The 267,176-nt window shown below is 36.8% G+C and overlaps 23 protein-coding genes, 5 long non-coding RNA genes and 3 other non-coding genes across 49 annotated transcripts; 12 read left to right on the top strand and 19 right to left on the bottom strand.

Annotated features, from left to right (window-relative positions):
• Positions 1–9,878: 9,878 nt before the first annotated feature.
• Positions 9,879–12,570, bottom strand: LOC130988071 (uncharacterized). Its single transcript, XM_057911830.1, has 3 exons — positions 12,381–12,570; positions 11,105–11,169; positions 9,879–10,136 (listed from the first exon to the last, which is right to left on the bottom strand). Exons 1-3 carry the CDS (start codon positions 12,523–12,525, stop codon positions 10,083–10,085), a joined length of 264 nt encoding a protein of 87 aa, XP_057767813.1. The 5' UTR covers positions 12,526–12,570; the 3' UTR covers positions 9,879–10,082.
• A 519-nt stretch (positions 12,571–13,089) lies between these two features.
• Positions 13,090–15,849, top strand: LOC130990068 (uncharacterized). The gene is made up of 4 exons (XM_057914268.1): positions 13,090–13,344; positions 14,004–14,634; positions 14,712–14,821; positions 15,178–15,849. The coding sequence occupies exons 1-4, from the start codon at positions 13,327–13,329 to the stop codon at positions 15,847–15,849; spliced, it is 1,431 nt and encodes a 476-aa protein (XP_057770251.1). The 5' UTR covers positions 13,090–13,326.
• A 222-nt stretch (positions 15,850–16,071) lies between these two features.
• Positions 16,072–20,288, bottom strand: LOC130988069 (uncharacterized). Its single transcript, XR_009089964.1, has 3 exons — positions 18,873–20,288; positions 16,952–17,018; positions 16,072–16,348 (listed from the first exon to the last, which is right to left on the bottom strand). It is a non-coding gene; the product is annotated as an uncharacterized LOC130988069 (long non-coding RNA).
• A 5,552-nt stretch (positions 20,289–25,840) lies between these two features.
• Positions 25,841–26,788, bottom strand: LOC130988068 (uncharacterized). Its single transcript, XR_009089963.1, has 2 exons — positions 26,721–26,788; positions 25,841–26,117 (listed from the first exon to the last, which is right to left on the bottom strand). It is a non-coding gene; the product is annotated as an uncharacterized LOC130988068 (long non-coding RNA).
• Positions 26,789–30,901: 4,113 nt separating this feature from the next.
• On the bottom strand, positions 30,902–34,005 carry LOC130988067 (uncharacterized). Its single transcript, XR_009089962.1, has 3 exons — positions 33,703–34,005; positions 31,782–31,848; positions 30,902–31,178 (listed from the first exon to the last, which is right to left on the bottom strand). It is a non-coding gene; the product is annotated as an uncharacterized LOC130988067 (long non-coding RNA).
• A 7,494-nt stretch (positions 34,006–41,499) lies between these two features.
• LOC130988066 (UPF0057 membrane protein At2g24040-like) lies at positions 41,500–42,075 on the top strand. The gene is made up of 2 exons (XM_057911829.1): positions 41,500–41,741; positions 41,826–42,075. The coding sequence occupies exons 1-2, from the start codon at positions 41,655–41,657 to the stop codon at positions 41,949–41,951; spliced, it is 213 nt and encodes a 70-aa protein (XP_057767812.1). The 5' UTR covers positions 41,500–41,654; the 3' UTR covers positions 41,952–42,075.
• Positions 42,076–44,564: 2,489 nt separating this feature from the next.
• Positions 44,565–47,889, top strand: LOC130988065 (F-box protein SKIP1). 2 transcript variants are annotated; one of them, XM_057911827.1, is made up of 3 exons: positions 44,577–44,942; positions 46,155–46,739; positions 47,063–47,889. In XM_057911827.1, the coding sequence occupies exons 1-2, from the start codon at positions 44,605–44,607 to the stop codon at positions 46,726–46,728; spliced, it is 912 nt and encodes a 303-aa protein (XP_057767810.1). In that variant the 5' UTR covers positions 44,577–44,604; the 3' UTR covers positions 46,729–46,739; positions 47,063–47,889. The 2 variants fall into 2 exon arrangements, with proteins under 2 accessions (XP_057767811.1, XP_057767810.1); XM_057911828.1 differs by lacking the exon at positions 47,063–47,889 and having other exon boundaries at positions 44,565–44,942; positions 46,155–46,868.
• Positions 47,890–50,179: 2,290 nt separating this feature from the next.
• Positions 50,180–55,432, bottom strand: LOC130988064 (protein MULTIPOLAR SPINDLE 1). Of its 3 annotated transcripts, XM_057911824.1 has the most exons (11): positions 55,129–55,425; positions 54,964–55,021; positions 54,589–54,729; positions 54,443–54,505; positions 53,719–53,804; positions 53,575–53,629; positions 52,979–53,092; positions 52,676–52,862; positions 51,788–51,858; positions 51,453–51,655; positions 50,180–50,607 (listed from the first exon to the last, which is right to left on the bottom strand). In XM_057911824.1, the coding sequence occupies exons 1-10, from the start codon at positions 55,312–55,314 to the stop codon at positions 51,471–51,473; spliced, it is 1,146 nt and encodes a 381-aa protein (XP_057767807.1). In that variant the 5' UTR covers positions 55,315–55,425; the 3' UTR covers positions 50,180–50,607; positions 51,453–51,470. The 3 variants fall into 3 exon arrangements, with proteins under 3 accessions (XP_057767807.1, XP_057767806.1, XP_057767808.1); XM_057911823.1 differs by having other exon boundaries at positions 50,180–51,655; positions 55,129–55,428; XM_057911825.1 differs by lacking the exon at positions 50,180–50,607 and having other exon boundaries at positions 51,516–51,655; positions 51,788–51,829; positions 55,129–55,432.
• Positions 55,433–55,811: 379 nt separating this feature from the next.
• LOC130988063 (eukaryotic translation initiation factor-like) lies at positions 55,812–63,461 on the bottom strand. Its single transcript, XM_057911822.1, has 9 exons — positions 62,950–63,461; positions 61,420–61,491; positions 59,793–59,888; positions 59,296–59,520; positions 59,082–59,173; positions 58,258–58,345; positions 57,765–58,115; positions 57,384–57,626; positions 55,812–57,299 (listed from the first exon to the last, which is right to left on the bottom strand). The coding sequence occupies exons 1-9, from the start codon at positions 63,109–63,111 to the stop codon at positions 56,271–56,273; spliced, it is 2,358 nt and encodes a 785-aa protein (XP_057767805.1). The 5' UTR covers positions 63,112–63,461; the 3' UTR covers positions 55,812–56,270.
• Positions 61,947–62,053, bottom strand: LOC130991075 (small nucleolar RNA snoR103). Its single transcript, XR_009091039.1, has one exon. It is a non-coding gene; the product is annotated as a small nucleolar RNA snoR103 (small nucleolar RNA).
• Positions 62,100–62,205, bottom strand: LOC130991076 (small nucleolar RNA snoR103). The gene has a single exon (XR_009091040.1). It is a non-coding gene; the product is annotated as a small nucleolar RNA snoR103 (small nucleolar RNA).
• On the bottom strand, positions 62,253–62,357 carry LOC130991074 (small nucleolar RNA snoR103). Its single transcript, XR_009091038.1, has one exon. It is a non-coding gene; the product is annotated as a small nucleolar RNA snoR103 (small nucleolar RNA).
• Positions 63,462–67,113: 3,652 nt separating the features above from the next.
• Positions 67,114–84,011, top strand: LOC130988060 (uncharacterized). Of its 2 annotated transcripts, none has more exons than XR_009089960.1 (3): positions 67,114–67,257; positions 78,599–78,755; positions 83,831–84,011. It is a non-coding gene; the product is annotated as an uncharacterized LOC130988060 (long non-coding RNA). The 2 variants fall into 2 exon arrangements; XR_009089961.1 differs by lacking the exon at positions 83,831–84,011 and adding an exon at positions 80,863–82,269.
• Positions 84,012–85,457: 1,446 nt separating this feature from the next.
• Positions 85,458–86,486, bottom strand: LOC130990067 (zinc finger BED domain-containing protein RICESLEEPER 2-like). The gene has a single exon (XM_057914266.1). It carries the CDS (start codon positions 86,484–86,486, stop codon positions 85,458–85,460), a length of 1,029 nt encoding a protein of 342 aa, XP_057770249.1.
• Positions 86,487–86,541: 55 nt separating this feature from the next.
• Positions 86,542–86,961, bottom strand: LOC130990066 (ribosomal RNA-processing protein 15-like). Its single transcript, XM_057914265.1, has one exon. The coding sequence runs from the start codon at positions 86,959–86,961 to the stop codon at positions 86,542–86,544; it is 420 nt and encodes a 139-aa protein (XP_057770248.1).
• A 3,560-nt stretch (positions 86,962–90,521) lies between these two features.
• Positions 90,522–95,680, top strand: LOC130988059 (cellulose synthase A catalytic subunit 7 [UDP-forming]). The gene is made up of 10 exons (XM_057911821.1): positions 90,522–90,706; positions 90,972–91,167; positions 91,242–91,438; positions 91,535–91,628; positions 92,345–92,465; positions 92,544–93,156; positions 93,437–93,700; positions 93,776–93,988; positions 94,079–94,465; positions 94,543–95,680. Exons 1-10 carry the CDS (start codon positions 90,632–90,634, stop codon positions 95,476–95,478), a joined length of 3,096 nt encoding a protein of 1,031 aa, XP_057767804.1. The 5' UTR covers positions 90,522–90,631; the 3' UTR covers positions 95,479–95,680.
• Positions 95,681–96,018: 338 nt separating this feature from the next.
• On the bottom strand, positions 96,019–101,197 carry LOC130988058 (AUGMIN subunit 8). Of its 5 annotated transcripts, none has more exons than XM_057911820.1 (7): positions 100,866–101,197; positions 97,902–99,325; positions 97,626–97,745; positions 96,992–97,108; positions 96,827–96,916; positions 96,568–96,675; positions 96,019–96,408 (listed from the first exon to the last, which is right to left on the bottom strand). In XM_057911820.1, the coding sequence occupies exons 2-7, from the start codon at positions 99,171–99,173 to the stop codon at positions 96,325–96,327; spliced, it is 1,791 nt and encodes a 596-aa protein (XP_057767803.1). In that variant the 5' UTR covers positions 99,174–99,325; positions 100,866–101,197; the 3' UTR covers positions 96,019–96,324. The 5 variants fall into 5 exon arrangements, with proteins under 5 accessions (XP_057767803.1, XP_057767801.1, XP_057767799.1 ...); XM_057911818.1 differs by having other exon boundaries at positions 100,449–101,165; XM_057911816.1 differs by having other exon boundaries at positions 99,428–101,163.
• Positions 101,198–115,378: 14,181 nt separating this feature from the next.
• Positions 115,379–116,143, top strand: LOC130990065 (uncharacterized). Its single transcript, XM_057914264.1, has 2 exons — positions 115,379–115,630; positions 115,745–116,143. Exons 1-2 carry the CDS (start codon positions 115,379–115,381, stop codon positions 116,141–116,143), a joined length of 651 nt encoding a protein of 216 aa, XP_057770247.1.
• A 13,823-nt stretch (positions 116,144–129,966) lies between these two features.
• LOC130988057 (uncharacterized) lies at positions 129,967–139,645 on the bottom strand. Its single transcript, XM_057911815.1, has 13 exons — positions 139,203–139,645; positions 138,829–138,891; positions 133,215–133,658; positions 132,826–132,897; positions 132,551–132,676; positions 132,224–132,436; positions 131,751–131,798; positions 131,490–131,651; positions 131,031–131,192; positions 130,824–130,917; positions 130,631–130,749; positions 130,510–130,554; positions 129,967–130,395 (listed from the first exon to the last, which is right to left on the bottom strand). Exons 1-13 carry the CDS (start codon positions 139,545–139,547, stop codon positions 130,162–130,164), a joined length of 2,127 nt encoding a protein of 708 aa, XP_057767798.1. The 5' UTR covers positions 139,548–139,645; the 3' UTR covers positions 129,967–130,161.
• Positions 139,646–147,531: 7,886 nt separating this feature from the next.
• On the bottom strand, positions 147,532–151,505 carry LOC130990064 (uncharacterized). The gene is made up of 5 exons (XM_057914263.1): positions 151,274–151,505; positions 149,408–149,640; positions 148,786–149,328; positions 147,673–148,444; positions 147,532–147,599 (listed from the first exon to the last, which is right to left on the bottom strand). The coding sequence occupies exons 1-5, from the start codon at positions 151,503–151,505 to the stop codon at positions 147,532–147,534; spliced, it is 1,848 nt and encodes a 615-aa protein (XP_057770246.1).
• Positions 151,506–153,477: 1,972 nt separating this feature from the next.
• LOC130988056 (uncharacterized) lies at positions 153,478–156,149 on the top strand. Its single transcript, XR_009089959.1, has 4 exons — positions 153,478–154,095; positions 154,629–155,081; positions 155,157–155,354; positions 155,841–156,149. It is a non-coding gene; the product is annotated as an uncharacterized LOC130988056 (long non-coding RNA).
• Positions 156,150–157,487: 1,338 nt separating this feature from the next.
• Positions 157,488–158,854, bottom strand: LOC130988055 (spermidine hydroxycinnamoyl transferase-like). The gene has a single exon (XM_057911813.1). The coding sequence runs from the start codon at positions 158,826–158,828 to the stop codon at positions 157,488–157,490; it is 1,341 nt and encodes a 446-aa protein (XP_057767796.1). The 5' UTR covers positions 158,829–158,854.
• A 2,085-nt stretch (positions 158,855–160,939) lies between these two features.
• LOC130988054 (spermidine hydroxycinnamoyl transferase-like) lies at positions 160,940–162,544 on the bottom strand. Its single transcript, XM_057911812.1, has one exon. The coding sequence runs from the start codon at positions 162,398–162,400 to the stop codon at positions 161,069–161,071; it is 1,332 nt and encodes a 443-aa protein (XP_057767795.1). The 5' UTR covers positions 162,401–162,544; the 3' UTR covers positions 160,940–161,068.
• Positions 162,545–175,966: 13,422 nt separating this feature from the next.
• On the top strand, positions 175,967–183,490 carry LOC130988053 (uncharacterized). 5 transcript variants are annotated; one of them, XM_057911810.1, is made up of 5 exons: positions 175,967–176,296; positions 177,518–177,627; positions 180,219–180,308; positions 180,615–182,230; positions 183,077–183,490. In XM_057911810.1, exons 4-5 carry the CDS (start codon positions 180,650–180,652, stop codon positions 183,098–183,100), a joined length of 1,605 nt encoding a protein of 534 aa, XP_057767793.1. In that variant the 5' UTR covers positions 175,967–176,296; positions 177,518–177,627; positions 180,219–180,308; positions 180,615–180,649; the 3' UTR covers positions 183,101–183,490. The 5 variants fall into 5 exon arrangements, with proteins under 5 accessions (XP_057767793.1, XP_057767794.1, XP_057767792.1 ...); XM_057911811.1 differs by lacking the exon at positions 180,219–180,308; XM_057911807.1 differs by having other exon boundaries at positions 175,996–177,627.
• A 17,814-nt stretch (positions 183,491–201,304) lies between these two features.
• LOC130988052 (putative leucine-rich repeat receptor-like serine/threonine-protein kinase At2g24130) lies at positions 201,305–205,167 on the bottom strand. The gene is made up of 2 exons (XM_057911806.1): positions 202,524–205,167; positions 201,305–201,863 (listed from the first exon to the last, which is right to left on the bottom strand). Exons 1-2 carry the CDS (start codon positions 205,039–205,041, stop codon positions 201,475–201,477), a joined length of 2,907 nt encoding a protein of 968 aa, XP_057767789.1. The 5' UTR covers positions 205,042–205,167; the 3' UTR covers positions 201,305–201,474.
• Positions 205,168–218,135: 12,968 nt separating this feature from the next.
• On the top strand, positions 218,136–227,079 carry LOC130988051 (DNA-directed RNA polymerase 3, chloroplastic). Its single transcript, XM_057911804.1, has 19 exons — positions 218,136–219,084; positions 219,205–219,408; positions 219,519–219,652; positions 219,895–219,964; positions 220,605–220,663; positions 221,114–221,231; positions 221,609–221,722; positions 221,847–221,975; positions 222,490–222,906; positions 223,440–223,490; positions 223,725–223,795; positions 224,809–224,893; positions 225,001–225,153; positions 225,420–225,494; positions 225,587–225,676; positions 226,017–226,064; positions 226,148–226,262; positions 226,345–226,448; positions 226,549–227,079. Exons 1-19 carry the CDS (start codon positions 218,374–218,376, stop codon positions 226,657–226,659), a joined length of 2,859 nt encoding a protein of 952 aa, XP_057767787.1. The 5' UTR covers positions 218,136–218,373; the 3' UTR covers positions 226,660–227,079.
• Positions 227,080–228,099: 1,020 nt separating this feature from the next.
• Positions 228,100–228,657, top strand: LOC130990063 (glycine-rich protein 5-like). The gene has a single exon (XM_057914261.1). The coding sequence runs from the start codon at positions 228,100–228,102 to the stop codon at positions 228,655–228,657; it is 558 nt and encodes a 185-aa protein (XP_057770244.1).
• A 1,769-nt stretch (positions 228,658–230,426) lies between these two features.
• Positions 230,427–233,229, top strand: LOC130990062 (glycine-rich cell wall structural protein 1.8-like). Its single transcript, XM_057914260.1, has 2 exons — positions 230,427–232,194; positions 232,288–233,229. Exons 1-2 carry the CDS (start codon positions 230,427–230,429, stop codon positions 233,061–233,063), a joined length of 2,544 nt encoding a protein of 847 aa, XP_057770243.1. The 3' UTR covers positions 233,064–233,229.
• Positions 233,230–233,282: 53 nt separating this feature from the next.
• On the bottom strand, positions 233,283–236,743 carry LOC130988050 (pentatricopeptide repeat-containing protein At4g30825, chloroplastic). Its single transcript, XM_057911803.1, has 2 exons — positions 233,573–236,743; positions 233,283–233,497 (listed from the first exon to the last, which is right to left on the bottom strand). Exon 1 carries the CDS (start codon positions 236,398–236,400, stop codon positions 233,584–233,586), a length of 2,817 nt encoding a protein of 938 aa, XP_057767786.1. The 5' UTR covers positions 236,401–236,743; the 3' UTR covers positions 233,283–233,497; positions 233,573–233,583.
• A 15,375-nt stretch (positions 236,744–252,118) lies between these two features.
• On the top strand, positions 252,119–258,523 carry LOC130988048 (autophagy-related protein 11). 4 transcript variants are annotated; one of them, XM_057911798.1, is made up of 7 exons: positions 252,119–252,421; positions 252,863–254,101; positions 254,541–255,952; positions 256,034–256,215; positions 257,027–257,244; positions 257,469–257,682; positions 257,902–258,523. In XM_057911798.1, the coding sequence occupies exons 2-7, from the start codon at positions 253,158–253,160 to the stop codon at positions 258,316–258,318; spliced, it is 3,387 nt and encodes a 1,128-aa protein (XP_057767781.1). In that variant the 5' UTR covers positions 252,119–252,421; positions 252,863–253,157; the 3' UTR covers positions 258,319–258,523. The 4 variants fall into 4 exon arrangements, with proteins under 4 accessions (XP_057767781.1, XP_057767777.1, XP_057767778.1 ...); XM_057911794.1 differs by having other exon boundaries at positions 254,541–256,215; XM_057911795.1 differs by having other exon boundaries at positions 252,119–252,479; positions 254,541–256,215.
• A 239-nt stretch (positions 258,524–258,762) lies between these two features.
• On the bottom strand, positions 258,763–262,540 carry LOC130988049 (uncharacterized). 4 transcript variants are annotated; one of them, XM_057911799.1, is made up of 6 exons: positions 262,167–262,540; positions 261,357–261,641; positions 260,895–261,068; positions 260,694–260,800; positions 259,858–260,186; positions 258,763–259,605 (listed from the first exon to the last, which is right to left on the bottom strand). In XM_057911799.1, the coding sequence occupies exons 1-6, from the start codon at positions 262,275–262,277 to the stop codon at positions 258,998–259,000; spliced, it is 1,614 nt and encodes a 537-aa protein (XP_057767782.1). In that variant the 5' UTR covers positions 262,278–262,540; the 3' UTR covers positions 258,763–258,997. The 4 variants fall into 4 exon arrangements, with proteins under 4 accessions (XP_057767782.1, XP_057767783.1, XP_057767784.1 ...); XM_057911800.1 differs by having other exon boundaries at positions 258,763–259,602; positions 262,167–262,507; XM_057911801.1 differs by having other exon boundaries at positions 261,357–261,638; positions 262,167–262,507.
• Positions 262,541–267,176: the final 4,636 nt, after the last annotated feature.

Genomic DNA, 267,176 nt, shown 5'->3' with positions numbered 1-267,176 from the left:
GGCCAGCAGCTCGCTGGAGGAGCGCCGCCGTCAGCCGCTGCCGTTGGCAGCAAGAATCCGGCAGCCGCCTCTCCTGGAGTCGCCGTCGCCGTGAGTCGCTGTGAGGAGCCGAGCATCGTCTCACAAAGGTAAGCCCCGGATCTCCCTATTCTCATTTCATTTTAAATTAAAAACTGAAACTCCTCTTTCCCTTTCTTGGCAGATCGGAGACAACCGCGGCTCCATCGCCGTCCGTCAACCGCCGGCGACGACGAGCCACCGAGGCTGCCCTCCCCCTGACCTCGACTCACACACGCAAACAGCCAACACAAAGGGTTTTTGTGCGAGAATCATATACTGTAATTGCTCAAATAAAAGTTTTAACTCTTTCCTTGTAACTTCAGTTCACAAGTACATATTTAGTAACTGTAAATCTATGAATTTGCTACTCATTTTCTTCATTTATCAAAGCATATGTAAATCTGAGTTAATGAGCATGTGTTGGTATTCTGGAATTGATGTATACAATTGAAGGATAATATATAAATTAGAAATATAAACCTTGAATGATGAAAGATGTGGTGTCGTTTCTTGGCTGCGAGAGAGATGGTAGATGAATGTGAGAGGTGGGAATTGGCTGAAAAATGGTGTAGGTTATAAAAGAAAAAAAATGGGTTGGCTTGGATGGAAATTCTTCAACTCACAGGTATGAATACCTTCAGCCTGCATGTATGACTGAAGAATTTCTTCAGCATGCGTAGCAAGAATTTCTTCAGCATGCTTTAGGATTCAGCATGCTTGCCATTATTCTAATAAAAAAATCTAAGAGATTATTATATTAATTATAAGGTTCCAAACTCATTTAAATACATTAAGACATATAAGCCTAATTCTTATTGAAGCATAAAATCCATTTGAGCTTGCTTCTAACATAAAATAATTTACTCATGGGCTTAAGTAAACAATCGATAAAAGATTCATATTTAACACTTCAGTGTTAAATTCTCCACAATAAATTAATGGACTCAAAATATATTTTGAGTGCATCATCTATTGAAAATAAAAAAATATAAATCATCACATATATAAATTATCAAATTCATATAAGTTCGTATTTTATTAATGGATGCTGAACTCTAATACATCCTTAAATCAGTAATTAAAAGTATATAATCCTTAATAAAAAGTCGGGTCATTACATCAGCGCTTCCGGTGTAACATCAGCAGAAAATGACTTGGCAGCTTCATGTCGTTCATCGAACCATTTCTCTATGATGTGCCGGATGGCCTCAACCATTGAGCATATCGGCAACCTTCTTGCCCACAATAAACGAGAATTGAATGATTCAGCAACATTTGATGTCAAAAAACTATATCGTCGAATAGGGCACTTTCACCTTGCCCATTTCTCCGGCCCTACCTGCATCAATTTGCTATAAGCTCCACCTTCTTCCTTAAGAGCTTTTAAACTTGCCATCGCAGCATCAAACTTAGTGTCTCTATATGCAAAAGCGGCTTTCTGATATAGAGCAACTGCTGCCTTGCCAAACCGAGTGAGTTTGTTCAGTAGATGGTAGTAGCACAAACCATGTGCTGCACCAGGAAATACCGCATTTACAGCATTTTGTATGCTAATATGTGCATCAGAAACAATCAACGTCTCAGCATTCTGACCATAAGCCGTCTTTACCCGAGACAAAAACCAAGACCATGATTCATCATTCTCTATAGGACCCACGCCGAATGCCAATGGGAAGATTTGTTCGTTGTCATCCTTCGTGACTGCAACAAATAAGATACCTTTGTTATGACCCTTCAAATGTGTGCCATCCACCACAATGATTGGCCTTAAGCACTATAGCGACCCGCTCTTTTATCAGTATTTTAATTCCAGTAATGCATGATTATTAATCTCTTTTAGTGAATGAAACACTTTTATTCTATATGAATTCAGTTATGACTCTGAATTTTATTGAAGGCAAGGTTTATCTGAGCTTATGCATTATTTTTTTAGGTATTTATTTATCTTCGCGTGTTTAAGACCGCGACGTGAATCTTCGAGTCGATGAATATTTATTATTCGAAGTTATAACCAACTTAGCAAAGTTGTGTTATTTATTAATCAAGATGAAGTTTTTTTCATATTGTTACTTAAGTCGTGAATTATTTCCGACTTTGAAGCTAATTAAATCTACGGATTTAATTTAGGTATTAGAATGACGAACGAATTAAATCTATGGATTTAATTTAGCAATCTCGATAATAATACAAATTAGATTATTAGAACGACCATTTTCGACTACGAAGGAACGATATTGCAAGACACAAAGCCAGTATTTTAAATACAGAACGACCCACACTGAAGGATTTATTTAAATTACAGCACACTTCAAACCCCTTACAATCAACTCACAATCACCACCTACCACCTACCACCTGCCACCTACACAATAGAAGAGGAAAAAGGGGAAGGAAAAAAAAGGATAAAGAAGGAAAGGATACAAAGGAAATGGTGGAGGGACGTGTGCTGTAGTAGCAGCAGCCCCCCTACTCCCCCTACTCCCCCTTTCCATGCAGCAGCAGCAGGCAGCTCCTTCCCAACTGCTACACCCCCAACTCCCACGCCATTGCAGCCCAGCCATGCCCTAGTAAAATAGGATGTCATTCCAGCCACCCTACACCATACTCCCCCTTTAGCACACTCAAGTGAACACCACCGAGCTCCTAGTATAAATCCACCCTTCAACCCTTGAGCACCTCTTCCTCCTTTCAACCCTTAAAATTTGCAGCAGCAACAGCAAGGAGTTCATCTCTCTCGATGCCATAAACGAAGAGGAGTAGAGCGAGATTCTTGCTGCCAACTTGAACAAGGTAAGACTCGGTTTTATTCCCACCCTTCGCCATGTTCTTTCCACTTGTTTTTGCTTAAGAACAGCAGCCATTTCCTTCTCCAGTTTGCACCTCGACGCTCGCGGAAGCGAGAGAGAAACCATCGTCCTCACCCGACCAAAGCACGCTGCACCAAGGTAACCTTCGACCTTGACTGCTACTCTTATCGACGTATTGCACTCATAGAAATCATGTTACTATGCTGAAAACGAGAGAACAAATGCATGTTAGTCACGTCCTTATAAGAACCAACAGCGTTTAACGTTCCTAAACTACGAGGACCTTCAACTCATAACACATAGACGAACGTGAATAACCACATCATGCTTACATAGGTAGAGTAGTAAGGTCTGTGTTTTACACGAAGAAATCCGTAAGTTTTGCACCGCATCGCTGAGTGAGAATCGAGCTGAAATGCCGAGCAGAGCTGAAATGCCGAGCAGAGCTGAAATGCCGAGCAGAGCTGAAAAGCCGAGCAGAGCTGAAATGCCGAGAAGAGCTGAAAAGCCGAGCAGAGCTGAAATGCCGAGCAGAGCTGAAATGCCGAGCAGAGCTGAATGCCAGAGCAAAGCTGGAAGCCAGAGCTGGAAGACAGAGCTGAAAGGTAGAGCTGAATGCCAGAGCTGAACGCCAGAAGTGAAATGCCAGAGCTGACTTTCCAGAGCTAAACCGCCAGAGCTGACTTTCGGAGCCAGAACTGACTTTCCAGAGCTAAACGCCAGAGCTGACTTTCGGAGCCAGAGCTGACTTTCCAGAGATAAAACGCCAGAGCTGACTTGGAGGCCAGAGCTGACTTAGAGGCCAGAACTGACTTCCAGAGCAGAGAGCGAAGAAACAGAGCAGTTCGAGAGAGAGAGAGAGAAGAGAACATAGGGTGTTTGAATCATTATTATTCTTTTCCCTTGCTTACACGAAGGGAGATTATTACTTTTAAATTGGCAGTTTAGAACACCCTAATGAGAACGAATCAATATAGTTAATTACTTGACTTCATGGGACGGAACCTAGTTGGGTTAATTATTTTATAATAAGGACTAGTGATAAGTTTCCCTAATTATTATCTTAGTATAATAAAAAGGAATATGAGCCATGCATAATTATATTACGCATCCTCATTTATTTGAGAATTCCCTCGGACTAAGACCTTACGTTATTCTTTTCCGAATCAAGGTTGAACGCAAGAGTTAAAAATTAGCCACGAGCCTGTACTACCAGGTGGGCTTTCTTACGTATAAACTAAAACCATATATATTAGAATTGTTGGGACTTTATGCTTATGAATTTAAATGATATTGTCAATGCCTAAATGCTTTATGTTTTATTATTATTTGCCTATCTGATGTTAATCGAATTCGGATTCTGGATGGGACCGCAAATCCGTTCGGAATTAGTGTACACCCTTGTGATCGTGAGTCATCTAGCGGGTTGGCCGATCATAGTGTCCGTAGAGGGAGGACTCCCTCTCGGCACGAGTTACTGATATGGTAATTAATGATATAAAATGCCTGCGCGGATTATTGATGAAAGAAATGATATTATTTTTGGTAAATACGAGTCTTTAAAGGAAAACCCTCGTATCTTACTACTGTTAAAGGCTTGACAATAAAATATTATGTATGTATGTAAATTTCGGCAAGTGCCCACTAAGTACTTCCGTACTTAGCCCTGTATGTATTTATAAATGTGCAGGTTGAGCTGTGATCGGGGATGTAGTGTGCAAGCGGAGCTTTTGTCAATCTATGATGAGAACCTCAGAGTAGAGTATATGTCTTCATACATATACTCAGATTTTTGTCCTTCCGCTGCAAAACACTGATTGCGCTTAGATATTATGTTATTTTGTCAAACCGTGATATATTATTAACAATACTCAACCTTGTTGAGCACCCCCTTTTGGGATATTATTGCACGGCCCATCGTGGTCTTCTTTGACAATTAGTTAAGCTAAATTATCTTCCTTTATATAAAGTCGAGTTATCAAGTAGTTAAGCACGCCCATTTCTAATCCCGCTCCTAAATCCCCTCCCCTAGTCATGATTTCCCGGATTTGCTATCCTTAGCAAGTGCGGTCGTGACAAGCACATAGTGTATGCAACTCTACATGAACCGAGTGCCACAAAAAGGTGCTTGAACCGACCATTTGAATCAATTTCCAAGTCCGTCAACGAGAGTGGATTGCACGTCCGCAACATGTGCAAATACCCGGGGAGTAATGGATAAGATTCCTTATGCCCCCCATAAATCATCTCCACAGCACCATTACGGGCACGTAGTGCCACACTATAACTGGTCTTCACACCATATTCCCTCTGTAGGTCGGCTATAATAGACTTCGGCTTCACAATTTCACCATCCTCGCGCATTTTCTTTGCAATGTGCGCTGCAATGACTCGAGCATTTACCTTTCGCACGCCGGTATTTACCAAGTCCCCAATGCAAGTGTGCGCCGGGCCAAACTTGCGAATAAACCAAAAAGATCCCTGTTGAGTTGCTCTAATCTGAAAAGGACAACTAGTTTGATATTTACATTTGAAACTAATCATATCCAAGTCAGATCGAGGGATGACAAATTCTGTTCGACGTTGCAAATGCCACAACCCCACAGCTATTTTGAGCAATTCTTTACTTTCAAAAATAGAACCTTCGCTTAGCTCATCAGGATCTGGTATTTCATCAAGCATACCGGCAAACAAGTTCTCTGAAAAATCTTTTGGAATAACAGGAACTAACCAATTGCTCATCTCCTGCGCAGTTTCTTCCCCTAAATCTGCAGCTAGACCTCTTGGGTTTGTTTGCATTATCATAGCCATAAGCTCGCCAATTCCCCCCTCTCGGCGTATCCACGCAATATGCTCTGCAAAAGTGCCATAATCAACTCGAACAGACTCCCGCTCATCGGCTTCTTCTTCTTCCTCCTCGTCATCCCCATCGGATTCTGTTGATGGGACGTATTCATCATCCTCAATGTCATCTTCAGCAAACGCTCGTGGAGCATCATAATTCAGGCCCGAATTATGTCTTGAATCTGCTAACCAATCAAATTCGCTCATCTGGTGTGCGATGGACTCATCAAAAGAACCAGGTGCTGGAGTCTGCTCAAAGGTGGACGAAGTAGGTATATCCATTGAAGGTCGGTAAACTCCTGCTTGCGGTGCACAATTCCTTCCGTTCTCAATCACAAAAACTTGTAGCTCAACCTCATTAATGCATAATCGGCGAAGTTGATCATCGGTACTTAACAAAGAGCGAATCATGCGACCACTTCGGGTTCTTGACAAATAATACAGACCGTAGTTTGGATTGAAGGAGTTCGCAACCAAATAATAATTGATACTTTGTCTTAACTCCAAAAGATTTATATTATCAGCTCGAACATAGCAATAGGTCGCACTCCCACCATTATAAAGAATATCATCCCAATATCCTCCATAATTCACAATAATATTCTTCCACTCCGTCATCTACGAAAATAACATGACAATTACCATCAAAATTGATTATGCGAATAATTAAAATGTACTACAACATTTATGCGCATTAAAAGGTACAAAATTAAATATAGCAAAGTTTTATCTAAAATCTACTACAATCAAATAGGGCACAAATTTAACAAACATAAACTACAATGATTGCGCAAATTGGTTGAGATATTTAGATTCAAATGCTCAAATTGCCTGAGATTGGTTCTAAAAGCATTGTATTTTCTACTTGCGCATAGTTTTATACAAATGACTGCGCAAATTCGTAGACTGATTTCAAATCGATTAAATTGTGTCCAAATTATTTACAAAAATTCTAATAACACTTTTACTTGGCAAGGAACATTTATCCACATGCAAAACATGTATCCACACTATGTGAAAAATAAAAACATGTATCCTCATCGCACATAAAAAAAACGAGCATGGTAAAATCAAATAAAAATAAATGAAACGAGCGTCATTTAAAAAACAACATTTGCTTGCTTAATAACCACTAAATTAAATTACAGTCACCTCTTCACCAAATCTCTTCACTTCGTCAAAGGTAGAAACTTCAAATTTGTTGTGTTTCGAACGTTTCGGACAAAAGTTCAGATCATTTATTATGTTTCAAAAGAACGAGGTTGTCTCCCATACCCACCACCAAACCAATATATGAAAGCATGAAATACCTCACCCGTGAGATAAGTGTACTTGTTGATGTGGACAATTCATTCACAAGATAAATAGTGTAAGCTATAGTACATCTTCACGAGTAAAGAAAATCAAAAGCAAGGTACATAGAATGCGCATTTAATAGGAAATAAGGAAATAAAATAAAGTGCGCATTTAATAGAACCTTGGATAGCTGTGGGATTCTATAAGGTTTAATAAAGTGGGGTTTAATAGAACCTTATAAAATGCGCATCCATGTAAAAAATTGTGGGGTTCTATAAGGTTTAATAAAGTGGGGTTCTATAAGGTTTAATAAAATGCGCTTAAATAAAGTGGGCATTCTATTTCCTATTTCACAAATAGAACCTTCGCTTAAGCTATTAATAGAAGGAGCCAATTCTATAAAATGAGCATTTAATTCATAGGAAATATGAAATAGAATGCGCATTTAATTCGCATTTAATATACAATATTACTCTTAATCTTATAAAATGCGCATTTAATTCATAGGAAATAGAATGCGCAAAGTAGGAAATTAAATAAAATGCGCACATAAGGACATACAATGCGCAAATTATGGAATTAAGAACATATACAATGCGCAAATTCGGGGATCCAATAAAATGCGCACATTAGGAGATAAATGCGGTAATTAACATATACAATGCGCACATTATGCGCAATTTCCGTATTTTGAAAAACCTGAAACAAAGTACAAGAAATAGAACTTATATTTAACACGGAAAACAAAAGCGGGTACACTCGATCTCAATCATTACCTGACTCCTAATGATTGCCTGCACATCTTTTGGGAACCAAACAAATATTAAAATAATGAAATGGTTATGGCTTGAATGTATCTCAAAAAGTGGGTATTTTTAAAATGTGGTTTGAGGAAGGTGGGTAGAATAGAATTCGCCCCAAATAAAAACGTTGTCGTTTTTTATTTAATTTGCAGTTATCGTTCTCAGCCCTACCTCCATTACTCTCTCTCTCTCTCTTCCTTCAACACTCACGCACACTTCTCAGATGCCTCTTTCCTCAACCAATCGCCGCCGCCCCTCAATCTCCGGCGAGGCCGGACGGCGTCGGCTCTCCTCCCTGTCGCCTCTCAAGTATCTCTCTCTCTCTCTCCACGTTCACGCTGTCCACACTTATCACTCTCTTCCTTCTCGGCTCGCTTCTCCGGGGACTGCAGCAGCGGCGAACCGCCGCCACCAACTCACTCCCCGACTCAACCCCAAGCGCGAGACCCTCATATGAACAGAGTCCGCTCGACTCTCTCCCTCTCTGAATCGCACCCAACACCAGCGGCGCCGCCTGAACACCCTCTGTCCTGCAACTCTCAGATCTGGGTGAAGGCGCCGCCCCACGAAGCGCCGCCTCTTTCCTCGGCGACGGCAAAGACGCCGCCGCCTCCCTCTACTCACGACACCCCTGATTCCCATGTTTCTCTCTGATCTCCAGCGACAACAGCTCACCGCCGCCACTGGTCTTTCTCCCCCCCTCTTCCCCAAGTTCTCTCCGTACTCCGGCTAAAGACGACGAGGTCTCTCTTCCCCAAGTTATCTCAACCACCGTCCGTCGCCCTCAACTTTTCAAAGCCAACACATTCAACATCCTAACACCCACTTCCCGTAAAGGAATGTATGAAGAAGTACCTCTATTATACAAAAAAAAAAGAGAATGAACCTTTGGAAGTTGAGGTGTGCGGCTGGTACAAAATCTGTTGTTCTTAGCTGCCTTGAGTTCTTGAGGCAGTAAAATTTATGACTTGTGAATTTTTCGTATAAGAGAAGAGAGACCCCGTAGTCGGAGGGCTTCTTTGCGGCAAGGTCGTTTTGGTGGAGCATCCTGTCACTCTCATGGAATCTTGGAATGTGCAGTAATCGTTGTTTGGGGATGACGGGGTCTCGGAAAGGACTTCTTTGACTGTTTCTTCGTAGACGGACGGCGGGGATTTTCTGCCGCCGTTGATTAGCGTGGAGTTGGGATTTTTGGGCGGCGGCGCAGCGGAGTTTGTGCCAGGCAGCGGGTGAGTGGGGTGGCGTGCTAGCTAGAGAGAGAAAAAGTTGGGCTGAAATAAACACATGGACGCCATGTGTAGCTTTGATCCAGTTGGATGACACATGGACGCCAACATGATTCCAACACAACTTTAAATAGACACGTATGTAGAATACCCAAAATACCCTTGCCGGAAATTGGCCGGAGTAACTAAATCAGATCAAATTAATAGTGTAGGAATTTTCATGATACACTTTGAATTGCGGTACACAGATCAGAATTGGACTATAGTTTAGTAATTTACATGCCATTAACCCTTACAATTAATGCACATATAATTTTTTTTATGCTCAAGCGGAAATGCTTCTAGAATATATTTTGATGGTGGTTTACCAATTTCTAGCATTTACTTAAAAGTTCGTTAGTTTACGATGTCAACTTATTCAAATGTTGGTTATCTCATGTTGTGCTTTACGATGTCAAAAATTTTCACTAAACTACACTTCTAGCCCTCTCCTAGTATATAATACAAAGAAATCAACTAAGATAAATTTATTTATTACCAATTAGTGTTTCTATTTATGCACTTTTGAATAAAAATATTACTCCCTCAGTTCTCATAAAATGTATCCAATTACATTTTCGTCCGTTCATATAAAATATATCCAATCTATTTTTTACTTCTACTCACAATAAAGTGAAACCTTATTCTACTGACAACAAATTCAACTACTTTATAAGGACGGGATGCTTTTTATGAGGACGAAGGGTCTGGTAGTTTTAAACCTTCGTCCTCAAGTTTTTCCCAACAATTGTATTCCTAAACAAAATCCTTTGCAATTAAAACAAAATGGGCCACAATAAATCTAAACTATACCAAACTCAAACTTTCACTAGTCTATAATCCATGAAAAGTAATATCTGAAAGTGAAAATATCACCATTTAGTCCATTTCAGTTTAAATCATAAAGGTGTACTTTCGGAGGGAAAATGAAATATTTTTTTTTCAGTTATTAGTTTAAACATATCAGACTGAGCAGCAGCATCGCAAGGAGACTAAGCCGAGCACGTTCATTTAGATGACTCAAAAGCCTGTATTCCACACTGTGATACGTACGGCTTTAGCTGAAAACAAGAGAAAAACAAGAACATGAACAATCAAAAAACAGTACAGTCTAAATCCACCACGTATTTATATGGACTGAACAATATTGAGCTTGATTGATCGTTTGATCCTTCAAATACTCGATCATCTGTATTGTCAATCTAATCTATCAACCAAAGTAAATGTCCGTCACAATGCTACTATTTTCCAATGAAGCACATATCATTAATGTGCACAAACATGTTACATGATATCTTTTGTTAGCAAACACAAGAATATTTTTCTATATCACTCCTTAAATTTGAAGTAGACAACCTTATTGTTTGATGGCTATTTTCTCTAATTGTTCATAGACAGTCGTCAGTCCCCTAGCCTAATCTACCTAAAAATCAGGAAACAAAATTCTATATCAGCTAATTTACATATGGAATGCATCAAATTTTGGCCCCATCATTTGTGGGTAGCTCATTATATTACAACTTACCAATACACTCACCCCAAACTAGACTAATAATCTATTGGCATATTGCATTCATAATACTTAAACTTTAAGGGTGTGTTTGCTTTTTATCCCTCTAAATGTAGGGATAATATAATGAGGTATAAATTTATCACTTAAAGTGGCGACCACATTTTTCATATCTTGTTTGGTTTAAAGGATAATATATTTATCCACTCCTTAATCCTTATAAGGTGGTATAAAATTATACCACCCTTTCTTAGGTATAAAATTATCCCTTTTTCCAAGGGATAAGGAGCTGCCCGAAAAATTATACAATCTGCCCGGATTTTTCATACGCAAACGAGGTATAAGGTGGTAAATGTAGCTTATCCCATCCTTATACCTCAAAGCAAACACACCCTAAGGGTTTCAAGTGCAATATATTAAAGTCTAGTACTTTCACCAGATATAGAGTAGCAGCATGCATGGTCGGTCGCAATTTTTATATTTTGGATAAACCTTTAGGAAATAAATCAATTTCTTTACCTTGAATCCCGTCAAATCTGGCACCACGTAGTTTGGTATCTTTTCAGGAACCACAACATAACCACCTGCATACAAATATCAAGCCAGATTTTTAGCTCAGATAGGCTCTTGTAACTTTAACTCGACAAATCAGAACCCAGAGCATCTAGCATTTATACTTTTGAGGATGAGGATATAAGGCAACCTGGCTTAGAATACAAGTTCATACATGTCGAAGTAACTGTTGCTTTTAAGTTGAAATATTCATTTCACATAGTTAGATGTAGATTAGAAACAATCCTGAGATACAAATACTGTTAGATTCTTATATCTCCAGAACACTCTTAATTCATGACCTATCAACCATTCCCAAGTTTTCACTATGTTTGCAATAAAAATAACCAGCATTTTTAGTCCTACCAGTTAGCCTAATATAACACAAAATCTAGTCATCCAATATAATCAAAGTAAGCACATCCCGATCCCATAAGCATAAAATATGCTCTAATGGAAACTTTATTGTCTAATAATACATCATATAAAAAGATGTAAACTCAACACTTTCTTGGTGAAGCACATACATCTGGTTACACGTTCAAAGAGCTTGAAAATTTTATAGAGGCCACTTTTAAGTTTGGAGGAATCAGGGAATCAAATTTTCAAATATATATGTTGAGTTTAGCTTTGCATCTCACCTTCACTTATAAAGGTAACATTTGTTAATCAATTTAAACAAATACTAACATATAGAAAAAGACCGCACTGAGCTTGCCTCCTGAGATTTTAAACAAGAAAAATTGTGCACATTATTTGAAATTAGTGCAGAAGTTACTCCGCAAACCTTTTCAGAAACACACTAGAAATCATCTCCAAACACTCACATCACAGAGTCATAGACCAAGCCACAATGGACAATTTTCAGATCAAGCGATAAAAACTAGTCTCTTTCAACAAACATAGACAAACAAGCTATAAGCCATAATAGGTTACCATTCCCATCCAAATAAAACACAATTATAGCACCAGAACAAGGCATTTGCAGTATACCATCTTTTGCACACAATTACACACAAACACACACATATTAATATATGCAAATGCAGCCAGTGTGGCCCAGTGTATTCTCCTGGCTCTAGCAATTAGCATCACCTACCAAACAGAGTGATTAGTGCGATTCTCAATAGACATACAAAGACAGGTAGAAATTGCCTATACCAACACCCTCAAACTCAGAATTGAGCTCTACAAGATATGAAATTCTCAACGAGTAATTTTGCATAAAGTGGAAGAAGCTGACCTTTTCGAGTGTGGAAACCGGTGGGCTTGCAATTTTTGCCCTTGTAATAGCCTTTATGACTCCTCTTCGACGTCAGAATATCTAGCGACGACGCTCGCTTCTTCCTGAACGTCCTCCCAATCCCCAATATTAGCCCTAACGCCATTTGTTATTTTCAGCTTCCTTCCGTCGAATTTCTGCATCGGTAAACAAAATTTTGATTAATTGATTACAGTTTACGCAAAATTGACTAAGAATTGCAGTGAAAATCTGAGAGAAATTTTACTTGAGCTAAAAGACGACGCCACTATTGTAAGCGGAGAAATGGCTCAGGGAATAAATGTATCATTGGTATAACCGAACCGGTTTACCGGTTAATCGGAACCGATTACCGGTATCATTGTTAGTTCTGTCTTGTTTATTTGCTTTTTTGCGCATATATAGATTGAATTTGCGCATAGAATGAGTTTTTCTCAAGCATTGAATTTGAACTATGCGCATAGATTGATTTTTTCTCAAATCTACTGCGCATACATTGAATTTGCGCAAAGACCATCAAATAATAAGTAAAGTATGCACATACACTTTTTTATTTGCGCATACATTGTGAATTTGCGCATACATTGAATTTGAACTTATGTAATTTGCGCATACATTGTGAATTTGCGCATAATTTCAATTACTGCGCAACTTATGTAATTTAATTCACCTTCTGGACGAAATACACTGACACATATTGATTCTCATTTGACCGCTTTATTGAGAACAGTAGTTGGTAGATAGATTTGTCATTACTATGTCTGAATTTGAATTGCCCCTAAATTGCTCACTCCATTTCGTCCGCATAGTTGTGGTGTTTTGCGCGATTTAATTTCCCTTTCATTCCCAAATCCTTGCCATTTCATTTCTTGCTTCCTTGAAACCTAGAGCAACGGACTTATTTTCATTTCAGACGACGTTGGAGATTATGGCCGCAGTTGAAGAGGTTTGTGAATTAGTTGAATGCTTATTTTGTGAATTTTTTTTTCTTTTTATAATTTTACATAGGAAAAAATGGGCAGAAGAAATTGTATATGATTTTCGCAAGTGGGTGTTGTGAATTTTTTACTAATGGGTTGAAGATTGTGATTTTTTTACGTATTGTTTGTGATTTTTTTTTCTTTTTAGTCAATACCTTTTTAGCCATTCTCAAATCCTTGCCATTTTGTGTATTGTTTGGCTAAATTGTGGGATTTTATTATAACAAATTTGGCGAAGATTGTTTGCGCATAAATGTTAAATAATTTATTTGTTTTTAATTTTACCGCATAGTTTGATTTGTTTTGAAGATTGCGCATAGTTAATAATTGATTTGTTTTGAAGATTTGTTTTGAATTTTTCTGCATTGATTGTATGCGCATAATTCGCATAGTTAATCATTTTTCCGCATTGATTGTATGCGCATAACCCTGTAATAATTTTTGCGAATTTTTCCGCATAGTTAATAATTTTTCCGCATAGTTAATAATTTTTCCTCATAGTTAATAATTTTTCCGCATTGTTTGTTTCCGCAGAATAGTATTGTCTGCGCATTATTTTGAATTCTGTTTTGGAAATGTTTTCGAAGTTATTTTTGTTATTGAAATATTTTTTTGCTTGTAACAGGGGGCTCTATTGAGACCAAGCACTATTAATGTAACTTCGGACGTTGGCACTTATTATAAAATCAAGTATTTAGACAAAGTGAAGAAAAATTTAAAGGATAAAGGTGGTGAACAATTGTTAAATAGATTTTTACGGGGTTGTTTTGGACATTTATTGGATTGGAATCCTGGTCCGAAATGTGCAATGGCCATTCATCAAGTAGTCTCTCACCAAATAAAGTCAAGCCGTGATGGCCTTTTCTTTTTATTGAATAATACGAGAGTTCATTTTTCGAAGAGGGATTATGCTTTAGTGACTGGTCTTAATTTTGGTGATTTTAATGTAGATATGTCGCGTAATCATGATTTGAGTGGAGTGGAAGTGTTTAATAAATTTAATTGTGGTGAGTCTCATGTGAAACTATCAACCCTCATTGATCTTTTTGAGAATTTTGAAATTGATGATGAGGATGGTAGTTTATACTTGAGGATTGCCTACATTATAGTCCTATATGGCATGCTTGTAGGTTATGAGACTGATAAAACAATTGAGCATTGGGTTTGGGCATTGGTAGATGATCTTGATGCATTTAACCAATTTCCGTGGGGGGCGTATACGTATAATTTGTTGTGTTACTATACGACAAATTCAAGTCTAAAAAACAATATAAATTGCATGGACCTGTTTGGGCGTTGCATGTGTGGTCGCTTGAGATTGTGCCCGATTTAGGTAATGTGGTCTGTAATTGTGTTGCTGAGTTTGCGCACCCTAAATGTTTGAAGTGGAAGTTTCGTAGTAGACCGGCTACGAAGGATTTACGGCCCTTCTTCGAGAAAGAGGTACTTAGATGTTTTCTTTATTAATTTATGTAATCATTTGTTGTGCGATTAAATATTTGTACTTAGAATTTTGTTACACTAATTTTTCTTATAAATACATTTATTTTGTTTAGTTGACAGAAAAGGCCATTATAATGTTTGCAATATGTGAGGCATTTAAATTCTTGAAATTTCATGTTTGAAATGAGAAGTCCTCGTTTAGAAATTAAAATAAGAAATTCGAAATTACTCAAGAAATTGAATTAGAGATTTATTTTAATGTCATGATGTATTACCAAGTCCATTTACAAATTAAATTAGGAGTTATTTTTAATTTTTAAACAGAAATGATTCTTTATATTTTCATTTTTATGTAGGAGCAAGAGTTATTGGAGTTGGTCGCAGACGAATTTGAAGTCAGCACTATGTACTACTTATCTACCATTGGTGTGTATATGGGGGCACAGCATGATGAAGCTCGTGTGTATATGGGGGCACAACATGATGAAGCTCCTAATCAGGATTTCCCATATGGGCCTTCACACGACATTCATGTTGAAGAGCAAGAACAAGAGGAAGGAGGAGCTCTGCATGATATACCTATTTCTGCGCATGATTTGGCTGCGACAGTGATGGACACACGGGCGCGGAGTTCATCTTCCCATGAAGAGGGTCGTCGTAGACGAGCTAGGGAAAAGCGTGTTCGGCCACCTACTACATCTTCATCATCTAGTAGCGGCGATCATGCTAACCGGCGTGTAGACCGTGAATTTATGGAGACAGTTGTGAGGAGGATGGATGAGGCACACGAGGAGAGAATGAAAAGGCACAGCGATGCTTTACATGAACGGGTCAAGGGGACATTGAAGGGGTTTTTCGAGGAGTTGAAGGGTTTTTTTAGTTGTAAGAGTGTCCGAGCTACGGTTGTTCGTTCTCCTGTTCATCGACCTACACCGGCACCCGATGCAAGACAGAGTGATGATATACCCGACGAGGGCACCGAGGAAGGCGATGTTCCTCGTGTTGATAATGTTACACCATCGCCATAGGTTCTTGATTTGTTCATATTGAGCTGTCAATCGAAGCTGATACGCCGGGTTTCAATTCTTCCATTTGTTACATTTGAGAACACGGTGGTAGCCTCTTTTGATCTATTGTCACAGCCCGCCCTAACTAGGGATAGTTAGGCCGAGTGATCCACGACTAGGGATGGGGTTAAAGAAGAAGGGGAAGAAAAGGGGCGTCATTTATAGCCGTAAAACTTACCCATCTTAATAAAACTCGTCATTTTTATTCATTAATACTCAATTGAAAACAGTCTATGAAAGACTGCATAAAAGTTAATTAATATCATTAATCAAGTTATACATCATATGCAACCATTCTCTTAAGACTCAAAGTATGACATAACATACTATAACATCAACAACATCTTGCAGCGGAAAGTAGCTAGACATATGTATGAAGACATATTCTAGACAGGTTAACTATTTATTAACAACCCTGGAGACTCCGCTCATTGCAGCACCATCATCACATCAGTTCAACCTGCACATTTAGAAAACATATGCAGGGCTGAGTACAAAAGCACTCAGTGGGCACGTATGCCTAGGTATAAAAATACATGCTTCAAAACTATAAATTGTCATGCCATCATAATCAGTACAGCAAGGGAGTTTTTCGCTAAAAAGGCCCAAGCTTACTAAGTTCATTTGTGATTCTTAAAGTTCGTCTGATCAGACTAAGTTCTTTTGTAATCTATCATATCTGGAACTTTGTGCCGGAGAGGTGGCCACCTCTCACGGTCACTTGACCGGCCAACCCGCTAGATGACTCACGGTCACTGGTGTACACTAGTCCTGGCAGGATAGCTATCAACTGCTCAGGACCCGAATTCGATTGCATCATTGGCAAAGCCAAAGCAGATAGATATCATACTAAAATTTAAACATTTTATGGCAAGACAATACTTGAAATAACTTTAACTCAAATATTTTGTAACGAAATAACTTGCTCAAATGTAACATTAAACTCATTTGATAGATATATAAAACTGAAATTAACAGTTAAATCATCTCATGCATTCATTCGTATAAGAGGCCTACGACACGCAGGGGATCTCTATATACGTATAGTAAAAGTAATGCCCACCTCGTTGTGTCTCTGTATCAATGAGTAACGTCACTCTCTCCCTCAAGTCGTTACTTCCCAAAAGGACCTTCATCGTTTATGAAGAATTGGTGAGAAGTTATAAAAGAAACCTCGATTAATAATCTAATCTCTTTTATGAAACATTAGTATCTCTAATGTTCATCTCTCTTGATTGTTAATCAATATTACAATTATTATCTCTCGTCATTACTCATTAATTATAACATCCTTATGTTATAATTAGCAGCGCTTCAATTAAAAGAAATATTTAACACATCGAAAAGTCCACTTTCTTAGCAGATCTATTCGCTCTCATCTCGTCTAATTAACCGATTAGAAAGTTAAACTTTCCATTAGGCATGTATTTGAGTCACGGGTCAACAAGAATTGACTATGCTCAAATTCTAATTTCACTAAAAATTTCGGCATGACCTATTCATATATAATGTCAGCCACGAGATTTCAACGCGTGAATCTCACTACGTGAACTCGTCTCTCGACTCAAAACTTAACATCTTGACATCTTTTCAACGCAAACCAAACAATTCAAAATCATCAAAACTCTTTATCAGTAAACTATCATTTATACTCGACACCAATTGTTCGAGTGTCAGATACCAACATTTATGTGCGTTAATCATAACTCTCACAACTCACACCATTTAGTCATATCGTATCATCCATCAAAACAAATATAATCAAGTTGTTTTCTAGAAAGTTTTGCTGTTTTTGTGTCATCTTTAAAAATTCATAACAACCAACTCAATCATCATAAACTCTCATACCAATTGATCTCAAAAACTTCATGAAGTGTAGTTCACTCTAAAAATGGTAGTTAACCAAAAAGGTTAAAGGTTTTTGGAGATATTGCTCTTTTAGTGCAGGCTGTCAAAGATTGACAGTTTCTGCCAATTTTGTTTAGGCCATTAGAAACCAAGGCAAACCTTAATAAAATTCCATCAAATTTAATCATCCAAAACTAAAGGTATCCTTGAAGATTTGGTTAAAATTTCACAAGAGAAAACGTTCATATGATCTGCCAAATAAACAATGAAACTCATACACTTTTACTGTTGGACAAATATGACAGCAGAACAGGGCATTTTTGAAATAATAAACTGCTCTGTTTCAGAGGTCATAAAAATTGAAATCTTATGTTTTTAGAAAAGTATTGAAGTCTAGTTTCGTTTAAAAAAAACGGTGATGCAAAATCCTTCATGGATTAATAGATATAAACGTTTTTGTGAAGTCTACCAATAGTTGACAGATTCTGTCAAGGATTTTTCAAAATATCTTTAAAATAGCAAACATCATCCAAAAGACATGAAATTTTGCAGCAACGAAATACACATATCATAGATAAACATACTAAAATTTCAGAGCCATCAAGCAATGAAAACTCATCGAAACATAAGCTTGAAACTGCTGTAAAATTTTGACAGAATTCCAGTTTTAATTTCGTTCAACAATTATCATCCATAAATTGTAAATCAATTAGCATGCTCATGTGATATCGTAGAACACATATACGCAATAATATTCATTATGCAACGTCTCAAACTTCACGAATTTAAATAATCATACTCTAAAAACTTATACAATTTTCGTGCTTGGAAAAATACGAATTTAATATATATCGACTCTAGCATACCCTTAAGCACAAATATCAAGTCAAAACGATCAAACAAAAATCGAAAGACAAGCTAATATGTGAAAAACGGGGCTGCCCTCATGGGTTTCATAGCTACGGTTCGTTCCGTTCTTACTCCCTTCATTAAACATGCTCAACATTTACCCAAGAACAACATACTAAAATTTCACGACGATCCGACGTCGTTTCAAAATAAAGTCGAGAATCGACGTTTTTCGACGTCGACGAAAATCGAAAATAAAACCATCAAAACGTAGGTAAAGATCTTACCTACTTAGATACGTGATCGAAAAGATGATCGGCGCTCATCTCGGTGCTCAAATCGGAGGTCAAAAGCTCCGTCCAAGCTTAAATGGAAAATGGCGTGTGTAGTGTGTGTTTTAGGTGTTGTGTGTGTGAATATGTGAGTTGTGTGTGTGGTGTGGGCTGATATAGCGTGAGTTAGTGAGGGGAAAGGGGTTTTGGGAGGTTTGGGGGTGGTTAGGGGTAGGGTAGGTTAGATATTTAGGATATTAACCCGTTAGTCGTTAAATATCTCGTCTCGTCTCGTTTTAACAACTAACAACCCATACTCTTTGTTACTCGCCCTCTCAACCTCTACTCACTTTCATTGCACTCGTAATTCTATATAAATATAGAAAACGCAAGCTCGTTCTCAAAATTCTGATAAACGAGCTCGGTTCGTTTATCGAGAAATCCCGATTTACTATTCACTCGTCGTCCAAAAATAAAAACTTTCATTATTGGACTTGTATCGAAAAACTAAGAATATTTCTCGACGACGTGCACGTAAGATTTTGAAAGTCGACAAAAAGACGAAATAGCAGTATTTTACTATTCATCGTCAAAAAGTCAAAATTTTCAAAAACGTCTTAACGGACTCAGATCTCACTTCCGAGTTCATCGTTCTCATTCAAATAATTATCTCGAATTATTCAAATACTCAAACTCAAATACGGATATAAAATCCCACATCATTCTCACATCATCGAAAGAACATCTCAACATCTTAAAAAAAATAACAAGAAAACTTCATATAACTCCTCATCTATTTACAAAGTAAATCAAACAAGGGATCTAAACCCTAATTACTCAAACTCAAGCAATTAAACACGTCATCAAAAGCCCGGGTATTACATACCCTCCCCCTTAAAATAAATTTCGTCCCGAAATTTGTACCTCTTGTAAATGTTTCAGGTACTTCTCTCACATCTTATCCTCAAGCTCTCTTTCCACTTCTTTCTAACTATCATATCTCCATTGGACCTTATCCAATGCAATCGACTTATTACTCAATTGCCGAATTTTATGATCTAGCATCATCTGAGGTCTCTCTTCATAACTCAAGTCTGGTTCTAAGATCATTTCTTCTTAGTAAACCACATGGTTTGGGTCGAAAATATATATCCTCTCAATTGTGACACGTGAAACACGTTATGCACATTTCCAAAGCTAGGTGGCAAAGCCAACCTATACGCTATTGGACCTATCTTTTGCAATATCTCGTAAGGACTTATAACTCTGGGTCTAAGCTGTCCTTTAACTCCAAATCTATTCATCCCCTTTGAGGGTGAAACCTTCAAGAAAACTTTGTCTCCTATCTCGAAACTTTGTCTCACATCTTATAGGCAAACTCAATTAGTGGCAACACATTCTCCCGATGTACTCCTCTATCAAGGATAGTAGTTCTTATCATATCTTCTATCGTCTGCTATGCTAAAATTCATCCTTGTACCCAACTCTTTCTGTAACTCATCCAAAAAAGTGATGTAATAATTTTTTTTTTCTCTCTCAGGTGATCTACACCGGTACTCAATGCAATCTTATAATCTCACGAACGTACAATTGTGCTAACTTATCTGGTCCATACGCGATTAGGATCGGTATGAAATGTGCAGATTTTGTTAGTCGATCTACAATCACCCAAATTGTTGTATTTCCTCTTTGACTTTTGGGTAAAGCTGTCACAAAATCCATCGCTATGTGATCCCATTTCCACTCGGGAATCTCCAACGGTTTTAACTTCCCATAGGGTCGTTGGTGTAATGCTTTCACTTGCTGACAAGCTAAGCATCGCTCTACAAACGAAGCTATGTCTCATTTCATTCCGTCCCACAAAAATCTATTTTTTTACAACCTGATACATCTTTGTGCCTCCTGGGTGGGCGGTGTAAGGCGTGTTATGAGTCTCACTCATGATCGTATTCTTAAGTTCATCATCGCGGGGAATGCATCTTCTCCCCTCAAATAAGATAGCATTGTCTGATTTTTTTTTTTTTTTTTGTAACTCTTGAGATCTCCTGCTCTTATCCTTTCTCGTAACTTGTTCATTGTCTCATCTTTCCTTGTGCTTCAATCACCATTTTCCTCAAACTAGGCATCGTCGCAACAATACTTGCTATCGTCCCTGGTGGTTTTATCATCTCTATCCTCATCTTGTCAAAGTCCTTTATAAGCTCATCCTCTCTCGTGAGAATACATCCTAACTTTGACGAGACCTTTCGGCTCAATGCATCGGCTACTACATTGGCCTTGCCAGGGTGATAGTTAATGTCGCAGTTAACATCCTTTACTAATTCGAGCCATCTCATTTGCCTCATGTTAATATCCTTATGCTTGAAAAAGTATTTCAAAGTTTTGTGGTCCGTGAAAATCTCACATCTAACTCCGTAGAGATGATGTCTCCAAAATTTTTTTTTTTTTTTTTGGGCATGCACAACGGCTGCAAGCTCTAAATCATGCATTGGATAATTTATCTCGTGGGATCTAAGTTGTCGTGATGCATAGACTATAACTCTTCCTTCTTGCATCAAAACACATCCTAGCCCATTCTTTGACGCATCTGTGTAGATGGTATACTCTTTATCCATTTCCGGGACTAGCAGCACTGGTGTTGTAGTCAATTTCCTTTAAGCTCTTAAAAACTCTCTTTACACTCCTCTTTCCAATTGTACTTAGCTTCTTTTCTCGGTCTTGCTATCGTGGAAAATCCTTCAATAAACCTCTTCTAGTATCCTGCTAAGCCTAAAAAGCTGCAAATCTCGTTAGGCGTAGTTGGTGATCTCCACTCATGTATAGCTTGTACCTTGACGGGGTCAACTTTAATTCCTTCGGATGATACAATATGTCCTAGAAAAGTTACTTCGTTCAACCAAAACTCGCACTTGGTGAATTTGACAAAAAGCTTCTCAACTCTTAGCGTTTCCAACATCGTTCTCAAATGTTTTGGCGCTGCTGCTCATTCTTCGAATAGATGAGAATATCATCTATGAAAACTAGGATAAATTTATCCAGTTATTGATGGAACACTCGATTCATGTGATCCATGAAAACTACTGGTGCCTTCGTCAAACCGAATGGCATAACTACGAACTCATAGTGCTCATACCTCATTTGAAAAGCTGTCTTAGGTGTATCCTTCTGTCAAAATTTGAACTGGTGGTAATATGATCTCAAGTCAACTTTCAAGAAAAACTCGCTCCTCGTAATTGATCAAACAAGTCATCTATCCTCGGCAAAGGATATTTGTTCTTGAGTGTCAATTTATTCAGATCTCGATAATCTATGCACATTCTCAACGTGCCATCCTTCTTTTTGACAAAAATGACTGGTGCTTCCCACGGGGATACACTAGGTCTAATAAAACCTAACTCGAGCAATTCTTGTAGCTGAATCTTCAGCTCTTGTAGCTCCTTAGGCGCCATTCTATAGGGTGCCTTCGACACTAGTGCTGATCCAGGTTCTAGATCGATAGTGAACTCCAACTGTCTTGTTGGTGGCAATCCTGGTAAAACCTCGGAAAATACATCTCTATATTCCCTTATCATTGCTACATCCTCAAAGTTTATTTTTTTTACTTGATTATCCTTCATCATTCAAGTAAACTAGGTAAGCTTGTGCTCCTTTCTTCTTTACCAATTTCGACGCCTGAAGTGCCGAAACGATTGGAACTCTATTCTTTCTATCAATGCCGTGAAAACATGTCTGTTCCTTCCCAGGTGGTTGGAAAGTTATCTGTCTTTTCTTACAATCAATCGGGGCAAAGTTCTCTGCTAACCAGTCCATCCTTAGAATAATGTCTACGTTCCACATAGGCATTAAGTGCAAGGTTCTTGTTTTCATCTTTAGTGATCCTAACTCAAGCTCTAAGTTAGAAATCATGTGAGAAACTGTAGTAGCTCTTCCTACAGGAGTGATTACTCTCAACTCGGGACTAGCTTGTTTTGGTTCGAGTTTGAAGGTAACATGCTTCAAACAATTAAAGAATGCGAGGCTCCTGTATTAAACAAGATTCTAACTGGTGCATCCAATAACTTGCCCATACTACCTTAAAGTCCTGCCTTAAACCGGCACATAAAACTCAGACATCTCTTCATCAGTATCCATCTTCTGATGAGCAAATCATGATAGCTCACAGAATTCTCAGTTATACTCTACAATCGATTTCTTTCCTTGCATCAAACTTCGATAATCAACCTCTCGCTGCTTACTGTACTCCTCGGTACATACTTCTCAAGAGTAGCCTTGAATTGTTCTCAGGTGTAGTTTACCAGTTGCTCGGGTGTTAAAGTCCTCTGACGTGCCTCTCACTAGTCTTATACATCAAAAGAATCTACTAGGATAACTCAAAAGTTGTAAGGGTTCAACCCTATAATGACATCAAAACAAATTGTTCAAGAGACTCAAATGAATGACCAGAGGGTGGAATGAAGTAACTACCAGGTCGAACAAAAATGACCTAGAGTAAGAACCCATCTGGCTTTTCAACCGAAAGTTGAAACACGTGGGTTTATAAACCCAAAACACATCTACTGAGATTTGGATCATGCGGACTGGCCAGGTCCAACATAATCACTCCCCAGTCACACGGGATATACTATCCCGAACTTGGAAATTCTGTGTCTTCTAAACCCTCAACATACTATACATAACAAAACTTAAGTTCACACCAGCAAGCTAAAAGCTTAAACTCAGGGTCCTATGTTCTAGACTCTTGTTTCGAAAGTTCAATAATTTTCAACTCTCCTCTCATGTTGCGGTGGTGGTGGCGGAGTATTATCCCGCCTATCCTTCACATCACACTCTTGATGACATCTTTGAGGCATTTTTGAAATCACAAAAGGAAAACTCAACTCGACCAACGCTCTAACCATCCTCGAAACTCAAGTTCAATTTACTAACTCAACTTTAAGGAAACCCTCACGGTCACCTTAACATTCATCTGTAAGGCAATAAACACTCACGAAATGCTAACAAAAAGACCACTCTGGTCAACCTAATATATCCATCAGTAGAATGCCTCTTTTTAGAGGGCTTACATAAAGGGGTTATTTAAACCTTACAAAAACCATAGTATCTATCGTAATGTCCCTTCTAAACCGACACCATTAATAGTACTATGTCTCGGTCTGGACCTCCTACGGTAATTGCTACCAGTTAACTCATCTAGTTGCTACTTTAGCACACTAGGAACATCCATCTATTTAACATCAGTAGGGTACTAAATTCGCATGCTTATCTATCATCATGTCAAAATCTCAAGTACCAGTATCTCCTAAGTAAGTTATATACATCGCAATGTAATTGCAACTAATAAAAAAAAACGAGGGTGTACCGCGCATACTCTCAAGATCATCCTTAGCTCTAGCCTACATCGACTTCTCTTCTCATCCTCATCAACTCTAGCCCTCCTCGGCTACTTCTCATCCTCATTATCGTTTATCATTTTATCATCTTTGGTAACTGATACTCAAGGATCGACTCGATATCTACTACACTCTTCTAGAGTCCCTGGTAGAAAAACAAGCATCCGGTCAGTAGATCCGCATAGAAAATCTGGGTATCTGTAACAAATCCCATCTCCTGTGGGTCCAATGCTCAAGACGACATGTCCCATCATATTGAGTGGCTTTCTTCCTTGCTCAATCCTACCACTCGATTGGTAGCACGGGGACTAGGTGCACGATGCCATCCAGTCTAGTAACAACCATAAGGCTTTCATCCTTTCATAGTCTATGAACATGTGTTTGAAAATCTGCTAGGGTATCTCTGTACCACATACTGTACGCCTCGTCCTCGTATCCGATCTTTCCTGAGTTCGATCTCACAGCAGTCCACTTTCGTGCAGTGCCAACAGTCCTGGCCAACCTATAAGGAGAACTTAAAGGTGACTCTAGGAACTAACTCTACTTGGCTCCAGCAACAGAAATAAACAAAACATAACTTAGCAAAACTCCTATTAAGTAGTACTGTTATCTTAAAACTCAAGCTCAAAACATCTAAATTCTCATCTCGTCCCGTCTTTACTTAGTAGGGAATCTCTCTAAACAATGATATTAGATCCCTTAATCTAAATCATATCAGTAAGACAACTCAACAATTCTCTCTCAAAGCCATCTCCAAAGACTATGGCTCATGATACCTCCTCAAGTACCATTAAGGTTGCGTGAGCAAAACTCGCGTCACAAAATAACTCAACATATCGTACAATATCTCATTGCAGCATGCTAATAACTCATCATTAATCATGCTATTATACTCAAGCTCATAACTCAAACTCATAACTCAAACCAACAAGTACTTAAAGCAATTGCTAATTCTCTCAAGCTTTAGCTCTAAGTTCTCATTTCATCCTTCTACTTAGTAAAAAAAAAAAAAAAAATCTCTCTTAACAATGACATTAGATTCCTTCATCTAAATCATCGTGACTTATCACAACTGCTCAAACAATTCTCATCACAAAATATCTCAAATACATCACATCATAACTCATAATTATGCATCCTCAATCATATAACATCATATGATATAAACGCTCTCATGATTCATCATGTAACGTCAACATATGTTCTTACAACATAATAACTCATTATTAATCATGTTGTCATCCTCAAACTCAAACTATGCACCTTCAAAGTGTAACATCATAACTCATCATATAACCTCAACATCGTGCTCTTCAAAATTTAACGTCAAATAAACTTTGAAATTTTACATACCTCGTTGAGCCTGGTGTGATGGTGCGCTGAGCTCACGGTTGTTAATAACTATTAGTCTAGTGACTCATTCTAGACTAAACTCAAGACTTCTAATTCAGAGCTTTCCTTCGCTCTGATACCACTCTGTCACAGCCCGCCCTAACTAGGGATAGTTAGGCCGAGTGATCCACGACTAGGGATGGGGTTAAAGAAGAAGGGGAAGAAAAGGGGCGTCATTTATAGCCGTAAAACTTACCCATCTTAATAAAACTCGTCATTTTTATTCATTAATACTCAATTGAAAACAGTCTATGAAAGACTGCATAAAAGTTAATTAATATCATTAATCAAGTTATACATCATATGCAACCATTCTCTTAAGACTCAAAGTATGACATAACATACTATAACATCAACAACATCTTGCAGCGGAAAGTAGCTAGACATATGTATGAAGACATATTCTAGACAGGTTAACTATTTATTAACAACCCTGGAGACTCCGCTCATTGCAGCACCATCATCACATCAGTTCAACCTGCACATTTAGAAAACATATGCAGGGCTGAGTACAAAAGCACTCAGTGGGCACGTATGCCTAGGTATAAAAATACATGCTTCAAAACTATAAATTGTCATGCCATCATAATCAGTACAGCAAGGGAGTTTTTCGCTAAAAAGGCCCAAGCTTACTAAGTTCATTTGTGATTCTTAAAGTTCGTCTGATCAGACTAAGTTCTTTTGTAATCTATCATATCTGGAACTTTGTGCCGGAGAGGTGGCCACCTCTCACGGTCACTTGACCGGCCAACCCGCTAGATGACTCACGGTCACTGGTGTACACTAGTCCTGGCAGGATAGCTATCAACTGCTCAGGACCCGAATTCGATTGCATCATTGGCAAAGCCAAAGCAGATAGATATCATACTAAAATTTAAACATTTTATGGCAAGACAATACTTGAAATAACTTTAACTCAAATATTTTGTAACGAAATAACTTGCTCAAATGTAACATTAAACTCATTTGATAGATATATAAAACTGAAATTAACAGTTAAATCATCTCATGCATTCATTCGTATAAGAGGCCTACGACACGCAGGGGATCTCTATATACGTATAGTAAAAGTAATGCCCACCTCGTTGTGTCTCTGTATCAATGAGTAACGTCACTCTCTCCCTCAAGTCGTTACTTCCCAAAAGGACCTTCATCGTTTATGAAGAATTGGTGAGAAGTTATAAAAGAAACCTCGATTAATAATCTAATCTCTTTTATGAAACATTAGTATCTCTAATGTTCATCTCTCTTGATTGTTAATCAATATTACAATTATTATCTCTCGTCATTACTCATTAATTATAACATCCTTATGTTATAATTAGCAGCGCTTCAATTAAAAGAAATATTTAACACATCGAAAAGTCCACTTTCTTAGCAGATCTATTCGCTCTCATCTCGTCTAATTAACCGATTAGAAAGTTAAACTTTCCATTAGGCATGTATTTGAGTCACGGGTCAACAAGAATTGACTATGCTCAAATTCTAATTTCACTAAAAATTTCGGCATGACCTATTCATATATAATGTCAGCCACGAGATTTCAACGCGTGAATCTCACTACGTGAACTCGTCTCTCGACTCAAAACTTAACATCTTGACATCTTTTCAACGCAAACCAAACAATTCAAAATCATCAAAACTCTTTATCAGTAAACTATCATTTATACTCGAAACCAATTGTTCGAGTGTCAGATACCAACATTTATGTGCGTTAATCATAACTCTCACAACTCACACCATTTAGTCATATCGTATCATCCATCAAAACAAATATAATCAAGTTGTTTTCTAGAAAGTTTTGCTGTTTTTGTGTCATCTTTAAAAATTCATAACAACCAACTCAATCATCATAAACTCTCATACCAATTGATCTCAAAAACTTCATGAAGTGTAGTTCACTCTAAAAATGGTAGTTAACCAAAAAGGTTAAAGGTTTTTGGAGATATTGCTCTTTTAGTGCAGGCTGTCAAAGATTGACAGTTTCTGCCAATTTTGTTTAGGCCATTAGAAACCAAGGCAAACCTTAATAAAATTCCATCAAATTTAATCATCCAAAACTAAAGGTATCCTTGAAGATTTGGTTAAAATTTCACAAGAGAAAACGTTCATATGATCTGCCAAATAAACAATGAAACTCATACACTTTTACTGTTGGACAAATATGACAGCAGAACAGGGCATTTTTGAAATAATAAACTGCTCTGTTTCAGAGGTCATAAAAATTGAAATCTTATGGTTTTAGAAAAGTATTGAAGTCTAGTTTCGTCATGCTTCAAACAATTAAAGAATGCGAGGCTCCTGTATTAAACAAGATTCTAACTGGTGCATCCAATAACTTGCCCATACTACCTTAAAGTCCTGCCTTAAACCGGCACATAAAACTCAGACATCTCTTCATCAGTATCCATCTTCTGATGAGCAAATCATGATAGCTCACAGAATTCTCAGTTATACTCTACAATCGATTTCTTTCCTTGCATCAAACTTCGATAATCAACCTCTCGCTGCTTACTGTACTCCTCGGTACATACTTCTCAAGAGTAGCCTTGAATTGTTCTCAGGTGTAGTTTACCAGTTGCTCGGGTGTTAAAGTCCTCTGACGTGCCTCTCACTAGTCTTATACATCAAAAGAATCTACTAGGATAACTCAAAAGTTGTAAGGGTTCAACCCTATAATGACATCAAAACAAATTGTTCAAGAGACTCAAATGAATGACCAGAGGGTGGAATGAAGTAACTACCAGGTCGAACAAAAATGACCTAGAGTAAGAACCCATCTGGCTTTTCAACCGAAAGTTGAAACACGTGGGTTTATAAACCCAAAACACATCTACTGAGATTTGGATCATGCGGACTGGCCAGGTCCAACATAATCACTCCCCAGTCACACGGGATATACTATCCCGAACTTGGAAATTCTGTGTCTTCTAAACCCTCAACATACTATACATAACAAAACTTAAGTTCACACCAGCAAGCTAAAAGCTTAAACTCAGGGTCCTATGTTCTAGACTCTTGTTTCGAAAGTTCAATAATTTTCAACTCTCCTCTCATGTTGCGGTGGTGGTGGCGGAGTATTATCCCGCCTATCCTTCACATCACACTCTTGATGACATCTTTGAGGCATTTTTGAAATCACAAAAGGAAAACTCAACTCGACCAACGCTCTAACCATCCTCGAAACTCAAGTTCAATTTACTAACTCAACTTTAAGGAAACCCTCACGGTCACCTTAACATTCATCTGTAAGGCAATAAACACTCACGAAATGCTAACAAAAAGACCACTCTGGTCAACCTAATATATCCATCAGTAGAATGCCTCTTTTTAGAGGGCTTACATAAAGGGGTTATTTAAACCTTACAAAAACCATAGTATCTATCGTAATGTCCCTTCTAAACCGACACCATTAATAGTACTATGTCTCGGTCTGGACCTCCTACGGTAATTGCTACCAGTTAACTCATCTAGTTGCTACTTTAGCACACTAGGAACATCCATCTATTTAACATCAGTAGGGTACTAAATTCGCATGCTTATCTATCATCATGTCAAAATCTCAAGTACCAGTATCTCCTAAGTAAGTTATATACATCGCAATGTAATTGCAACTAATAAAAAAAAACGAGGGTGTACCGCGCATACTCTCAAGATCATCCTTAGCTCTAGCCTACATCGACTTCTCTTCTCATCCTCATCAACTCTAGCCCTCCTCGGCTACTTCTCATCCTCATTATCGTTTATCATTTTATCATCTTTGGTAACTGATACTCAAGGATCGACTCGATATCTACTACACTCTTCTAGAGTCCCTGGTAGAAAAACAAGCATCCGGTCAGTAGATCCGCATAGAAAATCTGGGTATCTGTAACAAATCCCATCTCCTGTGGGTCCAATGCTCAAGACGACATGTCCCATCATATTGAGTGGCTTTCTTCCTTGCTCAATCCTACCACTCGATTGGTAGCACGGGGACTAGGTGCACGATGCCATCCAGTCTAGTAACAACCATAAGGCTTTCATCCTTTCATAGTCTATGAACATGTGTTTGAAAATCTGCTAGGGTATCTCTGTACCACATACTGTACGCCTCGTCCTCGTATCCGATCTTTCCTGAGTTCGATCTCACAGCAGTCCACTTTCGTGCAGTGCCAACAGTCCTGGCCAACCTATAAGGAGAACTTAAAGGTGACTCTAGGAACTAACTCTACTTGGCTCCAGCAACAGAAATAAACAAAACATAACTTAGCAAAACTCCTATTAAGTAGTACTGTTATCTTAAAACTCAAGCTCAAAACATCTAAATTCTCATCTCGTCCCGTCTTTACTTAGTAGGGAATCTCTCTAAACAATGATATTAGATCCCTTAATCTAAATCATATCAGTAAGACAACTCAACAATTCTCTCTCAAAGCCATCTCCAAAGACTATGGCTCATGATACCTCCTCAAGTACCATTAAGGTTGCGTGAGCAAAACTCGCGTCACAAAATAACTCAACATATCGTACAATATCTCATTGCAGCATGCTAATAACTCATCATTAATCATGCTATTATACTCAAGCTCATAACTCAAACTCATAACTCAAACCAACAAGTACTTAAAGCAATTGCTAATTCTCTCAAGCTTTAGCTCTAAGTTCTCATTTCATCCTTCTACTTAGTAAAAAAAAAAAAAAAATCTCTCTTAACAATGACATTAGATTCCTTCATCTAAATCATCGTGACTTATCACAACTGCTCAAACAATTCTCATCACAAAATATCTCAAATACATCACATCATAACTCATAATTATGCATCCTCAATCATATAACATCATATGATATAAACGCTCTCATGATTCATCATGTAACGTCAACATATGTTCTTACAACATAATAACTCATTATTAATCATGTTGTCATCCTCAAACTCAAACTATGCACCTTCAAAGTGTAACATCATAACTCATCATATAACCTCAACATCGTGCTCTTCAAAATTTAACGTCAAATAAACTTTGAAATTTTACATACCTCGTTGAGCCTGGTGTGATGGTGCGCTGAGCTCACGGTTGTTAATAACTATTAGTCTAGTGACTCATTCTAGACTAAACTCAAGACTTCTAATTCAGAGCTTTCCTTCGCTCTGATACCACTCTGTCACAGCCCGCCCTAACTAGGGATAGTTAGGCCGAGTGATCCACGACTAGGGATGGGGTTAAAGAAGAAGGGGAAGAAAAGGGGCGTCATTTATAGCCGTAAAACTTACCCATCTTAATAAAACTCGTCATTTTTATTCATTAATACTCAATTGAAAACAGTCTATGAAAGACTGCATAAAAGTTAATTAATATCATTAATCAAGTTATACATCATATGCAACCATTCTCTTAAGACTCAAAGTATGACATAACATACTATAACATCAACAACATCTTGCAGCGGAAAGTAGCTAGACATATGTATGAAGACATATTCTAGACAGGTTAACTATTTATTAACAACCCTGGAGACTCCGCTCATTGCAGCACCATCATCACATCAGTTCAACCTGCACATTTAGAAAACATATGCAGGGCTGAGTACAAAAGCACTCAGTGGGCACGTATGCCTAGGTATAAAAATACATGCTTCAAAACTATAAATTGTCATGCCATCATAATCAGTACAGCAAGGGAGTTTTTCGCTAAAAAGGCCCAAGCTTACTAAGTTCATTTGTGATTCTTAAAGTTCGTCTGATCAGACTAAGTTCTTTTGTAATCTATCATATCTGGAACTTTGTGCCGGAGAGGTGGCCACCTCTCACGGTCACTTGACCGGCCAACCCGCTAGATGACTCACGGTCACTGGTGTACACTAGTCCTGGCAGGATAGCTATCAACTGCTCAGGACCCGAATTCGATTGCATCATTGGCAAAGCCAAAGCAGATAGATATCATACTAAAATTTAAACATTTTATGGCAAGACAATACTTGAAATAACTTTAACTCAAATATTTTGTAACGAAATAACTTGCTCAAATGTAACATTAAACTCATTTGATAGATATATAAAACTGAAATTAACAGTTAAATCATCTCATGCATTCATTCGTATAAGAGGCCTACGACACGCAGGGGATCTCTATATACGTATAGTAAAAGTAATGCCCACCTCGTTGTGTCTCTGTATCAATGAGTAACGTCACTCTCTCCCTCAAGTCGTTACTTCCCAAAAGGACCTTCATCGTTTATGAAGAATTGGTGAGAAGTTATAAAAGAAACCTCGATTAATAATCTAATCTCTTTTATGAAACATTAGTATCTCTAATGTTCATCTCTCTTGATTGTTAATCAATATTACAATTATTATCTCTCGTCATTACTCATTAATTATAACATCCTTATGTTATAATTAGCAGCGCTTCAATTAAAAGAAATATTTAACACATCGAAAAGTCCACTTTCTTAGCAGATCTATTCGCTCTCATCTCGTCTAATTAACCGATTAGAAAGTTAAACTTTCCATTAGGCATGTATTTGAGTCACGGGTCAACAAGAATTGACTATGCTCAAATTCTAATTTCACTAAAAATTTCGGCATGACCTATTCATATATAATGTCAGCCACGAGATTTCAACGCGTGAATCTCACTACGTGAACTCGTCTCTCGACTCAAAACTTAACATCTTGACATCTTTTCAACGCAAACCAAACAATTCAAAATCATCAAAACTCTTTATCAGTAAACTATCATTTATACTCGACACCAATTGTTCGAGTGTCAGATACCAACATTTATGTGCGTTAATCATAACTCTCACAACTCACACCATTTAGTCATATCGTATCATCCATCAAAACAAATATAATCAAGTTGTTTTCTAGAAAGTTTTGCTGTTTTTGTGTCATCTTTAAAAATTCATAACAACCAACTCAATCATCATAAACTCTCATACCAATTGATCTCAAAAACTTCATGAAGTGTAGTTCACTCTAAAAATGGTAGTTAACCAAAAAGGTTAAAGGTTTTTGGAGATATTGCTCTTTTAGTGCAGGCTGTCAAAGATTGACAGTTTCTGCCAATTTTGTTTAGGCCATTAGAAACCAAGGCAAACCTTAATAAAATTCCATCAAATTTAATCATCCAAAACTAAAGGTATCCTTGAAGATTTGGTTAAAATTTCACAAGAGAAAACGTTCATATGATCTGCCAAATAAACAATGAAACTCATACACTTTTACTGTTGGACAAATATGACAGCAGAACAGGGCATTTTTGAAATAATAAACTGCTCTGTTTCAGAGGTCATAAAAATTGAAATCTTATGGTTTTAGAAAAGTATTGAAGTCTAGTTTCGTTTAAAAAAAACGGTGATGCAAAATCCTTCATGGATTAATAGATATAAACGTTTTTGTGAAGTCTACCAATAGTTGACAGATTCTGTCAAGGATTTTTCAAAATATCTTTAAAATAGCAAACATCATCCAAAAGACATGAAATTTTGCAGCAACGAAATACACATATCATAGATAAACATACTAAAATTTCAAAGCCATCAAGCAATGAAAACTCATCGAAACATAAGCTTGAAACTGCTGTAAAATTTTGACAGAATTCCAGTTTTAATTTCGTTCAACAATTATCATCCATAAATTGTAAATCAATTAGCATGCTCATGTGATATCGTAGAACACATATACGCAATAATATTCATTATGCAACGTCTCAAACTTCACGAATTTAAATAATCATACTCTAAAAACTTATACAATTTTCGTGCTTGGAAAAATACGAATTTAATATATATCGACTCTAGCATACCCTTAAGCACAAATATCAAGTCAAAACGATCAAATAAAAATCGAAAGACAAGCTAATATGTGAAAAACGGGGCTGCCCTCATGGGTTTCATAGCTACGGTTCGTTCCGTTCTTACTCCCTTCATTAAACATGCTCAACATTTACCCAAGAACAACATACTAAAATTTCACGACGATCCGACGTCGTTTCAAAATAAAGTCGAGAATCGACATTTTTCGACGTCGACGAAAATCGAAAATAAAACCATCAAAACGTAGGTAAAGATCTTACCTACTTAGATACGTGATCGAAAAGATGATCGGCGCTCGTCTCGGTGCTCAAATCGGAGGTCAAAAGCTCCGTCCAAGCTTAAATGGAAAATGGCGTGTGTAGTGTGTGTTTTAGGTGTTGTGTGTGTGAATATGTGAGTTGTGTGTGTGGTGTGGGCTGATATAGCGTGAGTTAGTGAGGGGAAAGGGGTTTTGGGAGGTTTGGGGGTGGTTAGGGGTAGGGTAGGTTAGATATTTAGGATATTAACCCGTTAGTCGTTAAATATCTCGTCTCGTCTCGTTTTAACAACTAACAACCCATACTCTTTGTTACTCGCCCTCTCAACCTCTACTCACTTTCATTGCACTCGTAATTCTATATAAATATAGAAAATGCAAGCTCGTTCTCAAAATTCTGATAAACGAGCTCGGTTCGTTTATCGAGAAATCCCGATTTACTATTCACTCGTCGTCCAAAAATAAAAACTTTCATTATTGGACTTGTATCGAAAAACTAAGAATATTTCTCGACGACGTGCACGTAAGATTTTGAAAGTCGACAAAAAGACGAAATAGCAGTATTTTACTATTCATCGTCAAAAAGTCAAAATTTTCAAAAACGTCTTAACGGACTCAGATCTCACTTCCGAGTTCATCGTTCTCATTCAAATAATTATCTCGAATTATTCAAATACTCAAACTCAAATACGGATATAAAATCCCACATCATTCTCACATCATCGAAAGAACATCTCAACATCTTAAAAAAAATAACAAGAAAACTTCATATAACTCCTCATCTATTTACAAAGTAAATCAAACAAGGGATCTAAACCCTAATTACTCAAACTCAAGCAATTAAACACGTCATCAAAAGCCCGGGTATTACATCTATATGTAAGTTCTTTTGTGCAACTTCAATATTGTGCACATGTAGTTTTCATTTGCATATGTCATGAAATTTATTTTGTTTTTTTGAACAGCGAGTTTGTGATCAATATTGGAGTTGCTGCTTCTTTAGTACAAAGTTGAACCATACTATTCCTGGATCATATGACTCCTTTCATGATTGGAATGTCCCTAAATCCGTCTTATCCATGGTTAAAGGAGAGAGTGGGTCGTCAATGGCACAAAATTGGTTTAGTGCCACACAGGTCTTATATCTCTAATTTTAGAATAGTTGTAGATTATAATTATCTAGGTAGACATATTTGAAGGTCTAATATTGTTCTATTATAAATTATCTATGTAGGCCGTTGTTCCATGTTGGATTAAAGGACATTACGTGGTTGTTAGAATATACCTCGGACGTTGGGAGGCCGAGCTACACGATCCACTATATTATGGTTTGGATGAAGCCGCAAAAGCAAAGCGTGGAGCCGAGATCCAACCATTGTTGAGTTTATTCGGGAAGATTTTGGAAGATGCCGGCTATTGGACGTCGAATGTGTGTGGATGGGAAAGGAAGACGCATCCATTGACACTCTATATCCCTGCACCGGACGAGCAATTTAGTCAGAAGGATTATAGTTCATGTGGTCCTTTTGCTTGCATGGTGATGGAGCGCATAATCTCCGGTGCTCCTAGTATTACTTGGGGCAACACACGAGTGAAAAAATACAGGGAGATTATTGCTGCTAGTGCTTTTAGTATGTGCGGAGTTGAATAGATGTTGTATGTGAGATTTTGTTTGGATTATGACGAACTTGTCAACTAAATTTGTTGTGATGTGCATGGACAGTTTTAAATGAGCTTTACAAATGGTTTGATTCCAATTTATTAGTAATTTATGAGCAATATTGTGCATTGCCTACTATATGCGCAAATTTGCGCATAGCTGCATTTAGGCGCATAGTGTCAAATTTTGCAAAACCATGGTATTGATGCTATGCGCATGGCCTATTTCTAATTTCTATATCTAGAAATCACTAAAAATCTAAAAAACATTATATAAATTGTATATATTTAATAACTATTAAATATCTAAAAAATACATATATTTGTAATTTCAAATAAATATTACAATTTTCTACTTTAAATCAATTTCATTAAATTTCAATGCGAAAATTCTTTACAAGTCTTTATTTTATTAAATCAATTTCAACAAAAAAGCATTGCTCAATGCGTAGAGATTTTTAAACTAAATGAGCAATAATTTTTTTATAATTATATATTTATAAAAATATATTTATAAAAATATATAAAAAAGCACAAAATAATATATTTATAAAAACGAGCAAAAGAAATAAATCATTATATAATTACAGACTAAATATCTAAATAATAAATGTTCTAGTAATTTCATAATTTTCCATTAAAATGAATGCTCAATGCGCAAATGCGCATAGTGTCATATAGGCGCATAGTTTCAAATTTGCGCATAGTTGTATAAATATTCCAACAAAAAAGCATTGCTCAATGCGCAGAGATTTTTAAACTAAATGAGCAACAATTTTTTATAATTATTTATTTATAAAAATATATTTATAAAAATATATAAATGAGCACAAAAAAATATATTTATAAAAACGAGCAAAAGAAATAAATCATTATATAATTATAGACTAAATATCTAAATAATAAATGTTCTAGTAATTTCATAATTTTACATTAAAATGAATGCTCAATGCGCAAATGCGCATAGTGTCATATAGAAATGTCATTATTACGAATACGTGAAATGCAGATAACTTGTTCGAAATTCATGACAACAACCATCCAACAACATATCAGTAGTTGCTGACCAAATAAGGACATGTGTCTCTAACGTGTGATTCGGATCCACACAAACTACAGGTTCTTGGAGCACGATTGGCACTTGAGGCACGACTGGTGCTAGTTGAAGGAACATTTTCAGATCCAGTAGCTCTGGGTGCTTGTGCACTTCTTTCAGTTGGGCCTCGATGACGCGTAGTCTTCGGTCGTCCAGATTGTCGACCGATTTTAGGAGGATCAATGGCTAGCCCTTGAAGATTAGCTGGAATCATCCATGAAGTAAGTGGCGGCACTGAATTTACTCGATAGGAGTACGCCTGACAAAGTTTTGTAGCTTGATAATAATCCCCAACGTGCTTAGATATATCATCACCTACATACCTAAATAGATAGATAGAAAAATTGGAGACAATATATAAGTTATACTTTTGACATTATTAGATCAATGAAATATAAAAACTAATGTACTACCTTATTGCGGCAACTGCATGCGAGCATGGTAACAAGTTCATATTCCACTCCACACAACTGCATGACTGCGTTTCTAGATTCACTTTGAATGTTTTGTTCGAATACTTAACCTTGAAAGTAATTGGTGACATGGCAACGACCTCATATCTCCTTGATTTCTCCAATTCAACAGTTAGCTTCTTCAGCGCTTCCGGTGTAACATCAGCAGAAAATAACTTGGCAGCTTCATGTCGTTCATCGAACCATTTCTCTATGATGTGCCGGATGGCCTCAACCATTGAGCATATCGGCAACCTTCTTGCCCACAATAAACGAGAATTGAATGATTCAGCAACATTTGATGTCAAAAAACTATATCGTCGAACATGGCACTTACACCTTGCCCATTTCTCCGGCCCTACCTGCATCAATTTTCTATAAGCTCCACCTTCTTCCTTAAGAGCTTTTAAACTTGCCACCGCAGCATCAAACTCAGTGTCTCTATATGCAAAAGCGGCTTTCTGATATAGAGCAACTGCTGCCTTGCCAAACCGAGTGAGTTTGTTCAGTAGATGGTAGTAGCACAAACCATGTGCTGCACCAGGAAATACCGCATTTACAGCATTTTGTATGCTAATATGTGCATCAGAAACAATCAACGTCTCAGCATTCTGACCATAAGCCGTCTTTACCCGAGACAAAAACCAAGACCATGATTCATCATTCTCTATAGGACCCACGCCGAATGCCAATGGGAAGATTTGTTCGTTGCCATCCTTCGTGACTGCAACAAATAAGATACCTTTGTTACGACCCTTCAAATGTGTGCCATCCACCACAATGATTGGCCTTAAGCACATAGTGTATGCAACTCTACATGAACCGAGTGCCACAAAAAGGTGCTTGAACCGACCATTTGAATCAATTTCCAAGTCCGTCAACGAGCCTGGATTGCACGTCCGCAACATGTGCAAATACCCGGGGAGTAATGGATAAGATTCCTTATGCCCCCCATAAATCATCTCCACAGCACCATTACGGGCACGTAGTGCCACACTATAACTGGTCTTCACACCATATTCCCTCTGTAGGTCGGCTATAATAGACTTCGGCTTCACAATTTCACCATCCTCGCGCATTTTCTTTGCAATGTGCACTGCAATGACTCGAGCATTTACCTTTCGCACACCGGTATTTACCAAGTCCCCAATGCAAGTGTGCGTCGGGCCAAACTTGCGAATAAACCAAAAAGATCCTTGTTGAGTTGCTCTAATCTGAAAAGGACAACTAGTTTGATATTTACATTTGAAGCTAATCCAATCCAAGTCAGATCGAGGGATGACAAATTCTGCTCGACGTTGCAAATGCCACAACCCCACAGCTATTTTGAGCAATTCTTTACTTTCAAAAATAGAACCTTCGCTTAGCTCATCAGGATCTGGTATTTCATCAAGCTTACCGGCAAACAAGTTCTCTGAAAAATCTTTTGGAATAACAGGAACTAACCAATTGCTCATCTCCTGCGCAGTTTCTTCCCCTAAATCTGCAGCTAGACCTCTTGGGTTTGTTTGCATTATCATAGCCATAAGCTCGCCAATTCCCCCCTCTCGGCGTATCCACGCAATATGCTCTGCAAAAGTGTCATAATCAACTCGAACAGACTCCCGCTCATCGGCTTCTTCTTCTTCCTCCTCGTCATCCCCATCGGATTCTGTTGATGGGACGTATTCATCATCCTCAATGTCATCTTCAGCAAACGCTCGTGGAGCATCATAATTCAGGCCCGAATTATGTCTTGAATCTGCTAACCAATCAAATTCGCTCATCTGGTGTGCGATGGACTCATCAAAAGAACCAGGTGCTGGAGTCTGCTCAAAGGTGGACGAAGTAGGTATATCCATTGAAGGTCGGTAAACTCCTGCTTGCGGTGCACAATTCCTTCCGTTCTCAATCACAAAAACTTGTGGCTCAACCTCATTAATGCATAATCGGCGAAGTTGATCATCAGTACTTAACAAAGAGCGAATCATGCGACCACTTCGGGTTCTTGACAAATAATACAGATCGTAGTTTGGATTGAAGGAGTTCGCAACCAAATAATAATTGATACTTTGTCTTAACTCCAAAAGATTTATATTATCAGCTCGAACATAGCAATAGGTCGCACTCCCACCATTATAAAGAATATCATCCCAATATCCTCCATAATTCACAATAATATTCTTCCACTCCGTCATCTACGAAAATAACAGGACAATTACCATCAAAATTGATTATGCGAATAATTAAAATGTACTACAACATTTATGCGCATTAAAAGGTACAAAATTAAATATAGCAAAGTTTTATCTAAAATCTACTACAATTTTTTTCAGTGAAATGGGTCAAACGGACTACTAACATGCTGCATTCGACCCAACAGCATCTTTGGCCCCGGTGACAAGTTGCTCGTTCCATCGTTAATTGCTGCAGCAAGGGCTGGAAAATCTAAGGTAGTTACTTTAACTTTTTCTCAATCTATCTTGTAATCAAAAGTTGCTTTGTTTCAAGTGGAAGTACTAAAGTGGCTTCAGTTAATGTATACAAGTTGTCTATCAAAAGGAAGGGAATAAGTGTAACTTTTTACACCTCCCGTGAGGTGGGGCTTCACATGGAATATGTTTGTTGACCTCTTGTGTTGTTGTAATTTTGCTTGACCGAGCAGAGATTTTAACATCCATATCATGTTCTTTTTAATTGAATATTTTCCCGTGATGCTGTAAATCAGAATTGCCTTTAGACATTGTATGTTTAGACAGTTCTGATTATTTCCCCCCTATTGCTAATTTGAATGACAGTTCATCATCGGAGATGGCAACAACTATGGTCTCCCTAAAAAACTTCGCGTAGAGTAGGTCTCGACACCTATGGTCATGAAGTTTTTCCACAGGTGTCGAGGCCTTAGAGTAGGTCTCAAATTTTAGACCCGCGGGACATCGACATTTCTCACGCATCTTCTCCACCGCTGCGACCCCCAAACGAGACTCGGGAACAGGTTTAGGGGGCTGGGGTGCTTTTTTAGCCTTTTTAGAAGGCCCGGAGGAGCTCGGGATGGCCTGAGAATCAGGCGTGGCGGAAGGGGAAGGAAGGTCTATAGGGTCCTGTGGCTGGGGGGAGGAAGACGGAGAAACTTGGGGAGAAGGAGAGGGAGAAAATGTGGGTTGGGGAGCGGAAGTGGAAGCCATTGCCGGAATTTTAAAAAACCTAGGGTTTGCACGCTCAGTCAGAGCACCAACAACTACAAATTACTCTATGTTTAAACTACAAATACCGGGAAGGGAAGCGCGCAATTTACCTTGGTCGAAGGTCCTGTAAGTTCGTCGGAAGGGACTGGAACGGAAGGATCGCAAGATTTACGCCGGAACAGGGGGAGGAAAATCGCCGGAATTGAGAGAAAAAATGCGGAAATAGAATGAAGAAGATGAAGGGATAAAAATTCAAAATCGACTAAGTAACGTACGCGGGCAACTACCACCGTACGGGATGGACGACACGTGGCCTTAGAAAAAAATCGACGGTCAATGATTCCTACCGAGAGGCGAAAGGACACGAAGTTTAAAAAAGTAACCTTGGGATACGGAAAGGCACTGCAAAAAGGGGCGGGCATTTAATGCTGATGACGTCACTCACACGGGCGAACACTCTGACTAGTTGCACCGTTCCAGAGCAAACTAGCCAGACCAGAGGGGGGAGTAGCTGATGAGGAGTAATATATGTAGAGCAGAGGAATGACTTTACCAGGGGAATCAAGGGACGCAGGGAGATGGTTTTACCAGAGAATTGATATTTGTCAGAGGAATGATCCTCGCCAGAGGAGCGGCCCTCGCCAGAGGAATGACCCTCGCCAGAGGAATGACTTCCGCCAGAGGAATGGTATTTGTCAGACGAATGATCCTCGCCAGAGGAATGACTTCCGCCAGAGGAATGGTATTCGTCATAGGAATGATCCTCGCCAGAGGAATGACTTCCGCCAGAGGAATGGTTCTCACCAGAGGAGCGGCCCTCGCCAGAGAAATGGCTTTCGCTAGAGGAATCGCCCGCTTCATCGTGAATTTACTATTTTGCCCTCGACCACGCGGAATGCATGTTCTGAAGGGGCGAATTTACTATTTTATCGCTAGCTTGTACTCTATAAATACCATGCATACGCATCTTGTAAAAACGACATTATCTAATATTCTGAAATACTGCAATTCTACTTTCGTGCTCTCAAATCCGATTATTCTCTTTCACCTTCTCCGATCAAAAACATTAGGTATATTCTCCGATTTCACAACGATTCACCGGTTAAGTATGTACCCATTCTTTTATACTTCACCACTTTGCTATATAATTTATATCTTTAATATCTATGTATATTTTATACATTATACATTAGATCATTAGGAATAATAAAATACAAATGATAATTTTATTTTTGCGCCTTTAACCTGATTAGCCCTATGGGCTAGCCCGAAACCCGAAAGTTTAGGATTAGGATTGAAGATTTACAACCCGATTAGCCCGCACCGGACTAACCTGGAACCCGATAGGGCTAGCCCGAAAACTCGGTGGGCTGGCCCGATTGACATCCCTATCTATGAATCGATTTTTTTCACTGCTATATATTTCCCCAAATTAATTTGGAAACAATCAGACCCTATCGCTTCCAACCATATTGCTTTGCCTCCAATCAGCCAATCGCTCTCAACGGACACTGCCGGTAAATCAAGCAGATCTCTCTCTCTAAACTGATAGCTTTTGGGGATTGATAGAGATTCAGAAAAGAAAATGTCTTGCTGTATAATCTTCTGCGAGATCTTACTTGCAATCTTGCTTCCCCCTCTCGGTGTTTGCCTCCGCCATGGCTGCTGCACGGTAAGCTGATTTTACTTCTCACGATCAAGCACCGGTCTTCGTTATTTATGAATTATGATGATTGTTTATTCAACTTGGCCGCAGGTGGAGTTCTTCATTTGCTTGGTGTTGACTATTTTGGGGTACATACCTGGGATTATCTACGCTCTCTACGCGATTGCTTGCCTTGATCCTGATAGGTTCCGTGAAGAGTACTATGTGCTAGCATAATTTACCTTGGTGTTAATTTCCTCGATAATTCTGTATGTTACGTGATAAATTGTTTAACTTCAATGTTAATTATGTGAAATTTTTTTATGTGAATTGATTAATGAAGATCGAATTTTTGTTGGTTGATTCTAGTTCGATTCGTCAAGTTGGAGTTATTGCACTGCTGATTTAGATAGATATATGATGATTTTAGGGTTTGGTAAATTTTTTACCCTGCTTCTCTTATGTATTTGTACAAGATCATTGTTCTTAGCTCTTTTTGGGTTGCTGCTGTTTTCGTTAAGTATTAGGGTTTTGATCAATGATGTAGAAGAGACACAGAAACATTCACCATGGGTAACTTTCTTCTATTAGGATATCAAGAAATGTAGAATTTTGTTTTCCCTAATTGCTATTGACTAGTTGATCTAGAATCAGCACAGCTAGCCTTTCCCCCTTTTAATCATAGACCAGAATCAGTAGTCGACGATACATGCTATGCAACTTCCCCCGGATAGAGGCAATCTGACCACGTTGAAGATTTGTCTATGTAATATAGTAATGCAGTAAGATTCTTTTAGGCGATATGTTGACAATCTGGGGAATTTTGGTGTTGTGATCTAGTAAACATGAGGTGTATGTCCAATGTATACTGGCATTGTTCATGTCTAATCCTTGCTCCTCGGGTTCTTATAGACTCCACTGTTGTGAGGGCGTAACTAAGACAATGGCTGCTGCTTCTTGAGCCGATTTTCCCAGCTGCTCTTGCAGCAGTTCTTTTAGAAATTGCTATTCCTGTTGTCTTCCACTTTCTACAAACCTAATCTTTACATGTCTTGTGTTTGATTATGCCCTGCAATCTTCAATCTTTTGAAGACTAATTGGCATTGCTTGATGTGGTAACTCTTGCATATTAAGTTAGAGGATAGTTTCTTTCTAATCTGAAGTTTGCAGCAGTGCATATTGATACTGGTTTGAGTCTCTGTTGTGGATTGTGCCTCCAGATTCTGGGTAATTATTTGACATTTTCCCATCGGTGATGGCTCATCGCCTGCTCGAGTCGATTTGGGCGATGAGTCATCCGAGGTGGAGATGAAAAACTCGAGTCACGGCTCATTCATATGACCCCGGTTCATCGCGTGTGGCGTACGCGTGTAAGCAGGCGCCCAAAAAAAAAAATTTATGGATGAGTTAGTAGGATGAGCCAGATCAATGTAGGCCTCGATTTATAAGTGATTCCGAAGCATGGATGAATCAATAACTGACTCAATCAATATCAAGGTACGAATAATCGTGCCGCCCTTGAGCCATGAGGTGTCGCCAGCCCGCCACCTCCTCCAATGTGCCAACTCGAGTCGGCTATTAAGGGGTCGAATCAATAACGCGAGTAGTTCGCTCCCAAAATCAAATTCAAATGCATTCCGACTACAAATACAAAACGATCACTTGAAATTTGAAAAAACAAACAAAAATTGAACATAAAAAGCTAGGTGTTTTGGTTTACAAATATTGTGCAACAATTTGAAGAGAAATAAAAAGTAGTGGGAAGAATCTTTATAGAATGTTACTCTTATAGATGTGTTTTCTTAGTTACTGTCAAAATTTGAAATTTATTTATTTATATATATAAATTTAAAAATTAGGAAGGAAAGAAAAAAAAAATCGCAACTCCATATTTATATCTATATAATATATAAAACATGAATTTAACGTAAACTTTTTTCCACCAAAATTTCTCACTCTTCACTTTTCTTTTTTTTATTTTGTTTCTCTTTTAAAAATCATCAATTTTGACTTATAAAAATATATTCAATATAGATGTTAAATTAAAGATAAAGAAAAGATCTTTAATTTGATATAAAATTATAAAAATTAATTCTAAAATTAAAGATATAGAAAAAATCGTTTATAGTCACAATTTTTTTTTTCTCTCTCCTCACTCATCTATCCTAAATCCATTCTTTTGAATGTCTTCTCTCTGTTTGATTCCTTTTTCTATATTATTTAATTTTATATTTTATATTTTATTAGATATCATTTTTAATATTTATGCAACTAAAAAGATTAAACTTAAATTTGTTCATTTTAAAACTCTTTAACTTAATAAATTAATTATTTTTATTTATAAAAATAAATCTCATCTTTTCAGCAAAATCAATTATTTGGATGTTGCATAAGAACTTTATTTTAAAATTTATATTCAAACAAAATAACCGAACAAATATGATTTAAATATTCATTCAAAAATATATCAAAGTATATGCAAATAAATAGTTGTGTACATCTTAGAATATTATATGATACATAATGATACTTATTATCATTTACTTGTTTTTGATATTTGATAATTTATATATTTATGCACAATATCAATTATAAATAATTAATTGGTATTTTAAAAATTGAAAATTCAAATATTTTCAGATTCATGTATTTATTGAGATTATGTCGTTCATAACTTTGATATTTTTAATTGAGATCTATGTTTAAATTTGTTTATATTTATTTATTCGATAAAAAAAATATTTATATTTATTTATTTAAAATATTGTTTATTTTCAATATCGTCCTGCATCGCACGAGCGAGCGTACTAGTACGAATATAAATGTGAGATTATCTTTGTTAAGCATAAGCAAAGTGTAATAGATTCCATCGGCATCCGCTCTCTTAGAAATGGATGAGGAGAGTGCAACCGCCGCCGATTGGGCCGACTTGACTCACGAGTGCCTCCTCAACATCCTCCGCCGCCTCTCCCTCGAGGACCGATGGCGGGGAGCCATGCGCGTCTGCAAGTCGTGGCATCAAGCGTGTAAGGATCCCTGCCTCAATTCCGTAATCGACATCGAATCTCATTTCGGCTCTGCCAACGAATTGCCCCGCTTCTGGACTCCGGAGTTCGAGCGGAGGGTCGATAATATGCTCCGATCCGTTGTCCTTTGGAGCTCCGGCGGCCTCACTCAGATCCGCGTTAGGCATTGCTCTGATCGATCGCTCGACCTTGTTGCCAAAAGGTATCCCCTTTTTTTGTGTGGAGGTTGAATTTGGGGATTTTTGTGATTGGGTTGCGGGTGGTTGAATATACTATAATTTCTTATTTTTATCTGGATAATTAGGTTTTTCAGTTTGTGATTGGATCAATTTAATGTTTTTTAAGATAATTTCCTTTGAACTCGACTTGCGGATTATTAGATTTATCCATAATTGCTAAATTCCAGGTTAGCATTTTTATGTTTTTAAGAACCGATTAATCGATTTTAGATGTAGTTCTGGAATTTATTGATTGGAAGCTCGTTTACATTGATAGTTGAATATGTTATCGTAGTTCTGTGTTGCGTATACTGATTGAGCTGACTTGAAACTTGAAAGCTCGAAATGGGTCTGATCAATTAAGAGGGTTTCACTTTGTTCATGTGTTTCTTGAAAGATCCAATCTTTCACTGTTTAATTTGAGAGAGTTCTTCACCTATGGTTGGGTGTCTGTTTGGGCTTACTTATTTGTAGTCAAATTTGATATATGTAATTATCATTTGTTCTCAGAATGTTTTGATATGATTGTTAGGTGTGTGGTATGGATTAAATCATGCTATGCAACAGTGTTATTATTGATCACTGCATACTTATTCCAAACCAAAGATCCAAGTTCGTAACCGTTACTTAATGTCTCTTTGTCCAGAAGACTAATTAGTTGACGAGGACTTTGTCCAATTATCTTTTAACTGTAAAAAGAGCAGTTTTGCTTTAGCTTTCCTATAAACGGCTCAAAAGGTAAATAAAACTCTTAAAATTGTACCTCAAGCACTTGCTATAATATGGAAGCTGCAGATTATTAAGTTATATACAACTCTCTGTGCCAAAAGCTGAGCTTTTATCTTAAAAGATTGGGAAACTTTCATTTTCTTATGCCATTTCGTTTCAAACTATGTATTTTAGTCCATTGCTATTCTTATTGTCAATTATCATCAGATTAACAGTTATGATTTATCTTGTTTTAACTTTAAACTCTATTCATATATCACGGTGATGACGACACTTTAGTTTTCTATAAAGCAGGCTATCGGGGAAACATAACTGTTGTATGTTTGCATAAGGCCTCCTCTTGTGTTTAGATTGTTTGTTTGTTGTTCCGTGGTTGTATTATATTTGGCATATTTCACTTTGTTGAGTCGATCCACTAGTAAGGTCCATAAGCATAAGATAGAAAGTATTGTTTTGTGGTTTTTCAGGTGCCCAAATCTTCAAGTTCTTTCTATCCAGAGCTCTCCTCATGTTACTGATGCAATCATGGCTGAAATAGCATCCGGCTGTCCCAAGATCAAGGAGCTCGACGTCAGCTACTGCTACGAAATATCTGACAAATCTCTGGCAGTCATAGGCTTTCATTGTCCTAATATGCATATGCTTAAGCGGAACCTAATGAACTGGTTGGATCCTTCCCAGCATGCAGGAGTTGTCCCCTATGAATATCTAAACGCCTGTCCGCAGGATGGGGATTCAGAAGCTGCCGCCATCTCCAAATTTATGCCTAATCTTCTCCATCTTGAACTTCGATTCTTAAAGTTGACAGCTAAAGGGGTGACTCTAATCTCTGAAGGGTGCAAGGACCTGGAGTATATCGACTTATCTGGGTGTGCAAATGTAACTAGTCGAGATATCGCTTGTGCATCTCTCAAACTGAAGAACTTGAAAACTATCAAGAAGCCCAACTTTTATATCCCAAGGTCAGCTTTCCACACAGAAAGATATGGGCATTGGCAGTTATACGATGAGCGGTTTCAAACAGATATATTCAGAATTTGATGGAGATGAAGGTACAGTGACAAATTGTGTTTCTCTATTTCATGTATATATTGTTGAACCCCAGTTTTCTGGAGTGTTGTTTATATCTGAAAATTGTAACTCATGCTCTTCTTTATTCTATATTTATTACTCTTCTTAAATTTGCTTCTAAATTTTTTAACATGTTTGATCATATCGTTGAGGTTTCGTCACTAAAGTCCACACTCCACAGCAAGCCTTGAAATATATGAATGCTTTTATTAATTGTGGCATCTCTTCATTTTCACAACATTTTTTTTGCTTTGATTTGATTCGACTAACCATTTATAAGGACTCAATTCCTCATTACAAGTAGAGGCAACAACAGAAACCTCAAAATTTGATCTAGTCGAAAAAGAAACGAGGCGTAGAAGTAGACGACTGGCTGCAGATGAAGAAAAGAAACTCAAACTTGAAGCAGGAAGAAGCCACTGACAATGACAAGCGTAGAAACCCAGAAACTGATAACAAGATGTAAACCAGCAGCTCCATTCTTGGTTTGCGACGGCTTCGTTGCGAGATCTGAGCCTCCGCTAGCTCCTCTGCTATTATGAACAACGGCTTCCACGTCTCTTGCTCCCGTCTGCTGCTCGTCGTTTCCAGAAATTGGTTTCGTATCTGTATCTGCTGAAAGTCGTTGCAGTTAAAAAACAAAGACGAAGCAAAGGAAATAGTCGGCAACGAAAAGCATACCTGTTTCAGTGGAACGGCAGGCCACCAAAGCAATGGCTAAGAAGAAGATCAACGAAAGTGATTGTATCTTCATGGTGGTGATGATGGTGTTCTCTCTTCTTGAATGGTTGCTGCTATTTATAAATGAAAGGAAAAGTGATGAATGTTGGCATGTGGAAAGAATGAAGAATAAAGGAAGGTTATTCACGTGCTATGGAAAATTGGAAATGGAAGAGGATATATGCAGTCGTAACACTTGCATAGTTGCATGTTACCCTTTTTTTTTTGGGCTATCTTTGCTGATTACCACAACAAAAGTTAGTCTTAAATATTTCGAACAAATATAGATATGGAAAAAGTAGAATGTATCTCGAATATGAAGCTTTTAATGTGTATACATTGAAGCTTTCCAGTGTTAAAGAGTTACTTTTGGTTAGGTTATTACAAATGAATATATTCTTTAGATTAAAATGAAAGAATCTATGTAGTTGAATTTTTTGGATTTGGACACATATCGTGGACAATGTTAAGCAGAAATGGAGAATAAAACTAAATTGTTTACTCCTATTCGACAGAAAGTCGTAGTCGATGCTTCTTTCATTGTGATGATTTTAAAAGATTATAGTATCATTTATTAATTTGTGCAGTAATCATCATTAGCAGCTTTCCTGTATTTCTGAATGTAGTCATATTTTAAACTTTTATTTGCCTCTATTGGTCTTTGAAGAACAATTTTTTTAATAGATCTTTGAATTATAGTACTTGTTTTTTGCGTCAATACGTCCTCGTTATCAAATTGTTAATTCCTCTTATTAAAGATGCAAAAAGTTTATAGTTTAGTAACTTTTGCCTAAAATAAATAATACTCCCTTCATCGACAAAAAAGAGTCTCGTTAGTGGATAGACATGGATTTTAATAAAATTGTTAAAATTGTTATAAGTAGAACAAAGATGGAGTACAATTTATAGAATAGTGTTAGGGTGAGTTTGCTTTTTATCCCTCTAAATGGAGGGATAAAAAGCAAACACACCCTTAATATAAAAAATTGAATAAAAGTATAGTTTATACTTAAATATAGGGGAGAAGGCAAGATGTGATGGTTTAAAAGTATTTCCTCTGTCCCATTAGAGTTCATGATTTCTGATGACACATGTTTTAATAAAGAGTAATGCTAAACAACTACATTGTGGTCATCCACAATTTACCTAAATAGAAAATAATTTAATTTATTTGACTTATTTTTTAAAATAAAAATAAGATTTAGTTATTTTATCATATTCTCTACATTGTAGTTATTTTTTGCAATTTTTTGGTAACTTTTTTATTTTTCTTAAAAAATAAATTAAAAATAAAAAATACAATTTTTTTTAAAAAAATAAGTACAATGTAGAGAATTATAATAAAATAGCTAAATCCTATTTTTATTAAAAATATAAATTAAATAAATCATGATTTTCCTTATTATACTAATTTGTGGGTGGCCACAATGTGGCTGCATAGATTTATTATTTAATAAATGTTAGATGAGTGTATTGGGAGTAGAGAAAGTGGTCCACTAGAGATAAAAAAAAATAAAGAGTTAATGATATGATAGTGTCCAAAAATGACAAATGCATATTGTTGCGGAACGTCCCGAAATAAAAGGAAATGCATATTTTTAAGGGCATTTACTTTGCATGATTGATAAAATGTACTCCCTCCGTCCCTGAAATAAGTTCCTCTTTTTCCATTTTGGGACGTCCCCCAAATAAGTTCCTCTTTCTTTCTTTCTATTTTTGGACAACTACCCCACCACTAATAATACTTTATTTATTCTTACTTTTCACTTTTTCACCACTCTCAATACTAATTATAACACTTTTTCACCTTTTCACCACTCTCAATACTAATTATAACATATTTTTCTCCACTATCAATACACTTTATCATTTTCCTTAAAACCCGTGCCGTCCCCAAAGAGGAACTTATTTTGGGGACGGAGGGAGTATGATTTAGTATTTTTTTTTTAATCCTAAAGAGTAGAATTTCTCTAATTCCATCATTTTAAATGATAAGAATTAAGAAAACTAGTTTAAATGATAAAAATAATTAACTATTTTGAGATATTTTAAAGTTTTAATCCATCAAACTAAACAAAAAATTAATCTTATCATTATTATCTATCAAAATTAATCTTTCAAAGTAAACACCTTCTTTTTGGACGGACTGATATCGCCTAATACTTTCATATACCGTATAGCCTAATACTCTACGCAAAATAAATGAAGTAACATCATATGAACGATTTGATACATTTCTTGCTACGTGTTCATTTTACCGTACACACTAATATGTACAGTAGACTAGAGCCTTGAAAAACGTCGTCGTCGTCATTGTAATAAGGATTAATTGCATATAAATACTGAATTTTCAACAAATTATTATTTTGCATACGAAATTTAAAATCTTTATAAAAACTATTCAATTATTAATTTTTTCTCATTTTACATATTTACCCATTTTTCATCATGGTGACATAACATAAATATACGAATATGCTTGATTGGCATAAATATGACCATGTGAAAAAATCGAACTGACGTTGTAATGTATAGTTGGATGAAAACGACGTCATTTCAGACCCAAAATTTAGTCGAAAAATGGACAAATATACAAAATGAGAAAAAATTAATAGTTCAGTAATTTTAATAAAAATTTTAAAGTTTGATAATTTATATGCAATTAACCCTATACTACTACAAACAATAATTGAACAAGAAATTTGAAAGAACCCAAATTGGAATCACGCACAACCAGAGAAATGTTTAGTGAACACACGACGACTGCAGACAACCAAGAAATTAGCCACTCGAAAATCACAGCCTTACACGCAATAACATATTAATATAAAGAAATTCACAACTACATCTTTCGCCATCATCTTCCTATAAACACAAGAGAGATGGAGAAAACGAGAAGAAAACAAACTTGAAGCAGAGATGGGTTGCTGCGAAACGCCCAAGATTTGGAGCTGCCATGGGCGCCACGTGGGATGGTGGTGCGCACCCTCCTCTTGTTCACCACCACCATCTTCCTAGACCTCAGCGGCGGCGCCTCTTGCATATATATAGACGGGGCATCGATTCCAACAGAGATTATTGCATGAGCAGTCGACGTCGGGAGAGGAAAATGAGATGACGCCAAGATTACTGCTACCATGAGAGAGAGTGCATAATTCAGTCTCATTGCTGATTAAGATATGACGGAAAAAGATTAATGGATAATATGGAAGTAGTCAGACTCAGTAGTGGGGTGGGTGGTGGGGGATGGAGTGCAAGAAACTAAGGGTCATGTACCGTAGATTTCAACGTAGTTGACGTGTCATTAGTGGTAATGGAAATAGTTGAAAATGATATCTAAATATTAAAATATACAAGCAAGAAATATGATTATAGAGGTATATGGATTTCCTATCTATATAAGAAGCCAAAATTGACCCGAGTAATTAATGCAGTAGCATACGGCATTTTAATTGGCTTGAGGCAAAGTTTGTCTATAGGTTAAAGCAACCGACTCAGATTTGTTGACTTTCCACATTTGATTAGAGATCTAGAATCAAAATTTACTTCCGGTGCCTCCATTATGATGGACATTAAAGTAAGAACGCAAAGCAGTCACAAAATTATTCCATGCACACACGATTATGGGCGTTTTCAGATATATAACAACATAGATTCTGTGTGTGTGTGCTGAATAATAAATTAATAATAATAGTAATAATAAGGGGAGTTCAGGCCATCTTCAGTATGTGGATTTGGCCTTACATTTTTCAAGTTTATGGCATGCATGCATGATTTGTGAAAGAAGAAGTCGGAGCAAATTATCTCAAAGTTATAATCATGAAAATAATGCTACCAAGATTGCAGTATATAAAACCAGCTAGTGCAGTAGGTATGGTCAGAACTCAGAAGTAGCAGAAAAGATAAGCAAAATCCTATGCTGAGAGTGATCACATAATTCCTACTTTGAAAATGTGATGTTTAGTGTGACTTACGTTGTATTAGTGTAACAGTCAGCCAAACAATCTATCAAGAGTGTCTGATTTTAGCATCTGAGGAAAGGGATCCCGACCCAGAAGTCTAGTCAGCTCCCCGAGCACACGATCCATGTATAGTATGTATAGAGCATTCCTAGTCTCCAAGAGCTCTAAAGCTTTTCGAGCATGAAAAACAGATATCACCCAATCTTCAAGAAGCTCTATACATACAATCGAGTCACAAGAAAGCATATTCAATTTTCATCAATCTACTCAAAATCGATTGCATCAACTTGGGTTTCTACATTTGGGAAATCGCAACAGCTAATGAAATAATAAAGGAAAGTACGTACTTGAATCGAAGTCTCGCCTAGTTGACCAAGAAAGTAAGTAGTCTGAAATCAGAAACTCGATTAGCTGAATCCTGCCATCAACATAAATATTTCAATGTAACTTAAATTTATTAAGCCCATATTTCATCAAGAGCCTTATATATTCTGAATATGTTGGTAACAAGACTTATCAACATCATCACTCTGCTTGCATCTCAAAAGAAAAGGATAAAAAACATAATCATTCTGAGGGCAACATGTAAAAATAAATAAGTACTTTGGAGGATGTGGCTGCTGGGCGAGAAAAGTTCTACAGCATCTGAAATATAATATGGCACATGGAAAGTAACAGCGAGAAAGCTAGGTCTACTCATCAGTGCATGTTTTAAACATAAAGTAGAATCTCAAGGGGTCAGAAGTAGCATTTTGTCATAAAGCTAAATTGTCGAGGACAACGTTGGAACCATATGACACCAATATTATCTGGCAAAGTATTGTAGGAAAAGCATCTAATCGACCAAGAATGAAGGAAATACTATATTGGAAAGATTTGTTGTAAAAAAGAGAGACTATAACACCCCATTTCATGTAAAGATTAACGGTTACATGAGCCGAACAAAAACATTTTGTCTCTATCTTTATAACATCAAATACATGGTAGGAACAATTGAACATGCACCTCAGAAATATTGGATCTTTTAAACTTCAGAACACAGAAAAGTGTTGTACCAGAAATGAGAATGTGGAGTAGAGCAAGAAGAAGAAAGTAGTCAATTAGTTTCATCTTCTGTGATTCTAAGTTCTAACTTCTAACTAATATGGCCTGCCTGAAATATATTGCACATCTTCCCAGTTTAATACGCATTTATAAAATCTCAGTGGACTTGAAAACTGTTAATTTAGACTTACATTAGGTATATGGAACTATGGATTTTCGGAAAGGCATTATCAAATGGATCCATGAAGAGTAAACTTTCCGCAGCCATAGAAATCCTCTGAGAATCTGCAAGAACAATGCGTTGACCGATATAGGGGTCGCTTCCAAGCTTGCGCATCAAATGCTGATCATAATTCTGGAAACTATAGCGAACTGATTCTGGAAAGGTAAAGTAAAAATTCAAGAAGATAACTCGACAAAATTGAAATGATGCTAAAGATGGTGAGCTGAAATAATGATCAAGCAACTCACAGTACGTATAACCAACAGCTTACCATCTCTTTGTGATCCATTACACATCATTTGCATCAGCCGCATGATCAAGCAACTGACAATGCTTTCAGTGGTTTCATCTAACTTCCCACCCAGTGACAAATCCTTTAATGCAGCTTCACGAAATCATGTAGTAAGTTAAGTTTATATATTATAAGAAATCAAATTTCCAACCAAAATCTAGAGGACAACTGCAACCCCACCACACATCATGACCCAGAAAGGTACATACCCATGAGAAAAGAAACTCATTATTGCTTAACAAATTCTGAAGGATTTTTTGAGTTGGTATTACTACAGGAATAAAAGAATATGACAAGCATACTCATTCAAAATAACTTAGGAAGCTTATTTCAGTACAAAGTTGAATGCTCCATTTTCTTCGTAGTGTTTATTAAGCAGCACTTCACATGCCAAATATTATCCTTTATGATGTTTTCAACACATCAACACTGAAGCTAATATTCGACGAGTTTTTTTCAACCATGATTATCAATTTTAAACCAAGATTAAGAAGTTTGGCTGCCTAATTTGCTTTTAAAAATTATGTTATCAACTTCACAACAGCATAATTGAGATTCATTTTGATTTGGCATACCAAGAATAAAGTCAGCGGCCTGGTGCGACTGATTTTTGAAATTAGCTTCCTCTGCCTGCAAAATTACGAGTTCAAGAACTTAAAAAATACTGATCAAGGCCAAATCGATGGATTTGTGGATGCATTCAAGGCTGTGCCACACACTCCGGTAGGAGAGGAAGTCTCACAAAGCTCCACGAGAAAATCAACTGAAGCTTTCAACTGCTCCAATTCATTCTCAACAGCAGTATCTGTGACCAAAAAAGAGTATTAAACAACAACAGCTATAGTTATTAGACATTGAACAATAAAGTGACAGTAAGAATCGTGGAAAACCCAAATATTAAATAATAATGATAGAAATAGCTTCTCATTGGTTTAATCTCCCTTTATTTTATAATTCTTGGACTCCAAAAATTTAGTAGGAAGAACTGATTAACAACCAAATATTCACCACATCATTTGGAAAACTCCCAGCAATCGAACTTACATACTTTTCTGATATGAGAGTTTTACTTTTCTTACTAAAGGGACAACATATTTTCTAGCTTAATTTTTCTAAAAGCAAAATTGAGAAAGCAATCCGGTAATAAACAGCACAAACGAAACCACCTATGAGATCTTCACATAATTTCAAAATCTTTTTAGTTGCTATGCATACTTATAAAGTCACGTATATCATATGTGCTCCTTTTGTTAAAGTTCATCTCACAAATCAAACAGAAAAAACTTCATGCAACTGCTATTGGAAAAGTTGGAAATGAAACAATCATTTTACCTAACAATATAAAAATACAAAATCTTATTCTTTCAAAGACTTTTCCATTTGCAATCATGTTTTTGTCTAGCATACTACAGGGCATATAAAATAACGGTAATGCAGCTTCACCTGAAATATAAGATTGCACTAACGAGCCATTAAGTCTTCTTTTCTTCCTCTCAGCTAATCTCACTGTAATTAACCAAGATCGTCAAAGTTAAGAAAGAAAGAAATCTATGAAACCGAACAATCTAGATCTTAAAGTGTCAGAGTACCTTGTCTGAGAAATCTACGGCGAAGCACATCATTGATTCTGTCCTGATAGGATCCATGATTAGGACTTAGATGCCCCAAGTTATCATAGAAATAGCATTTGCACGAAACATTTTGGGGAAATAGATCATGTTGCATCCCTCCTGATGTGAAAAATTAGCAAAGAACAGAATCGAAATCACCAACAAGAGTTAATTCAAAATCTGAGCAAATAAATCCTGCTTTTATGACTTTCAATTCTTCAAACACCACGAAATAAAGAATGTCACATCCACATGAACACAGAGAATTATAGAAACCAACTGCAAACTGTCGTAACAGAGACCTAAGGTCTATTTGTAAATTCTAACGAAAAATCAACAGAGAATGGAACTCGCCTTCAGCAATTTTTAGATCTTCTTTCAGTTTAAGAATTTCTCTTTTCCTCTGCTTGGCCTAAAATGTCCAAACTCAAAAAATTAAATCTGAAGCAATTCAGGTGACGCACACGAGATCGAAACACAACAAGATATAGAAACTAGAGGTATACGAAAGTACGAAACCTTATTTTTCCATTTGATCGCATCAGGTTCAGAATTGTCACCGCATTTCTCTCGAGAATCGTCGTCGCGAGCAGAGGTAGTAGTGGCGGACGGAGGAGGAAGCCCCTGGCGGCGCCTGGAATGAGCTAACGCCACTGCTATAGCAAGTTTGAGAGATGGATCTAATTCTTTTGATGAATCTTCCATTAGGTAGCCTGAATTTGATTGAGCGCGGGAGTTACCGCTGATATTTGAATGTGGCGTTACGTCATATTTATAGAGAGAGAGAAACTGAAGAATTGACTCAATCTTCTTTCTCTCTTTTTTTAAGCTCAAAATTAAGGTAAATATCACTTCATTTGATGACTTTTTTTTAAAATGTCTCAACTCAAAGATAATCACAAACTTGGATTAGATACATTTAGTTCAAATAAATTGTGTAGAATATAATGAACTGGTCATTACTTATCTCAAAACAAATTACTACTTTATTCTCAATATTTATATATTTACAAATTATTTATTTTCTTGTAAAATTTACGATTGAGAATATCATTAGTAGACTTGTTACCTTGTTGCAATATAAAATTAAATTAACCACAAAAATAAACAAATAAAAAATAATCTGGATCAAATTCTTCTCATAATCTCCTTCACGTAGAGATAAAAATAAACCAAAAAGAAACAAAAATGCTCACTCCAGATAGTGCAAAACAAAATATACCGTCACATATTTCCTTAAATTTTTTGTGCATAGTATCAATGACTCACAAATCCGACAAAATTTAATAGGTCGACACAACTAATAAAACTAAAAACTAATCAAATACAAAAAAATAAGTAAAAACAACTTCGAGCAACCATTGGCATCATCCGTTTAGCCGCTCCAGAAACAAAATCTTGATGTTCTATTTTTTTATTTTTGCTTTTTTAATTTATCTTTTTTGTTCATTTCATCATTCTTCTAATGAACACGGTAACACGACCTCAATCAAGTAAAATACACAAGGCACCAACGTCACCTGCTCCTCGCAGCTCAATCACCAACTCACCACGGTCACGGGCTCGGTCTCGGCCTCAACGGTGCAATTAGAAGCAAACGAACGAAGGCACGTTTCATCTATCGAGGTTTTACAGACGACTCTTACAACAAGGAGCGAGCTCTAAAATAGGCTCTCGCACGCTGTCACATCGGATGCCTGAGAATCGAGCAACTCCTTCCCAGAAGGGCTGGAGCCAACAACCTTAACAGCAGCAGTGAATATGGCCTTTTGGTAATAGTCATCACCCACCTTCGCCAGAATGTCTCTTACTACCTTAAAGTTCAAGCATCCGGCCACAACTAGTATACCGATGACCTCGCCAAAATTGGCAGGCGCTTTTGGCAAATCAATGGCCAGATCATCCAGTGACGCGGCATATAGGAGGCATCCAGTAACGATGTCCTTTGAATCAAGGACCTTTTTAGCATACAAGTATTCCAGAAGTTTCCCGATGGGTTCGACACAAGGTGGGCTCTTCTCCAACCCAAGTGAGATCGCCTCTTTGACAACCTCGGGGTGATAGGCAGGGGACTTCAGTTCTTCAATGCATTGTAACGCCTCATCCAAAAGTCTGACACTGAAGTACTCCTCCAGAAGCGATGCTGTCTTCCTCTTGAGCTCGACAGGATTCGATTTTGCAGTTGGAGCTGATGGTTTTGCTGTAACTGGCATAACAGAGGGAGCTGGAGGCTGTCTAGATGAAGTAGGAACTTGAGACTTAGGGTCTGCAACAGGAGAAGCAGGTGATGCACCACTGCCCTGCAAGAGGGCACTCCTGCCACTCATGAATCCACCACTACCTTGAGGTAGAAGTCTCTGGTTCACTGAAGGCGACTTTGCTATAAGCGGAGACTGACCACGCCCAGTATGAACGTTAGAAGCATCACCTCTTGGCATGGTTCGAGATCGGGGAACTTCCCAATTGTCATTATCCATTCCAGGCATCCCAGGCATCTTCCTCGCTCCTGGCATCCCAGGCATCATACCACCTGCACCAGGACGATTCATTGGGAAACCACCAGGACTAATACTTCCTTGAGCCCCAGAAGCAATTGCTCGACTATTCCTAATGCCAGCACTTGCACCTGGACGTAACCCCAGATTTTTCTCTGCTTCCGAGTGAATCTCATTGATGGTCTTAGCTTTCACCTGGTAAATCAAAACAGAGAATTACATAATTAACTTTGAAAATAAATTAAGTATGAAAAGACGGTCATAAGCTACGCATTTTACCTCTTCCCTCCTCGGAACCCAATTACTGGCACGCAGATCAAGAACATCACGGACCATGAACCTTAGTCTTACAGCCAGTTGAGGGTTTGTAGACAAATCTTTTAAGCGATTAAAGTACATATCATTAATACGCTTTGATTTTTGGTTCTCATCAAGCTGTTTGCCGATAGTATTGAAGAAATGGCATATGGCCTCAACATTCTCCTCCTCCGGGACACTCTTGGTATCTTGACCTAATAGTTCCTGGTCAGAATCAAGGACATCTCATTAATGATAAAAAGGACAAATATAAATTACCAACATAAAGAAATGCAAAGTCTCAGAAGACAAAGCAATTCTTAGATAGATCAGCAGATAGAAGAATAGTAAACGAGTATTAACCTGAACAATGTGATGAACAATCTTTTCTGGAACCATCTTCTGCTTTAAAAGTTCTCCAATAAGGCGGATGTTCCCAAGTGTTCGGATTTTGATAAGCCGTTCCTTATCTCTTCTCTCCGATTCTTGCTCAGGCGCAGTCATCTGCCGAACCTCTTCCCTCAACTTATCAGCACCTTCAAATGCCTCTTGACAAATATTCAAGAGAACACGCTTGAACGTGATTTCTTTTCCCCCAGGCTCATCTGATGGAAATGGAGGAAGCTTTTCATTTAAATCTGAACATAGCAATGCATACATGGGGCAAAAGGTTGGCTCCAAGACGGCCTTGTCAAATATCAAAGAAATAACATCCTACAAGAAGCATAGAAGACCATGTAAGATCTAGGGAAAGGAACATAACATAAATAAGCAATAGGACCAATAAAACAAAGAAAAAATGAGAAATGGGAGAGGAAGATAACACAACTCGGGTACTAACTAAGCATGTAAATACCTTCAAAATATCTGCTGTTGTGATTCCAGACTCAATCAATTGACCCTTTAAAATATCGAATTTCTCAGGTGTCAGCTTATTAAGTATGCTGCAAGAAACACATTTAGATCAGCATAAAATCATTCAAACAAGGGTAACCCAACTAAATAATAACTTTGGGACAGAAATCAATCAACCCAACATGTTCAGTAAAAAAATCCAAAAGTCCAAGAACACAGGCCGTATTTAGAGGTGAGGCCTATGTTACTCGGACACTGTATTTTGGCAGACGGATCCATGCCGACATGAGTCGTCGACACAGATACTGGAACAGGATGCAGATCGGATCCTTCACCTTGCACTTGGATGCTCCATGAACAGAGAGAGGTGTGAGATTTAGGATAAGAAGAGAGGGAGCGTTCCAGACTTAGTTTCTTTTGAAAATCTTAAACAACAGATTAAATAGGAGTCTCTTTTGAGAATCTCAACAACACATTAGACCTTTCATCTTTCCTTCTATTTTCTATATTAAAAAATAGTCTGTTAATCTAACGGGCATAAACTTTTACCATCTGCAAAGAATTTCCTTCTACAATCTGCTCCTACTCCATGATGACACATCCAACTAAGAACATAGGATTTTGAAAAGAATGTTATTTATTAATTTTATGTTTGGTGTATCCCTGTACCGGTGTCCAAAGTTAGGATGGTGGACCTGTATCTATAATTTTCTTAAAATTTGCATCTGACACTCAGATCCACACCCGTGTCCAATACCCATACCCAGTCCACATAACATTGGGTGAGTCGCGTGAAACTATACACAAGAAACTAGTAACACTCACCCCTTGATAGTTTTCAAAACACGATCTTTCTCAGAAAGACTTCCCCGCCGAGCGGACCATGGCACCTCAGCCTTAATTAGAGCAGGTGCAACCTATTCCATAGAGTAAATGGTAAGTACCCTTGGGAAGAAATAATTATATGAACATGCAACCTAATTTAAGTAGAGAAGAACATAGCACCAAGCTAGGAAACATTTAGACCGAAACAATATACCCCTTGGTTGGAAGAATTTTGTGCTCTTGAAAACTGTGAGCTCAGCTGCTCCTGCTTATTGTATTGATTTACATCTTGCTGCCTAGAATCAAACCGACCACCAAATTCTCTGTCCCTTATCGCCTCCCAGGATCTCTCCTCCGCTGGAGGCTGGAATTGAGCAGAACGATTGCGCCAGTCACGGTTGTCTGGTTCAGAATAACGATTCTGAGTCTGAGTTGGCAGCTGCAGAGAAAGAGAAAGAAAGAACATCCTTAGTTGTCAACCAAACAAATCAACAAGAAAAAGAACAATTAATAGTAGTAATGATCATCTGAAACTGAAAGAAAGGTCAGAATCAAATTATACAAGACATATTAACAGATGATATCAGTAGAAAGAGGCGTGCAGATGAAGTTTTGAACCAAGGAATAAAAGCTAGGCATGTAAAATCATCTTGGGAAAACAATGGCAAGAGTCAAAACATATTATTAAGATGAGGAAAAGCTAGAACGTACATTGATTTCTGCTCGACCCCAGGTAGGATCTGCACCAAAAAATTCAGCGTCAACTTCTTGTTTAACTTTTAGAATGTCATCAGGGATGCTGACCACCTACCAAAGACAACCAAATACAGAAAAAAGCAATTAAAATGTACCCAAAAGCTAGGAAACAAAATTAATATTCAGAAGGACATTCAGCTATAATCAATTATCAATTATCAACATAAATGAAAAACAGGAACAACAGCTAAAAAACCTAATGGAGCTAAACTAACTGGCTGTCTCTCCAACCCTTGGTAGTAACAAGCCAATGAACTATTAAGGCTCACCCAAAGCTAACAAGTAGAAACTGGGAACATGATGATCTAGGAAGCACCGGTACGAATACGAAATACGAATACGATACGAGACGAGTACGAAAATACGTCAATATCCCAAAAATCACAATACGAATACGTTAAAAATACGTTTTAGTTTTTTTAATTTTTTTATAAATAATATTAGTATATATATATATATATATATATATATATCATAGAAACTCATTCATAACCAAATAGAGCAAATAACTACTTAATTCTAAGTTAAAACTTAGAAGTTAGTTCACAAATCCAAATAAAACACACAAATATTACTAAATAAAGCCAGTTCCAGTTCAATACACACTAACAACTAACAAGCTACTAAGTCATGAAAGCTTCCTCATCCTCATCCTCTTCCCCATCTGGTATATCACCACTGCCCTCTTCAGTGAACACAACACTCTCTAACTCCGGCTCATCAAGTGATAACTCTGCAATCTCTAGATCTCCAACATCCTGAAGTGTACCAAAGTTGTCTCCTCCAATATCCCACAACTTTGTCACCCAATAAATAATCTACACAAAATTAGCCTAATTAGGGCATCTGTCAACCAGCCCAATATCAAACCCACCGCCAATATACCCCAATACCAATAAACAATCAATTATTAATTAACCCACTCACCCAACCTCACACAAATCAAAGATTCAATCCCCAAAAAATACCACGAATTGGATAATCTGAGCAATTCTAAGTTTCTAACTAAACATACCACGAATTGGTCCTAGAGCAGCGGCGGCGCGGCGGTTCACGGCAGTCCAGAAGGCGGCGGCGGCGGTCCAGACCGGTGGCGGAGAAAGGCGCTGCCTTGTCTTCTTGCGCAGGGTGGGTGAAGGGTTGCGAGAGAAATGAGAGTGAGGGTGAAGGTTTACGCAGGTTAGGGTTTTCTGTTTCTTTTTTTTTAAAAAATCTGGTCAAACGTATTTTTGGGTCAAAAAACGTCTCCGAAACGTATTAAATACGTATTTCCCAACCCTAAAAGTAAGGTAAACAAAAAATACGAAAAAAAACGTATTAAATACGTATTTTAGGCGTATTTTTTCGTATTGGTATTTTAAGGGTATTAATACTCGGACGCTAGGCTGAAAAACGTACGGGTGCTTCCTAGATGATGATACTAGTGGTGAGATTAAAGTTTAGATTCTGTTATTGCTCGAGCAATACTTGTGATGCCAAGACCCATATTTAATGTTAAACAATCCATTGAGAGAAGGCAGCATTTATTAAATAGAACCAATAAATGACTTCTATACATGCATTCAACAAATTCACGCCTTACCTCTCTTAACTGCAGAAGCTGGTCTCTAGTATAACGGATCCGTTCATGGCCATCAAATCGAGACTCTCCAGTCTGTTATGTGATATTGAAAAAAGTGAGCAAGCATATAGAAAATAAAATAGAATGAGTGCTAGGAGTAGGTTACATGTTATGAGCATCATATATTCCAGATACTAAGGGGATAATAGTTTGAGAATATGATAGAATATTAAGTTTCATAACAGGACAAGGTCCCAAGGGATGAACTAAGAGATGCAACATAACATGTATCTATGCAGGTACAAGAAGGGCTAGAAATAATAGAGAATGCCAAAAAGCTAGATTAGGTTATCAAACAAGAATTCAACAACCATAAACTAAAACACTAGAATAGAGAGACTAATGTGGGTACCAGGAAAATTTTCCAGATTATAAGCAACAGAAATACTATTTACACCGAGCAAAAATTGGAGACCATAAAAGAAACTAAAAACCCATTGACCGCAAATTCAGCTAAGAAGTCGTTATTGCAAGCTAAATCCCAAGTATCATATCCACAGGTTTCTTTATAGGCATGCAGTTCTTCTTGCACGCCCACCTAAAGCCTGAATATTGCTTTATGTCCAGATTTTACAGCAAAATACACTCCTTGTGTGCACTGCCAAGAATTAGGACAAGAATTTCAAGCTAAATACCAAGTATCATATCCATAGGTTTCTTTATATACATGCAGTTCTTCTTACACGCACACCTAAAGCCTGTGTATTGCTTTACGTCCACATTTTACAGCAAATACACTACTTAAGTGCACTGCCAAGAATTAGGACAAGAATTTTCAAGCTAAATCCCAATTATCATATCCGTAGGTTTCTTTATGGACATGCAGTTCTTCTTGCACATCCACCTAAAGCCTACATATTGCTTTACGTCCATATTTACAGCAAATACACTCCTTAAGTGCACTGCCAAGAATTAGGACGATAATTTCAACAGACTCCCAATCAAGTAAACAAGACCTGTTAGTCTGATACTACAGGATTATCAAGGTGATGACTTGTTTTTAAGAATACATGAACTCATTATTCAACTCATCTGGAGGTAAGAAAAACAAAAATGTGTAACTTTAAACGATGATGTGCAGTCAAACACCAAAATTTTCAAATGATTATCAACATAACATTGCAACATCATGTACAGCTAAGAAGATATTTTCACATGCTACAGCTGCAGCATGCACATTCCTATCTTATTCGACAACATCACTAGGCAATCTTAAAGACACACAAGAAGAGGGATAAACGAGTAAAGATTCTTCACCGAACACCTCAGTTCACTAAACAGATTCATCATTCTAAAAGTCACAAGTACAGGCTGAGGAACTTAGACTATAAACAAATATCACGTGTATCAATTCATAAACAATCAGAAGAATCTGCACGATTAAAATACACTAAATCCAAGAAACAAAAAGCAAACCAATTCTTTACGAAAAACACATTGAGAACAGACCAAAAAACCCTAGATCTGATAAAGAATAGCTAAAGGACCGACCTTGAGGGAAGTGAGCGAAGACGCAGGTATACCGCCATGGGGACGCAGCAGGGGAAGATCGGAGCTCGCCGACGAGGAATCAAAGCGCGGGCCGAATACTCTGCTTCCGCCGCGAGTGCCGCCACCTGGTCTCAAGCTCAACACCGTCTGATCAGCCTGCATAACTCACAAATAAAAAACTATGGGCTGCCCGATCGCCGCAATAATCTATATTGATCTATATATTACAAATATATAGATTGATGCTAGTTTGGATTTTGTATGTATAGATAGACGCAAAGATAGATAGGAAAAACTGAAGACCGGAAAAGGATATAATTTTAGAGAGAGAAAGAAACTTGTTTCCTCTCTCTACTGTGAGAATGAGAGGAGGTGAGAAGGGAGGAATGCTATCAAAGGCATGGAAGAGAGAGCAAAACCCTAATTTAGGAGGGTCTGGGAGGGCGGTGGCGGAAAACACTGGGGGCTTTTTTAGGAATATGGAAAGATAAATTTTGCCTCTTTTGGGTGTGAAATCGCAATTTAATGGAGTTTGGTGCGTCAAAGTAGATATTTCGATTTATGCTTATGATTTTGTCCTGCGCCTTAATCATACCCTAATCGAACCGAACCAAATAGTGATGTGTTCAAATTTGATTTGTTTGGTATCGAGTCGAATATCAAACTTTGTTTATCAAATACTTTGAAGCTCACGAACTTTTTAAATGTATATTTATATTTAAAATATTAATTATTTCCTTTTGAAAATAAATTATTTCATTAAAAATAATAAATATATTAATTATTTTCATATAACAAATAGAGCTAATTAAATATTTAATACGATTATTATTAATTTTTGTAGATAAATATAAGTTATACCTAGTAATTTATATTTTTCAAGCTTAATCACATAATGAACGTGTTAACGAGCTAACGAATTGAATACTGCATCAAGTTTTGTTTATTTATTTATCGAACTTCTCCAAACGAACTTGGACGAGCTTTCTTTGAGCCCGAGCTTCGAATGGTTTGCGAGCTTAGTTTATTTACAGCCCTAAATTCACATTGCATGCTTATAATAATTTAGTACTACTACCTAAAACCCAACATTTGGTTTTAGTAGAAATCTCTCTAAAGAACCAATAATTTTTTAGGTTGCATTGGTAGGTCTTTCAAATTAATACTCGGTCAAAGTACGTAGCTTAGCCTAGACAAATGCACTATTAAACTCTGTTTAAAATTAGGCCCTTGGTAGGTCTTTCCAAATTGATACTCGATCAATGTACGTAGCTTAGCCTAAACGAATTACATTGTTAAAAGACACATGCTCTGTTTAAAATTAGGCTATTAGTAGGTCTTTCAAATTGATACTCGATCAAAGTACATAACTTAGCCTAGACATAATACATTGTTAAAAAAAAACACATAGACTGTTTAATATAGGCCTTTGGTACGTCTTGCAATTTCATACTCGATCAAAGTACGTAGCTTAGCCTAGACGAATTACACTGTTAAATCAACACATGCTCTGTTTAAGATTAGACCCTTTGATACTCGATCAAAGTACAAAGCTTATTCTAGATAAAATACACTGTTAGAAACACACATAGGCTGTTAAAAATTAGACCATTGGTAGGTCTTACAAATTGATACTCTATCAAAGTACGTAGCTTAGCCTAGACATAATACACTGCTAAAAACACATAGATTGTTTAAGATTAGACCGTTGGTACACTGTTAAAAAACACATGCTCTGTTTAAAATTATGCCCTTGGTAGGTATTTCAAATTGATACTCGATCGAAATACGTAGCTTAGCCTAGACGGATTACACTGTTAAACAAACGCATGCTTTGTTTTAAGATTAGACCCTTGGCACGTATTTCAAATTGATACTCGATCAAAGTACGTAGCTTTCCAATTTACAAGCGGCTCGAGGTTCAAACAGAATGATAGTCTTGCAATGTTAGTTTGAACAACAAAAGTACGATTTTCATAACAAAAAAAATGTTTAGATGATAAAATATGATAAATCACGTCTGTCTCTAGACTCGTCACCATCAATTTTACCCTTGCAAGGGCAAGTAAACAAAGAAAATTGATGTCATATAAGAGCAAACACAAGTTCCACCGCGGACGAGACGTTGGTAGCATCCCATGGCATGTGATGCAACAAAGAGAAACAACATCAATTTGTAAACCTAGTAAATGTGATGTGTTCTATATTAAAGAAGTGAAAAGACTAAAGATCTTTTTGCTGATTATTTAAACAAATTATTAAACAAAATTCATAAATAATGTTAAACTAAGACTATTAATTAAAAAAATACTCACAATGTCTAATGGTGGTTTTCGAACATTGGTCGTTAATACTTTGTTTTGAACATTAGCTCAAAGCCCTTAAACTATATGATATATAACAAAAATATTAATGATATAAGTTCGACCTATACTCAAAACAATTATATGAATAAATTTTAGTGTGGACACATTGATTGGCCATTTAAATTATATGGATGAATTTTAGTGTGGACACATTATTTGGCCAGTTATGAACTATGCATCTAAACTTACACATTATGTTATGATCTCTATATTATCTCGTATGCATAAGCTAATGTACTGATAAATAACTTATGAATTACAATAATCATCAGATTCAAAATCACATGATCTATCTACAGAACATAAACATTCATCGTATAACTCCAATATATACTCAAAATACTACTAAGTATGAAGTCTAGTGTGGACACTATATTTGGCCCACTCATGCCTCTAAAAGATATGTGTAATATCCCAAACTTTTCCTTAATTAAATTATAGAAAATTAAAATCCTAGTCTAATCGCTAAGTAAATTCGCGCCTAAAGAAAATTTCATCCTTATTTCTTTCGAGTAAGAGTTTAATTCTAAAATCTATTGTTTTGAAATCAATATGTATTTTCAAACAATCTTACATGGATTTATTCAATTGTATGAATTATGTGAAAATCACTTATTATTCATGTTCAAGATAAGCTACTATAATAATACTAATAAATCTAACCAAATCCAAGATGCATGCCAACTTAGTGGATAAAGACCACATATAGGTATATACATCACCACAATCATAGACACACTTTGAGGCTGTAAGTCTCCCATGTATGTGTTCCTACGTAGATATATATGTAGGGAAGAAAGACAAAGTTGTGGGAGAAAGAGAAAATGTGCCAACCTAAAACAATCCTACCTATGCGATAGAAGTAGTAGCAAGAGTCACATGTTGCACTCCCATTCAGGGGCGGATCTACATGGGTGCAAGGGGGTACAATTGTACCCCCAATTTTTTTTTTTTTACTATATATATATACAAAAAAAATATAATACAATATTTTAATAATTATAATATCCACGTTAATTGTTTAACAGTTTACAGTTATTTGTTCTATTAGTTTGTCAAGTTTGTGTTATTTTTGTCTTATTTTCCTTTCTAATTAATAAATTTTTAATATTGAATTTGAGTCAATCCTCGAGTTAAAGAAATTATGAACTATTAATAGTGAAACTAGTTTTTTTTTTTTGAAGATAAAACATTTTTTCAAAAAGCGTATAGAAGTAGGTGTTTATATGCTTTTAATGTACTTGTCATTCAATTAAAATTGCGAACAACTATTTACTACTCCCTCCGTTCCAACGAAAGTGGTGCATTTCCTTTTTTGATAATAATTTTACACTACAAATAATGTGGTCTCACACACCTTTATACGGTTTTACATTACAATTTTATTCTCTTTAAATACCGTGTCGAAAAGAAGTGCACCGTTTTCGTTGGGACGGAGGTAGTATATTAAGTGACTGATTCTAATTATAAACCCATTAAGATTCTAGTTGGATATAAAAATTAATTGACGGAATGCTTAAAAAAATTTGACTCGGGAGCTTCCGCCCCCGAACCCCCGTATAGATATTTTCAAACGTCGTACTTCAATAAAATTCGTCCCCCCTAATAATAAATCCTGGATCCGCCACTGCTCCCATTTTGAGTAAGAAGACAAGATGGGAGTAATCTTGAATATGGAGAATGAAGACATGGGAACAATTATAGGAATAGTTGATTTAGAGCCTTCCTATCTAGGCAAGGTGTGATAGCTTGTTGTCATCCATATTTTCACGATAAATGAAGAAGATTGGTAGCCCTCTCTTCACCATTTACACACCCTTTCGATCAAACTAAGTAGAGAGAAAAGATAGTGTGAAAGAGAAAGAGAAGAGAAGAGAAGAGAAAGAAGACGAAGGAGGGTGAAGGAGCAAGCCACTCATCTAAGATTTAGAGTTCCTCAAAGGTTGTCACCTTATCCTTGTAGTTTCAAAACCTAGGGCTTCTAAAGCTTAGATTGAACTATGATATGATCATTCTTGAAGTTATATGATGTTCTTGACATGTCTTATATGCATAAAATAAAGCATGTATGTATCTATGATATATATATATATATATATATATGTATATATACTTAAAGCATGTTTCCCAATTGTTTTGATGGTGATGACGTTGAGTTATGAAGAGAAAAACTAGTTATTCAAATTGTAAGTTTCGAATAAGAAAATCCACTGTTACTACACTATTGTTCAACATTTTATTTGCCAAGAAAACTTGGTATATTTTCTAGTTTAACAATTTCTGGGAATATTAGGATGTCGTATGAAGGTCTCTGCAAAATATCTGAATTTTTCAAGGAGAGTTGCTATTTTTAATAATTATTTTAAAAACTGTTGTCAAAATTGTGACAGTTTTGGTAGACCTTGGGAAAAACACTATATCTATCAAACCACGGAAAATTCCTTGGTGCTTCACATGCACTGCATGATGCCGTTAGGATCCTGCCATGTGTCATGGCAAAATTGTAAATAGTAAATTAGTTATTCAATAAAATAAATTGAAAATATAATTATAACCATGGTAAAAGGTATGGCCCACAGTACTTTTATCTGAAAATTGGTAATGATGGCTTGAAAAATACATGAAAATCGTGAATAACGCTGGAGATCCTTGTATGTTGCTTGAAATTCGTCGGTGAAGGCGCCATTGGCTTGGGTTAGTGATGCTCTGCTCAAAACACTTTCGAAATTGTGAAATGGTGCGAAAAAATATTCTCCCGACATTCGGGGTGAAAAATTGAAAACACATTGATGAAGCCGTCGTCGTCGCCGGAAATTCGTCGGTGAAGGTGCAACTGGACTGAGTAGATGAAGGGCTTCTTGGATCTGGGTCGAAAATCTGGAATGGTTTGAAAAAAAAATCTCCCGACGTTTGTCTCGAAAATCACGCCATGGCAAACAAGAGAGAGAATGGTAAGCACTCTTCCCAAAAAATGTCAGATTTTGTAATTTAATTTGCAAACTTTCAGCCTTAATTTAATATCAGATCGGCGGTCTTAATTTGCAAGCTTTCAGCCATTTTTATCGGCAATTGGTGTCCGAAATGGGATTGCAGCAGCGGCAAACAGCTAATGGACCCATATTTTTTTGCTTTAATGTCTTCATTTTTCTGGGTTAGTTGGAGCGGCGGCAGCAAGCAGGGTGGAATCAAGATTGGTTGTGACTAGTATCCAATATTGAGGCGTGTTGTCACTTAATTAATGTTAGTTTGTGTTAATTACGACAATGATAATAAGTTGCAGTGGGTTTGCTTGTTTGTTAGTACTCCCTCCGTCCCACTCTAAATGTCCCATTTGCCATTTTGGGCTGTCCCACTCCAAATGACCCATTCCCTTTTTGGCAAAACACTCTCTCTCTATACCTAATATTTAAATAATTTCCACCAACCCACTTTATCTACTTTATACCCACTTTATCTACTTTTTACACATTTCTTAATCTCCGTGCCCAAAAGAAAGGAGACATTTGAAGCGGGACGGAGGGAGTATATTGGAGAAGTTTCTAGGGAGAGAGAGAGATGCTTATGTTCAATTCAACGGTGTGTTTTTAGAGAGAGAGAGAGAGTTATGGCAGTGTGTTTTTTAGAGAGAGACAGAGATTTATGTTGGTTATGGCACTTGGGGTTGGGCGTCGTCTTCTTCTTTCTTCTTCTGCTTTCTCTCTCAGCTGTGTTTTATCACAGTGCTACAACTACAGTCAAAAAAAAAAAACTGTGTCTCTCTCGGCTTCACACAAATCTGAGTTTAAATTTTATTCAAATATTTAAGGCTTAATTGTACGAAATATATTCGAATTTCAATTTTTAATTTATAGTAATTATTTTTGTTTAATTAGTACATAACTTTTTAACATTTTCAAATTTGACGAAATTAAAATTTCAGTAATTGATAAGTATAACATCATGTGTTTTTATGACCTTATTTTATTCATATTTTATTATTAAGTTGCAAGTCGTAGGATTCAGGGATAGTGATTTTAGAAGAAGAAAATTATATTTATATGAAATGCAATATTTCAATTATTAGTCCAATTGTCACGCAAGAAAATTTTGATATCCATGTAGAATTAATTATTGATGAAATTTTAATTCGAGATAAAATTCAAAATGTTTAATGTTCATGTATTAATTGAAAAAAAATAGTGCATTAAAAGTTAAATATTATAATTCAGGCATTTACAATACATTTGAAAATCCTCAATTAATTTTCCACTAATCAAACTTGAATATTAGAAGTTCCAATCGATTTCTCACTAATCATACTCAAGTTTGAGAATCCCCAATTGATTTTTCACTAATCATACTTGAATTTGATAATCTCCAATTGATTTTCAACTAATCATACTTGAATTTGAGAATTCTCAATTGAATTTCCACTAATCATATTTGAATTTGAGAATCCTCAAGTGAATTTTCACTAATCGTACTCGAATTTGAGAATCCTCAATTGAAATTTCACTAATCATACTCGAATTTGAAAATCTCCAATTGAATTTCAACTAATCATACTTGAATTTGAGAATCCTCAATTGAATTTCAACTAAACATACTCGAGTCTGAGAGTTCCCAATTGATTTTTCACTAATCATACTTGAATTTGAGAATCGCCAGTTGATTTTCAACTAACCATACTTGAATTTGAGAATCCCCAATTGAAATTCTTGTAATCAAACTTGAATTTGAGAATTCTCAATTGAATTTCAACTAATCATACTTGAATTTGAGAATCCCCAATTGAATTTCTTCTAATCATACTTGAATTTGAGAATCCCCAATTGAATTTCAACTAATCATACTTGAATTTGAGAATCCCCAATTAAAATTCTTGTAATCATACTTGAATTTGAGAATCCCCAATTGAAATGCTTCTAATCATACTTGAATTTGGGAATCCCCAATTGAATTTCAACTAATCATACTTGAATTTGAGAATCTCCAATTGAATTTCCACTGATAATACTCGAATTTGAGAATCCTCAATTGAATTTCAACTAATCATACTTGAATTTGATAATCCCCAATAGAAATTCTTGTAATCGTACTTGAATTTGAGAATCCCCAATTGAAATTCTTCTAATCATACTTGAATTTGGGAATCCCCAATTGAATTTCAACTAATAATACTTTAATTTGAGAATCTCCAATTGAATTTCAACTAATCATACTTTAATTTGAGAATCCTCAATTGAATTTTCACTAATCATACTTGAATTTGAGAATCCCCAATTGAATTTCAACTAAACATACTCGAGTCTGAGAGTTCCCAATTGATTTTTCACTAATCATACTTGAATTTGTGAATCCCCAATTGATTTTCAACTAACCATACTTGAATTTGAGAATCCCCAATTGAAATTCTTGTAATCATACTTGAATTTCAACTAATCATACTTGAATTTGAGAATCCCCAATTGAATTTCTTCTAATCATACTTGAATTTGAGAATCCCCAATTGAATTTCAACTAATCATACTTGAATTTGAGAATCCCCAATTAAAATTCTTGTAATCATACTTGAATTTGAGAATCCCCAATTGAAATGCTTCTAAACATGCTTGAATTTGGGAATCCCCAATTTAATTTCAACTAATCATACTTGAATTTGAGAATCCACAATTGAATTTCAACTAATTATACTTGAATTTGAGAATCCTCAATTGAAATCCTTGTAATCGTACTTGAATTTGAGAATCCCCAATCGAAATTCTTCTAATCATACTTGAATTTGGGAATCCCCAATTGAATTTCAACTAATAATACTTTAATTTGAGAATCTCCAATTGAATTTCAACTAATCATACTTGAATTTGAGAATCCTCAATTGAATTTTCACTAATCATACTTGAATTTGAGAATTCTCAATTGAATTTTCACTAATCAAACTTGAATATTAGAAGTTCCAATCGATTTCTCACTAATCATACTCAAGTTTGAGAATCCCCAATTGATTTTTCACTAATCATACTTGAATTTGATAATCTCCAATTGATTTTCAACTAATCATACTTGAATTTGAGATTTCTCAATTGAATTTTCACTAATCATACTTGAATTTGAGAATCCCCAATTGAATTTCAACTAAACATACTCGAGTCTGAGAGTTCCCAATTGATTTTTCACTAATCATACTTGAATTTGTGAATCCCCAATTGATTTTCAACTAACCATACTTGAATTTGAGAATCCCCAATTGAAATTCTTGTAATCATACTTGAATTTGAGAATTCTCAATTGAATTTCAACTAATCATACTTGAATTTAAGAATCCCCAATTGAATTTCTTCTAATCATACTTGAATTTGAGAATCCCCAATTGAATTTCAACTAATCATACTTGAATTTGAGAATCTCCAATTGTATTTCCATTAATCATACTTGAATTTGAGAATCCCCAAATGAATTTCAACTAATCATACTTGTATTTGAGAATCCCCAATTGAATTTCAATTAATCATACTTGAATTTGAGAATCCCCAATTGAATTTCAACTAATCATACTTGAATTTGAGAATCCCAATTGAATTTCAACTAATCTATACTATATTAAAACAACAGTTTTCAATTAGAAATTGATTTCAAATCAATTTGAAAATTGAATGGCGATTTTGTAGTTAAGACAAAATTGAAGATTTATTTATAAACTCTATTTATTCTTTTCATTTTCTTTTCTTTAACTTCTTATTTTTTTGTTTTATTTATTTCTAAAATTATGAAATTCGATTAATTATAAAATATTCAATATGCCTATCAAATTAAAGATCACGATAAGAGCTTTAATTTGATATAATTTATGTAAATATAAGATTTAAAATGTAAAAATTATATTAGTTTAAATATTAAAATTTTAAAAATTTCTCTCTCCTCTCTCATCTTTTTTTTACTAAATCTATTCTTTAATTCATTTTTCATTATTTTTTAATTTTGTAAACTTTTTTTTACGATTCATAATTTAAAATAAAATATTAAAATATTTAAGTCAACTAACTCACATTTCTAACAAACGTTTATTTACAGTTCTAGAATCTATAAAAAGGGTTTTATTTTCTTTTTCTTTATCTTTTTATTTCTTTGTTTGTTCCTTTCAAAATTTTTGAAATTCGTTTAATTATAAAATATTTAATATGCATATTAAATTAAAGATTGTGGTAAGAACTTTAATTTGATATATTTTATTTATAATATAAAATTTATATTTATTTAAAAATTAAAATTTTTAAAAATTATCTCTCCTCTCATTTTTTTTGAATAATTTTTTTAATTGTTTAAATTTTTAATTTTTTAACTTGTTTTTTTTTACATAATATCAATTTTTTTAGGGTAAATATCATATTAAACCTTGAACTATACCCGTTTTATCAAAAATACCCTGAAACTTTTGAAATGCTTTCAAAACCCTCAAAGTATCAGGGTTTTATCAAATATACCCCGCATCTCTTTTCCGGCCATCAGAAAAGTGACGTGGCTCGCCGGATGCCACAGTGTAATTTAAATTATACTCCATATCATTTTTTTATTCTCTTTTTTAATCCATGTCATTTTATAAATGAAAATCCATCATGAAAATTAAAATCTATTCAACCCAAAATAATTGAAATTCACGCAGATCGTTTCTCTCTTATCGTTTCTCTCTGATTCAACCCAAAATCTATTCAACCCATAATCCTTTTTAAAATCTCTGCAAATGTTATACAGCAATATTCTGTTTTTCTCTTGTCGGTTGTGTGCAGATACTTCTCACAATTGTTCTCATCTTTACATTCAGATTCATAACACCCACTTTATAATTGAAACAACACAGATGCACTCAAAATCAATTCTTTCATAAGAAATCAAAATGGCATATGTAATATGTATGCATATGCTCATCTATACAGAAGCAATTAGAAAACCTATAATGACATAAAAGGGTATTTGAGGTGAGTTGTTGGGGCGGGGCCGTCTGTCACGGCGCCGCTACTGCCGTGTTGTTGCCGGACATAGCGGCAGGCGGCGTCCTCGCCGGAGAAACAGGGGCGGCGGTGGCGGCGCTAGATCTGGGAAAGAGAAGGAGGAGACGACAGCATCGGCCTCGTGGATGGCTGCTGGGCTGAGGAAAAGAGAGGAGGGGAGAGGGGGCAACGTCGGGCTGGAAGAGACGGCGTCTGGCGCGGTGGCGGCGGCGGCGGCTGGCTGCTCGCCGCGGAAGAGGAGGGGCGGCGGCTTCGGCGCTTCTCGCCGATGGCGTCCGGCCAACAGAGAGGTCAGGGAGAGAGAGAAAGGTCGAGGAGAGATTTTAAAAAGGATTATGGGTTGAATAGATTTTGGGTTGAATCAGAGAGAAACGATCAGAGAGAAACGATCTGCGTGAATTTCAATTATTTTGGGTTGAATAGATTTTAATTTCCATGATGGATTTTCATTTATAAAATAATATGGATTAAAAAAGAGAATAAAAAAATGATATGGATTAAAAGAAATATAATTTAAATTACACTGTGGCATCCGGCGAGCCACGTCACTTTTCTGATGGCCGGAAAAGAGATGCGGGGTATATTTGATAAAACCCTGATACTTTGAGGGTTTTGAAAGCATTTCAAAAGTTTCAGGGTATTTTTGATAAAACGGGTATAGTTCAAGGTTTAATATGATATTTACCCATTTTTTTATTATTGTGGATTCTTTTTTTTTTTTCAATATTCAATAAAATATATTTAATTAGTTAAAGTTAATTTTTTTATTATATGTATAAATGTGATATTGAGTTGTTATCAATTTTATATAAATTTAGAAATATAAAAATATTTCCCGTGCTGCACGGGGTGCAAATGCTAGTCATACTTGAATTTGAGAATCCCCAATTAATTTTTCACTAATCATACTTGAATTTGAGAATCCTCAATTGAATTTCAACTAATCATACTTGAATTTGAGAATCGCCAATTGTATTTCTACTAATCATACTTGAATTTGAGAATCCCCAAATGAATTTCAACTAATCATACTTGAATTTGAGAATCCCCAATTGAATTTCAACTAATCATATTTGAATTTGAGAATCCCCAATTGAATTTCAACTAATCATACTTGAATTTGAGAATCCCCAATTGAATTTCAACTAATCATACTTGAATTTAAGAATCCCAATTGAATTTCAACTAATCATACTTGAATTTGAGAATCCCCAATTGATTTTTCACTAATCATACTTGAATTTGAGAATCCTCAATTGAATTTCAACTAATCATACTTGAATTTGAGAATCTCCAATTGTATTTCTACTAATCATACTTGAATTTGAGAATCCCCAAATGAATTTCAACTAATGATACTTGAATTTGAGAATCCCCAATTGAATTTCAACTAATCATACTTGAATTTGAGAATCCCCAATTGAATTTCAACTAATCATACTTGAATTTGAGAATCCCAATTGAATTTCAACTAATCATACTTGAATTTGAGAATCTCCAATTGAATTTCCACTAATCATACTTGAATTTGAGAATCCCCAAATGAATTTCAACTAATCATACTTGAATTTGAGAATCCCCAAATGAATTTCAACTAATCATACTTGAATTTGAGAATCTTCAATTGAACAACCTATTATAGTATCTAAAACAAATTAGGAACAATTTATATAGTATCGAACTGTTGCACTATACTATATTAAATCATATTATTAAGCTATGAAATCATATTATATTAAATTACAATATAAAAACTTAAAAATGAACAATTGATTCAATGAGACGTCGATTTGTTATGCTCAAAATATAATTACCTAACACTAAGTTATCTTCTGAAACTGGAATATAGTTATAAATAATTATAAAAAATAAGTTACATCTAACTTATATGATGAATACACAAAAAGATAGTTATAATTATTAAGTAGACTTTCAAAAATGAATGAATGAGATAAATATAATCAAACGATATTAAATAGAATATTCAATTTATATATTGTATAGCCTATATTATTTTTAGACAATGAAAAAATATAACAAATTATATGATCGATAATTATAATTTATATTTCGGGCATAACTTTTACACTGTTAAAAATACGTAAGTTGCGGATTTCAGCTTTTTAACTTAAATTATGAAACTAATTAAAGCATTTTATTTATTCAATTATAATATACTAAAATTTACTTTCATAACTTACTAGAATTAAAACATTTAAATTATTGAAATGCAAATATAAAATTGATTTATCAACAAAGGAAAATCTGCATCCGTGAGTTCATTGGGAGTCGCGCCTCACCAGGGTTGATAAATTCACCTATGGTAAGCTTTTTTTTCTTTTTCCTATTTTATATAATTACAAAATAAATTAATTAAACTTTCCACATGGCATCATCTTAGAAGGGTAAAGCATTGCATGTCATGCGTGATGGAATCACCACACTCAAACCACTTTGAATTTTTAAGAACGGCTTTTTCTGGAAGAAAACTGACATCCTAAGGTTTCCAAAAAGGTGTATTTCAACCCTTGCAGAGGTTTGGTTCAAAAACCGTGAATGCTTTCATCCGCAAATCCAATCCATTCTTACCGTGTGTTGATGCTGCAGAGATAGGTTCTTCGCCGAGTTTGAAGGGAGATTCAGCAGATTTTTGAGATTCGAAAATGTGGGGGAAATTTTGATGTTGACGAATTTTTGAGTAAAAAACCGAGGGCAAATTCGGATATTGCAAGGCTAGAAAACGTATCCGGGGGGGGGGGTGCCAGTTGCGTTTTCCCAAGTGAACAGTGATTTATCTCCGGGCCCATGCATGATTCCGGGCCATATGGAATAGGTGCAGAGGATATCAAACACACATATATTTCAGTATACCTTTGCTAATACAACCTAATACAGGCTATCAAACGTGGCCTTAAAGTTGTACCATTGATAGTGAACTTTCTGAAAATTTGCTAAGTTAAGTGAATAGGTGTGTCGAACTTGAATATGAGCTTAAAAACATTTTCCTTCTTGTTTGAATAGTGTGAAACTTGATATATCCTTATTTATGATCGAATGAGAACTTATTAAGTACTAAATATTAATCATGTTATGATAAACATAAGTTATAGCTACATACTTGTGTACATGAGAAATTATTCTATTATTAAAAGATATAAAATCACATGCGTAAATGACTTATATGATTAGATGAAATTGCATGATAATTATTTCTCGTTCTTATGAAGACGTTTATCTTAAGTAGGGGTGGTAACCGAACCGGTTTACCGGTTAACCGGAACCGGATTAGGCCCAATGGAGTAACCGATAATCGAACCGGTTTATGGTTATTCGGTTAACCGGACAAACCGATTAATTTGGTAATTTCGATTTTTGCCCAGAATTAATCGGTTAATTCGGTTAACCAGTTCCCAAAAAATTCAAAATTAATGAATTTGTAGGAAGTGAGATTCGAACCTTGGCCTTTCAAAGAAAGAATGAGGTCCTATCCACTCCACCAACTAATGTTTTATGTTTATTTAGAACAAAAAACTATTTTATAAAGACTTGTAAAGTTATATTTTTTTTTAAAAAAAGAACAATTCTAATTCTAATAAATAAAAATGTTGAAATTTGTTGATAACAACAACAACTATTCTCATTGAATGTAAAACTGTAGTTACATCTCATTATCATGATATCTAACTACCATTCACAGTCTTGGCAATTCAAAGAGAATCGTGCTCTTCATTATCATCACTCATCAATCATCATTATCATCATCTCAATTTATATAATCAAACAGACCATAGCAATACGATTTAAAGACCATAATCAAAATGGTGGTCATCACTCATCATTATCATCAAAAAACACCATAGCAGTACGATGCCAAATTCAAAAAACATCAAAATGGTGGTCATCACTCTCAATAATCCAAACATACAGTAAATGTAAATAACACCAAGTCACCACCAATCACCATCTCCAAAATCCAAATAAAACAATGCCTGAAAAAGGAATAAAATAAAAGATTAACACTACCTGAATCTGAATGGGAGAAAAGAAAGGTGTCGTGCTGCTGCTGCCTGCGCCTGAACGGGACTGCTGCGGCGGTGCGGCGCCGGTGGGGGTGGCTGGGATGTCGGGGAGAAAGCAGAAATCGCCGCAGCCCGCAGACGACAAGAAACAAAGGAAGGGGAAAAATTGCCTGCTGGTTCGTTAGGATTTCAGGGTCCAGCGGCAGCGCCGATGACCGGTAGGAAGAGGCGCCGGTCGCCGGAGGGAGGCAAGGCCGACGGGAAGAGGTGTGGAGGCGCAATGGATGGTGTGGAGGAGGCTGGAGACGTGGAATTTTGGCTGAAAAATGCCCTAGCTGGCAGCTGCTAATGTAATACAAATTGAAAAATACAACTTTATTAATTAATCTAATATTTAAACCGGTTAACCAATCGGTTAAACCGATTAACCTGTTAACTGCCAAACTACTAACCGAAAACCGAACCGAACTGGAAAAAACCGGTTATCGGTTAACCGATAACCGGTTTTTTCGATTCGGTTACGGTTTTAACTGGATAACCGGAACCGGTTTACCAGCCCTAATCTTAAGATTTAATTATGAAAAATAGATTTCCCAATAGAAACAAGCAAGAGCTATTTAATCTTAAGTTTTTCAAAGTTTTGAAAACTCGGGCTTAAGCGAATTTAGAACTAAACTAGTTTCACATATAGATTGAGATTATAATAGGTTTTGGGCTAGCTCTATTGAGATAGAATATCTTGTAGGCTTCGACGAAGGGACGGATTAGGTGCTACATCTCCGACGAACGCAAGTAATTCATAAGTAATTTTAAATTAAGACTATTAATTAAAAAAAATATACCACAATGTATAATGGTGGTTTTCGAACATTGGCCCTTAAACTTTATTTGAATATTAGGCAAAACCTTGAACTATTTGGTGCATAATAAAAACATTGATGATGTAAGTTCAATATATACTCAAATAATCATCTGGATGAAGTTTGGTGTGGAGGCAATGCTTGGCCACTTATGCATTATATTCAAAATATAATATATACTCAAAATCTATGTAGATCTCATCCCACTACTCAGCAACAGCTCCTCGGATTACCAGTGCATGCTAGCGAAAACTGGATTCTTATGTTACCGACCCGCCTGAGCTCCCACCGGGCAACCACGTCGGGAACATCCATCAGCTTGATGATGATGATGTTTTGATTTAGGTTTTGAAATACGGTGTTAAAGTTAGCTCGTATAGCTTCACTTGACCGTGCATTTCATTTATGTGTTGTTGCAGTGCATTGATGATGGCATGTTGCATCCCATGACACAGTTGCATCCCATGGCATGTGATGCAACAAAGTTGAAGCAAGCAGTAATGACCCAATCACTAGACAAACCACTTATCCCGTCCCAACCCCCGCCCTCTTCGCCCGTAGGTATTGGCAAGGAAGGTAAAATTTATTTTTTTTTAAATCAAGAAAATTAATTTTTGACTATTAATATTATACTCTCTTCGTCCACTAATTCAAGACCTACTTTCCTTTTTGGTCCGTCCACCAACTCAAGGCCTATCTATTTTTAGTAAATTTTTATTCATATTTTAATTGATGGGTCCCAATAAACAATACACTTTTTCTCCACTCAACTAATAAACAATACACTTTGCGGGTCTCTTTCTCCACTCAACCAATAAACAATACATTTTGTGGGTCCCTTCTCCACTCAACCAATAAAAATACATTTTTTCTTAAAATCCATGTTTTGCCTCTTAGGCCTTGAATTAGTGGATGGAGGGAGTAGTTGTTAGGATGGTTGTTATTTCGGATTTACGTTTATCACTCTAATGGGATCCATTGGGGTATTTGTTCGCAATTATTTTCACCACGCCGCAAGTATACGGTGTAGTTGCAATATAAGGGAAGCAAGGTCGTATCCCACAAGGATTGGTGAATTCAAACTTCTAAATACCATTAATAAGTTGTTTTCAATCTATTTAGACAACCAAAGATGAAGAGATATTGAAGGTTAAATCAAAGTTAAATTAAAGCAAGCAAACTAAATAACAAAAATATAAACTTAGTTAATAAATTGGGGAATGACTCAAAGGAAAGTTATCCTAGGGACTAGATTTCGATGGATCGTAATGAACTTCAATTTAAATCAATATAAATCTTGATATGACTTACTTATCTAGGGCGATCTCCCCACTAGTTTTAGCCCCCTCCCGGACGACTAAAACAGTAGATTACGGGTCATAATTGCCGTCCCCGGTCAATTTCTAACCTATAACTCCCAATAGCACAAAAGATCAATAAGCCCTCACCCACCTCTCAACCTCCCGGTTTATTGAGATGATATGTATCAAACTCCTAATCTATTGTAATTATCCTCTCCCGATTCAAATCACAAATTAGAAATGCACAAAAGGTGGCCAACCAATCATACAAGAGATAAATCTAGGACTTGAAAAGATAACAATAAGCACAATCAAGATATATATTGAACAAAGAAATCAATCCATTACAAATCCATCTAATCTAATCCCTAAGATAAGAGATTTTAGCCAAGCATATTCATAATAAAAGCAAATCTCAAGTCATAAGAAAACATAAATAAAGATATAGAGAGATAGAGATTCATAGACAAATCCTATAATCTTGATCTTCAATCATGTAGTCTTGATGAGCTCCTTTCCAAGTCTTCCCCTTCTTTATTTGATTTTGGTGTTGTTCTTGTGTGTGGAAGAGAGAAAAAATGGTAGAGAATGGAGGCTAGGGTTTGGAAATGGAGTGTTGGGGAAGATGAAGTGGGTGTGTGTGGTGAATGAATGGGGAAAAAAAAGAGAAAAATGGAGTTTTGAGGCTAAAATCGCGTTTGGGGTCCATTTGGGGGAGCCCCGCCCTTTTCCCGCGGTCACGGCCCGCGTCCGCGGCCTTCAAACGTGGGGGATGCTCAGGGGACCCGCGGTCCCGCCCCGCGGCCGCGGGTGGTGACCGCGGGTGTCTCCTGAGTCGGGAACAGCTGACCCGCGGTCTTACCCCGCGGCCGCGGGTGGTGACCGCGGGGTACTGGGCGTTTTGCACAGTCCGCTCGTTTTGCTCCGTTCTCCCTCGTCCGGACTCGGATTTGGTCGCCGTTTGCGCTCACGGATTCCTCTCGAGACGTACTTCGATCTCATGTCTTCAAAATCCTCCAATTAATTCTTGATTTTCCCTGAAATCACTCCAAAACTACACCAAGGAATTAAAACTCAACAAAACTCAAAATTGGGATACAAACACATATTAGCAATCAATTCATGGGGGAAAATGACAACAATTCATGCGATATTGAGGTACGAAAACCATGTTTATCAGTATTGAACGATTCACGGCCTATGGGCTGTGAGGCGTAAGGGACGTAGTTTACCTCCTCCCTTTGCACCTTCATAACCATTTTCTAAAGTATGTTTTTTGTTAGTTTATAAAGTTTATTATTTTTTTATTAGAAAAAATGGACTAATAGTGTAATTTTTTTTATACATAATTAGGAAATGGACTTATCACTTCTTTAATATAGAACATACCAGGTTTACAATCAAGCCGCACAACCCTTCCGATGGATGTTTGGAGAGGACTAGGCACAAAACCTAGACGATAAATACGGTTTGGCACATGACGTCCACACTGAACTTCATCCAAATTATTTTTTTTAGTATACATTGAAGTTATATCATCGATGTTTCTATTATGTATCATATTGTTAAGGCCTTTGGCCAAATGTTCAAAAAATGAGATCTACATAGATTTTGGATGCATAATGCATAAGTGGCCAAACATTGCATCCACACCATACATCATCCAAATGATTATTTGAGTATATATTGAACTTACATCATCAATATTTTTATTATACACCAAATAGTTCAAGGCTTGGCCTAATGTTCAAACAAAGTTTAAGGGCCAATATTTAGGGATGACAATTTACCCGCAGGTAACGGATATCCACGAAAACCCGACCCTAATAGGATGGGTTTGAGAGGCATTTGATATCCACGGATAGTTTCGTGGTTGCAATTCACTATTCATGTAGTTCGTGGGTATGGGTTTGGATACTTACTATCCATACCCGCAAAATCCGTTTGCCCGCGAAAAATATCCGTGAAAATACCCGCCAATTACCTGTGACATTGTAACACCCAGCTTTTTCATTACAGTATATATATTATTAATATTATTTTTTTTATTTTCTAATATTTTAAAGAAGAAAAAGAAATCTCAATTTTATGCAAAAAGCCCAATAAATATTATTTGGGCAAGTGATTATATGAATTTGTGGAGTTAAGCCCAATACTTTATTATTTGGGCCAAAGGTTATGTAGGTATATGGAAGAGGCCCAAGTATTTCATGGTTTTAAGGTCTGATGGGATTTTATGTAAAAAGTCCAACAATTAATGATAAATGGGCTTTCTAAACTCAGAATTTGAAGTGCGTACTATTTAATTATGTTATTATATGAATGATGTTATATTAAAGTTATTGACTTGCCAAAACGTTCATGAGCTTGTATGTTACCATCTACGAGAGATAGACGATATCGGTCCTATGCTAAAGCGAGATGTCAGTAAGGGTTTGTGCACATAGTTGTGACCGTGAGTCATCGAGCGGGTTGGCCAGTCACTGTGATCGGGAGCCTTCGGGCCGATCACTGTGTTTGAGAAGGAGGCCTACTTCTCAACACAAAGTTACATGAGATAGACGATATCGGCCCTATGCTGAAGCGAGATGTCAATAAGGGTTTGTGCACATAGTTGTGACTGTGAGTCATCGAGCGGGTTGGCCGGTCACTGTGATCGGGAGCCTTCGGGCCGATCACTGTGTTTGAGAAGGAGGCCTACTTCTCAACACAAGGTTACATGATGCGTAGTTATGGTACATACATGTTAATTGTCTGCAAACGTATATGATGTTATGATATATATATATATATAGGGGAGGGCTAGAATAAAAACACTCTTAAGTGTATAAAATATAAATGATTTTCAGCCCTTAGATCATCAAGATCTACGGTTGATTCGTAACCCTGTTGGATGAATTCGTGGTCCTGAGTTCGAATCCCAAAGGTAGCAAAAATTTATTTTTCACAATTCGTAACCATATTGGATGAATTCGTAACCCTATTGGATAAAATTCGTACATTAAAAAACGTTTATATTTATATTTTAAGAAGTGTTTTCACTGTAGCCCTTCCCTATATATATATATATATATGGAAGAGTTCAACAAGAACATAAATATTTGCAAAGTCTAGAGTCATAATCTCGTTCGTTAGATCGATTTTAATCAAGGGCTGAGATTAAAAGCTAATATTAGTATCCCTTAAATTACTCACTTCCCTCTCTCCTCTCTCCTCTCTCATCTCTCTCTTCCGTCACTTTTTCCCTCTCTCATCTCTCATCTCTCCTCTCTCCTCTCTCATCTCTCTCTCTCCCGTCCCTTTTTCCCTCTCTCTCTCGTCTCTCACACAGAACACACACACACACACCAAGTTCAGCCACCGCCGCCTTCGAACGCCCTCAAGTTCAGCCACCACCGCCGCCTTCGAACGCCCCAAGTTCAGAGCCACCGCCGCCCTCAAGTTCAGAGCCGCCGCCGCCTTCGAACACCCTCAAGTTCAGCCACCGCCGACCTAGTTCAGCCACCAAGTTCAGCCACCGCCGCCTTCGAACGCCCTCAAGTTCAGCCACCACCGCCGCCTTCGAACGCCCCAAGTTCAGCCCACAAGTTCAGAGCCACCGCCGCCTTCGAACACCCTCAAGTTCAGCCACCGCCAACCAAGTTCAGCCACCGCCGCCTTCGAATGCCCTCAAGTTCAGCCACCACCGCCGCCTTCGAACGCCCCAAGTTCAGCCACCACCGCCGCCTTCTGAACTCCGGCCGTCGCCCCCTTCTCCGTGCATTTAACATTCGCCGGAGAAGAGGAAGGGGGCGGCAGATTTTGTGAACTTACAGATATAGTTTTATGAACTTGCAAATACAGTTTTACGAACTTTCAAATATAGTTTCATGAACTTAATTATGTATTTTGATTTTAAGAGAGAGAGAGAGAGAGAGAGAGAGGAGAGAGGGGACGAGAGAGAGAGGAGAGAGGTGAGAGGTGACGGGAGATAGAGAGAGGAGAGAGAAGGGAGTAAATTAAGGGATATTATGAATCTTACCAATTTTAATTATATTAACTTCTGATCTCAGCCTTTGATCAAGATTGATCTGACGAACCAGATTGCGACTCCATTCTCCATCTAATATTGTGTTTCCGTAGAATGCAACCCTATATATATATATATATATATATATATATATATATATATATATATATAGAAGTTTTACAGTTTTGGCATGCACAGGTTATTTAAATAAAACTCCTGTGTGATGCTTGAGATGACAAGTTCAATATATAGCTCTAAGAGCAAGCTTTCAAGTTATTTTGGCATGTGACCATTGAGTGCTTTTGAGTACTCAGCCCTGCATATGTTTTCTAAATGTGCAGGTTAAGCTGTGATGCAGATGGATGTCGGCAGAGCGAAGCTTTGAAACATAAGTACTAAATTAGCCTCAGGATTTCATGTCTTCATACATGTAATCCACTTAAGTTACTCCGCTGCAATGCTTAGTGCGTTTTACTTTATTGATGTGTTGCAAAGATTTAAAACTAATAGCTTACAGAATTATGTCACTTGATACTTAGAAAATTTGTCGTTATGTATTGTGAGTTGTCTGCTTTTGAGTTTTAGAAAAGATTGTTTATGATTACCAAATATTTTGGTAAATTATTGTTTAAGCTGGTTAGTGATTTTTATTGAGATCTATTTTCTTTTTCTTTTTCTTACTTTTTTTTCAGTCACACTTTTTCCCGACTTAACTATTCACTAGCTTAGGTCGGGCTGTGACAGACATACCCACTAAATATCCTAAAAATATGGGCTTTGAATATACATTTCAGATATAAGCCAACAATCATTCCTTTTTTTCAAGCTCTACATAATTGTTTGCTATGAAAAATCTTGAGCGAAGGCATTTATGATGATTTGCTATTAGAATATTCTCTATTTGAGATATAATTTTGGAGTAGCTAAAAACAGTAGCTCTAAATGAAACATTTAGGCGACTGCATAGTTTACTAAAATGTATATCCATGATTGGACAAAATTTGTAAATAACAATGACTTAGAACATGTTTTCTCCAATGCATGTTTTGTTGTAATATGATTGAATATGAATTGTGTTGAGTGGGCATGACAGGGAGTTGATAAGAATGTATGCCTTTATACAGAAGCTCTTAAATGACTCATGTTAGAGAAACTTGTTTATTACCTAAAGTTATGTGGGTTTTTACTTATCTTAGTCATACTATGCAGTTTGGAATTCACAATCGTGAAACTGCCAGTTATCAGAATTATTGGAATGTGCTGGGATATCCGACGGATAGTGAGTAACGGGTATTCGATTAGGGTTGTAATCGAATCGAATCGAAGCGAATATCACCATATTCGATTCGTATTCGTGAATATATACTAGTATTCGATTCGGTATTTGATTCGATTTAGAATATTAAATACGATTCGATATTCGATTCGTTGCTATGTTCGAATTATTCGATTCGATTCGAGTATTCGATTCAGTTTATGAAATTACCTTAATTTTTTTTACGAATATTTGATTCGAATATTCGATTCGCGTATTCGACTTGTATTCGATTCGATTTGAATATATTCGATTCGAAATTCTGAAGGGAAAAAATATGTTAAATAATATAGGTATATCTTCAATATATTTACCTAATAAACACACAACAATAACTAAACAATAAAAAATCCTCAATATAAGCCACAAATTCAACAGATTGTAAAATCAACAATATCCATCTAGTGCATACATCACGAAAAGTTTCAAATTCATCAAAATAACATGATAATGGAACAAATATCAAGCACTCAATCTTCCACCAAACTTGTAAAATTAAGTGGTGTTCAACACGACATAAAAAGGTTCTTCTTCCTCCTACAAGATGAAGAAAATAAATATTAGAGCTCAATTTTATGAAAACATATATATATATATATATATATATATATATATATGTGTGTGTGTGTGTGTGTGTGTTAAATAATAGAAAACTAACTTACATGTGACATAATGGGCTTCTTGATTCCGTGAAGTTGGCGAATCCAGTCTCCTCCACAAATTAAAATCTCTACCATATCAGAACCTAACCTTGAACGGTAAGGATCTAATACTCGACTCCCTGCACTAAATGTGGCCTCTGATGCAACAGTACTTATCGGAATAGCCAAAACATCACGAGCTAAAGTGAATAGAATTTTGAACTTCAATTCTTGAGATTTCCACCAAGCTAATGCATCAAACTCAGAGGCTACAGCTCCATCCCCATCTTGACTTCTAACAACCCCCTCATCCAAGTAAATGTCCAACTCCGATTTCAAAGGACCATTCACCTCTATAGTGTCTAGATACTCATCAAACATAGACAAACCACTAGGCACTAATTTTCCTTGAGATGTGGAGCTTGTGCATGTAGCAGAACATCTTTCTGAAGTAGTACCCTTTCGAGATTTTGCATTATCAACTTCAACATACTCAAAGTACAAGTTATACAATGCATCTCGAACCTTCATAATATTTGCATGTGCATCAACCTCATTATATATCTTATGGAAAGCAAAATCAACCAACCTCATTTTGAACCTAGGGTCAAGTATTGCTCTAATAGCCATCAAAAGATTGCAACTTCCCCAATATTTGTCAAATTTCTTCTTCATTTCTTTAATCATTACTCTAATGAACTCATCAACATGATTTTCCTTTTCATTCAATACATGCTTGACTCTCCAAATGACGGCAAGATAGACATTAGAAGTAGGATAATCAACTCTAGAAATCACATGAGTAGCTTCATAAAAGATCTCTAAAATATCAATGACATCCTTCACTCTCATCCAATCATCAATGCTAGGACAACAACGGTATGAAGGCTCTCTTTGTTGAAATATAGGAAATGCATCTCTAACTCTATATGCCTCAAGTAACATCTCATATGTAGAATTCCAACGAGTTGGACAATCAATGATCAACCTTTTCACAGAAATTCCTAAGTGGTGCACAACATCAGAGAATTTGTTCAACATAGACTCTAATTGATTAATAAATCGCACGCTGTTTTTGACATCTTCAATGATTGTCTTAATCCCAAAGAAATTGCAACGTCTTTTGCTTCTTCAAGTGAAGCTTCTTTTGCAGACACCTTTTCAAGTGATTCCAAAGATGAGATGTTGTGCCAGTAGACGTCTTAGCAAGAAAAGTCTTGCAATGTATGCATTGAAACTTTGTAGTCCCATCATCTGCTGTCACTTCAATGAAATCATCATAAGCTTTGGAACATTTTTTCCTTTTCTTCTTATCAAACACATTATTCTCCTCCTCCTTGTCTCCATCTTTATCATCTTCTCCATCAATACCTTCTTGTTTATCTTTCTCCCCATCATCCCCTTCTATTATATTATCATCTTTATCATCATTTACATCGACCACTTCTTTCTCCACCTCATTCTCTTTCTCCATTGTCTCATTTTCTGGAGGTGCATTTTCTATTAAATTTGCCATCCTGTCAAAAGAAACGTTTTTATAGGCTTACTACAAATTCAACAACATATTTACACTAGAAATTCAGCAAGTCATCAAGAATTCAGCAAGTCAACAACATATTTTTCGAAAAAAAGGGTTTCTAAAAACATATCTTATTCGGTGAGATTTAATCAAAATGTGCATCAATTCTCTTTTCACATTCCCCAAACTCTATACATCAAGAATTCTCGAATGTATACAATAAACAGATTCTAGCCAACAGCCCAACACACAGATTTCTAACAAAATATGCTCACATGATTCAGACGGAGGGCGACCGACGGCGTGCGACGAGCCTGGCAGACGTTGACGGCAGCAGCAGATGGAGAGGCTGACGTCGACGGCAGCAGCAGACGGAGAAGGCGACGCAAGAGGTGCAGACGGAGAGGGCGGCGGGTGCAGACGGCAGGGCAGCAGCAGACGGAGAGGGCGACGCGAAAGGTGCAGACGGAGAGGGCATCGTGGTGCACACGACAGGGCAGCAGCAGACGACGGGGCAGCAGCAGACGGAGGGCGACCGGCGGCGTGCGACGAGCCTGGAAGACGTTGACGGCAGCAGCAGATGGAGAGGCTGACGTCGACGGCAGCAGCAGACGGAGAGGGCGACGCTAGAGGTGCAGACGGAGAGGGCGGCGGAGTGCACACGACGGGGCAGCAGCAGAGGGCGCGGCGTGCGTGGAGAAGAGGAGAAGAAGCGCTGCTGGAAGCTTGGAAATTGAAATGGTTTCAAATCTTTGGGAATGAGGGCGCGATAGGTAGAAACCAATTAGGGTTAGAATAGTTTTTTTTACTATTTTTTTAAAAAAGAGGGTTAAAAAATTAAATTCTACAAAAATTATAATTAAAATGTTAATATTCTATATATATATATATACAATTAGGATCAGAATAAGATATTATAAAATTATAATTAAAATATTATATATATATATATGTATATAAATAATTATAATTAAAATATTATATATATATATATATATATATATATTATATCGAATCGAATATCATAATTTCATATACGTATTTGAATAATAATCGAATCGAATACGAATCGAATAATTTCGAATACGAATCGGGCAATTTCGAATCGAATCTCGAATCGAGCAAAATTATTCGATTCGTTTACAACCCTATATCCGATGGATAGCGTGTTGGTGGATACCAGACGGGTAACGGGTATCCGCGGGTGACGGGTTTGGGTAGCATTAGATATCCACAGATAGTTTAGTGTTTAAAATTTACTATCCCTTTAGTTCGTGAGTATGAGTATGGATAATCACTATCCGTGCCCGTCGTACCCAATTGTCATCCCTACCAATGTTCGAAAACCACCATTAGACGTTGTGGTATTTTTTTCTAATTAATAGTCTTAATTTAACATTACTTATGAATTTAGGCTGGATATAAGCAGAATGAGAGATCTACATAGGTTACATAGCTTTTAGAAGCATGAGTGGGCCAAACATAGTGTCCACACTAGACTTCATACTTAGTAGTATATGATCAATGTTTATGTTCTGTAGATAAGTCATGTGATTTTGAATATGATGATTATTGTGATGTATAAGTTATTTATCAATATATTAGCTTATGCATACGGTGACGAGATTTTCAACATATTAAATAGATACGTATGTTCAATAGTTATATTAATTTATTGAGTTTGTTCATTATTTTCATTTCTCACAAAAAATCAAATTCTTAATAGAACCTAACTATATATATATGGTTGAGATCCAGAGAAAATTATTTTTCATGAGAAAATGAGAATAACGAATAAGTCAATATAAATACATCTTCATGTAATGCACGAATAGTTGTAATCCAGTTAATTAGTGAAATTTTCGCCCCCTTCATGGTTCACCTCCAGAATTCGAACCACATGCTAAAAATATTTGTTCTTAAAAATTATTGAATTATTTATCATAATGAAATAACTTGTTCACGACTATACAAATGAATTCTCAATTCTCACATTAACGGTGGATTCTCAATATATATTTTCTCGATATATATTGCAAGAACTCTCACTTAGTTTCTTCTTTTTAAAGTGAAAAAGATTGAGCTGTCTATTTCTTTGGAATGAAGAAAAGAAGTAGCTTAAAAAGAACAAAGCGGGCTTCTTCTCCAACTAAAATGGAAAAATGGTATACAATAGATTTATTAAAAAGGTGGGCTTTGCTGGCCTCACTTAATAGACAAAAGCAATCTGCAATCATTTATATATATATCAAAAAAAAAAAAAAAAGTTTATGCATAAAGCTTGTCACCAAATTTCCAAATAATAAGATGTGTTGCATTGTGCGCTCTATTTAAGCATGTGACATGATTCCGATTATTCTCTCAAAGTGACCACCAATTTTAGCAACATTTTATGTTCTTTTTAAGGACGAGTGTTCTAATTTTTGTAATCTATTTTAGGGAAATGTTCAAATTTGGATTCTCAAGTATTAGGTCAGTTTTACTCAATGCGCTACATATAAAAAAATAGTTTCACTATCATATCACAAATCAATTTGAGATTGTCTGAAATCAATTTACAGAAGTATTATTATTAATTAGAGATTGCCACATTTAGTGGGATGGAATTTATTGCAATTTTCTGAAAATTTACGCACAAGCTAAAAATTATGAAATTGTTCACCCTTTTCAAGATTATATGTGAAATTTTCATGAAAAATGCAGAAATTACAAAATTATAATCGGAAAGACTTGAATTTCAAGAACTATAGGTTATAGGGGGAATTAATATACTGTGTGAGTATTGAGTAAGGTAAAAATGACTGATTTTTTTTTTATAGGAAAATTAATCGTCCCATTTTCTAAGTTTTATTTATAGTCTAAATATACCCTACAACTAAAATTTGATATCTGTATATATAATTTCATTTTACTTCAACATTAAAACAAAAATGATAAAACTGTACCCAAACTCAGCTCTATTTCTTTCTTTTAGGAATTAAACGTAAAGTTTACATCTTTTTCTTTTGTTTTTACATATTTTTCTTTACCTTAACTTGTTTTGTTATGATATCAACATCGATACACGACGAATAATTTTCTTTCAAAATTAATAAATTCATATACACGTAAAATCATCATCAAAATTTCAAAATCCCAATAATAATAGCAGTGCTTCATGATTTTTCTTGCAACAAACTCAGGTTTTTAAACGTGTTGTATCTCTATCCTCGTAAATTAATCTTTAAAAAACCAGGTGTATTTGACATCATAATAATATATAGGTGACTTGGAACAACATTATTAAAATACAAAACTGAAATTTGAAGTTAATCATTGTAACTAATAATCAACAAAAAGGCAGTCAAAGAATTTGAATAAGCATTACACAAAAACTAAAAAATCAATTTTATAAGAATCCATAAAAGTATTTGTATGTGTACAGTTTGGTGCAAGATGAAAGAGAAAGGTGGTTGAAACAGAAGAAGCTTAACTTGCAGGCAATGGAGACTCTGCAACCAACCGCTAGCAACCTTCCACGCACATTAGGTACCAATACACACACACACACACACACAAATTCCTTCTAAACAAACCCTCTCATCATATATTCCCCCCAATCATCACTTTAGATCATATCTACACACACACACTCACACAAACACACACACACCCCCCTCCGCTGCCAATGGAAGCCAGCGCAGGGCTCGTCGCCGGTTCCCACAACCGGAACGAGCTCGTCGTCATCCACGGCCACGAAGAGGTACATACCTTAATTAGCATGCGGCACTGAGAATGACTATTTTCATGAGAAATGAGAATAGTTGTTTATAATGCATGAATAGTCGGAATTCAGTTAGATGACGAGAAACCATGATAATAACGAATAAGTCAGTATATAATGTTGAATAAGTTGTTTGTAATGCATGAATAGTCGGGAATTCAGATTAAATGACAGAGAAATGAGAATAACGAATAAGTAAGTCACATTAATCTTGTTTGTCCAAAATATATATAATCTTTTGCAGCCTAAGCCTCTGAAGAACTTGAGCGGGCAAGTGTGCGAGATATGCGGCGACGAGATCGGGCTGACGGTGGACGGCGAGCTCTTCGTGGCGTGCAACGAGTGCGGGTTTCCGGTGTGCCGGCCTTGCTACGAGTACGAGAGGAGAGAGGGCAGCCAGCTTTGCCCACAATGCAAAACCAGATACAAGCGCCTCAAAGGTAGCTATAAAATCATTAATTTTTCATGCAAATTAATGAATTAAAAAGCCATTTTTGGGTGTATTAATTTGCAGGGAGCCCGAGGGTTGAGGGAGACGACGACGAGGAGGATACCGACGACATCGAGCACGAATTCAACATCGATGAGCAGAAGACGAACACTGATATCGCTGAAGCCATGCTTCATGGCAAGATGAGCTATGGAAGAGGACCGGACGACGACGAAAACGCCCAATACCCGCCGGTTATCTCCGGCGGCCGCTCTCGTCAGGTCAAAACACTTTCTCTTTTTTTTTTTTTTTTTTTTTTTGAATTTCGAGTTATATATGAAAACTGATATTTTGAAATGAAATATGAAATTAATTAGGTTAGCGGAGAGTTCCCGATTTCAAGCCATGCTTATGGAGATCAAATGGGGGCCACTTTGCATAAGCGGGTGCATCCCGTTACCGATGATCATGGTAATTAAATGCATATATATATATAGTGGAAGGATCAAGTGTAAACTCTATCTTACGGTGAAAACTAGATCCTATGAACAAATACATAAAATACTTGAACAAAAGATAGTATATATATATATATACACACACGTTACAAATAACTTAAGAATGAATAACACGACGATCTAATGGTTAATGTTACATCAAAGTTTACCTCAGCTTCTATATTCGCTTCACGAATAATTTCATTGGAGTTTAACTCATTATCTACTCTCGTGTTTCTCTTTCTATTGATTCAACAGTAGGTGTGACTGAATCACATGAAGATTCACCTCTACGATTTAAAAAAAAACGTTCAAACTAATTTTTATTAGTAATAAATATAGAAATTGACGTTAATCCATTCACAAACTACATTCAATGATCAGATCATGGAAGTAAATATTCTTGCATTTATTGCTACCGCCTTTCTACTTATCATTTACGTAAAATCAGTCAGTCAAAATGATTAATTCGATTAAATTTTCAAATGAATTCGAATCAAACTCTCCTTCCAAGTTCTCATCAAAAAATTACGAAGTAGTAAAATGAAAGGGGTACAGTCCAATTCCAGAATTGTTTTTTCCAAATTAGCCACATCAAACCAACACAAATTAGAATCACAAATTACATTCTACCTCACAAATTTCATATTATATATATGTGTATTAATTTATTTGGATGAGGGAATGCAGGAAGTGGAAGATGGGATGAGAGAAAAGAGTTGGGATGGAAGGAGAGAATGGATGAGTGGAAAGTGCAGCAAGGAAATCTTGGGACAGAATACGAAGATGCAGTTGATGCTGACATGGGCATGTGAGTCCTCAACAACCTTAACAAACTTCAATTTCACAATTTCATAATCTAAAAAAAAAAAATAAAAAAAAATTGCAGCATCGACGAGGCGCGGCAGCCGCTGTCGAGGAAGGTCCCGATCGCGTCGAGCAAGATCAACCCATACCGCATGGTGATCGTGACGCGGCTGGTGGTGCTGGCGCTGTTCCTCCGGTACCGGATCCTGAACCCGGTGCACGACGCCATGGGGCTGTGGCTGACCTCCATCGTGTGCGAGATCTGGTTCGCCCTCTCGTGGATCCTCGACCAGTTCCCCAAGTGGTTCCCCATCGACCGGGAGACCTACCTCGACCGCCTCTCCCTCCGCTACGAGAGGGAGGGCGAGCCCAACATGCTGGCGCCCGTCGACATATTCGTCAGCACGGTCGACCCGCTCAAGGAGCCGCCTCTCGTCACAGCCAACACCGTGCTCTCCATACTCGCCGTTGATTACCCTGTCGACAAGATCTCTTGCTACATTTCCGACGACGGCGCCTCCATGTGCACCTTCGAGGCCCTCTCCGAGACCGCCGAGTTCGCACGCAAGTGGGTCCCCTTCTGCAACAAGTTCGCCATCGAGCCGCGGGCGCCGGAGTGGTACTTCTCAGAGAAGGTCGACTATCTCAAGGACAAAGTGCAGCCAACTTTTGTCAAGGAGAGGAGAGCCATGAAGGTATATCAATATCATATTTGAAAATATATATATATATATATATATATATATATATATATGAAAAAAGTGGTGTCGCACTATCCAACCTTTCAGGTGTGATACATAATAAAAAAAGATATATATAATAGATAACGGATCATTAATTTATAAAGAGTTTTGATTTTTGAAATTACAAAAAAATATATTAGGGTGTTATAAGTATTTATACCACCCTTATCATGCATAGCAAACGAGTTCTTAGAGTTTTGGAGTAATCTTTTTAAAATTGATGTTGAATTAGAGAGAATACGAGGAGTTTAAGGTGAGGATAAATGCAATGGTGGCGAAGGCGACGAAAGTGCCCCCGGGGGGCTGGATCATGCAGGATGGGACGCCGTGGCCGGGGAACAACACCAAGGATCATCCCGGTATGATTCAAGTGTTCCTAGGCCAGAACGGGGGGCTTGATGTCGAGGGGCACGAGCTTCCTCGCCTCGTGTATGTCTCCCGTGAGAAGAGGCCGGGCTTCCAGCATCACAAGAAAGCCGGTGCCATGAATGCTCTTGTGCGGTTCTACCTACTTAATTAAATTTATTATGCTTTTTTCCAGACACTGTGACGAATTTGATATATGGTGCAGATCCGCGTCGCTGGTGTTCTGACGAATGCGCCGTTCATGCTCAATTTGGATTGTGATCACTACATAAACAACAGCAAGGCTGTGAGAGAGGCCATGTGTTTCTTGATGGATCCACAGGTGGGGAAGAAGGTTTGCTATGTGCAGTTCCCTCAGAGATTCGATGGCATTGACAGACACGATCGATATGCCAACAGAAACACTGTCTTCTTCGATGTAATAACTTCCACAACCACAACCACAACCACAACTACAACAACAAACATATAAACAAAGAATTCACCTTTTCTTCTGTTTTTTCTGCAGATCAACATGAAAGGCCTTGATGGGATTCAAGGGCCGGTGTATGTCGGAACAGGGTGTGTTTTCCGAAGGCAAGCATTGTACGGCTACGACCCTCCGAAGGGGCGTAAGCGCCCCAAGATGGTGAGCTGCGACTGCTGCCCTTGCTTCGGACGACGCAAGAAGCTCCCACACTACTCCACGGATGTCGAAAATGCAGCCGGATTTGAAGACGACCTCAAGTCTCAGATGAATTTCGAGAAGAAATTCGGACAGTCGTCCATATTTGTGACCTCTACTTTGATGGTGGAAGGCGGGGTGCCGCCCTCGTCCAGCCCTGCAGCCCTGCTCAAGGAGGCCATCCATGTCATTAGCTGCGGATACGAGGATAAGACAGAATGGGGCCTCGAGGTAATTAATTCTGAAAGAGGAAAAAGAGTACTCGTCTATTACAAAATGCAGTAATGTTGTTAACATTGTTGACGCAGTTGGGGTGGATCTACGGGTCGATCACGGAGGACATCTTGACGGGGTTCAAGATGCACTGCCGCGGGTGGAGGTCGATCTACTGCATGCCGAAGAGGGCCGCGTTCAAAGGCTCGGCCCCGATCAATCTGTCGGACCGGCTGAACCAGGTGCTGAGGTGGGCTCTGGGATCAGTGGAGATCTTCTTCAGCCACCACAGCCCCCTCTGGTACGGCTACAAGGAAGGGAAGCTCAAGTGGCTGGAGCGCTTCGCCTACGTCAACACCACCGTCTACCCCTTCACCGCCCTCCCCCTCCTCGCCTACTGCACGCTCCCGGCCATCTGCCTGCTCACCGGCAAATTCATCATGCCGGAGATAAGCACCTTCGCGAGCCTCTTCTTCATCGCCCTCTTCCTCTCCATCTTCATCACGGGCATTCTCGAGCTGAGGTGGAGCGGGGTGAGCATCGAGGAGTGGTGGAGGAACGAGCAGTTCTGGGTGATCGGGGGCATCTCGGCCCACCTCTTCGCGGTGGTGCAGGGGCTGCTCAAGGTGCTGGCCGGGATCGACACCAACTTCACCGTGACGTCAAAGGCCTCGGACGACGAGGACTTCAGCGAGCTCTACGCGTTCAAGTGGACGACGCTGCTCATCCCCCCCACCACCATCCTCATCATCAACCTGGTCGGGGTGGTGGCGGGGGTGTCGGACGCCATCAACAACGGGTACCAGTCGTGGGGCCCGTTGTTCGGCAAGCTCTTCTTCGCCTTCTGGGTGATCGTGCATCTCTACCCCTTCCTCAAGGGACTCATGGGGAAGCAGAACAGGACGCCCACCATTGTTGTCATCTGGTCTGTGCTGCTAGCTTCCATTTTCTCCTTGCTTTGGGTCAGGATTGATCCTTTCATACTTAGGACCAAGGGCCCTGCTACCAACAAATGTGGGATCAATTGCTGATGGATTTCAACCTCTTTTTTTGTAACATTACAACACTCTTTTTTGTTTCAATCCTATCAGCTCAATGTATTGTGTTTGTGTGTTCTTAACTACTTCCCATAAATCGTGTACCGGACTAGGATCGTAAACGAATCAAATATTTTTGCTCGATTCGATATTCGGTTCGAAATTTTGATATTCGTATGAAAAATTATTCGATTCATACTTGATTATAAATATTCGATTCGATTAGCATTCAAATGCGAATATGAAAACATGATATTCATAGATATTCGTAGATTTGGATAAATATATTTGATATATACCTATATTATTTAGAATATTATTTTTCCTTTCAAAATTTTGAATTGAATACTCGAATCAAATAATTCAGACATTGAATTGAATATCGAATTAAATACCGAATCAAATATCATAATATTTGCACGAATACAAATCGAATATGGTGATATTCGGTTCGATACAATTTCAATACCAAGTCACAATAGTAAAAATCAGTGGTTGCAAATTTTTCATGAAAAAAATGATACGACAGGGAAATGGAACCAATAGAAGTTGACACCCACAACAGCAGGGGCGAATTTTTCATTATATTTCAATGCTTTCTTTCACATTCTTTTTACAAAATAAATACATGTGGAGAAGCAGACTACTCTAAGGAAGAAAAAATGGAAAAGCAAACTAAAAACTCTAACTAAAAGTAGGAAAAAAAAATTATGACAAAGTGTGAGGTAGAAGCATTGGTATACACTCACTATAAGAAGATAGTATGATGTTGTATTTCATCATGGAGCCGAGGCAAAAATCGAGATTTGTTAGCATGCATCATCGTGTACTCGAATCATCTTAGTACCCAATTAAGGAAAGTTGGTCACCCCTCCAAGATTGCTTCATCTGCAACAGATGAGTTCTCAGACTGTCTTCTTCCACCTGCACAAGTTCGTTTCATCAATCGTCACTTCATAGTAACACAACGAACAATGTCTTTTTTATCAAATCCTCTACTTTCTAGTAAATATGATATGATATGATTTTTCTAGTTTCAAGCTGCCACAGAACTTTGGCAGGGAACAAGAAAGGATTCCTCACCTGCAAAGCAGCTATGGAGCCAAAAAGTGATTCACATTCATTAAGCACGGCTCTTTCACGCGCTGCCACATCAGCAAGTTCCGACACCAAGGAGTTCATACCCTCCACCTGTATTGCACATAAGAAGTTTATACTGTCATTCTTTAAAGCAATGCCATGCACAAGGAGTATGCCCAGAGGGGGTAAAGTTTACTTATCTCGACTGGTAGTGTCGAATAAATTAATGAGACGTATTCATCAGACGAATAAAAGATCTCACCTGCTGGAGACTGGAGCGTAAAGAGGAAGCCATAGCCTTCATCACATTAACAGCAGAGCACATAGCTCCTTTGACAGATCTAATATCTACCTGAAGAGTAAAGAATGATTTAAGTAACTACACTTTCACAAAAGTTAGGCGTAAAGAATTAGTCGACCGGCATACCCTCGTTCCTTCAGTGACTGGAATCCGGAGAGTGCTAGCCTGCAAATCTTGGATGGCCCAGGTTATTGAGTTAGTATGGTCTCTCTCAATTGAAGCCCACTCATCAAGACAACTCGCCTGATCAAGTTGAACTCTGATTAGACATTTTATAGGGAGCCTCTCAACCAAAAACTGGTACATAGAGTAAAGAGACCAAGATGTAAAAGGTGCTTTGGCTTCCTTTTCCTACACAAGACTGACATTTTTCATTGTCCACATTGCTTCTATGCCACAGTGACTTCTATATGTTCCATAGCATAATACACATTTCACAATTATTAAAATGTTCACTGGTAGAAAACTAGTACCTCTTTTCTTTAAGTTTTTTACAGCTACTAAATCTGGGTAGAAGACAATTTAATTTAATTTCTTAAAAGGAACATCTGTGCTGATTAGTAAATATGCGCTTCCTCAGATAGAATGAGTTAAACCACAAATCATCAGTGTTAAGTCCACAGCTCGTTTTTCATCGTGCTTTCACACGTTAAACCACAACCAAAAAAAGAAAAGGAAAGCGCCGTGCAAAAGCATGTATCCACTATCCAACACATTCAAATAATTCACATACAAATGTCAGTATAGTTATAAGCCTTACTTGATCGACCAAAACTGAGTAAAGCTTCAACTTAAGCCTCAGCTGCTGGAGGTTAGATCTTCTCTTTCTGACTGAATCCGACAGATCTATGATTACCCTCCATATGTTGTATAACATTTTCTAATCAATAAAGTTTGATGATCAGAAACATAACTTGTCAAGGAACAAGAAAAGAGACTAGGTAATTTAGAGAAATATAATTCCTTCATAGTTAGTACCACAGTTGACATTGCCCCATGAGTTGAATTTAAAACTAGCTAATATATTGACACGAACCTCTGCTTTCGCTTTGTGAGAACGCATTGCAGCATCAGTTCGAGCATTTGTATATCGCCATTGCAAATGTCTATTATACAACAGCCTTAGCTGATGGACATCTTCAATGTCATTAGCAGCCTTCTTGCCTTTCCTAATATCCGCAATAAAACTAAGTACAGAAGTATCCTGAGGTTGTCTGGACGGGCTCGATGGCCTCACCCTAGCAGGACTAGTACCTCTAGAAGACGGGTTAACAATCCTGCCTCGTGATGGACTGACCCCTCTAGACACCGAGGGTGATGAGGGGCGTGATCTAGGGATTGGTAATGACTGAGTCCTAGCTGCTGCACTCATCAATGATGATCTTTCTGATGAACTCGACGAGGAAGGCCTCTGCAACTTTTGTGAACCATCATGAACCGCACTTCCACAAAACATCTGTTTCTCACTCTCAACATGAGATGTAGGCATTAAAAGATCGCTCGCACTTTTCCTTACCGGTTTGCTTGTCCCATCCAGAGATAATCTCCTAATGGAAGGCGTAGCCATCCTCGAATGAGATAAAGAAGGAGCTTGATTCACCTTCTCAGTAGCACCACTTCTACTTGGGATAGAGGATGCTCTCCCACTTGCTCTGCTCGGCCATCGATGTTGATCTAGTAGAGAAGGTGGTAAGCTATCAACAGGTTTAGAATTCTCCAACTGATCAGCAGAATTCTTTCCTCGGAGAGGGCTTCTCTTTTTCTCTGGCGTAGGTTTTCTTGCAGTTGGTGATTCACCCTTACGAGCAACATTAGACGGCGGCTTCAGAGTGCGATCAGAGAGCGTACGAGAAACTTTCTTACCAATTGGGGCACCAACGACATCAGATTGAAAGGAAGCGTTGAGACTTCGCATCGTGGATGGCCATAAAGAGTCTGGCGACGATTTGTTACTCGATGCCTTTCTTGGTGTCACTAGTATTGCTGCAGCTGTATCCTGAACTGGCGTTGATGGAGAAGGACGACGTGGTGATGACGGTGTAGACGGGCGTCTTCTTTCAGCTGATTCAGCTCTCTTTGGTAGCGGCACGGTTGAAACCATAGATGCCCTGCCGGCATTTGGTGAAGGGCAGCGTTTTGGAACGGTGGCTGCAGACCGCGTCGGCGACATATACCTCGAGCTAACTTCTCTGGTTCGGCACCTGCGTGTGGCGGCTCCATTCTTGTTGTCAGCTGAGACAAGTGGTGGCCTCAAAGTCACTGTTGCAGATTGCTTCCCTACTGCTCTCTCTGACTCACATACATCCATCCAAATAGAGCAGATTAAACCTCATTAATGTTTCTGATCATCTCACAACAAGTATGAACATACTAGTAAACACGCTGTCACCGAACCCAATTAATCTATTGACAATTCAACAAATATACTTCTTAAAGGAGATCCTTTCCCTTTCTGAAAATCTGCCAGATAAATATGAAAGCAAAAGTAAGACACCACAGATAAGAAAGCAAGAAAAGAGGAATAAGCATGAAGAAAAAGGAAAAGATGCTAAAAAAGAATACATCTTTACAGGCAATCAGATCTCAAACCATCCAGCAAACAGACACAAATGGGGTTTCCTCTAACCACCTACAGCAGCCCAGATCACATAGCTACTAGGCTTATAATGAGAAGAACAGCAGCAGTTGCAGATGAGTAAACACAACAAGTTACAGTTGCTATGACAAGCAAAGAGCAAGTGGGTTTAGTTTAGCTCCACAAAAATTGGAAATGGTGGGAAAGGGAAGTAGAACAACTATTGGTAAAGCTGTCTAGGCTAAAAATGGCCTCTTATGGATATTTTATCTCACTGTCTTGATCTCATTCCCGGTCCCCCAGCCTTTGTCTCTCTCACGAGAATGCCATGGCTGGCTGGGCTGGAGCTGCATATGCAATTCACACACACACACACACTTACACCCATTAAGTACGGTAGACTCACATTAGCCCTTCTGTCCTGCCCCTTCTTTCCCCCACCAACTCCTTTTCATGAAAGGGAATTCAATGAAAATGATAAGTTCACCAGCCCCCCCCCACCCCCACCCCCTACTCACAGAAAAACATCCACAGAGTGATTAATTGTGATTGAATGCTCCCACACGCAATGCACTTCCCTTGCTGTCACCCAAGAACTCAATAGAAGAAGTAAAAAGTTAAAATAAGTAAAATAAATAAATTATAGTCTCATTTTTGGATCAAGTGGAAAATTCAAAGCTTTTTCTTGGGACAAACAGGGTTTCTCGAAGCAAACTAGACTAATAAACCTCTTAATCGAACAACGACAAAAATTTATTTCACAATAAAGAAGGTGGGAAACTAAACTAATCCATATCAAAAGATGAAAAATAGAAAAAATAAAAAACAAATTGTAGGGTGATGGGAACAGTAATGGGACACCATGTGCAGGTAGAGATCATTGTCCATCCCCATGAACTCAAGACGACAAACAATACACAAATCAACAAAAAACAAACAGTTAATTCCACCATTAAAAAAAACATCGTTATGCTCATAAATGACTAGAGAAATAATTCTAGTTTTGACCTTTAGCGTCACTCTGAGGATTGCAGGAACAACGACCGATGCATTCCTAATTTTTTTTACACCATCGAAAATTGAAAAATATGGAGGAATTTTACATGAATATATGCATTGAACAAATAAAAGTTCTGCGCTTTGTCAGATTTTGTTCCTAAATTTACCAGCACAATAGATTACATGTAATCTCCGTAAAAACAAAGCTCAATAAATTATCGGAAAAGGGGGCCGGTAAAAAAAAATCAATTCAGATGAAAAATCACTGTATGCTATCCGAATCAGTTAAAAACTGCTCCAGAAAACTGATCAAAATTGAACTCTTCTGTATTTCATACCGTAAAACCCTTGTGAGATATAATTCATCAAACTTATTGAAGATTTAAACCAAGTAAAAACCATCAACAGGAATTAAAAGCAAAATACCTGCATATTTTCCCGGCAAACAAAAGGGATTTTCCGGATTCTATGAAAATTCTGAGACTTTAAAGATGATATCTAGATCGTTACATAGATAACCGTGATGAAGAAATAAATAAAAGTATAAATGAACTAGTATTAAATAACTGATTCGACACAGATTTTGGATAAGTACAGTGAGATGGGAAAAATATATAAATAAATAAATAAATATATAAACGTGGAGGAAGATTCAGTTAACGGACACTGAGATATAGGGAGGAGTAAGAAAGAAATGGCGCCGGCGGCGGTTGTTTTCGCGCCACCTAAATATTTAATAGAGTTAATTAAACTTTATTAATTATTTGATTGGCAATGGCATACTTCTCAATTTCCATTTTCCTACGCAATGTGTTGACGCTTTTGCCCCTAGGATTTGGTTGAGGTGGCGGAGATTTGACTGTTGGGGGTAGGTTAACGAGAAGGGTAAAAATGGGAGAGGACTGTTCTTTCTTATTTTTATTTGATTTTTTATATTATATTTTGGGAGAGGTAGTTTTCTCGAAAGTAGGTATATAGTAAAAGAATGTTAGGAACACTGAAATAAATAATTCGGATTTGTTTCCAGTGAAAGTAAAGTAGGAAATTGAGTTTTGAGAGGAAAAAAGAAAAACAAATTTAATGTGTGAGATATTTGAGAAAGAAATATCAATTTCTTAATTTAAAAACATTAATGTCAATGTAATTCATTGAAGGTTAGTTATCTACCAATACATGAAAGTATATTTAAATTTTGATTCTTAATCAATATTTTCTTGGGGTAAAATAATACATAAATTTTTGATTTTTTAGAATTTGAATTATACTTAGTCCTACATGAAAGTTGAAAATCTCATAGCCGAAAATTAATTACGTGGTAATTCAAATTCCAATTCTCTATTTGTATATGCATATAAAGTTTATCTCTTTTAGTAGGACGATGTGGTTTTGACATGCAATTTTAAAGTGATTTTGATTTTTAAATCGCCACACAATTAATTTCCAACTTTTAAGTATGATTAAATGTGACTGAAATTTTAATTTGAGCTGAATATCAAAAATATTAAAAGTTTGAGAAATTTTATTAATACTAATTAATTAGTGAATGTTATTCGAGTGGTTTGTATATTTTTTGTTCAAAAAATAATGTTGGTTATAATCCAAATTTAAATATAATTTATATATATATTTATAGACAATTCTTCATTAAATTAAACTGGTGCCGTTATTTGTATTGTACATGAAATAATTTTGCATACTTGATTTATGATTAAATTACGGCCGCTATTTATGTCATTCTTTTTTTGAGACTGCTATTTATATCATTCTTGTATAATAATTTCGTAGTAAATTAAGAGAGTCTAATCTCACTAACGCGTTTGTTCCATAATTTTCATCGTTGTCCATTTTAATTTGGTGGAATAATTTTTAGTAGGGGTAACTTAAACAAGTCCCATTTATATGTGCAACACAAATGAAATAGTGATTAATTACTCTTTTATCGTACAATAAAACTTTGGAATCAATTAATTTTCGATGAATTGAATCCCTCCATTTATTTGACTTAATGATTATACCAATTTTGTTTCATTGATTTAGAAACATTGAATGCAAAGTTATACTAATAAACTTCAATTTATTTGTCCACATTCATCGAGCTGTCTATATTTATGCACCTAATATAACTTGTTGTTAACCTTCAATTTATTCATGCACGCACCTTCAAATTTAATTCGAAGTTCAAAATGATAGTATTTACCTTTTGTTTTACTTGTTTATTAATGCACCGACCCAATTGCTGTTATTTGTGGCCCAAAATTTTCCTAATTTGAGGCATCTTTGCAAAAATAATCATAAGTTTGATGAGGTGGTATTGGAATCATTACCTATTAATTAAGTTTATGATTTAAGCAAACTACATATTGTTACTTCAAACAGTAATGTTCACTATCATCTTTCATTGTCAACCGTGGACAAGAAAAATGGTACTCATGTAAGAAACTTAGAAACTTATATAATATCACCATCAGATTAAAAATATTATATATAATCCTAATTTATTATTGGGAAAAAACTTGAATGATGTGATAACTTGTTCGACTGTACAATTTTTGGCTTTCAAGGAAAATACTTTTTGTCTCCCTTAGTTTTGTTAGAAATTGATGTTGCTACAAATACAGCAACTCAACTCAACACAGCAATGCAGAAAACGCAGCAACAAACTCTCAACTCTCAACCTTTAACACTCAAGTTTGTGAAGAGAATTAAACAAGAAAGCAATGAAAGAAGACACCAGATTTTTACGTGGTTCGGTTGTTAAACCTACATCCACGGAAGATCACCCAAGAACTTTCACTAATCAAGATCAGAGGTTACAAAGAATTACACAACAAAGAGCTAGAGATGATAGCTTCTCAAGCCTGAAACAAGACTGCTTTTCTCACTCTCTTTTCACTCTTCTTCTCAGAGAATTCTTCTAACTTCTAACCTGATCTAGGAGGATTACATCAAGTATTTAAACTCATAAAATGGTCAAGTAACGAGCTCACAAAACCAGCTGCAAGATGCTCTGCTCAAAAACGAATTCTGTTAGTTTGTTAAAACAAACTAACTTCCGGTTCTTTCACATAAGCCCTCCAACTGTTGTTAATTGCATCCAAGTCCTTACTTAACTAACTGCAATTATGAATTCACAATCTACAATTCTCCACCTTGAATCATCAGTGCAGTTCTACAGCAATCTCCACCTTCAACCTGCTACTTCACTTTGACAGATTACTCTCCTCATGAGAGTTAAGCTTAACCAATTCACAGCAGTACTCAAACTTGTTCTTAGGTAATGCTTTAGTAAGCATATCTGCTGCATTATCCTCAGTGCCTATTTTAACTATTTTAACATCACCTTTCTCAACTATATCTCTGACAAAATGCATCTTCACTTCAATATGCTTAGAACGTTCATGAAAAACCTGATGTTTAACAAGATATATTGCACTTTGATTATCACAGAATATAGTAACAGGCCCTTGAACAATTCCCATCTCTTGCACCATACCTTTAAGCCACAATCCTTCTTTAACTGCCTCGGTGACAGCCATATACTCTGCCTCAGTTGTGGAGAGAGCAACTACAGACTGAAGCATCGATTTCCAACTGACAGCAGAGTTGAACAAAGTAAAGATATATCCAGTTTGAGACTTCCTGGTATCAATGCTCCCAGCATAATCTGAATCAACAAATCCTTGCAAGGCCTCTCCATCTTTATCCTTCTGTTGTTTATACAGAATTCCAACATCCAGAGTTCCCTTCAAGTATCTCAGAATATACTTTAGAGCCTCCCAGTGAGCTTTTCCTGGATTAGACATGTACCTACTGGTTACACTGATTGAGTGAGCTAAATCAGGTCTAGTACAGACCATAGTATACATAATGCTCCCAACTAGATTAGAATAAGGAACCCTTTCCATCTCCACCTTCTCTCTGTCAGTTTGTGGCCTTTGCTTATCATCCAATTTGATATGTTGTGGGAGAGGAACACCAATGACTTTAGCTTCATGCATCCTGAATTTCTTAAGAACTTTACTAATATAATCAGATTGAATGAGAATAAGCTCTGACTTCTCTCTATTCCTCTTAATATCCATTCCTAAGATCCTCCTTGCTTCTCCCAAATCCTTCATATCAAATTCTGAATTTAAAGCTCTCTTAACTGCATTCACTTCCTTCATTGATTTGCTAGCCACTAGCATATCATCAACATATAGTAGTAGATATACAAAACTACCATCTTTAGCTTCTTTAAGATATACACACCTATCATAAGAAGACCTCCTGAAATTTATGCTCAGCATAAACTCATCAAACCTCTTATTCCATTGTCTTGGACTTTGCTTAAGTCCATACAAAGACTTCTGTAACAAGCATACTTGAGATTCCTTCCCTGGAATACTAAAGCCTTCAGGCTGATCCATATAGATAGTCTCCACTAGTTCACCATTGAGGAAAGCTGTCTTCACATCCAGTTGATGTAATTCAAGGTTAAACTGAGCTACTATTGACAATAGAAGCCTGATCGAACTGTGTTTTACAACTGGAGAATAGATCTCATTAAAATCTATCCCTTCTTGTTGAGTAAAACCTCTAGCCACCAACCTAGCTTTATACCTCAATGTTTCCTTTCCATCAATGACTTCAATTTTCCTTTTAAACAACCATTTGCAGCTTACACACCTTTGTGTCTTAGGTTTAGGAACAAGTTTCCAGGTCTTGTTCTTGATCAGAGAATTGAATTCCTCATTCATAGCTTCAATCCAGAACTCTGACTCTTTGCAAGATATAGCTTCTTTGTAAGTCTTGGGTTCTTGGTAGCTAATTTTCTCAGCAGCTGTTAATGCAAATGATATCTGATCTGCTTCAGCAAATCTGGCAGGAGGTTTGATGCTTCTTCTGATCCTGTCTCTTGCAAGTTGATACTCATGTAGATCATTTCCTCCTTGGTCTGAATCATCATCTCCTTGTTCATCATCAACTTCTTCCTTAACAGACACAATCTTACTTGCATTTTCAGACTTAGTTTCAGCCTTTGAAGACTCCACCTCAAAATCTGTATCAGAGTTCTCCCCCTTAAAAGGCATAATCTCCTCTCTGAAGATTACATCTCTGCTGATCAGAGCTTTTCCTTTTCCAGCCTCAATACACCATAGTTTGTAGCCTTTTACACCACTAGGGTATCCTATCATTACACATTTCAGTGCTCTTGGTTCCAACTTATCTTGCTTTATATGCATATAAGCAAGACAACCAAATTTCCTCAGATTTGTGTAATCTGCTGGCCTTCCAGTCCATCTCTCTTCAGGGGTCTTGAACTCAATTGCTGAAGATGGACATCTATTTATGAGATAGGCTGCAGTAGCAACAGCTTCTCCCCAAAACCTTGCTGCCATTCCAGAGCTGGATAACATACACCTGACTCTCTCTAAGAGGGTCCTGTTCATCCTCTCAACCACCCCATTTTGCTGTGGATTTCCAGGAACAGATTTGTGCCTCTTGATTCCTTTTGCTTTACAGTAGTCTTGAAACTTTTCAGATACAAATTCTAAACCATTGTCTGTTCTTAGACATTTAAGTTTAGAATTCTTCTCATTTTCAACTAGGCTGCACCACTCAACAAACTTATCAAACACATCTGTTTTATTTTTAATCACATAAACCCAAACTTTCCTGGAATAGTCATCAACAAAAGACAAGAAGTAGTTTCCTCCACCTACTGTGGTGGTCTTAGAAGGACCCCATAAGTCAGAATGCACATATTGAAGTGGAGCAGTAGAAGTATGTTTGCCTATTGGATATGACAGCTTTTTACTTTTACTTAAAACACATGCTTCACAGTCATGCATTTTAATATCATGTTGTAGCTTTAGAGTGCCTTGTTTCTTAAGTTCAGTAAGTCCTTTTTCACTAACATGACCTAGTCTAGCATGCCATAGCATAGTATCATTATTAGCAATGTTCTCATTTTCACCTGTTATGGTAGATGCAATCAAATGATATAAACTATGCCTTCTCATGCCTTTCATGATAGTTCTAGAACCCTTAATCACAAGCAAACTATCTTTATCAGATTTAAACTCATAGCCTTTGGCTTGCAGAGAACCAAGGGAAATCAAATTTCTCTTGAGACTGGGAATATACCTGACCTCAGTTAACTTTCTGATGGAGCCATCATGAAGCTTGAGTTTTACTGAGCCGATTCCCTTAACAGTGCATACTTCATCATTTCCTAGTATCACTGATCCCAAGCTTTCTTCCTGCAAATCACAAAACCAGGATTTAGTTGGACACATATGGAAGGAACAACCTGAATCAAGAATCCATTCAGATCCAGGTTTGGAAGAAATTATGTTTAAAGCTTCTGCTTCTTGAATTTGTTCTGCAATGTCAGCAGTATCAGGTGCAGCTCCCTTTTGAGCTTGCTTCCTCTTCCAACTATAGCAATCCTTCCTTATGTGGCCAGGCTTTTGGCAGTAATGACACTTCCTGTTGTCCTTGGAGTCATCATCCTTTCCCTTTGAATTCTGCCCAGACTTTTGCTTATCTTTCCATGGTTTCTTTGACTTTCCCTTTGTGAATTTTCCCTTGACATTTAGACTCTCATTTGGAGCTTCTGGTTTGGAGTCTGCAGCTTTCTGGAGTTCCTTTGATTTCAGGGCATTGATCACTTCTTCAAGAGTAATGGAAGCCTCTCTTCCATAGAGCATGGCATCTTTTAGGTTGTCATATGATTTGGGTAAAGCATTCAGGAGAAGAATGGCTTTATCCTCATCTTCAAGATTGACTTCAATGTCTGCAAGATCATCAACTGCCTTATTGAAGTCATCTAACTGATCCAAGATTGCCTTATCATCTGTAATCCTATAGGAATACAGTCTCCTCTTCATGTAGAGCCTATTTGCCAAAGATTTGGTCATATAAAGGCTCTCCAATTTCTCCCAAACTCCTGCTGCTGTCTCCTCTTTGGCAACCTCACGCAAGACTTTGTCTCCCAAGCAAAGTATGATAGCACTGTGAGCCTTTTGCATCATTTCAAGATGCTTTCCACCATCTTCTTCACCCTTAGGGAGTTTCTTGGTTGTTAGAGCACCAAGAAGTCCCTGCTGAGTAAGAATCGCCTTCATCTTCAATCTCCAAAGGGAAAAATCATTTTTCCCTGTGAATTTCTCAGTTTCAAATTTCGCTGTTGACATTTCAACAAACAGTTTCCAGTCGCCTTAGTATGAATCTTTGACAACTTCACACACTGAGCTCCTTCGGTCTGCCTTCTGTTGGATCTTGCAAGAATCCCTTGCTACGCCTTCTCTTCGATTCCCACAGACGGCGCCACTTTGTTAGAAATTGATGTTGCTACAAATACAGCAACTCAACTCAACACAGCAATGCAGAAAACGCAGCAACAAACTCTCAACTCTCAACCTTTAACACTCAAGTTTGTGAAGAGAATTAAACAAGAAAGCAATGAAAGAAGACACCAGATTTTTACGTGGTTCGGTTGTTAAACCTACATCCACGGAAGATCACCCAAGAACTTTCACTAATCAAGATCAGAGGTTACAAAGAATTACACAACAAAGAGCTAGAGATGATAGCTTCTCAAGCCTGAAACAAGACTGCTTTTCTCACTCTCTTTTCACTCTTCTTCTCAGAGAATTCTTCTAACTTCTAACCTGATCTAGGAGGATTACATCAAGTATTTAAACTCATAAAATGGTCAAGTAACGAGCTCACAAAACCAGCTGCAAGATGCTCTGCTCAAAAACGAATTCTGTTAGTTTGTTAAAACAAACTAACTTCCGGTTCTTTCACATAAGCCCTCCAACTGTTGTTAATTGCATCCAAGTCCTTACTTAACTAACTGCAATTATGAATTCACAATCTACAAGTTTGTTTGTTGTTCGGCAATCAATCAAAATTCATACCAACTATATATTTTCTTTTTTAAAATTATATTTACAAAAGCGTATTATATATATATATATATAGGGAGAGGATCATGTGTGAACTGATGAACAACGATGTTCATGTGCGAACCAATGAACAAATACATAAAATACATGAACAAAAACGCATGAACAACGATGTTCATATGGAGAACCATGAACAAATACATAAAATACATGAATATAAGCACATGAACAACGATGTTCATGATAGTAAGTCATGAACACCGTTGTTCATGTGACGCATGAACAGCGATGTTCATGACTTAATGTTGAACAATCGTTGTTCATGTCCAAATAAAGGGCTGTGATTGGTTCTCCATTCTCACAAAAAGATGTAATTCTCACTTGATCTCATCCCTGTATATATATATATATATATGTGTGTGTGTGTGTGTGTGTGTGTGTGTGTGTGGTTTCAGTGAGATTTCAATTATTCATGAGAAATAAGAATAATGAATAAATCAATAAAATCTACAAATAAATTAATATAAATCACGAATTTAATACACGTCAATATTTTTTTTAATATTAATTTTTGTTTTAATACTTCAAAAAAGTTGTTATTAGATCATGTTTATAAATTACACAAATGTTAGAGTCAGGTTTATTCTTTATTAATTTCTTTTAAGTAAGAATGAACTTTGATTTTTATACCATGTAATTTGTAAATTAAATTATTATGATAATAATTATCTATTAGTAGTTTATGAATAAAATAATGTTAAAATAAAAAGAATTGTTGATGGAGACTAAACATTAACGATGTTTATGAAAGATGTTAGAGCATCCACATCAGGAGGCTCATCAACTCGACTCGAGTCAATTTGGGAGATGAATCGACTGATGCAGATGAGGGGCGACTCGAGCTTGACTCATATGGATAAGCCGGGCTTATCTATTATTTTGTGCATGCGCCATTTTAAAAAAAAAATACCGCAATTAGCTCAACACAAAACACCAAAAAAAAAAAACAAAAAACAAAAAACAAAAATAAGCGGCATATCGGATGTGTCCCCTTTTTTTTAATAACTTCTTCAAGAATGAAACATTTTGGACCCCAAAGATGTATTTGATGAGGGTAGGTCTGGAATATTTAACTGATCAAACCATAAAGCAATTTATCCATCTTTACGATTTTTTTTTTTTATAAATAAAAATTTTATTCACCCACAACCCAAAAGCAAGATAAAGAGTATAAACAAAGGAATATAACTATTTTTTTTTAAAAAAAGAAGATAATTATTTCTATCATAAATTATCGGACCCAACACAAAACAAATTTGTTAGATACTCTCAAAACTCTACTTTTATCTTTCCAACTTTATTATAACAATTCATTTTATACATAAATTATCGGCGTATTAATTCGTGCTCAAAAGAAATGAGAATTTCAAATGGAACAAATGACGTATTATTTTCCATAAATTATTTTAATTTCGTTTCCATCAATCTGCAAATCATTTTGTTTAATTTATAGTTATGTAAGTTACTAGAATTTTGAGATGCTCAACAAATTATCTTTATGAAGATATTTTTTTATTGTGTTTAGTCGATTAGATTTAAAAATAATTTTGTATATATATAGACATGATATAGACACTAAGGCAATAAACGAATGAAAGGTTGTAAACTTTTTAAGTTTTCCTCAAGTTTCTTATGTATGTAGTTTTCTTCTAATATTACGATTTTTCCCTTTTTCTTTTCTGATAATGTAGAATGAAATTGATTTTGTCAGAGTAATTGTTGTGGTCAATAATAGAAAATTAAATAGAAATGAGGGAAAATACAGATCAGTCATAGTCATAAATAAGGACCACTTTTGATGCAAGAAATGAATTCAATGTGTAAGAACTGAATTATGATTTTTATGAACTACCAATTTTGACTGACAATTATTTTCCAGCTAAATACTGAGTTGTATTACATAGTATGAACGTTAATTGGGCCAACTCGTTCGAGTTCGGGTCGGTTCTATCGAGTTGTCGAGCTATTTGGTACCGACGAGTTGTAATTTTTTTTGGGCTAAAACTTTTCAATCATAACCCTAAATATTTGGATTCTGGCTAACCCATCAGGGCAGTCAAGCTGGTAAATTTATTAAAAAAATTAATTAATATATTTATCTTTATAATTATATATTTGTAATAAATGAATTAATATCCACATTAAATTACTATTATTAACTAATAGTATGTAACTATTAAATATATAAGGATATGCATATTTTTCTAAATAATTATTATTTTTTAATATTTACATCTAACATTTTTATATGTTAAGCGTTAGAATAAAAGCACAGAAAAATGAAATTGTGAATATAACTTTCGAATAATAAATAAAAATACATTCCACAAACATTCAGGGAAAAAATCTTACTTTTACAGCATCTGCAATGCTTCTACTCGAGCGCTTACTTGAGTAGAGCATTGCACTCGAGTAGGGCGTTGCGGGGGGCCTTACTCGAGGCCTACTCGAGCCTTCGGGTATACACGAGCGATCTATTTTTTTTTTTAATTCTCTCCTCCTATTTAAAAATCTCTCTCTCCTCTTTAAAAACTTAAAAAATCAGGTAGGCTATCAAGTAACTCCAATGCAGCACTACTTACTCAATATGGTCCCCCACTATCAAGTAAGCTCATTGCGGATGTTCTTACTAATTATGAAAAGTAAAGTAATTTGAATATCAAATAATGAAAAAGAGTTCAATTAATCATATCAGTTCAATCGTTTTCGGGTCAATTTTATGGGGTTCGAGCTCTTTTTGGTCCAGTCCTATTGAATTGTGGGTTATTCAATTTGGATTTGGGGTTAATTTTTTTATTTTTTATTTTAACTCTAACTGACTAACTCTATTAAATTATCAGCCTATTCGAATCAACTCAAAAATTTCACGCTAAATTAACATATGTAGTTATAGATACGTACAATCTATTTTTATCGAGATCAATTTTTTCTTACTGGAATAAGTGGCTATAGTACTAGATATTTAATTTAAACTAATAAATATGCACTAATGACTCACGTGATTTTTTATGTCTCATGAATTCACAAGTTGGCAACTTATTAAATGCTATTTGCAATTCTACCATTTTTTGCAATTAATTATTTTGTTAACATTTGAGTTAGTACTTGATTGTTTGCGATTTAATGTGTTTCACTTGGTTGATTTGGAATAATTGAGATCTATGTACGACATATTGTGAACAAGAGTCATTGCTTTAGTTAAAAACTGATCGTTTCACGACACCAAGACACCAAATTAAGATCAATTAATGGTATTTCTTTATTAATTTTTTAAAAAAAACTCAGGAAAAGATGGAGCAATAAGATTTTTGAACCTTAAATCTCCTTGTTTACAGATAGAAATTTACATTGTTTGAATGTTTACTTGAGGACAATATTATTGTTTTAGTTAAACACTAGATTTTGTTAATGTTCAATATGGCATTACATTTTAATTCTCATTACAATTATTAATTTTTAGAAAAATGATTAATAATGTTTCTTCATTTTCTCTTGCGATGACTCGAACTTCAACTGCATGATAGTAAAAAATCATTTTACCAATTGAGTTAAGCTTCGTTATCTTGTAAAGTTTGACACAAATGTCTCCATATAATTAAGTAGGGTTAATTTGCTTCGAAATCATGAAATTTTGATAAAATTGCAAATTCGTCTTAAACTTTGCAAGTATGTAATTACAACATCAATTTATGATCTTATTTGTTTTGTAGGGTATTCGTTTTATATTTGGGATTTTGAATAGTCTTAATTGTAATTAAGTTGTCAATTTATGAAATTATTATTTTATTATGATAAAAAAAAGAACGGTACAAAATGCTAAAAAAATTGTTTGGGACTACTGCCCCAAACCCTCGTACAAATTCAGTTCCCCAATGAAAATTTCTAGCTCCGTCGCTTATTAACAGCGACAAAAACTTTGGGGTAAAGCTGATAGTTCCATTTTTTCTTGCAATTGGTAGTCTCTTTTGACTTTGAGTTGGGTATATTTGAGTTGTTTGGCAAAAAGAATTGAAGTGGGCACGACAACTTTGGTTAGTTTACCAAATTGTATAGAAGAATTGCTAAAAGCATGAATTTGTCCCAACTGTCCACTACCTGCATCTTTCTGTCTTCTTATTATTATTTGGAGATGGAAACTAAAGGAATAAGCTAAAGAGTAAAAGACTAGTCAAGTGAGAGAATCAACAAGAAGAAAATATTTCGGTCAAAGAAGGAAATAAAGAATATTAATTTATTATCATAGAAACTTGAGTACAATCGGGTCTACCGTATAATTGGATTGACCCGCACCTAAAATAGTGTCATTTATAAGGTTCAGGCCAGAATACGGGTTCGGATCAAGGTCTAGGTGAGGATACAACCCGATTGTACGGTACACTCGATTGTACCATATTAATTCGTTTATAAAGTTGAAAAGAATAACAAGGAAGGGTTAGTCGAAGCATGAAGGTAGAAAGAATAGTTAAGACTTTGGTATAGTTAAGACTTTGAAATCGATCTGAACGAGTTGGAAGGGGCACTCAGTTTTCGGCAAGAGATGTTCAGATGTTCGATCTTTTCGTGAGAAGATGTGGGTTGGAAGAAATAAGACTCCAAGCTAGATCGTTCACGTGGTATCAACCACAAGGACAGTGCAAATCTAAATTGGACAGATTTTTGGTTAATGAAGAATGGATGGCAGTTTGGACTCACACGAAGGCAAGAGGGCTCCAAAGATCGGTCTCAGACCACTGCCCTATTCTTTTGGAAACAAAAAGGGTGGACTAGGGACCGAAACCGTTTAGGTTCATCAACGCTTGGACTAAGCATCAAGATTTCGAAGAAGTGGTTAAAAACTCTTGGCAACGAGGAGGCATCTCAGGATGGAGTAGCTTTGTTTTCAAAGAGAAAATCAAAAGACTTAAAGAGGATTTAAAGGAATGGAGCAGGTCGGGTTTTGGGATCGTGGAAGAGAATATCTCAAAACTGAAAGATGAGATTTCCAAGTGGGACTCCATTGATGACGTGTTCGGTCTGGACGACGAAGAAGCTACCATGAGAAGTGAAGCGGAAGCGAACCTGCTCATACAGATTCAGCATCGGGACAGCATACTTTCCCAAAGAGCACGTAACAGATGGTTAAGAGACGGGGATCTGAACAGCAGCCTTTTTCATAAGGCTATCAACGGGAGAAGAGCCAAGAATGAAATCTCGGGTCTGTTCGTGGATGGAGCCTGGATCGAGGAGCCAGTTGAAGTGAAAAGACTTGTCAAGGAACACTTCCAAGCACAATTCAAGACAAGGCACAGAGCTTGTCTGACTTTGCCAGTTGATTTTGTTAACCGAAAACTCTCGGATACTACAAGAGAGTGGTTAGATAGACCTTTTTCCGAAGAAGAGATCAAGGAGGCGGTGTGGAACTGCGACAGCGGAAAGAGTCCGGGGCCGGATGGGTTTAATTTCATGTTTAAGAAGAATTGCTGGGGGATTATTAAAGAAGATCTGATCAAGGTTTTGAAAGATTTTCATGCGAATGGCAAATTGGTGAGAGGATGCAATCCATCCTTTGTGGTTTTGATCCCCAAAAAAACCGCGGCAGCTGATTTAAGGGATTTCAGACCCATTTCACTTATTAGTTGCTTATACAAGGTGATTGCCAAAGTACTAGCTGCCAGAATGAAGCAAGTTCTGAAGGACATTATTTCGAAGCATCAAAGCGCATTCGTGGAAGGGAGGTACATTCTTGACGGGGTGGTTGTGCTGAACGAGCTGATTAATCACGCTAAGAAAAAGATGAAAGGGCTCGTTCTGTTCAAAGCTGATTTTGCCAAAGCTTACGATACGATTGAGTGGGCTTTTCTGGATAAGATGCTCGAGATGATGAATTTTAGTTCCAGATGGAGAAGATGGATATTCTGCTGTCTCAGTTTGGCGACTACTAACGTCCTGGTTAATGGGAGTCCTTCAGGGGAATTCCAACTTGAACGTGGGATTCGGCAGGGTGATCCCCTGTCACCTTTTCTTTTTCTAGTAGTGGCGGAGGGTTTGAACATTCTCACGGAAAGAGCAGCCCAGAGGGGCCTTTTGGACCCTTTTAAAGTCGGTAATGGAGATCTTATTTTGTCACATCTTCAATATGCAGATGACACGGTGTTTCTTGCTTCGGAGAAGATCGAAAATGCTAGAGCTTTCAGGAGTATCCTCAAGATTTTTGAAGTTATCTCAGGCTTGACAGTCAACTTTGAGAAAAGCTGCATTTCAGGGGTCAACATCAACGAAGATATAAAATCTGCAATGGCATCTCTAACTTAACTGTACTTGTAGGCTCATTTCCGCTTAGCTACCTTGGAGTTAAGATCGGAGGCCACCTCTCAAGAGCGACGGATTGGTCTTATGTGGTGGAGAAAGTTAAAAGAAAGATCATGGGTTGGAAAGATAGAAAATTTCTTTCGTCGGAAGAGTTACCCTCCTGCGGTCTGTGCTCCTATCTTTACCAATTTATCATCTTTCGTTCTCAAAATTTCCAAAAAAAGTGTTGGCTGAAATCAGATCATTAATGTGCAAGTTCTTGTGGGGGGGGGGAGGAGTGGAGGAGAAGAAAATTTGTTGGGTCAAGTGGGAGGACCTATGTCGCGATCATGGGGACGGGGGTCTCGGGCTTAAAAATCTGGATTGGTTCAACTCGGCTCTCTTGGCAAAGTGGATATGGCGATATTTGTTGGATAAGGAGGCGCTCTGGGCGCGGGTGGTTAGGCTCTGCCAGGGGGAGATCACGTGGGATGACGGGGGATTTAGATTGAAGGGGGAGTAGTGCCTCGAGAACAGGCTGGTGGAGGAATGTTTTGAGTTTGAGTTGGGGTCCGAAGGGAAAGTGGATCAGGGACAATCTGGAAATTCAAGTGGGAGACGGAGCAGATTTTCTATTTTGGCATCACTTGTGGGTTGGTGAGGCCACTTTATCAGAGGTTTTCCCAAGATTGTTTCGCCTCAACAGTAATCAAGATGGGTCGATCTCGAGCATGGGGGGGGTGGAGGGACGGAGAGTGGGTGTGGAGGCTTCAATGGAACAGGGAACTGATGGATAGGGAGAAAATTCAGGAGCAACGGATTCTTAACCTCATCAGCCAAGTCCGAATTTCAGAAACAAAACCAGATAAATGGATTTGGAAAGCCTCAAAAGACGAAGCCTTTTCGGTTAAGTCAGCATACAAGATCATAAGTACCGACGGCAGAATTGATATCAACAGGAGAAAGGTGAGTGAATTTTATTCCATTTGGAAAGCCCCAGCTCCACCCAAAGTGATTACAACATCGTGGAAAGTTTTCAAAGGCAAAATGGCTACATGTGATAATCTCTTGAAACGAAAGGTGGCTATTCAACAACAGGAGGCTCTCTGCATTTTCTGTAAGTCGACGATTGAGACAGTTGATCATATTTTCTTTGGTTGTCAAAAGACCTTGGAGCTGTGGAATGCGACGCTCTCATGGATTGGCAAACAAACGGCGATGCACTGCAAGGTGATCGATCATTTTAATGCTTTTATTAACCTTGGAAACAAGAAAGATAAAAGGTTTTTGATCGGTGTTTGGTCGGGACTGATTTGGTGTATTTGGAAGACGAAAAATGAATGCAAATTTCAGCAAGGAGTCTGGAATACTAAAAGAACTGAAGCGGAACTTAAATCGAGACTGTGGAGCTGGATGACGATTAACAACGTGCAGAAAGTTACTGAGGATTTCAGGAGATGGTTCGAAGTTGCGCTGTGAGGAAGTCCGGATGTTTCCTTTTGTGAAGTGCTCGGTGGTTTTGTGACATTTCTATAGTTTCGGTCCTTTTGTTTCTTTTCTCTTTGTTCCCCCATCTTTGGTACCGCTGGTACCGTCTTCAATGAAATTTTCACTCTTTTCTGCTAAAAAAAAAATTCAAGTATTTTAGGCTCAAATTTTGGCTTTGCTTGGAGCTCAAATACAAAGCTTCATCAGTCACGTTCTCAGCCTTTTCAATTTTCTTATATAAATAGAGGTAAATTTATTGCATTCCACGCCAATATCAAATGTAAAATGTTATTGTTAAATAGCAGTGTTGTCGAGTTTATTGTTCTCATTCTAATTGACAATTAATTAATTCACCTTAAGTGAGAAACTCGTGAATTCTTGTATCTTATAATGGGTTGATAAATAGTTGAATGGACACATGTTAATCCATTTGAGCTCATTAGAAGTTTGATGACTTTGTGTTACTAGAGTGTCACATATTAGAAAAGATTTCTATCCTATTATGTCTTGCCTACTTGATTCAGAATTTAAGAAGAATGTTTAATTAATCTAGTAAATTTTAATTCATATTTAATAAACTCGGGCCGCAAATTAATCAATAATTTGCAATATAAATTTAACTGTTATGTTCACAATTTACTTTCCGTTGCATTTACTGCTTATATTTTACTTTTAGATCATCCCTACTTTATCTAGTTATTTTCAAGAAATGTACTCATTCTATCCCAACTTTTAGTATCCATATTTTCATTTGAGTAATGCTAAACAGCCACATTGTGGCCACCCACAATTTACTAAATAAAAAATAATTTAATTTATTTAACTTATTTTTTAAAATAAAAATAAGATTTAGTTATTTTATCATATTCTCTACATTGTAATTATTTTTTGTAATTTTTTGGTAACTTTTTTATTTTTATTAAAAAAATAAATAAAAAATAAAAAATGCAAAAAAAATAAAAAATAAATAAATACAATGTAGAGAATATAGTAAAATAACTAAATCCTATTTTTACTTTAAAAAATAAATTAAATAAATCAAGATTTTCCTTATCATACTAGTGTGTGGGTGACCACAATGTGGCTGCATAGATTTATTGTTTTTATTTTTAGATGTCTCCCAATTTTGTATTCATTTATATTTTTAGTAAAAGTAGGTGGGACACTTACTTCACTTTAATTATTTTAACACTCATATAAAATGTGGAGTCCTTATTCCACTCACAATACATCCAACTACTTTATTAAAATTCGTGTCACTCTCAATTGGGAACTAAAAGTTGGGACGAATGGAGTAACATATAGAAGTCCTAATGTTAGGCTCATTTTGTCCAATAAATATGCAACTCTATATAGGTCCTTTTCTTTTTTTAACAATAAACGCTATATATATTTGGTCCCATTGTTTTGAGATAGGTTCATGAATTTGTCCAATAAAACATTAATTGTACATATGAATAGTTGCACACATACATATACGTATGTATTGCAAACTTCCAAAAAACAGAGGGCCGTCTTTTGTTTCTAGGTAAATACGATGAACACCTCTCTTGCACATACTTGGACCCTCTTATTATTTTTTATTTAGATCCATGTATCAATTAATTTCAACTAAATCATCATTATGGATGAAAATAAAAAGGAGTGTGAATAAATAAATATATACATAAAAATTCTTAATTCCGGAATTAAGAATTAATTTCAACTAAATTATCATATACTATCATGGATCCATTTGTTGTTCTTTTGTCGGCTTACAGGCTATTTGGTTAAGCTTATAAGCTCTTTAAAATAGCTTATAAGTTGTTTAAAAGTTTATAAATAAACTCTTAAACAACTTATAATATCTAAAAATAAATTTTTTAAGAATTAAATTTCTCTATCCAACTTATTTTTACATAATCTTATACTACCTCCGTCCACCAAGAGTATACAATTTTTGGTGGATACGAGTTTAAAGAAAATAGCTAGTAGAGGTGTATTAAATATAAATGAGTGATTGCGGTTGAATTGAGTGTGTAGCCACATATAAATTATTAGTTGTAGTTAGAAAGAGAAAGTGTGATTATTATATATAAAAAAAGAAAATATAGTAAACTCTTTGTGGACACCAAATCGGATAATTGTTGTATACTCTTGGTGGATGTAGGTAGTATGTAATAATTCTATTATAAATATTGTTCAATTATAATTTATCATATACCCTCTCAAGTTCATTTATCTACGATTTCTCTCTTATAAGTTGAAGTGTTTTAGCAATTTCTTGGAGCCCTTTTCTTGACTAGCTCATAATTGCTAATTCTTCTAAAAGTATAAAGTGAACTGGGCTCATCGCTAATAATATTTTAAATAATTAATTTTTTTACTAAAAAAACTATGAGACATAACTATTCATTAAGGTACTAATAGAACAGAGGGAGTATTATTTTATTCGAGCGCTCTTCTTGACTAGCTATAATAACTGCTAAGTTCTTGTAAAAGTATTAAAATTGTAAATGTTAACTTTAAAGGGTTTTATTTGATTTCATAGTAGTATATATGTATGGTAAATTAATCAATAAATCTATGCAGACACATTGTGGCCACCCATACACTAGTATAATAAGGAAAATCTAGATTTATTTAATTTATTTTTTAAAATAAAAATAGAATTTAGTTATTTTACTATATTCTCTACATTGTACTTATTTTTTTTACATTTTTTTTTGTTTTTAATTTATTTTTTATTAAAAATAAAAAGTTACCAAAAAATTATAAAAAAATAATTATAGTGTAGAAACTATGATAAGATAACTAAATCTTATTTTTATTTTTAAAAATAAGTTAAATAAATTAAATTATTTTTTATTTAGGTAAATTGTGGGTGGCCACAGTGTGACTATTTAGCATTACTCTAAATTAATAGTATTTCATTAATGGTGAAGCTGCAACAGCGCGTAGGCCAGCCAAGGCCGCAGGACCCTGCCCTTTTTGAGTAGTAATGTTCCCTTGTTTTGAAACATTGCAAATCATTTTTCCAAAATATATTCAATATTTCATGTGGATAGGAATTTTCGACATTCTTAAAAGAGAACAATAAGTATTGTTTAGGGATAGTTGCTAAATAACTAATGATATTTGTTATATTTTTTTAATTCCACAAATTATTTTAACACATTCAATGATATAAATGGATATAAATAATAAAAATATATAGAAATATTAAATGTTTAAGCTACTCATTGTAAGTAGCAAAATCTATCAATGAGGCCTAACCCAAGTAGCAAAGTTGAGGCATCCAAAGACTCTTTTTTGTGAGAAGTTTTAGGTTCAATTCCGCTTGCATGCGGATAGTGTTCTCATCTATATATGGATTGTGGCGCCTTCTGCTTATATTTGATTATATATTAGATAGCTTAGGGTTTTCAATTTATTGAATAATGGTTGCAAAATATGGAGCAAGTGTTATCACTATCGCTATGTAAATTATCTGCTAAAATAATTTATCGCCGAATTTAAGCCGACAAAATTAAGCATCCGTAGTATTATTTTTAAATTCTATGTAAGATAAAATTATTGAAACCTGTTGCTATATATCATTGCCTTCATTTGAAGTTAGTTTATGATATAAAAGCTTTTATTATTTAATTGTAAGAGTTGGGTTATTTCTAATGCCCAATGACAAAATATGACAGATTTCTTTTACTTTTCTTTTTTTAATTTTGACAAAATTTATATATTTAAGCACATATACTTTTAAGAATTAGTATTGATAAAAATTATTATTATTAGAGCTAACTTTACTTATCACATCCTACTGAAAGAGTGTGATTGGAAGTATTCTGATAACGAGGATAAAAATACTCAATTATGTATATTATCAATCATGAAGAATAATTCAATGTCCACTTAAAATCCAATCGAGAATTAAAGAATTGCAATATCAATATTGACAAGAAAAAAACTCAAATTAAAGATGAAAATTAACAACGGAAACAGATCCCTCGAGAATTAAAGAATTGCAATATCAATATTGACAAAATAAACTCAAAACTAAAGATGAAAATTAACAACGGAAAGGAATCCCTCTTGAAACCTATAGTCCACTTTCCTTCATAGATATTAATTAATTAATTTTTTTTTTCCTTGATGCACTCTTATTCAATGTTCTTCGAGGCATAAAATCTTTTATTCTATTTTGAACGTCCAAATTAATGCATAAAATACATTTTGTTAATCTGCGCTAAAACAATAATATTAATACGGTAAATGACTAAATATTAAATTTGTATATATAGATTGACCATTTCCATAGTTATGATGAAGACACATGTGATGTTGTGGACTATTAATGTCCCTACCTCACATATTTTTACCGAATGTTTTGTAACCTAACTCTTTTATTTTCATTCCATTTCATTAATAACATCGCACATGGAGCTAGCTGCTCATACTTCAAATCTTTCTAAAATAATTGCTTACGCTTTAAACAAAATTGTCTCAATTAAGTCATGATTAGTCATGACTTTTTTATTTTGGCTAATTATAATAAACTAATACGCATGCAGCTAGTCGTGCTATTGTTTTCGATGTTAGATTAGTTTCTTTCTTTTTTTCTTTTTTTTTTTGAAAGGGGTGTTAGATAATTAGTTGATGCATATTCAATGATCAAAATATGGGAAACAAAATAACTTTTGACGTTGAACTCAATTTTGCTACTATAATTAAGGTGTTTCGGAAACGGAACGGTGAAACAAACGGTCTCACAATCACTATAAAAAATGATTTTTAGTGATGGCGCTTCTTATCACTATTAGTGACAATGATCAAATATTATTACGACATATTAAAGTATATATTCACAGCAGAGGAATCATCTTTGTCAGAGGAACGGACCTCACCAGAGGAGCGGATATGTCAGGAAAATCACTCCCGATCAGAGAAATGGCCCTTGCCAGAGAAATCACGTATGCCAGAGAAGTCGCTGAAGAGCGGAGGAACCGCCCGCCTGGGGGGCAAATTTACCACTATGCCCTTGACCGCGCAGGAAGCATGCTTCGAAGGCGAAATTACTATTTTACCCCTAGCATGTAATCTATAAATAGTCGCTCGTACGCACCTTGTAAATTTACGCTTTCAATACTTTTACTACTGCAACAATATTTCTTCGTGCTCTCAGCAATATAGCAATCTTCTCTCATCTTTCCGATCAATTTTTAGGTAAAATCCACGATTCACCGATAATTCACCAAACAAACGATCACCGTTCATTTATGCTTCACCACAACGGAACCTTCACACACACACACACACATATATATATATATATATGGTTGCATTCTACAGAAACAGAACTGTTGAATGAAAAATAGAAACATTGAACATGACAGTTAATGTCGTTGAACGTACAAAATGATTTGTTGAACTTTTGGGGGCCGGGGGGGTCAATGGTTGTTCATGTTCAACACAAATCCGTGTTGAACGTTGAACGTTGAATGAACGCTGGCCGTTAAATTAGATAAGATCAACGGCTGAGATTCTGTCTTCTTTCTCTGCCTATACATATATATATATAGGAAATAAGAGCAATTTTTAATGTATGAATTTTATGTAGAACACGTATGAATTCGCTATACAAATGTATAAATTGTGAAAAATAAATTTTTGCTACCTTTGGGATTCGAACTCAGGACCATAAATCCATCTAACAGAATTACGAATCAACCGTAGATCTTGATGATTTAAGGGCTGAAAATGATTCTTATTTTATATCTTAAGAAATGCTCTTATTTTATATATATATATATATATATATATATATATATATATATATATATATATATAGGGTGTGATTTTAGTGATAACTACAATTTTCGTGAGAACCATTAAACTTAATACATCTATTATTAAAATTAATGTACTAAAAAAAATCAATCCCTCATAATTCAAATTCAAATGATGCGTTCATCCACAAAAATAATGCATCCACCATAAATTTTGAAGATCAAAAAATTAAAACTAAATTTTTATTTTTATTTTATTTAATAATTTTTATTTGAATATCCTCCTCTATATAAAACAAACTTGGATTAGATAATTGAAAATTAGTGGTCATAAATGCTGAAGATGAAAATTCATGAATGTAAGGGCCAAAGGCCAAATGATGGAAAGACATGTGCCATAATATGATGACAAAATCAATTGGGACATGACATTCATAGACATGTTCTTACCAAATTGCTTTTGGTTTCTGTTTTTTTCTTTCGGGAAAAATAATTAATTTCCTTAAGAATATCTTATTTTTGTAGTACCTACCATTTGTCACTTTTTGAAGGCGTGACCACATTTTTTAGAACAAATATACTAAATGGTAATGACAATTTCATGTGGGCTTTCGATTCTTTGTGAGCAAAATCATTTGGAATTGTTATAAACTAGAGAGAAGCGAGAGAATATAGTAGAGAATACAAATATCGTTATTATGAAATTCACAACACACCCATATTTATAGGTGTTAAACCAAGTGTGAACGTTCACACACGTCCGGTGTGAACGTTCACACACGTCCGGTGTGAACGGAGGACAGTCAACTCCGGTGGCTTGAAGATGTCAAGTGTTATTCTCCCTCTAGGTTTCTTGGTCAACACACATAAGATATATCTAGAAGATATATTTACAACACTTCCCCTTGATTGACCAATCCCTAAAAAATGTTGCCTCATTAAAACCTTGCTAGGAAAACCCAATGGGACAAAACCTAGTCGAAGGAAAAAGAGTACAACTGCTTCCCCTGAACTTGAGATCATTGAATATCTTTGAGTCGACGTATGCCGATCTCGTGTACCAACTTTCTGAATGTCGATGTTGGTAATGCCTTGGTGAATAAGTCCGCCAGATTTTCACTTGAGCGAATTTGTTGCACGTCGATATCGTAACCCTTTTGAAGGTCGTGTGTGTAGAAGAGCTTTGGAAAAATATGCTTCGTCCTATCTCCTTTGATGTATCCTTCCTTGAGTTGCGCGATGCAATCAGCATTGTCTTCATATAGAACAGTTGGTTTGGCCTTTGATGAAGCTAACCCGCACGACTCTTGGATATGACTCGTCACATTTCTCAACCATACACATTCTCGACTTGTTTCGTGGATTGCAATGATTTCAGAATGATTTGAGGATGTTGCAGTCAAGGTTTGTTTCACAGACTTCCATGATATAGCAGTTCCACCACATGTGAAAATATATCCAGTTTGTGACTTAGCTTCATGTGGATCGGATAAAAATCCTGCATCCGAATACCCCACTAGAGTATTATCATAATTTTCTTGATAATATAATCCAAGGTCAATGGTACCCTTTAGATAACGTAGAATGTGCTTAACACCATTTCAATGTCTCAAAGTGGGTGCAGAGCTAAATCTTGCTAGAAGATTAACAGAAAAAGCTATATCTGGTCTAGTATTATTAGCCAGATAAGTCAATGCTCCAATTGCACTTAGATATGGTACTTCAGGACCAAGTATCGTTTCACCCTCTTCAATTGGTCGAAATGGATCTTTCTTAGTATCAAGAGATCTAACGACCATTGGTGATGCTAATGGATGTGCATTATCCATATAGAAGCGTTTTAACACTTTTTCTGTATATGTGGATTGATGGATAAATGTACCTCAACGGATACGTTCCATTTGCAAACCAAGACAAAACTTTGTCTTTCCCAAATCTTTCATCTCAAATTCTTTCTTCAAATATTCAGCAGTTTTATTGAGCTCTTCAGGAGTCCCAATTAAATTTAAATCATCAACATAAACTGCTATGATTGCAAATCCACTTTCGGTTTTCTTAATGAAAACACAAGGGCAGATATCATCATTCTTGTATCCTTCTTTCAAAAGATACTCGCTCAGTCTATTGTACCACATACGACCAGACTGTTTCAACCCATACAACGATTTTTGCAGTTTAATTAAATACATGCTTTTGGGTTGTGACTGAAATCCTTCAGGCATTTTAAATCCTTCAGGAATTTTCATATATATGTCAGTATCTAATGACCCATATAGATAAGCAGTCACTACATCCATAAGGCGCATATCAAGCCTTTGTGACACAGCCAGACTAATCAAAAATCTAAAAGTAATAGCTTCCATTACTGGAGAGTATGTTTCCTCATAATCAATTCCTGGTTTTTGTGAGAAACTTTGTGCTACGAGTCTTGCTCTATATCTCGTAACTTCATTTTTCTCGTTTCTCTTTCTAACAAAAATCCATCTATATCCAACAGGGATTTTAGATTCCGGAGTTAAGGCTATAGGCCCAAATACTTTCCGGTTATCACAGGAATTTAATTCCCTTTCTATAGCTTCTTTTCACTTTGGCCAATCAAGTCTCTGTTTGCATTTAGCAACAGATGTATGTTCAGGATCCTGATATTTAAAACTTCAAGAGCTATATGAAAGGCAAATATATCATCAACAATGATATTTTCTCTCTCTAGTATCTGATGTAAATAATTTATTGAGATCTCATGATTTTCAGATACTTGTAATTCTTTAGGAATTACATCACTTTCATTTGATTGATTAGTCGTTTTCGTCATTGTTTGGTTTATATCTTGCCCCTTTCTTTTTTCTAGGCATAGAATCTTTGGAACCAACTGGTCGACCACGTTTTTGACGAATTTTGGACTCATTTGCTGCCAAAGCTATTTGTCCTTCAGGGACATCAATTTTAGCTAGAGTATTTGCAGCATGTATGTGAGATTGTGTCACTTTTCTTGTATCTACAAAAGCATCAGGAATTTGATTTGCAATATTTTGCAAATGAATGATCTTTTCATTTTCTTGTTCACATTGATTTGTTCTAGAATCAAAATGTGATAAGTTTTTCTCATTTCAAGAGATTTCCTTGTGCTTTTCTGGATGTAGATTTATTCCTCCTAATGTTGGAAATGTCATTTCATCTAAATGACAATCTGCAAAACGTGCAGTAAATAAATCACCTGTTAAAGGTTCTAGATACCTTATAATCGATGGTGAATCAAATCCAACATATATCCCAAGTCTTCGTTGGGGACCCATTTTTGTACGTTGTGGGAGTGCAATTGTGACTTGAACCGCGCAACCAAAAGTTCGTAAGTGAGAAACATCAGGTTCTCGGCCAAATATAATTTGCATTGGGGAGTATTCATGATTTGCTGATGGCCTTAGTCGAACTAATGTTGCAGCATGTAATATGGCATGACCCCAAACAGTAGTTGGTAGTTTTGATTTCATAAGTAATGGTCTAGCAATAATTTGAAGACGTTTAATAAATGATTCCGCTAAACCATTTTGAGTATGGACATGAGCTACTGGATGTTCAATCTCAATTCCAATAGCCATACAATAGTTATCAAATGCTTGAGATGTAAACTCACCAGCATTATCAAGACGAATTCTTTTAATTGAATTGTCTGGGAATTGAGCTCTTAATTTTATGATTTGAGCAAGTAGTCTAGCAAATGTTGCATTTCTAGTAGAAAGCAAGCATACATGGGACCATCTATAAAAGGCATTAATTAATACCATAAATTATCGAAAAGGTCCACAAGGTGGATGTATAGGTCCATAAATGTCTCCTTCAATTCTTTCTAAGAAATATGAAGATTCAGTATTATCCTTCGTATATGAAGGTCTAATGACTAACTTGCCTTGCGCACAAGCATCACATGAGAATTCATTTGTAGAAAGAACCTTTTGATTCTTTATGTTGTGCCCATATGAATTATTGATTATTCGGCGCATCATAGTCGCTCCAGGATGTCCAAACCTATCATGACAAAGCTTAAAGCTTTTTGTATCATTGAACTTTACGTTCATGAAATGGTTTGTCTCAATTGCTTTTATGAATGTGTAATACATTCCAGAAGGTAGTGTTGCTAATTTTTCTTTTGTCAGCTTATAGCCTGAAACAAAAGAATTTATGCAAAGATATTCATTTCTACCTTTCACATAATTGTCTCGATGTGGTATCCATTATTTCGGATATCCTTGAAACTTAGTAAGTTACTTACTAAAGTGCAGGGCATTTTCAATATCTAATTTAGTATCATTTGGCAAAATGATACAAGCTCTTCTGGAGCCTTCAATGATTTTTGATGCACCTGATATTATGTTAACATTATTCTCATCTAATGTCAACTTAAGGAAATACTTCTTCTTTTGAAGAATAATATGTGTATTTATTTACCAAGACAAATATCACAAGATTTCATATGATATTAATATATATATATATATTCATGCCTTGTTAAAAACCTCTCCGTAAAAACCCCATGGGAAAAATTTGGTAGAGGAAAATAGTACAAGACATATATATTTACTCATATATTACACTAGTTGCCTCGTTAAAAACCTTAACTAAGAAAACCTCGTAGGAAAAAACTTAGTAAGGGAAAAAGAGTACAACCATTCGGCCTTTAGGGCCGTTTGACCTTCAAGGTCTAATTTTCAAAAGCATATAATATGGATTGCTCTTGAAGAGTATGTAATATCCTTCATGGAATATTGATTGTGCTACATCGGGAGCAACAATATGAATCAAATAGATAAAGATTCAAGGATATGTTATCCAAATATTTAATTTACTTGCTCTTAGAGCATGTAATATTCTTCAGGAATATTACTTGTGCTACTTTAATAGCATCAATTTAAGATCTTGAATGTAATATTCTTCAGGAATACTACTTGTACTATTTGAATAGCATCAATGAGTTTTTCAAGATTATTTAAAAAAAATACGTTGTATATATATAATATACAAAGTATATATCCACTATGAATTAAAAAATTTCCCAATACATGATAATATCAATAGTGATTCAAGTAGTAGAACATTGAAGTTTACTGATTATATAAAATAATACGAAACAAGAATTGCCACGTAGTAGTAAATCATATTCAAGATTTTGTAGAATAAGATCCAATCAAATATTGCACTCTTAACAAACAAAATAAATTAAAACTCAATTATATATGTTTGTCATCTCACCGAAAGGGTGCACAAAAATATTGAGATTAAATCTATTGGCATCATATCTTTTTAACATAATCGGGCGAATCTATTATGTCTCCAATTATCAAAATAGTCTTCTATTTTGCGTGAACTTTTCATATTTTTCTTTATTATTTTTCTAAAATCTACTATTTCACATTGACTTTTTATACCACATCAAATACAAGTTTACATAAAATGACATATTCCGTCTAAGTACAGATCAAAAATTTACTTTATATCCTCCAAATTCCAATCAAAATTCACTTTTGTTTGGTGGAATGATTAAGATCAATATCATTCGAAATGCATCACTAATTTAATATGCTCAAACAAATGCTATTTTAATAGCATCAAAATATAACTTTTAGGATTATTTGTATTTCTTCAAGAATAATGAAAATTATATCATTCGTAATAAACAAATATAACATATTTGCATCAAACCACAAATATAAGGGGAATTTGCACAAATTTCAATAACAATCTCTTTTATGCAAAGCATATATGTTACCATGATTCCGTTTTCTGGTTATTTCCAAGCCAATTTATTGATATAAACATATTAAACAGTATAATATTCTAATACTTCAAAGTTTCTTTCGTCTGGATTTAGATGATTACTAAAATTATACGGATTGAAATTCAGATGAAAAGAAAATTAGTCGTACCTTATTGGAAAGACACAATTCTTTCCTAGGGCATACCTCCAATCCTTTTACGATCGAAGGAAGATGAGAGGACTAGAACTATCGTGCTGATAACGTGTTATAAACTAGAGAGAAGCGAGAGAATATAGTAGAGAATACAAATATCGTTATTATGAAATTCACAACACACCCATATTTATAGGTGTTAAACCAAGTGTGAACGTTCACACACGTCCGGTGTGAACGGAGGACAGTCAACTCCGGTGGCTTGAAGATGTCAAGTGTTATTCTCCCTCTAGGTTTCTTGGTCAACACACATAAGATATATCTAGAAGATATATTTACAACAGGAATGATGTTTTCTTTGTCTTTTTTACATAAAGTGTCAATTAAGGTTTGAAAATTATTTCTCCTGCTTTTTAAGAAGTCATATTAATGGTGACGTCAGATTCAAGGGGCTTCAATTAAATTCGATTTATAATGTTTAAAATTAAGGTTTAAAAATTACAAAAAAAATGTATTATTACCAACTAATACATTTTTTTTTGCTCATTTTAAAAATTTAAAACGACAAATATTATAATAATTTTATTATCTTTCTATTTATTCTAAAATTTACACCCTCATTTTTATTCGATAACCAAAAGATAGACATGTGAGATACAATACTCATCACATAAAAAGTATTGAGGTTATGCCACATTAATTCTCCGGTGATTATAAAATTTTGGGATATGTTAACTTTACAACGAACTAAAATGTGGTGTTAGAATTGTAAAATAAGTAAAATTCTCTACATTGATTATCAATTAACCTCATTCTAAAAGATAATCTAATTTAGGATTTAGCGAGATCGAAAATTAAATAAGCAGACTACAAACTACAGAGTATTACACCTGATACAGGAAGGATTGTGGAAAATATTAAGTTTTGCTCATGGAAGTGGCTGAAATCACATTATCCGTCTTCTTTTTATGTTTCACTTCACGATTGGAGCTCGATCCCTTATGATTGTATCCCTACAAATCTTTAATTGAGCTTCAATTGTCCTGTATTTGGCCTGTATTTAGAGTTTGGTTTCATCCAAACTGTTCTGTTACTTTTAGAGTTTGCCAAAAAAAAAAAATTACTACAAAGTACAACAATCAATGCCCAGCGTGCAATCCCATAATCACGTAATTATTTAACTCAAATGGCTGCTAGTTTTATATTATTATCATAGCTATTATCAATTTATCAGAAAATCATAGCTATTATTAACATAATAAAAGTACTAGTAATTACATTATTAAGTATTTACAAAATAATACAGTAGCAATAAAAGCATATCTTTAGTTTTAATTGTTGCAATCACAACATTCATATGTCAGACATATTTGAACCATTTATGTTTCCGGAATAAGTAGTTGGTGTTGTAATAATGATAATAACAATAATGATGAAAATATTTTTTTAGAGTATTTTATGTTAACGTCGTTTATATTTAATTCATGTTATTTTTTTTATATATATATAATATGGGCTTCGTCGTCTGCTTAGCTTAATGAAATTGGGCCTCTAGAGCCCAACCAGTCATTTCATCCAAGGCCATGCTTTGTATGAAGAAAATTTTTATATTTGAGTTCCAATATCAATTATATCTCGAGAATTCAAACTAACGTTTTTTTTTTTTGCTAAATAGTCAGATATATCTTAATTTATAAAAAACTCATGCAAATTTATCATCGGACAAATTTTTTGTTAGCAAAAAAACCGAGCATGATAAATCATAAATTGACGTGACTTAATGGTATAATATTAACAATTTCTTCTTCTCAAAAAAAAAAAAAAAAAAAATCTTTTTCACACATGTCAAGAGCCACATAAAATTTGGGCACTAATTAGTCAAAGTCGATAATTCGGGATAGAATAGAAAAAAAGCCATATTTGGGATATATATTTGATTATTATTTAGTTTTTCTCTTAGAAGGTCAAATATATTTGGGAGTATTATATAGTGCTTTAGAATTTCATTATTCTACTTACTGAAAATAATTTTCATTAATTTCTAGCAGCCAACTACGAAATAATATAACAATTTAGAATTCATCATTCTACTCTTTGAAAATAATTTTCATTAATTTCTAGCAGCCAACTATGAAATAATACAAGAACATAACATAGAACATTACAGCTCTTGCATTATACATGTAAATAGATGGAATAATCGATTATTACATCATGAAAACACTACTTTTTAAGTTTTCAAGTAGTAAATTTTCATGTTAGGATGCCAACTTACATTTGTATTCTGCAAGATGGAATCTTGTAAGCTCTCATTCATAATCTTGAAGCATCACAGCCAAAACCATCAATATTTAACAAATCCAGCATTCTGAGCTTTACCCACCACTGAATCTAAGCTGCTGTCGCAGAGGCCGAGATTCCGCGCCACCGCGAATCCGGCGTGCATTCCATCCACGGCGGCACTCACTATTCCACCAGCGTACCCAGCGCCCTCGCCAACCGGGTATAGCCCTTTGAGCGACGTGCTCTCCCATGTATCACTTCTGCGCGTGATTTGGATGGGAGAACTAGTTCTCGTCTACAGGGAGACGAAAGCAAATGAATGTAATCGTAGCAAGAACGAGCACTGTGTTAGTCATTACCAAGAATTGTACGTGCAATGCAGGAGGTGGAATCGAATAAGTGGAGTTACCTCGACTCCATGTAGAAGCGCGCTGCTGGAGATGAATCCGGGCAGCTGTAATCAAGTTACAAGAACAGTTTAGTCTGTGTAAATTTGAATCGTAAACGTGCAAGGGGGACGGGGATCAAACCTCTTCGTTGAACATTGAAATCGCTCGTTGTAAAGCTTCAGTGATATGAAGGGGATACAACTCATGAAGATTTGCAGGCTTTACCCCCAAGCGATAACTGGATGGTGGTACCGATGTTACTGCAATTTAAAGCTAGTCAAGACAAGTCTTCAAGAACAGTAACGCAACGAGAGAGAGAGAGAGAGGGTTGCACCGGACAATCTGTTATCGAGGAAATCAGTAACTGTTTGAACTGGAACCACAAAGTCACCCCCACCCATCATAGCCGCTTTTCGCTCAAATGTTCTCTGGAGAGTGAATGAATGAAGTCAACGTGCAAAAGACGAGAGATTTTGAAATAGAACGCAGAAACTTAAGCGCTGCTTTCTTGTTTAGAAGAGCTCTGGCAAACTAGAAGTACCTGGAACTCTACCCCTGCAAGAGGCCCAGTCAGATTTAAATCCTCAAAATCTTTTGACGACACATTAACTACAAGCGCTGCATTTGCCCACCTAGATGAACGTCGAGAAAATGACATGCCATTGATACAAAGTTCAGATGGATCAGTGCTAGTAAGAACCACCTGCATAAAAATTTATTAGTCGTGTCTGTCGATCACGAATGATGAGTGAGGAAACTGAATTTCATTCCTAGAGCCCAAAATTTGGGTTATGGGAGTACGCTTGATTGGCATCATTGCTGATCACAACTTGCTTGATAATCAAGATAAGATGAGGTGGGAATGCCCATGATGATGCCAGAATAAGTGACAACATGGTTTTTATACATCCAGGAAAGACTATTTAGTGTGAATATGAACAGTTTATAAAGCAGACTGTCGTAAAATGATGAGATACTGTGCAAGAACGATAAATAATACCTGGCCTCCAGGGCACATGCAAAAGGAATAACAACTACGAGTCACTGGCTCCATATTTGAGAGTATGCTTGTATCTTTTCCGTTGACATACTGAGCAACCTGGTAGTCAGCTACTGGTACTTTCCCACGGCCACACTGAACCTCATTTGCTAATCCAGAATACTGCACAGTTGTATGCATCACTATGTTTAGACGCACAGAGTAAGATTGTCAAGGCTTTATCATTGAGAAGCCCTAACTTTAGTCGAGAAAATGACGAACCTGTATATCATTTATCAATTCTTGGGGATGCTCTATCCGCAGGCCAACCTGTAGGGTTCAGAAAAAAATGTGCTTATATGTATTCGTTGCAGTCGCTACAAAATGAACATAGCAAATACCGCTGAACAATCAAATTCCAAATACAACATCCCGTAGCCTAATTTATCACGCATTTCTTTTTAATCACCAAATATATAAATTATTAATAAGAAAAACCTCCTTAGTCAATAATGCAAATGTAAACATGCTGATAACTTTCCAACACCTAAGTTTTTCCAGCTCTTGTCTAAAGGTGTGCAATAAGTCATAATGACTAAATGAATATGTCAAATGCAGCTGAGGGAAACATCAGTTTACTTGTGAATCCCAGAATAATTAATTTGGACAAATGATTCACTGCTTATAAACAGCACCACAACTTGCCATTGCAAGAGGGCTAAAAAGAAAAAGAAAAATCATAACAAAAAACTTACAGCGAAATCTTTATGAACCACATTCACATTATTAGAGAGAAGCATATGATAAGTGTCGCGTGCAGAATGCCCCACTGCAAGAACTACTGCATCACATCCCAACTTCTGGGAACTAGAACCGAAGCTGACTCTTGAATCAGAGATTTTAACACCTGAAACATTTTCACCATTGACCAGCAGATCATCCACTCTCATCCCAAATCTAATAGTCACCTGAGCATATTGATAAATGAACCATTAATAGGAAGATCAACCGAGTATCGATGGCTATACAGAAACAAACCACACATCTGGCTATAGATCGAGCAAACCCATAAAGGGACTCACACCCAATTCTTGCAGGTACTGGCGAAATTTTTTAAGTAGTGGAATCAGTCTGTCAGTTCCCAGATGAGGTTTCCCATCAACCAATATACTACGTGGAGCTCCAAAGTTAACCAAAGTGTTCAAAACCTATTGATGCAAAAGATAAAGCCAAAGGAAACGGCCATCAAATGTAAGTAGCTGATTTTCTGCAAGAAGTGGTAAATTGAGAAAATCAGAAAGACGATGCATATTGCAGGAAGTGGTACCAAATGCTACAGTGAGAGAGCAACACTTACTGTTAACACACTACTATTATTTCTTCCAGTTCTTGTTACCAGCTTCCCGTCACTCCAAGTACCTGCACCACCCTGTCATGCATAAGTCTTTAATAAACGAACAATGGCAACAAGTTCAGAAATACATTTATGGTAACAGGTCAAAGCCATGGACTTGGGAAGTGGGAACACAACCTTTGCAACAGTGGGTAATTTGAATGCTTGAGTTATGGTTAAACTAATATAGTTTGCTACTCTTTTGAAAGTAAGCTGACTGAACTGCTGTTGCATTTTGATTATAAAATTCTAGGACAGATTGCACAACCAGATCAAGGAAAAATGAGAGATGCTGCAGAAATATAACCAAAGACTAGAAAACCCTGGAACTACTATTTGAATAGAAGTATGACCTCTCCAAAGCAAAAATTGCTTTCCACTTGCAACATTCGACGTACTATCAAAGCACCAATGTCACGTCCTCTTTGTTCAACGGCTTCCCCCCTTTCTACGAGTGTAACATCTGCACCAACTTCAGCGAGCACAAGAGAAGCAAATAAACCAGACGGGCCACTACCAACAACTACTACTCTGGGTTTTCTGGTTGCAGAGAACTTGTCAGAACCCGCAATATTATTGCTGGGAACATCTTCTGCGGATGTTGCACTTTCCTTTATCTTTTGGTGATCACGTATGATACTTGATAAGTCACCAAAAGCCTTGTCATGATGCAGAAACTCTAGAGACCCATTCTTTGGTTCCAATTCAGAAATGAACTCCCAGGTATGAGGCTCAAGGTGTAGAAGCTTATGAACATCCATATCTACAGTATACACAAACTTTGGCTCCTTCTGAAACTAAAGTAAGCCAAAGAAAGTTAGTTTGTCTGCAAATATTTCAATAGTTAATAAAAGTAACAAGAAACGGGTGGTTACAACAAACAACTGGAATGAACTGACATCCTCATTTGTAAATTATTTAAACATGGAAATTTCTAGTTTCTCCAATCCGACAATAAAAGCAGCATCAACAGACATGTCATACCATATACTCCTTCCGCCCCTCAATACTTTACCCCTTTTGCCATTTTAGTCCGTTCCCCAATTCTTGACCTCTTTCTATTTTTAGTAAAATTACTTCACACAATCCCATAAAAGTGGGACGCTTATTCCACTTACAACACACTCAATCATTTTATTAAAACTTGTGCCCTTTTCAAAGGGGTAAGAATTGGGGGACGGATGGAGAATACATTTATTTCAATCATACTCCCTCCGTCCACGATAAGTGTGGTCTTTTTGCCATTTCCGTCCGTCCACAATAAGTGTGGTCTTTCCATTTTAGGACATATACCTTTATACTTTACCCCATTCTCACACAATATTAAAAATCTCATCTCACAAACTGTTTATTAATTACCTAACAAATCAACTCAGTGAGACCCATTCTCCACTTTATACACATCTCCCAATATTTTCTTAAAATCGGTGTCCTCCCATCTAAACCACACTTATCATGGACGGAGGGAGTCCTTCAAACAAAACCTCAAAGAACACAATTGTATCATTCTACTACAAGTCCAAAAGTGCCAAACTGTTTCTTTTTTTTGTTGTTGTTGATTTTCATTTCTCATAAGTGTTTCAGGAAAGAGAAACGTCTCTCTCCCCCTTCACTCAGGAGTAGATGGTTCTGTTATCCAGTCAGAACTTTTAAGTACCTCACTCTCTCAATCAAGAAAAAGAGCACTAAACCTATACGAAACACACTGATTAGTGCCTGAGGCTGAAGCTAGAGTTGTAAATGAAACAAATCTTTTTTGTTTTGATTTGGTATATGAATTTGTATATCAAGATTCTAAATTGAATTATTCAAATATGAATCCAAATAAGAGTACACACATTTAGGTTCATATACTTCGTGATACAAATATGAAAATCATTATTTGAATAAAGGATAATAGATATGCATATTTTATTTTTAGAAATATGTTCTCTCCATTTATAGAATAATTAACATATTTTATGTAAATATATTCATATATTATGCATATTATGATATATATCTTTGTTAATGTAATTTAAAGCACTTATACTATATACACATGTATAGAGATATATACGTCAATTACTACTAGTTAAGAAACATTATAGTAGTATTTTATTAAGGTGCGTCCTTTTTTATGGAAAAAGGTGGAAAACATATATTTTCATCATTTTTCCACTCTTTTCACATGTGTTTGTAGGGTGGATAATCTTCCCCAAGCAGGAAGGAAATAAAAATCGAGCAAACCCAACTACCCTCCTTTTTACTCCAAAGATATTATCATGGGGTATTGGGGTGATACTATTTTGCCATCTAAAATGTGGAAAAGGGGTGGGATAAACTTTTTTGTCCACCCTAAAGAACATGAGATAAGAAATGGTAGGGACCAAATATTTTTCCATCTTTTCTTATCCTTCCTTTTCTCAGATAACTTTACAATCAAAGAGAACGCACGCCCCTTAATGAATTTGGCGATGAACTTTTTCTTTCCCTTTTTTTGGTCGATGTGATTCTTAATTATTTTGTGGATGGTGGTGCAAGGAATTATCCTTTCAAGGAAAAATTTATGTTGTGTGTTTATTATAAGTGCATTTTATCATTTAGATTTCATTAATGTCGCAATTTTAAGAACAAAAAAAAAATAGGCAAGGATTTCCAATATGATTTTTTGAATAGATTCAAATATTGCCATATAATCGAATACAAATCAACCTTTGAATTCAATTACCAAAAAAGAATAAGAATATTCTCTAAATTAGCCGAACACGAATAGAATAATGTGTATTCAATGTGGATTCGGTTCATGAGTGATCCTAGTTGGAATAGGGTCACATTTGGAAACATGAACATAATTTTAAGTTTGAATTATCTTTCATTGACATAGAAATCCAAAGGGTTTGGGAGGATGGGGCAAGAGATGCGAAGGCAGAACCACTAGGCATGGCAAAACTTCAGCTGACACTAACACACTCAGCTGCTAATCTTAAAATAGGGAAAGAGCAACTTAAAATTGCAGTACCTAACTGTGTTGAGCAAATTTATAGCCTTAAAAATTAATATCCTCAACAGCACAATTAACTTTCAGTACATAAGAAGTGAGGACTTGAGAACTATGAAAATAATCAAGGGAATGTTCTGAACTTTATTTACAAGGACATCTTAAACAATCAAGGAGCCATTGTTTCTGGTTTATTTTGAACTTTATTTACAATGACATCTTATTTATTCTTCATTTATAGGTAATCATCAATGTTTTAGACAGGATGATCTCAGGGTAGCTAGGCAATTTTGGTCCCTTTAATTGTCAGCATGGTCCTTTTCAAATAGTTATTTCTAATTACAATTATGCTTAAGTTTTTTCAAACTCTTTTTTATAGAAGCACGGGCTGCAGACGAGATCTTTCCTTTCCTTTCTTTTTAATGAAAAGGTACAGGTGTTTAAACTTTGCCAACTAACGGTATAGGTGGTCTCAACACAAGGAATATTAAGATAGGTACGAGATTGTCCCAATTCCAGCCCAGCAAAGACAGGTAAAGCAAATTACTAATTGCACGTCCGTAGTGGATGAGATAGACACAAGACTGTATTCAAATTCTGTGTCAATGGATTACATATAATTTAATGGAAAATCTCTTATATTTGGTAATTGAATCCAACTAAAATTCGCAATGCTAATTCATCGTCCTGCTCTATTAGGAAATTACTTGGAAATCCAATGCCAAAATATTACAGACGGGCATAAACCTGTAAAGCAATGTATAAGGAAAATCTTAATGGTATACCAATAAAATCTGCAAAATCTACATGCGCTCTGCATGAAACCGTCTTTATTAGCCATCTCATCCACGCCACAGGATAATACCAACATTGATACCGCTCCTCTAAAAAATTCAGGAATCCTTCTCTAGAAAAGGTCAAGTTAGCCTAGCCAAAATTTCACCTTTCTGTTTCCTAGAGCCAGGATAAGTAGTGCAAACATGTCTTACACCAAAATGTCAAAAAAATTTCCAAATGAAGCAGTTGAAGAAAAGAATACGAAAAACAAATCGGTGATGAAAGGTTGTCCATCACTAGATTTGAACCAATCCTTAGAAGAAATGGATCTGCAGTTAAATTCCTTTTCTAACTCGACAGATGCCACTAAACTGAAACCCCCAAAGGCATCAGAGCCTCTGTATGTGGTACGCAAGGAGGAACCCGAATATGGCTGCAACTTTTGCCCAAAGAAGTTCTCTAATAAGCAAGCGCTAGGTGGACATCAAAATGCCCACAAAATTGAGAAGGTCGGACAAAAGCGAGCCCGGCAAGGACAAGAAGCTACTTTTGGATATCCTGGTAATGGCATTAATTCTTTCCCTTTTCCAAATTCCTTTGACCAAGTTCCAAAAATGATTAAGAGTGCACACTACCCTCAATATATGGAGCATCAAGTGCATGCCTATGAGTACCCCGGGCTCCATTTTCCCCACATCTCATGAATCTGGTGTAGCTCAGCCGTTTATAGGATTTGCTGGCTTTTGCACTATCCCAAAACAACCCCCTAAACCCCAAATGCACGCCAGTGACTACCCAAGCTCCATGTTCCCAATGTCTCATGAATATGGTGTACCGCGCCCCTTTATGGAACTTGGTAGCATTGGCAAAAGCATGGAAAATTCTGCCTTTGTGTCATTTGGGAGAAGGGCAGGTCTGATGGGACAAGGTACATCTAAAGGCAGATCCACAGCTGTTGCAAAGAATGATGAAGCAGACCATCACAGACACATCAATAATACAGAGATCCAGCACCCAGAAGATGACCTCGACTTATCATTAAAGCTTTAATCATTCTATTTTATGCTGTTATTTTAAATTTTAATCAATTCGATTGAATTGCTATGAATAAAAGTCTTGAGTTCTCAAATGTTGCATAATTGGGAAAATATTTGTGAAGAGCCAAGTAATACACATAATCATCTTAAATGCATAGTAGAACTAGTAACTGCTAAAGGCCATAGAATTATCTAACTTGGAAATGGTCTTTTATCACAATAAAAATGAAAAAAAAACAAAACAAAACAAAACAAAACAAATAAACCAGAAAATTATCACCCCCCCCCCCCCCCAAAAAAAAGAAACACTATATTTGACTCTATTTTTAAGCTTAAAAAAAAAAGGTCAACAAAAATTATTATTTCAAAGATATTGATCTCTCTAGATCTGATCTACTGCTTTCGCAGTCTCACGTGCCATCATTATGTGCCCTACATCAAAACTTCTACACGAACTTTGTCAAGTATCTAGGCATTGGTAGATAGTCATGACTCTCAATCAGACAAGTCAACAAATGGTTCCTCTTGAGGTTTTGGATTACATTGTAATGAGGAGCACTCAGAAACAAGACCACATAGGTGTGCCTAAAAGGAAGCAATATATTGAGTCATGTAGCGGGACAATGTAAAAGCTAATTCTTTGTCACAGTCAAAGCACAAGTTACTAATCAGAATATCAGATGTAATGTAACTGGCATAACTCAGACATACATGACCCCAGACTCCAAAAACAATATACTAAAAAAGTTACTACTTTACCTTGATAACATTGATTGCATCTGCCTCTGTTACCAACCAACACAAAATACGATATCTATGCTCTTTTATTGCACACATGTTTTCACATAAGCTTAAGTTTGCTTTTCAACCATATATGCGAGAACATAAATCAACTATGTACCTTAGGTAATTGGATCTAGTTAACTTTTCATCAGTGAAACTATACTACCAACGGATTCCAACGATAGTGTGGTTGCACACTCCTCATAATCACTAATCCATGTGAGAAATTTGCACATAAAAAATCTCAATTATGCAGCTCAAATAGTTACATTGTTCATTTAAATGAAACAGTCACGATAAAAGCTAAAATACTGCCATGATGGCGTCGCTGGTAAGTGAACAGGCTATTTAATGACGATAAACAGCTAGACTTATCACGTTGTTACCTACCTTTCTTGCATCAAATGATTTTCTAACCACGGTGAACGCCTCTCGTGGCAACATTGATGCAACCTACAAAATAAATTTCAAAACACTGCACTCAGAAACGGAATGTAAAAAATTACAACAAACCCAAAAGGCGCCATTACATAGATAATTGCAAAGGTAATTATCGAAAATCCAAAAGCAACAGCAAAATATCCAGTTTAGGAGCCTGCTTTCATTCGAATTGATACAACTTCCATGGTAGAACAAAGTAATCATGACTTTAACACAATTTTACCAAATGAAGCACAATATGATCATCAAAACCCAATCCCTAGCTCCCACATAAAAACAAAACAAACAAACCAGAGCTCAAAACTTGAAATTCAATCTCTCACCGGAAATTCAAGAACCTTGGCGATCTCTTTAAGCAGAGCCTCAGACACATCCCAGAAATCTTTTCCAGGGTCATCTTGAACCGAAACTGCAAGCCGGGAAATTCTCCAAACACCTTCCAGACGTGTTGCAGCGTCGCTTTTAGTCTGTTTCTGCTGTCTTAACTTCCTTTTCTCCGAGGGGTACCTCAATTTTCCGGTCCTTTTGGCTTTCTTAGCACAATTTATACGAGGAGATTGTCGGAATTCGACAGATTGGTCGGGACTCCGAAATGCGAATCTGCAGTTAAATGTTGAGGCTGAAAATTTGTTGAATGAAACAGCGAGATTATGAGAGATAACGGGCATTCTCGCTTGTCAGCTGGCGAATTCCGATAAGGTGCAAAATGTTGGGGGTTTTTTTTTTTCGGAAAAAAGAGATACAATGCAATGTTGGGTTTTAGGATGGGGTTTTAGCTTTTGGGGTGGGGTTTTTTTGCAAATAAAATCACGAACAATTTTAAATTTGTGATTTTAACGTGACTTTTGAAGTGTGGCGAATTAAATCATAACCTTTTCAATTTTTGCAATTTCGTCCCCTCAATTTTTTCCGGCCACCGGAGTGATGAGTTGGAGCTTATGTGGATTATTTTTTTCCACGTAATTAATTTCAGACTAAGATTAAATTACTGACTAAGATTAAAACAAAATCAAAACCTAATTCTTTTATTTTACTTCTTTTTCGTCTTTTATTAAAATATATTTGATGTGTATCTTAAGTTAAAGATCATGACAAGATCTTCAATTTGATTTAAAATTCATTAAATATGAATTTGAAATAAATAATTTATTATAATTTAAAATTTTAAAGTGATTGTTTTTCTCTCTCCTATCTCTTTTACAATATTCTTTATTTTTTTTTCTCTTTCTCCTTATTTTGTTATTATATTATTTCTATTTGTATCTCTTTCTCCTACAAAATTTATATATCTTCTCTTCTCTTTTGATTAAAAAAACATACTAATTTATTTGCTGAATTATTTTATCAAAGCATACATAAAAATATTTAAATTAAAAAAATATAATGCACAAATATCGAGACAATATTATAAAAGTATTTATTAATTTTAATTTTAATAGAAAATAATAATCAATAACAAAAAACTTTCGGTAAATTTAATTATTATTATACAATATTCATTGAACTTAATATTATACTCCTACTCATTAAGTTGATAAAATTATTACTATACACTATTTTAAATCAAATACTAATATTTAAATTAATATATTTTTTGTTATTATTTAATTTGATTCATAAATAATAATATTTTTACATAATTTCAAATTTTAAAAATAAAAATGGGGGATACTGAAATTTAATCTTCGTCAGAAATTAATTACGTGGAAAAAAATTAATCCACATAAGCTCCAACTCATCACTCCGGTGGCCGGAAAAAATTGAGGGGATGAAATTGCAAAAATTGAAAAGGTTATGATTTAATTCGCCATATTTCAAAAGTGGCGTTAAAATTGCAAATTCAAAATTGTTCGTGATTTTATTTGCAAAAACCCCTTTGGGGTGATTGCATATAAAATATCGAATTTTCAACAAATGTTCAATAAATGCTTTTTTTTTTTTTTTTTTCTTGTTTTGCATATTCGTCTATTTCTTATTGTGGTGTGATAAGCAGATGGGATCCTCTGTCCCCAAATATAATGTATACCACTGCATATCACTCTTAATTCAGACATATATACCCACTTAGTATGAATATATTTAATAAGATGGTGAGTCGTATGTGGACCTTGTTATTATGAATGAATGTGACAAATTTGACGAATCTGGTGGCAAAAATTTTGTGTATGGAATGATTATTTATTAGTACTATATATTCATATATAGTACACCAAATTTTTGGTGTATGGAAAATTGCACCAAAATACACCAACTTTGTCGAAAATCCATATTTGATGCGAAGTTAGGAATTTACATTTTAATACACAAATTTATTTAGTTGTTCAATTTTGACACGATTTTGAATTCCCCCAATTTAAAATCATACGGCGCACACGTGGATCGCCGGCACGCGCTGTTTCGGTGGCCAGAGGATATACAAACGATGTCGTTTTTTCCAACTTAAAACAATGTCGTTTTACACTGATTCAAACCTAATAATAATTTAACCCCCAATTCAAAAACCAGTCCTTCATCTCCAACCCAAAACCCGTCATCATTTTTCACCATGCTTTGACTCCAAACGCAACTGCTCGACTCCATCTTCACCTTTGATTGATTGAAGCGCTTCATTTGAGAAGTGGCGTGGGATAATAATGTCAGCATCTTCGTTGTGGACGCCGTGATTACTTGTCGGTGCAAATTACCGACGAAGGTGGAGACCTCAAGAACTTCAAAAAATCCCGGAAGGAAGTTCTATTGCTGAAGTATGGAGACATAAGAAGACCCTTCAATTGTTTTCCCTCCATGAAATTTTCGATTTCCCTCTTTGAGTTCCAGCTCTTAGACCGGGCAACACAATATGTCTTTGGAACAAAAATGTGGACTCATATGCGGGATTCCCTATCTATGGCCAGCCTTCAGTCCTCATAGCCCAACTCCCGCATAAAGAAAAGTTCTTGCAGTTATAGGGGATTTCGCCCCTAGATCTCACTCTTTGGATCTGATGTCCCCGTGTATAGTACGTGTACAAGAAAAGGAAAGCGATTTAGGGCCCTCGAAACCTTCGTTGTTTCTTTTTATGCACTACCAAATCTGCAAATATATATAAACCCTAATATTCTTCACATCTCTCTCATTTTCAGTGTAAGTATTTCCTTTGGGTGGACACTGCACAACAACAGTTGAATGTAGTTTCGAATGCCCAATTTGATTAATTTTTTTAGAATTGTTTAGATAGAGAGGTTGAAGGGAAAGTTGCTGAATTTGATAAGAAGATGAAGGAGTTGGGGGATTTGAAGATTTACTGTGGGAAGAAGATGTTTTGGATGTGTTGGTTGATTGTAATTAAACAGAGGGAATAACAAGTAGATGAATAATACTTGTCATGCATCCGCCATGTCTCCGCGGTGCGCCGCCACTTCTTGCGACTATACAACTCTCGCCGGCGTTAGAATAAGGCAAGAGGAAGAATGATCGGAAGCGAGAAATGAATGATCGGTTGTAACACCCTAATCTAATTAAGGAGTTAAATATAACATTTAAATAAATATTTAATGCGGAAGTCTTTTATACTAATTTAAAACTCACTTTTAGAATAAATATTTTCGAAAATAATTTATAGAAAAAGAAATCTTTAAATAAAATTGTTTTTTTTTAAGCACTTTTAAAACGATTTACTAAGATATCAAAATTTTCAATAATGTATTCAAATATAAATCTTGATTTTTAAATCATAAATTTAATAAATTTATTTTCAAAGCACGACATGAAGATGTCAGAAAAACAATTAACTAATTAATAAAACTTGTACTAAGGAAAAACTCTAAATATAAAATAATATCTTTTTAGCAGCGGAAAATTTAACAAAATAAAATCTTTATATAATTAAAAATTATGTATGTATCCATATATATATTTTTGTAAAGATATAAATTCTTAAATAAATATTTGAAATGAATTTAAATATAAATTAAACAAGTCATGACATTAAAATAATATAACAACATTTATTTAAATAAATCACACACAAATCTCAAATAGTATAGAATTTCAGAGTTTACATAACTAAAAGATATCACATGAAATAACATAATATGTTTTAAGAAACATTTATTTTTAAATAGATTCGACGCGCCCATTCGACTCTCCACGCGCCTCCAATATCAATCACCTGAAACTGTTGAATATGGGATGAGCATACAGGGTACACTCAGTGTGGAAACATGCAATAATTGTCCATGTTAATAAAATGGTAACACATATTGTCATAACGTAACATAAATTCCATACGCACTGTGGCAATCCAAGGACTTTAATGTCCCGGATCCTATATGTGGGCCCCTGGCGACAATATAATGGTTGCAACCCTGTAACATGAAATCGCATTGTGGCATACCAAGGACGGTGAAGTCCTGGACCAATTATGCTGGCCCCTAGCGATAAATATTTTTACAACACATACGGTAAACACATAATATTAAAATGGACAAATATTAACCACGTGCATGTACTGAAATAAATCCCACACCTGAAACTTGAACTTTTGAGCTTTGAAAATTAACTGCAAGAATTTAAAGTTCACATCCTAGTCGCGCCGCACCTAGTCAGATAAATTTAAATAATAAGACATGAGGGCCTAATTAAACTTTAGAAAATAATTTAGATTATAGGATCATATAAAAATAATTGATCTAATAAATTTAAGTAGTAAAATATATTTTCTTATAAAAAGATTTGGGTGGGTTGATATTTATTTAATTAAAACTTGAGTATTTGATTTATAAAATTCTTAATCCATTAAATATAATAAAATGAAATAAATAATGAGATGCATGCTTCTTTAAAATTTGGGTTAGTGTTAAAAATACCAAGTCCAATTTAATTAAAAGAATTATGCAGCCCAAAGCAAAATAAATGCAGCCCAATTACTTAATTAATCTGAGCCCAACTATCTTAAATAAATTGAGCCCATTAGCCAGCCCAAGCCCATTTCCCTTCCATTCACCCTAATTTATATTCACACCACACACATACGCAGCAGCGCAGCTCCCATTTCCTCACTCTCTCTCTGCCGCTCTCTCCTCCCTCTCCTCTTCTCGGCCCTCCTCCTGCCGCCACCACCGGACGGCATCGCCGTCGCCGGAGCCGGCGGCCCTGCCTCATCTCTCTACTTTATTTCCTTCAACCTCTCTCCCTCTTCCCATATCTCTCTTTCCCTCTCTGCCAGACGGCCCTCGGCGAAGCCGACGCCGCCCCCTGTCCTCTCCTCACCGCGCCCAGCCGCGGCGTCCACCCTTCTCCGGCGACAGTCGCCGCCAGCCACCACCCTCTCTCCCTTTTGGCCGACAGCAACAGCCGCCTGCGCCGCTCCCGGGTCGCCAGCAGCTGTCCCAGCTACTTCTACCCTCGGCCGGACAGCACAGCAGCGGCCGAGACCGTGCCGCCGCCCCTGTCTCCTTCCGCCAGCCGCCGTGGCGCACAGCGCCGGCGGCGCTGTTTTTCAGCCATCCCCCCTCTTCTTTTCTCTTGTCTAAATTCTAAACCAACATTCCCCTTCTATTTTCTTTTCTTTTTGTAGAACAGTGAATATGATTTCGATCAATTTAATATCTGTATATGCATGTTTAAATTTATAAAAACAAGAATTGTGTGGGAGTTTGGTTGTTTTCTGTAAATTGAAAGAAAGCAGAAATCTTTGCATATGAAAATAAACTATACAAGTTTTTGAGAATTACCGATGGAGATTCGGCAGTGGGAAGGAAACAGGATGAATTATAAAAGACTTTTTCTTGTTGGATTTGCTGGGTATTTGCGATGAAGAAGATGAGATATACATATATATATATATATATATATATATATATATATATACTGGATTGAAATATCGTGGTTGAGGAGTAAAAATCGAATTTGTGAATTTGAGGATTCGTCGAAGATTTGAAGTGTGAAAGAAATCCTGCTGTGGAAGGAAAAAATCAAGATTTGAAATCAAAGTTTTGCTGCTGTGGTTGTCAAATTTTACGGAAAGGGAGTTTGATTAGTGAATAGGTGTGTGCTTGTGATTTTTCTGAATATATATAGAATGTTCAGAGAAATACTTGTAGTTGTAGAGATGTAAAAACAGGAAATGATAAATTGTACTGAAATAGAAATTTCATAGATTGAAAATTAATACCATGTTGATTGATCTGCAGTTAGAGAGAAAAACTTGGTTATCTCGAAGTATAGTTTTTGCTTTTGTAAAATTTGCAGAGATGGAGTAGAAGATGTATATATATATGATGAGCATAAAAGTGGCTAAATGAGAAAAATAGGGCAAACAAATGTAAATAAGGTATCCAAATCCTTGAAATCATTAATTAACTATAAATGTTGAAACTTGAATAATTGTTTTAAGATCATTGCAAAAGAATTTGGCACATTAATAACAATAAACCCAACACTAATAAAAATTATGAAAATATTTTATTCTTAATCCAAAATTAATATAATGTCCATGATAAATATATTTAAGAAAATAAATTTATTTAGGTCCAAATTTATATAAAAATATTTTAGAATATAAAACTTTATTTCTATAGGTATAACCTAGAATTTAGAGTCATACATCTAGCTAGGATAAGGCTTTGCAGAGAATGTTTATGCAAGATTGACAATGATCCATGAAGTAGATAAGTGAATTGATTTTGAGAGATAAACATGAAATAAATGATAAAAATTAGTGAAGAGGTAAAAATGGAACGAATGTGGCTACAAATATTTCGTGGAGGCTAAGAAAATATATCCACATCTTTAGTTAAAAGTAAAAGAAATAGTGATCAGTGTTCTTTAAATGCAGTAACTATTTTAGGATCATTGCAAAGAATTTGGCCCATGGCCCAATATTTAATGAAATCGAAAGATAAATTCTTACAAAATCACAGTTAAAAGGCCCACTTCAATTCAAATTATTTAGGTCCAAAATAAAGAATATTATGCAAATATTTATTCATGGCTAAAATTTTAAATTAATGTATTTAAGTATAAAATAAATTTCTATTGCTAAGAATATATAATCTATAATTTAAAGTTATTTATCTAAGTAGGGGCGCGACTAGACTAAATTCATAAACTCGACTCTTAGATATATATATATATATATATATATATATGTTAATAACTTGAAAATATAATAATTTCCAAATAAAATTTGCAAAGGAAATAAATGGTTTTGGGCTGTGACATCGGTGAAAATGGAAATGAGAAAGAAGAAGGTGAAATTAAAGTTGGTGCATGAGGGTATAGTATCAATTCAGAACAAAACGACGACGATTTGATTAAAACCCTATTTTTAATTCAGAGAACAAAACGAATTGACACGTTAATTGACACATATGCAAAACGACGTCGTCTGGAAGCCACGCTTGATAAGTAATAGCCACGTAATTGCCACGTCAGAAAATGTGGTCGCCGGAATTCAAAATCGTGTCAAAATTGAACAACTAAATAAATTGGTGTATTAAAATGTAAATTCCTAACTTCGGCAAAGTTGGTGTATTTTGGTGCAGTTTTCCTTCCTATATATGATATATATGAAGTAGCTCAAAAAGTGGCGGCTTCGAATGTGATGACAATTGACTTATTTTACTCAGAGACGATTAGGCTGAGACTGAAATGCACTTCCAAATTAAATTAAACTTTGCATTATGACTGTGCCAATATGTGTTTTAATTTCTGGATGCTATAATTACAAGATAACATATTTATGAGATAAATATGACCAATCAGTAGACATAGGAATAAAATGAAAAGCAGCAGCGGCAAATCGTCCTCTTCATAGCTCTTAAAGAATCGACACCCTAGGCAAGAGTTCCAACTTCGACTCAATCAATAGAGAAAGAGTCTATTTATAAAACCGATCAGGGCCAGAATTTTAATTCAGGGGGCCAAAAAAAAATTAAAATAAAATTTATAATTAAATTTAAAATAAAAAAATTAGATTAAATTAAAAATAAATAATACTAATCATTAACACAATTATAATATAATTTAAATTACAAAAAATACATTTGAAATAGATTTTCAAGTTTATATAAAACAACTTCAAAAAATCAAGATGGATAAAATTTGGAGTTTTGGCAAATAAAATCAAGAACTATTTCGAATTAACAATTTTAACGTGACTTTTGAAATGTGGCTAAATCACCATCTTTTCAATTTTTGCAATTTCGTCCCCCTAAATTTTTTTCCGATCGTCAGATTGTTAACTTGGAGTTTATGTAGATTAGTTCTCCACATAATATTCATGTTACGATGTATTTTGCAATAAATTTACTAAATATTGAAAATTATGGTGCAAATACAAGATACGGTCTCTTTCTAATTTGAAGAAAATTTTAATTGAAATTGTACGAAACGACGTCGTTTAGGCCTCACAGAAACGACGTCGTTTAAGCCTCACAAAAACGAGTCGTCATTACTTTTTTTGATAAGAAAAAGGAATTTATAAAAAACCATGGGTACCAGCAGTACCAAGATCACATTACAGAGTCACAAGAGATGAAGCATCAGCTAACCATCCCTCAAAGTTCGAATCTAACTCAAGAAAACCGAAAATCTTACCCCAACTCCACATCCTCACCTTAATCTCCGTAACCACTTTGTGTATGTCTCATCCTTTGTTTTCGAATCTGCTCACATTTCTACATCTCCAGACGACCCAGTTAACACAGCACCACAGCGCAAGTAAGAATTTTCTACTCCTTTTCCAAATTCCCAGATTAGTAAACGAAAGGAAGTGTGACACCACGTTAGGTGGTCTCACAAAACACATACCAAGCCAGCGAAGGATATCCTCCCAAACTTTTTCCGTCTTCGGGCAATGTAAAAGGAAATGGTCAATCGTCTCCTCGTTATGAAAGCATGCATTGCAGCCGAGATCCACTTCGTCCACCAGAATATTCCTTCTTCTAAGATTGGCACACGTGGGAAGTCTATCTCTTAGCGTCCGCCATGCTGTGACCCTAACTTTATGCGGAACTGGGCTTTTCCACACCTTCGAGAGGATGTCGTTGATCGCTTCCGGTGCTGGCCTCTCCTGTCTTGTCTTGTAAATGACTTCGTATGCCGATCTAGTGGAATAGAAACCATCCTTAGCAGCAGTCCAAGACCAATCATCAGCAGCACCTGCATCAAGCTTAGCACCAGAGATGAAAGAAAGCAGAGCTTCAACCCCCCTCAAATCTCTTTCAAAAAGCTCTCGTCTCCAGCTCAGTTCCCACTTCCAGACCCCATTCTCCCAAGTACCCGACTCGCTAATGAGGGCCTCTTTATTGACACAAAGATGATACAACCGAGGAAAGACGAACTTTAGAGGCATCGACCCTACCCATTTGTGACTCCAAAATTTTGTATTATTCCCATCCCCGACTTTAATGCAAATGTTATCAAGAAACCAAGACTCCCCCGAACCACCAATCACAGAGATAATTCTAGACCACCACCCATCCCTAACCCTGCCTCTACCACAACACTTCACCGTTTTCTCACCCCACTCAAGATCCCCATACAACGACTTGACAACTCTAGCCCACAACAGACCTCCTCCCTTTAAGAATCTCCAAAACCATTTCACCACAAGAGCATGATTAAACCATTCCAAATTCTTAAAACCAAGCCCCCCTTCTGCTTTTGTTAAACACAACTCCTTCCACTTCACCCACGCCACCGAGCGCGAATGCTCCCCCCTCCCCACAAGAAACTCCCACATAAAGAATTCAAGGCACGCACCGTTGCTTTTGGAATATAGGAGAAAGAAAGTTGATAAATTGGAATGGACTGAAGAACAACTTTAATCAAAGTGGCTCGTCCAGCCAAAGAGAGCTTTCTGTTCTTCCACGAGTCAATTTTCTTCTTAACTTTTTCCACCAAGTAATTCCAATCTGTTACCTTTTTGCAGCAGCCACCCACCTTTATTCCAAGGTATTTGAACGGCATAGATCTGACATTACATCCCAGGACCGCGGCCATCCTCTCAAGTCTACTGACATCGACGCCAATTCCCATGAGATTGCTCTTGTTGAAATTCACCGACATCCCAGAGATTAAATGGAATAACATGAGGATATACTTAATTGCTTCTGCATTTTTCTCTTCATCGGCCAACACGAAGACAGTATCGTCAGCGTATTGGAGGTGAGAGATCCTAATGTTGTCTTTTCCGATCTCTGCCGGCCCCACAAAACCTTTCTCCACCGCTCTCTCGACCAGGGAGTGCAATCCTTCTGCTGCAATTAGGAAGAGGAACGGTGACAGTGGATCACCTTGACGGAGACCTTTCTCCAGCGAAAATTCCCCAGAAGGAGAACCATTAACTAAGACATTTGCCGATGCCGAAGTGAGACAGCCTCTTATCAACTTCCTCCACCTCGAGTCGAAGTTAAATCTATCGAGCATAACATCCAAGTAATCCCACTCCACGAAATCATATGCCTTTGCAAAATCCACTTTGAAGAAAAGCCTCTTTCTCTTCTTTTTTTTTTGCCTCTGCTATAGCCTCATTCAAGATTACCACTCCATCAAGAATGAACCTTCCGCTGATAAAAGCACTCTGATTATCAGAAATGATGGAGTCCATAACACCTTTCATTCTATTTGCCAAGATTTTGGCAATAACTTTGTACAGGCTGCTAATGAGGGAAATGGGCCTGAAATCGTCGAGAGAGATCGCACCTTCCTTTTTGGGAATAAGAACAATGAAGGAAGGATTACCTCCCCTCGGGATCTTCCCGTTTCGGTAGAATTCTTCCAACGTAAGTCATTACTAATCCATGTAAGCTTCAATTCAACAATCTGCTGATAAAAAAAATTGGGAAATGGAATTATAAAAATTGAAAAAATAGTAATTTAATTCACCACACTCAAAATGTCACGTTAAAATTGCAAATTTGAAATAATTCGTGATTTTATTTGTCAAAATCCCATAAACTTTGTAAAGCAAAATAATTTTCAATATCAAATTCAAAAAATAAATTTCTAAAATTCAATCAAGCATGATATGCATAAATTAATTATGTGTTTACTTCTTCAAAACGTCTTAACTCTGTCTCCAAGGGGACACCAAGCGGTGCGACCTCATGTGTGAACAGTGAGGTCTCGGGTTCAAACCTCACTGCTCCCCCTCTCCCCCAAGTAAAAAAAAATGTCTTAACTCTAAAGCTTACATATTAATTACAGTATAAAATAGCTAAACATGATAATGACGTAGATAATTTTTTTAATATAAAATTATGAAAATACCCTCTGCTATTTTTGAAAATCTCAGGGACCAGCGACCCAGATGGGATCCTCTATCCCAAAATATAGTGTGTACCACCGTCTACCATTCTTAAATTCTTTATTTTATAATTATTTTTTATAAAAATAAAAATTATTGTTATATTATGAACTCTAATAAATATTTATCATTAAAAAATTGAAATTTTAAAAATTATATACCCTAACTTTGAATTAATGAACCCAAATAATCTATTATTAATTCAAATAAATATAACAAAATAATTATAAACCCTAATTGGATGAGTGAACCCTTATTAATTATCTTTATATTATTTTAATGCATAATAAATTAAAATTGAACAAAAAATAATTTAAAATTATTACATAATGCAAGTGGTACACAGTGGTACACAATATATCCTGGAACACAGGATCCCATATGCCAGCGACCACCCCATTGCTATCCAAATGAGATTCTCTGTCCCAAAATATAGTGTGTACCACATGTACCACTCTTCATTTCTTTATATTTTAAAATTATTTTTTATTCAATTTTGATTTATTATGCTTTTATATAATATAAAGATAATTAACAAGGGTTCACTCATCCATTTAGGGTTTATACTTATTTTTTTATATTTATTTGAATTAATAATAGCTTATTTGGGTTCTGCTGAAATAGAAATTTTATTAAAAAGAAAAAGAAAAAAAGAGAGACCAGATACATAAGGAAACAAGCAAAAACACCCGCAAGAAACCCCGGGTAACCAAAAAACAAACCAAGACTAAGAGAACATTTTAAGAGGGTCGTCCTCGTCTAAAACATCGTCCTCTTCATCGTCCAACATATCGTCCCATTTTTTCTTCATTTTTGAAGAGGCCACAACCGACATAGCATGGGCTGCATCGGTAGAGTTAGAGGAGTTGATCACAAAGTTTTGCAGTATCTGTCCTCGAGACTGAGCATATTTCACTTTATTCAGGAACTCCACAGGCGAAGAAGTGTCAAGACTTGGGCCATGCATATCGTCACGGCGTGCTGAGTTTTGGAAATCCGAAGACATGCCATTGATTATGATACGACGGAGCCTGTGCTTGATAGAAGAATCAGAAACTCTCTCCTTCTTGGTGATAGCCCCTTTCGGACGCCCTCGTGTACGAGAAATGGGTCCTGTCGTCCCAGTCAAAGTTAGCACAGCGTTGTTGTCAGTCATAACAGCAAGCGGCTGAACAACCAGAGGTGCAGAACTCCTCTCGTGTTCCTGCTCAACTACCTCAATTTGGCTCTTTTCGTCATCTGACCCAGGGTGTTCCATATCCTTTCTACCCTGACTGTCCTGAGGGATGCAAGCATCTGAAGCTCGGCCTCCATCAGAAGGCGGCTTGTCCATGTTATCATCACCAACAAGTCTCTGTTCATCTTGCAACTCTAGAGAAACCAACACAGCAAAGGGATTGGATGAGGTAGGAGAGTCTGAAGAAGAGTTCAGTTTCTGTCCAACCTCAGCTCCTTTCCAGCCCATGCTGGAGTTTCATGATTTCCGGTGTAGGGACGAGGATGAACCCTGTGGTCATCTACCTTGGACTGACGACGTTCCTCGGTCGTGGTCGTTTTACTTCTTCTGCATTCATTAGAAATATGTCCCACAACATTGCAGACGGAGCAGTAATAAGGCAAATTCTCATATCCAAACTTGATAGTAAAATCAATGTCGCCACACTTAATATCTAAAGCTTCAGGAATATCAGCCGAAACATCTAACTCAACAAGAATTCTAGCAAAGTGACCCACATGAGCCTGTGCAGACTGACCATCAATCAAGATAGGCGTACCCACTTCTCATGCGACCCCGGAAAGAACCTCTGGGTGCCAATATTCATGTGGCAAGTTAAAGATTCTAATCCATACCTGAACCAGGGTAGAATTCGCTTTGTAGGGATCAAAATTCGGCACCCAAGCCTGGAGATGGAGTATACCTGAGCGTAGACGCCAAGTCTTTTTAGCGAAAGCCGCTGCCCTATCCTCGTCGGTGGTGAAATTAAAAGTGAAGTAACCTTTTCCGAGCGGATGAATCGACCAACCAGCAGCCGGTTTCCAAAGCTGCTGAAGTTCCTCCCAAAGATCCGCTGCAAACCGAGGTGACTCACCTTTGCGGAGGATCAGCCGGCCGTGAATCGCATGGGCGAAACGCTGGACTTGTCTTTGGTGGAAAGAAGGCTCTAAAACAAGGCAACGTTTGAGATCCACCAACTCTGGTCGGAGGATTGTATAGTCATGAGCGGGGACGTCCCTAGGCTTGGAAACTTGCTCTGTCGGACTGCCATCCCTAGCTTTCAGTTTATCTGCAAAAGAGGCTTTCGGCGGAGGCGACACCTTCGGAGCAGACAGCGGACTGACCACTTTCGGATGGGCAGTCCCGATCGAGCGAGGCGGGATCAGGCCCTTAGGACCATCGGCCTGAGAAGAGACGCCGACAGTATGGGCAGTCATCACCGCAGCGATTTCCGGGAACGAAACATCAGCAGTAACTCTAGCAGCCTCCGCCGAACTATCTGTGACAGTGATGCTCGGAGGCATCGTGATTCCAGACTCGGGGAAGAGAAGCGCCGTCATTACTGTGGAAGAGTTCATTGTCGTCTGATCAGCAGTGGTGAAAACCCTAGTAGAACTGTGTAGTGGCGATGAAGATCGACTGACAGGAGCAAAGTTATTAGACACAATGGGGTAATTTGGGAGGGGAGGCTGGAGCGATGCCATTTCTCACAAATAGTTCAGATCGGCAGCGGAGATTGCAACGGCGACGTCGAGAGAGCAACGTGCGTTGAGCGACGCCCGCAGCCTTGCCGGAGCAGCTCGCTATGGAGTAGGCCGCGCGACGTCTATGGCGTCGCTGCTCTCAAGCGGCGGTGGGGCTGACGGGACTGAGCACAGCAGCAGCGAACGGTGGGCCGGCGTGCGGCGAGCAACGCCGGGCTGGTGGCTGGCACGTAGTCCAGGCTGGTGGCGCGTCTCCTTGCCAAGGGCGGATCTGGAGAAATCACCCGAAGCCGCCACTACAACAAAAATTGGATAAGACATTACACATATAACACTGTTTTTTGTCAAAGTCTGTGGTCTTATATATTTTGTCTGTGGTCTTATCTTTGTCTGTAGTCTTTTAGCATGTAAATATGCTAATAGACACTAGACTTATGAGTCTGTTGTTATAGCTGAGTTGTTAAATATAATCTATAACACTGGATCTAATAGTCCATGGTCATATATATGATGTTATTTTATAAAAATAATAAATTGGTGAAATAATAATAAAATTTAAAAAATAATTTTGTTTTTCTTTGAAATAAATGTAATCTAATCTAATTTCCCCAAACCACCAATCACTAGCTCTCTCTCCCGTCTGCTTTCCCCCAAATCCCATTCCGCTGCTCCTTCTCCAATCACCAAACCCTATCGAAGCCGCTGCTATGGTAAACGGTGGCGGCAGGCGGATGAGTGAGAGGAAGAGGCAGAGGGTAGTTTTCTAATTGGGGTCTTGAGAGAGAGATTTTGGGTTTCTATCTGGGGGTTTGACCAATTGGGGGATGGGGATGGAGAAAGAGTCGGCGAAGAGATGGAGAAGGGGGCGGCGACGCGGCAGCCGTGGAAGAGCGGCTGCGGCTGCAGCTGTTCATGGCGAGAGAGGAGATGGAGACCGAGAGAGTCGGGCGAGATGTTGAGAGGGAGAGTCGACAGATGCAGATGATGGTGGGGGTGAAGAACCGCTGACGAAGCGCCGCCGGTCTTGCTGGAGGTGGTCGGCGGCTTGGGAGAGAGAAGAGAGATTTCTGAGAGAGAGAGAGAGAGAGACGCTGGATGTGGCCAGCCCTAGCTCGAGTTCGATTCAGTTCCTCTTAGCACTCTTGCTCCTTCGGATTCAGCATGCTGCTCCACTCTGACTTCAGCTCGTCGTCTCTCCGCAATTCTAACTATTCACTTCCGAGGTATTATTTCATCCTACTCAATTTGTAATTGTTGTTGATTCCTGTTGTTTTTCGTGATTCATTAATCCATTGCTCATCCTTGTTTTGATTTAGCTTGAAGAAGAAAAATTTTGCTTTTTGTTTGGAATTTATATTCAGTGGATGGTTGAATGGCTTCCTACTTTGGTATATGATGTTTGTTGTTTGAGGTTTTTGCATTTTAAATTGTGCAAAAAACTTCATGTTAAAAATTGAATCATTTTGCCATTCCGTATATTATTTTTCGGTTTTCTCCTTAATTGATTTTCTGCCATTTAACGATTTATCAAAGACTAGGATGCGTAACGTAGTTAACCAAATACTCATTAGTGTGGTTGTGAATATTGAAATTGTGAGCATTGATGGGTTAAGATTATCTGGTAATAGTAAGAGATTATCTTGAACATACTTATGTAAGATAAGCCGTCATTTATTCTTTTGTTTTGTGGTTTAAGTTGGCCTTAGAGGTGTTATATCGATTGACTAAGACTCGAAAACCTTTTGATTTGATGCAGATTTAACTATAATTATTGGAGCAGGTTTGGGACTTGGAGATTTGATAATTTATAATTGTTTTTTGCTTATTAATGTTTCATATCCAACTGGCACTAGAAACCCCAGTAACACCATATCCGAATATGCAGAGAAAGTTGCCAAGAATGTTCTTGGAGAGTTACTTTATTGCTACTTTAACTTAGTTATGAATGAAGAGACATGTTTCATATGGCCCAATGAAGATTTTGTGTTCGTATATTTAGGCTTCACCTCTTCAGATACGCTTTCTTATTAGCGTCCTATATACTATATGTTCTTCGCTTTTCCTATACTCTTCTGTTGCAGTGTGCTAGACAAGGGTTTGCACTTGGTCTTACAATGTTAGTTGGCATGGTTCATAGCATTAAATTAGAGTCCTTGTTAAAGCTAATTACAACTTTGCTGGAGGTCTCTTCTTCCATGAAGGGGGTCAGGTGAGTATTGGTCCCTTCTCATGAAGTCAGTAATTGAGATTTATATTTTATTTATGTGGAGCCTTTTATTTATAGGAGGTTAAAGACTGCTTACTGGGCCGTTTATTTGCATATGGAGCTCTTGCAAGATCGGGAAAGCTTACTGAAGAATGGATATCAGATAATAGTAGTGCACTCATCAAAGAATTTAACAAATGTCTTATTGATCTTGCAGCTAAGAAACGGTACTTACAAGAGCCTGCTGTTGCTGTTTTATTGGAGATAGTGGGAAAGGTAATCTGTCGTATTACTTACAGCACATTATTATTTTATCATCATCCTGTGGAGTGGAATATTTTTAGCATACAAGTTAACTTGATATGCATTGGATATGCATTCTGGTGATCATGAGGATTAAGTCAAAGGTCTTTTTTTTCTTTTTCTTTTTTTTTTCCTTTTTAAGTTATCCTTAAGATTTATTCTTCTGTAAGTACTCTATTAGTCTATTAGATCATGCTGGGACATAACTCGCATATTCTTCACAAATTTACATGTAACCAGTTTATGTATTAGTTTTAAGCTTTCATGTGTATCATATCTCCGTATGATTGTTCAATTATTGGTTTCCTACCTTGACTAGATATTGCCCTATATTTTTGTCATGGTTTAGTTGCCTGAAGGTACTACTCGTATTTGTTTCTTAATTTTATTTTATTTTTATCACTGATTAAGTGATATTATTTCAAGTCTTTGCTGATCTGCATGTCTTGAATATTGCAGGAGTCTAGCTTCTGTCAGCCACGAGTACATAGTGTATGACCTGTTTTGGTTAGCCATGCAAGATGTTGATTCAGCATCAAGTCTAATTTCGAGCAAGAAGCACAAAAGAAGTCGTAAGAGTACCCATTCAAGTCAAAGTATCACGAGGTAGCTCAGCTTTACAAGGGCAAAGACTTGAGTTTTTTTTGGTTTGTGGTAGTTTTTTGTCATTTTTATTTTCTTTTGACTTTATATAGAACTATTGTACTTAGCATTTTGATTATCTTCGGATGATAATTTTAATACAAGTGTTAACTCATTTGAATGTTAGGATTGAACTTATTTGGTAGTGGATCCACACATTTTAGTTTTAGTTATTGTTAGAATTTGGTCGAATCTTTAAGTTGTAATGAATATTGAAATTTTATAATGATTATGTTATAAATGAAAATGATTTTCTCATGCTTTTAAATAAATATTGAATTTTCAGGAAAAAAAATTTCTTATAAATACAGGATTTAATTGATTTTAAAATTATAAAAGAGCATGGTTTTTTTGGGACCTACGACACAACTCAAAAACTGAGGTGGTATATAAGAAATAAATTGGGTGTTTTTCTACTACGACAACAGACAAAAGCTAGTGTCGTATACAGAAAATACCATAGACAATCGGCACCTACGACACTACTCGAAAACCATAGTGATATTAATGATACAACAACGGACTCTATGCTCTCAAAGACCATATACAATGTCTGTTGTCATAAATATCTATGACAACAGGCAATACCTGTGGTCTTTGAGCACCTTTTTCTAGGCACCTACGACACTACCACTTACAACAACAGACATTTTCTCTAATAGACAATAGGCATTGCCCAATGTCTATTAGCTTTTTTGTAGTAGTGCGCCACTGGAGAAGGCTCAACGCCGTTGCTGGGAACTTCGTGACCGGTGCCGTCGGCTTCGATGGAGGCCCCGCTCACCGATCGATCCGACGAGTCGGCGCGAGTCGGAGTCTGGGCCGTTGGGCGTTGCTGAGGCGGGCGAGCAGCTTGCGGAGTGACAGCGAGGGAAGGTCCAGGCCGTCCGGCGGTCCGATCCGGCGGGATTGAGTGGGTCAGTCAAAGCACACCTTCGTACTTTTCCGGCGCCCAGATCTGGTGTGAATGGACTCCAGGGGGAGAAGACGCGTGAACACGGTCAATTAAATTTTCATTTCAAAATAGGAACCATGTCATGCGGATATGCAATGAATCCAAGGTTGGATATGCCTTTTGGGGCCAAAACTAGAGCGTTTTTTTGGAGATTTTCATCAGATTTTTCCAATCATCCCTAACCCTAAGAGTGGTTCGCAAGATGTTCTTTAAGCTTATAGCTTATTTGGGTTCATTAATTCAAAGTTAAGGTATATAATTTTTTAAATATTAATTTTTCAATGATAAATACTAATTAGAGTTTATCATATAATAATAATTTTTATTTTTATAAAAAACAATTTATAAAACAAAGAAATGAAGAGTGGTACACGTGATACACACAATATTGTGGGACAGAGGATCTCATCTGCTATCATGATGTTTTCAGACATAAACACGTACAATAAGGGACACTGTACTATCTCTAAAAAAAAAAAAAGAAGAGAAACACGAAGACGTAAAATTGCTCAAATGTCGTCATAGAAGCATTTCTTGAATTCATCCAAATGATCTTCCTGCAGCCAAATGGCAACATTCAATCCACCGTCGCCGCCGTCGCCGGGGAGGATATACGATTTTCCGTCTAATCCTATCGGTCCCGGCCCCACGTTCATCTCCTTCCCCCACCCGAAATCCGTTCCTAACAACGGCAGCGCCGCCCAACTTATTATCACCACATTAGGGTTTCCCAATAAACCCCTCTTCGGCCGCCCCTCGCTGTCCAGTGATCTGAACCGCCCCACATCCGGCAACTTCTTTAAATAGTCCATGTAGCCTCTCACAGCGTCGTCGGTCACCTTTTCCACGGCCTCGCGGATTTTTCTGGAGGCGGCGGAGATTGGGTTGGAGAGGAGGCTGCCGGATTTCTCGGTGACCACCACGCGAAATAGGGCGTTGCCGAAGTAGTTTTCAGGGAGCGGCGGGTTCAATCTTTTGCGGAAGTCGGCAACGAAGAAGAGGCCGGTCGGCTGCTCGGCGGCGTGGCCGCGCGCCTTGCTCGTGCACCGCCAGATATGGGCGGCGACCGCCTCGAACCGGCTGTAGCCGCGGCACGAGGCGTTGTCGAGGCCGAGGTTGGCCTTGCCGCGGAGCTTCTCTATTAGGGTTTTGCTGAGGCTGAGGAGCGCGACGGCGACCGGCTTCTCCTGCTCGTCCGGGTCGTCCTCCTGGCCGAGCAGAGTCGGCATGGGGCCGAGCACCGCCGCGTCGAATTCAGAGATCGGCGGCGTGTCGGCTTCCAACGCTTTACGATCTAGATAGGGCGGCACGGCGGGCCCCACGCCGCGGGCGATCTTCGCCCACTCGCCGACGAAGTGGAGGGCGCTGGAGCCGTCGGCCACGACGTGGGAAAAGCCGAGGCCGACGGTGACGCCGCCGCAGCGGAGTCTCGTGAGCTGCACGATGAGCATGGGGATTTCGTGGATGGGAGCGGTGTAGTCCACCGAGGGGATGAACGGCAGCATGGCCGGAGTTGGGCGGAAATCGCCGAAATCCTCCACGGCGGCGTCGGAGTGGGCTTCGAATATGGGGACTCCCTGGCCGCGGCAGTGGAGCTCGACCCTGCCGCCGCCTTCAGCCGCCCAGCTGAGGCGCCCGGCGAGCGGGTAGAAGGGCACGAGGGCCTTGCCGAGGGAGTCCTTAAGGCGCGAAACGGCGTCGATTGCGTCTAACACGGCGGAGTGTTTGTAGAAGTAGAGGGTTGGAGTGTGGAGGATATCTTTGATTTGATCGCCGGCATTCAAGTACATGATCTCGTCCGGCGTCGCCTCCGCCGGCCGGACAATGTGAGTGGCCTCGACTGTCGCCATTTTGCGGAAGTAAAAGAAGAGATGGAGAGGAGAGGAGGGCTGTGATTTGGTTAGTGGTGGAGATGAAAGACTAGTGTTGTATGTATGTATATATAGGTGATATTTAGAAGTAGAAATCGAAAGGTAGGTTTAGAAATCAGAAGGGTAGGTTTATATAATTAAGATGATGTTACCGGTGGTGCCATGCATGAATTAATTTGATTTCTAAGGGTAGGTTTATATAACTAAGATGATGTTACCGGTGGTGCCATGCATGAATTAATTTAGTTCCTAGGGAATCCTCTGTCCACTATTTTGTGTATATCACTTTATACCACTTTTAATTTATCTATTTTATAATTTTTTAATAAAAATAAAAAATATTATTATATTATGAACTCTAATTAATATTTATCACTAAAAATTAAAATTTTAAAATATTATATATATATATATATACCCTAACTTTGAATTAATGAACTCAAATAATCAATTATTAATTTAAATAAATAAAAAAATAATTATAAATCCTAATTGGATGAGTGAACCATTGTTAATTATCATTTTATAATATTAAAGCATAATAAATTAAAATTGAAGAAAATATAATTAAAAATTATAGTAATAAATTAAGAGTGATGCACGATGGTACACACAAAATAGTGGGATCCCATTTGGGCTCTAGCCCCCTAGCCTTCCTGGTTCCGTCACTGGTTGTTACTCTTGCACGAGACATTTAGAAATCGGACTGTGTATATATACATCACAAAAAAATGTTGGAAACATACGTATTTAAACAAGAGAATAACTAGAAAAATTGATAAAATTATGGAGTACTAGAGTAAGGGTACACATGGAATAGGGTTCGCCCACTACACCAAGAAAATAAAATAAAATAAAAGTATTATGATAAAACTAGTTTGTAACACGTGGAGTTTCGATGGGATATCATTTTAAGTTATAATCTATTATTAAAAAATTAATAATATACATTTATTTACTTTGAATTAATGAACCCAAATAATCTATTATTAATACAAATAAATATAAAAATAATAATTATAAACCCTAAATGGATGAGTGAACCCTTATTAATTATTTTTATATTATATAAAAGCATAATAAATTAAAATTGAATAAAAAATAATTAAAAATTATAAAATAATACTATATTTTGGGATAGAGGATCCCATTTGAAATAGTTGTGGTCGTTGTTGTTGGGTTGTAGCAGTAATTTATTTTCTATTTTAAAAATTGAGCGAATAACCTTTTTTATAATTGACAACATATTTCGATATTGGATATCTTGGTTTATTTGAAAATATTAAATAGTTTATCTTTTTTAAAAGAAAAAAAATGAAGAATTATATTTTGGCATGATAATTAATTTGAGTTACAATTTATAGAACATATTCGTATTCACGTATATTAAGTGATTTAGAGGGTGTTTGGCTAAGTTTATTTAAAGAGCTTATAAGTTACAAGATGTTTAAGAGCTTATAAGATGTAGTTTCTTAAGAGCTTATAATTAAATTGTCAAAGTGTTTGTTTATTTGAGCTTATAAGCTAGATAAAGAATTTTTAGTTAGAGAGAGAAAATCAAAGTGTGATGAATTAGAATAATATATGTTGAAAGTAAAAAATTATAGTTGAGTTATTTTTGAAAATGAGTTTTGCTTATAAGATAATAAGAAAATAAATTAAAGTAGATGAACTTATTAATTTTTGGGGGAGTTCATAAGCTCTTGAAACTTATTTTTATAGCTTATAAGCTTTTTACAAGTTTCTTTTATCAAACACTTTGAAGCAGTTTATAAACTTTTAAATAATTTATAGGTTGTTTTAATGAGCTTATAAATTTATAATTTCAGCCAAACACCCTAGCCTCTTAGTGATCAAAAGGAAGCAGCTTAGCAATGGATTGGATAGCTACGTTACCTTTCATCTTCTGGTGTACAGTGGTTTTTCATTTTTGAATATTTTATTGAGCCATTTATTCATAGATTAATTAATTAATTAAAGTCTGGTGACTGCATAAGCACTATTGCTCCACCAACTTTTACATAACTACATATTTATATATTCAGTTCAAAACAGATTAAACAATGAACATCTCAACTCCGCCAACACAATCAAAGGAATTACAGGCAACAATACGATTAATTGATTACAAACAAAGTTACAAAGCTTCCACATCCCAGATTTAATTTGCAGAAATTAATTAAAATAATACAAAACTGATACATATATTATATATAAAATCAAATATCATAAAAACATTTTTTGAAAGGCGCGATGTGTTCCTCCTGCAGCCATATGGCGATGTTGAACGCACCATCACCTTCACGATCAGGAATTATGAAGGTTTTCCCATCAAATCCCATGGGCCCGGGTCCTAAATGGATCTCATTGCCCCACCCGAAATCCGTGCCGTACAGGGGCAACCCGGCCCAGCTGATGATCGCCAGATTCGGGTTACCGTAGAAATCCCCCTTGGGCCGACCGTTGTTGTCCAGCGACCTGAACCGGCCCACGTCGGGCAGCCGTTTCAGATAGTCCAAGTAGCCTCTCACGGCGTCGTCGCTCACCTTCTCCACCGCCTCGCGTATTTTTCTAGCGGCGGCGCCCATGCTGCCGGCGAGGAGGCTGCCGGATTTATCCGTCGCCTCCACGCGGATCAGCGCGTTGCCGAAGTAGTTCTTCGGCAGCGGCGGGTTTAGCTTGTTGCGGAAGTCCGCCACGAAGTGGAGGCTGGTCTGCTGCTCCGCGGCGTGGCCGCGCGCCTCGCTCGTGCACCGCCAGATGTGCGCGGAGACGGCCTCGAACCTGCTGTATCCGCGGCTAACGTTGTCGAGATCGGCTTTGCGGCGGAGCTTCTCGATCTGGAGCTTGCTGAGGCCGAGGACCGCGGCGGCGATCGGCTTCCTCCGCTGCTCCAGGCTGTCCTCCTCCCCGATCAGCGTCGGCGGACGGCGGAGCACCGCCGGATCGAAGTCGAAGCTGGCCGGCGGCTGGTCGGCGTCGACGACCTTCCGGTCGAGGAACGGCGGCGCGACGGGGCCGGCCCCGCGCGCGAACTTGGTCCACTCGGTGATGAAGTGGAGGGCGCTGGGGCCGTCGGCCATGACGTGGGAGATGCCGAGGCCGAGGCCGAGGCCGCCGCAGCGGAAGCGCGTGAGCTGCACGATCACCATCGGTATCTGGTGGAGCGGGGTGGTGTAGTCGACGGAGGGGATTAGGGGTTGGATGGCTTGAGTTGGCGTGAAGTCGCCGAGATCCTCGATGGCGGCGTCGGACTCCGCCTCGAAGATGGGGACGCCCTCGCCGTTGCAGTGGAGCTCCACCCTGCTGCCGCCCGCCTCCGCCCAGCGCAGGCGGCCGGCAAGCGGGTAGAAGAGCGCTAGGGCTTTGCTGAGGGAGTGTTTGAGTATGGAGACGGCGTTCGCGGCCTCCAAAGCGGCGGAGTGATTGTACAAGTAGAGTGTGGGAGTGTGGGTTATGTCTTTGATTTGATCGCATGAATTTATGTACATGATCTCGTCCGGCCGTGCCTCCGCCGGCCGGACAATGTGGGTGGCTTTCACGGTCACCATCACGCACACTAGAATGGAAGGGTTTAGATTAGATAGATATGCATGTTATGCAGAGTTTAATTATATAGAGAAAATATTAAGTGTTGTTGGGTTGGTTATTGTAGAATATTATGATAATCTTTGTGGAGGAATATGGACTTTTTCCTAAAGTGATCTGCCAACTTCCAAGTTGACTATAACTGGTATATAAAATACGTATTTGGTGAGCAGCAATCCTCATTTCAGAGAAACTAAAGTATATTTTGAATGTCGACTATCTTTATCATGTATGATTCAATTTAGATTTCAAACAAGTTGATTTATAAAAATTGTTCTAGTGATAAAGTTGAAGTAAATTTAGCACGGTTCTTGACGTAAAAGTAATATTGTTATATAAGACGCTCTCACGGGCAACTGGTTTCTGAATGACACCACATACAAATGACACTTGAAAATCTTCAAGTGTTATTTGTATGTTGAATTAAATAGTGTCATTCGAAAATGTTCAAGTGTCATTTTCCGAATGAAATAGTGTCATTCTGACAACTACTTACGCATGACTATTTGTGTTTTTATCTTCGCATTTTCACGTAAAGCCAATTCTAGAAAATCCTACTCGTTTTTTAGGTGTCGAAAATTTTATCTGCAAATAGTTTTGCATAATTTTTTAGCGATATAATTATCAAAGTCGATAGTCTATTCTAGAATCGAAAAATATATAGTGATATATTTTGGAGGTAGTTAATTTTTTATTACAAAGAGTTGTACTAGTTGATATCGACAGAGGGGTGTAATCGAACCGAGTCGAACCGAATAGTGGTATGCTCAAGTTTGATTTGTTTAGTATCGAATCGAATCCCGAACTTTACTTACCGAATACTTTGAGGCTCGCGAGCGGCTCACGAGCCTAATCGAGCCTATACAAACTTTTTAAATTTATATTTATATTCAAAATATTGATTATTTTATTTTTAAAATAAATTATTTTATTCAAAATAATAAATATATTAATTATTTTTTTATAAAAACAAAATTAATTAAAGATTTAATACAATTATTATTAATTTTAGTGGATAAATATTAGTTGTATCTACTAATAATTTATATTTTTCAAGCTGAATCACTTGACGAACATGTTCACGAGCTAACGAGCCGAATACTACTAAGCTGAAGTTTGGTTTGTTTATTTATCGAGCTTCTCTAAACGAACTTGAACGAGCTTTTTTCGAGTCTAACTCCGAATAGTTCGCGAGCGGCTTGGTTTGTTTATAGCTCTAGATATCGTATTCTCTTTTTATATATTAGTTCCGCTAAAAAAAATGAATCCCTTCAATAGAAGAGGAGGAAGAGAAAATATATATTTTTAATACTCCCTCCATCCACTAAGTCGTGTTCCAATTTTCATTTTGGTCCGTCCATCAATTTATGTCCTACTCATTTTTAGTAACTATTTCCTTAAAAAATAAATCATTTAAAAAAAAGACACGTGCTTCTTTTCATACTCATTTTTAGTAACTATTTCCTTAACAAATAAATTACTTTTTTTTAAAAATCGTGCCTCGTTCCACTCAACAAATAAATAATACACTTTTTCTTAAAATTCATGCCTCTCCCCTAGGACACGAATTGGTGGACAGAGAAAGTAATTATTTTCTTCTTCCTTTTTATAATTTTATCTACATGAGTTTGTGGAGGTTTATTTATTCGAAAATTAGGAATCTCTACACAACGACTTGATACATACAGCTAATTAAAATTAAGTGCGTGAAGAGAATTCGATGATTAAAAAGGTCAAATATATATCAATATAAGTATATAACTGCGTTCGTACCTAATAAAAATTCCACTAATTATCACCACCAACCACAATTAGCAGCCACTAACAACAGTTTTTTGTTAGATCACACTATAATAGTTTATAAAAAATAATAAAATATGAACCTTCCTTGTCATGTAAAGAAATGAGTATATCCGATAATAATTCAATAATTTGTAGTAGTCGTGGTTAAGTGAAGACAACTCTAGTTTTATTGATTTAAGACTATTAAGTATTAAGTGCGTCACTTTTTTCTTCATTGAAATCACTTGGAATCTTTCTGGAGCCATTATTGTTGATATTATTTTACTTCCTATTTGAGATCATTTTTGGTTGAGTTTATCTCCATAAAATAAAAGCCTTACAGACTGTCACTTAATTTAATTAGCTAGGTGTTTTCAAATCTTAAAAAGATTTAGAATTTGATCTATAAATGACCTTTTTAAATTAGTTTGGAGAGAATAATATATATATATATGGTTAGATTTTATTGAGAAATTTATTTTTCGTGAAAGATGAGAATAATGAACCAATATAAATTCTTAAACGAATAAATCAATATAACTGATGAACAAACGTATCTATTTAATATGTTGAAAATTTCGGCTCTTCAGGATTCGAGAACCACAAATTAACCAACATCTTTATTCATAAAATTATTGACTAACTTTATTCATAATAATTACTAATATGTTCACGCCTTCTTAATTTCGCAAAAATATTTGATTTCACAACTCATCCTTTTTCGTTCTCTATATATAACAATCTTTATAAGATAGTTAATTAGTAGCGATCACAGCTTCGCAACTAAAATGGTCAACTTGAAGTGGATTAATTATCAAATACCATCTTACTTTAAAGAATAAGACTCGGTCTATGTATTGTTCCAATTTTAACTTTTTTTTTTTGTTTAATTATAAATTTATATAATAATAATAAAAAAAAGACCGCAGGATCTTAATAATTTTTAAAACAACAATTAATTACAGAACACAAGCCTTAGGGAAAAAGAAACAGAAAACTTTTAACATATATACTTTCAATAACTCAAAACATTTTCTAGTCAAAACCTTTTAATATGAGTGCTTGAGAAATTGTAAAAATTTTTTTTTTTTGGTCAAGAAAAGAAGAGTAATATAAATGAAGAGCAAAGGTACCAGAGGTACCGAGTATTAGTACAAGAAAGAAGTTGTGAACTCGCGAGAGCACCACTTCGAAAAGCATGCATCCGAAACTATTATGCCAAAAGTGTGATTCCAACTCCACATTCTTCCTTTGATCTCCAACACCAATTTTTGAGCATCCCAAACCTTTCCTTCAAATCTGCTGACATTCCGGCTCTTCCAAATAAGCCAAACCGTGCAAATCCACAACGCCTTGAGGAACTTCTTGCTACTTTTTCCTCTTCCTCCATGAACGAAGATAAAGAAGTGTTGTAGAATACCTTGGGGTCTCGCCGTTCTCTGTCCGACCCACTGTTGAATGAGATCCCACACCTGTTCAGTCTTTGGGCAGTGAAGAAAAAGGTGTGCTGCTGTTTCTTCTTGTGCAACGCATGAAGTACACCAGCTATCCTCCACCTGCAGCGCCACCTTCCGTTTGATGAGGTTGTCACAAGTTGCCAATCTATTGCGAAGGCATCTCCATGCAGTAACTCTCGCCTTGTAAGGAGCCGGAGCGTCCCAAATTTTTCCAGACGACTCGTTTTGGTAAGTCACAGCAGATGAATCACTTCTAGTGGCCACAATAGCTTCATAAGCAGATTTTGTTGAAAACCTTCCGTCCTTCATCGCCTTCCAATCCCAGCCATCTTCCAGACCACAACGGGGGGAAAATCCGGAAATAAATAATTTTAAAGCTTCAGTCATATCCTTCTCCCTCTCGAACAATTCTCTTCTCCATTGAAATTTCCATTCCCACACCTCGTCGGTCCAACGACCGGACTCAGCAATAGACACATTCTTACTTGCGCACAGGTTGAACAGCCGGGGAAACACAAATCTCAGTGGTTTATCACCCACCCACAAATCAGTCCAAAATCTTGTTTCCCTGCCTTCCCCAATCTTTCGTGAAATGTTCTTCAGAAACCACCCCGCCTCCTTGCCCCTTGCCATCGCAATAATATTCCACCACCAACCCCCGCAGCTTCTTCTTTCACTCAACTGGCAGGCTCCATCTTCCCCCCAAACCAGAACTCCGTAAGTAGATTTGACGATCCTTGCCCAGAGTGAGTCCCCATCCTCCAGATACCTCCACAACCACTTCAACACCAGAACATTGTTAAACCATTCAAGGTTCCTGAATCCCAAACCTCCACTACTTTTGTTGGAGCACAAATCGCTCCATTTAATCCACGCAATATTCTCAGTAATTCCGTCACCGCACCCTCCTCCCCAGAAGAATTTTCGGCACACTGAATTGAGCTCTTTCACAATAGTTTTTGGGATATAAGAAAAGGAAAGCTGATATACCGGGATGGCCTGTAGGACTGCTTTAATCAGGGTGGCGCGCCCTGCCAAAGAAAGTTTCTTTTGCTTCCACCTTCCAATTCTCTTTTTGACTTTATCGACAAGGAAATTCCAGTCCACCACGTTCTTGCGTCGACCCCCGACCTTAATGCCAAGATAATTGAAGGGGAGAGTCCCCACCTTACAGTTGAGGATTGCCGCCATCCTCCTCACTTTATCATCTGCCATCTGTACACCCATGATACTGCTCTTGTTGAAATTGACCGACAGACCGGAAACAAACTGGAACAGAAGGAGGATATACTTCATGGCCTCCGCATTCTCTACTTTGTCGTCGGTAATGAAGATGGTATCGTCAGCATATTGTAGGTGTGAGAGGGGGACATTCTCTTTGCCGATCATAGCTGGGGTCAGAAGCTGTCTCGTCGTAGCTCTCTCAATCAGGGAATGCAGGCCTTCAGCAGCAATGAGAAACAAGAATGGAGACAATGGGTCGCCCTGCCTGAGTCCTCTCTCAAGGCTGAAATTTCCAGAGGGAGAGCCATTAACCAAGACGTTCGCGGATGAAGAAGAGAGACATCCCCGGATCCACTTCCTCCACGTGGCATCGAAGTTCAGATGATGGAGCATCACGTCTATAAAGTCCCATTCGATCGAGTCATAAGCTTTTGCAAAGTCTATTTTGAAAATGGTGCGACCCAATTTCCTCTTCTTTGCTTCTGCAATAGCCTCGTTCAAGATCACCACCCCATCAAGAATAAATCGACCCTTCACAAAAGCGCTTTGATTATCCGAGATGATGGATCCCATAACCGGTGTCAATCTGGCTGCCAGAATCTTAGCAATAATCTTGTATAAACTGCTAATCAAGGATATGGGCCTGAAGTCATTCAAGGCACCAGCTTCCTCTTTTTTGGGAATGAGAACGATAAATGAAGCATTGCTCCCTCTCGGAATTTTCCCATTAACAAAGAATTCCTTCATTACCTGAATAAGATCTTCCTTTACAGTAGCCCACATTGCTTTCCAAAATGTAAAGTTAAATCCATCCGGGCCCGGGCTTTTGTCTCCATCGCAATTCCAGACTGCATCCTTAATCTCCTTCTCGTCGAATTCTCGAACTAACCTCATTCTCTCTTCCGCAGACAACTTCTTCTTCATGAAATCACAAGGGAAATTGGGTAGTTGTCGCTCCTTCTTCTTGAAAAAAGCTTCAAAGTGATCTTTAACAATCTTTTTCAGAGTCGTTGGATCAGAGATCCACTGGTCCTCCACGAAAAGCCCTGAGATCTCGTTTTTCTTTCTTCTTCCCAGAATCGCTCTGTGATAGAGACCTGTATTAAGATCGCCCTCTTTGAGCCAGCTTCCCTTGGCTTTTTGCTGCAACAGACTGATCTTGTCCTTCATTTGTAAGGAAATATTTGCACCGATTTCATTTCTCCTAACAATTTCCGATTCCACCAACCCACTGGATTCATCTCTGCAATCCAATTCCTGAAGTTCATCTTTCAACACTTGAATTCTGTGATCAATGATTCCATAAGAAACTTTGTTCCACTCCTTCAACTCTGATTTCAGTTTTTTCAGTTTCTCATTTACCACAAAGCATTTCCAACCTTGAATGTCATTCTCCGACCACACCTTTGTCACCATCTGTTTAAACTCCGGGTGTGAGACCCACGCGTTGATGAACCGGAAAGGTTTTGGACCCCAATCCTCTGTCTTTGTTGAAAGGAAAATTGGACAGTGATCCGAGAGTGATCGCTGAATACCGCGACCATAAGACTCCGGCCAAACCCTCATCCAAGTTTCATTGACAAGAAACCTATCCAATTTACTTTTACACTTCCCATTTGGTTTGAACCAAGTAAATTTTCTACCTTGAGCTCTGATTTCCGTCAAACCGTTCTCTCTAATGAAGAGATCAAAACGTTTTGCATCAGCCGACCCAAAATTCTCTCCACATCCCACTCTTTCATCCTGTCTTCTGACAGCGTTAAAGTCCCCCAAAACACACACACAGCAATCCTCATGAAGTTTAACAATGTTCCCAATAATATCCCATAATCTAGTTTTCTCAGAACTACAAGAAGGAGCATAAACGTTAATGAAACAACAGCAGATATTACCATGTTTCCAGCGCCCATTCACCACCACCGCGCCCGGGAAATCCCATTTGCTTGAAGCGACAAACACGTCTGTATTCCAAACGCTGGCGATGCCTCCAGACCGACCTTCTGAATTTCTGACTGCCATGTCGAAGTTATTCGTCCCCCACCAAGCTTTGCACACAAAATCTGGGAACTCCTCCAATTTCGTTTCCTGAATAAAGCACAACTCTGCTTTGTGTTTTTTGATGATTTCTCCAACATCTCTTTGTTTTGCAATACTCCCCAAGCCTCTGATGTTGTATGAAATAAAATTCATGGTAAACCTTCTTGATTGTCTCCCAGTTCCGCTCCTTCTTGCCCTTTAATACGATTGTCGATCTGATCTGCCACAACTTCATCGTGCAAATTGCTAGTGAGCCCAAGTGATTTTCCGAAATTCCAGATTTTGAGCCCTTTTTCCTTTCTCAAATTGAGGGAATCTACTCCAGTTTTCTTTTTGCAAACCTCACAGTTCGTTTCCTTGACTTTTTCCGACTCTTCCTCTGAACCAATTTGGGAGATGAAATTATCCCATTTCTGTCTCTCCTCCGCTCTTAGAAGATTTCTCTGTTTCTTCTTGTTCAAAAGAGGCTTTCGGGACTGCCCTTCCTTCTTCTTTTTCCGACCCTTCCCCCCTTTCCTACAAAGACACTTTTCATTTCGATTTTCCATCACTGACCTCAAGGAGTTACCGATCTGTGAATCGGAATCTTCAGAGCTCTGCCGCTGACCCTCGTCGTTGCTAGAGCCTGCGTCGTCTAAGAGATTATGAACACCCTCAGGATCGCAAGGTCTCGCATTTTCCCCCTTGAGCTGGTTCTCCTCAAATCCGCAATGATTTGGATTTTCGCTGACAACTTGAGGAGAAGCAGGACTAGAAAGGTCAACCCTTGTCTGACTGTAATTGGGTTGGGTCGGAGAATAGAGAATTAAATCCAAGGAAATGTCTTGGGCCCTGTTCGTCTTATTTGGGCAAAAAATAGGCCCAACCTGCTGATTCCCTTGAGGGGCCCCAGATTCCTCAATCGGCCCACCTCCAAGAGGAAGCTCTGTGCCAAAAATCTGACTCGAAACTCTCGCCGCCGCAATTCCATCATTAGGAATTTCGAAGACTGTATCGCCAACGGTACTGGGCTCGAGAGACGAGGAGTTTACTTCCTGGGTAACTGTATCGTCACAATTCAAATGCTCCAGAATCCCGAGGCTTCCGATGACCGCTTCTGCCGGCGCCTGAGATCCGGCCTCCGACGACCAATCCGACTCTGACTCCGATTCTTCGTCAGCATGCAGAGTTGCGTCATCGGGAGTTGGTTTGTCGCGAACTTCCTCAATACGGATATGGAAGCTTGCTCCGTCGATGCAGCATTCCATGATTCTATCCACCGAAGAGAGGCCGGTAGAGATCTGAATGAGAGCTTCATCCAATCTGTCTTTATTCTTTGTTCCTTCAAAGACTTTGAGAACTAGGCCAAATTTCGCACTTGCACATTCAAAGAACCTTGAGTTCCATGCATGAAGGGGGATCCCAAGCCATCTAGTCCAAATGACTCTTTGCTGGTAGACATCTACATACTTCCACTTTCTCAACCATTGAAACCAAAAGGAACTCCACTCATTCAAATCTTCTAAAACTTCTTCGATTGGATCGTCGGAAGAGCATTGAATGAGTACCCAGCTCCCTCCCATGGTTGTCACCTTTAGTTTTCCTGCGCACTCACTATTGATCTCATCCTTAATGTCTTCCCACAAGAACTCAGATTTAATGAATCCTGTGAAGGCCCCTTCGATCCAAGCCTTCTCCTCTTCCATTGTTTTGAACTGTAACACCTCGTCTGCACAAGGATCCTTACCTTTTTCCCCCGTTAGGACTTCCTTGAAAGAGACTCCCATCTGTCTTTGAGCATCCGTCAACGTTTGCCGGGTCATTGGTTTTCTCTCGGCTTTCTCTCTATTGACTGAGTAATTCAAGCTATTCTTTTTCCGTTCTCTCTCGAATCTAGACTTAAAAACCCTGATTTTGTAACTCCCAATCCACAGATTGTTAAGTTCACCTAACAGTTTTCCTTCATTCTCAACGTCATTGAAGCGGACGAAACCAAAAGGTTTTCCCCTAAGATCGCGCTTTTTCGGACAAAACACATCTGCCGGTTCCATAACCGAGCCGCACTTTCTTCTTAAAAAATCAATGCTGCAGTCCTCCGGTAGGTTGTGGAAGAAGAAGGTTGTCATGTTCGATCTCAGCGGTTGCCGTCCATTGGAGTCACTTTGCCATTTTGTCGCTTCGCCGTTCCTTTTGTCACCTTGCCTTCTCCAGGGGTTAGGGTTCCAAGATTTTGAATGGAACCTTTGGCAAGCCGGAGTTCTCATTTGCCGGAGAAGACCAGCCCTTCTCTTTCCCACCTCTCTCCACTCACTCTCTCCTCTCTCCATTTTTCATTCTTCACACATACATATTGTCTTGAGAAATTGTAAAATTAACTATTAGTTTACCAATACACATGCCTTTACTACTAGTAAATCGAAGCGTAGTAATATTATATCTACACGTACACTATATATATATATATATATATATACATGATGATCAAATAATATATTGTTGAAATTGATGGTTTTTAATATTTGTATAATCTGATTCAAAATAACAAGTTCTGTTTTGGTTACGTTTAGATTCAAATATGAGTATTTTCATACAAGATCGTGTGCATGCAAACTTGTTGATCACAATTTGAATTAATAAATAAATTTATATTTTTTTTCGACCATGTCAAAGGCTAAGTTCGAATTGAAGAAATATGGATTATTTATCTTTTGAGAGGGAAAAAATGACAACTTTATTCATGAAATGTCATCCTTTACAACATCCCTAAACCAACATGGCGCCGGCCAATCATCCTTCCAACAAACAAAATGCGTAATACTCTTGGCAAACCGAGCCAAATAATGGGCCGCCCTCGTTCCCAAACGATATGCATAAAACACACCAATCAACATGTTCTTGCGTGCTGTCGTCTATATGATCTCTCGAATATCCTTCGATAAAAATAGTTGGTCGTCCTCTGCGCTAGCCACAACTCGAGCCGCAAACGAGAGTCTAGCTGTGTGGATCTCAAATTCTCAATGGAAAAAGAGAAAGCTCCACACAAAAGACAATACCAAACACAACCGCTATAACTTCAGCAAGACTACTCTCGTTTGCAGATGGTTGTGTGGGCTTCGCCATGGCTACCACAATCTCTCCGTGATGATTCCGAGCAATAATACCAACACCAAAGGCATTAGCGTTTCTGTTATAAACGATTTATTAAGGTATAATATATATTTTATCAAAAGACTTAAATTACACTATGAAGCCTGCATATATTTCTTAACTTCGGACTACAAAATTGATTTGCTATAAAAAGTAGGGTTAATTGTTTATATATTACTGAAATTTTATTAAATAATGATTTTGCATAATAATTGATAATAAAAATAGATTAAAATCAAAATAGTAATTTTATAGGAATTGCTTTGTCATAAGATTGCTTGCATAAACAGTTCAATAATTACCACATGATCAAACTTTGAAGTTTATATGCAAAATCAAAATTTGAGGTGATGCACCACAATAATTGAATAAAGTACATTAATCTTGCAAAATAATTATTATCATCTAATTAAACAAGAAATATTAAGAAAATGAACATCCCGATTTAATATAATACTACTACTCCTTATTTTATACTAATTCAAATATTCATTTCTGTGCCACAATTGACAACCATTTTGGTTGGAATTGGGGTTAATTTGGATTTATTTACTCCCAAAATGTCTGCCCTTTCAACCTAATAATATTCATCTCCTAAATCATGATCATGTCACGCCCTATCTTATCCCAATTAACTTTTTATTCTTTTACTTATAGTATTTTGAAATAATTATTCAATTCCAACAACCCACTTTGTTAAGCACACGATTTTAATTTATAAAGTTCGTTGGAATCAGCAAGTGGGAATGGCTTTAAATATTAGTAAGATTTATGAAACCTAAAAAATTGACTACTTTTGGAGTTAGAAAAATATAATGGCGTGAAGAAACTTATATATTCGATAAACATATCAATATCATATAAATATTCTTTTTATTTCCTTGCAATAATTTGTCCAGAAATTTGGTCAATAAGAAAATGCTAAGAGATAATTATATGTTCAAGGTTATCCCCTGTAAGCAAGTGAAAGGCCGCGGTGTCACGACGACGGCTAGCGAATTGAACAACGATGGGGCGGTGAGGGGCGGATAAGCGGCGGTGACGACCTTTGCTTTAACTTGGTGCAATGCGCCAAGGGTTGCCGGTGTATGGGTGGGGGGCGCGCGGTGGTTGTGGATCAAGTTGCGGCATCGACGAATGCGAAAGATGACCAGATTTTGGAATTAATAAAATTAGAGCATTTGATTTTTAATAAATTTTTATTTTGAATATAAATTTTAAAATATTTATTAAAATGATTTAATTATTAATTTTCTCGTTTTTCACATAAATTACTCAACAAATTACTCGATAAATTTTAAAATTACTCAACAAATTCTCATTTTGCAGATAATTTTTTTATGAATTAATTAATTATTCACTCTTTTAGTGCTTTTTTTTTGTAAGTAAAATTCATTAAACCACGCACGAGGGGTGCAACCCAACAATGATACATGAGGAAAGAAGACAAACAAAAGGAAGCACACTATCCTAGTACGCCTAGGCAAGCAGAAGGATTGCAAATGCAATCGCCCAAACAAAAACAAAAAATATTAGGTGAAAGATTAGAAATCCAAAACCAAAATCTAATTTTTATAATCTCGACCAAGTCCTCGCTGCTACCAGACAAGCTCTTGAAAATAACCCCGTTTATACGGATCCACAAATTCCACACAACACAAACCCAAAGAGCCTTCCACATCTCAGAGGAACTTTTTTTCCTTACTAAACTCACACTCCCTCCGTCCCAGTTTTTAGTATCCAACTTTTCTTTTTTGGCTGTCCCACATTTTGGTATCCATTTCTATTTTTAGTAAAAGTAGGTGGGGCCCTTACTCCACTTTAATTATTTTAACTCTCACATAAAATGTGGGACCCTTATTCCACTCACAACACATCAATAACTTTATTAAAACCCGTGCCGTTCTCAACTGGATACCAAAAGCCGGGACGGAGGGAGTATGATTTTGAAAATGGCAGTTGGGGTTGCAATGGCCAACATAATGGAGCCCAAACCAATTATGACAACAAACCCATATCATGTGAGCAAACGTACACGAAAAAAAAAAAGATGCTCGATTGATTCACAATCAAGTAAACAAATAGGGCAACTGTCATCATTGTTGTTGTTGATAATTCCTCTTTTCAAATGGTTGTGTCGAGTCGAAATTTTATTATGAAAAAGCTTCCAACAGAACGCCGATGCTATGTTTGGGGCGGATTTGCACCAAATGTATTTACACATTTCGTCAATAGTGCTTCCTTGGTCAGCTTGCCTTTCAATATACTTGATGCTGATTTTGATGAGTATGCTCCATTGTTATCTGCATCCCATCTCCACTTATCCTCTTTATCCCGAATTAGCTTAAACCTGTCAATGTGAAGAATCTTAACAGACAACAGATCTTGTTTCCACTCAAAAAGCTCTCTTCTCTATCGCCACTCCCACTCCCACTCCCATTCATTACAGTCCCAAACTCCTTTATCTTGGACGAGAACATCTTTATCAATTGTAACCATGAACAACCTATTGAACGATGTTGTCAAACTGTTATCCCCTGCCCCATTTATCATGCCAAAAATACGTCTTATCCCATTTCTTCATGTACTTCCCGATATTTACCTTAAACTAACCATTGGTGAGTACATATTTACATAGGTCTCTCCACCAAATAGAACCTCTATTTGTCTTCCAATTATCATTCTTCTTGACCTTACACTCCCCCCCTTTACTCTCACCAGACTTTGACCTAAGTACTTTGTACCACAACGCCTCTATTTCCATCCTTAATCGCCATCCTCATTTTCCCAAGAGCGCTTAATTAAACCAGTCGACTATTTTAACTCCTATTCCCCATTCATCTTTTGATTTGCATACTTTATCGCAAGTCACTCACGCAATCTTCCTATTCCCCCCAACTTCCTCCCCCAAAGGAAATCTCTTTGGAGTTTAGAGATTTTTTGTTACTTCATTCACCCTCTTATAATTAAATTAATAAGATCATATGTGCGATGCACAACGATATTAAAGGGTTAATAGTATTTTATGTCCCGAACTTTCAGCGTTTTTCGCAAAATGTCCCAAACTTTCATTTTCTCCTAAAAAATCCTGAACTTTCATTTTTTTTCACAAAATGTCCGGCTATACAAATTAGGTGACAAAAAGATGAATTATCTCGTCGAAAGAAATATTTTGGGGACCGTCATTGTTGGAAAATGCTGAAAATTCGGGGGGTTTTTTTTTATCATCTTTCCGTCATCGAACTTTGTATATCGGGACATTTTATGGAAAAAATTGGAAGTTCATGATTTTTTAGGATAAAATGAAAGTTTGGGACATTTCGTGGAAAACGCTGAAAGTTCGGGACATAAAACACTATTAACCCGCTATTAAACAACATATTTAAATAAATAAATTTTAAAACATAATTAGAATATAAATAAATATAAAATATATTTTAAACATAAAATAAAAATAAAAACAATTCACATTAATTACATAGCTTAATGAAGAGAGAAAGAATAAAATATTGTGTGGGTGTGTTGGTCAAGCGGTAAGAGGTTAATGTCTAAGGTTAAAAGTTTCGGATTCGAGTCCCCTATGATGCGATCTTTGAATTTCTTTATTTAATACTGTTAATTTATTTAAAAAAATAAATATTTTTTTCATAACTTATCCGATTTACATTTATTTTTAATAATTTTTATATTATATTAAAGATCTTGTTATGAAATTAAATTTAAGACGCACATTGAATATTTTTTTTTATGAATCAAATTAGATATTTATAAAATAATTAAATTTTAAAAAATAAAGAAGTGAGAGAAAAATAGTGAAAAATTAGTGGGAGAAGAGAGAAAGAAATAGAAAAAAAAAATGAAGGGGAAAACTCTATATTTATATAGATTAAATTAAATTAAATCAATCCACATTTGATACAATATAGACACGTATACAGAATATGAAGGTAAAGCTGAATTTGGTAAACTTCAGTTGAACTGAGACGATTCTGTTCAAGCTCCCCTAATTCTGTCAATGGCGAAAAATTTGAACTATCTTCTTCCACCAGTTCGTCAGAGTGATCATCATTCTCCCCCAGAAAAAGGAAAAGCAAAAGAGAAAACTCTTCCAATCATCCTAACGTCCAAAAAGAAGGAAAAGCAACGGACAACAACTCATCCATGCTTGCTCTGCTACTAGGCTTTGCGCTCTCTTACATAGTTCAACTTCTTTTTAATTGCATCTATGTGATCGTGAGTGCGATTAACTGTGTGTCTACTCTTGTTAAATGTGTAGCCTATGTTTTGATTGTCTGTGGTCGTAGTTGTAGTTGTAGTTGTGTGATGGCCCTGAATTCCTGATCCTGAATGTGAATGATAAAATTCAAATCAATTGCAAAAACGCACGATAACTGCTTGAGTTTCTGGGTTCAGTAAGTTGATTGTGCTGAATTCTGTGTTTTGGGAGTGGAATTGGGGTCCGGCAGCGGGAACCGTTTCATTGTACCAGAAATTCCGCATTTGGATCGTAATTGGTTCAATTTCGTTTGGGCTGAAGAACTCATTAAGAAAACTTTGTTTAGTCGTTTCATTTTAAGAATTCGGGGTTGCTTAGGGTTCTAGGTCATGTTGTACTATCACATTTTGATATTAAGTGTGAAAAGTATTCACCATTAGCATAGTGTCTGGATTTCTTCGGGCAATTAAATATGCTGTTCATATTCTTGTTGACTCGTTTTCATTTGGGCTGAAGAACTCATCAAGAAAACTTTGTTTAGTCGTTTCATTTTAAGAATTCAGGGTTGCTTAGGGGCTAGGTCATGCTGTGCTATCACATTTTCATATTAAGTATGAAAGGTATTAGTTTCAAAAAAAAGTATGAAAAGTATTCACCATTAGTATAGAGTCTGGATTTCTTCTGGCAATTATATATGCTGTTCATAGTCTTGTTGACTTGTTAAAAAATGCTCGTGCATTCCAGAGCCAGGTAGCATGTTGCTTTCTCTGGGAATGATAAGCATGGCCTAGCTGATGTAGATAATGTTTTGACTTGCAAGTTATATGGTGTTTATGTGGTTACTTGTTTAATTGAGCTATAAGTCTCCATCAGTTTTTATATTTTCTGAATTTGCCTCGCCTAAATCAAGACTTTGAAAAAGAGACACTTGTATAAGCAAATTCGAGAGTTTATCTGGGCTGCCAATAACTACTAGAACTTCCAGATCTAAAATATCTTATCCATGCTGGCCGTGCAATTCTGCCTATTGCTATGTTTTTATTTCTCGAGATTGTTTAAAATACCAAATGGACTAGAATTTAGGGAGTTTCTAGCAATAGCTTTCAGTATTCATTGGAGCAAGCTTGAGTAGAAAGTTGAATGTAAAGCCTATGAGAGATGCTGTTTCTATCAATTTTGTGCCATCACTTCCATTTTTTCCCCATCTGCTGATGCTGTATGGAAATTCCTTTGTGCAGTTGGCATCATGGTTTATGGCTTTGACAATTGTCGGAAGGTTACTATCAATGAAGTGCTGGACATACTGTTGGACTTGGCGGGTTGGTATATACTTGGCTAGCAGAGTGAGGTAGATCTTTTCCTGTCTGTTTCCATCTTATGTAGTTTAATGCTTAACTAGATGTCTTCATTTTATACTTGGATTCTAGAACCTTGGCTTACTTTTCTTTATCCTAATATTTTTTCGCTCTTTTGGTAGAAATTGTACTGAAATGGGAAAGTCTTGTGTGGAAGAATTGCCCTAAGATTTTTCTTTCTTCTTATTATAGGCTAGTGGATTACTGAAATGACTAGCAAGAAGACACTTACGCGTGTTTGATTTTTGGTTAATTATAGTTTATGGCCTGACCTTTAGCCCTAGTTGCAAAAATAACTCGATCTCTGAAATACTGCAAAAATAGCCCGATCTTTGGGTCCGAGTTTCAAATATAGCCCAGGACTATATTTCCGGGCTGACAATTCAGTCATGGAAAGTTCGAATTCGGTGTTGATACTCTGATTTATTTTGTTACTTTTGTAAACTACTTGGAAATTATTTTCCAATTGAGTATCAAAACGGCGTCGTTTTGATGCCCAAAAAATATCAAAACGACATCGATTGAAAAATATATTTCTGCATAATTTACAAAATAAATCAGAATATCCACGTCGGATTTGGTCCGGGCCTTCCACGTCATTATTTTGAGTCCAAAAATTAAGGCTCGGCTGCTCGGGCGGTATTTGCAACTCGCGCCCAAAGGTTAGACTAGTTTTGCAACTCGCCACAAAGATTTGCCATAAACTATAATTAAATTTAGATCATTAAAATATGTGTTTAAAATGAATTTATAAAAATGATGCAGTTATTACTAAAATATGTGTACGACTAGGTAGGGGTGAGTATTTGGATTTTAGATCAATTTTTTTGCTAATCCGATTCGAAAATCCGAAATTTTCTTAAAATTCAATCTGATCAGAATCATATTATCCAAATAATTTTTTTATTAAAACTTGTGCCATGGTCAACTATGTATATTTATGGGGGATGGAGGGAGTATCTAACTTATATAAAAATAAATTTATTTTTCCAAACATGATAACTTATTATTCATAATCTCTCATTTCCAATTTAGAAAATTCTTGAAAGGTAAGATTTCCATATATGAGTATAATTTACGTTTCTGCATTTATTGAAAATCAAATTACAAAAAATAGTTTACGTTATTATCTTAAATATCAAAATTGGTAGAATGTCACAAGGGGTAATTAGTGATTTGAATTCTTTAAGTTTAGAATGACATATATGGTACTATAGAGTTTTTTAATTTTTTAGGGGAGAAAGAATAAACTAATAGTTTATCCAAAAAATATTACTTATAACTGGAAGTATAATAAGACTTTTAACGTGCACAATACTTAAATCATGGTTTTAACAAATACATACGGCAGGGTAAAGTAACACTTATATTTTTAGTTTATTATTGCCCAAAGCTACATATGGAAGCGGCAAATGTAGTTGATATTAAGGTTGTGGAAGAGGCACCATTTTGTATTCAACAAAAGGCAAAGAAAAGAAGAGATGTAGAAAATTAAAGGAAAAGATGGCATTGTCTTGAAATAACTAAATATACATTATGATTAATTGTTCTTATGTTTTTATGATAGTTTGTAACAGTAAATGTTGTTTTCCAACAGTATGCAACATTTATTTGAAATGCATTGGACACTTTAGTTTACTTCAATTCAGAAATATTTAAATGTGCCCTTATAATTTATGTTGGATCAAGTTTTGCAAGTGAACAGACAATCTGGATACTCTATTGAACATTTCATCTTATAGCAATTAATCTATCAATATATGTGTGATTACATTTTAGTATTTTACAACAATAAAGATCAACATCATATAGAAACAAGTACGCAAAACTATGTTAGTAGTTACAAGGTTGTCTTTGTAATTTTTTTCCTATCCATTCTGTTATTTGATTTTCCGCAAAGGTCTCAACCATCACATATTTTTATTTAGAGTTATCACCTCAAATAGAAATTAGTGGTTGTAATCACAATGCAATATTAAAATCTCTTCTCAAAGGGAGGAAAAGTGTTGTTAAAAACTAGTGAAGGAAAAAGAATCTGGTTTAGAATACGTTAATGCTGATTTTGGCAGAATGGAGTTAAGCTTATGAAATATATCTCTTATGTCACTTTCAATTTTCAAGAGCATAATTCCCCCTGCCAAAATCTGCTGCATGCCTTTGACATTGGAGATAAAAGAAATTCCTCTTTATAACAAAAAAAAAGGCATGTTTCAGTGGCTGGTTTTGGTAAAGATCTGATTAAATCTAAGCCCAATTTCTATCTGTGAAAGGCAATTCAAGAGTCTCGTTACAAAAGAGTGCTCATCATTTTATCTTTTTCTTTAAATTTGAATTTCATATTCAGTTTGGGGAATCTGATCTTAAGCCTTCCCTCAAGATTTTCAACTGACATACCTGAAAATCTGGTTGCCGTTTCCATCTTCATGCATTCCCCTTTTTGACAGGGATCATTTTCTTGATTTTGGGTTTTTTTCTTCTTCTCATCTTTGACTTTGGGAATTGTCTTTTAGTTTTATTTGTTGGTTCAAGAAAATATTTGTTCTTGAACCGCGAGCCTTTCGATTGCTTTTGATTCTTCTTCCAGGAGATCGGTTTTTTTTCCCCCCTCAATTTCAACTTTGCGCTTGGGCTACCCATTTTTGGAATGATTCTGACCTTTTCCCCCGAAAATTAGGTGAGAATTGTTTCTTGATTATTGTACGGTTTTCCTATTTCACTTGTGGAAAACATTCAAAATTATATGTATATGTATGTGTATGTGTATTTGTATATGTATCAAAATTATATGTATTTGTATATGTATGTGTATATGAATGCATGTCTGCATGCATTCGAATCTTTAAGGTATAGGGGAATTTGGACTGCGAGAATTTGAAGTGAGTTCAAGCTTTTGTTCAGATACAAAACATGAGTATCATCATTATTTGAATAACTTAAATAAGAGACTTGTATTGATGTGCGTTTGTCTTTCTATCTCCAGATACAAATCTAGTTGTTTATACACCTGGATGCAATATGATGGCTAACAGCTGCACGGTGATGTCCCAATCAGAGATTACTTCTCTAAAGGACGCACTTTGTGCTCAGCAAAAGCTTCTGCAGAAACTTTACAATGAGTTGGAAGCAGAAAGAGAAGCTTCCGCCACTGCAGCTAGCGAAGCTTTATCTGTGATATTGCGTCTACAAGGAGAGAAGGCCGCCGTCAAGATGGAGGCGGAGCAGTACAAGAGATTGGCGGAGGAGCGGATGTGTCACGCGGAAGAATCCTTTGCCCTAATTGAAGATATGATCACTGAGAAAGAAATGGAGGTGGCCGAGTTAGATTATCAAGTCCAAACCTACAAGTACCAGTTGATGAGCATGGGTTTTGATGTTCCTTCCAGCGACGATATCGCCATTCCTGAAAACCTTTTCCATAGAAACGAGTGTCTAGCCGGGGAGACGAGCCTTCACTCCAAGTGTAAGAAGGCTCTGTTTGAATTGGAAAGCTCCACCAGCGCAGATCTAGATTTCAGTTCCAAGCCTGTCGAGGAGGAGCAGTTGGGCCACGAGACAAACGAGTTCGCCTCGTTTGTGTCGGACTCAGAGAAGCTCAAGTTTGATACCTCGGCTCATGATCAAGGCATGTCTTCTTATGCTGAGCAGATTAAGGATTTAGAGGTGCGGATAAAAGAGATGACCGGAGCTGATGTCACCGGCTTCATGAGTGAAGCCCCGACTCCAGCCATTTCTAAACGCTCAAGTGCAGCAAATTTACCTTCTCTGCCCAACTTGGCTACCTTACTGAACGAGACAAGGATACCATCACAGCTAAGCACTGGCACTTCATACGAGCCAAATAAATTAGGCGTTGTGGATGATATTGGCCAGATTAAGCATCCAGGAAATCCATCAGAAACCACTAAAGCTGTTCATTCCCCTCGTCCTCCAACAATCCATGATGTTTTTGAGGTTCCGCAGGTTGAGCAGGAACCCACGTCTTGTGAATCATCAAGCGAAGACAGACAAAAGGAAGCTTCTGAAGACAATGAGCTCCTTGAAATCCAAGTTGAAGCTCACCCAGAATCTGTTAAACAGATAACTAAAGATGAACCGGACTGGATGAAGAAGCTCGTGCAGTCGACTGACGATGAGGTTCGGCAGGTTGATCAGGAGTCCACAGGCAAAGACGGACAAGAGGAAGTTTGTGAAGCTAGTGAGATCCTTGAAAGCCAAGATGTAACTCACCCTGAATCTGTTAAAAAGCTAGCGAAAAACGAACCTGACTGGCTGAAGAAGCTCTTGGAGTCGGCTCACCATGAGAAAAATTTATGTAAACCAAGTGATGTTGCTGCTATCGATCGTGGAATTGTGCAACCTACAACAAGTGTTGCTGTTGCTTTTGTATCTGAATCCAATTTAGATAAACCTGAGATGAGTCAAGAGATCATTGAAGGTGAGAGGCCGGCACAAGCACAATCTTCTGAGAGAGATGAAGAGCTGAAACTGTTGAAAAAGATCTGGGAGAAATTAAATTTGCTACAGAATGAGATTGTGCTTCAGAAAGTGAAGAAATCTATTGCAGAAGACGAACCGTCCTTGCAACCTTTAGCTGAGGTACACATCGTTATTCTTTATTGAATTTAGGTTTAATTGCCCGTAAATACACGAACTTTTATTTTTTTGAAATTTAACCTGAGTTCAAAGTTTGCTGGCTAATATCTTGATTGTTGAGCTAATTGTTAAAATAGGACCATAACTTTCAGTGTTTTTCAGAAAGATGACTATATATTACGGAATTTGAAAATGAGGACTATATGTTACGGAATTTGAAAATGAGGACTATAGCTTCCATTTTTACATTTTGCACTCATATTTCGGGCCGTAATGAAAGGTATATTTTTATTTTGATGTGTTAAATAAGAGTGTAAATGTAAAAATGAAAGTTATAGTCCTCATTTTCAAATCCATAACATATAGTCCTCATTTTCAAATTTCCTTAATATATAGTCCTCTTTCTGAAAACACTGAAAGTTACGATCTTGCTTTAACAATTAGCTCCTTTATTGTTTGAGGTTCGATGGGAAATCCGAAAGTATCATTGGAAAGCTCTTGACGTTATTTTTTCTAATGATACCTATATTGTTGGGTTTTTGTCGGCGAAAAATGGCATGAAAAGTTAATGTCATGAAACTCTAAATTTTTTTCGATTATTTTCGGTGATCAAAACCAACAATATGGGTCTAATTAGATACCTATAGTCAAGAGAATGGTACCTTTAAATTGCCCATCGAACTACAAACAATCGAGTTATTGGCCAATGAACTTTTTGACTCATGCCAAATTTCAAAAAATAAAAAGTTTACCAAAATTTATAAACTTTTCCTGCTTCTGTTACCAAGTATCACAAAGCTAAAGCTTACCTTATTCCGATGTTTTCTGGTCCACTGATGCTTGATACAGATGATGGTCTCCTTTTGGCTTTGATGAAGCAGTAAGTAAACCCAGAAATCTGACTTTCACATTCAGACATCTCTATGGCATCATCTGAGAATGTCGCCTCTCTCTCTCTCGTACAGAATGTGTATATTCTGCCTCACCGACACCTGATTCGTGTAAAAGAATCTCACTTATGACGAGAGTATTATCAGCTGCATGCATGCTGTTCACTTGTACAGATTCAGTAGTCTCAATTTTTTTCTACTTACAGAAGAGAGTTTTTTTTCTTTTTCACACTTTCTGATGTATAAACCAGTATTTGGAAAGCCTATTCATCGTCGTGAGCCACGATATTCCGGTTGGCGTCGTACGATGTAACTGTGTAATAGCCTTTACACAAGATGCTTGTTTTATGCTAATAGTTTTCCAGTTTACGAATTGGTTATTCACTATTCTCTGCTTCCTTCTAGTTACTCTGAATCAAGTGTGAATTGGTTATATATTCACTATTCTTTGCTTCGTTTTAGTTACTGTGCGTGAATCAAGTGTGATTTCAGCGTTTTCCATAAAATATTCCGTCAGTACAAAATCAGGCGATGTGCCGGGTGTAATATTTTGGGGACCGTTATTATTGGAAAATCATGTTAAGGACACAACTATTGTTAGAAATGCTAAAAGTCCAGGATTTTTTGCCATATTTCCATCACAAAATTTTGTACTATAACATGACATTTTATAGAAAACGTTGAACATTTGGGATTTTTTGAAGGGTTTATGATCAAAAAATACTCGAACTTTGGAAAAAGTTGTAATTTTCACATGAACTTTTAATTAAGTAAAAAAATACATGAATTTCTATTTTTATTGCAATTTTCACCTGAGTTTGACTTTCGGTGAAATTAGAACTTAGTTGGCAGTCGGAAGTTCACCTGATGCTGGTCTATTTTCTGATGATGAGAAGTATTTAGAAGCTCGGAAGTCTAAGAAGACAAAAATTAATATATATGACTTAATTTCGACTGTTAATTAGTCTCTAATTTTGTTGAAAGTCAAATTTATGTGAAAATTGCAACAAAAATATAAATTTATGTAGTTTTTTGCTTAATTGAAAGTTCAAATAAAAATTACTACAATTTTTTCAAAGTTCGTGTATTTTTTTGCTATAACTCATTTTTTTAAATAACAAAGGTTCAAAATATTTTATAGAAAATAATGAAAGTTAAAGGACGTAAAACACTATTAACTCTTAAAATTTTTGATATTTCTGCTTGATAATCTAATTGTGCATTGGCTCAAATGTCTGATCTTCAGTTTACGAATCACTTAAAATATCTATGATGCGACATTATGTTGCTTCTTGTGTTACGAATTTTTTCCCCATTAAAACTTAGAATAAAGAATTGCTTTTTGAGATAGTCATATTGAGCAATGTAACTTAATATTTGATCATTTATTTTAACAACACAAATTTTGATCATTTTTTTATAATTTCGAACTGCATTATCTTTAATTTGGGTAGAGCGGATCGGATTGCCGCGCGGGTTCGAATGGTACTTTTGGTTCTAATGTTATAAGTTATGCCAAAAGTACCAATAAAAAGCAAAAAAAAAAAAAAAAAAAATACTAAGTAATTTACTGTAGTACTTACTTTTGACACTAATGTTATAATTTGTGCCAAAAGTACCAAATTATTTAAACAAAATAAGAATATTAGTGACAAAAGTACCAACAGAAATTAAAAAAACCAAGTAATTTGGTATTTTTGGCACAAATGATAATATTAGTGCCAAAAGTACCAAATTACTTGGTTTTTTTAATTTTTGTTGGTACTTTTGATACAAATTATAACATTAGTGCCAAAAGTATCACCTGAACCCGCGCCCAACCTGATCCGATCCGCCCAAATTAAGGGCAATACAGTTCAAAATTGTAAAAAATGGTCAAATTTTGTGTTTTTAAGACGAAGGGCCAAATATTGAGTTTCGATCCCCAATATAACTGTATGAGTGCATATTCTCTAGAATAAAACTAGCATGACATTTTAGAGTAGTGTTATTTGGATAAAAATTTGTCCGGACAAAAAAATGTTAAATACTTTAAAAAAACTGATTTTTTTTTAAAAATTTTGGTTCAAATTTAAAAATGATTTAGTTAGTTTTATTGTTTTTTTCACATTGTAGTTTTTTGTAATTTTTTTAACATTTTTTTAAATTTTTTGTAGTAGTTCTTTTGTACTTTAAAAATAATAAAAAATAAAAAGTTATTAAAAAATTACGAAAAACTATAATGTGGAGAAAACAATAAAACTAACTATTTTTTAATCAAAAGTTTTAAATAAATTTATTTTTAAAAATATTTAATTATATTTTGTCCAAATAGACATTTTAAGTCTGAAGAGCTCTATTTTCCAGTATGGCCAAATCTCCAAAAGTCATTCAAGTGGCAGAAAAAAAAATACTTGGATTGTTTTGCAGTCACGTAAGAAATTTGAAAAAATGTGGTGATAGATTGACGAGTGACAAAGAAACAATGGATTACAAAAAGCAGTTTACGCAGATTTGTTAATGTTCCTTTGGGATCTTACCAGACAAAAAGTTTGCCTAGCTAGATCACCTACTTCCTATCTCCAACAAATGCAACAATTTTCAAATTGAATTTCCCATCGGATTTTTGTTCAAACTGAATCTAATCAAATTTAATTTGTAATTTTTTGACAATAAAAGATCTGAATCAAATAGAATTATTCAAAAGTTTAGAATCAAAACTGAAAGAACCCAAAAAAATCGAAACCAAATTATTTTTTTATAATTATTTATGATTTTATTTTTAAAATAGAGATAAATTATGCAACTGAAATTAATATTATGCGCATAATTCAGATTTCGATTTTATTCGATTTTTAAAATGCCAAACCAAACCACTCTGAATTTTGAAAAAAAAAAAATCGAACTGCACGAAATTTTATATTTTGATTTGATTTGATTTAGCTATTCAAATTCCAAATATTTTGCTCACCTTTATTAGTCGGCCGTTGCTTTTTAAAAATATAACTAACGTCTTGGATTTAAATTCCGCCTGCGTGTGAGTAGTTTTCTCATTTTTGTGTGAATAGTGGTTTCGTCTGTATGTAGATTGTTTATTTGATTATAAAATAGATACCTCTTGTAATTTAAAAAAAAAATCAAACAAATTTATTAATTACACAATATTTTATTGATTGATTTACTTTCTAGGAGAACAAGAGCAAAACCTAAAAATACAAGAAAAAAATGAAAAAAGAAAAGAAAGAGGGAACAAATTACAAAATTATATATATATATATATATATATATATATATATATATATATGTGTGTGTGTGGGGGGGGGAGGGGTTTCTAATGATATTTCTATTTTTCATAAGAAATAAGAATAATGAATAAATTAATAAAATTTACAAATAAATCAATATAACTCACGAATAGTTATATCCAATTAATATGATGAAAATATCACCCCCTCCAGAATTTGAACTCACACGAGAATATTTATTCATGTGTTACATTGATTTATACATAGAAATTATTGACTTATTCGCGCATTTCATACGCATTCTAAATGCTCACAACATTTAATATATTTTCAACCAAACCGTTCTCTCTCAAGTAAGAACCACTAAATAAAATAAGAATGGAGAATAATTTTCAACTCCTTTGATTTTCAAGATATACGATGAAATGTTGTGCTACTACATACCTTATATGACCTCCTTATGTGAGCACCGTTCACGTTGTACATTCGTTAGCGTTATCTTCTTTGGTTTAGACATTTATTTTTATTCTAATACTTCATAAATTGTTATTGAGAATTTGAGATCATTAATTTTATGAATTACATAAAAATTGAAGTCATTTTTTTATGTAATTCATAAAATTAATGATCTCAATAACAATTTATGAAGTATTTACCTCTAATGTTACGAACTCTAAACTATGAATAATTTATTCATCAATAAATTTACTATAAATTTTCACAATCTAGGATTAAAAATGATTCTCTTATTTTATAGTACTATATATACGTAAACTCGTTTTAACTAATTTATATATATTTAAAAAATAAAATAGAAAAAGTACATCGTATATCCACATTGCCTTTATCCCTTTTGATTGGTAGATATGAGAGAGAATGGACTTTTCTCTTTTTGATTACTTATCACTAACTAATCATTGGATCGTCCAAACCATCCATAACTTAATTATATCTTTTCATTAATCGAGTGAATAAATTAAATTTGTTTACCATCGCCTCAAGCACTATGTCTGCCTTTTCGTCACTACCTCCATTCTCCACACAGCTTAATGATTCAAGAATTTCTTATTTTGTATGAATTATTTTTAGATAAATATCACTTTAAACTTCAAATTACTTATACACTATTAATTATATCATGAATTATGAAAAAATATATTTTAAAATTTTTAATTATCAATTTTATATTAATTGTGTCGTTCGTCTAAATTTTTTGACTTCGAAAATTTAACGTGGCTGGTCGGATGTGCTATATGTTTAGAATTATTATTTTTCTAACCTATATTGTACAAACCGACGTCATTATATGTATTACTAATTAAAAAATTAAAGAGTGAAAAATGCATGAAAGGTACAATTGATAGTTCATGGTATATAATTGTTAGTGTGAAAATAGTTTGAAGTTTAATACTCCCTCCGTCCCACTGTATGTGAGACATTTTTTTTGGACACGAAAATTAAAAAAAGTTTATTTTGTTTGTAGGTGAAAAAGTGAAAATGTGTTTAAAGAGTAAAATCTTTTCCAAAAAATGAGTTTTAGATACAGTGGGACGGAGGGGGTAAAATGCAATGATATATAATTAATTGTATTGGGACGTGGAGAAAGGGTCCATCATGTGATAAAAAGTTTTCATAAATGAAAAAAAAATATTTTTTGTGGACGTCTCAAAATAATAAAAATAAACTATTTTTTATAGACGGAGAGATTATGACACATAAAATGCTTATTTATAAGATAAAATAACATTTTGTAAACAGTATAAGAGCTTACAGGCTTTTAAAATATATTTGAGCACCTTCTAATTAAATCTGTTCTTTTTCTTTATGTAACCAAATGGCACGTACGATGTAAGTATTAGTTCTTTTTTTCTGTTTTTTTAAAGAGATGATGTAGTATTAGCTATGGATTTATAATTACTACATGCATACATATATAATACACACACGCGCACGTATATATAAGGATATGTATCAAGTGCGAATTAACTTAATTTCACTTTGTGACAATACATAGTAGTAGCATTTTTGATAAAATAAATAAGTTAAGTATCAATGTTCATAAAAAAATAAGTTTTGTAGCACATTTGACCTAAAGTACATAAGTACAAGTCAATAAAGTGAATGATAGTGACATATTACTTATTTTTTATTTAAAAATAACCAAATAAAACCAAAATCTGATTCTCTCTATCTCTATTCACGTTAAAATTACCAACTACTAAAACCAAATCGGATTCTCTCTCTCTCTATTCACGTTAAAATTAATTTCGTGATTTTATGTGATAAAAATTTGATTCTCTCTCTCTCATTTAAAAATAACAAAAATCACGTTAAAATCTGATTTAAAAATAACCAAAATCTGATTTTCTCTCTCTATTCACGTTTATGGCGTGATTTTATGTGATCTTATGGTTGTTGGGTGCATTTACACCAACTCAAAGTCATACACGACTTGTTAAGGAAACAACCTTAAATTCACGAAATTAAATGCTCCGTACACGGTTGCTGTGGGTAGTTAATGAAGGATACCAACCAAATGTTCATTCATCAGACATTTGAACAAGAAAGAAGAAGAAAATCCTCTCAATACACATACACGGCTGGTACACGGTTGCTCATAAATTCAAAAAAAATTCATCGAAATGCTTATATTACATAAGGTATGTGAAATATATATTTTTTTTTAAATTTCGACTGTACACGGTTAGTGTTCTTGAGTACACGGTTGTACACGGTTTGATTTTTAGTGAATTTTTGTTGTTTATTTCGATAATTATGTTATATATATGACTTATTACATGTTTTGGACTAAAAAACGGCCTCAAAAAACACTCTGTACGTAAATTACCTTATTTTTTAACCCTTAGTGTTCTGCCGTACACGATTAGGGTTTTCCGTACACGGTTGTGTACACGGTTGTACACGGAGGTCGATTTTGCTGTACACGGTTGGGTTTAATGTGATTTTGATGTTATGTTTAGCATGATTGTATATTCAGTTCATGTATTGGGGTACACGGTTTACTGTTTGTGTATTTAAATGTTGTATTTTTGTCGTTTTGAAGCAGATGTCGTTTCAAGCAATCGTTATACGGCACAGTGGTCAGTGGAAATTAACCGAGTATGAAGGCGGCGATGAGGTTGTCGTGTACGTGTCTAAGGAAGAGCTTTGTCATGCGAAGTTGATGCAAGAGTTGCACGATCAATTAAACGAGGATGGACGATCCACTTATATGCTTTTCTACATATCGACCACGGACGAAGGGCGAAAAATAAAAGTGGCTTTGAAGGCCGATTCAGATTTGAACCGGCTGATTTCCGAGCAGAAGAAATATCCCGTTGTTTACGTGATCGAGAAGGGCAAACAATCTGCGGCTCCGGTTTCTCAGAATCAGGAGCGGGTATATTATGAGGGACAGCGTTCTACTCTGTTTCCTATCGAGACGGACGTTGGAAGAAGTAGGGACGATTCATCGTCGCAGGAGGAGGAAGACGAGTCCGAGTCTTCGGATGAGGAAGAAGAGGCGATACGACGCAGAGAGATATTGGATTCAGTGTCGACTGAACAGGAAGCGTGGAGACAGACAGGGCCTCAGAATTTCACATCGGATTACCAACATTTCGCAAATTACCAACATAATTGTCTAAAAAATGCTAAAACCGTGTACCTAATAAACAAATTTAACAATACAAAACACAGAAACTCAAATTTTGACAAATATAGGCCACGGTTACTTACCGGATTCGGCGTCGGGTATTTTTCGCTCCTCCTTGATGTACTCGGGCGACTTCCTCGTTGTGCCTCTTCCCCATCGTAATCTGATTCCGTTGAACTCATAGTGGCTGGAGTTTCTTAGAGAGATAGGCGTGTATGGAGTGCACGGTGGGCGTGAGTTTGTTAGAGAAAGAGAGAGGCGTGCACGATGGGCGTGTATGGTTAGAGAAAGAGAGAGGCGTGTATGGTGAGTTTTTTAGGGTTTTTGTCTCTTTGTTTTTTGAATTTGGAAGATGCAAAATCAAATAATAATATAAGAGAGAGAGAGAGGCGTGTATAGTGCACGGTCTTCTCAAGGCGTGCATGAGATTCTTTTTTTTTTTGGGAATGATTTGAAACAAGATTCCCAACTTTTGACCACTTTTGGGCTGAATCAGCTGATCCTCACGATTCATGCAAGAAAAGAAACCCTAAACCCTAAAAGATATATCAAATCACGATTTTGGAGAGAGATAGAGAGAGACATAATAAGACAAAAAATAATATGTTGAGAAGATTCTGTGGACACGTTTTTTATTGTTTAAATAAAACAATTTTTTTTAAATAAGTCAAAGATTTGGTGGGGACCATTAAGAATGTGCTACAAAACTTATTTATTTATGAGGTGTGATAGTTAACTTATTTATTTTATTCAAATGGCTACATAAAAACTCACGCCCTTTCACTTTTATAATGTCTAAAATTCAATCTGAATCATTGCAAGTATAATTCACAATTGTCATCAAAGATGCATTAATTGTCTATTTAAAAATGCACTATCAGAAATAATGCATATTTGATATATATATAACACATGACTCTTATCTTATATATATAAAATAAATAAAATATGAACACACACACACACACACATATATATACACACACATATATATATATATATATATATATATTAAAAATCATTTAAAAATTAAAATAGCTAGGTAACAATGTAATATTTATATCAAACTTTAACAAAATACATTCACATAATATTATTAATATTGGGGATGAGGGAGACTTTTGTCATAGGGATTTAAGGGGGCTGAATTTGAAGAGGATGAGAAGTTAGGCAAGTGAGGGAGAAAAAGGCTTCAATGCTTGATTTTAGTAATTTATTAAGATTAATCAACAAATGCAATGATGATTAGATTATCAACTTGATGCAATGCAAACATAAGTGGAACGTGCAGGCAAAAAGTTTCATCCATACACACTCTTGTGCGTCACGGGTATTAAAACCAGTGCGTGCGAGATTATATATATATTTGTATTCTTTAAAATTAATATTTAATGCAGATCTTTTCTAAACTTAATAGTATCATACGTAAATCGATAGTAATTTTTTTTCTTGACTTGGGGGACTTGGAGAGAGGGAGCAGTGGGGTTTGAACCTGGGACCTCACTGTTCACATACAGAAGGTCGCATTGCTTGGTGTCCCCTTGGGGACACGTAAATCTATAGTAATAGAATATGTATGTTGGGCATAAAATATAAATTGCCTAGTATATTCTTATTATATATAGTATTTATTTTTTAAGATAATTGTATAAATTATATATTTAGATGAATATATTAATTTGTTAGATAAATATATATCAATTAATTACATTATCTTATCTAAATCGATTTGGTACATATCTAAAACTCTTTTTAGAATCTAGATAAATATCCTATAAAATCTAAATATTTAACTAGCTATAGATGAAAATGACAATAAATCAAGCGGTGCGAACTCCTGTATATACGAAAAATAAATAATAATTTTTAAAAAAGAAAAGAAAATGACAATAAATCACTATTATATAAATAAATAGCGTAGATAGAAACTAAACTGTATATAAATATTATCATACCTTGATATGTATATGTTTGAAAATTTAATATAAATGCTAATTTCTTTAAAATACAGTAAAATATTTTATTAATTTAGAGAGATGTTGATATATCGATAAATTAATAACTAGTTAATTTATAAAGTGTTTTCTTAATTTTAGAAATTATAATTTTAAATCAATTTATAATGTGTAAAAATAAATTAGAGATATTATTTTAATTAAATAAATGCATGTATCTATCAATTCATCGTGACTGATATTACTGAAGATTCTAATGATGATCAAGTTGACATCATTCAACAATAAGTTCATATTCTAACAAGTTACTAAAGTATTCATAATTGTAATATTTTAACAATTATGAATTATTAATTTATAGTTTTATGGGACCTATAAATTTATAATATAAAAATTATTATTTTATTAAAATTGATGATTTTTTTGACACAAATCGATACCAAAAAAAATTATTAGTTTATAGAGTTTATTAATTTGTTAGCTATTATTTTAAAAAGATTTTATTAGAATTAAAAAATTAAATTACTAATTAAAAAATTAAATATAATAAAATTAATTACGCATACAATATACATTTTTTGTGCTAGTATCTACAAATATTCATATGGATACGTACGTACCCAACGTACTAGCTAGAGGATATCTATTGCTTTCCAAGTTGCATACAATATCTCTTGCATATATATGACATCTACGACTATTGAGTACGTGTCAAAATAATTTAAAGGGAAAAGGTGCAAATTAACCCTCGAAGTACTAGCCCCTATAGCGTAAAACCCTCCTTAGTCACTGTGTGTGCAATTACCCCCTGAACTCCAAAAAAAAACGTGCAAATCCACCCCTCTGACCTAACGCCGTTTTCGGCCGTTAGTCAATTTTTTTTTAATTAAAAACGGGGCCCACCTTCAACGACTCACAACGGCTATTATATTTTGGGGGTGTTTATGAGTTGAAGAACCCTAATTTACGATTCCCTCTCTTGCGATTTCTATAGAAATTGAGCGAATTTCTTCGAATTAGCATAGGGTTTATTCTTGTTCTTATCATTCGACCTCCAAGGCATGAGTTTCAATTCTGATTGTGCCTCAAGCTATTCCGGCGGTCAGCGACAGAGGGAAGACGCTTATGGAGGTAATTACGTGCAGTGTTTATGCGTGATTGAAGGTAAGCGTTTGAGAGCTCCGAGAATGATGTCGTGGACGGAGGATAACCCAGGAAGAAGGTTTTACGGGTGTAGAAATTGGAAGGTAATATTATGCAATTTCATATTTTTTTTGGTTTGTGGTTATAATGTTGAAGCAGCGCTTTTTTTGTTGTCTTGTAGTCGAAAAATTATGAATTTTTCGAATGGCATGATGAACCCATGTGGAGAGGTCAGGAGAGGTTATTAAATCTTTGAAGACTGAAAATGGGGAGCTCAGAAAAATGCTTGAAAGAGCGACGACCATGGACATGGACTATGAAGCTTTGAAGAATGAAAATGTGGAGCTCAGAAAAATGGTTAAAGAATCAATGACAGTTAGAAGGAAAATGCATTTTTTTGGATAATTTTGATTGTATCTTGGTTGTTGGTGTTGTTTATAGTTGTAGGTTAATGTAAGCTTTTCTATGTATTTTGTTCATGTAATGAAAAGAATTAATGGAACTATTTTCCCTCAAATCTTGACTCATTCAAGTTCATTGCAGCATTCTAACATAAACAAATCTTGAATCATTGCAGCATTCTATTTCAAGTTCAAATGCAGATTCAAAAACTACTTCAGGTGTTTCATGTTAAACTGGAAAAGTGACACTGTGGCAGCAAAAAAAGCAAATAAAAAAGCTAATTCAACTTGTGGTTGTTGATCCAAGAGTTGAGTTTGCTTTTTTCCCCCCTGGTGACCTCCAGATGGTCTGCTGAAGTTCCTTCTTTTCCCTTGGTGGCTTGAATGGCTTGGTAGATGTCTTCTTCATTTTTGAGGACTCTCCAACTGACTTCTCTGGTCATCTCTTCCTTTTCTCCAACCTTAGTTGTCTTTCACTGGGTATTGCAAATCTGGTATTTGGATCCTGTTTATTAGGCGTCCCCTCATCTATGATCATTGATTGAGATCATCCAGGCTTCATAATATGCAAATTACAACATATAAGTAACTTAATTGTATTTTAGTAAGCAAAAACTTAGCAATGTATGTGGTATTCTTACATTTAGGATATGTTTTCCTGTGTCCAGATTGACATAAAGTCCAAGGCCTGATGGAGCTTTCTTCTTTGGCTTAGAAGAGCAGGAAGCTTGGGAACTCTTACTGGCCTACATATTAAATAGAGTGTATTTAGCATAAGCTCTTTAAACACATAGAATCAAATCAATGAATGAGTCTTTACCCGAGCTGGATTTTTTGGACATGCATCCTTTTTGTGGCTTTCCTTTTTGTGGCTTTCACTCCCACAAAGGCTGCAATGTTGAGTCTTGCCTTTTCTGCTCTTATGCTGATGCCTCGGCTCATGTGATGCCCTCACCCTTTTTTTCTTTGGCCTACCTATCTTAACCTCAATAGGTGGAGGTTCCACAGCATCTTCCTCTCTCACATCCCAGAATTTAACTCCGGGCAAGGGATGAATGGCATGTTCATAGGCTTTGGCATAAGTGTCCCTATGGTAGTATTGACTAATGACATGCATTGGTTCAATAGAGCTATACTGAAATGCAGACGTAGCATGTGCACATGGGATACCAGTAAGTTCCCAAACTCTACATGTACATTTTTTATGATCAATGAAGACAATATGTCTGTCCTCCCCCTCACTGACCTCATACACGTACTCACCATTCCAAACAACACTACATTCAATAGAATCAGCCTTGTTTCCCTCAAACAAATTAATGGCATTTGGAGATCAATCATATTTCCAAGATGATAATGCAGACTTCCTATCAGTTATCCTCTTCATACATAACAACCTAATGTCCTCTAACATGCTAACAATGGGTTTATGTCTAGCCTCAATTATGTTAGAATTGAAAGACTCAGATAGGTTGTTGTCTACCATGTATGTGGAGGCTCTGGTGCTTTGATAGGCTCTGCTCCAATTGGTTGGATGATAGTGTAGGAGGTCATCCGCAGCCTTTTTGTTGATGCTCCTAATCTTGGCAATGTTGATCTTGAATTCTGCCTCGTAGGAGCTCCAAGCAGCCAACCAGAATTTTTTTTTAAGCTCATCCCCTCTCCATTTTTTACTCCAATTGGAGTAAATGTGGCTAGCACACCACCTGTGCTCAGCATATGGAGTGACCTCCTTAACAGCTTCCATCAGACCTTGTTCAGTTTCAAAAGAGATGTTAATCAGTTGCACAAGAAATACTAAAGATTGTATCAGTTGCACTAACTTGAAATACTCACCTTTTGCATGTCAGACATTATAGTAATGTCTTCTCCTTCCCCAAGCTGTAGTTCTTGCTTTAACCACCTAACAAACCAAGTCCAATTGTTCTTGTTTTCCTTATTAACTACTGCCCAGGCGATAGGCATGACCCCATCATTGCCATCCTGACCTACAGCAGTTAATAGACACTCAAATGTTACACCCTTAAGGTGACAACCATCCAAACAAATCAGCTTCCTAGCTCCCCCCATCCAATTCAACTTGAGTGGCTCTAGCAGTACAAACATTCTCTTGAATACCCTTCTCCGATTCTGCAATTGGTTAGTGGATAATGTGACTTCCATCCTTGATCCAGGCATAACTTCCTTCACATTTTCAGCATAAGCAAACAACCTATTGAACTCCTCCTTGAAACTGCCCTCTAGCTTAGTTATTATGTCTTTCTTTGCCCTCTTGCACTTGTGCAAACTTACATGCAGTTTCAACTGATCCTTAACCTGCCCCTGCATGTCCTTTGAAGTGAATTTAGGATTCCTATATACAGCAGACTTAAAGTATTTTGCTAAATACCCTTGACTGGCACTTGGTACTTCTCTTTTTCGATAGCAGGTATGCTTTCTCACGAGAGTCTTGACAACCAACCCCTGGACATCCCCATCATTTGAAACAAATAACAGAAATGGACAAGTGGGGTTCATTCTTGCAAACCACTCTTATCTTTTTTGGTTCATTTTTGACAAAGTTTAACTTATAACCATATTTAACACCATAGGCATTAATGGCCTCCCTACAATCATTGGCATTGGCAAATGTCATACCTAAAGTGAAGCCTCCCTCTTCACCATCTTGTACAGACCCCATAACCTGCTCCACCTCCCTACCCTCTTCTTCACTATCAGACGAATGTTGCTTGTAACAACTAGAATCACTCCCTATGTCTGCCTCTCCCTCAACATCTCTCTCTCCCTCAACCTCAATGTCTTCATAAATACCCTGTAGACCTTCCCCAACACTGTCAACATTGGAAGCTCTAGCATTCTCAGTATTCTCAGTATTTGCAGCCCTCTCAACCTCATTAATTTCTACCATTTCTCCAGCCCTATCATCAAACATATTCTTAAGATTAACTAACCTTTCACCCCCATCCCTCTCACCCTCAACAGCAGCTCCATCCACTACTAGAAAAACGCTCATAGATAACGGATTTTTTCCGTTATCTATGAGCAAAAAAATCGTTGTGTATAGTGGTGTTATCTATTCTATACGTCATACACAACGGTTTCAAAACCGTTATGTATAGTAGCATAGATAACGGTACGATGCGTCATACATAACAGTACGCATCTGTTATCTATAAAGGTTATACATAACGGTTTTTCACCGTTATGTATTAAGATTTTTTCGTTATGTATTAATTTTTTTTTATTTTTTTTATCATAGTTAACAGTTTTTTGCACTTTTTATAACGGTTTTAATCGTTATCTTTGATAGAATACATAACGGTTTTTCACCGTTATGTATTAAGATTTTTCCGTTATGTATTAATTTTTTTTTTATTTTTTTTTTATCATAGTTAACAGTTTTTTGCACTTTTTATAACGGTTTTAACCGTTATCTTTGATATAATACATAACGGTTTTTCACCGTTATGTATTAAGATTTTTCCGTTATGTATTAATTTTTTTTTTATCATAGTTAACAGTTTTTTGTACTTTTTATAACGGTTTTAACCGTTATCTTTGATAGAATACATAACGATTTTTTGCACTTTTTATAACGATTTTTTGCACTTTTTATAACGATTTTTACAGTTTTTATAACGATTTTAACCGTTATCTTTAATTAGAATACATAACGATTTTTTGCACCTGTTATAACAGTTTTTTGCACTTTATATAATTGTAGTATATTTTTAAATTTTGCAATTTTATAAAACGACAAAATGATAAAATCAACGATAACAATATTATATATCATCCAAAAAATTCATACATTATTATACAAATGAACCAAATATCAAGTATACATCATCATTGCATATTCCGATTCAAAATTGAAAATACCAACTACCTTATAGCTAATGATTGGCCTGGGAACTTGAACATTAATATCAAGTATGCAAATGATTCACAAATTCTTCTTGTATCTTACTCAAAGGCATGCTAGATAGAGCACTTGTATCTTCTTGAATCCACAATGAGATGAATTGATCTAGCGCCATCTTGTCACCTAGCAAAAAGATAAGAGAATCAACAAAAATCAAATCAGGATTGTTCTCTGCAAATTGTCTGTGTTTGAATAATTAATCATTAGACGGACACAATGTGTGATAGGAGGCATAGGATCTATATCCCTTTCACCCTCATGGACATTATCTACATCCTCACATAAACTCTCATCTTCCTCTGGAAACAAGGGACAATGTGTGATAGGAGGCATAGGATCTATATTGTGGTCAGCAAATAGCATAACTTGCTCTTGTCCAATTAGTTCAAAATAATCGAAAACTTTGAAACAATGCTTAGCATCTCTAAGGAGAACAAGACCATCATCTAAATTACGGTCCTCATCTAAGGCATAAACTCTATTAGGCTTAGAAGTATAACATTTCTCGAATTCAAGAAGAACTCTATCATAGGTCATATTTTCTACTATTTCTTCAATTTCTTATGAATTAAATCCATCATAAAACAAAGCACCGGTATCATCATTCTTCCAAATTCCCAAATAGTTGAAAACAAAGTTAACAGGCGGCATGCTGTACACACAAGAAATTTATCAAAATTTTGCAGAAAGACCAATCGAAAATTTGAAAGAAAAAATCACGAGTGGAAATTGCATGTGCTGTGACAAGCAATATTGCAACTACAAAAGTTATGAATACTAACCTCTTCGTTCTTACAAAGCTTGTTCTTCTTCGTCGTCTACGTGGTTCCAAAGCTACGTCTTCTTCGTCGAAGAATTGAGGAATGAAGTTCTTCGATAAATGGCATAGGGTATTTCGCGACGTTTGGTATGGTTGTTCGGTGCCAAAGCCCGCGTAAACAATTAAGGTGGGCCCCATTTTTAATTAAAAAAAGAAATTGACTAACGGCCGAAAACAGCGTTAGGTCAGAGGGATGGATTTGCACGTTTTTTTTTGGAGTTTGGGGGGGTAATTGCAAACACGGTGACTAAGGGGGGTTTTACGCTATAGGGGCTAGTACTTCGAGGGCTAATCTGCACCTTTTCCCTAATTTAAAATATCATGTGCCAAATTTTGATAATGGAAACTTGAGTTAAATAACAGCTAGGATTGATGAAATAAAGTAGGGCTAAATTATTAGTAGAATCTAATTTTGTGTTTAGACCGATTGATTGTCGTGTAGGATAAATTAAAGGATTATGGACTAAAATATAGATACAGATGGCTACAATATAAAAATAATTTTTTTTTCTGTAATCCTACAAAAAAATGCAAAAAATAAAGGATAAACAAAATCAATAAGACATTCACATCCATTAAGTTTTTTTTTATCCATATTCACATTCATTGAGTTAACTGTTGGCTCATCCACATACGGGCCACTTATAAGTCAATGCTCTGTATTGGTGTGGCTCATATCCATTAATTTTTAAATCCAAAATTATGAATTTTTATTTTAAAAAAAAAAATTAGCTCGTGCATGCACAAAACAACGGATGAGCTCGACTCATCCATACGAGCCGCAACTCAAGCCGGCATGCCTCGCATCAGTTGGCTCATCGCTAAAATCGACTCGAGTCGGGGCGATGAGCCTCCTGATGTGTATGCTCTAATAATTTTTGTGAATGTATTTTTGAAATTTTGCATTGTAGATTGGAGGATGATTATATAATTAATTAAGCTAACTTTGGAGTGATAATAATTATCTAATTGGATGAACATAATGCATGTCGAGTTATCTATTTCAGGCTCAATCATATAAATCAAACATACTATATAATTAAGTTGAATTATTTTATCAATCATTCGTTAGGATCCAAACCAAATGTCTCCAAGTAGATCGCATGCTTCATTCATGTGTAAAGCCAAATATCTTGCTTACTTAATCATGAAAGATTTGTGTGTGCGATTGTCGTTGTACAAGTAAGTGAGTTGGGTAGTTCCAATCATTTACCACCCAAAATCAAATTAAATTTTAATAATTAATTAGTGCTCTTAATGGTAGGCTCAAATTAACGACCAATTAAGCGACAATTAGTGCGATTCGACTATGCAAAGCATGAGTTTTCCAGCCAAGACGAATCATAATTAAGCTTATCATAAAATACTAAACAAATTTAATGCATCGATCCCATTTGCTGATAGTGATTCATCCTTTAATTTATGAACAATCAAAATACTTTCTCGATCAAGAGCTCGTATTCTGCATTAGGTGGCATAGGTGCCTCCAAAGGTTACAATCTGACTTGCAAATCCGATCACCTATCCACCGTAGACAAACATACACTACAAAAAAATTGGTCGAACACCGACGGATATTACCGACGGACTATTTTCCGTCGGTAAATACCGACGGACCGTCATCCGACAACATCGCCGGAGCCGGCATCTATTTCCGATGAAAATACCGACGGAATGGGTACCGACGGACTATGTCCGTCGACAAAATTTGGTATTTTCGATTTTAATAATTATTTTTATTTTTTACCGACGGATCAAATGCCGTCGAAAAATTGGGTAATTTCAAATTTAATAATTATTTTTATGTTTTATCGACGGATTACCGACGGAATATTCCGTCGGTAAATTCGATAAATATTATTATTTGTATTTTTATTTGTTTTTTTAGTTTTTTATTTATTTTATTTATTCTAAATTATTTTTAAAATTAGTACCGACGAATAAAGTCAGTCGGTAAAAATTAACTTTTTATTTTTTTATTATTTTTTATTATTTTATTTTTAATTAATTTTCTATATTATTATTATTTTTAATTTATTGAAAATATTTTAAAATTGATAGTTATTTTTAGCAATAATATTTTCTCTTTTTAATAAACGATCATATTAATTTTTTTTATTATCTCAAATTCGATCATATATTTACCGTCATTCTTTCGCCCGGCACCACAAGTTTTAGATATCATCTTGACATATTCTAAGGTTATGAATAAATGATATTGTATATTGAAATAGAGTTTAAATGAATTAATAGGTGCTAGTTATATCAATAATACGCGTGTTCTCTACTGGCAATCACTCGAAAGAAACTTCAAGGTTAAGCGTGTTTGACTCGGAGCACTAGTAAGATGGGTGACCCACTGGGAAGTTGGTCAAATCATATGCTATTAAGTTCAAAATACATTAGAAATACGAAATACTTGTAGGATACGAAGATAGGTTGATAAAAAAAAATCAAAAATTAATAATTAAAAATAATAATTAATTTACCGACGGAATTTTCCGTCGGTAATCCATCGGTAAACGCGCCATCTACCACGGCCAATGCCGGCGTCGGATACTTACCGACGGCGATGTCCGTCGGTACCCACCGACGGACAGAAAAAATTCGTCGGTAAATTACCGACGAGCGTTTCAACGACGGGTGAAATCCGTCGGTATCTCCATTTACTGGCGGAATATTCGGCCAGATTCTGGTTGTGATAACGTGTGGCAATTGTAATTAGAGTAAGATAATTTTAATTAGAGTAAAATTTATTAATTCTCCTTCCTAATTAACATTGCCACATCAGTGTTGGACACATTATGTTTCTCCACGGTGGGTAGGTGATCGGTTCTGTACAAACTTGAGGTGCAAAAACAAGAAACTAACATTGAAGAATTTAGGAGCACCTTGTTTTAATAACTTTCATCTTTCGCTTTTCTTTTTTTGCGAAAATCCAGTGTTATGCTTCTTTTTATTATTTTATGTGTATTATAGTGGGACCCTCTAAAAGTCAGAAATCGATTTATTGTTAGAGTAAATGTTAAATAAAAATAGATAAATTATTAAAGGTGATGTGGCATTTTGAAAGCTGAAATAATTTTAGTTTTTTATTGGAGGCATCCTTACATTTTCAGCTCAAATTAACTAAAGAACAATAATGATCTAGAAAGAAAAAAAATCTCTTGATCATCATCTGTAACAAAATTGTTGCTGTCAAAACAGCATAATGTAAAAAAAGAAAAAAAAGAATTAATCAGTAGGAAGAGTGTGTTGGATGAGTAAGGTTGAAGGAGAAGAATTGACATAGTGCTTCAAAAGAGAGATCTCATGCACCACATCCAGCATGCTAGGCCTAGCACTAGGACTATGCTGCGTGCAGATTAGACCTAATTCTATGAGCTCCAAAACGACGTCGCTCCACACCTTCCTCTCGTGGGCGGCCGGTGCCATCCTGGCCACGACGTCTTCCACCATCGAATCGAGCTCGTTAGCGTAACGGCTCTTCACCCATTCGTGCATGCTGGAACCCTCGTGGAACAGAACGTCGGTGGGTCTCTTCCCCATCGCTATCTCCAGCAGGAGAACCCCATAGCTGTACACATCTCCCTGCGACGAAGCGTGTCTTCCCATCCCATATTCTGTCGCATAATATACTCGATAATAAGAACGATGATATTTTCATAACTAAAAAGATAAAATCTATGAGTAGTAGCACGAGCCTTAATAAAATGGTTGGTGATTTTTATATAGTGGAGAAAGAGTTTCATATATCATTATATGAAATGAATGGTTGTGATTGAATAAGTAACGGTTTTTTGGAATTTCGCTTGAGTCAAAAAGTTCAGCCAATAACTTGATTCTCTGCAGTGCGATGAGCAATTTGAAGACACCTTTGAAAATCTCTTGATGATAGCTATCTAATCAAACCCATAATGCTGCGTTTTAGTCACAAAAAGTGGTCGGAAAAATAGATATAATATAGAGTTTCATGATATTAACTTTCATTCCATTTTTTGCCCACTTTCGATGACTAATATAAGTATCATTAGAAAGATTATAATATTAGGAGCTTTCCGATCATACCTTCGAATTGCCCATTGAATCTTAATCAATCAAGATATTAACCAACGAAACTTTAAACTCGGTTCAAATTTTAAAAAATTAAAAATTTATAATTTTTTTTTCAAAAAAAATAAATTAAATTTAGTTTAAAATCAATTTTTTTAATATCGTTCGTGTATTTACATGGAATTAACCTTAATTAAAAAGATAAAATTCAGGAGTAGTGAGAAACTAACCCGGAGCAATGTAACCGAGCGATCCGCAGAGGAGGCCGTCCGTGGAGTCGTAGGATGCCGAGTCATCGACGTCGACGCAGTTGGCAGTCTCGTCGCCGCCTTTGACGAGCCTGGCTATGCCGAAATCCGTGACCAGCGCCGTCATGTCGTGGTCGAGGAGTATGTTGCTCGGTTTGAGGTCGCAGTGGACGACCTTCACCGGGGAGTAGTGGTGCAGGTAGGCCATCCCGTGCGCCACGTCGCAGCAGATCCCCACCAGCTGCGGGAGCTTCAGTCTCATTCCGTTCTTCATTCCGTTAACCGGATACAGATGGTCGTCGAGGCTGCCGTTAGGCATTAACGGCAGCACGATGGCCTTGAAGTCGGGGCGGCTGCACGCCGTGATGATCCTGATGAGGTTCCGGTGCCTGGTTCGCTTCAGAACCTGGCACTCCCTCTTGAAGCTGCCCGTGATTTCCTCCGCCGTTTTCGGGTTCAGAACCTTGACCGCGATCCTCGTGTTGTCGCCGAGGATTCCCTTGTAGACCTGCCCGAACCTGCCCGAGCCGATGAGGCTCGAGCTGCTGAATCCGCCGGTGGCTTCGACCAGCTGCCGGCGAGAGATTCTCGGATATTTGATCTCTTCTCTCGTTTCCTCTTCATCCCTCACAGCCGCCTTGCCGCCGACCTTGGGCAGCTGCAGCTGCAGCTGCAGCTGCAGTCTCCTTCTCATCAGTAACGGAAATCCAACCACGCAGAAGATGGGGGTGATGAGGAGGGAGAGAAGAATCGCCATTAAGAAATGGCGAGCTCGTTTCCGGCGGCAGCTCCTCATTCCGAGGAAGGATTCCGCCGTGAACGAGCCCCCGACGGTGACGTTCCCGCACATGCTGTTGTAGGAGAGGTTGAGGAGGCGTAGGGAAGCAGACGCGCGGAGAGATTCCGGTATCTCCCCGCTCAGGCGATTGAAGGAGAGGTCGAGTTCCCGGAGATAAGGCAGGCTGCCGATGTCCTCCGGGAACTGCCCCTCCAGCGAGTTGCGCGACACGTTGAGGCTCTCGAGCGCGATGCAGCTCCCCAGCTGCGACGGCAGCGCGCCGGAGAAGTTGTTGTTGGATAGATCAATGGCGAGGACCATGTCCATTTTGCTGAGCTCAAGTGGGATGTGGCCGTCTAGCATGTTGCTCGAGAGGTTCAAATACAGCTTCAAACTGCTCAAGCCGGCGACCGCAGCTGGGATGGTCCCGGAGATTCTGTTGTGGGAGAGATCAAGAATCTCCAAGTTGATGCATTTTCCGAGGCTAGGTGGGATGTTTCCCGACAGGTGGTTTTCGTACAGGAGCAGCCTTCGGAGCTGTACGAGGTTGGCGAAGCTGTCCGGGATGGTACCGGAGAGCATGTTCTTGGACAGGTCCAGCAGTCCCAAATGCGGCATGTCTCCCAAGGACGCCGGAATGTGGCCGGAGAGGGAGTTATTCGACAGGTAGAGGCGCTCGAGCTTCGCCATCTGGCATAGCTCGGAGGGGATGGTCCCATTCATGAGGTTGCTGGAGAGGTTGAGGAGGGTGAGGTTGACGAGGTTGGAAATCTGCGGTGGGATTTCACCGTAGATGAAATTTGTATCAAGATTGATCTGCACCAGAGCGGAGAGGTCGCCGATAATAGGAGGCAGAGCCCCTCCGAGGTGGTTCCCGGCCAGATCGAGTTCTTGCAAGTTGGAGGAGTGCTTGAGAGAGGCGAAGAAAGGTACGAGGTTGGTGTTTCCGTCTTGGCTTGAGAAATGGTTGTACGATAAGTAGAGGAACTTCAAATGTGGCATTCTGCTTAGGATGTTGCAGGGCAGCTCTCCCTCGAAGTGGTTGAATTCCAAGTCGAGCCACTCGAGTTTCGATGAGTTTGATAACGGCAAGGGGACTTGGCCGGCTAGGCTGTTGGACCATAGTAGAAGATACCTGAGTTCAGAGAGAGCACATTGATTCTGCAGAGGGAGTTGGCCGTGGAGGGAGTTGTTGGAGAGGTCGAGGTATTGCAGAGAAGACGAGCCGTTGCAGAAGAGTGATGAAGGGATCTCGCCATCTAGTTTGTTGCTGCCGAGGTTGAGGTAGACTAGTTGCTTGAGAGTCCCCACTTGGGATGGGATGTTGCCTTGGAGGGAGTTGGATGCTAGGCTGAGTTCTTTGAGTCGGAGGAGGGAGCCGATCTCGGGCGGGATCCGGCCGTGGAGGAAGTTGCCGGAGAGGTCGAGGATCTCGAGCTGCGAGAGGGCGAAGAGGGACGGGGAGATGGTGCCGCGGAGGGACTTGTGGCTGAGGTTGAGCTCTATGACTCTGTTCTTGCTCATGTCGCACCCGACCCCCGACCATTTGCAGAGGGGGAGGTCGGAGGCGTTCCAGTTGGATAGGGCGTGTTCGGGGTCGCTGCTGATCCCGGACACGAAGGAGAGGAGCGCGGCGCGCTCGTCTAATATTTGAGCGTCGACGCTGAGCATGTACAAGACTAGGATGGAGGAGAGTAGAGAGAATTTGGAGTGCAAACCCATTGTTGTGATATATTAATTGAGGTTTGGATTTGGAGGGATTGAGAGAGAGATTGAGGTGAATGTTGGAATGTGGGAAGAAAACATGCAGCACGCACTGTTAATTATAAGGGGGTGTGACAAATGTTTGGGATGGTATTGTTATATTTTTTTAGTAAAGGAGTGATATTAATTTTAGTTTGTATTGTTTATTTTGGTTGATGCCTAACTGGCGTTGAAGGGTGAATTCGGACGTTTGGCGCCTTAAATCGTTGACAATGAGAATTGAACACGTGGGAAGTGGGCGTGACGACGTGTAAGAAGCGTTAAGTGACTTTGGGTGGTTTACATGTCATTAGGCCTAACTAGGGGGTGATTAGTGGAAGATGAGTTGGTAGATTTGGAGATAATCTGGGTTTTAATCACGCTTAGTCGGGTTTCAGGATAGGATGATGTGGGTAAACTTTCAGTTCTTGGTATGTATGTCGGCTCTCAACTTGGTGTAAATATATGCCTCCAAATCTTCATTTATTTATTTTATTATGAATTAGTGTTTTCTCGTATATGTATATTTCATGGATATTAATTAAAATGGCAATATTGGGAAAGAACTAGGATAGAGCTCATGTGATCCAGTGGTCCTAGTTATAGATTATCATTAGTTTCTTATTTTTCATGGTTATACATGTATATAAATTGAATTTTCATCAAAACGTGGGATGAATATTTTTGTAAATGAGCGAATGAGTGGTCTAGTCATAGGAAGACGATCCATATATATATATATATGGGCTACCGTGAGAGCACGTCTTAAAATAAGAAATATGTGCAATTTTTAATGTATGAATTTTATGTAGAACACGTATGAATTCGCTGCATAACTGTATGAATTGTGAAAAATAAATTTTAATTTGCTACCTTTGGGATTCAAATTCAGGACCATAAATCCATTCAACAGGATTACGAATCAACCGTAGATCTTGATGATCTAATGACTGAAAATGATTCTTATTTTATATCTTAAGAAATGGTCTAATTTTAGCCATTCCCTATATATATATATATATATATATATATATATATATATATAGAGAGAGAGAGAGAGAGAGAGAGAATGAGATCTTCTGTCCTACAATTTAGTGTGTACCATCGTGTATCACTCTTATTTTGTTTATTTTATAATTGTTTATTATAAAAATAAATTTTTTATTATATTATAAACTCTAATTAATATTTATCACTAAAAATTAAAATTTAAAAAAATTACATACCCTAACTTTGGATTAATTAACCCAAACAATCAATTATTAATTCAAATAAATATAAAAAAATAATTATAAATCCTAATTGGATGAGTGAACTCTTATTAATTATTATTTTTATTATATTAAAATATAATAAATTAAAATTGAAGAAAATATAATTAAAAATTATAACAAATTAAGAGTGGTACACAGTGGTACACACTAAATTGTGGGATAGAGGATCCCATCTGATATATGCCGTGGTCACATATATCAAATTCCAACCAAGTTTATTTGTGTTAACTGGATTTTTTTTTTTTTAGTAGTATTATTGTGTTAACTGTTAAATGTGTACTTTTATAGTAATTATGGGTTCATATCATATCAAGTACATAATATCTATTTTTTCTATAACTATTCAATATATTTTTATTTTTATTTTTTGAAGTATGTAAAAATTAAGTCATATTTTCATATTGTTTAATTATTTTTTTAAGTGGTAATGCATCTAAATTGTAAGGTTTCGTGTCCATAAAATTTGTGACGGCCCGATACTTTTTCAAAGAAAAAAATTCTGTATCATTTATATCATGATTTGAATATATATATATATATATATATATATATATATATATATATATATGTGTGTGTGTGTGTGTGTGTGTATTACAAAGATAATTTGCATAATAATCAGACGAACTTAGTTCAAATTAGACCAATATTCCAAATAAAATGGATCTACAACCATAACTAGGTGAGATTTAAATTAAAGGAACAAATACAAATTTTGTCAGAAGCACATTGATCTTTTTAATACTCCATATTTTGCTGTCCTTAAATTTTTTTGTTTTAAGAGAGCCTTAGTATTTTTTTTTAAAATTATAATAAGTATCTAATATATAATCAAATAAACAACTCGTGCGAGGCGATATCTCTACTCCACATAAAGATGGGAAAATAATTCTTATTTTATATCTTAAGAAATGATCTTATTTTAGCTCTTCCCTATATATATAGGTATATATATAGGGAAGGGCTAAAATAAGAGCATTTCTTAAAATATAAAATAATAATCATTTTCAGCCCTTAGATCATCAAGATCTACGGTTGATTCGTAATCTTGTTGGATGGATTTATGGTCCTGAGTTCGAATCCCAAATGTAGCAAAAATTTATTTTTCACAATTAATACATTTATACAGCGAATTTATACGTGTTCTACATAAAATTCATACATTAAAAATTGCTCTTATTTCTTATTTTAAGATGTGCTCTCACGGTAGCTCACACCTATATATATATATATATAGGGGAGGGCTATTCAGAAAACTCCTCTTAAACTATAAACTATAAACTAATTAAAATGTATGAATTATATGTAGAACACCCATGAATCTGCTGTGTAAATGTATGAATTATGAAAATTAAATTTTTTGCTACCTATGGGATTCGAACTCAGGATCATGATTTATTCCAACAAGGTGATGAATTAAACGTAGATCTTGATGATCCAAGTGCTGAAAATGGTTCCTATTTTATAGTCTAACTTTGATTTTTATTTTAGCCTTCCCCTATATATATATATATAAAAGAGGAGTTTTTTCCTCCATTTTTTTCCTCTCTTTTCCTCCATCAATTTTTTCACTGTTTTTTTCTTTTAAAATTATTTTCTAAACGTCATCAAATTTGATTCATGAACAAAAATAATCAACATGTATCTTAAATTTAATATAGTACAAAAATCATCAAAAATGAATTTAAAATGAATAAGTTATGAAAAAATAAAATATTTTATTCTCCGTCTCTTCATTAAAAATTTACGACTTTTTATTTATGTTTATGTATGAAAATATTTATTGTGATGAATAATTTATATAATAATATGCATAATGCAAATTTTCATTATCGAATAATTTTTAAATTTATTTAATAACTATAAGTATCATTACACTTTGTATAAATTGAAAATTTACATTTTTAAATTCAGGATTTTATTGAGTAATTGATGTGTTTATTATATTTTATTTTTAAAACATATGTTGTATTTGTTTATATTTTGATTATTATTATTATTATTATTAATTATTTATTTATTTATTTATTTAAATTTATTGTTTAATTTTAATGTTCATCGTGCATCGCACGAATGGGGTATATTAGTACGTGTGTGTATATATATATATATATATATATATTGTTGTAATTTTGATGTCCATAACACGTGTCTTATGTAATAGTATTACTGCTCTAAAAAACAAAACTATTACTACCATAATGATTATTTTTAAAATTCCATTAGATTTAGTATAGATGCAAAATATGCAATTTTCATTTATTTGAAATATAAAATTTCCAAACTGACGCCGTCATCACCGACACAAATTATTTTCATGAACACATGGGCGAACTCAGTGAGATTATATGTACATATCTAAACAAAGTTTGAGGCATGTGTTTGTATATTGTCGTGGACTTGAAAATTGTAATTGACTAGTAATAATAATAATAATAATAATATAGAAAGGCAACTTGACACCTTAATACTATTCAAAATTAATTTCGGACAGCCCACTTGATCCACTTGTTTCACAAAATATATATACTATATTTTCCCCCAAAGAAAAAATATAGATATAAATTTATGTAGCGTGTGCGCACTAGGCTTATTCTTGTGGATTTCCGCCGAGCTATAGACCATGCGCAGTACAATTTGACCTCAACATGCATATATGTTATATTTATATATACAAATTAAATACTTGTGTGTGAAGTCAATTAATTATTTCATTCTTAAGTTTATATAATAATATAAAAATAAAGGTAGCAATATATAGGGATTCGCGGCTAACCTCCGCTGCGTTTGTATGACATTTTTCTTACTAGGTTAATTAGTAGGGTTTGAGCTAGTTTGGTTGACAATATGAAAAGCATTTATAGAGATTCTTGATTTATCGTGTGCGTGTGTTGGCCAAACAGTAATGAGTTAATGTCTAAGGTTAAAGGTCTTGGGTTCGAGTCTCTTGTGACGCAATCTTTAAATTTCTTTATTTAATACTGTTAATTTATAAATAAAAAAAATCGATTTATCTTAAGTTTCACGGAAAATGTATTTTTTTTATAATATAGACTTTGTGAGTATAAACTATTCTTAAGTGTTTATCATTATATATGTTGTACATTAGAAGTTTGAAATTTTTTCATATATATGTATCAGAAGATGTTTTTAGTACTAGCTTAGACTCCTAGTTGTGTAGGATTTGATAGTAGATAGACATCAAGAGCTTATCCATTCAAACTACTTCGGTTCACAACAAGCTTTGGACTCCTTACTGTTGAAGATTTAATCTGTTAATTAAGATTGTGGATAGATTTGTTCATGCTTATCTTCAAGAGGGATAGATGTGTTCATGATATCTTCAAAGAGTACTTGTTTCCACTCACGACTAGGGAATGATTAACTTAGGCTACAAGAGAAAATCTAGGGCGTGAATACTATTTAAGAAGCCCCAATTTCGTTCAAGTGCCAAACTGATCTCGCATGATGTGGTCGAGAATTATATGTTTATGCTAGGTGTCCTCCCGAACTAGTTGCAAGTGATGCGATTTTTTTATATTAGTTCATTTTTTTGGTCTATCATAAGAGTGTTTTTGAGGTATATATTATTGAGCGTACTTTGTAAAAGAGTTGTAGACTATTATTATTATTATTATTTTTGTTTAATATATCCATGGTTCGGACCACCTGTTTGCCCAAACAGTGCACGTGGCGACGGTTAAGGACCGAAAAGACACGACGGTTCGGACCACCTGTTTGCCCAAACCGACGTGGCAGCGGTTGAGGACCAAAGAGACACGTCAGTTCGGACCTCCTGTTTAGCCAAACAGTCACGTCAGTTCAAGGAAACCCCTGGACTACTATAAATAGGGCCCTCCAGAATTAATCTACTCAACATGTAGATTCCAAAAATATCATTTAATTCCATTAATTACCAAAGTAATTATGGCATTAAATACGCTATATAATCCAACAATCCCCCACATGAATGATGATTAATGCAAATGCAAAAACTAAGTCCCGACGACCTATTATTATTATTATTATTTTTGTTTATCAAGAGATTAGGTGGTGGATACGCTGAGTTCACGTCTCGGGAGTGAGTCTTTGTCTTGCTTCTGATTGTCCACCGTTGGTGAAGCTTTAAAGCTTAACTTCAATCCATATGCATCTTAACTTCAATTAGTGGATCATTTTCCATGAACGAGCTCTCCAGATATTGGTGTTTTATCACTGAATTAAATAGTCATTCCATGCGTACTGTTCGTTCTTGTTTTTAATACATTCTATGATATATAGTATATATCATCATGTATTATTACATGTTGTGGCACGTTTCACCGCATATTCTATAGATGAGTCAATATTGTTTCACTTTGTTAAACTCAGATCCAAATTCAAACTCATAAAAAAATGTGTTTAGTATTGGGGGATGGATCCGAATTCCAATTAAGTATTGACGGAGCACACAATAATATTGGAGTGGTAATTAGAGTTTGAAAAAGGGCCTAAATTTGCAATTGTAAATGGACAACTTGACGAACCTTTTGAGTAAGCGCAACTTTTCGTATCTAAACAGAAATTTAGATCTCAAGCTGATCTATATATATTTATCATAATTATGTTTCATATGTGACAACTGAGAAGCCAAAAAATTGAAAACAATAATTGTAGACGAGGAAAATGTGCCAACATTATCACGACCAATAGTGCTAGAGGACTAATTAAGCATTAGCAGAATAAATTAATCGCAATAACCATATTGTTGTCGATTATATAAATGGTATAGAAAATGGAAAGAGCATTAATTTATTACAGCATTATTAGAAAATGTTCGAATAAGAAATGGAAACGACTATGTGCATTCTCACTCTATTTAATTAAGCTGAAAAAGTTCTCCTTTTTGGAATGATGTTTTGCACTTTGCAGTGAGATGTAAATGTGATGGTACGTGGAGTCAAGCCTAAAACCTCACTAGCTACTTGGGCACACTTTTGTGAAGCTACATGTTAAAAGATTGAATTGAATCTAATATATACATGGGCGGGCGCTCAATGGAGAAAACTAAATATTTAAATAACAGAGAATAAATTTCAGCCGTTCATTTTATTTAATTTAACTGTCAGCATTTATTCACCCAATATTCAATGAATTTTTATGTTGAACATATAGGGGGTCGACCCTCAAAACCCCCAAAAATTTAGTATATTTTGATGAACGTTCAACTGACATGTTCAATATAATTTGATGAACGTTGGCGTGTTCGTGTTCTCCATTGAACGCGACCCTATATATATATATGGAGAGGATCAAGTAAAAATTACTAATCATTTTCAGTTGTATGATCATTAAGATTTGCGGTGAATGCATCATCTTGCTAGATAAATGCATCATCTGGAATATTCAAATTCTGAAGAGATCGAAAATTGTATTCTTTTCGAATGCATTAATTTTAACAGCAAATGCATGAATTTTTTTACAGCATATAACATTAATTATAATGGTTCTTATTTTCTCACGGAGAATGTAATTTTCACTAGAACCACACTATATATACATACACAAACAATTAAGGAGAGGTTTAGATGAAGATTTACGGTGGATGTAACTGAAAGATGAATGCATCATATACTTGGATTCAAATATTGAAGTGAGTAAAAATTTTATTTTTTTTCAGATATACTCCCACCGTCCACGAAAGAACTTTCTATCTTTCCTTTTTGGGACGTTCACAAAAAAACTTTCTACCTATTTTTGGACTATACCCCACCACTTATAATTACTTACTTAATTTTCACTCTTTCACAACTCTCAATATTAATTATAACACATTTTTCACCACTCTCAATACACTCAATAATTTTTTCTCCACTGATCTCAATACACTTAATAATTTTTTTCTTAAAACTCGTGTCACTCCCTCCTAGGAAGTTCTTTCGTAGACGGAGGGAGTATTAAATTTAACAATGAATGCATTAATTTTATAGGAATTTGTTATCACAAAATACCTAGTTTTCACAATAACCACACTCATACATACATACATACATACATACATATAAGATTAGATAAATAAAAACTCATTTTAAAATATATAATATGAATTATTTTCAATTTTTAAATCATGAAAATTTACGACAAAATTAATCACTTTATGAAATGAATTCATGATATTAAGTTCGAATTTCATAGGTGATATTTTTTTTAATTCACTTTTTGTTGCAAATTCATCGTATTATTCACATCGAACACACATAATTTCCCAATTCGTAAGTATTTATACAGTCGCTACTTTAGATCCACACACAGAATAAATCTATGGTCTTATGCAATAATTACAAACCATATATATACATTACATTTAAAATTAATACTTACTCAAACTTATAAAAATTTTAGCCTTTCTATTAACCGTCGAATCTTTTCGTGTTAACGTACGTGTAATTAATGTTATTTTAATTGGTAATTTATTATTTTAAAAAAATTATTAATTTATTACTTTTATTGGATAATTTATTGGATGAATATATTTATTTATAAGCCTTATCAATAGCTATAGATATAAAGTATTTTTTATAGATTTGAGTGACAAATAAATGTATATCAAAATAAATTTATATTTTATAAATATAGTAATAAATATATAACAGGAGTAAAATAGACAGTCCACAACTTGTGCCTTAGACTATCTTAAGCTCTTTTTCTATTAGTATTAGTATAGAGTCTTTTCATGTTAACGTACGTGTAATTGATGTTATTTTAATTGGTAATCTATTATTTAAAAAATTATATTAATTCATTACTTTTATTAAATAATTTATTGGATGGATATATTTATTTATAAGCCTTATCAATAGCTATAGATATAAAGTATTCTTTATAGATTTTGGGTGACAAATAAATATATATCAAAATAGATTTATATTTTATAAAGATAATAATAAATATATAACATGGATAAAATAGGCAATTCACAAATTATGCATTAGATTGTCTTGGGCTTTTTTTCTATTAGTATAGATATAACGGCATAATTATTTATTTAGTCTTAGCAATGAGAACATATTTAACTGGCCACTAAAACTAAAAGATTTTCTTTTGAGAAAGTGAGCGGAAATTCTCGCTTTGAAGTCAACTTATGTTGAACCAAAAACACACATGCATGATTCACAACTTTATAATATGGTGGAATTTCCTAATGAGATATGACACTTATGCCCTTATTGGCATGATCATATAAATAACACAAAAACTTGAGTACAATCGGGTGTATCGTACAATCGGGTTGATCCGCACTCAAATCCTGACCCGTATTCGGATCTAAACTCGCATCTTGACCTAAATCGTGTAAATGACACTGCCTATAATTGACACTATTCGGTTATGTAAATGACACTGTAACATTTTAAAATGTTATAGTGTCATTTACAATCTTATAGTATCAATTACAAGAAGTGTCATTTATATTTCTGAATAGTGCCATTATACACAGTGTCATTTACAATATTATTTGTATAACCGAATAATATCATTCAAACAATTTGCGTCAAGATGCAAGTTTGAATCAGGATGCGGGTCAATCTGGTTGTACTCAAGAAGACCACCTTATAGGATAATGCCCATTGAAAAATGTGGTTATCGATGTGGCATATTTTCCCCATGCCACATCATATTGTTTTTTGACTTTTTAATAATAATTATTACTAAGATTTTTGAATTAAGAAGTGGGGATTTTTTAATTTTTTTTTTTTGAGAAAAAAGAAGCGGGGATATGATCTCAAATAAAATCTTTTTTTTTTTAGATTTGATCAAATCCACGCCTCTTTGATTCAACAATATTGTTGATTTGATTAGAAAACAATAAATAAGAAGAGTAAATATATAAAAAAAAACTATCAACTAAGTCCAATACAATTTGGACTCCTCTAACATACGTAAAGCTACTATTGGTCTACGGCCAAACATGAAAAAACAAATAATCACTCATCCAAATTCAATCTAACCTCAGATTTTAATGTCGTGTCCACTGTCATGCCATGTCAACATTACGCAATCTAAGCAAAAATTCTAGGACAATAACCTAATAAATTGGGCTTCAATTCAAAAAATTAATTAGATTCCAATTTCACAAGTTCACGTACATTTCCTTTGATTTTATCAGTTAATAAATGAACAACAAAGAAACTCCATAACCAGTAATTCTGAAAAAAAAAAGTTATATTCCTTAATTCAAAAGACATATAATATAATCATGCTCTTACAAATTGGACAAAAAATGTGAAATACTTCTAACAAAATATACAAGAAGTTAGATTTATTCCTACTGACAAAAAGATACGGGCCTTAAATTAAAATGGGCCGCCACATGGCATAATTTAGTCTGTAAACTTACTAACACCCAGAGTTCCACAATATTATCAGCTATGAGCCCAAAATAATATATGCTCATGTTATAATTATCAGTTATCATATGTTTACCTAAATGTTTTTAATTTGATTTCATAATTACGTGTCAATTTTTTAGTTATAATAAAATAGAAATTTATTTATAAATTATATTTTTCTATTTTTTTTATCTTCTTTTTTTATTTTATTTTTTCTAAAATTATGAAATTCGACTAATTATAAAATATATGCATATCAAACTAAAGGTCACGATATTTAATTTGATATTTGATATACATATTTGATTTAAAATATAAAATTTATATTTATTTAAATAATTTTAAAAAAAATCTCTCATCTCTCATCTTTTTTTGAATAAATTTATTTTTCAATTCTATAATATCAATTTTTATTATCATGAGTTCATCTTTATTTTTTAATATTCAACTCAAATATATTTAATTTAAATTAATTTTATTATTATATTTATAAAGATAAATAATTAAGCTTATATCAATTTTGTGTAAATATAAAAATATAAAAATACACGAGTGTAAATGCCTATTAACTTTAAATTGAGGAAATAAATTAAAGGGTTAATTTCATATAAATTACTGAACTTTCAACAAATTCTCATTTTGCATACAAACTTTAAAATCTTTATTAAAATTACTCAACTAATTTTGTCTCATTTTTCATCGTGTTGACATGGCATAAATATAACATGACAATATTCATGCTAGTGACCAAAATGCGAACCCTAGCGTGACTCTCTCTCTGCGGCTCCGGCAGTCGTAAGGCTCATCCCTACTCCTTGTCGCCGGTCGGCTCCTTCTCTAGCCCGGTGTAATTATTTTCGTCTCTCGTGTGGACTTCCCGCCTCTCTTGTCAACTACTTCGCTCAAGTCTGCCTCTCCTTCATCGACCATCGTGTCGTCGATCTCTCAATTTTTCGGGCCATGTTCTCTGCCCGTCGACGATCTGATCCCTCAACATCTTGCCGCCTTGGATGTGGACTTAACAGATCTGCTATTCCCTGAGACTAGGGTTACGTATCTGCAAAAAGGTTATGCAGCCACTTTTTGCTGTTACGATGCTGACGTCGTCTGTTAACGGCCTGCTTTGCGGCGGAGGGCTTTTCGCTTCTGGCCCACAAGCCGCCGCCACACATTCGAATGCCTCCCAACTGTTCCAAGTTAAACCTACTGAGTTTAGGGTTGAGGGGGTGTCCTGGTTCATGCAGCTCCTAATCCAGTTTCGATCGTCACACATGACAACACCAATACTGCTCTTTTTCTAGAGACCGCGGCCTCCCCTCCGACGGGTTCGCCTACACGTGGTCCGCCGCCTACTAAACCTTCATTCGCGGACAAAATCAAACAACGGGCAGGTCGGCCGGCCGATGTCCCCGCGCACGACTACACTGCTCTTAATCTTTCGGTTGAGGATGATCGGCCATGCCTCACTATTTCTCTTGCCTTTCATCAGCGGCAGGTTCGTTCATTTTAGTTCGCCATCCATGGTCGCCTGTTTCTTCGGAAAAGGGGACTCACCGAGATTCGTGGCTGATCTTTTTCATGAGCTCTATGGTTTATGGAAGCCTGTTTCTCCTTGGGAGATTATTCCTCTTGGCAAATGATACTTCACCCTGAAGTTCTCCAAGCAAGAGGATCACTCTATTGCTTTTTTCAAAACTTCCTGGCGCCTTCGTACTAGCATCCTCCATCTTCAGGCTTGGGTTCTCAAGTTCAACCCTCACAAAGCTGCTTCTACTCTCGCTCAGGTTTGGCTTCGTATTTTCAATCTTCCGCATGATTTTTGGCATCCCGAAGTCCTTACTGGTATTGCTAGACATGTTGGCACGCCTATTGTCATTGATGGTTGTTCTACTAGAGCCTCTGTTGGATATTTTGCTCGTGTTCTTGTTGAAATGAATGTTGCTAATGAGATCTATGAGTTTCTTGATGTGAAATGTGGTGATGATATTTTTGAGATTGAATTTGGCTACGAAAATCTCCCATATTTATGTTGGTCTTGTTCTGTTGTTGGCCACTGTACTGAAGATTGCAGGAAGAACACGAAATCACCGACCGCCGATCAGGGCAAGCAGGATCACAAAAGAAAGAACAAGAAGGGCCGGAAGCCTAGAGGCCGTTCGATTGTTTGGCAGGAAAATCCCTCTAAAGACACTGATGATGTCGTGCAACCCGATACTGGTATTACTAGCTAGAGACACTATCGAGGGAGGAGAGCCGAGATCCCCTTTTCGTTCAGCGCCGATTGGTGGCACTGTGACTTCCAACGCCTTCGCCATTCTGGCGACTGAGGAGGTAGATAATGGCGACTGAGGGGGTAGATATGTATATTTCGGCTGCTGCTTCTGAGCCTATCCGTCTAGTTCAGGTCCCTATCTCGGCTGCACCTTGTGATCGTGCTCAGCAGGAGCAGGCCGCGGGTTTGGTCCTGCAATCGACGGCTGTTTCGAAGCCGAGCTGGCATGAGTCATCGAATGGAAAGGCCTATTCGGCGATTGATCATTTAGCTTCGGATTTGGCTTCTACTGTGCCTGCCCCGATGCATTGTAGCAGTCCAGATCTGGCTTTGAATGTGACGCCGAAATGCGATGATTGAGGATCCTCCGATATCTCGCGACCGGGGGCGTCCGAAGGTTGTTACCAAGAAGGGGAAGGTTTATGATTCCTCTATAAAGCATCGGCTCCGGCGTATAATCAAGAATGATATGTCTTCGAATATGAATATAATGTGCCGAGTTGCTGGCGCCGTTTTGCAGGGCGTAGTTCTTGACACTTCGTCGCTGGTGGAGTTCTTGAATAAAGTGCAACATGCTCAGGCTGGAAGTGCGATTCTGCAAAATTATGTGATTCATTCTTCTTCCGACGCAGCTCGATCTATGTCGGCCGTGGTTTCTAAAATATGGGGGGATATGTTGAACGACGAGGATGACCCTCTAAATATTTTCTCATAGTCCTGGTTTGTTTGTTTTTCGGTTACCCGTGGTTTCTTGCGGGGCTTTCCGGATTTTGTTTTGCCCCTAGACGGATCTTTTTTTTTCTTTTTCTTTTTAATAAAATTTCTATTTCAGCAGACATGGCATAAATATATTCGCTTGACATGAATATGCTTGCGTGGCATAAATATGACTATATGGAAAAATAGAATTGATGTTGTAATGTATAGTTGGATGAAAACGACGTCATTTCAAGCTCAAAGTTTGGTCGGGAAATGGACAAATATGCAAAATGAGAAAAAAATAATAGTTGAGTAATTTTAATAAAAATTTTAAAGTTCATATCCAAAATGAGAATTTATTGAAAGTTCAATAATTTATATCTAATTAACCCTAAATTAAATCATGAATTATTTTAGTGCAAGAGAATGAAATATCCGTAATAAATATCTCGGATGAGTAAGTGAGGTTTTTGAGAGGGTTTTTGATTTCCCTCTTCCTTCAAACCTCTTCTTCTCTTCTCTTCTCTGTTTTCACTCTTATCCACTCTCAGTAGCCAGCTTCCCCTTACTCCAACCCCACCCCCTCGCAGCAGAAACTTCATTAGCTCTGGCTTCAACAACTCCTTTTGTCCCGAGCTCTAGAGCTCAATTTCACCAGCCTCGGCCGCCATGGAGACCTCGAAAGAAGTTCAATTTCGTTTCCATGTCAACCCCCGAAACTCCCAGCTTTTCGCGGAACACCCAATTTCCCTCGTCCTCTTTCCCCCAAAACCTTAAACTCCATTCATTGCACAAGCGGCCTCCTCTTCTTCCACCTCCTATCTCGGACGCCACCGACCACAATTATCCCGGAAGCGCCGACCACATGTCGAATTTGCAAGTAATTCCGAATGGGTTTCCGACGAATTTGACGAGTGAATCGGAAGGGAGGGTTTTCATTCGGGACCCGCCTTGGATTTCCGCTCTTTTCATGAAAAGCCTGCTCTTTAGCAGCAAGAAAAGCAGCGGGGTCAAGCTAGAGTTTCAGGAGATGGAGAGGCGGAAGTATTATTTGCTGAGGAGGAGGCAGGTGAAGGCGGAGACGGAGGCGTGGCAGAATATGGTGGAGGAGTATCGAGAGCTGGAGAGGGAAATGTGCGAGAGGAAGTTGGCACCTAACTTGCCCTATTTCAAGAAATTGATGCTGGGATGGTTTCAGCCTTTCAGGGAGGCTATCGAGAAGGAGCAGAATGTGCGGAGGTCACTAAAGAATAAGGCGGCTTTCGCTCCTTTTATTGACGCTTTGCCTGCTGACAAAATAGCTATTATCGTGATGCATAAGATAATGTCGCTGTTGATGATGGGAGGCAAGGGAGATAGGACTGTGCGCGTGGTGGAGGCCGCCGTTCAAATTGGAGTAGCAATTGAGCAAGAAGTAAGTACTCATGATAGCATTGAATTTTCGCCGAATGGGAATTTTTCTTTTCTGGAAATTGGTTATTATCATTTTAGTGCTAATAAAGATCCGTCTTTAAAATTTGATATTACTTTTCAGGTTAGAATTCAGAACTTTTTTAAGAAAGAAAAAAGTGATCAGAGGAGGGTAGTGGTAGCTGAAGGTGAAGAAGATCCTAGTAAGGAAGTTGCTATTCTTAGACAACGTGTCAAGCGTTTGATTAGAAGGAACAGGGTCAATGAAGTTCAAATGCTGTTGAGAAGTGAAGAATTTGAGTCATGGGGTCGAGATGCACAAGCCAAGGTCTGGAGCCTTCACCATCTTTTAGCTAATAACCATTGGACATAGTAATAATCCAATATTACCGGTCTCAGTACTCTTATCTTATCAGAAGATATTTCTATGTTCTGCAGTTGGGATGTTGTCTTGTAGAATTGTTAACTCAAAGTGCTTATGTTCAACCTCCAATAGATCAGACAGCTGACTGCCCTCCTGAAGTTCGCCCTGCATTTAGGCACATCTTCAAGATTGCTGCAAGAGTACCAGGGTGAGAATATAGAATTAGCCTTGAAATACAGTACTGCAGTTGTTTATTATATTATGAATACAATATTGTCATAGGTTTGCTAAATGAAGGTCTTATTATATGTAATCAGTCAAGATATTGATGTTTTTATATGTACCAGAAGTTTTTTTAGTCAATGTTGTTCAGGGAGATTGTTACATGTGTTCTATCATGTCATTTATATTGTTAATTTTATCTGAAGTGTTGTTCTCTATGTATTTCAGACAGACCATTGTGAAGAAGTATGGAGTCATTGAGTGTGATCCTTTGGTCCTTTGTGGACTCGATAAAACTGTGAGTTATACGGCAAGTTACTTTTGTTCTAGGAAGTTTACCAGCTCATTTCGTAGAATGCTTGTTTGCAGTTTTAGACTGCAATGTTATAGCTTTCATTAAGTTTTTCTGGATCGTTGGAGATTGGTGCTGTTATTTTGTGATCAGTTTGAGTGCATTTGGTGTGGGTCCATTTTTTGGACCTCCAGTTGATAAAAACTTGAATATATTGTTTCGCTTCATAAATGATACTCCCTCCGTCCACGAAACATCTTCCTTGTTGTAGTGGACACGGGTTTTACGAAAAGTTAGTTGTATATTTGGTGAGTGGAGAAGGGGTCCCACAAATTAAAAAAAGTGGTGATAGTTAGTGGGTTCATGTGGGTCCGTTAATGGCAATATGTGTAAATATCTGGGAATCTTAAGGGTGATAGTTAGTGAGATTATGTCCAAAAAAAAAAAGGGAAGATGTTTTGTGTATGGACAAAAATGGAAAATTAGGAAGATTTTTTGTGGACGGAGGGAGTATGCCCTTTCGATGATGAAAGTTGTATAAGTCCAATAAAAGAAACAAATGTTTCCTTTCTTTACTTGTTCTTTATTGTACATTTCAATATCTTTTAAATTTTCTTGATATATCTATATGTCATGCTTTATGCAGGTAAGGCATATGGTCATTCCTTATGTCCCCATGTTGGTGCCACCAAGAAGGTGGAAAGGGTATATTCTGCTCCTCATGTGAAGTCTATATCTGTGTACTTTTGAAGCTTGCCCATCTAAAACATAGGTTAATGGTGGAATTCAATAATACTCCTTTTGTCCACAAAAAATAGTCCCTTTTTGCCATTTTGGGACGTCCACAAAAATGAGCCCCCTTCCATTTTTGGAACTTTCTATCACATGGTGGACCCCTTTCTCCACTCACAATACAATTAATTATCATTATTAACACTACTTTTTAAGTGGGGCCCCTTCTCCAGCCACAATACACTCAACTATTTTTATTAAACCCTGTGTCGTCCCCTTCTAGGATTATTTTTTGTGGACGGATGGAGTATTAGATATGATGTGGCAAATAAATATTTGTAGTAAATATCAGTAACCTTGCAGATCTCTTAGGCTGCGTAGTTAATACTGCCTCTCAGTTATATTATCTTGGATGTTCTGCAGGTATGACAAAGGTGGTTACCTGTTTTTGCCTTCATATTTAATGCGTACTCATGGTTCGCGGAAGCAACAGGATGCTGTTCGAGCTGTTCATCCGAAACAGATGCAGAAAGTATATGAGGTAGGGGCTAGATAATCATTTTGTAGTATTTCTGTGCGTTTGTGAGTTGTGACATTGTGTACATAATTTAAGTATTTAACTGTGTAAATGGTCTGTAACTGCATTCAATTGTACTTTCAGTCTTAACCGATCTGGGTCAGCATACATCCTTCTTGTCAATTAGTGCTGTTGCAATTCTTCACATCAAAATTCTGCAAATAGTTTATTTTCTAGTAATATACACTGCAAGCTCCTTTAAATATGTGTTGCTTGATTCTAGTAGGATTTGGACACAGTCTTCCAAATAGTACTGGGGACTTATTGCTGCAATCCTTTCCTTGTGTTGTCAGGATATGTTTGACTGTGTTAACCCCTTTCATTTTTTTATTGGATCGTAGGCCCTTGATACATTAGGAACAACTAAGTGGAGAGTAAATAAACGTATTTTAAGCGTGGTGGAGAGCCTTTGGGCTCTAGGTGGTGACATAGCTGGTCTGGTAAGCCGTGAAAATGTAAGTGTACCTTTAACATTCTTTTATTTCCATAGAATGCAATATGTTCTTTCTCTTGTATGCTATTTGCAGTAAAAATTCTTAGTCATAGGTTTTCTTAGTAATAGTGTTATGCATGTTGTAGGTTCCAATACCTGAGTTGCTTTCAGATAATGAAGCAGAAATAAAAAGCTGGAAATGGAGTGTGAGGAAGGTGAAGAAAATCAATCAAGAGAGGCATTCACAAAGATGTGATTTAGAATTAAAACTTTCTGTAAGTTTTTCAACTATCTCAAACTATTGGTCTATCCAAATAAAATGATATTCAAAATTTTAGATTGCGGCCAAAAGCTTTTAAGTGGCTGCAATTTCATAATTATCATCCTTCTTCTAGGGATGATGAACTAGGTTGTCTTTCTAATTTCATTATAACAATTACTGTGACAGTAATTTTCATATAGAAAGAAAATATTTTGAAATCAATTTTTGGTTTTCGCATTTGCTTTAGATTTCAGCAATATATTTGTTATTTTGAGAATTAACATTTCTTATGTTGTGGTTTTCTAGGATTCAATATGTAGAATTTTCTTGCTGAAGATACCTTACTTATCTATGATCATTTAATCATCATGCCTTAATTATGTGTTATAACTTGGCAAGTTCCACGGTGATACCAAGCAAAACACAAGCTTCAGGTGCTAGTTGCCTGCTGCTTGGATGACCAAGTGATCCTTTGTCTCAACTAACTTAACTGCAGTTCAGCTCTGACCAGAGATTTTTTAAATCAGGTTGCTCGGAAGATGAAAGACGAGGAAGGTTTTTACTATCCCCACAATCTTGACTTTCGAGGCCGTGCATATCCTATGCACCCGCATTTGAATCATCTTAGTTCTGATCTTTGTCGAGGAATCCTTGAATTTGCTGAAGGAAGGCCATTGGGAAAGTCTGGCTTATGTTGGTTAAAGATACATTTAGCAAATCTCTATGGTGGGGGTGTTGAAAAGCTCTCTTATGATGACCGCATCTCATTTGTGGAAAATAATATCGCAGAGGTATTAGATTCTGCTGATAATTCTCTCAACGGAAACCGCTGGTGGTTGAAGGCAGAGGATCCTTTTCAATGCTTAGCTGCTTGTATTAATTTGTCAGAAGCCTTAAAAAGCTCGTCGCCACATACTGTTATATCCCACTTGCCAATACATCAGGTATGCATAGACACTCCCTTGGCGCGTCTTGCTTTGAAACTAGCTTGTCTTAGGAAGACGGGGCAAGTGTCAGTAGTATTATGAAGAATTTCACAAGAGAGCCTCACATTTGGAAATTACTGTAGCACCTCTCAAAGCTGATTATGTGAACATGTTAAACAGTAGGACAGACTTCTCATGGTGAAGCTTCATTGTCCTAAATTTGGCAATATTCCTTGCATTAGGCAACACTGTAGAAAGCACACACTAGCACTTTTCTTTTATCATCTAAAACTTCGTGTAAGGTTAATTTGGACTGAAAGAGTTGGGGCAGAGGGAGTACTTTAAAGTTGAAATGAGTGGAAAGATCTTTGAGAGTAGCAGCATGTATTTATGTTCAGTTTCAAGCTCCACTTGAGCGGAGTCATCTAGAGTAATAGTTAAAGTAACCTGGAGACTGGAACAATGCATGGGCTAATTTGCTTTTGCATGTACTGCTGCTGCATAGTCAGCATTAATCTTCAAACTGATTATCAATCTGTTTTCTATGATAGGATGGGTCATGCAACGGACTGCAGCATTATGCAGCTCTCGGGAGAGATAGTGTAAGTCATACTGTTCATTGCTTCTTTGTCTTCTTTGAAAAATCATTCACAAATGATTTATGTTCCATCTTATGGGGGTTGTAGTTTCTGATTCTTTTTATGTTTCTGTTACCACTTTAACTCTTTGTGGGTGTTCTCTTTTCCTATTTACCATTATCAACCAAAATTTTGTTCTTTCTAGAATGCCTTGATAATAGTATCGTCACTCGTTACTAATTTTTTGCTGATTTTCAGTTCGAAGCTGCTGCAGTCAACTTAGTTGCTGGAGACAAACCTTCTGATGTTTACTCAGAGATTGCAGAGAGGTTTGCTATTTTGATTTTTTTTATGCTCTTGTAAAAGTTCATATAAGCTATTTTACCTTGTGCTTACTAATTCCTTTCGTGTACTAATTTCAAAACATGAAGTTCCACCTGGAATCTTATGCTTGGGGAAGCAAGAAAGTTCACAGATATATTCCTTAAGGAATTAAGTTAATTGAAAGGAAAATACCATATATCGTCACTACATTTATCTCTTTTTTAATAATGTCACAATTTAGATTTTGGCAAATTTGTACACAATGTTTCAACTTTTTAATTAATAATGTCATGAGCTTCAATTCCGGCATGAGAAGATCCACGTGGCACATCGGATCTTATGTGGAAATACACATAATGTAGAAAATTACTTGTGATTGTCAGATCCCACGTGGCACGTGGGTTTTTAGATGCTAGAATTTGGGCCTCATGATATTATTGAAAAGATATTGAAACGTTGTGTTCAATACATGACATTTTCCCTAAGGGGGCGTTTACTTTAAAGGATTAGCCTTGATAGATAAAAGTAATAAGGCTAATCCCTTGTTTACTTTGTTGTATTGAAACTTTGGGATATCCCAAGGTCCTTGATTAATTTTATCATTTAAGCTAGTTTTGCTTGATTCTTATCCCATCAAAAGGGTGGGATTGGAGTAATCCTACTCTTGAGGATAAAAATACTCAATCATCCATTTGATCAATCATGCAAAGTAAATGCCCCCTAAATTGAATAAAGAGTTTTAAACAGAAGTTTTTGTTCTTGTCTTTCAAACTCCTGAGAGTTGTTGGACACGATAATTGTTGGGCAGTTTCTGTTTCATTGTTTTAAGTAATGATAAATTATCCTATGTGGACTGAGTAACATACTAGCTGTTGAACCACTCTTGGTAGTCTCCCTAACTGAAGGCTATTGGAATTGCTATTTGGGTTTAATGTGATTATCCGCTACTGTCCATATTTTTGTATTTTTTTGTATTTGACCCTGTCATTTCCTCTAAAAATTACCACCTGGCTTTCAGGGTCCATAAAATCATGAAAAGAGATAGTGAGAAGGATCCTGAAACTGATCCAAATGCTTTGTTAGCCAAAATCTTAATTGGTCAGGTTGGGTTTTCTTTCTCTAAATTGCATTCCGAATCATGTTATTATTGTTTCTTTACTTCGTAAGACATTTATGGAATTCAAAAATCAGAAATTGCAAAACCTTTCAGGTGGATAGGAAACTTGTGAAACAGACAGTGATGACTTCAGTATATGGTGTCACCTATGTTGGTGCGAGGGAGCAGATCAAACGAAGATTGGAGGAAAAGGGTGTCATCAGAGATGACAAGATACTCTTCAATGCGGCATGTTATGCTGCTAGAGTAAGTATTACAAACCAAACTTTTTTTTTTTCCTGGTTTCTTGTGCTACTTAGTATGTTACTTTTCCTCTTTCATCCTCCCAATTGCTTTAAGATCCTTCTATCACTCTATAATCAAAAATCAATTATATCTGCGAGCTTCTGATTTTCATATAACTAAAGGAAATGGGTCTTTCACTGGCCAAAGTTTTTCCCAGGCGAAAATAATGGCGAATATTAACTTCTGTAACAGTACAAGCTTGTCTATAACTAAAAAGCTTCTTGCAGGTCACGATGGCAGCTCTTGAGGAGTTATTTCAAGCTGCACGTGCAATAATGGGTTGGCTTGGTAACTGTGCGAAGGTTTGAGGAAATACGCATTATCATCATATAAAAAGTCTCCTATAATGATAAATATGATGAACTTGGCATCATTGTGACTATAATTTTGACAGATTATTGCTCAAGAAAATCAACCTGTACGTTGGACAACTCCCTTAGGTCTTCCTGTCGTACAACCGTACTTTAAAACTCAACGTCATGTAGTAAGTGCTCTACTTTCCAATACAGGAATTTTACAAATTAATTGCACAGTTATGTTGCCATAACGTGATTACTAATTATAGTAACAGTATAATCATATGATTATCTAAGATTATCGTTTGAAAAAATAAACCTTTTATTAGAGTACAGCCATATGAGCTGATCGAGAAGTGTCATGCCCAAAAGTTTCTTTTCATGTGTTATGTTTAATTCCTCATAAGATTGACACTCCATTGACAGTCATAAAACTGCTGCAGTTTTATATTGATTGGTTGGATTGGAATTTCAGAGATTGAAAATCTTGTGATATATAATGGGCTCTTATTCCTCATATAAATGCAGATAAAAACATCTCTTCAAGTTTTGGCTTTGCAGCGTGAGGGTGATTCAGTAAGTCAGATTGATTCCTATTTGTATTGTATCCAAGCATTTCCCGTTTTCTAGTACCAATGTACGATATTAAATGGCTCCAGGTTGAGGTAAGAAAGCAGAGAACGGCGTTCCCTCCCAACTTTGTGCACTCATTGGATGGTTCACACATGATGATGACTGCCATAGCTTGTCGGAATGCTGGGCTACGTTTTGCAGGTTTGCCTCGATATCACTATATTCTAGTGTCTTGAGTCATATTTAAGACATTCTTAGAGTGTTTTTGGTGGATGTGTTGCAGGCGTGCACGATTCATTCTGGACACACGCGTGTGATGTTGATCGAATGAATCAGATATTAAGACACAAATTTGTGGAGCTATACAGTACACCGATACTTGAAAATGTAAGAATATATGGTTGAAGTGTTGGGTATTTTTCTACTTAGTTCACATTCAATTTGAAGATGATTTACGTTCACTTTTCATTATTGGTGGCACGAGTAGCTACTCGAGAGCTTCCAGACGTTGCATCCAACCCTAACCTTCCCCCCTCTACCGGAACGAGGAGACTTTGATCTAGAAGAGGTCCTTGAATCTCCCTACTTCTTCAACTGATCATCCACTCTGAGAATTTTGCTCTCTTCACCGGATGGTTTAGTAGAAGCCGAATTTCTGCAAGCAGAGACGAGAGCTCTTCCACGCGCTCTTGGAAGAACCCAGATGGTGTTCCTGCATATATCATTCCAACAATCAACAAGTCGTAATCGGGGGAGTCTTGTTGAATGTTGGTTGCGGATGATCGAGACGAGCATGGGGCAGACATAGTAAGCAAAGGCCATGAAGAAGATAGAAAATGGCTACATTGTTTTTGGAGAAGGGTTGCTCTATATATGGTGTATAGGTAAGTACTTGTGTTTTTCATGTTCCATTCCAAGTGGCAGAAGTTGTATAGTTTTCTGGTTTTGTATATGTTCATCATCAAAATAATCGAATGGAAATACAATTAATTATAGTAAAAGGCATTTCAGTTAAACATATTACACTTTATCTCATACCACGTACCAAATGAATTCTTGCAGTATTTTTATTCGATTGTATTAAACAAATAAAATACGATAAGATAAAATAAAATAGTCTCTTATCAGTTGTATTCAAGTCTTGTACCCTTTTTAAAAAAAATATTACAAAGAGTAGTAGTATTTAATTTCCAGTTTCAGAATTTTGTTTAAACATACATTTATTAATTTTTTTTAAAGAAAATACATGTATTAATAGTTGAGTGATGCTAAATAGTCACATAGTCACATTATGGCCACTTATAAATTAGTTAAATAAAAAAAATTATTTAACTTATTTTTTAAAATAAAAATAAGATTTAGTTATTGTTATTATAGTGTCTATATTGTGGAGTAGTTATTTTTTAGTAACTTTTTTATTTTTATTTAAAAATAAAATAAAAATATAAAATGCAAAAAAATAAAAATTAAAAATGATTACAATATAGACGTTACAGTAAAATAATTAAATTCTATTTCTATTTAAAAATATAAATTAAATAAATTAAAATTTTCCCTATTGAACTAGTTTGTGGGTGGTTGCATAGATTTATTGTTAATAGTTTATGACAAGTTTGTCCCTTTCGGTTACTATTCCAACTCATCAAACCAAATATCTATATATATTAGAAAAAATGGTGGTCAACTGCCAACATATTCTGTAACCAAGAATTCATTAGTTCGATGTTGTAAAGCAGCTACACTTAAATCGTACAATTAATTGTAGCGCTCCTCCAACTGCCAAAGTATTCTGTGACACAAGTCAAAATATATACAGAGAGAGAGAGAGAGGTGGCCATGAATGCATGCATGGAATTATCACGATTATGCGTAGGTATTCGAGCTGGAAAATGTGTAAAATTGTCTTAAAAAGATGGAAAGTTTGCAAAGGAGAAATACAAAATTTATGGGTTACAAGTTACAATGAATAAGTGGGTGGGATGAAGTTGGCTATATATAGTGCTGCAGTTTTAGTCATCTTTTATGCATGCAAATCAACATGGTTGGGAGGAAAGCCTATTTGGCGCTTCTATTTCTCATTTTTGTGGTGGCGTGTGTGGAGCCCACCACCAAGCTGCCTCAAAATGGTCTAGTCAAACCTGCTTGTGATGACAAAGGTGGTAGTGGTGGTGGCGGCGTCGGAGGCGGAGGCGGTATTGGTGGTGGCGGTGTGGGAGGTAGCATAGGCAGAGCCCATAGTGGTGGAAAGCACCACAAGAAGGGGGAAAAGCAGAATGGTGGAAGAGGTTCAGGAATTGGTGGAGGAATTGGTGGAGGAGGTTCAGGAATTGTTGGTGGAGGTGGTGGAATTGGTGGGGGAATAGGAGGAGGTGTCGGAGGTGGCATTGGTGGTGGCATAGGTGGTGGAGGATTTGGGGGTGGTGGCGGATTCGGTGGTGGTTTTGGAGGGGGTTCCGGCGAGGGAGCAGGCGGTGGTGCTGGATTCGGAGGAGGTATAGGCAAAGGAATAGGTGGTGGTGGTGGTGGCGGCGGCGGCGGCGGCGGAGCAGGATTTGGGGGAGGCTTAGGTGGTGGAAATGAACCGAACAAACCGTGAATCTAAAATTTTCACCATGATTTTTCTTGAATTTTTCAATTTGTAGTTTATTTCCTTGTGCAATTTATTGCAACCTTAATATGGAACGAAAACTGCAGTTGTATTTCTGATGTAATGTTAATAAAACTGTGTTGTGAAATTCTGCGAGTGTTGAGGATTCAAGCAACTTCTCAAGGCTACATACAAACAATGGCATTTCATGCATCAATCACTCATAAATTACAGTGCAGCAACTTGTGTGTGATGGTATCGTAGCTATTTATACAATAATAAATATGTTACTTGTGTTTGAAAATATTTCATCTTTGCTTGCGTGTGTTGATCTAATGGTGTTAAAGATCAGTCCATCGTCACATAATCTATTATAAATATTCCTTTAATTTATCTTCTTAATAATCTATTATAAATATTCCTTTAATTTATCTTCTTAAGATCACTCCGTCATTATCTTTATTAATATAGGAGTATATAACAGTAGTATATTTTTTTATAAACAATTTTTTGAAATCGCGTGAGTTATTGATACTCCATATAACAATAAAAAAATTAATGGTTCATCTTTATTGATGTAATAACTGTAAAAAAACATCCATCCAAGTTTTGAGTTGTAAACTATTTTATTTTTTTTAATAAATGAGCAAATAATTTTAAATCTGAGACATTTGATCTCAATCATTAATCACCTAACCATTTATTATACGAACACATACATACGAGTTGTAAAACTAAAGGGTGATTTCTCAGTTTGTTTTGACGAGCACTCTTTTTTCTCATCAAGGCTTTTTCCTTTGGGTTTTTCTTGATAAGGTTTTAATGAGGCTCGGTCTTCGTTGGCGCCTGTGCTTTCGTGGGTTATGGTTTTAACTTTTGTTCTTTTAATAAATTTGTATTTCAGCTATAAATAGCCACAATGTGACAAATTAGTTCAATAGGAAAAAAAAATTATTTATTTAATTTATTTTTTTAAATAAAAATAAGATTTAGTTATTTTATTGTATATATTGTAGTTTTTTTTTTCTTAAAAAAATAAAATAATTTTTTTAAAAATAAGTACAATGCAGATAATATAATAAATAATTAGGTCCTATTTTTATTTAAAAAATAAATAATTTTTCCTATTCTACTAGTTTGTGGATTACCACAATGTGGCTGCACGAATTAAGTATATGATTAAAGATGATACTACGTCCATCCAATTAAAGTGTGATATGATTTCAAGAGCACGAATTTTAATAAATGATTGAGAAATGTGTCTAAAATAGAAAAAGAGATTAACTTATTTATTAAGTAATTTATAAATGATTTGTGAGATAGATTTTTTTGTAAATATTGACTATGAATGAGGTTGGAAATATAAAATATGTATATCAAAATAGAAATGCGAGGCTTATTATAGACATACTAAAATGATAAAAATACCTTACTTTTATAAATAGAGGGAGTAATATATCGAAAATGAATTGCCAACTGCCAACGTATTATGTAACACAAGTCAAAGACTCAAAATGTATATATATATATGTGTGTGTGTGTGTGTGGAGAGAATGCATGCATGCAACTATCACGTATATGCGTAGGTATTCGAGCTTGAAAATCGGTAAGTTGTTTAAAAAAGTGGAAAGTTTTTTAAATGGTAAGTTGTTTTAAAAAGTGGAAAGTTTTTTATTGGTTGGCTACAATATTTATGGTTATAACTAATAAATAGGTGGGGTGAAGTTGGCTATATATAGTGTTGCAGTTTTAGTAATTTTTCATGCATGCAAATCAAAATGGTTGGGAAAGGCTATTTGGCGGTTGTGTTTATCATTTTGGTGGTGGGATGTGTGGAGGCTAGGAAATTGGGGCAAAATGCTGAAGCCGAGCGTGATTGTGCTGGAAAAGGTGGTGGTGTCGGAGGTGGAGGTGGAATTAGTAGTGGAGTTAAGGGAGGCGTTGGCGTTGGCGTTGGTGTTGGTGTTGGTGGCGGAGTCGGAGCCGGAGGTGGAGGTGGAGGTAAAGGTGGAGGCGGAGGTGCTGGTGGTGGTGTAGGAGGTGGGGGTGGTATACGTGGGGATGTAGAGGGTGGGGTTGGTGGTGGTGTGAAAGGTGGAATAGGAGGGGCCAATTCAAGCAGTGGCCATAGTGGTGAAAAAAACCACAAGGAGGAAAAGAATCAACAAGGGGGAAGTGGAGCTCATGTAGGATCCGAGAAGGGAGGTGGAGTTAGTGGCGGAAATAGCAACGGATCAGGTAGTACTGTAGGTGGAGGTGGTGGTTCTGGTGGAAAAGGAAGTGGAGGTGGTGGCACTAGTGGAAAAGAAGGCGAAAGCGGAGGTAGTTCCGGTGGAAAAGGAAACGGAGGTAGTGGTTCTAGTGGAAAAGAAAACAAAGGTAGTAATTCTAGTGGAAAAGAAAGCGGAGGTAGTTCTGATGGAAAAGAAAATAAAAGTAATTCTGGTAGAAAAGAAGGCGGAGGTAGTTCTGTTGGAAAAGGAAGCGGAGGTAGTGATTCTGGTGGAAAAGAAGGCGGAGGTAGTTCTAATGGAAAGGGAAGCGGTGGTAGTGGTTCTGGTGAAAAAGTAGGCGGAGGTAGTTCTGGTGAAAAAGGAAGCGGAGGTAGTGGTTCCGATGGAAAAGAAGGCAAGGGTAGTTCTAGTGAAAAAGGAAGCGGAGGTAGCGGTTCCGGTGGAAAAGAAGGCAAGGGTAGTTCTAGTGAAAAAGGAAGCGGAGGTAGTGGTTCCGGTGGAAAAGAAAGCAAGGGTAGTTCTAGTGAAAAAGGAAGCGGAGGTAGCGGTTCCGGTGGAAAAGAAGGCAAGGATAGTTCTAGTGAAAAAGGAAGCGGAGGTAGCGGTTCCGGTGGAAAAGAAAGCAAGGGTAGTTCTAGTGAAAAAGGAGGCGGAGGTAGTGGATCGGATGGGGGAATAAGCAAAGGAAATGGTGGAAGTGGAGACAAAGACGGGGGAAAAGGAGGAGGTGGTGGTGGAATTGGGATAGGTGGAGGAATAGGCAAAGGAATTAGTGGTGGTGGAGATCTAGGTGGGAGAAGAGGAGGAGGTGGCATTGGTGGTGGAGTTGGGGCTGGCATAAGAGGTGGTATTGGGGCAGGAGTCGGTGGTGGTGCCGGTGGAGACGGAGGTGGGGAGAAAGGAAGAGACAATGTTGGTGGTGGAGCTGGGGCTGGCGTAGGTGTTGGGGCTGGAATTGGTGTTGGTGCTGGTGTCGGTGCCGGTGGCAAAGGAATTGGTAGAGGTGAAGACGTAAGTTCAGGAAAAGGAGAAGGTGGTGTTGGTGGTGGAGCTAGGGCTGGCTTAGGTGGTGGTATTGGGGGTGGAATCGGTGTTGGTGCAGGAATCGGTGGAAATGGAGACGTAGGTGGGGGAAAAACAGGAGGTGGCGTTGGTAGTGGAGCTAGGGCTGGCGTAGGTGGAGGTATTGGGGCTGGAATTGGTGCTGGTGTTGGTGCAGGTGGAGGAATCAATGGAGGTGGAGACGCAGGTGGGGCAAATGGAGGGGGTGGCGTTGGCGGTAGAGCTGGGGTTGGCGTAGGAATTGGTGCTGGTGTTGGTGCAGGTGGGGGAATCAATGGAGGTGGAGACGCAGGTGGGGCAAATGGAGGGGGTGGCGTTGGCGGTAGAGCTGGGGTTGGCGTAGGAATTGGTGCTGGTGCTAATGGAGGTCTAGGCAAAGGAATCGATGGAAGTGGAGGCATAGGTGGGGGAAAAGGAGGAGGTGATGTTGGTAGTGGAGCTAGGGCTGGCTTAGGTGGTGGTATTGGTGCAGGAATCGGTGCCGGTGCAGGAGTCGGTGGAAATGGAAATGTAGGTGGGGGAAAAGGAGGTGGTGATGCTGGCGGTGGAGCTAGAGCTGGCTTAGGTGGTGGTATTGGTGCAGGAATCGGTGCCCGTGCAGGAGCAGGAATAGGTGGAAATGGAGACGTAGGTGGGGGGAAAACAGGAGGCGGCGTTGGCAGTGGAGCAGGGGCTGGCGTAGGTGGTGGTATCGGGGCTGGAATTGGTGCTGGTGTTGGTGCTGGTGCAGGTGGAGGAATCAACGGAGGTGGAGATGCAGGTGGGGCAAAAGGAGGAGGTGGCCTTGGTGGTAGAGCTGGGGCTGGCGTAGGAATTGGTGCTAGAATTGGTGCTGGTGCTGGTGCTGGTGCTAATGGAGGTCTAGGCAAAGGAATCAATGGAATTGGAGACATAGGTGGGGGAAGAGGAGGTGGTGATGTTGGTGGTGGAGCTAGGGCTGGCTTAGGTGGTGGTATTATGGGTGGAATCGGTGTTGGTGCTGGTGGAGGAATCGGTGGAGATGGAGACATAGGCGGGGGGAAAGGAGGAGGCGGTGTTGGTGGTGGAGCTAGGGCCGGCATAGGAGCTGGAGTTGGGGCCGGAATTGGTGCTGGCGCTGGTGGACTTGGGGGAATATGACCAGCTGAAAGTTCCCATTTTGTAGTTTATTTCCTTCTGCAGTAATCTGCAACTTTTTTTTTTTTTTTTTAGCTATTGAAGTTATTTGCAACCCTTGATTTGCATCAAAGATTGCAGTTGTATTTATGATGTAATGTTCTACCACTAATAAAACTTTCTTGTGAAATTCTCAAGGCTTTCAAACATAGAAAGGGCAAGTGCATAAAAGAACATTCCTACTTCACCAAAACACTCGAAACTATGGCATTTCATGCATTCAATGACTCAGAAATCACAATGCAGGAACAACTTGTGTGTGATGGCAGTAGCTTCTATACAATTATACAGTATAAACATATACAGTTAAAAGAAGCATCACATCAACTCACCGGTTTTTTGTGCGGCCCGGATCTTCATAACCGTCTCACGTCAACGAGAAAGAGCAATGCCTCCACCTGAAAAGCAGAACGCGCTCTGAGATGAGCCAACCGTGAGTGGGAAAACAAGGTTAACCGATACAGGAAACTTACGAGTGCAAGAATCACAGCCCCATCTGCTTCATCCACAACGACCACTTCACAGCCTCCAGAAACATATCGTTCTTTTTCATTGCGGTTATCAGGTTACTATACGTTATCCTGTCGGGTTCTATTCCGTTTCCTCTCATCTCCTTGACCAAACCAACGGCCTCTTCAACCATTCCAGCAACACCGTATGCTTTTATCAACGTGTTGTAGCTGCACAAATCAGGCCCAATTCCACATTCCTTGAGTTCCATCAGCACAGCCATGACTTCATCAATCCATCCTCGCTCTCCATATATGTTGATCAAGATGTTGTACGTGTAACGATCAGCACAACACTTAGAAGCCTTCATCCTCTGCAAAACATCTCTAAATTTATCCATCTCGCCTTCTTTCCCGTACACATCCAACATGCAGTTGTAGGCTTCAAGAGAAACTGAAAAGCCATCAAAGTGCATTCTCTTCACAACAGCTGACATATTGCTCAAGTATTTATTTTTCCCATAAGCAGCTATAATAGTGTTGTAAGATATAATATCAGCTAAACCTCGCTTCTTAGCTATCCAAAATACCTTTCTTGCCTTCTCGAACAGCTTGGATTTCCCATAAGCATTCAACATAACATTGAAGGTAATGGTGTTTGGTGCATATCCTTTCTGTAGCATTTCATCGAAAAGCCTTGAAAGTTCGTCAACTGGCAGCGCACGTGCACAGCAGTTTATCACACAGTTGTACATTTCCTCATCCCAACTTTCATCATTTTTCAACACTTTATAGTACAGATCTGCCAATTTGTCATCCTTCCCACATCTCTGATAAATGCGGAGTATGTCACGAAGAAGATAAACATCGGGCACAATATTCTCCTGTTCAGCTATAGTGTCTGCAACCACGCAGGCCTTCTCCGGATTCCCAGATTTGACATACATTCTTATGACAATGCTTAAGGCTATCATGTCCAGTTTGACATTCGAACTTTTCAACTCGATATAAAGCCCTTCAGCTTCAGAAAATAGGCTCATTTTGCTGTAAATGTCTATCATTGTGCAAGAGATATTCAAGTTTGGCTTGGGAGAATTCGGCATGCAAGTAAATATCTTGACAGCGCTCTCCAAACGGCCCAAATCTTTGCACAAACACATTAAGAGGTGGTACAAGTTGTCCTCAAATATGGGATCGCCCCACTGCTTCTCTCGCAGAACTTTTAGAGCATCATCGATCAAGCCATTTTTGACATAAGCCGTTACAAGAATTGCACAAGATGTCTGATTCTTAAGAACGTGCTCGTACATGGAACCTACCAAAATCAAAGACATCTTTTCCAGTCTATTAGCCTTCTCATATGCCTGTAGAACAATCCCAAGAATGGAGGACTTTGAACAACCAATCGCCAACATGTCATCAACAGTTCCAATGGCACCCTCTTCATCTTCATGTTCGGCTTGCAATCTTATCAATGTGTACAAGTTTGATGTGCTAGGCTTAAAACCTAACCTCTTGAGCTCGACATAGTAAAGTTTCACATGCTTATAATCTCCTGCTCGACCCCAACCTTCAATCATCATCCTATATGTTGTCTCATCAGGCATAATACCAGCATCTTTTAGATCACGGAAAAAATGCTCTGCACCATCCATTTTTGAAACTTTCCCATGCCCTGTGATCATCGTGTTATATGCAATTAAGTTGGGAGAAAAACCAGATTCTCTCATTGCATAAAACACTTGCTTTGCCTTGCTCAACTTCCCCTGCTGGCAGTAAGCATTGAGCATAACCAACCAATTATCGTGATTTAAAACAACTTCATCTTCTCTGAGGAAGCCAATAACTGCTTCAGCTTTGTCATACAAGCCCATGCGCGTATAAATTGTGATCATAGCTGAATAAGCTGAATGACACGCTATCTTCATCTTCCTCATCAGTGAAAATGTACACTCCGCCTCCTCAACAACCCAACCCTTCCGGTAAAGAGACATTAGCATCCCAAACGTAGCAGCATTCGGCTGCACCCCATAATCGAGCATCATCCTGAACCACCTGGAACCCAACTCCACTAGCCCATTCTTATAACAAGTATATATAAGGGTATTAAAGATCTGATAAGTAAGCTTGCAGCCTGAGTCAGAAACCATCTCCTTAATCATGAGCTCTGCACCATCCCAATCCCCTTTTCTACCCAAAACCCTCAACAGAAAATTATAAGCAGTCAAGTTCTTCTTCAACTTCCCATTAACTTTCATCCACTCAAAAAACCTCGAAGCTTTGCCGTCATTGCTTCTCTCAAGTTGCTCCAAGATCTGATTGCAACAGTCTAGGCTCCAGTCGGGATTGAGAGCATTGAAATCTAAATCAAGTACAGTTTGAGAATCGAAGACGCTGTTTGCACCGACTTTCTGGGATGGAATTACGAATTTGCCTTCCCTCTTATGTTTTTTACCATTCCTTTGATCATCCAAATTCTTTTTGCTCTTATTCCTCAACGTCTTTGCACCCCTGAACTTCTTCCAGATATTCACCCTCACCCTATTAGAATCCCCATGAATATCTTGGCCTTCTAAAACCAGATTATCATCACCATCCACGTACTTCTTCACATTATCAGTCCAATCATCGTCCAACTTGGTTTCAGACTTATCCAAAAACTCATTATCCAACCTAGAAACCCTAATGTGTTTCAATTTACAAAACGGCTTTAAAAAGAGTGCCCCATTCGTACTCCAAAAGCCAGAAGACAAAGTATTTGAAGCAAAACTGAAGGAATTAAAAGGAGAACTTAGCTTTTTGATATCATGCGAGCTGTTATCTGGTGAAATTACGAGCTTCAGAGAGGCCATGGACTACAATGGCCTCTGCTTAATTCTTTGCATTTATTGAGAAACTAACTGACTGTGAGAAGCGTTCAGTATCAAATTAAACGGCAGAATCTGATAATGAAATTTAAATTCAGCTTCAAAGAAGTGGATTTCAGCTTGAAAAATCGCACCTCCAATCAAAAAGTGGAGAGTTTAGACAGGATAATGGAAGCTGAAAGAAGTGGAGGAGAAGAAGCTCTCTGTTTTTTACTTCAACTAGGAAAAGTAACAGTTTGTGAAGTCGAGTTTTCCAAACTTTAGTGAAAGAAGATGATAAACTATTGTATTTTCTCCCTCGTGTAAATATAAAATAATGCGAATATCTTTATATTTTCTGAATTTTTGATATAGATAAAATAAGAGAATTTTACTGTATATAAAATTGTGTGGTGTCTATTTATAAAGAACGAAAAAAAATTACTAATGTAATTTAGAAAATATATTAAATAATTGGGTTAATTGCCCATAAAATACTGAACTTTCATCCAATTCTGATTTTACACACAAATTTTGAATTGTGGCGTGGTAATTACTAAACTTTTGATTTTATCTGATTTTGCTACTAATCCAAATTTCGGCTAAATACCAAGCTAATATATAATATGATGTGCTAATTTTGATGTGGCGTATTTATTTTTGCGTGACAATTAGTTGGCAAAATAATATTTTTTATTTAATTTCTTATCAATAAAAAAAGAACACAAAGCAAATAACCCAAATTGTCAATAATTTAATATATCAAATCAAATAATAGTATTTTTTTAGTTGAATTAATTAATTTAATAAATTCAATAATAGTAAGGGGATTTTTCGAATTTAGGTGTGTTAGCCAAAGAACATTTTAATTATCAATAACAATATATATATATATATATATAATTATTTAGCTAAGTAATAAAGTTTATTAAATTTTCATTATCTAAAGATTAATTTTTTTTTATAAACTATATATATTTATGCTATTTGAATGACTTCTATTTTATATATTGGAGTAATTAGTTGTGAAATAGTGAACTAGAAAAAAATTGATTTAAACTTGAGAATTAAAAAAATACTATTATTTGATTTGATATATTAAGTTATTGACAATTTGGGTGATTTGCTTTGTGTTCTTTTTTTATTAATAAGAAATTAGCAATAAATACGTCATGTCAAATATTGGCACGTCATATTAGCCTGATATTTGACCGGAATTTGGATTAGTAGCAAAATCAGATAAAATCTAAAGTTTAGTAATTTTCACGTTACAGTTCAAAGTTTGTGTGCAAAATCAGAATTGGACGAAAGATCAATATTTTATGGGCAATTAACCCTAAATAATTATCTTAATATGATAAATTAATAATATTATGAAAAAAATCCACAATTATTGGTTAGAAATGGTGGGTTTGTATGGGTCTCAAGGAGAATTTCTTGGAAAGAATTTGGTAGTTAGTTCACTTAATCATCTTTTTTTTTTTAGAATTTCCTTATTGAATAGAGGATTTTAATTACTTGGTCTAAATTAGATGCTATTTTTCTTTTCACCATGGGCATGTTTGTTTGGCACGGATTTTGTCCTGGGAAAGTAATCTGATTCCAAAATATTAAATTCCTGTGTTTGGTTAAATTTTTGTCAGGTAGAAAAAGTAATCAGAATCATGAAAATAAGGAAAGTAATACAACTTTCCAGGATTCTTATTCCTAGCTTTTCTTATGTATTCTTTTTCCTCATTCTCAAGATTCTTACTTACATATATATCCAATATTATTTTTTTTATAAAATGAAAATGAAAATTATTATTATTATTATTATTATTATTATTATTATTATTATTATTATTATTATTATTATTATTATTATCTAAGAAAAAAATGAATTTAATTTTAGAATTATAAATCATTTAGTTAATCTTAATAATGTACTTTGTTGTTACTATAAAATTAAGGGTAAATATCACTTTAAACCCCGAACTATTTTTACACTATCAATTATAAAATTAAGGGTAAATATCACTTTAAACCTCGACAATTATATTCTGAATTATTGAAAATTAAGGGTAAATATCACTTTAATTCTTACACATATTAATTAATTATATTTATTTAATGATACAATCCAGAATCCTAATAATTAGTTTTGATATTTCCAAACACTGGATAATGAATCTATTAGGATTCATTTTTCATGGAATCATTTTTCTGGGAATAACAATTCCAATTCAGATTACTTTCCTGACAAACAAACATGCCCCATATTCTTTATTACGGGATGGAAAAGAAACATCATCTCGAACTCTGATAAAGGATTAATTATCTTTTAGTAACCAGATTTTATAACAGCTGAAATAGGAATTTTATTAAAAAGAAAAGAAAAAAAGAGAGATCAGATACATAAGGAAACAAGCAAAAGCACCCGCAAGAAACCCCGGGTAACTAAAAAAGAAACCAAGACTAAGAGAACATTTTAAGCGGATCTTCCTCGTCTAAAACATCGTCCTCTTCATCGTCCAACCAATCGCCCCATTTTTCCTTCATTTTTGAAGAGGCCACAACCGACATAGCATGGGCTGCATCGGTAGAGTTAGAGGAGTTGATCACAAAGTTTTGCAGAATCTGTCCTTCAGACTGAGCATACTTCACTTTATTCAGGAACTCCACAGGCGTAGAAGCATCAAGACCTGGGCCATGCATATCATCACGACGTGTTGAGTTTTGGAAATCCGAAGACATGCCATTGATTATGATACGACGGAGCCTGTGCTTGATAGAAGAATCAGAAACTCTTCCCTTCTTGGTGATAGCCCCTTTCGGACGCCCTCGTGTACGAGAAATGGGTCCTGTCGTCCCAGTCAAAGTTAGCACAGCGTTGTTGTCAGTCATAACAGCAAGCGGCTGAACAACCAGAGGTGCAGAAGTCCTCTCGTGTTCCTGCTCAACTATCTTCTTTTCGTCATCTGACCCAGGCTGTTCCATATCCTTTCTACCCTGACTGTCCTGAGGGATGCAAGCATCTGAAGCCCGGCCTCCATCAGAAGGCGGCTTGTCCATGTTATCATCACCAACAAGTCTCTGTTCATCTTGCAACTCTAGATAAACCAACACAGCAAAGGGATTGGATGAGGTAGGATCTGAAGACAGTTTCTGTCCAACCTCAGCTAAAGGTCCAACCCTTGCTGGAGATTCCTGATTTCCGTTGTAGGGTCGAGGATCAACCCTGTGGTTATCAACCTTTGACTGACCACGTTCCCGGCCCTGATGTTCCGTAAAGCCCTCCGCGATCGTGGTCGTTTTACTCCTTCTGCATTGGTTAGCAGTATGTCCCACATCATTGCAAACGGAGCAGTAATAAGGCAAATTCTCATATCGAAATTTGACAGAAAAATCAATGTCGCCACACTTGATATCTAAAGCCTCAGGAATATCAGCCGAAACATCTAACTCAACTAGAATTCTAGCAAAGTGACCCACATGAGCCTGTGCAGACTGACCATCAATCAAGATAGGCGTACCCACTTCTCGGGCGACCCCGGAAAGAACCTCTGGGTGCCAATATTCATGCGGCAAGTTAAAGATTCTAATCCATACCTGAACCAGGGTAGAAGGCGCTTTGTAGGGATCAAAATTCGGCACCCAGGCCTGGAGATGTAGAATACCTGAGTGTAGACGCCAAGTCGTTTTAGTGAAAGCCGCTGCCTTATCCTCGTCGGTTGTGAAATTAAAAGTGAAGAAACCTTTTCCGAGAGGATGGATCGACCAACCAGCAGACGGTTTCCAAAGCTGTTGAAGTTCCTCCCAAAGGTCCGCTGCAAACCGAGGTGAATCACCTTTGCGGAGGATCAGTCGGCCGTGAACCGCATGGGCGAAACGCCGGACTTGTCGTTGGTGGAAAGAAGGGTCCAAAACAAGGCAACGCTTAAGATCCACCAACTCCGGCCGGAGGATTGTAAAGTCATGAGCGGGGACGTCCCAAGGTTTGAAAACTTGCTCGGTCGGACTGCCATCCCTAGCCTTCAGCTTATCTGCAAAAGAGGCATTCGGCTGAGGAGGAGGTGACACCTTCGGAGCAGACGGGGGGGCCATCGAAGGGTTTGGTAGAGTAGCAACACCCGATCTTCGATCCAGAGAAGCGGTCTCGGAGTGCTCTCCAACAACGAAGGAGGAACGAGGAGTATTTGGGAGAAAATTTGTAGAGACGACCGGCAGATTGAGCGCACCTCTGTCGCCCGGTGAACTGAGTCCACCGGAAGCCAAAGACGGTGGCGGGAACCAACCAACGCTCGATGAGCCATTGCCGCCTTTTGACGCCATCGGACGGACGGAAGATCAGCGGCGTGAGGTCGCCGAGGTCGCCGTTTGCAGCCGCTTCACTCCTGCAATTTCGTGAAAGAGCTGGCGAGGAAGAAAGATTGGTGGAGCTTGCCGGAGCAGATCGCGGTGGAGCAGGCGAGGAAGACGGCTCGCAGCAGCTGCTGCCGCGCCGCTGTGTTTCTAGCTCGCCTCCCGTCACTCTGTTTTCAGCCAATGGCTGTTCTCGAGGAGCCGCCGTGGGATCTGGCCGAAGGAGTCTCCGTGAGCCGCCGCGAGTTGCTCCAGATCTGGTCCGCCGTAAGATCTTGAGCCGCGGGCGAATGGAGTCCAGCGATTTCGCACAGTGGGATCGGCGATGGTGGAGAATAGTGGGATCGGCGATGGTGGAGTCTGGAGAAGAGTCTGCGATCTGGGATCTACCGCACAGAGTCGGCGATCAAAAATCTCTCAACCAGATTTTATAACAGGATATTTTATATATTGAAAGTTGAAAAAAATTAAACAAAAATTAAAAATATTTTTTGAAAAATATTGAAAGCTGAAAACACAAATTTAATACCATAAAATATGAAATTATATTCACAAAGAGGCACTGAATGTTTCCTCGCATTGAATATAGTCACACAAGGGTAAAACTCTTACTATTCCCACTACAAAAAAACGCGTAAATAGCGACGAAAATTATCGACGGCGGCGCCGCCGCCGACAATTACCGACGGCACGGCGGCGGCAAAAAAGGCGACCCGCCTTTTGACTATTACCGGCGCATTACCGACGGCAAACGGGCCGCCGCTAATTAGCGGCGGTTACGCCGTCGCTAATTTAAATATATATTAATATAAATATATATTATTTATTACCGACGGCAATTGCCGTCGGTATTTACCGGCGGCAACCGGCCGCCGCTAATCACCACCGCCGGAGACATCCGGCGATAGCACCACCGCCGTCCGGCCAAAATTACCGACGGCATTTTTCCGCCGCTAATTACCGACGGCAAATGCCGTCGGTAATTAATTTTATTTTTTTCTATTTTTTTATTTTTTTTTTATTTTTTTATTTTTTTTCATTTTCTTTTCATTTATCATCTAATAAATTGATCAAAGATAAAAATACAAAAATATTAAAATCAAATATATATTGAAATACAAGTGAAAATTTAAACATTGATTATTACTAATCTAAGATTATTACTAAGAATTCAAGATTCTTAGTAAGAAACTTATAATTATAACTTAAGAATGTTAATTTGATTAGTGATTCACTCATCAATCATCACCGATCCAAGATTATTACTAAGAATTCAAGATTCTTAGTAAGATTATTACTAAGAATTCAAGATTCTTACCCTTAGGGCAAGGGTTCGATCCCTGCTTTCAACATTTTCCCCATTTGGAATGCGATAGAAGAATTGAAGGCTAACGGATGACTGTTCATCGTTGAACTCGATTCTCTGATCTGATGGAAAATTTTTGATACTCGAAATTTCCCTTTCCAGATTTGGGATACGAAGCCCTCATTCTCGCCTTCGGAACTTCTCTGCGGATTTCATTACTCTTGCCCGCCAGTTGAAGTTTCCTTTCACTCGACAACATACCAGCAAATCTGCACAAAATTTTCAATCGAGCGCCACCAGCCCGGCGTTGACTTCCCGTCAGTCCGCCATCCGCGCACGGAGCAACCTCACCGCGGCTTGAGAGCAGCGACGCCACCCAGATCCCCTTCGCCGCGCCGCCTGTTCTGCTGATCTCATCTGCTGCTCGTCCACTGAAGAACCGCAGCCGGGAGCCGTTGCTGCTGTGCACTCTTTCGTCACAGCGGCGCAGCAGCAGCTGCTGCGAGCTCTCTCTCTCTCGATCTGCTCCAGTCTACCTCGCGAGCTGCAAACGGCGATCTGCTCCGGCCAGACCTCGCGAGCTCCTCTCGCCCGGACAGACTCGCGACTGAGACGGAGTCGGCGGCGGCGGCAGGTCGATTCACATTGTGGTGGCTGCGAGCCTTGGCGGAGGCGCCGAATTTTGCAGGAAGGAAACGGCTACAAACGGCGACCTCGGCGACCTCACGCCGCTGGTCCGGCCGATGGCGTCAAACGGCGGCAATGGCCCCTCGAGCGTTGGTTGGTTCCCGCCGCCGTCTTTGGCTTCCGGTCGACTCAGTAAACCGGGCGACAGAGGTGCGCTCAATCTGCCGGTCGTCTCTACAAATTTTCTCCCAATTACTCCTCGTTCCTCCTTCGTTGTAGGAGAGCACTCCGAGACCGCTTCTCTGGATCGAAGTTCGGGTGTTGCTACTCTACCAAACCCTACGATGGCAACCCCGTCTGCTCCGAAGGTGTTGCCTCCTCCTCAGCCGAATGCCTCTTTTGCAGATAAGCTGAAGGCTAGGGATGGCAGTCCGCCCGAGCAAGTTTCCAAACCTAGGGACGTCCTCGCTCATGACTTTACAATCCTCCGGCCGGAGTTGGTGGATCTCAAGCGTTGCCTTGTTTTGGACCCTTCTTTCCACCAACGACAAGTCCGGCGTTTCGCCCATGCGGTTCACGGCCGACTGATCCTCCGCAAAGGTGATTCACCTCGGTTTGCAGCGGATCTTTGGGAGGAACTTCAGCAGCTTTGGAAACCGTCTGCCGGTTGGTCGATTCATCCTCTCGGAAAAGGTTTCTTCACTTTAAATTTCACAACCGACGAGGATAAGACAGCGGCTTTCACTAAAACGACTTGGCGTCTACGCTCAGGTATACTACAGCTCCAGGCCTGGGTGCCGAATTTTGATCCCTAAACAACGCCTTCTACCCTTGTTCAGGTATGGATTAGAATCTTTAACTTGCCGCATGAATATTGGCACCCAGAGGTTCTTTCCGGGGTCGCACGAGAAGTGGGAACGCATCAATCATCACTAATCCAATATTATTACTACGAATTCAAGATTCTTAGTAAGAATCTTATAATTATAACTTAAGAATGCTAATTTGATTAGTGATTCACTCATCAATCATCACTAATCTAAGATTATTACTAAGAATTCAAGATTCTTAGTAAGAAACTTATAATTATAACTTAAGAATGTTAATTTGATTAGTGATTCACTCATCAATCATCACTAATCTAAGATTATTACTAAGAATTCAAGATTCTTAGTAAGAAACTTATAATTATAACTTAAGAATGTTAATTTGATTAGTGATTCACTCATCAATCATCACTAATCTAAGATTATTACTAAGAATTCAAGATTCTTAGTAAGAAACTTATAATTATAACTTAAGAATGTTAATTTGATTAGTGATTCACTCATCAATCATCACTAATCCAAGATTATTACTAAGAATTCAAGATTCTTAGTAAGAATCTTATAATTATAACTTAAGAATGCGAATTCTTAGTAAGAATCTTATAATTATAACTTAAGAATGCTAATCTATTTATTATATGAAAACACAGTTTGTGGCAAAATTGTAATTAAAGAATCAATCAAAAGATATTTATAAAACTCAACAAATCTCATATCTCATATATTTTCTCTCTCTCCTCTCTCCTCTCTTTTCAATTTTCTATTCTCTCCCTCTCTCTCATATTATCTTTTTCATATTTTGATGATTTTTTTAAAAAATCAAATTTTATTTATAAAAAATATTCTATATATATCTTAAATTAAAGATGAATGCAAGATCTTTGATTTGGTATCAAATAAGTATTCAACTCTTTTATTAGTATTCTAATAAATTCTAATAATATAATTTATTTTCCTACTTATCGATTGAAGCTTTTCTAATAAGATGATATAGGTAATGAGCTAACTTAGAAAAAATTAATTTTATGCATGATTAGCTTATGTTTTAAAACTATATATTGTGATGTGAAAATTCTTTTTTTATTGTTTCTTCGTTTCTTTTAATTTGAATGACGTGTTTATTCTATAATTTTAAGGAAGAAAATAAAATTTTCCATCAAATAGATGGAAAATTAAAAATGATACTTTTCAAAATTATAAAATAAAATTAAGGATCTTTACTGAGTAATTGATGTAGATTATTTTATTTTTTAAGAAAAAATAATTTACATTTACTTATATTCTAACTATATTTAATATTAATTTTTTATTTATTTGATACATCATTTAATTTATTTATTTTTGATAAATTAACATGATTAAATAAAAAAATTTAAAGGCCGCGCCACAGGGGCTTGAACCCAAGACCTTCGGTTTTAGACATTAACCCCTAATCGCTTAACCGATGCACACGCTACATCGTTTAATTTTAATGCAAAACTATGTTCGTCGTGCATCGCACGGGCGAATGTACTAGTTTGATTAGTGATTCACTCATCAATCATCACTAATCCAAGATTATTACTAAGAATTCAAGATTCTTAGTAAGAAACTTATAATTATAACTTAAGAATGTTAATTTGATTAGTGATTCACTCATCAATCATCACTAATCCAAGATTATTACTAAGAATTCAAGATTCTTAGTAAGAAACTTATAATTATAACTTAAGAATGTTAATTTGATTAGTGATTCACTCATTAATCATCACCAATCCAAGATTATTACTAAGAATTCAAGATTCTTAGTAAGATTATTACTAAGAATTCAAGATTCTTAGTAAGAATCTTATAATTATAACTTAAGAATGTTAATTTGATTAGTGATTCACTCATCAATCATCACTAATCTAAGATTATTACTAAGAATTCAAGATTCTTAGTAAGAAACTTATAATTATAACTTAAGAATGTTAATTTGATTAGTGATTCACGCATCAATCATCACCAATCCAAGATTATTACTAAGAATTCAAGATTCTTAGTAAAAATATTATAATTATAACTTAAGAATGTTAATTTGATTAGTGATTCACACATCACTCATCACTAATGTAAGATATTACTTAAGAATTCAAGATTCTTAGTAAGAATCTTATAATTATAACTTAAGAATGTTAATTTGATTAGTGATTCACTCATCAATCATCACTACTCTAATATTATTGCTAAGCATTCAAAATTGTTAGTGAGAAACTGATAATTATAACTTAATAATGTTTATTTGATTAGTGATTCACTCATCAATCAACACTAAGGTTATGAATGGTGTATAAACTAGATTGATAAAAAAAAATCGAAAATTAATAATAAATTAATTAATTAATATTTTTCCGACATAAAAATAAGAACGGAAACGAGCCCAATCCGTAATTAACAACATTTTTTGTATATCATCTCGACATATTCTAAGGTTATGAATATATATGATATTGTATATTGAAGTAGACTTTAAATGAATTAATAGATACTATATATATATCAATAATACGAGTGTTCTGTACTGGTGACCATTCGAAAAGAACTTTAAGGTTAAGCGTGCTTGACTTAGAGCACAACTAAGATGGGTGACCGACTGAGAAGTTCGTCTAAATTATGCAATACTGTATAAATACCGAAATAAATTGTGGATATACAATAAAATAAATAAATAAATAAATAAAATAAAATAAATAAATAAAATAAAATAAATAAAATAAATTAAAAAATATTACCGAGGGCAAATGCCGTCGGTAATTACCGACGGCATTTTGCCCTCGGTAATACCTTGAACAACTCCGGCGTGTGCGCCACCACCGTCCGGTGGAAATTACCGACGGTGATCTCGCCGCCGCTAATTACCGACGGCATTTGCCGTCGGTAATTTTCCAGAAACTCTCCGCCGTTCAACGGCGGTATTTAACGGCGGAAATGCCGGCGGCTTCGCCGCCGTTAATTGCCGGCGGCGGCCAATCGCCGTCGGTAATGGCGTTACCGACGAGCCGGTTAGCGACGGCGAGTTGCCGCCGGTAACCTTTATCACCGGCGGCCGTGTCTTATTACCGACGGCAAAATGCCGTCGGTAATCGTGCGTTTTTTTGTAGTGTCCCATTGGATTGTTGATTTGGGAGATCAACAATAAGAACATTCACTGGGGGTGATATGATAGAAGGGGGGACCATATTGAGTAAGGAGACCACAGTGAGAAGACTTGATAGTTGATTTGATATTTTTAGTTTTGATTTTTGTATTTTTCATTTAATTTTAATTGCACACATTTAGATAACACAATTACTTAAAATGAAAATTGCAAAATCCTAAAAATTACATTAAAAAAAAAACCCAAACACGTAATTTAAAATTACTTAATTAAAACCTAAAAACATAATTAAAAATTACATAACTAAAACCTAAAGATCTCTCTATTCTTTCAACATAGCTACGATCTTCGCCACCCGAGCCTTGTGGATTTGGAGGGTTTCCGGATCCATGTCATCCGTCTTCATGAATAAGATCCGATCGTCGTGGATCTCCCTCTTCAGCTCGTTTTTCTTGGCGTACTCGCCAATGATTTTTCCTAGCTTGTCGTCCGACCTATCCAACCTCTCCTTGAATTGCAGTGGAGGCTTCGAGCTTTGCGACGCCTTCCCCTTCCCCTTCCCTCTCGCCGCCGCCTTGTTTCCAATTGGTCGGGAAGACGTGATCTCCTTGCCCGATGCCGAGGTGGTGAAGTCGCCCATCTCCGACGTCTTCGTCCTCTTAGAGGAATGGACGTCTCCCTCAAAATACATGGACTTGAACCTCCGGTTGACTCGGAGCATCCTCTATGCATTCCAATAGTTGAAGGGGGCGAACGTTGGGCTCCTAGATTGGAAGATAACTTGGGCCTTCTGTTGGAGCATGTCGTCAGAATGGCCGGAAGGCTACTTGGCGCACGTCTCCACCCAGATATTCTCCCATAACTTCACCTCCGCAGTCACTCGGGCGAAGTGTCCCTTTATTTGGCGGGGTTTGAGGTTGACGCCGATAAGGGCGTTCATCCGGTCTAGAATCTGTCCCCAATAGGCCTCCTCCTTTTGGTCGACACCCCGAACAACATCGTTGGTCTCCTCTGTCCAAATTCAGACAATAAGGTCTGTCTCCTCGAGGGTGTAGGTGTGCCGAGCGACCCTTCCTTCCTCCGGCATAGGAGCCGGCGCCTTCTTTTTGAAGGCCATAGCCTTCCGCCGCCCTCCTTTCTTGAGCTTCGATGCACTGTGGGCGGGCAGTGCCTCCTTCTCCTTGCCGCTTTGACGAGGTTCTTCATCCAAGTTGATACCCGCCAAATCAGGATGATAATTGCCTCCACCGGAGAGGTCAGGAACCCAATTTGGGTCGTACCAGTTTGGATTGTATAGACCCATTTTTTTTAGAGAGTTTGAGAAAGAATGAGGAAGAAGATAGAAGAAGATGATTGTTGTGTTTGAAGAAGAATGAGGAGAGTATATAAAGGAGAGAGAGAGAGAGAGAGAGAGAGAGAGAAAAGGGGGGGGAAAGAAGGCAACGGTCGAATGACTGATTTTTCAATTTTTTTAAGCCGGCCGAATTTTTCAAAATTCGAATTTTATTTATTTTTAATTAGGCACGTGTCACACACGTGCCATACATAAACCCCATCGTGGCTCACCTGATAAATCGGGTCCCCCTCGAGTCACCCCTTGCTGCAGTGGGGGACTCGATCAGTGGGTGACTCGAGTGGTACCGATCGAGTCAGCCATTGTGGGTGCTCTAATGAAAAACGATTGATAAATATTTCATTCGTTTCATTTATAATGATACAAATTTTTAAGCACGTAGATTAATAAAATGGTGTGTTAAATGTAAAATAAATGAGAATCAATTATAAGTATGAGGTGTAAGGTGTAAAGTAAGTGAGAACCACTGGTCTTTTCATAAAAAAAATATTTAGAGTGTAAAGTAAGTTGAGTACAAGAATTAAGGAAAATTAATTATTTAATTATTTGTATTTTTAGAAAATGACACTATAAATGTGATAAATTTAAGAAGAAAATGTATCATTGTAAGTGGGAGAGAAGGAGTAATATTTTGGATAAGAATTCCCTTAATTACAATAAAACATGTGATAAATAAGCGTAAGTGGAGTTATGCAATTTCAAAACTATCCATGTCCCAGTGGAGAAGTAATTCGGTAGATTAAGGATAGAAGAAAGGACTGTTTGGGGATTCCAAATCACGCCTCGATGTTTGGAGGCAATGAGATTGTTGATTGTGTAGTGACAAAGTTGAAGAACAAACAGGCGCAAGTTGCAGTCACGTGCTGCTGCCTGTCTGGAATCTGGATTTAGATGCATTGTGGTCCTAAAACACTTTTGGCAATTTTCAGAAATTCGGCTCATTTTGCGCCACTCATTTGCAAATAACTATTCTTAAGTTCTTAACTCCCATCTACTGTAGTTAATTAAATAATCAATACTTAATTTATTCATTTATTCATGCCTCCAAACTTATTTATGAATCAAGTGGGGCATTATTGGGTTAGCTCATCATATTAATTTATATAAATTAATTTGAATTTTTAATCTTTTTAATTTAATTTAATTTATATAAATTTAAATAAGTTAATTCCTTAAATTAAAATTAAATTAATTTAAATTACTAAAATTTACATAAATTTAAATTATTTAAATATAAATTACTCCATCCGTCCCGCGAGTCTTGACACGTTTTCCTTTTTGGGCCGTCCCACGAATCTTGACACGTTTTCTTTTTGGGTAATAATTATTACCTTCTCTCCTACTTTATCACCTTTATTATATTCTCTCTCCTACTTTATCACTTTTATTACCTTCTCTCTCATACTTTGTCAATTTTATACTTTATTAATTACACACTTAAAACACTAATCTACAACTCATTAATTCCCGTGCTGAACCCAAACGTGTCAAGACTCGCGGGACGGAGGGAGTACTAATTGAGCCCAAAACATAGTCCATTAATATAAAAACTGAAAAATCAAAAAATTACATTGATTTTAAAAAATTGAAAATTGCAGTAATTAAAAAACTGAAAATTAAAATAATTAAAAAATTAATCATAATGAATAAGATTGATCATTTTAAAATTTAACAAAAGTGCAAACTATAGCCCATTAATATATGTTTTATCAACCCTGGTCTATTTTTCTCTTCAATCGCCACTCTTTTATCTTATTTATGTCTTTTCTTCGTTCTTCAATGGTCGTCATAATTTTTTTTTCCTTTTTAATTTCGGCGCATGTATAGCACGCTGAAGGCTCTTTGTTATGGCTGACTCGAATTGATGGATGAGTCTCACTGATGTAGATGCTCTAAAGCACATTTAAAATAATAATTGTTATACAATAATTAATTAATAATTAAAAACAGTCCTCAAACAAAGCGATATCTTTATTTCAATGTATGATGCATCAACTCTCGATATAAATATTGAACAAAATACGATTTAAAATAGAAATCGATTCATTCCTATATATATACCACCTAATTGTATTGCATTAAATAAATGTAGGTGAAACACTTGTGATTAAGAGATTAGAGGCCAAACTGCAGCATGTATAGCACCCTAAACCGTCGATTTGTAAGGTTCAAACTCAAATAAATAAAACAAAAAAAATTAGATGAGTGAGTGTTTGCTCTGGCCTATATTTCACGTAACTGAAAGTGTTACATTCATTTTTTTATCTTTTATTTTTTACTCCTCCGTCTCATTTCAAATGAGTCAATTTCTATTTTGGGTTATTATCCTACTTTAAATGACTTAACCTAAATTTAAAAATAAAATTGAGCATTTAACACTACTTTTTGGATTGATCCCAACACCATTTTATACCTTTATCACATATTTCTTAATCTTTGTGTTCAATTTTTTTGGGTCATTTGAAGCGGGACGAATGAAGTATTTTTAAAAATTTTATAGTTTTAAAATATATCCTAATGGACAATATCTCTCTAATTTAATACTTTCTCCGTCTCATTACAAATGTCTCAGTTTACATAATGAGATATTCCATTATAAATACCATATTCCTTTTTTTGACAAATAATTAAGAAACTAAGTAAATTCATTAACTAATGGACTCACAACTCACTTCCTCTACTCTCTCTCTCTCTGTACCTACTTTTTACAAACCCCAATTTATTTCTTTCTCTCCACCAACTCATTTTATCTACTAATTACATACTTCTTAATCTTGATGCCCAAAAATAATGAAACATTTGTAATGGAACGGAGGGAGTAAGCGACAAATTTTGGGTATGGATCTTAAAAAAGAATAGTTAAAAATAAAAAAGAAAAAAAAAGAAAATAGTAACTTTTTTGAGGATGTATTTATCAGAAAATAAAAAATAAAAGAGAGAAAATAGATGCATTATTTTTTTAAATGAGAAGACAAATAATTATATATGAGCCACAATAACTAATGATGTAAATAATGAATTATGTAAAATATTATTTATCATATATTGATTTTTTTTTTAAAGTAACCTAATGAAATGGGAGTATGAGACGTCCAAATAAAAAAATATGATCTAATAATTAGTTACAAGTTATAACAGTGATCTCTTTAATGTCACATATCAATTTTAGTTTATTTGGTAATATAATTGTAATATACTCCCTCCGTCCCATTGTATGTGGGACCTTTTTTTTGGACACGGAAATTAAGAAAAGTGTATTTTGTTTGTAGGTGAAAAAGTGAAAATGCGTTTAAAGGGTAAAATCTTTACCAAAAAAGAAAAGAGTCTCACTTACAGTGGGACGCCTTAAATAGAAAGAGTCTAAGATACAGTGGGACGGAGGGAGTAATACTCCATATTAAAAGTGCTAAAAAGTCACATAACAATAACAACTACTATTACTAACAAATATAAATAATTAAAAAGTAGGAAAATATAAAGGAAATTAAGGAAGTGAAAAAAAGGAGGAAAACACAAGCTAAAACGGTAATTTATACCTTTGATTTGACCCATCATTTTTTTTAATTCCATTATATTTGATCTATTTTTTTTGTCGATAATCAATTTACATTATTTTAATTAATACATGGACTACACATTTTATATTTATTCTCTTAAATAATTAATAATCATATCGGGTTGGAGGATACATTATATAATACAACAAATTTGGCTAAAATCTTTTTTTTTTCAGATGTAAAAAAAAATGTGTATTTATATTGATAAAATTTTGACATTTTTCTAACTCGAATTACCCACTTTTATAGACCATCACGTATCAAAGTTATACTTATCTTGAGAAAAAAAAAACTCCAAAATCGTCAGTATCCTAGAAAAATTAAAATATTAATCATAGTTGATAAAAGCAACAAATGTAAAGTACGTGCCAGCCTACTCGTCTACATACACAAAACCGAGTCACATACACGTCCACGTACATCAAGGACTGCTATATTTAATAAGTACTTTATTAATAACTTCTATTATTAACACACTTAATTAAATATACTTGTTTAATTATAATATACAAAAAGAGGCGAAAGGGCAAATAATATATTTATATTTATATTTATATTTAGATTTATATTTACGGAAAAGAAAGCCTTAAATCCCTATTTTCCCTCTGTTCTTCTCTTCTTATGGAATTGGAATCTTCATCATTTTGGAGCTAACGCAAGACTAAGCAAACACACACACAACAACACAGCAAACAAATTAGGCTGCGGCTGCTGTTGTTGCTGCCTGCGTAGGTCTGCCTTTCATTTCACACAATTGTTTATTGAATATATTATAGGCGGAAGAGAAGAAAGATTAGTTTTTTTTAACGAATAATTTAATCAATCATTCATCTTCGGAGCAACACTCCACGCCATTGCTAGAAGGAAAGACAGCCTATACATACATAAACCAAGGTAGATTCACAATCTTGCAAAGATTTTCACACAACAACACGCACAAAGGGAATATAAGGTTACATGGGTTTTCGTGTTGAATTTGTTTTTCTTCTAGTTGTGGGTTAGAGCTGATTGCGTCTTATCTGTCTCTCCATCTCCCGGTTTTCTTATCATTTAGTTTTTAAAAAGTCTTCTTTTCTTGAGGTCGTTAAGTGGGTTTTTTTTTTTAATTTTTTTTTATGCCCTTTTGTTGTTAGTTTTGGTTTTGGTGTGGTGTGTTTTCGACTTTTTGGTTGCTTGATTGCATGGATGCTTGACAATTGTGATTGAAGTTGGGGATTTGTTTATCATATGCGGTCGGTGCGTTGAGAATTGTGCTCCTTTATTTCTGTTGGGCGATTTTGCAGTTAGTCGGTAGCGATTAGAATTTTCGTTGTTTTGAATATTTTATGTCTGCAGATCTCTGAGGAGCTTTGGGGATTTCTGGGAAAGGAATCAGTGGTGGAATTCAAGTTTATTTGGTTAAATCAATGGTGGTCTGTGAGTGATTAGCGTTATCTTGGAGGTTTTGTATGTGCATTTGGGATATTATTGGTAATAGGATCTTGTTGGGTTCTTCTGCTTTGGTTAGTCGTTGTATCGACTATCGAGGCGTTTCCGGAGAAGGGGAATTGGGTTTAGCTGCTGCTGAAGCTGTAGAACAGTTGATTCTTAGGTTATAGTTGTCAAAGGTTATCATCCTGGTGGGGGCGAGATGAGTTCAAATGCATTGGAAGGTGTTGTTCAAATGGGAAAACTTGTGATTCATATTGCTGAGAATGGGCACTCGTATGAGCTTGACTGTGAGGAATATACGCTTGTTGAGGCTGTGCAGAAGTTCCTGGAGTCGGTTTGTGGGATACCGTTCAGTGATCAGCTTTTGTTGTGCTTGGACATGAAATTGGACTCTCAGCGCCCCCTCTCGACTTATAAACTCCCATCTAGTGAACGTGAAGTGTTTTTGTTCAATAAAGCGAGGATGCGGAGTAGTTCACCTTCTCCTGCGTTGGAGCAATGTGACATTATTGATATCCCTGATCCCCCAGCGCCGTCCTCCTCTCATAACCCTCATCCTCTTGATGATGCTTCAGACCCTGCATTAAAGGCCTTGCCTTCATATGAGAGGCAATTCAGATATCATTTTCAGTGCGGAGATGCTATTTACAGTCGTACATCAGCTAAGATTGACATGTGTGAGAGGCTTTTGCAAGAGCAGAAGGTGCAAGAGAGGGCCTTGGAGATTGCAAGGGGTAATTTGGATTATTTCTATAGAATTGTGCTTCAAAACTACAGCGACTTCATGAAATGTTACTCACAGCAGCACCGCCAACATAACAGCCTTTTGGTGAACTTTGGGAGGGATGTGGAAAAATTGCGAGCAATCAGACTTCATCCATCATTACAAACAACTAATCGGAAGTGCCTATTAGATTTTGTGAAAGAAGAGAACTTGCGAAAGACAGTCGAAGATTGCGGTAGTTCCCACAGGCAGTTTGAGAACAAAGTTTCAGAATTTAAACAGGAGTTTGGAGATCTAAAGCGCAATACAGAAAGTTTATTTTCTGGAAAGGCTTCATTTCTTGTCAAGGATTTGGACTTGACAATAAAGGATCACCAGCGGTATATTAATGAGCAAAAGAGCATCATGCAAGCTCTCAGGTCTCTCTCTCTCTCTCTCTCACATGAAAACACACACACTGCACATTCTATGTAACTCGTCTACCTATTCCGTTGATATTGGGTGTTTATATATACGTAGGTGTAGGTATATTGTTGGTGAATTTACTTATGTTCTTTCGTAACTTTAGATGATAGACTGCTTGAGTTAATTTGATGCTAGAATTTGTGGTTTTTGGTCTAGAAGATGAACTTATGATGTACAAGATGTTGAACTATCCATGCAATGCACTAAGAAGGCAAGAAAGAGTAACTAGTTTGTTGCAGTCTAATCTAATCTCACCCTGAGATGTCCTTTATCATGGGTGTTATTGGTTAATAGATCATAGATGTATATTGCTTTATCCAAGTTCTTCATTGTGTTGTGTGCTGTAATGTGAGAATTTAGATTATCAACTAAAATATTCTATCTGTGGTGCAGTAAAGATGTAAATACTGTAAAGAAGCTTGTGGATGACTGTATTTCCAGCAAGTTGTCGTCTTCATTGCGCCCTCATGATGCTGTTTCTGCGTTGGGACCTATGTATGATAGCCATGAAAAAAGCTACCTTCCAAGGATGCAGGAATGTGACCGTGCAATTTCTAATTTGCTTGATTTCTGCAGAGATAAAAAGAATGAGATGAATAATTTTGTTCACAATTACATGCAAAAGATTGCATATATACAGTTTAGTATCAAAGATGTGCGCTACAAGTTTTCAGTGTTCCAGGAGGCCTTGAAGCGTCAGAATGATCAATTTGAGCATCTAAAAGTGGTGCGTGGGATTGGTCCTGCTTATAGGGCATGCCTTGCTGAAGTAGTAAGAAGGAAAGCTTCAATGAAGATCTATATGGGCAAGGCTGGACAGTTGGCTGAAAGACTTGCTGCCGAGAGGGATGATGAAGTTAGGAAACGCGAGGAGTTTCTGAAAGTCCATAATAATTTTATTCCTCGTGACATTTTAGCATCCATGGGGTTGTATGACACCCCTAACCCGTGTAATGTCAATGTTTCCCCTTTCGACACTAATTTGCTTGCTCTAGATCTTTCAGATGTAGACCGTTATGCTCCTGAATCACTGGTAGGACCCTCTTCTAGGAGTGAGAAACATGGGTCTCCGAGGACGTCTCTGTCACTGTCTAATGAGGGTTCTCTGTCATCTGAAGTTGAAGGATGTGGTGTAGATCTCCCAGAGAAGTATGATTTTCAGGAATTCATTGAGGGGTCAGAATTGATGGAGATTGCGGGGACTAGCAAGATGGAAGTTGAAAATGCGAAATTGAAAGCTGAACTTGCTTCCAAAATTGCCCTATTATGTTCAATGAGCACCGAGCTTGATTATGAATCTTTTGATGATGACAAATTGGAGAATATGTTGAGAAATGCTGCAGAGAAGACATCTGAAGCTTTGCATCTGAAAGATGAGTATGGAAAACACCTCCAATCAATGCTAAAGATGAAGCAAATGCAGTGTGAATCTTATGAAAAACGGATTCAGGAATTAGAACAAAGGTTGTCTGATCAGTATCTAAGAGGTTGTAAGCTTTCGGTGGACGAGGACCAATCTAGTTCTGCAGTTTCAACTGCAAAGACAAATGATAACAAGTCCGAAGTATCAGGACTTGGAGAAGTGCACATGCCCCATGCAATGGAAGATGTCTCCTGTGCATTGAGCTCATTGAATTCGGGGCTTCTCCACGATCATAGTAAGGCACAAGAAGGACTAGGGGATAATATGACGGACTCCTCTATTATGCTAAATCCACAGTTGGATTCTTCAATGCTAGATCTGCACCGTGATAAAGGACATCTCCATGACAAGGAAAAGAAAGAAGCACCGTTGTCTGATGTAGGTATGGCACTTGCTGCAAGTAACAATTGTAACATGGCAGTCAGCATGTCTCAACCAGCAGAAGTTCTGTCTTATGAAATAGCTGTTCAGCCGAGTTCGGATGCTAAAGCATGTGATAGCCTTGTGATAGAATTGCAAAACGCCCTAGCAGAGAAATCACATCAATTAGAGAACGCAGAAACTAAGATCCAAGGACTAATGGATGATGTTTCCAAGCTTGGGAGGGAGTTGGAGATCAGTCGAAAGCTGCTTGATGAATCTCAGGTATTGCTGACTGGAAAATTGAATTTTGATCTGCCTTTTACTATAAGTAGGACATAAATAATACTCCCTCCGTCCCAGCTTTTAGTATCCAACTTTCCTTTTTTGGCCGTCCCACATTTTAGTATCCATTTCTATTTTTGGTAAAAGTAAGTGGGGCCCTTACTCCACTTTAATTATTTTAACTCTCACATAAAATGTGGGACCCTTATTCCACTCACAACACATCAATCACTTTATTAAAACTCGTTCTCAACTGGATACCAAAAGCCGGGACGGAGGGAGTATCTAGTTAAACTATGCTCAAATGAGAAATAGACACATGGCACCCATTTGCCTACACAAGCATTTGCTATTAACATTGAAAATATGATCAAGTTATGATTCTAATCTATGCCTCCAGAAACTACTGTTTTTCTTGATCCTCAATTTTTTTTGCGGTTGTTGGTTTAAGACTGAAACTTCAGTCTTGTGGCTTGTGTTGGTAATTAATACTTGGAAGTGTAATACAACGGCAATAGATTTCCCTCCTTCCCTGGCCAGCACTAAGCTTCTGTCTTTCTTAAGTAAAACACTTGTTCTGCAATACTTCTATCTTTATAATGGAAGAAACGGTGTGAACTTAAAACATTCAAAAATTTAATCCTTCAATATCCATTGAGGAAGGGGGCTCTGTTGTCTCTTTTATTGAAGATCAAGTATGAGGGTGTTGTCTGATTGTGATTGATGATTCTCCATTGATCTCAGTATTCATCTCTGTTACTCCTGTTAAAGTTCTACATATCTTAGGACTGCTCTACCTATTGTGTTGCAGATGAATTGTGCTCATTTAGAGAACTGTCTGCATGAGGCGAGAGAGGAAGCTCAAACCCATCTTTGTGCTGCTGATCGTAGGGCTTCAGAGTATAGCGCATTGCGTATCTCTGCCGTTAAAACGCGTGGTCTTTTTGAAAGGCTGAAAAGCTGTGTTTTGTCTTCTGGGTTGGCAACTTTCTCCGACGCTTTGCGTGGTTTAGCTCAGTCTTTGAGCAGGTAAGCTCTACTGCCTATTCCTAACATTGGCATAGTTAGGTGCATTGCATAATTAGCTTATCATTAACATTATTCATTCCATGTAAGCTTTAGTTTTGGGTTGGGGGTGGGAATTGGTGACAGCGCTAAATAAAGTTGATGTTTTATTGATTTGACTATAGATCTCCAGTGTTGGCAGTGAAGCAAAACTGATGTTTGCTTAAAAAATGGCTTTAAATTTTCAGTGTTGCCAATGAAAACGATGATGATGGTACTGTTGAGATCCGTGAATGCATAAGGGTGCTAGCAGATAAAGTTGGTGCTTTGTCGAGACAACGTACTGAATTCTTCGACAGACACTCCAAAATTGAAGCTTTAAGTGAGAAACTTAGTAAGGAATTAGAAGAGAAGAAAGAGTTGGTGAATACACTTTACATGAAGCATCAACTCGAAAAGCAGGTAATGTATGCTATGTCTTGTCTCCATCAACATGCTATACTTTCCTCGTTTTGATTACTTGAGGGGCGTTTAGAGATCGAGTATTTGAAGGATTGTATGATAAAACATGCTCAAAATTGGTCCATCAAATTTTATGGTTGATTATTGTGTATTACTTTTATCTATCCAAGTAAACACCGCCTTAGTAGCTCCAACTGAGAGGGAATGATTTCCTTGCAGGCGAACAAAGAGAAGATATCCTTCGGGCGGTTAGAAGTGCACGAGATAGCTGCATTCGTCCTGAAATCTGCGGGTTATTATGAGGCTATCAATCGCAACTGCCCTTATTACTATCTATCTGCTGAGTCTGTAGCCTTGTTTACTGACCATCTCCCAAGCCGGCCAAGCTATATCGTAGGGCAGGTCGTGCACATTGAAAGACGAACAGCAAAGTCACCAGCCCCGACATCACAACGAAACGAGCATGCTAGAGAGCGAGTGGATGTGCTGATGCCGGAGATTGCTAGCAACCGGTTGGCCTTGGCTTCAGCGTCGGCGTCGGCGTCAAACCCTTATGGTCTCCATGTTGGCTGTGAATACTTCATAGTGACTGTAGCCATGTTACCTGATACCACAATTCATTCACCTACTTCCTGATCTTGTTGCAAATTGGCAGATGGATGTGATGGAAGAAAAGAAACCAAGTGTAAATATCTACACATTTTATGGTCTGCTGCTGAAGATGAACTCTGTTTAACTTTCATCTTCTCTTGTATAGTTACAATTTGATTCAATCCATCTCTTTGTACATATAATGGTGGCGTCTCTTTAGAATTTGCCGAAATTTATTCCTTTCCAGTTATCTTTTACCTATATTTCTGGAAATTTTTGGTTTTGGACACCACAAAATGAGTTTCTAAACTACTATACTTTCAATTGATGCTGACATGAATTTTGGCTGTCTCAGATTTTTAAGTGGTTGCAAGATAAGAATATTTAAAAAATATAAGGCAGAATTTTCTTGTGGTGCAAAACTAGTTATATGGCAATATATCACAAAAAAATGTGGTTAGGATTTATTTATATGTTAAGAAGCTCACATGAGAAATGCAAGAAACATTAAATTGTGTGTCAATTGTTATCCATTTACATAACCAAGGAGATCATAATCATAGAAAAGAAACAGCACTATCCTATTCTGAGCTAATATGTTGAGGATTCTTCACGAACCTTGATTTCAGAATCCTTACAGTTACCCTTAACCAAGATTTTCCATTACAGAAACCAAATCAGCTAGCTTCTTAGTCGTTATAAGTGTATACGGCCGGAGAAGTTATCACGGAGATTGATATTCTTCACCTTCTGCAATTCCATATAACAAGTTCGAAAACCTCGGGAGAGAAGCAATACGTGGAAGATGGAGAAGCAAATCGCTAAACGAGTCTTTTCTAGGTAGACCAGCTGGCCCATCTGCAAAATTTACTTCAGAAGCTTGCAAGGTGTTACCGGTCTTCTCGTGTGTAGAATGAACAGAATCATTTGCAAGGTCAAAGTAGACATTTTTAGCAGGATCAGCAACTTGGTTACGGTTTTCACCATCAACTAGAGCACTGGTAGCTATGACGGGATCCTGCAGCAAGCTGCACAGAGAATTTACCTTCTTCATTAGGGATCTCTCGTCCAACCCTGTTGAACACTGAGTATCACTGAGCAAAACTTGAGAGATGTTTTCGAGCATGTCATGGCATTCGGATGCCTTGGCTAAGGGTAAGCTTCCAGAAGTCATTTGCTCAGAGATACAGTTTCCTATGTGGTTCACAAGATCCGTCATTGACATGGAGGGGCGTAATCCTGGTAGCTTCAATGAGTCCCAACTTTTTGGTCCTCCGGAATCATGCTCAATACTCTTCCTACTCCCTTCAATAGCTTGTGGATCAATCACTACTAGAATTAAAAGGGGAAAAAAATGATACATAAGTGTGAAGATTTAGTAGAAGCTGAAGATTTTATTGAGCATGCTAGCAGATAATTGACCAAAGCAGTTAACAGATGAAATGCTCAACATGGTTTTTAAATTCAATGACAAGTTACAGATCCACTAAACATGGTTTTTAAATTCAATCTCAACATGGTTTTTAAAACCAAGTTACAGATCCACTAAAGCAAATATCAAAAACGGTAAGAGCTTTTCTATACCTGAGCTTGGTGATGCTGCCTCTTTAGACACATGCTGCAATGTTAGGGGATTCTTTCCAAATTCGGAAGCCCGTAATTGTGGACTAGCTGATGAAGCCACTTCCTGGAAAGTAGTGATGGGTGATCCTTTGGCAGCGTGTGGCTGTTGATTTGCCCCATCCTCTGAAGATTCTTCTGAGTTTTCTCGAACAGAAGCTTGTGATTTAAAGTAAGGGGAGTCCAGAATTATTTCAGGTTGTTGGCTCAAGACACTAAGACGCACGTCACACTGAATGAGCTTTTCATAATGCTTGTCTAACATGCCAGGAGGACATTGTAAAAAATGTTGCCTACAAAAGAGCAACAATTATTCATCCATGAGGCCACACACAAAAAGATTGTGAAATTTAGTAACAGCAGTAGAATCATTTAATTTTCATCTATCCGCAGAACCTAAGCGCTCTCGAGCAAGCACAATACACAGTAAGTTTTAGAGTTTCTTTTCTCATGCAGACAACAAGTGCTAGTCCTAGATGTAAATGAATTACCGGATGGAGAAAAGTTAGTGTTTGTTCGCCAGTCAAAAGTTATTAAGCATACGAGGAAAAGGACAATCAAGCATTATGACAAGGCAGACGCCATTCGGTTGCTCGCTCATAGAGTAATACAGTACAGACACATGAAACGTTAAAGATGTTGAACAATGTCTCATTATTTTATACCTAAGAGAAGTAATACGCCTATGTGGATAAAACAGAAAATTGAACGTGGAACCAAGAAAGAAGAGTTAATTTAATGCAGGAGCTTGATTATGACAGTCAAAAGAGAGGTAAACGAGGAAACCTACAGGGACTTACTTGTTTTTGCTAGCCTGCCCGTCAGTGAAGTCAGTGGTTGCCTGCCATAGAGTATGTTTTCTGGGTTGTGGATTTGTTTCACGAAAAAAAGCAGGTTGCCGAGCTAGCTGGCCAAGAAAGATAAAAGAATGGCAAATTAACAAATCACCTATTTTAAAGATGAAGAGTATTACTAATATACAAATAAAGAAAAATCATTACCACAATGGTTAAAGATCCGGGACCATCATCAGGAATGTCAGCCTTCAGAGCAGTTATTTCAGACCACTGGATCTCAATTTTACTCTTGAGACCTCCATCAAGAACTTCCCATACAAGCTTATGCTTTGCAAAATAGCACTTTGCCACCAGATCGCCTTCATATTTCGAAACATACTGCCAAAAAATCCCATGTAAGCAATAGGCAGTAGAATTAACACATTAGGACGTAAATAATATCTATAAGTAGGACATAGTTTCTCCATTTCATTTCAAATACTTCATTAAGTGAACATTCTTTCACAGATCAGCTCACTTCAAGTTATTAATTACTTCTTTACACGTTTTTCATAATAACTTACACACTTCAATAATCAACTCCGTATATCTTTAGTTAAATGCCTGCATCTTTAGCATGCCCGCTGACTCAACCAGAATAGTAAGACACAAATTCAGAAGCACTACCTCCCAGCTGCCAATTCTCAACAACGAAGCTGGAAAATTTGAAGCTTTCAACTTATCACTAGCACTTAAAGCAATACTCCCCCTCGTATCTTTCTTGCTTCCCTGGTTAGTCATTTCAGTAGTATTCTCTGAGATAGACCTGCTATTTCTTTTGGAGAGCGTCATCTGGATTAAATCCAGTAATGACGGACTTTTTCTGAGCCGCAAACCCAAAGGACTTGGCTCATCAAGTGGATTGTACTGTGAAGGTGACACATTCGACACGTGGTTCACAGACATCAACTGCTGAAAGAGAATCCAAAAAACTGTGAATAAGGAAAAGAATTCCAACATATAAGCCAAAAATCACAGACAACCCCAACACCGTGGCACATATACAAACGGTGTGCCAATTATCTACAAATGCATGTGCAATGATGATCTGGCGTTAACTATACTTCTTAAACCACCATGAATTCTGTTTAGCATAAATATTAAAGAGGTTTAAGTCAGCTTACAATTTGCCGAAATAATTTCCTCAAAACATGAAGATTACTTTTTCCCCCACAAATCATCAATTTCTAATACTCAAGAAACATAAAACTAATCGACAATTTTCAAATGCAGACACTTCATTGTTCTAGAATATTTTCTGAGCTCATTTATCAGCCCCAATAAAAAATGACAACCCCATGAGTAACAACGACGACCAATTCTGAGCCCTAATTAACTCAACACCCAGCTTCAAAATATAAAGAAACGAACAAAAGCCCTATAATGCACACTTCCCCGCAAAAAAGATAAAAAAAATCAAATCCTGCAAATGAAAACCTGAGTAGAAGGAGCGGCTTCCGAACGAGAGCGTTTAGGGAGAGAGCCATACTCTTCTTCGGCGAAATCCTCGAAATTCTCGGAATGCAGCGATCCCATCAGCTGAACCATCAACCGAAATAAATTTTTAAAAAAACCCTTCCCAGAGAATTCAAAAATTGAAACCCCAACTCTGAATAGAAATCCGGAATCTCAATTTGTCGATGGATTGTAATGCAACTCTTCCCTCTCAAACAACCCAAAAAGAAGAATTTTGAAAAAATTAAAGATTGAAGTGATTAATGCGGGTTGTTCTTCAGAAGAGAAAGCAGAATGATTCACGGATGTTGGGAATTTGGATTCAGTCCAAGATTTATATGATACTTTTCAATGGATTGACGTCGCCCATGAATTGACCAGTTTGCCCTTCTCCATAAAGCGGCGCTGTCGTTATAAGACTACTTTGTATAAAAAATAGGGTCAAAATTTAAAATACCCACCTTCATAACTTATCTATCAAAATTACCCACTTTCACAAAACACATATCAACCATATCCAACTCATTATTAATGCCAAAACTACCCCTCAACAAATCCTCAACAAATCCATCATCCAACCATTTCATGTTCAAATTATCAAAATTCAATTAATAAATAATCAGGCCCAACATGCTTCCGTACAACTTCGAAATAATTCAAATCATAAGTCAACAGTATACCTTTTGTCGATTGGTCACCTTCCGGAGCTTTAATCGCGTTTTACGGACTTCTTGCCTCCTCGGCCTTCGTCCAACCACGCACTCGCAAGTGATGGTTGCAACCTTCTTCCTTCACTGTGTTCCGGCTTTCGCCGAATGGTCACCTTCAGGAATCAGTTTCCCTCCTTCACTGTGTCTCGACTCCAAATATTTTTGTTGAAAAATGAAAAGAAAATATTTTTACTAAACCGGAATAGTTGGACAAAAACTAAGCGTTTATAGAGGAATTATATAAAATTTAATTTATTTCATAAAATACTCCCCAAGGAGGAGACTACTTGTTTAGCTACGCATAGTAGCTAATACTTGTGTACATAAAAATAAAAAGGAACTAAAACTAAAAACGAAAAACTTTAAAAACAGAATTAAAAATTACAAATATAAAATTCTAGAGAGAGGAAGTGGTGTGTGAAAATGTTGTGAATTTTCGGATGATCTTCTTTTCTCCAGCACTTGGGTTTATATAGAGGTTTGATCCCCTCTATAATTGCTTGGTTGTTGGCCTCGGATTCCATCTTCGTGGCCAGCTTGCTTGAATATGACATCCACCTTCTTTTGTCGGCCTTGATTGCCGACACTTGTTAGTGGCATCACATGGTGCTGGACCCTTGCTTTATCTCCTTGTGATAATGCTGGTAGGGGCCGGCTGCTTTTCTTTCCACTCACTTTTGTCCTGGAGCGTTTTGGTGAGTGGTCCTCCTGTTCTTCCACCCACTTTTGTCGTTTCTTTTGTGGGTGCGATCCTGGCTGTGAATCACATGATTCACTAAGTTTTGTCGGCCACCTTACTTTTTTGGTGCCCGAGGTGTCCTTCCCTTTGGAGTCTGATGCTTATCATGTTCATCAGACCGGAACCTCCTTTTATCCGGCTTTGGAAAGAATCCTTTGCCGAATTCTGGCTCCTTCTGCGATGAGCATTGATCGCAGATTTTCTCGATCCAATGGCCTAGATGAGCCATATTGCAAAACTTGCGACGAGTCTCCTGGCTCCCCGCAAACTTGTTCTTCCAAATCATTTGCCGTTTCTTCTCGAAGGATTCTTCGGCAAAAGGAGTTGTTGTTCCTGTCATGGTATTAACTAGGAACGTTCCCAGATCCGAGCTTTGATAGAACTTGAATCTGGACTTCATTTTGTCCATCTCTGTAAGACAGACCCATAGACCCCATGCTCGTCTAGTGGAGATTTGTTCCTCCGTGAATGTTGAGACGATTGCGGCCTGGAAGTCGGGAACTTTGATTCTGTTAAGGGCTCCCGTATCAAGTCTCCGAAGCTTAATGAAGTGGAAAGCTTCACGGATTCCTTTTCCTACCGGCTCTGGCGCTGCACTGAAACAGTACAATTCCAGAACATCTCCCCTTTTGAGGGACTCGTTGTTCTCCCATGTGTCGAACACCGTTTTCTGGATCCATTTTGGTAGACCCTTGATTTCGGTGAAGGCTGGGGCGGTGGTATAAACTGAGGCCAAAGCCCCAAACTCATACCATTCCTTGACATCGTTTGGATTGGCTCCTGGAGTCGTCCAAACCCTTGGATACTTTCCGGCAACATCAACCCGGCAATTTCCCGGATTAATCCCCTTCCTTGTGAGAAGTTTCTCCCACCTGTCCTGGTACATCTGCCAAGAAGGAGAAATTTCAATAAAGTCAGTATCAACCTTAACTTGGCCTGTCATGGGCCTAAGATTGATCTCTCCCTCTTTTACCCCAGAGGTGGAGGGTTGACATGTTGATTCAGGGTGTGACCCCTTAACAACATCTTTTCCTCGAGAGTCTGGCTGTGAAACCATTGTCTCAGGACTTGTGCTAGGGGTACTTGAATCCCCTGCTACAGGTAATCCGCCCTGTACGGAAAGCATTGCTTTAGCCCGATTTTCACGGACAGCGCGCAAGAGCGGCTTGTTGGTTGCTTCCTGAAGATTGAACATCTTCATGAAACAGACATCGATTTGGCTAGATACTTTGGCTTCGTCAGCCGCTTGTATCTTTCCTGCTTGTTTGGTATGTAGCACACACTTGTGCCACTCTTGTTGTAGCAGCTCTAGACTTTCAAAGAGCTGCCCCTGTATTGCCTCGATGGCCTCCACTTCAGGGAGCTCCATCCCTTGTAAGGAAATCTGCAAGAACATTCTGATCAGATTTCAAAACGACAATATCATAATCATAATATTGGCATTCTGCTTGCCATCTAATCAATCTAGCCTTTTCAGGTTTAGATTCAATCTTTTTAGTTAAGAAAGCTTTAACGTTGGTGTTATCAACTTTCAAAACAAATTTTTTAGCAAGTAAGAATAGCGGCCATTTTTTGAACGCCTTCCTAACTGCAAAAAACTCTTTCTCGTTTATGTGCCATCGCACAGCCTCGTCGTTAGAGAAAAGACCGCTACAATATCTGCAAGGTTCTTCTCCAAAAGGGGTGATCTTTGTGAGCACTGCTGCCCACCATGAATCACTCGCGTCAGTGTAGAGGACCAGGTCATCCTCGTCTTGTGGTATCGAAAGTTTCGGGAGATTTTTACAAATCTCTTTCAACTTCTTCATACCCTCCCGATGTTCCTCCTTCCATATGAATGGAACATCTTTCTTCAGAAGTGGACTGAAGATCTTTCTATGTTCTGCAAGGTTTTTGATAAACATCCCTGCAAAATTGACAACTCCGAGAAAGCTTTGGAGCTGTTTTTTCTCCTTGAGATCCTCCGGAAATCCCTGGACCTTTTCCACAATATGATCTTGTAGAATTATTCCCGATTCATCGATCTCAATCCCCAGAAATTCCATCTTCTGGGTGGCTATGACTGCCTTCTTTTCTGACAGCACTAGTCCTTCTTGTTGACAAACATCCGCAAATATCTCCAGATGCCTGACATGTTCATGAATGTTTTTTGATGCAATAAGGATGTCATCAATGTAAACAAACATAAACGAAGAATAATCTTTGAAGAGATTATCCATCTTCCTTTGGAATATCTGAGGTGCGTTGGCTAACCCCATTGGCATGACATTCCAGACATAGTGCCCTTGTGGAGTTGAGAAGGCTGTGAACTTCTTACTCCCTTCTTCCATGCGAATCTGGTAAAAGCCTGATTTGCAATCGAACTTTGAGAATACCCTTGCACTTCTAATGCAGTTGATGAGGTGTTCTCTGCTTGGGATGAAATATCCGTCAACCTCAAGAATGTCATTAATCCCTTTATAATTAATGACCAATCTTGGCTTTCCTCGCTTGATCTCCCCATGATTTCTCACCAGAAATCCAGGACTGTTGTAGGGTGATCTTCCTTCTTCAATCAATTTCAAATCAAGGTGTTCCTTGATTATACTCATCATATCCTGTTGATCTTGAGGGTTCATCAGGATAGGTCTGAACCTTACGAGCTCATACTCCTTTCCAGTTTTAACTTTCAAGGTTGCTCTGAGCTGGTTCTTGTCCCACCATGCCAAAGGATCCTCGTGGTAACACTTCTGGATTCTCCTTTTGACGTCGGCAATGGACACCTGTTCTTCTTCCTTGATATCTTTGTGCGATATCAGGGATACTTTGAGGATTTGAGTTTCTTCCTCAGAGAGATCTGGGAATCCCTCAGTTCTGCATTTGAGCAAAACTTCGCCGAATCTCCTTTGATCCTTCATCTGGGGTCTCCGGAGTTTGCCATCATCACCACGCTTGCTGCGAAAGTTGATTGGCATCGAGCGATGAAAAGCTCCATTGAGCCTTTGCACAATGATCTTGTGATCACAATTGGTTGTGAACACTAGCCTCCTGGCTTCATTGTCTTGTACGTATCGCTTGAAGCTTTGCAGAAAATTATTTCCAAATAATATATCTGCTCCGGTATCATGGAAATAAATTGGTGGAGTCTTAACCTTGTACCAAGGTGTCTGACCTGCTCCGCCTATCAATATTTCCGTTTGTTTTACTCCCTTGGATAGAAGCAAAATCTTTTTGGAGAAATCCTTTCCGGCAATTCGAGGTAGATCTTCTTCCACTTCTGCTGGAAAGACTTCTCGTTTTGCTGTACAGATTCCTGCTCTTTTTGACGTCCAACGGTGATCTCCATTCCACCTGATTTCCATGACCATGGTTTAAATTTGTCAAGGAAATCTCGTCCTAAGATCAGGACGTCCGCTTCCTGTCCGGCTTGGCCTTCGGTCTGGATTTCAAATCCTCCAACCTCCAGAGTTCCGATGTATCGGTTGTCCCCTGGATTTGCCAAATAATACAACGAACTGCAAGGAAACTTGTTTTCCCTGCTTGTTGTATCGAATCTTGTGGAAA

This window comes from Salvia miltiorrhiza, chromosome 6 (assembly GCF_028751815.1).
Source record: "Salvia miltiorrhiza cultivar Shanhuang (shh) chromosome 6, IMPLAD_Smil_shh, whole genome shotgun sequence".
Classification (NCBI taxonomy): Eukaryota; Viridiplantae; Streptophyta; class Magnoliopsida; order Lamiales; family Lamiaceae; genus Salvia; species Salvia miltiorrhiza.
Note: the sequence above shows the minus strand (reverse complement) of the source record. Positions and strands in the feature narration are given on the sequence as shown.

Coding starts and splice junctions, on each gene's coding strand:
- LOC130988064 (XM_057911823.1), bottom strand. CDS start 55,314: ATGGAAGATTCATCAAAAGAATTAGATCCATCTCTCAAACTTGCTATA. Junction 54,730..54,963: donor AGATCTAAAAATTGCTGAAG/GCGAGTTCCATT, acceptor TTTTCACATCAG/GAGGGATGCAACATGATCTA. Junction 52,863..52,978: donor TAATGGATCACAAAGAGATG/GTAAGCTGTTGG, acceptor TTACCTTTCCAG/AATCAGTTCGCTATAGTTTC.
- LOC130988058 (XM_057911820.1), bottom strand. CDS start 99,173: ATGGATGTATGTGAGTCAGAGAGAGCAGTAGGGAAGCAATCTGCAACA. Junction 97,109..97,625: donor ACTCAGTTTTGGTCGATCAA/GTAAGGCTTATA, acceptor CAACTTGATCAG/GCGAGTTGTCTTGATGAGTG. Junction 96,409..96,567: donor GCTCCATAGCTGCTTTGCAG/GTGAGGAATCCT, acceptor GAACTTGTGCAG/GTGGAAGAAGACAGTCTGAG.
- LOC130988050 (XM_057911803.1), bottom strand. CDS start 236,400: ATGGCCTCTCTGAAGCTCGTAATTTCACCAGATAACAGCTCGCATGAT.
- LOC130990064 (XM_057914263.1), bottom strand. CDS start 151,505: ATGGACAAGCCGCCTTCTGATGGAGGCCGAGCTTCAGATGCTTGCATC. Junction 149,641..151,273: donor GACGACAGGACCCATTTCTC/GTACACGAGGGC, acceptor TTACGTTGGAAG/AATTCTACCGAAACGGGAAG. Junction 147,600..147,672: donor GGATATCCTTCGCTGGCTTG/GTATGTGTTTTG, acceptor AATTTGGAAAAG/GAGTAGAAAATTCTTACTTG.
- LOC130988057 (XM_057911815.1), bottom strand. CDS start 139,547: ATGCCCGTTATCTCTCATAATCTCGCTGTTTCATTCAACAAATTTTCA. Junction 132,677..132,825: donor ATAATAGTAGTGTGTTAACA/GTAAGTGTTGCT, acceptor TTGCATCAATAG/GTTTTGAACACTTTGGTTAA. Junction 132,437..132,550: donor AGTACCTGCAAGAATTGGGT/GTGAGTCCCTTT, acceptor CAATATGCTCAG/GTGACTATTAGATTTGGGAT.
- LOC130990067 (XM_057914266.1), bottom strand. CDS start 86,486: ATGTTGAACAAATTCTCTGATGTTGTGCACCACTTAGGAATTTCTGTG.
- LOC130990063 (XM_057914261.1), top strand. CDS start 228,100: ATGGTTGGGAGGAAAGCCTATTTGGCGCTTCTATTTCTCATTTTTGTG.
- LOC130988065 (XM_057911827.1), top strand. CDS start 44,605: ATGGATGAGGAGAGTGCAACCGCCGCCGATTGGGCCGACTTGACTCAC. Junction 44,943..46,154: donor CTCGACCTTGTTGCCAAAAG/GTATCCCCTTTT, acceptor GTGGTTTTTCAG/GTGCCCAAATCTTCAAGTTC.
- LOC130990065 (XM_057914264.1), top strand. CDS start 115,379: ATGGGTCGATCTCGAGCATGGGGGGGGTGGAGGGACGGAGAGTGGGTG. Junction 115,631..115,744: donor TTGATATCAACAGGAGAAAG/GTGAGTGAATTT, acceptor TTGAAACGAAAG/GTGGCTATTCAACAACAGGA.
- LOC130988049 (XM_057911799.1), bottom strand. CDS start 262,277: ATGGTTCAGCTGATGGGATCGCTGCATTCCGAGAATTTCGAGGATTTC. Junction 261,069..261,356: donor TGAGAATTGGCAGCTGGGAG/GTAGTGCTTCTG, acceptor ATTTTTTGGCAG/TATGTTTCGAAATATGAAGG. Junction 259,606..259,857: donor GGCAGCATCACCAAGCTCAG/GTATAGAAAAGC, acceptor TTTTAATTCTAG/TAGTGATTGATCCACAAGCT.
- LOC130990066 (XM_057914265.1), bottom strand. CDS start 86,961: ATGGCAAATTTAATAGAAAATGCACCTCCAGAAAATGAGACAATGGAG.
- LOC130990062 (XM_057914260.1), top strand. CDS start 230,427: ATGGTTGGGAAAGGCTATTTGGCGGTTGTGTTTATCATTTTGGTGGTG. Junction 232,195..232,287: donor TGGCGTAGGAATTGGTGCTG/GTGTTGGTGCAG, acceptor GGGTTGGCGTAG/GAATTGGTGCTGGTGCTAAT.
- LOC130988048 (XM_057911794.1), top strand. CDS start 253,158: ATGAGTTCAAATGCATTGGAAGGTGTTGTTCAAATGGGAAAACTTGTG. Junction 254,102..254,540: donor AGCATCATGCAAGCTCTCAG/GTCTCTCTCTCT, acceptor TCTGTGGTGCAG/TAAAGATGTAAATACTGTAA. Junction 256,216..257,026: donor AGCTGCTTGATGAATCTCAG/GTATTGCTGACT, acceptor ATTGTGTTGCAG/ATGAATTGTGCTCATTTAGA.
- LOC130988052 (XM_057911806.1), bottom strand. CDS start 205,041: ATGGGTTTGCACTCCAAATTCTCTCTACTCTCCTCCATCCTAGTCTTG. Junction 201,864..202,523: donor GCTCGGTTACATTGCTCCGG/GTTAGTTTCTCA, acceptor ATTATGCGACAG/AATATGGGATGGGAAGACAC.
- LOC130988059 (XM_057911821.1), top strand. CDS start 90,632: ATGGAAGCCAGCGCAGGGCTCGTCGCCGGTTCCCACAACCGGAACGAG. Junction 91,629..92,344: donor TCCCGTTACCGATGATCATG/GTAATTAAATGC, acceptor GAGGGAATGCAG/GAAGTGGAAGATGGGATGAG. Junction 93,157..93,436: donor AGGAGAGGAGAGCCATGAAG/GTATATCAATAT, acceptor ATGTTGAATTAG/AGAGAATACGAGGAGTTTAA.
- LOC130988066 (XM_057911829.1), top strand. CDS start 41,655: ATGTCTTGCTGTATAATCTTCTGCGAGATCTTACTTGCAATCTTGCTT. Junction 41,742..41,825: donor TCCGCCATGGCTGCTGCACG/GTAAGCTGATTT, acceptor ACTTGGCCGCAG/GTGGAGTTCTTCATTTGCTT.
- LOC130988071 (XM_057911830.1), bottom strand. CDS start 12,525: ATGGCGTTAGGGCTAATATTGGGGATTGGGAGGACGTTCAGGAAGAAG. Junction 11,170..12,380: donor CGGTTTCCACACTCGAAAAG/GTCAGCTTCTTC, acceptor ATTTGTATGCAG/GTGGTTATGTTGTGGTTCCT. Junction 10,137..11,104: donor CAGATTTGACGGGATTCAAG/GTAAAGAAATTG, acceptor TCTTGTTTTCAG/CTAAAGCCGTACGTATCACA.
- LOC130988063 (XM_057911822.1), bottom strand. CDS start 63,111: ATGCAGGCTGATCAGACGGTGTTGAGCTTGAGACCAGGTGGCGGCACT. Junction 61,492..62,949: donor CTTCGCTCACTTCCCTCAAG/GTCGGTCCTTTA, acceptor ATCACATAACAG/ACTGGAGAGTCTCGATTTGA. Junction 58,346..59,081: donor GTTTTGAAAACTATCAAGGG/GTGAGTGTTACT, acceptor TGTTTCTTGCAG/CATACTTAATAAGCTGACAC.
- LOC130988054 (XM_057911812.1), bottom strand. CDS start 162,400: ATGGTGACCGTGAAAGCCACCCACATTGTCCGGCCGGCGGAGGCACGG.
- LOC130988051 (XM_057911804.1), top strand. CDS start 218,374: ATGTCAACCCCCGAAACTCCCAGCTTTTCGCGGAACACCCAATTTCCC. Junction 225,677..226,016: donor TTAAAACTCAACGTCATGTA/GTAAGTGCTCTA, acceptor ATATAAATGCAG/ATAAAAACATCTCTTCAAGT. Junction 226,263..226,344: donor TGCTGGGCTACGTTTTGCAG/GTTTGCCTCGAT, acceptor GATGTGTTGCAG/GCGTGCACGATTCATTCTGG.
- LOC130988053 (XM_057911811.1), top strand. CDS start 180,650: ATGATGGCTAACAGCTGCACGGTGATGTCCCAATCAGAGATTACTTCT. Junction 182,231..183,076: donor CCTTGCAACCTTTAGCTGAG/GTACACATCGTT, acceptor TGCTTGATACAG/ATGATGGTCTCCTTTTGGCT.
- LOC130990068 (XM_057914268.1), top strand. Junction 14,635..14,711: donor TTACTATACGACAAATTCAA/GTCTAAAAAACA, acceptor TGCCCGATTTAG/GTAATGTGGTCTGTAATTGT. Junction 14,822..15,177: donor GGCCCTTCTTCGAGAAAGAG/GTACTTAGATGT, acceptor ATTTTTATGTAG/GAGCAAGAGTTATTGGAGTT.
- LOC130988055 (XM_057911813.1), bottom strand. CDS start 158,828: ATGGCGACAGTCGAGGCCACTCACATTGTCCGGCCGGCGGAGGCGACG.